General features: G+C 40.1%; 1 long non-coding RNA gene and 2 pseudogenes across 1 annotated transcript; 2 read left to right on the top strand and 1 right to left on the bottom strand.

The window, feature by feature from the left end:
• The first annotated feature begins 9,389 nt into the window (after positions 1-9,389).
• On the top strand, positions 9,390-10,383 carry LOC137242288 (dihydrolipoyllysine-residue succinyltransferase component of 2-oxoglutarate dehydrogenase complex, mitochondrial-like; annotated as a pseudogene).
• A 28,863-nt stretch (positions 10,384-39,246) lies between these two features.
• On the bottom strand, positions 39,247-40,544 carry LOC137242287 (splicing factor U2AF 50 kDa subunit-like; annotated as a pseudogene).
• Positions 40,545-127,754: 87,210 nt separating this feature from the next.
• LOC137240086 (uncharacterized) lies at positions 127,755-261,280 on the top strand. The gene is made up of 3 exons (XR_010949595.1): positions 127,755-127,855; positions 127,912-128,049; positions 261,128-261,280. It is a non-coding gene; the product is annotated as an uncharacterized lncRNA (long non-coding RNA).
• Positions 261,281-288,358: the final 27,078 nt, after the last annotated feature.

Raw genomic sequence — 288,358 nt, 5'->3', positions numbered from 1 at the left:
TCGGACAATATTTTGAAGTGCAAGAAGAGATACCACAGGAGAGTACAGGAAGGTAGACTGCTGCAAGCCACCACGTTAACGCTTACAGAGGATGAAAGGCCTCTCGTAAAGGCTAAAATTAAAGATAGTTGTCTTGTAGGGTTGTTGGACTCGGGAGCCAACGTCTCCCTCTTAGAAAAAAAGTAATGGATTAGAATTCCTAGAGGATAACGGCTTCGAATATCAGTCCTTACATGCGTTCGTATATACCGCGGGCGGCAACAAGCAAAAAATTTTAGGCTCAGTATCTCTACCGGTCACCTTTAAAAATATCGCAAAGGTTATTCGTTTTTACCTTGTCCCTTCACTTCTCCAAGAAGCCTACTTCGGGGTAGATTTTTGGAGAGCATTTGCGTTAGCTCCCGAAATATTCCCAAGCGTAGAGTGCATAGAGATTAGACTTGAAAAGGAAGAGGAACTTAACCTCCATGAATTGTCACCAGACCGGAAATTAGAATTACAAAAGGTCATCGAGACGTTTCCTTCGTACGAGAACTTAAGCCTAGGGCAAACTAAATTAGTGGAGCATCACATTGACACCGGTGATGCAGTTCCCATAAAAAGCAAAAATTTCCCTCTTTCGCCACCGAGGCAAGCCGGAGCTTTTAGCGAACTAGACAGGTTACTCGAATTAGGAGTTATAGAAGAATCAAACTCCCCGTGGTGTAGTCCTGTAGTACTGATCCGGAAACCAGGTAAAGTTAAGCTGTGCATAGATTCCAGGAAGGTCAACGCGGTGACTAAGAAAGACTCGTACCCCCTGCCTCATATCAACGGCTTATTGAGCAGACTGAAGGATACGCATTTTATTAGTGGCATTGATCTGAAGGACGCGTTCTTCCAGATCAAATTGACAGAGTCCTCCAAGGAAAAAACAGCATTCGCAGTTCCGGGGAGGCCTCTGTATCACTTCAAAGTAATTCCATTTGGTCTGTGCAATGGACCGCAGACTATGAGTAGGCTGATGGACAAGGCAATCCCTTCGCGTCTGCGAGAGAACGTCTTTGTCTACCTCGACGACCTAATGGTATGCAGCACTAATTTTGAAGACCACCTGAAATTGCTAGCGGAAGTGGCCCAATGTTTGAGAGACGCAGGGCTGACAATAAACGTGAACAAGTAAGGAAGGCTAAGTTCGGGTGTAACCGAACATTACATACTCAGTTGAGAGCTGTGGAGATAAAGTAAGGGAAAATCACCATGTTGTAAAAAGAACCCTGTAAATGTAACCCTGGAATGTGTTTGTATGACATTTGTATCAAATGGAAGGTATTAAAGAGTATTTTAAGAGGAAGTGGGCCATAGTTCTATAGATGGACGCCATTTAGGGATATCGCCATAAAGGTGGTGACTCTAGAATTGGTTTGTACGATATGGGTATCAAATGAAAGGTGTTAATGAGTATTTTAAAAGGGCGTGGGCCTTAGTTCTATAGGTGGACGCCTTTTCAAGATATCGCCATAAAGGTGGACCAGGTGTGACTCTAGAATTTGTTTGTACAATATGGGTATAAAATGAAAGGTGTTAATGAGTATTTTAAAAGGGAGTGGGCCTTAGTTCTATAGGTGGATGCCTTTTCGAGATATCGCCATAAAGGTGGGCAGAATTTTTTTGTACGATATGGGTATCAAATGAAAGGTGTTAATGAGTATTTTAAAAAGGATTGGGCCTTAGTTCTATATGTGGGCGCCTTTTCGAGATATCGCCATAAACGTGGACCAGGGGCGACTCTAGAATGTGTTTGTACAATATGGGTATCAAATTAAAGGTATTAAAGGGGGTTTTAAAATGGAGTGGCCCTTAGTTGTATATGTGAAGGCGTTTTCGAAATATCGACCAAAATGTGGACCAGGGTGATCCAGAACATCATCTGTCGGGTACCGCTAATTTATTTATATATGTAATACCACGAACAGTATCCCTTCCAAGATTCCAAGGGCTTTTGATTTCGCCCTGCAAAACTTTTTAATTTTCTTCTACTTAATATGGTAAGTGTCACACCCATTTTACCAAGTTTTTTTCTAAAGTTATATTTTGCGTCAATAGACCAATACAATTACCATGTTTAATCCCTTTTTTCGTATTTGGTATATAATTATTGCATTTTTTTCATTTTTCGTAATTTTCGATATCGAAAAAGTGGGCGTGGTCATAGTCGGATTTCGGCCATTTTTTACACCAATACAAAGTGAGCTCAGATAAGTACGTGAACTGAGTTTAGTAAAGATAAATCGATTTTTGATCAAGTTATCGTGTTAACGGCCGAGCGGAAGGACAGACGGTCGACTGTGTATAAAAACTGGGCGTGGCTTCAACCGATTTCACCCTTTTTCACAGAAAACAGTTATCGTCCTAGAATCTAAGCCTCTACCAAATTTCACAAGGATTGGTAAATTTTTGTTCGACTTATGGCATTAAAAGTATCCTAGACAAATTAAATGAAAAAGGGCGGAGCCACGCCCATTTTGAAATTTTCTTTTATTTTTGTATTTTGTTGCAACATATCATTCCTGGAGTTGAATGTTGACATAATTTACTTATATACTGTAAAGATATTAACTTTTCTTTTAAAATTTGAATTAAAAAAAAAATTTTTTAAAAAGTGGGCGTGGTCGTTCTCCGATTTTGCTAATTTTTATTAAGCAGATATATAGTAATAAGGGTAACGTTCCTGCGAATTTCATCATGATATCTTCAACGACTGCCAAATTACAGATTGCAAAACTTCTAAATTACCTTCTTTTAAAAGTGGGCGGTGCCACGCCCATTGTCCAAAATTTTACTAGTTTTCTATTCTGCGTCATAACTTCAACTCACGTACCAAGTTTCGTCGCTTAATCTGTATTTGGTAATGAATTATCGCACTTTTTCGATTTTTCGAAATTTTCGATATCGAAAAAGTGGGCGTGGTTATTGTCCGATATCGTTGATTTTAAATAGCGATCTGAGATGAGTGCCCAGGAACCTACATACCAAATTTCATCAAGATACCTCAAAATTTACTCAAGTTATCGTGTTAACGGACAGACGGACGGACGGACGGACATGGCTCAATCGAATTTTTTTTCGATACTGATGATTTTGATATATGGAAGTCTATATCTATCTCGATTCCTTTATACCTGTACAACCAACCGTTATCCAATCAAAGTTAATATACTCTGTTAGCTCTGCTCAACTGAGTATAAAAGAGTAAATTTTGTCAGAAGGAAATACGTTACTTAGGGTACTTGATAGGCAGCGGGTGTTTGAAAGTGGATCCGGGAAAAATAGAAGCAATGCAAAACTTCCCGATCCCTAAATCCCCTCGGCAGGTGCGTAGGTTTGTGGGCATGCCGAATTGGTACAGGGCATTTATTACCAATTTTGCTGACTTGGCAGGTCCCTTGACAGACTGTCTCCGTAAGTCATCAGGCCCGTTCAAGCTTACCCCTGAAGCTATAGAGGCCTTCGAAAAACTAAAAGTAGCCTTGAGTTCTGCTCCTGTCTTGGCACAACCCGACTTTTCCAAGGAATTCGTAATACAATGCGACGCTTCCAAAATAGGTGTTGGCGGAGTATTATTCCAGGTCGATGATGAGGGCGCTGAGCATCCAATCGCGTTCGTGTCGAAAAAGCTGAATAATGTTCAGTGCAATTATACGGTAACAGAGCTGGAATGTCTCGCCGCCATAATCAGCGTGAAGCGCTTCCGACCCTATGTTGAGGGATTACCGTTTCGGATTATCACGGACCACTCCAGTCTCAAGTGGTTAATGACTCAAAAGGACTTGAGTGGTAGGTTGGCGAGGTGGTCGCTCTTACTGCAAAGATACGAGTTTTAAATGGAACATCGTAAGGGCACCCTGAATGTAGTACCCGATGCGCTTTCGCGGTTTGATGCGGATGTGTTAACTTTCACTACCACACCCGGGGAAATAGATTTAGTCTCTCCCGAATTCAGCAGTAACGAATATTTAGACTTGATTCGGACCGTCACCGAAAATGAGGAATCGCTTCCGGATTTACGAGTGGTGGACGGGGTAATTTTCAAACGGGTTAAATTTCGTAAGGGATTGGAAGGTGAAGAAGACTCGCTGTGGCGATTAAGGTTGCCGAAAGGGTTGACTGAGGAAGCAGTGAGACTAGCACATGACGCTAACCGGAGTTACCATGGCGGGTGGCAGAAGACCTTAGAACGTGTTAGGCAGAAGTACTTCTGGCCGCAGCAGGCTAAGGACGTCAGGGACTACGTCCAGCGTTGTGATACCTGCAAATCAGTAAAACCTACTAATCAGCAGTCGAGACCTCCTATAGAAAATATTTTTGCATCCGAGAGGCCATTTCAGCGATTATATTGCGATTTCCTAGTATCCGAGATCTAAGCGGCGAAATCAATTTCTTTTCATACTACTAGACCATTTTTCAAAATACGTTTGGCTAAAGCCCATGCAGAGAGCCACCACTGTTAACGTCATAAATTACTTCGCTTCAGAAATTTTTCCGGCTGCAGGGGATCAGGCCAAGGATAGGGGAGTAACCACCTATAACAAGCGCTCTAGACAAGTCAACTATAAGGAAGGTCAGGAAGTTTTTCGGAAAAACTTTGCCTTAAGTAACTTCAAACTGGGTATTAACGCCAAATTCCTGCCGAAATACCTTAAGTGTCGCGTGCTCCGAAAAATAGGCAATGCACTGTATGATCTCGAAGACCTAAACGGGAAATTGATTGGTCGCTTCCACGCTTCGGATATTCGTCCACATTGAACAACAAGAACATTTTTTTTTGCCAAATTACCAAATGTTTTTTTTTTACCTACCAATCGGACTTTTTTTTTGTCTGGGCGTTTTGGCGGTCGGGGACATCTCGCCCAGTATTCTCCCCGAGCACTGACCTCATAGGATGCCCACACGCGGACTCACCGAGGACCGTGAACACCCTGGCAGTCCATGCTTAGGTCGGACTAGCCTTTCGGACTTTGGACGAGTTCTCCATATCAAAATGTCTACATCTTTTTTTTGTTTTGCCTTTCTGTGGGGGCGACAACCACTAGAAATTATCTTTCGGAGTTTTGACGAGTTCTCCATAACAAATGTCTAATTGCCGCAAAGCCCTTCTAAACTAGGAAACAGATGTTATTCCCAACTTGACTTAAACTTTTTTTTGATGGACCTATGTTGCCCGGCTAGCTCCGTAGTAGGACTTTGAGACTCTTATCTCAGGGGTGAGTCGTGCCCCACGTTGATTGGCATCGGAGGCCCCTGGCAGTGGCTTCTCACAGCGGATCCGGTTTCCTGTTCGCTTCATCGTCAAGTCTTCAAAGCGAAGCAGGTTTGTTACGGTCTGCTGTTATGGTCTGCGGTTACGGTCCACTTGGGAACGTTTTCGTGCGAACAGACCTAGTGACTGGGGATGGGGCGAAAGTTGCGATACAAAAGTATCGAAACAAAGAAAAGAAAAATTCATGAGCCATGAGTTTCCGGCCGTGAAGGAGAAAAGAAGTGTGAAAAATTTAGAAACCACGACTAGCAGAGAAATTGCTATGTGTTTCCGGCCGGAAAAAAACGAGGAAGATTTGTGATTTGTTTGAGCCTAATTTGTTGGCGGCACTGCGATCATACAAAAGGATCATATAACATCTATGGACACAACTTCAACAGCAAAGGCGTCAAGCTCAGATAATATACTGCTTCATTAACACTATTGCTTACATCAACTGCGCATCCCCGACTATATTCAACTCATCGCAAAACACCCTCGCAGTGCTGTGCACATATACAAGAGAGTATTGTTGAAGAACCAAAAGACTGCAACGAGGAATCTCAGGCCTTCACCCAACTACCAAAAGAACAAACGGGAAAATGCCCAGAAACGATAGCGCAAAGTACCAACACAGTTCATTCCGACAAACCTCGTTTTTACTCGTCTATTTTGGGTGGTAATAAACCTTACAACGGTTGTGTTGTGTTGACACAAGCTCAACGTAGAGAATATCCAGTTGAGGTAGTAGGTCGGCGTTTCACAGTCACACCTAGTGAGGAAAGTTCTAGTGATTCCGATTCGGATTCGGACGGCACTAAACTAATTGTTGATGAGAAACCCTTGGTATCCGAAGATAAATTCCTTTCTCTACGTTTACGAAGTACCCCACCACCTTTGGAAAAGCGTCCAACACCATCTCCACCTCCATAGCCACCACAACCGCAATCCCATCGGCAGCGCCAACCAAGCGCGTAACATTCACCAGGCCGCTTCATATAGGCCCACCGACCTAAGTCCGGCATAACAAATGCCGGCCACCACAACCGCAATCCCATCGGCAGCGCCAATCAAGTGCGTAACATCCACCAGGCCGCTTCATATAGGCCCACCGACCTAAGCCCGGCATAACAAACGCCGGACACCACAACCGCAATTCCATCGGCAGCGCCAACCAAGCGCGTGATAACCACCAAACTTACCACTTCCAGCACTAGTAACAACAACCAGACGGGCCGCCGTATATAGGCCTGCTGCAACCACCCAGCTGTGACAACTTACCGGCAATGAATAGTACCAATTTACCAGCAACAAACGGTGAGTTCGTTCCGTATTCGTAAACCAAATTTTTTTTATACCTTTAAACTTAATCAATTTATGAAATAACACACTTAAATATACACTTACAATTGTGCATATACATGAGTTGTAAAGGGTGCTTTTAAGTCTAATCAGTTTAGGTTAGATTCGTGAGTTAATACACTTTAAATATATACTTACAATCATGTATATGCATAAGCTGTAAGGAAGCTTTTAAACTTAATCAGTTTAGGTTAGGTTTATGAAATAATCCAATCTAAAATACGCCTAAAAATATGCATATACATAAGTGTAAAAGGGGCTTTTAAATTTACCCAATTTATGTTAAATTCATGACCTAATACAACTTGAAAATGCGCCTATACATAAGCTGTAACCGGGGCTTTTATACTTAATCAATTTATGCTAGAGTCATGACATACTACCATTTGAAATATGCTTAGAAATATGTATATACATAAGCTGTAAAGAGGGCCTTTAAATTTAATCAGTTTAGGTTAGATTCATGAAATAATCTAATATAACATATGCTTAAAATTATGCATTTACATAAGCTGTAAAGGGGGATTTAATTAATTTATGTTAGATTCATGAAATATGAAATAATCTAATTTAAAATACGCTTAAAAATATGCATATACCTGAGTGGTAAAAAGGAGGGGGATTACTTTATATCTATATTAGAGTTGGGTCTTTTCATTCTGAACTTGTTCAATTGACCGGATTTCTCAACTGAAAAAGTATACTAGATCTTCGATCGCGATTCTAATTGTTCTTTTGGTTCATTTGTTCCCTTTAGCTCGTTTTATCTTAGGTTATCCTTTCCCTCCTCGTTCGCGAGCATTGTTAATTCCTATATGTATACGCAGAAATTCTGGGCACGAATGTCGTTGAGGCCACTTGCACCAAATATGCGGGGTATTCATTGTGGGTGGCATTGCTGCAGCAGTGTATGTATGTACTAGTAATGGAAAACCTCTTTTGTAAGAAAACTAATAACGTTTCTTAAATTCAGGAGGATCTTATTTACAATTCACATCTATACTCTTTAAATTTCCTGGATCTTCCGAAATTCGTAACTTTCTTTTGAAGTTAATTAAACCCCTATGCATATACTAACATAGTTACTCATAACCCATTTAAACATATATACGCAAAGCCTTGCAGCATACCCACCCCCATCTATACAAGGTGGGGGTTTTTTTTTGTTTTTTTGCGGGTGAAAGCCGCAGCGGACATATTTGCTTGAAAAGAAAAGGGAACCGATGAACAAAAGTAATAACTTGTTCGTTCATCAGAAAGAACTAAGGAATCGAATCTCTGAAATGAACAAAAAACCACAACTCTAATCCATATGAATGCAAATTACAATCTTTTTTTTCAGGCCTGAAATGCATTTTTTTATGCTATGCACATATATTACGCCTAGGGCGTATTCGTTCGAATATAATTAGATTGTAATGAAGAACACTTTTGAAGGGTGTGAAATAGTCCCGCTGACGGCCAATAAGCGCTGAACCTTTTACGCTAGGTTCATGATTATCGAGCGCTAATATGTACGGAATAGCAAATTTGTAAATTTCGAATTATTAAATTTAAAATGAATAACAATTAAATATTTGATATCACATGCGTAGGTATGAAAAATGCATTAACTATAGGTGCTTAATTAGCTTTAGAGACTGGGCATGCAAATTTGTATATTGCATAACCCTAATTGAAATGTAAAACGGAATATATTATTTAGACGGGTCCGGACTACTTTCATTTGCCCGTATTGAAAATAAGTACATTCATATGTACATAGATATATTTCAGTTTTTTTTTTTAATGAATTATAAATAAAATATTGTAATAATGTGAATGCTGGCGTCTATAATTATTTAGAAGGCACTAGGTAGGGTTTACAGGTAAGGGGCCACTGAAAATCAAGTGCGTCAGTGGCCATGGTTTTTGAGGGTGGGGTAAAAGCACCGGGCGTCGCAACAACACCTGCGGCGGCCCTCTATATATTCGGCCCATTTCTGTTTCTTCTTTTTTTTTCATTTTCAGCTTTTTTTTGTATTTTAATTTTCAACGGTTAGTAACAGGCCCCAATAACTGATGCCAATTGATATGGATAAGTAAAAATATGGTTACGACTATGGCGTTATGACTATGTCAACTTTGCCAGACCATCAAAATCATTAATGCAATTTTTAATTTAGACCACGCTGACATATGCCTAGTCGGGCTTTTCAGTGCGAGTTTAAACTCCAGTTAAAGTTGACTCTGCCACTTCGGCCGCTTAAGCTGAGATGAGCAGCAAAATTTTATATTAGCTGTGTTTTTTTTACATCTTAAACTTTATATGGACTGCTAAGCGTTAAACTTTATCTACTCTTCTGAAAATTAGTAATCCTAAATTTCTATACGCATTATACTGAGATGCAACTGATATATGTGTCTATGGTTCACCTCTACACTAATTATATGTATCACCTCTACAAACGGTGTGTGCCCACTATACATCGCAACCGATTGACCCATATGTTATACGCTATGGCCACCAGAGGGTTGCGTCTGCGCTTTTTGTGTTCTGTAGCTACTTTCCGCTAGATGGGTCTCCCAAACATAATATAAGCGAGGATGGGTCTCTAAACATTATATAAGCGCCAACTTAAACGTATACGCGTGTAAAAAAAACACCGCTATCATCGAACAAAGTGGCAAGGTTAAACTATAGTCAACTTTAACTGGAGTTAAATTTTGCAATGAATGACCCGGCTTTTATCTAAAATAAATCGTCAATATGGAAGTAAAGACTGATAAAACGGTTTGCCTGTTCCTGCACCTTTTGGTGGAGTAATACGTGAGATTTTAGTAGAAGATGGATCTACGGTAAAAACCGGAAAGCCTTTATTCAAAATAGGGAAAGATGAAGGTACGCCGTCGCTGCTGCACCGGCAGCTGCAGCTGCACCGACACCACCTGAGTCAGCCGCACCGACTGCACAAATTCCCGTTGCGAAAGGTGTACCACCTCAACAAGCTGCTCCACAAATTGAGGTGCCACTAGGCGATTATTCACGTCAAATAACTGGAACACGTACCGAACAACGCATTAAAATGAATCGTATGCGTATAAAAATTGCTGCACGCTTGAAAGATGCCCAAAATACAAACGCTATGTTGACTACATTCAAAGAAATCGATATGAGTGCTGCGATGGAATGTCGTAAAGCTAATTTGGAGGCATTCCAAAAGAAGTATGGCATTAAGATCACCTTTATGTTAATATTTTCTAAAGCTTCTGCATATGCCCTGCAAGATCAACCTGTTCTTAATGCTGTTATTTATGGACAGGAAATCGTTTATCGGGACTACGTCGACATTTCATTGGCACTTGCTACACCCAAAGGTCTAGTCGTTCCCGTGATAAGAAATGTGGAAGACATGAATTATGCTGATGTTGAAATCGCATTGGCTGCGTTTGGCGAAAAGGCCACAAGGAATGCAATCTCAATTGAAGATATGGACGGCGGCACCTTTACCATTAGTAATGGTGGAGTATTTGGTTTACCGATGGGTACGCCAATCATCAATCCGCCACAAAGTGCTATACTCGGTATGCATGGCATATTTGAACTACCAGTTGCTATAAAAGGACAAGTTGTTGTACGCCCAATGATGTATATCGCTCTTACTTACGATCATGGACTTATTGATGGACGTGAAGCTGTAGTATTCTTATGTAAAATCAAGGCTGCAGTAGAAGATCCTAGTATAATGTTAGCTGGTTTATAAATAAATAGAATGCTCTAATATATTGTTTGGCAGATTACATCTTAGATGTTACCAAAAAAAGTAACAGCCAAATGACTAAACAAGCCTAACTCATAAACAAATAACGAATTGAAAAAAAAATGACCTTCGATTTTTATTTATTCGCAATCTTAGCACAAACGTCCGCACCCATTTTGTTGTTTTGTAAACATTTTTTTTTGTATAATTTTGTAATCATTTACCATTTACCATTTATTTATTAAGTCTATGAACACATGTTCTTACAGACTACCAATGAAAAAACTATACAGCATATTATTAACAAAATTCTTACAGACTACTAACAATTTTCATACAATTAAAAAAACAGACTACAATTAAGAAATACAAAAAGTTAACAAGTCAGTGAAAAACTAGCACTTACAGACTAATATAAAAGAATTGATAACTAAAAACACACTTTAATAAATTAATAAAAACGTTCTTCGACAAAGAGAAATCAAGTTCGACAAAATATGAGATCTTATTAAATTCACTCATAGCGCGGGTAATTGGGGCATTTCTCGCATAATTAGTTCTACTATTAATGCCATAAAAAGGGTAAAAGCTTCTAAGTTCTCTTCTTGGAACATTAAAATTAATTTTCTCAAGAAGAGCAGCACAATCTGTATCCCCATGGATGATGCAATATAAAAAGGTCAAAGATAGAATAGACCTTCTCGCTTCTAAAGTTTTAAGATTTAAAAGAAGTAAACGTGCATTATATGAGGGAAGAGGGCTAGTAAATCTAAGTGACCGCAGACAGTATTTAAGAAAAACTTTTTGAACTCTCTCAATCCTGTTAATTGCAAACTGTTGGAACGGTCGCCAAATGATAGTGGCATACTCGAGATGAGATCGTACAAATGAATTGTAGAGCAATTTGAGTGTATATGGGTCAGAGAACTCTGCACTATTACGCCGAATAAAACCAAGCATTGCATACCATTTGTCTATGATAAAGTTTACATGGCTGTTGAGAGAGAATTTGGTATCATAAACCACACCAAGGTTCTTGATTTTATCAACAGTCTGCAGTGGTTTGTTATCAATGGTATATGAACTATTAAACTTAAAGCGCAATTTAGAGTAGGTTACGTGAAAGCATTTATTAATATTTAAAGAAAGGTGCGATCTAACGCACCAGGAATAGAGATTATTAATTTCACACTGAAGTTCGAACATATCACGCGAAGACTTTATAATGGAGAAAACTTTAAGATGATCAGCGTACAAGAGAAACCTAGCATACGAAAAGCAAGCTGATGTCGTTGATCAACAGGAAAAAGAGCAAGGGTCCAAGAATACTGCCTTGCGGAACGCCGAAAGTTGCAAGGTATGGATCGGATGATACACCTCAATGCAGACGATACACCATCTGTTAATTAAATAAGATTTTAGCCACTGCAGAAAATTTGAGTGAAAACCAAGACAGGAAAGTTTATGAATAAGGATCTCATGTGATACCTTATCGAAGGCTTTGGAGAAGTCAGTATAAATACAATCCAACTGATATCCAGATGCAAAAGCAGATATACAATACTCACTAAACTCCACTAGAATAGTGACCATCGAACGTCCCGCAACAAAACCATGCTGCTTGGCACAAATTAGGCTCTTCACTGAAAAGTATAACTTGTCTTTTACAACACATTCAAATAACTTCGAAACAGTAGTGAGCTTTGATATAGGTCTGTAGTTACAGACATCATTCTTATTTCCAGATTTGTTTCCAAGCATCAATAAACTCCCCGCACTGAAGTGACATATTAAACATGATCTCAAGAGGCAAAACTAAGGCCGGACAACCTTTAATTAAGGCACTTGAGAGACTATCAGAATCTGTCTTGACCGATTGCTTTAAATTAGTAATACCACTTGAGATATCAATACATGAAATCGACATTGAACCGAAATCCAGAGCATAATTTAAATCAGATGCAAAGTCGAAAGAAGGGGCATCATCATAGGATGCAAAATTAGCACTAAAATAGTCCGCAAACAGGTTCACTACCGCATTAGGATTTGTAGCTATACTTATTTCCTTTAATCTTTTTGTTCACATAAATTTAAATTAAGTTCTTAAATTGGTGTTTGTGGCTTAATATTCATATACCCAAATTTAGTCATTGTCATAATAGCCGTGTTCTTTTTACACGCGTATACGTTTACGTTTGCGGGTAAAAAACGCTTATCATCGCTTAGATAATGCTTAGGAGACCCATCTAGCGGCAGTGGTTAAATAACTAGCAACGGCACAGGGTGTACCGAAAAGCGGAGACACAAACCTCTTATGGCCATAGTGTATAACATATAGCTGAATCAGTTGCGATGAATTGTGCACACCCACCATTTTAAGAGGTAATACATGGAATTAGTGTAGAGGTGAAATATAGACACATATTTTATTTACATCTGAGTATAATGCGTATTGAAATTTAAAAGTACTAATTTTATGCGCAGCAATTTCAGAGGCGTATTTAAAGTTTTACGCTTAGCAGTCCCCATAAAAATTAAGCGTAAACGTCTATAGATGTAAAAAAACACAGCTAATGAAATAAACGTGGCATTAGCGAATGCTAAACATACTCAATAATAGATAATCTACGCCTTGACATATGTTCCATCCCTGGGAAGTAGATAATTTTTTTGCAAATTTTCACGTTTCTCTTTTTGTTTAGGCAGGATGCCTAACTTTTCCGCATATGAGTGCGATCCCCCTAATGCAACTCTGCTATTCGATACTCGAAAACTCGGTTTAACCTATAGCCACCCACACCATCACCGCCCTATGCATGCGCATGCACGTGTATGTGTGTTTTGTCAGCAATTATGCACATGCATATCGGCTTTTATGTGTGGGTGATTTTCCCCTCCGAAAACGGAGGATTTTGCGGGCCAACGGTTGTCGCCTTCGATACAACCGGCCTCTTGGATTCTAGCCGCCAACCAGTACACATCTGCCGCCAGCGATCTCTGCCGTATCATTACGCTAATCAGGTAATATTGTAAGCTCTTTATATTTCTTAACTCTACACAATAAAACCTATCTATTATAACGAGGAATTCTCATCTTCTCTTATTTATTTGCAAATACACCCGCTTATTGAGATCGACCCCGGTGCACCCACCTACCTGCAGGAGCAGACGCACCCCGGCCGAACATTTGGTCCTATCTCACCAGGAATTTGAAATACAGCGCTTATATACAGTCCACATCCATATAAAAACATAATATACACGCGTGGTGGTACACTAAAACTGACTAAAAACGTCTTGGAATTGTCATAACAAATTTTCCGGAGAATTTTGCCACACTCTTCAGTGGGACCACCAAAAAGTGGAAGGTATATTATACTTATATCACAGAGAGCAAAGCCACCGAGAAAGCTAAAGCCAGCTGAAGCAACTGCAACATCTCGAGCCAACTTGCCACATCAACGCCACGCCAAACCAGCAAATAGCCACAAAGTAAGTGCAATATTTCTTGCCATATTTTTTTGTCGTTATAATTAACTATACAAAAACCGTGTAAAAACAAAATCCATATACTGTGTGCCATACGCGTAGTGATTTCTAATTAACCGCGAAAAGTGTAGAAAATTTAGTGCCGAAAAGAAAAATAAGTGCAAACGCGTTGCATTAACGTCGTTTAAGATTCCTTGTGACTATCTGGTCTGTCCCCCCACCAGTGGTAAGGCTCTCCGGACACAGCACAAGGAAGAGGTGCACATAACCATTATATTGCGGGATTTTTCCGTTTTGCATCACGTTAATTTCACTAGTTTTTCTAATAAATTTTTTGTTACACAGTTTCTTCGTTTTTGCACTAGATTTATCACATGTTTTTACACTTTTCGTCGGCGCACTTATTATACAATACAATTTAACTTTGAAGTGGCGAGTAGCCCCCTTTATTTCCACAAAAGACGTTGTTGTTGATCTCCCCATCTCCCTGCTTTTCGGCACAAAATAAGCTGCAAAGTCAGTGAAAAAAAAAAAACAAATTGAAAGCGTTAAATAAAGTTTTTTTTGTATATTTATGGATTGGTTGGGTGATTCGCTCAGATTTTTCAAGTTTATATCCCTTCTTTTAATTCATCCACTTTTCTTCTATGAACATGGAATCGTACATTAGGTTAACCGATCGAATAATCGAGTTCGAGGCCAACTTCAATGACATAAGTGCGGCTCTGCACACAGTACACACGCTGGCAATACAGCAAAAAGAGTTGCAAGCTAAGTGGAAAAGAGCAGAGACCGCCCTCGAGGAGTTACTTGACTCTGACACGCTTGACGCAAAGAAAAGTGCAGTGGTCAAGATCAAGCATAAAGCGGCATATGCCGTATTCCTGCGATACATGTCGAAAATGGCTGAACTTCAAGACAAATTGAAGCAGGAAAGAGATAGCGAGGTTCGACCCGAAGGAGATCGTGGTCGTGAACACAGTATCCGCCTGCCAGCTTGCGATACTGAGGTATTCAAGGGCGACTACCTATCTTCGCCAACGTTTCGTGACTTGTTCACGCCATCTACAAAAACAACAGTCACCTAAGCCCAGTAGAAAAGTTGTTCCACCTTAATCAAAAAACTCAAAGTGAGGAAATCGTAAAGAAATCTCCCTTGACAAATGAAGGCTTCGAAACAGCCTGGAAAAACCTATGTGAGTGATACGAGAATAAACGGATTCTCGTAAACTCACAACTACAAATTCTATTTAATCTGAAAAAGATAGATAGCGAGTGCGGCAGCTTAATAAAAACTTTACAGGGCGACATAAATAATTGTTTGGCATCCGTAAAAACCCATCAGGTAGATGTTTCAACTCGGGATGCGATTATCACCTATTTATGCTCGACAAAATTACCTGAAAATACGTTGGCTCAATGGGAGCAGAGAATTGACCACAAAGCGGACATATCCAAGTGGGAGGATATGGACAAGTTCTTGTCAAATCGTTTTCAGACACTTGAAACAGTGTCTGGTTTCACAGGGAATGCCACTCCTAAAGTGCAAAAATAAGCGCTTCGCGACAATCGACAGAAGCCCCTACGAAAAGACTTCGTGCTTTTCAGGCAAAAGTATTAAAGCAAACAACGAAATCAATGTGTAAAATGGGCAAATCTACGGAGCAGAGATTACGCAACAGTTCACGCTTTTGCGATTTAGCCCCGGTAGACAGGATTAAATTCGTTAAGTCCACAAATGGCTGCCTGAACTGTTTGTCCCCAGGACACACAGTGACGAGGTGCACCAGTTCGTATAACTGTTCCAAATGCCACTCTCGTCACCACACGCTCCTGCATGCGGACATACGTCAGCAGCCGGCGGTGCACAATCTTTTCAGAGATGCGGATAATACCCCATCAACTTCGGCACAGGCACGGAAAAGACAGGAGTCGGGACAACCACCTTCCTCTACGAACCAGAATGTCAAATCTTGCCATGCCAATTCCAGCACAGGTGTGCTATTAGGAACTGCTCGCGTACACATTCACCATAATGGTACCGACTTCTCCGCGCGGGCATTAATTGATTCTGGGTCTGAATGTTCCTTTATAACTGAAAGACTGAAAAGCAGAATCAATTTCCCAGCGAGGAAAATGCATGCCCAGGCTTCAGGCATCACAAATGCGGTGTCAGCTCAGGTGAAAGAAGCATCCAACATTGAATTACGTTCACCAGTGGATTCCTGCTTCAGCCTGACTACACCCGTTCTAGTTCTAGCTAAACTCACTGGGAATATGTCATCCTGCCATATCAACGCATTGGCTATGCAGGCATTCCCAGACTTGGTTTGGGAGACAAGAGGTTATACGTCAATGAAGACGTAGACCTCATACTTGGCGGATATATATATCCCCAAATTATAATGAGCGGTATAAAAAAGAATGTACTAAATACACTCTTGGCTCAAGAGACAGTGTTCGGTTGGATACTAACCGGTCGAATCGAAGGTTGCGTTGGACAGTCAACTGAAAGCTGTAACGACAGCCTTTCAACAAACTACGCCCCTGTGCGCCTACACGCACGCGCACCACTGTCTCTGCAAGTAACAATGCCAATTGTCTGCAAACCAACTGCATATTATGTGTGTATGTGGGTAAATACAAAACAATAGGTTGTAGCCAACATGTTTGACGCCTAGCAGGATTTTTGAGTGACTTTTAAGAAAGGGGATTTGACTGCAAAAAAAAAAAAAAAATGTAGATAGGAAAACGGGAGTTGCAACAGGAATCAAATAATCTATAAAAGAAGGGAAATTCCGTTTTTCATTTGCAAAAATTAAAAGTCATAGAGTCGAACGGACCCCTTACCTCGCGAGTGGAAGTGAAAAAAAAAAAAATAATTTAATACATTTCTATAGTGAGTGTCCTAAAGTTAAAGTGCCGAAACCACACGACACCCTGTCCATGGCAATCAGCAGAATCATTACCAGCAGCCGATTCAGCACAACCACCGGTAAGTCACATAAAACTACCACCCTTAACTAGCCGATACCCTAACAGGATTACCGCCTTAGGTACCTTTATCGACCTTTGCCCGATGGTAATATGCCCCTTTTTCTTTCCCACCAGAAACCGCGTCTGCCTCCGAGAGGGATTCTACCGCCATCTAGGCGAAACACATCAACTCAACATCAGCAGCATACGACCACATCCAACAAACACCAGCAACCGATAGTAAAACACCCAAAGCGCAAAAGATACAACCACAAACACCACATCAACTCACTTCCATCTAGGCGAAACACACACCAGCCACACATCTACCCGCCAGCCAAAACGCAAAACCTGCAACCACAAATACCATAGAAACCCAACACCTGCGGCATACAAGCACATTAAGCACCAATCACGTTAAACAAAACACCTGCATTCATAACAAATACACGCAAAGGCACACGACATTAATGATAAACCCGGGTAACATCGCTCAACAACCACCTCTCCACACAAGCAAGTACACCACAAAACCACGCAACATTAGCAACAACAGGCAATTCCACACACCAACCACCTCTAACACTGCGAGCAATACACATAAATGCTACACAGCATCAACAGAAAAAAACCATCACTAAACACTAACAACAGTACATCAACAAACACGGTAAGCACAAACACTACTAAGTATAAGCCGCAAGCAGCCAGAGGTGGATCCACGCCTATTGCGACACTTACCACCAACCTATAAAACCCATCTTATAAGAACGCAAAACGGCGGCACGACACAACACCATCAGGCGACGTCACATCACATCACTACATCACATTACAGCACGATATCACATCACAGCATACAGCATACCCCATTCCATCACATTACATATCATCGCATCACAACTTATAAATAACATTGCTAGTTTGGACTGGCAATAACCAAGTAAGTGAGCAAGTAAGCAAATGAGCGACTGACTGTCTGTAGATCGCTAATAGGGAGAGTGCGCTGCGCACCACTTTTAACCACATCACCAACTCAACACAGGGCGACCGACATAAGTTCGCCGGGTTCGACCTTTCTTTAAACTTTTTATAACTTTGTACTTTAAGTATTTTATAGAAATATGTATATGTTCATAATTCCTTTCTCACCTTGTACATGCATTTCTCTTATTTTATCTGATAGACAGCCCCGCTGAACTATCGGTATTAATTTTCTTGCACTTTTTGAGTTTTTGTTGCTTTTTCTTTTCATTGATTCTTTTCCTTGAATTTTTTTTGTCTTTCAAAAGAAAAGAAAACTAGTTATTACCTTCCCGTGAAGGTAAATTATGAACTTAGGAAGTCCATGTTGCAGGCCACGAGGATTTGCTAGAATACGCAATAGAAAATTTGTACATTTGTTTAATTACCTTTTTTATTGCGTTTTTTTATTTCCTTCTTTTTTTCTTGGCAAAACTGAATTTATAACACTAATCTAACTTACTACATAGATAAAATTAATTTATTAATATTTTCTTTATATTTTTTTATAATAATTTACGCGAGCACTACGAATGTGTATACGCATGTTTTTCTGTACAAACCGGAACTAAAAGTTTCATGTGGTGAAAATTACAAGCCAGCCCATGTGGACACTTAGTTCTGTATAATAGAGTAGGAAATCCACTAGGATTGTTGTTCCTATTTGTTTCTTTTCTTTTTTACTTTCAGCCGCCCGCCGCTCCAGCCTTGGTACCTAGTCTGCAGATGAGCGTGGTGACTTCCACGATTGGTAATATGATACATTGATAAATCTTGTTTATTCTCCTTTTTTTGCGCCCTTTACACATTTTTTATTTTTATTATATTACATACTGATACACATTAGTGGATCACTGCTAAGAAACACTCACGACACTTTTTGAATTATATTAGGTGAGATAGGTAAAGGGTGGTCTATTAATAGGTTTAATTTGTTTATTGCATTTCTTTATTCTAGTTTTAAGTTAATTAAATTTTTTTCTCAAATTTGTATCAATCCCACATCTTGAATTGTGAAAAGGGTGTTCCTTTAGAAAGTTTCACATTTTTTTTCATATCATTCAAATCTTTGTCTATGTTTTTTTTTGAATTCATAAATAGATTAACATTTAATATTTTGGTTCAGGGTAGAAATAGATAACTTAAGATCCCATAATCATAGGTTGAAATAATTAGACATATAAGAGTGAATAAAACATTGTGAAAAATAAATCTAGTTAGAAAAAAAAAATGATTTATTTCAAATTCCATAGTTGAATAGTACTAAGAATGATGCAGGTCTAGATTCCTCTTTGTGTTAGTGTGGGTGTTGCCCTTGTGGCACACTAGGAATGAGTGAGGTGTTGCTACTAGACTGACAGACCATGTATTAGGCCCGACTTTAGACTGTAACAGACGGACGAAGTCAGGATAAGGGAACTCCACTCGGTTATCGGAGTCAAAGTGGAGTTCAAGGTTGTTCATGCCTCATGAGCAAGAGGGGAGGGATGACTCCACCTGACACGGACGGTCTCCTACCGCTTTCCTTTCTTTCCATTGTTTTCTTTCCATTTTTTTTTTACTCCTTTTCTGGTCCCTGATCTCCACCTATAGGCATGTTAATTATAATTTTGTTTTTGTGACTGTGGGTCGAGGAAGGTGGCAAGAACCGCGCCTCAACGCCGACGAGCCTCAGCCGGGCTACCACCATGCCTAACCGCCACCCTTCTCGCCCCGGACCAAGCAGTTACATTACAATGGCGCCCAACGTAATAGCCCGATCATCTTTTTATTTTTTTTCTCATATTTCATTCTATTAAGTTTTCTTTCAGTTCTTTTCTTCAAATTACCAACGAAATAGCCCGCCTCTTCCTTTCCCTTCATAACTTACTATTTTTATTTTTTTAATCTTTTTCTTTCTTTCATTAACAAATTTCTCACTTTTCTCATTTCAAATTAAATTTTTTAATTAATTTATTTTCCTTCTCTCGGACAGGTTAGGGTTACGAGGGTAGCATCACTTTCAGACGACTGAAAGTGATTTGTGCCTGAGTAACAAGTAGGTAGTTAGACGGGGGTAGTGTTAGTCCGACTTCGAAGTTCCCTTTCTTTGATCGGAACGTCATAGTAAGGTGGTATTCAAAGTCGAGGCTAGCGCAATATAAGACGTTTTCTGTGGCAAAGCTCAAGCTGCCATGTGGGTGTTCTAGCACCACCCACATGTGAGGTTTATAGCTATTGACCACTGGGGGTAAATTGGGGTTTTTTTCTTTACTTGAAATAGGTGTTAGGCAGCCACGGCTGGAGTAAGTACTCTGACCGGCGATGTGCCGCTCTAGGGATTGAATGGGGGATTAGCTGACATGACATTGGACAGAATGCTGACGGACTAAAGCAACACCGATCTAACTTTTGTTTCCTTCGTGAGGTCAACACCAATCACACTAACCACAAACTTTAAGATATATATATTTATCGAAGTTTTAAATTGTCTACCATTTTTATAGAATTCCTTTTTTTTTTTTTCTTTTTTTTCTCGACCTATTGTTCCAACATTCATTCAACCGAAAAACAATATAGTCGTTGAGGTCACTTAATTAGGTTAGTTCAATATCGAAAAGGAAAAAGAAAAATACCACTTTGAAATTTGGTGTTGTTTCCTTTCAATTAAAATTTTGTATATACATTGAATTTTCATTTCCTTTTTGTTCGAAGTTTTTCAGCCTTTGTGTGAAGCACATCTAGTTATCTAAGAGCGTTAGGTTCAACCTTGAAGTTGAATTTCTATCGTGATTTTTTTTTTTTTTTGCCTTTTTATATACGTATTTTTGTGGAACTTTCATTTCACTAACACATTTTTTACTATAGGTATTTGTAGCGAATTAAAGCACAGATAGCTAGGGTTTCTTACAACCAGCTACGTCTTGAATTTCTGTTAGTGGTTAATGGTATTTTGAATTTTTTTTTACAAAAACATACATATACAAGCATATCCACACACATAAATATTTCACATTTATGAAATTTTGTTTTAATCACCTGTATACACACGCATACATATCTTTTAATTTTTTTCATAGGATTTTATTGAAGTTAGAAGTTTTATTTTATAGATACCGATTTACACACATACAATTGTTTTACACCTGGGAATTCTAACCCATTTTGTTGCACACGTACATATAGATCGTACCTATATAATATACCCTTTTATATTAATACAAATATTACATACACGTTTATTTTTTTGAATTTTTTTTTCTTCGCGAAATCAATTGATTATCTTTCCACCTTCTTATCTTAGGGGATAACTTCGATTTCGATATTATTCGGGACCGCATCGAGGTGGTGTATGGATAATCATCAAGATCGGGAAGAAATACCGAGGCCAGGGTTAGGAATTCTTAGTCGCAACAGAGAGGGGCCGGTCACACGCAGCATTACTAGGGCCCTTGAAAACCAAGTGGCCGGTTCTATATTCACCCAAATAGACACGGGAATAGAGATACCAGTAGACTTTCTGCCAACTGACTTCCTGAACCGCTGTTCTGCCAGGATTTTCGCTAACCTCGAAAATAGTGGAAAGAGTAGGAAAGAGGTTGTTGTCTCAAATTCGATAATAGTGGATAACGGGGATAATTCCCTTAGCTTTTTGCGCAAGTTGTCGTTGTTGGAGATGTCCGAATCGGGGGATGTTCAACAGATAGGGGGTGCTTTTGGAGGTGCTGTATCACGACGGCCAACCGGAAATACAGAGAAGGAACGCGGATCCGCAACAGCACAGCCAGCAGCTCACATGGACAACCTCAACGCCATTATGGAGACGATATCTCAACAAAACCAGATCGTTCTAGAAGCTATGGATGAATTCCGGAAAATGAGAGCCGATGTGTCAAGATTAAGTAACCGTCTAGCTGACGTAGAATTGTCCATGCAAGGAACAGCGCCACGACCGCAACCAGCGTCAACTTCGACACCAGGTCGAAATAATGATCGAGAAAATAGGGAGACGATTAACGAGGGGGAACAGCGGGACGAGATGACCAGGAACATGTATGATAGGAAGAGAATCGATCTTAACAAATGGCACCTAAAGTTTGATGGGTCACCCAAGGGGATGACAGTAGAAAGCTTTGTCTTTCGAGTAGAGAAGATGAGAATGCAGTACAATTTGACATACGAACAGCTTCTAGCTGACTTTCACTGTTTGGTGACCGGGGTAGCTCTCAAATGGTACTGGCAGGTCCTAGAAGATAATGCTGACGACAAGAACTTTGACTACTTTCGCCTCAAGGCTGAGCTTTTAGCTCAATTTAAGTCTGCAGATTCTGATTATGAGGTGATTCGCGAGATCATGGAACGGAAGCAACTCCCACAAGAGAGTTTCGATGAATTCTACGCGGAAGTCCATGATCTCACGTTCAGACTGAGGAAAAAGATTCCAGAAGCAGAACTCGTCAATATAATAAAAGGCAATCTTAAGCCCTTTTTAGCTAATTTAACGTTTGCCACCAAATTATCGACCCTAGCCGAGTTAAAACATGAGTGCAAGCGAGCTGAAAAACTCATGAAAGAGAATAGGGCTCGATTTAAAGGGGTGAGCGAGCTAGAAGTTAGCAAAAGGATTTGGAGTACAGGGGTAGACGGGGAAGTAGAAGTTGAAGCCTTCAATAGGGATATCTCAGGAGCAAACAAAATGAAGCCCGGGGCCGCCTCTTCCCGTGATCCGTCAAAACCCCATCCTCCATCCTATGATCCAAACGTACGTGATTCATCCCATAACCAAAGTAAGTGTATTAGTAGCGTCCCAAACCAATCCTTTTGTCCGTCTCCATTCCACCTCATGTTGTGCTTTGCTTGTGGAATGCCGGCAGACTACTATGTTAGGAACCCGGCTGAAGCAGCAAATGACAGTAAATGTAAGTCCTCCTTCCACCTTATGAAATGTTTTGCATGTGGCAGTGACTCGTCCTTCTGTGTGTTCAAACCTGAGGCGGGAAACCGGGGTCTGGCGGAGATGTCCGGGCACTCTGTCCAGAACAAGGACAACCCGGAATAGAAAATACTAAAATTAGAATCATGAAACGCAGGAAAGAAGCGGGTGAGTTACATAGCGAAGGGCGTATGGGAAATAAACAAATAGCAGAAAAGGAAAGCCTACATATCAGAAAACTGAGGTATGAAGAAGCTCGGAGACGTATATTTTGCGAAGAATTAGCTAGGCAGAAGAAGGGAAAAAGTGACAGGAATTTCAATAAAATAAAGAAAATGAGGGAGAAGAAAAAGAGTTTTAAGAGAATTAGAAGCAAAATAATAGCCACAATCGTCACAGTGAAAGGGGATAATAGATTCTTTGCCAAGACCGAGATAGGGGGGCATGAGGTTCTAGCGTTGTTAGACTCGGGGGCAGGATTATTATTATTATTATTATTATTAAGACACAAGTAAGACAGTCTTTTAACGTGCCACATTTCATTTGATACAATACTTTCTTAAGATTAAGGATTAGGGATAAATGACTTAAATATACAAGTTATTTGAACTTTACAATAAATTTCAAGATACATAGATCAATAGCCAAATAAACATAAAAGGAATAAAGGAGAACATAGAGAAAGAAGGAAAGAAAGAAAGGGTGTATTCAATATTATTAGGTACACATGCAGAACTTCAGTGATATCATAAGTTGAGTTTTGAATAATAATGGTATAAAAGTAGCATTCGATAGTATCTGATAATCACAATTGTGAAACACCCTGTTAAATTTAAGATTGGGATTGAATAGCCAGTTTGAATTGCCGTGGATTTGCTACCATTTTTAATTTGTTAGGCAGTGAGTTCCACAACTGAATGGCTCTAACGAAAAACATTCTTGAGGTAGCCGAATATTTAAAGTGTGGTACTATAAGATTGCATGTTCTAGTTGAGTGTGCAAAAGTTAATTTTGAGAAGAGATAACTCGGACAACGGGTATGGATTAGCTTATGTATAAATAACAATAAACGGCATTCAAAAAATTTTGATAAACTGCAACCAAGAATTTGTACGGATAGTTCGGATATATGGTCATATTTTCTTTTTAGGTGTACATATCTAGCTGCATTGTTTATTAGTAATTGTGATTTATTCATGGAACCCTTATCAAGGCACCCATATACTAGTTCTTGATATGAGATTATGGGCACTAATAGAGTCTTAACAAGTTTTAGCTTAATATCCAGAGGGATATAAGCTGCGGTTCTCCAAAGCTGTCTTAATACAGAATACGACTTAGAAATTGTTGCATTTATATGATCAACGCATGAGAGGGAGGTATTCAACCTAAAGCCTAGGGTTTTAACAGAATTCTCATATTTGATAATTGTACCATTCAGTCTAAGAGGAGAAACATCATCCATGCTATATGAACAATGAGATAGGGCAATAGCTTGTGTCTTGGACGCATTAAGGTTAAGCCTATTATGCTTCGACCATAGATAAATAGATTCCAGATCTTCGTTTATTCTGAACACCAAATCCTCTCTAAGCCCCAGAGGTGCGGATAGATATATTTGTGCATCATCAGCGTAAAGATGAATAGAAACATTTTTACAGCACTTAACAATGTCGTTGATGTATAGACTAAATAAAATGGGACCAAGAATAGATCCTTGGGGTACCCCAGCTGTAATTGGCACCAAATCAGAGCAACTATTTTTTAGTACAACCTTTTGCCATCTGTTCGTAAGATAGCTTGCAATCAATCCAACTGCATCGTGGTTAAATCCAAAGTACGCGTAAAGTTTTTGCAAAAGAATCTTATGACAAATAGTATCAAAAGCTTTAGAAAAGTCTAATAATGTAAGAATGGTAAGATCTCCTTGGTCAAAGAATGGTCTAATATCTTCCATCACTTTCAACACGGCTGTTGAACAGCTATGTCCCTTTCGATAAGCGGACTGATACTCAGATAAGAGTCCGCTCTCTGATAGATACCCTCTCATTTGATTTAAAATTAATCTTTCAAAAACCTTTGATAATGCCGGTAAAATGCTGATTGGTCGAAAATCACATGGTTGAGTTGCATTATATTTTTTAGCAACAGGTGTTATATTAGCTACTTTCCAAATGTCAGGGAACCTTGAAGTTGTCAATGAAAAATTTAATATGTGAGTAAATGGGCCAATAATATAGGGCAGAATTAACTTTATAAACTTTAAACTGATACTGTCCTCACCTACCGCATTTGATTTAACTGAAAGTATACACGGTATAACTTCAGATTCACTAACATTTTTAAAACTAAATTTAATATCGCTATGAAAAACAAGTTCACAATTCTGTTCAAATCGAGCGCTATCAACAGGCATCTTTATTGAAAAATATTCGTTCATATCGTCAGGATCAACCATACACTCTGACTTCATTTCCGATTTTACCCCGAGACTTCTTAGATTGTTCCACAGCAGTTTTGAAGGAAGCTTGACGTTGAGTTTGCTCTGGAAGTAAGATTTCTTAGCTCTGCGGGTTGCTTCAGTAGCTCTGTTACGCATTAGTTTGAACATTATCCAATTCTCCTCAGTTCTGTCTTTTTTCCAAGCAGAATAACACCTGTGCCTCGCATTTATGGCTTTACGTACCCCCGTAGTGAACCATGGCTGCTTATTTTTACTTATTTTTATTTTTTTTAAAGGGACGTATTTATAATAGAGGTAACTAACCAACATGCAGAAATAACCAACTTTTTCGTTTAAGTCAGCTAAAAACCAACAGTCATTCCATGGTAGGACGGACGCTTCAGTAGCTAGCTCATTAATATTAATATTGCTAAAATCACGAAAGTGTATGAAATCTGGTGGTCTGTATACGTGAGAATTCAACTCTATATTGTAATTTAAAAATAACAGGTCATGGTCGCTCACACTGCATAAAGAGAGTTGCTCAAAATGCAGTATGGACGACCCATCTGATACACAAAATAAGTCAAGCAAACTAGGCTTACATTTGGGGCCAAAACGAGTAGGCAAATTATTTATCACCTTCAAACCAACACTTGCCAAATCATCCGAAAGATTCTTAGCGCGCTCGTTTTTTAAGAGCAAGTCTATATTTAGATCACCACATAGTATTATGTGTTCATACATTACGCTAAATCTATTGATCTGCTGAAATAAGTTGCTTAAATCACATAACATGCTTGGGTTATACACACATATCACAAGGCAGCGCTGAATATTAGTGAAAAACTCAACCATCAAAAACTCAACCTCGTCCAAATGGGTTGATTTGTGTACTATTTTAAGTTTCAGACCCTTCTTGTAATATATCGCTATCCCTCCACCACGCTTGTCAAGCTGTCTATCGTTTCTCACAACAGAAAAGTCACATAAATTGTAAAAATTGTCGCAGTTATCACCTCTAAACCAAGTCTCAGTCACACACACCACATCAACACATGTACCCTCAAAGATGTAGCTAAGATAATCAAGCTTGCATTGATTTAAGCTCCTAGCATTTAAATGGCATATTTGAAATCCCGAATGGAAATCACTAACCAACTTTAACGAAGTTTTAAGGTTGAAATCGCTAGAGCCTACGTTTGAGTTATGCATAGTCATAGGACATAATTCCAAGCAATTCAATTTGACTGTAAAAGTATGAATCTGAAACCACTGTACTATAAGAAAAGGAATAATAGAAGGGTGATAGAAATTGAAGTATAGCAACGCCTGAGATAGAGAAGGTATGCATAATTAACCTACGTAAAAAATAACAAGTAAATGCTAACAATAAAGCAAACATAAACAAATGCATTTTGAGCATTACAGGTAAATATGTATGTAACAATATAAATAAAAATAAAAAGAACATCAAGTTGCGCTGCTCATAAGAGAATCCACATCAGTTTTGGTACATACAAATTTCGGCTCTTCATTGCGTTTTAAGCGTACAAAAATCTTTCCTTGAATTGAGAACACAGAGAACAATTTCTTTTTTCTTCTAAGCTCACAAGCATAAGTCATAACTTCTCTGAGCATCTTAGGCAAGCTTTCATGTAGGTAAACACTGCCATAACCCGGTTGGTCAATGTCCGATAGTGCAAGTGACCTCTTATTTCTCTTGCAAAAACTAGCTGTTGCTCTTAGTAGTTTGGTACGTTCGTATGCAGAGAGCAATTTCACTACAATTGGTGAATAGTTGTTGTTACCCTTTTGCAGTTTGCTTTTAACATTTTTCATGCGGAACGCATCGCGCAGTAGGGGTGGTTTGCATTGCACACGACTGCAGATTTTTGCAAAAATATCCGAAACATTCTCATCAACAGCTTGTGGGATGCCGTTTATAATATAAGGATCTAGCTGTTTAGGTAAGAATTCGAGTTTATTGTTAGAAGGAAAAGAGCACTTGATCCTACCAATCAGGAATCAAAATATAAGAACGGCAAATGGAGGCGAAACACCAGTCAGGAGCGTTATCACGCTTCCAGTTGTGTGGGATGGCATGACGCAGGACCTCGAATTTCTGATTGTTCCTGGTCTACAGCAGGAAGTCTACTTAGGGGTCGACTTTTGGCAGGCCTTCGATCTTAGTGTTATTAATAGGGGACGGGGTGCCGCGGCCAGCAAAGCCGTGGTATCGGAACTCGCACCCGCCGAGGGAGACCTGTGTTTTGATGCGGTGCAACATATTCTGAGCCCTGAGGAGAGTAAAGCGTTAGAGAGCATAAAGGCACAGTTTCCGTCGTTCGCTGTTCTTGGTTTAGGGAAAACAGACATTGAGGAGCACGTGATTGAGGTAACGGATGAACATCTACCCGTGAAGCAACGCCATTACCCCATATCGCCAGCCATCCAAAAATTAATATTTCACGAACTTGATCGCATGCTAGAGATGGGAGTCATAGAAGAAAGCAACAGCTGCTGGAACTCGCCGGTGTCTTTAGTTATCAAGGGAACCAAGAACAGACTGTGCCTCGACGCTCGTAAGGTTAATGAACGCACCATAAAAGATGCTTACCCACTCCCCCACATCGATGGTATCCTAAGCCGACTTCAAAATACACGCTATATATCTGCCATCGACTTAAAAGACGCGTTTTGGCAAATACCATTAGAGACAAAGTCTAGAGAAAAGACGGCTTTTACGGTGCCTGGCAGACCTTTGTACCATTTTACGGTCATGCCTTTTGGCCTATGCAACGCTGCGCAGCGTATGTGTCGTTTAATGGACAAAGTTATACCCGCTTCCCTACGTGAATCAGTGTTTGTTTATTTAGATGACTTACTTGTTTGTTCCGAAGATTTTTCGTCCCACTTATATTTGTTATCTGTTGTAGCTAAATGTCTCCGAGATGCGAAATTGACGATCAACGTTGAAAAGAGTAAATTCTGTTACAAGGAGGTGCGATATCTCGGATACGTGGTCGGGAATGGATGCATCCGGACAGATGACAGCAAAATAGCGGCGATGAGGGACTTTCCCGAACCACGAACCCCCAAGCAGCTCAGAAGGTTCCTAGGGATGACGGGATGGTACAGACGGTTTATACAAGACTATGCAACGATTGCGGCACCGCTACACGACAGACTTACAAAAGAAAATATAAAAAAATTTGCAATGACGGACGAGGCCACGAAAGCGTTTAATAGTTTAAAACATAGCCTGATGTCGGCACCCGTGCTGACACATCCGGACTTCACCAGACATTTTTACATCCAGTGTGATGCATCGACTGACGGGGTGGGTGGAGTACTGTTCCAACTGGACGACGACAACAACGAACGACCAATAGCGTATGTGTCCGCCAAACTGAATAAAGCGCAGCGTAACTACAGCATCACTGAACTGGAATGCTACGCTGCTGTTATAAGCATAAAGAGATTCAGGCCCTACGTGGAGGGTCTACCTTTTACGGTGATAACGGACCACGCGAGCTTGAAGTGGCTCATGAGCCAAAAGGATCTCTCGGGCCGACTGGCAAGGTGGAGCCTTAAGCTACAGGCGTATGATTTTAAGATAGAACACCGTAAAGGGACTCAAAACGTAGTGCCCGATGCCCTATCGCGAATGGACATGGACGAGATCGACATTCTGGATAGAAGATTGGATATTGACATTAACGCAGAAGCTTTCAAGTCGCCCGAGTACACAGAGTTACAAAAGACTATAACAGAGAACCAAGACAGATTACCAGAACTCTGTGTATCAGACGGGTACGTGTACAGACGAACACAATTTAACCGAGGAGACGAACCGCAGGAGGACCATGCCTGGAAACTCTGGGTCCCGGTAGAGCTGCGGAGGAATTTGGTAGAGTTATCGCACGCGTCACCTTCAGCTGGTCATTGTGGAATCCATAAGACCCTATCGCGTGTCCGCGATAGATATTATTGGCCCGGTATGGTTGCAGATGTAAATACATATGTGAAATCATGCGAAATCTGCAAAGGCAACATAACTCAAAATGCCTTCCACAAGCCAACCATGGGAAAGCAGCACCTCACTGAACGTCCTTTTCAACGTTTGTTCGTCGATTTTATGGGCCCATACCCACGTACATGTGATGGCAACGTTTATATTTTTGTGTGTTTAGATCATTTGTCAAAATTTGTTTTTCTAAAGCCGATGCGAAAAGCCACTTCTGCCGAGGTAGTGAAGTATTTAGAAAAAGACGTGTTCCACGTTTTCGGAGTACCTGAGTATGTGCATTCCGATAATGGAAAGCAGTTTACGTCCGAAATGTTTACCTCGTTTTTACAAAAATACGGAACGACGCACATAAAGACAGCGTTTTACTCGCCACAGGGGAACGCAGCGGAGAGAGTTAACCGCTCCATACTACAAATAATTCGGTCTTACATCAATAACAACCAAAAGAACTGGGATAAATATGTTAGCGATGCAGCGTTCGCACTTCGCAGTGTCCTACACACGGCAATTAACACGTCCCCATATGAGGCGATCTTTGGTATTCCGATGATGCAACATGGTGCATCTTATGAACTATGCCGGAAATTGAGCGCGCTGAAAGATGCTGATTTCGAAGTAGGAACGACGCAGGACAGGCTGCACATACTCAGAGAAAAAATCATGCAAGAACTTAAGTTAGCACACGAAAGGAGTAAGAAGACATACAACCTGAGAAGCAGGGAAGTAGCATTCAATGTAGGGCAGATGGTATACCGCCGTAATTTTAAACAAAGTTCCAAAATTGTCAATTTTAATGTGAAACTTGCCCCAAAGCAAATTAAGTGCGTTGTACTTAGAGCAATAGGTAACGCAATGTACGAACTAGGCGATATTCGAGGCAAGGCAATCGGCGTGTACCACGCAAAAGACCTTTTCGCGGCTTAAGATGAGTGTTATATGTAGTACTTGTAATATGTGCTAAATGTATTTCGTATTAGTATGCTGTATTAGATGTTTTTGTTATGTGATTAGCTATAGTAATTTGAAGCCCACTTGACCACTTACACCAACTGACGAAACAATCAACTGGACCATGTCACTAATGTATTTGACCATTTATTTATTTACACTATTAATTATACACCTCTAGCTAAAAAATTTTTTTTTTCGTATTTTTATTTATTTGTTTTATTGACGACTGACGATATAAGTTGAAAACGACCACCTGTGATATAGATATAAATGATTAACCTATGATATTTTAGATAAGTAGTTTTAAAACCCAGTGGTCCTAGTAGTAGAGTGGTTGCCCACATATTTATAGATGTTCAATTTACAAAAAAAAAAAGGTGCAATAGTAGGGAAGATGAAGATAAAGCGGCAAAAGTGATATGCTTAGATGAAGCCCGGCATTGGGAGTGGGTCGAAGCCACACGTTGGGCCAGAAAAAGATGGGATTAGCGGCTGCGTTAATATTTTTTTTACGCACACGCTCCATGATGCAGGCGTCATCGGCGGATGCGAGCCTGTAACGACAGCCTTTCAACAAACTACGCCCCTGTACGCCTACACGCACGCGCACCACTGTCTCTGCAAGTAACAATGCCAATTGTCTGCAAACCAACTGCATATTATGTGTGTATGTGGGTAAATACAAAACAATAGGTTGTAGCCAACATGTTTGACGCCTAGCAGGATTTTTGAGTGACTTTTAAGAAAGGGGATTTGACTGCAAAAAAAAAAAAAAATGTAGATAGGAAAACGGGAGTTGCAACAGGAATCAAATAATCTATAAAAGAAGGGAAATTCCGTTTTTCATTTGCAAAAATTAAAAGTCATAGAGTCGAACGGACGCCTTACCTCGCGAGTGGAAGTGAAAAAAAAAAAATAATTAAATACATTTCTATAGTGAGTGTCCTAAAGTTAAAGTGCCGAAACCACACGACACCCTGTCCATGGCAATCAGCAGAATCATTACCAGCAGCCAATTCAGCACAACCACCGGTAAGTCACATAAAACTACCACCCTTAACTAGCCGATACCCTAACAGGATTACCGCCTTAGGTACCCTAATCGACCTTTGCCCGATGGTAATATGCCCCTTTTTCTTTCCCACCAGAAACCGCGTCTGCCTCCGAGAGGGATTCTACCGCCATCTAGGCGAAACACATCAACTCAACATCAGCAGCATACGACCACATCCAACAAACACCAGCAACCGATAGTAAAACACCCAAAGCGCAAAAGATACAACCACAAACACCACATCAACCCACTTCCATCTAGGCGAAACACACACCAGCCACACATCTACCCGCCAGCCAAAACGCAAAACCTGCAACCACAAATACCATAGAAACCCAACACCTGCGGCATACAAGCACATTAAGCACCAATCACGTTAAACAAAACACCTGCATTCATAACAAATACACGCAAAGGCACACGACATTAATGATAAACCCGGGTAACATCGCTCAACAACCACCTCTCCACACAAGCAAGTACACCACAAAACCACGCAACATTAGCAACAACAGGCAATACCACACACCAACCACCTCTAACACTGCGAGCAATACACATAAATGCTACACATCATCAACAGAAAAAAACCATCACTAAACACTAACAACAGTACATCAACAAACACGGTAAGCACAAACACTACTAAGTATAAGCCGCAAGCAGCCAGAGGTGGATCCACGCCTATTGCGACACTTACCACCAACCTATAAAACCCATCTTATAAGAACGCAAAACGGCGGCACGACACAACACCATCAGGCGACGTCACATCACATCACTACATCACATTACAGCACGATATCACATCACAGCATACAGCATACCCCATTCCATCACATTACATATCATCGCATCACAACTTATAAATAACATTGCTAGTTTGGACTGGCAATAACCAAGTAAGTGAGCAAGTGAGCAAATGAGCGACTGACTGTCTGTAGATCGCTAATAGGGAGAGTGCGCTGCGCACCACTTTTAACCACATCACCAACTCAACACAGGGCGACCGACATAAGTTCGCCGGGTTCGACCTTTCTTTAAACTTTTTATAACTTTGTACTTTAAGTATTTTATAGAAATATGTATATGTTCATAATTCCTTTCTCACCTTGTACATGAATTTCTCTTATTTTATCTGATAGACAGCCCCGCTGAACTATCGGTATTAATTTCCTTGCACTTTTTGAGTTTTTGTTGCTTTTTCTTTTCATTGATTCTTTTCCTTGAATTTTTTTTGTCTTTCAAAAGAAAAGAAAACTAGTTATTACCTTTCCGTGAAGGTAAATTATGAACTTAGGAAGTCCATGTTGCAGGCCACGAGGATTTGCTAGAATACGCAATAGAAAATTTGTACATTCGTTTAATTACCTTTTTTATTGCGTTTTTTTATTTCCTTCCTTTTTTCTTGGCAAAACTGAATTTATAACACTAATCTAACTTACTACATAGATAAAATTAATTTATTAATATTTTCTTTATATTTTTTTATAATAATTTACGCGAGCACTACGAATGTGTATACGCATGTTTTTCTGTACAAACCGGAACTAAAAGTTTCATGTGGTGAAAATTACAAGCCAGCCCATGTGGACACTTAGTTCTGTATAATAGAGTAGGAAATCCACTAGGATTGTTGTTCCTATTTGTTTCTTTTCTTTTTTACTTTCAGCCGCCCGCCGCTCCAGCCTTGGTACCTAGTCTGCAGATGAGCGTGGTGACTTCCACGATTGGTAATATGATACATTGATAAATCTTGTTTATTCTCCTTTTTTTGCGCCCTTTACACATTTTTTATTTTTATTATATTACATACTGATACACATTAGTGGATCACTGCTAAGAAACACTCACGACACTTTTTGAATTATATTAGGTGAGATAGGTAAAGGGTGGTCTATTAATAGGTTTAATTTGTTTATTGCATTTCTTTATTCTAGTTTTAAGTTAATTAAATTTTTTTCTCAAATTTGTATCAATCCCACATCTTGAATTGTGAAAAGGGTGTTCCTTTAGAAAGTTTCACATTTTTTTTCATATCATTCAAATCTTTGTCTATGTTTTTTTTGAATTCATAAATAGATTAACATTTAATATTTTGGTTCAGGGTAGAAATAGATAACTTAAGATCCCATAATCATAGGTTGAAATAATTAGACATATAAGAGTGAATAAAACATTGTGAAAAATAAATCTAGTTAGAAAAAAAAATGATTTATTTCAAATTCCATAGTTGAATAGTACTAATAATGATGCAGGTCTAGATTCCTCTTTGTGTTAGTGTGGGTGTTGCCCTTGTGGCACACTAGGAATGAGTGAGGTGTTGCTACTAGACTGACAGACCATGTATTAGGCCCGACTTTAGACTGTAACAGACGGACGAAGTCAGGATAAGGGAACTCCACTCGGTTATCGGAGTCAAAGTGGAGTTCAAGGTTATTCATGCCTCACGAGCAAGAGGGGAGGGATGACTCCACCTGACACGGACGGTCTCCTACCGCTTTCCTTTCTTTCCATTGTTTTCTTTCCATTTTTTTTTGACTCCTTTTCTGGTCCCTGATCTCCACCTATAGGCATGTTAATTATAATTTTGTTTTTGTGACTGTGGGTCGAGGAAGGTGGCAAGAACCGCGCCTCAACGCCGACGAGCCTCAGCCGGGCTACCACCATGCCTAACCGCCACCCTTCTCGCCCCGGACCAAGCAGTTACATTACAAAGCTTTCTGGGAGGTAGAAAATGTGTCCAAAAATAAAATATTAAACGAAGAAGAACGGTATTGCGAAAAATTATTTAAAGAAACAACGAAACGTGATGAAGATGGAAGATACACCGTATCACTACCATTCAGGCAGGATTACCCTAATAACATTAATTTAGGACCGTCCCTGAAACGTGCATGCTCTCAGTTCTTCCGGAATGAGGGACGGCTAATAAAAACCCAGAGTTAGGTAGAGAGTATGTTCGAGTGTTATCAGAATATGAAACTCTCGGACATATGAGAAAAATCAAAAACAATATTCCATCCGACGATTCGGATAACTATTTCCTGCCCCACCACGCCGTTGTAAAGACAGAAAGTACAACCAACAAAGTACGCGTAGTATTTAATGCCTCGAGCCCTACGGCGAATGGCACTAGCTTAAATGATATTCTACTCCCAGGCCCAGTGCTTCAAGCCGATTTACCAATATTAATCTTACGATGGAGACTATACCGTTTAGTCTTCAATAACGACATCGAAAAGATGTATCGACAAATTTGGGTGAACGAAACCACACAAAATTTCAAAGTATTGTGCATCGCACTTCACCGAATGACTCTATTAGTCTTTACGAATTAAAGACGGTTACCATCGGAGAGAATTGCGCTCCATATCTCGCGATAAGAATGCTCCTACAACTGGCTGACGACGTAGCAAATTCACACCCTACAGCGGCTAGTATACTAAGAGAGAGTATGTACGTAGATGATGTTTTATCTGGAGGACACACAATAGCGTCAACCATCAGAGCAAGAAACGAGATTCGCGAAGCATTACACTCAGCTGGCTTTCCATTGCGCAAGTGGACATCAAATTGTGAGGAAATCCTTCAGGACAACCCCAAAACGGATCTGCTCAGCGACGACTTCCTAGCGTTCGCAGAGGCTAGCTCGGTGAAGGCACTCGGAATACGATGGAACGCGCCCTAAGACATATTTTATTTCAAAGCAGGAACCCTAGAGAATGGCGAAAACATCGCCAAACGAACAGTCCTATCCGCTATAGCCAAACTTTTCGACCCTTTAGGCTGGCTTGCGCCAATGGTCATTGTGGCAAAAATACTCATTCAGAGTATCTGGTTAGAAGGCACCGCGTGGGACGAACCAGTATTGACCAGTACGTTGGAACCATGGAAAACCTTCACCGTGAGATCCATAAAATAAGGATACCTAGATGGGTCAACTTTTCACCAGGAACCGCCATCGAGATTCATGGATTTTGTGACGCATCCGAGAAGGCTTATGCAGCAGCCGTTTACATGCGCGTGAAAACGGATGATGAAATCTGCATAAATCAACTTCTTGCGAAAACTCGAGTAGCCCAAGTGAAAAGTCTCTCTCTTCCACGTGTGGAATTTTGCGGAGCCGTGCTGTTAGCGGAAATCACAGAATCAATCTTCAGGAACCTCAAATTGGGACCAGTGGAACCTCAAGTTGGACGGATTCAACTATCGCACTCGCATGGATACGAAAGCCGCCTTGTTCCTGGTCCACTTTCGTCGCACATCGGATCACCAAGATTATCGACATGGTCGGAAGAAAGGACTGGTTGCATGTAAATTCAGAATCAAATCCAGCAGATTTAGGTAGCAGAGGATTACCTGCGTCTGACTTGGTCAACAATTCGTTGTGGTGGCAGGGACCTTCTTGGCTGCAAGAAGAAAATTTCCACTGGCCAGCACAAGATACCGAATATAACACGTATATTGAGGAAAAGCGTGTAAAGGCTCATGCAACGTCAGTAAATAACAACCCTAACATCCTTGATAGGTTCTCCGACTTTTCAAGGGCGTTGCGGGTCATATCATACATTTTTCGCTTTTTCTGCAGAACACATCCAAAAACTAAAGTTTCCTTCAATAGGCAGTCTCACTCAATAGCATCTGATGAAATCGAAACTACGACACAAAAATTGATAGCTATATGACAAAGGAAATACTTTCAAGCAGAGTATGCCAACTTGACGTCAGGAAAACCAATTCATGGGATTTTGAGATTTTACCCTTAAACTCATTTATCGATACTGAAGGTATAATCAGAACTGGTGGTAGGATTGACGCATCCAAAGATATGCCCTACAACGAACGTCACCCCATTATGCTGCCGTACACTTCTAGGCTAACCAGACTCCTAGTTGAATTTATACATAAGATCTCCCTCCATGGAGACAACCAGCTGATGCTGCGCTTTATTCGCACTCAGTACTGTATACCGCTTGTTAAAAATATGCAACTGTAAAGTCTGTACTATTTACAAGAAGCGGGCGCAAACTCAACTCATGGGAATTCTTCCAAAGGAGAGCACAACCTTTGCTAGGGCCTTCACAAATACAGGGGTAGATATCGCCGAACCATTTGAAATGAAGTCTTATCGAGGGAGAGGGTGTAGGACCTTAAAAGGAAATATGTCTGTTTGTTAGTCTGCTTTTCGACGGAAGCTACCTTAGTACCGGGTCCTTCCTGGCTGGCTTCGCCAGATTTGTATCCAGACGAGGATGCCCAAAAACGTCTACTCCGACAATGGTAATAACTTAGTCGGAGCTTCGCGATCCTTACGATCGGAGTTTAAGGCATTTCTGGGGAGGCAAGGAACAAAACGATGAATAAATATAGCCATCAAACTTTCGCATGGCATTTTATACCCCCAGGTGCTCCTCACATGAGAGGCTTGTGGGAAGCCGGGGTAAAAAGTTTTAAAACCCATTATAAGAAAATCGCGTCCAACCACAAATATACATTTGAGGAGTTTACGACTCTCTTATGCCGAATTGAGGCATGCCTTAACTCCAGACCACTGAGCCCATTATCCAACGAACCTTCCGGCTTGGAGCCGATCACTCCAGGCCACTTTCTCGTGGGTGGGCATCTGTTAGCTCCACCCGAAATCGACTGTGACGAGAATCCTGCCTCAATCTTTAATAGATGGCAGACACTGAAGGCCCCACACCATACTTTCTGCAAAAGATGGAAATCGGAATATCTCACCGGGATCCAGAAACGACACAAGTGGAAACATCAACAATCTAATCTAAAACACGGAGACCTAGTCGTTATCAAGGAGGACAACCTCCAACCCAACGAGTGAAGAATGGGGAGAATCGTCAACATACACCCAGGCTCTGATAACCGTGTGCGTGTTGTTGACATCCATACAACCAAGGGACAAATAACTAGACCAATTACGAAATTGGTACTCCTTCCGTCCCACGACAAGGAGGATGAAATGTAAGGGGCCAAATTCCGCCTTACAAAACCCCAAAAAACCAAAATTCGATTTCCCCAGACTACCTAAAATCAGAGGCCCACGGTTAGTGATAGCACTCAAAGCATATTCAGGAACCCGCGTCTTCGTGTCTCTCTATCGCTAAGCCTGTTTCTCCTGAGCCATATATTATAATCAACCCCCCGGTCTCGTGATGGTGCGAGTCTACTTGAGGGGAATCCTAAGGCGTACTACGCGATGGCAATGGGGAAAGGGAGCGCGGGACATGAAGACGCATTCAACCACGCGTCGTGATGCCCCGTTATCCCTAAGCTTGCGTCTTTCCCGAGGCCCTAATTATAATCAACCCCCCGGTCTCGAGACGAGTCTACGGAAGGGCAATCCTACATCTTACTACGCGATGGCAATAGGGAAAGGGAGCGCGGGACATGAAGACGCATTCAACTATGCGCCGTGATGCCCAGCTACTCCTGAACGTGTTTTCTCCCGAGCCATGTATATCGTGCGTTCTTTTTAATTCTCTACCCCCGGTCTCGTGTCGAGTCTACCGAGGGGAATCCTAAACCTTACTACTGGTGGGCAATGGAGAAAGGGAGCGAGATGCACGAGGACACGGGAGAGCTTGCCAAAAGCTCCCAAAACCAAAAGGCAAATTAATTTTTTTTTAATAAGACTAACCGGGGGCCCCCTGAACAAAACCACCCCAAATTCACTCGCTCACCCCGAGCGAGGACACCAGAAACAATCTCACAATTCACTCGTTATCCCAGAACGAGGACACCAGAAAAGCCTACCGCAGAAGGGCGAACCGCTCTGCCACAGAAGCTAAGGGCTTTCGGCCCTTTATCATTATTAAATTCCCAGCTAATCAACCCAAGTTCACTCGCTCACCCAGAGCGACGATCACAGAACACCTAAGCACTCGACCAAAAGCACGAGGCCAACAGAATTTTGTACTTAATGCGTAGAGTATCGCCCTATTTCAAAATAGTTTTCAAAGAAAAATTGTCTACCACAACTCAAGTCCAACAGCTTGAGTATAAATTTATTCAATCAAATTCACCCGCACACTGAGACAAGTTAAAGCTGCTTAATAGTTGGTGTCCATTTCCGTTGAGGAATACGGTAAATACGTATGATAAATAAACGATCCAGTCCAAGAGTATGCCACGGGGTGATGCGATATCGGTGGGTCCACTGTAAAACAAGAAAAAGGAGAACGCATTCAAGTTTCACACACAAAAAAACAAAATTAGAGACTATTATTTATTTTTACCACCACCAACTCCACTACCCGCTTCCACTGTACGTGCAGCTGTACCGCTATTTTAATTTCTGCATTTTCATTGGGGGGATAGCGCGCCGCCACTCTTGACTCCACCACTATCATCGTTTAAACCTTATTTCTTATACAGCAGATTCAGTAAGTTTGTTCGTACACGCTCAACATCATTCTCTAATCGATCTAAGTAGTAAGCAGACTCGTACAACGTGCACATACCACGTCATCTGCACTACCAATAACCATGAACATATCACCCACAAATTGTCCAATTTTATTCGGAAACTTAGGAGATGTATGCGACGTATGCGTTTCGGTGAGGAAATTTTGTTGTCTTGAGCCCAACGCAGACATAACAACGATTACGCGTATTTACATGAAGTGGTTGGTGTGGCAAATTACTCGGATGTGTGTTACTGGACGTTACAATACCTAAATCAACTTTTTGTTTTCAATATACGGGGTTGGCTAAGACCGGTCACAGTCACAGCCCCACTTGTATGCAAGTTATTAATTTCCGTCAAATTCATTATTAATGCATACAATTCCATACATATGAAATTACAACTCAATCATTCGTATAGTTATGTCTATATGGTTTTACAGTTTATCCGCTTTGTATTGCTGTGGGGTACTCACACAAAGTCACATATATGCGTATTATATATGTACGTATTTGTTTTCATCTGGATTTGGAAACTTCCTCTTTCAAATTCCAACTTAAAACTCACGACGATGATATTTATCGGAATCGAAGTATGAAGTGACCACAACACGATTACCGAATTTACATCCCGTCAATGCTTGCTGAGCCTTTCGACAATCCATTGCCGATTTGAACTCAACAAGTACCTTCCCACAACCAGGCACATCCTCACCCTCAATGGGTCTGGGGATTTCAACACTCCGCACCACTCCATACTTATTACATTCCTCTTTAATATCCTCCCAAAGATCTTCATATTCTTCTTCGTCACGCAACCCATCTGGGGTGACCATATTAAGCTAGCAGAGTGCCTCGGTGGGCGGACCTGAAGTGCCGACCATAGAAAGGCCAGGAACTTGTATCATAACTGGCGCAGCAGCGGTTGAACTATTTTGTGCATTCTTTGCACCAACACTTGCACGTTGCACAATTAATTTCTTACCCCCAAGTTGCATTCCATTAAGGCCAGCAATAGCCTGATCGCTTATACTGTGATCAACATATTTAGAAAATGCTTAACCTTTGCACAAACCAGTGGCAGCAGCTTTAACCAATTTGAAAGCACGCGATTGTCCAAATGAGAACAACAACTCTTTGACCTGTTCTTCATTTAAATAATTTAGCAAACCACCAATAAATCTTTTATGCGGTGAATCTGGCACTACCGTAGAGATTACACCGTTGTTGGGTGGTGATTGCATTGCCTGATTATCATTTACTCCCGGCCTTTGCTGGTAATCATGAGTGCGTCTTATCTTCAAGCTCTGTCCCTAAAAATTGATACCATCGACAGCCATTGCTTGTGTTGTCTCATCTGTTGAACGAAATTCTAATAAGCGAAATTTTTATCCAAATTAATTTGGCATGCCAATACTGGACTGCCTGCGGCTTGTGCTAGACCCGTCAAATGCATTTGCTGATTAAAGAATTCCATCATTTCATGTTCGGTTACACCAAATGGTATGTTGCCAACATATAGACGGCGCGCTTGGCGCGTCATAGTCGAGCCGATAACTGGTACAGCGGCTTGGGGAATTTCTGGTGCGGCATTTGTCCAGCAGCTTGCATAGCTTTGTTTTGCTGTGGCGTAATATGTTTCAAGCCGGGTGGTGGTACATCCCAATAGAATAATGGTTTCCTACGGCGGAAACGTATAAGTTTATCACGTCCGCCACCGAGCCCAGCTATATATATAACCCCGTTCGCACCATTTAGCAGGTTCGCGTGAACGTGATATACGATAATCACAATCACGATCGCGATCCTTCGAACTTGACCTATGACAGCGTCTATCGCAATCTTCAGAACCCATTTCAAAACCAAGCCGTTTCCATTTACTCAACGAATATATTACTATGCTCCAATGGTTAAACAGGATGCCTTACTATTTTTCGTGAAAACGGACAATTTATGCACAGATCAGTGAAGAATTTGTAAGTTTTTTTTTCGGTGAGCAAATATAAAATGCGGTTGAAAATTTTTCTGAAAAACGCAACCTAATGAATTTCATTTGATTATTCATTGGTTTTACGCACGGCGTCATGTTTCCTGTGGCCAAGAAGAATATGCGCAGTGGCACCAGCCACGATGTTCTGTACCAAAACCTGCAAAGAAAAAAAATTAATTAATAAAGTGCACAAATGGGTATCGCAAAAGTGTGACAGCTGACAGCGCGGCCGATGCCACAGTTGGAGCACCCCCTTTGCGATGCCGGTAACCTAGAAAAAGAAAAAAAGGAAAGAAACAAGTGGCCACGCCAACCGCCTGACAAATTTCTCAATGAAATTATAGATATAAAAATTTTCAATGAAATTATAGAAATAAAATTCATCAATGGAATTAAAAATAAAATCCAACTTACAGCATACTTACCGCGTGTAGGTCACGTACCGATTTGACAAGTTCACCACAGCAATCAGTGCATATAATGGAACGAGAAACGAAAGGGTTGCCATGATCGCTAACTCGACCACCAAATGGTGCGTTTCTCTACGGGTCTGTCAGTGTCCAAGCACCCCCTTTTTTATATAAAGGACGACCACGATGATTAATAGAAATACATATACGCCTTCGCCCTCCCTCCCCCTTCCCTTTTTTCTAACTAACAAGTCCGAAATTATATGAAAAAAAAGACCTTTACATTTAACTGTTCCACATGGAGAGGATAAACAAAAATTTTATTTTCTTTTCCTTTTTTTACAAAATTAATGCGCTTTAAGGGTGAATACGCTTTCGATGTGCGGAGAGCGCAGCGGACGACGTATATCGTTTTGGGCAATACCATCACCGATACGGGTCGAATCTCATATGCCCATTTAGATGGGCAACCAGGCACCCAAATGATCTCATATACCGCTGGCACACACGGCATCGATAGCGCACCTGATGCGTTGGACCCTGTAGTTTCTGCTGCTCGCACAACACATCTTCGTACCCTTATAAAATTTGGCGTACCAGGCGGTGGTGCTCCCGCGCAGGTTAACCACCATCGGCGTCTGCAAGGCCCGGAGCACACAGGGCTTAATTCGCCGCAACCCCTCCTCCACCGCTGACTACACGAGCTCGTCCGGTGCATGGCATAAGAAGGAGCCCTTCCGCCGCTAAGGATACTGGATATCCGCAACCACCTGGATAGGCTCCTCATCCCCAGACTCCAGAGTAATTAACATCAGCTGCATCGGTTCCATCTGAAACGAAAAAAAGGAGAGAAAAACCATTAGTACAAATACTAAAATGGTTATAATGGTCTCATACTTACGTCGTTCCACGTTGGTTTTTGCTTAAATATTGACAAAGAAGTAGAAGGCATGTCCCGGTTATGCGTCTATAGCAAAAGGAATCAGGGCTGCCATACATCCTTATAAGTACACATCACCCATACGTTTGTGCGTGTATAACCCATAAACACCATAATTTTCCACGAGAGGGCAACCTACGGCACAACAACGGCAGTCTCATTAGTGCTGTCATACTAAGAGAAAAAAAAGGCGGAAACCGAAAACTACACAAAAGCAGTACCGAAAACCGCAAAACAACAAAAAGTCAACTGTTTCTACTGGCTTAGTGTGCTACTGCCCCAGTGACCTAGTTTTTTTTTTCAAGGACAAGCAAATACCTATATGTACATATGGGGTTTTCCATCCCATTTCGACCAATTTTGAACCCGACCCCTTTAGAATTGCCTGAAAGTTTTTCTTCTTTTTCTAGCTTACGAAAGACGTTTTTCAGAGGTTTTTCAAATTTTTTCATCCAACTCTAAAAAAGTAATGAATCTTTAAAAAACAGCGCTTTTGTTTTCAAAATGCTGTAACTTTTTCAAAAATTTACCGTTTGGGATCTTTTTTTTTTTTTAAATATGTTTTTAAATGTACTTTTCGGAAAAAATACAAAAAAAATTTTAAAGTTTTTTTTTCAATTAAATAAAAAAAAAATTCTCGGCCCACTCCGGGATTAGTGGGAATGATTGCAGAATTGATTGAAGTTTTTTATGAGAAAAAAAAAGGGCGAAATTCGAAAAATCTCGAAAAACTGAAAAATTACAAAAAAAACTTTAAAAATTTTTTTGAATTTTTTCCGAAAAGTACATTTAAAAACAAATTTTTAAAGGAAAAAAAGATCCCAAACGTTCAATTTTTGAAAAATTTATAGCATTTTGAAAACAAAAACGGTGTTTTTTGAAAAATTCATAACCTTTTTTGAGTTGGATGAAAAAATTTGAAAAACTTCTGAAAAACGTCTTTCGTAAGCTAGAAAAAGAAGAAAAACTTTCAGCCAATTCTAAAGGGGTCGGGTCAAAATTGATGGAAATGGGATGGAATACCCCATATATATTCTCATGCCACAAACTGACCATACCGGCTATCAGCTGACCAATAAATACACGACAGGGTTGCATGTTACATTTAGCACAATGGTACGTGCAGATAGAACGCGCCGTGGAGAACGCATCGCCAATCCGCAAATTCATGTCAGTGGATGGCAAATAACACAATTCTGCTTGGCAGCATGGGACTTAATATTTCGTTTAAACCAGCTTGACATTTTTCAACCACTTCATAGAAGCCTAAGCAGTTGGTGGATCTTCGAATTTAATTATGATTCTCTCTATTCGTCATGAGCTGTCGCACACAACTAAATGCATAATTTCGTTGGCTTCTACGCTCCGCTTAAACTCGCTTTACTTATTTATTTTAGCATACTTTTTATAAAATAACATTTTATTTTTACAACTCTGTTGCGCTGAAAATAAAAGTTTCGCTTCCAGGTACCGCCAAACATTGATAAAGGTGAGTGTATCCACGCAATCATAAAATACCTACTGGCTAACTTAAATACGCAAAGATTTGGGTGGGTGGCTTGGAATCACATCCGTTGCAACCTCCCACGCTTATCACCAAAACATGTAATTTTGCGCACACACCGCAGTCTTACTGGTTTTGTTTTAATATGCATAAGCTGCTCGAAATCACGTCCATTCCGACAGCACTAATAATCATCACCCAACCAACCTCACGGCCACTCGCCCTGGTACCTCAAAAGATGCCACACCTCCTCCAAAAAAAAAAAAGCAGTCGCCCCGAGAGCGACACGATACGTTAGACGCTGGAACGGAGACCTCGGCCTCTTCGTCCAGCCAAAAAAAATGCGAATCTGGAACGGAGAACTCGGCCTCTCCGTCCAACAAAAGGAGAAAACAAAATTTTGCCAGTCTGGAACGGAGACCTCGGCCTCTTCGTCCAGTACTATTGACTTTCTACGTCATATCACTTTATGGATTCTATGTATATCTAAGAATTATGTATAATCAAAGGCAAGAAATATTCGCTTTCCTCCCAGTATAATGTTTATTTCATCCTGGCTTAGGTGGCATGCTGAGCAAGTCGGGAAGGATTTCCGGTCATCCGCGAAGCTGGCGAACCCTTCGTCTAGATTAAGTTTAGTTTGTAAGGCATTTCTTTTTTTCTCGTTTTTTTAAGCGGTCGGAGATCATTGGTGGAAAACGATGTTGCGTATCGCAAGGGGGGGGGGCGGTATGTTTAGGCAGGATGCCTAACTTTTCCGCTTATCACCGCCCTATGCATGCGCATGCACATGTATGTGTGTTTTGTCAGCACTTATGCACATGCATGTCGGCGTTTATGCGTGGGTGAATTTCCCCTCCGAAAACAGAGGATTTTGCGGGCCAACGGTTGTCGCCTTCGATACAACCGGCCTCTTGGATTTTAGCCGCCAACCAGTACACATCTGCCGCCAGCGATCTCTGCCGTATCATTACGCTAATCAGGTAATATTGTAAGCTCTTTATATTTCTTAACTCTACACAATAAAACCTATCTATTATAACGAGAAATTCTCATCTTCTTTTATTTATTTGCAAATACACCCGCTTATTGGGATCGACCCCGTTGCGCCCATCTACCTCCAGGAGCAGATGCACCCCGGCCGAACACTTTTATTTTGTGCTTCCAAGTAGGAATTGGAGTAGAAGTGCAGTTTATGGTACCCACCGAAATTTGGTCCAGAGTTCGAGTGAGGCATCAAAACACGCCTATTTACGCCTAGATTAAGAATCCGAAAGCGGAAGTTAACTTTTTATACCCGTTTAAAAGTTATCGGCGAAAAACATGTTTGTGTGCTACGTATTGTTCCCGCACGTTTACCATCTTTTAAGCGCACATATCATTTTACTTTTTATATTTAGTATAATAAAATAATCCAACTTGCACGAATTAACGAGAAAACTATGTTATATTTCACCTTTTTACTTATAAAATATCAACAAAAATATTGCAAAAAATTTCTGTCAAAATGAAAACACATGAAAGTTTAACAATGTTGCCAGCTCAGCAACGATGGAAATTACCTTTGTTGTTCTCTGTTAGGATTAAATATATTAAATTTAAACAAACATACAATTACATTGTGTTTGTAATTTACTGAATATTTTGCAAATCTAATGTATTAAAAGAGAAGATAATACGTCTATTTATCTAAATAAAATGAAGCTGGCAAATATTTGGAATTTTCATTATTATTTAGGCGCAGTCTTTTCTCATCTTCTCTTCTCTTCTCTTCTCTTCTTTTCTCTTCTCTTCTATTCTCTTCTCTTCTGTTCCCTTCCCTTCTCTTCACTGTCCATGTCTTTTGCACCCTTTCCTTTCTTCTCCACCTTTTCCTTCTCTTCTCTTCACTTTTCTTCTCTAATCTTCTCTCCTCTTCTCTTCCCTTCTATTTTCTTCTCTCCACCCTTTCCTTTTCTTCTCCACATTTTCCTTCTATTATTTTCCCTTTCCTTCTCTTCTCTTCCCTTCCTTTCCTTCGCTCCTCTTCTCTTCTCCTCTCTTCTCTTCTCCTCTCTTCTCTTTCGAGCGATTTTTTATTCCAAATTTTTGGCTGCGGCGCTTTTTCGTTAAAGGAAAAAATCGTTTTGATTCTTTTCATTTCGCATCATAAAATATAAATTTTCGCCTGTAAGGTTTTTTAAGTTTAATGAATATATTTTCGGCTGCGGCGCTTTGCTTCGATAACTTAAAAACTTATTTCCTTAAATATGTATATTAAAGCATGGATGTTTATCTGAATTTATGTCGAGCTGCCACCACCTAGCATTGTCCGATTAGAGAAAAGCATAAGTAATTTCTATTGTTGGTGAGCTGACATCACTATTCACGTCCATTCGTGTGTGTTCAACAACAAAGAAATAGGCGCATTCCGGTCTTGTCTTTTCGCGTTGGCGGTCGTACGGTGTCATACTCGACTCAACGTCAATTGTCGGGCTTTTTTGCGTTGAGTGGAAAATTAAAATAGGTCTCAAGGTTTGCTTCTGTGCTTCCCTCGAGCTTTTAGGCGGAGTTAGGGGATGCGATACCTCCCTTACCTGGAGTTAGGGTAGTGTTCTTGCATTCCTAATAGGAATCAAAAAATTCTTTCAAATTAAAACTGGTGTGGTGCTATTTAATAACCAATTCGCTTTTAATACATATACGTATAAAGGATCGTAACGGGTCATGAAAAATACTTGGCAACAGGCCACATAATACTAGTTCTCGAGAATTAGTAACGGAACAATTTTACGGAGGGTTAAAAAAAAATTAAACTCATCTATACTTGATGCTGAAAATCGACTTTTATTTAAAATCAAATCGAATATAACCTGGCTCCGTGCCACGAAAAACCAACGGCCGCCACAAACCAACCTTAATTGAAAATACGAACAATTACAAAAATTAATATCAGCAAAAATCAAACAACCAAAAATTGAACATTTTGGAACTCAAGAATGTATTTAAGCCGAATAAAGTAACGCAATACAACACTGGGGACGTGGAAGCACAGGACAGCACGCACAGCTGTCCCTTGATGTCTACATTTCGACGAAGCACAAAACGAATTAAAAAAAAAAAATAAAATAAAATAATACATATAATAACCTGCTTTGTAGAGTAAATAAAATAACTCTCCACAAATCAAGCTGAATGTGCGGCAGCCTCATAGTTAAAAAAAAAATAGTAGTTTCGGATCGACAATCACGACCACGTCACCAACGTTGATAGGGTTCACTTTTTCATGCCATTTAGTTCTTCTGATGAGTAGTGGTAATACTTCTACAACCCATCTTTTCCAGAATTGTTCAGCGAGATATTGCGAGTGTCTCCATGATGCGCGCACATATTGCTCAGTGGGATTGAATTCGCCTACGGGCTTCGGTCCTGAAGATGAGCCCAACAAAATATAATTTGGCGTTAGGGCCTCTTGCTCTGCGGTGTCTAACGAGAGATAAGTGAGTGGTCGACTATTAACAATTTACTCTACTTCAGTCAGCAGTTTACATAACTTTTCGTCGGTTAGCTTTGTTTCAGGTGTTACTATGTGGTACAGAACGCTCTTAATTGAACGAATGAAACACTCCCAGGCTCCTCCCATATGCGAAGCAGCTGGAGGAATAAATGTCTAGGCGGTGGTACAGCTGGTGAATTCGGCTGTTAAATCTTCAAAATTTAATTGGGACAAGGTATTACGAAGCTCTTCTTCAGTTGCCTTTAGGTTAGTCCCGTTATCGCTAAAAGATGTTCTAGGGTATCCTCTTCGTGCGATGAATTTACGCACTACTATACAACAAGAGCTAGTCGTCAGGCTATATGCCATTTCGATATGGACTGCTCGGCATGTGAGGCACGTGAAGATTACACCGTAAAGCTTTTCAGTTCTTCTGCCAACTGTCACCAGTAGCGGTCCAAAAAAGTCCACTCCTACATTTGTAAACGGTCGCATATATGCAGACAATCGCCCCTCTGGTAAATCGGCCATCTCGGGTGCGCGAGTGCTTGCCATGAGATTCTTGTAAAATTAGCAACTTAATCGCACGGAACGAAGTAGTGCTCGTATTCCAGGTATATACAACTTCTGAAATAGTTCGTTTATCACGGTTTCGTGATTTATATGTTTCCACTTTCGGTGATACCAGTCAACTGTGAGCCTAGTTAAATGACTAGTTTTAGGCAGTATAATCGGGTTCTTTGTAACATCACCTATAAATGACGCTCTTTCTATACGGCTGCGCATACGTAAGGTGTCGGTTACAAGAAACTGTGAGTGTTTTCGCAAAGGACTTGTCTTTGGCAATGGGCTTGAGGAATTTTTGATAGTATTTGGATTTCATTGGGAAAGGCTTGGGCTTGAGCAAGGCGATGCAAATAGTTCCGACTCCAGGCAAATTCTTCTCTTGTCAGGCTACCCCTAACTGGAGCCCCCTGTAACTTAGTAACAAAGGGATTAACGTATGATATGACTCGCAAAATTCTCCCCATATCGAAAATCGTGTTACGTCTATGATCGGTGATTTGTCTTGTATACAAACTGCAACTAATTGTGTATCTTGTTGCGCATTTTCTTCTAGATCTGTTTGAGCATTGGGCCAACTCGTCCTTGGTTGGCGTAGGTATGCAGAGCCTGCTATTCGATGAAAAGTCTGGTGCAGTCGTATGCTTTGTTCCTAAGCCCGCTACATTCAACTTCGACGGAACGCACCTCCCATGCGACACCTCCGTGGTTTCCTGTATTTCTCCCACTCGAAACATGACGAGCTGCTTATTATTCCTAGGATCTGAACGTATCCAACATAGAACTGTTTTGGAATCCGTCCAATAGTAGACACGGTAAATTTTGAAGTCAAGAGCCCTTTTTGCTGTATTGCCGAGACGTGCTCCCATCACTGCGGCTAGCAGCTCCATACGAGGAATCGATATAGGTCGTAAAGGCGCGATTTTCCATTTGGAACATATACGGTAGACTTCTACTTTACCTCTATCCTCGAGCCGCAGATAGGCCACTGCTGCGTAAGCATTTTCTCCGGCATCTACGAACACGTGAAGCTCGATTTTCGCCCTTTCAGCTTTATTTTGTCAAAGTAGCATCTGGGTATCTTCATAGTTTGTATCTTCGGGAGCGATGACAACCACTGCATACATTCTTCGTTGAACTCTTTTGGAATGATATCATCCCACCTGATACCACTTCGCCACACCTTTTGTAGCAGTATTCTTACGTTAATTAGGTAAAACGTCAATAGACCCAGTGGATCAAAGATCGACATAACCAATCTTAAAAGTTCCCTCTTTGTTGGTATCTTTTTCCCGCGAAGAATATCTTCATTCGCTTTCGTAAACCTCAGGTTGTCACTGAAAGCATCATCATCTGTATGCCACCACATACCAAACATTTTGTTGACGTCGATTACTTCCTCCACTTGTGTTGGAGAGTTACAAAAGTTACCTACAGCACCTGCGTCTCCCAAAGCTTTTACTACTTCCTTTGAGTTCGATAGCCATCCTCGAAGAAAGTTCGCAATCTTGGAATCTCTTGTACCTCCCTAGCTAATTGAATAGCTTCCTGCAATGAGTTTGCCCCATCTAGCATATCGTCAACATAATGCCTTTCGAGGATACACTTTGTCTCTCTTGGATGCGAGCTCGCAAACTGTAATGCATTTCGGTTTTTCACGTACTGTGCTAACGACGGCGAACAGCTTGCTCCAAAGCTCAATAACTGAAGCAAGTATACATCAGGCGCGCGACTGTCATCGCAGTCCCTCCACAATAATCGCTGAGCGTGTTGATCCTCCTTGTTTACGAAGACCCGATGGAACATGTCACTGATATCTCTCCATATTCCATAGCGCCACACACGGAAGTTCACTAGTACATCAAACAACGGGGTCAATAGATCTGGGCCCTTATTCAGACATGAATTCAACGAAACATCCTTGTATTCCGCGGCTGTGTCTCAAATTAGCCTAATCTTTTCTGGCTTGTTTGGGTTACGCACTACAAACATCGGTAGATACCACCTCCTTGGGTCGTGTTCGGCGGTTTCACTATCAGTTAGTTTTCGTATATAACCTTTTGCTTACTTGGTGTTTATCTGATCAGAAACGCACATTTTTAGTTCTGAATCGCATTTCAATTCCTTCTCAAAACATGTTAATCTACGCATAGCTATCGCGTAATTATCCGGCATTACAATGTTATCTGATTTCCATAGTAATTTGACGACGAAATGTTGATTTTCGCGTATAACCTTCTGCTGCATTTCCTCTTTCTTATTTTCACTGAATATGGGTAGCTGGTCATTATACTCCTTTTCCTGGTATATGCTCTCCGTAACTAATTTATGTAGAGCGATGTCGTCGTCACATTCGCAGATATGAAATTGTGGCTTAAAATCTCCCTGGCTCCCCTGTCGATTGATAACGCCATACACAGTCCAGCTGATTCGAGTTTTAGTGGCTGCAGGCTCGCATACCTTGCCCTCTCGAGACTTTAGCGGCATCGCTAGATGTTTATTACTCACTCCGATAACGACTTGTGGTATGACTTCAAAGTATGATTCCACGGGTTCCACGTAGTTGTCTACATTTTTCAGAAAGTTCTTTTATGTTTAGTATTTGCTTAGGCAGATCAAGCGTTGCTACAGAGTGCACATTTCGTAACCCAAGCCTCTCACCCTTACCACGTTGCGAGACTTCCAAGTCAATCACCTCTGAATTCTTATCGACCCGCGTCGTTCCATCTGTCCATCTAAGGCATAATCTTTCTTTTTGCCTTTCAGCTGCAACTGTTGCAATACGCTCTTTTCTATTAGCGTGGAACCAGATCCATCATCGAGAAATGCGTACACGTCAACCGAAACACCATTTCCATAAATCGTTATGGGAACCGCTCAATAAAGCGTATTCGAGGTCTCTTGGTGATGTGTGGCCAACACAACTGCAGCAGCGTTATCGTCGGTTCCTTCAACGGGTTTACGAAGCATAGGATTGTGTCTTCGAATACAATTATCTACTCCACACTCTCTGTCTTCACGGCAGGATTTCATGTCATGCTTCCTCAAACATACTTTACGTAGCTTTAGATCACGCACTGTGTTCCATTTTTCATCGTAATTCAGCCCTTTGAATTTATCGCATTTCATGATGACATGAGGCTCCTCGGAAATTAGCACGCCAACTTCTGTTTTACTGTTCCCACTGACTTATGCCTAGTCTCTTGATCTTCGGTATGCAATTTCGCATTCTTGGAATCTCTTGTACCTCCCTAGCTAATTGAATAGCTTCTCGCAATGAGTGCCTCATCTAGCATATCGTCAACATAATGCCTTTCGAGGATACACTTTGTCGCTCTTGGATGCGAGCTCGCAAACTGTAATGCATTTGGGTTTTTCACGTACTGTGCTAACGACGGCGAACAGGTTGCTCCAAAGCTCAATACCTGAAGCGAGTATACATCAGGCGCACGACTATCATCGCAGTCCCTCCACAATAATCGCTGGGCGTGTTGATCCTCCTTGTTTAAGAAGACCCGATGGAACATGTCACTGATATCTCCGCATATTCCATAGCGCCACACACGGAAGTTCACTAGTATATCAAACAACGGGGTCAATAGATCTGGGCATTTATTCAGACATGAATTCAACGAAACATCCTTGTATTCCGCGGCTGCGTCCCAAATGAGCCTAATATTTTCTGGCTTGTTTGGGTTACGCACTACAAACATCGGTAGATACCACCTCCTTGGGTGGTGTTCGGCGGTTTCACTATCAGTTAGTTTTCGTATATAACATTTTAATTCCATGTTGTTTATCTGATCAGAAACGCACATTTTTAGATATGAATCGCATTTCAACTCCTTCTCAAAACATGTTAATCTACGCATAGCTATCGCGTAATTATCCGGCATTACAATGTTCTCTGATTTCTATAGTAATTTGACGACGAAATGTTGATTTTCGCGTATAACCTTCTGCTGCATTTCATCTTCCTTGTTTTCACTGAATATGGGTAGCAGGTCATTAAACTCCTTTTCCTGGTATATGCTCTCCGTAACTAATTTTTGTAGAGCGATGTCGTCGTCACATTGGCAGATATGAAATTGTGCCTTAAAATCTCCCTGGCTCTCCTTTCGATTCATAACGCCATACACAGTCCAGCCGATTCGAGTTTTAGTGGCTGCAGGCTCGCATACCTTGCCCTCTCGAGACTTTAGCGGCAACACTAGATGTTTATTACTCACTCCGATAATGACTTGTGGTATGACTTCAAAGTATGATTCCACGGGTATTCCACGTAGTTGTCTATATTTTTCAGAGAGTTCTTTTATGTTTAGTGTTTGCTTAGGCAGACCAAGCGTTGCTACAAAGTGCACATTGCGTAACCCAAGCCTCTCACCCTTACCACGTTGCGAGACTTCCAAGTCAATCACCTCTGAATTCTTATCGACCCGCGTCGTTCCATAAATCCATCTGAGGCATAATCTTTCTTTTTGCTTTTCAGCTGCAACTGTTGCAATACGCTCTTTTCTATGAGCGTGGAACCAGATCCATCATCGAGAAATGCGTACACGTCAACCGAAACACCGTTATGGGAACCCCTCGATAAAGCGTATTCGACGTCTCTTGGTGATGTGTGGCCAACACAACTGCAGCAGCGTTATCGTCGGTTCCTTCATCAGGTTTATAAAGCATAGTATTGTGTCTTCGAATACAATTATTTACTCCACACTCTCTGTGTTCACGGCAGGATTTCATGTCATGCTTTCTCAAACATACTTTACGTAGCTTTAGATCACGCACTGTGTTCGATTTTTCATCGTAATTCAGCCCTTTGAATTTATCGCATTTCATGATGACATGAGGCTCCTCGCAAAGTAGCACGCCAACTTCTGTTTTACTCTTCCCACACTTATGCCTAGTCTCTTAATCTTCGGTATGAAAGTTCGCATTCTTGGAATCTCTTGTACCTCCCTAGCTAATTGAATAGCTTCTCGCAATGAGTTTGCCCCATCTAGCATATCATCAACATAATGCCTTTCGAGGATACACTTTGTCGCTCTTGCATGCGAGCTCGCAAACTGTAATGCATTTGGGTTTTTCACGTACTGTGCTAACGACGGCGAACAGCTTGCTCCAAAGCTCAATAACTGAAGCAAGTATACATCAGGCGCGCGACTGTCATCGCAGTCCCTCCACAATAATCGCTGAACGTGTTGATCCTCCTTGTTTACGAAGACCCGATGGAACATGTCACTGATATCTCCGCATATTCCATAGCGCTACACACGGAAGTTCACTAGTATATCAAACAACGGAGTCAATAGATCTGGGCCCTTATTCAGACATGAATTCAACGAAACATCCTTGTATTCCTCGGCTGCGTCCCAAATGAGCCTAATCTTTTCTGGCTTGTTTGGGTTACGCACTACAAACATCGGTAGATACCACCTCCTTGGGTGGTGTTCGGCGGTTTCACTATCAGTTAGTTTTCGTATATAACCTTTTACTTCCATGGTGTTTATCTGATCAGAAACGCACATTTTTAGTTCTGAATCGCATTTCAATTCCTTCCCAAAACATGTTAATCTACGCATAGCTATTGCGTAATTATCCGGCATTACAATGTTCTCTGATTTCCATAGTAATTTGACGACGAAATGTTGATTTTCGCGTATAACCTTCTGCTGCATTTCCTCTTCCTTATTTTCACTGAATATGGGTAGCAGGTCATTAAACTCCTTTTCCTGGTATATGCTCTCCGTAACTAATTTATGTAGAGTGATTTCGTCGTCACATTCGCAGATAAGAAATTGTGGCTTAAAATCTCCCTGGCTCTCCTTTCGATTCATAGCGCCATGCACAGTCCAACCGATTCGAGTTTTAGTGGCTGCAGGCTTGCTGCCTTGCCCTCTCGAGACTTTAGCGGCATCGCTAGATGTTTATTACTCACTCCGATAATGACTTGTGGTATGACTTCAAAGTATGATTCCACGGGTATTCCACGTAGTTGTCTATATTTTTCAGAGAGTTCTTTTATGTTTAGTGTTTGCTTAGGCAGATCAAGCGTTGCTACAGAGTGCACATTGCGTAACCCAAGCCTCTCACCCTTACCACGTTGCGAGACTTCCAAGTCAATCACCTCTGAATTCTTATCGACCCGCGTCGTTCCATCTGTCCATCTGAGGCATAATCTTTCTTTTTGCCTTTCAGCTGCAACTGTTGCAATACGCTTTTTTCTATGAGCGTGGAACCAGATCCATCATCGAGAAATGCGTACACGTCATCCGAAACACCGTTTCCATAAATCGTTATGGGAACCGCTCGTTAAAGCGTATTCGACGTCTCTTGGTGATGTGTGGCCAACACAACTGCAGCAGCGTTATCGTCGGTTCCGTCATCAGGTTTATGAAGCATAGGATTGTGTCTTTGAATACAATTATTTACTCCACACTCTCTGTGTTCACGGCAGGATTTCATGTCATGCTTTCTCAAACATACTTTACATAGCTTTAGATCACGCACTGTGTTCGATTTTTCATCGTAATTCAGCCCTTTGAATTTATCGCATTTCATGATGACATGGCTCCTCGCAAAGTAGCACGCCAACTTCTATTTTACTGTTCCCACTAACTTATGCCTAGTCTCTTGATCTTCGGTATGAAAGCTCACGCGCTGAACCTTACGTTTTTCTGTGTCCATACCAGCGGTTAAGGTAACTGAGGTAACACTGCTAGCTGCTTCAGCTAAATCAAAATGCAACTCACAAGGCGCATTGGCGCAGGCAGCTTTTCAATAAGCTCCTGTATCAATAGGGGGTAATTCATGTGCGAATGAAGACCAGACGCTTCCACAGTCGCCGTTAAATTTTTTACCTCCAACACAAAACTCACCAAAGTATCCGATTTATTTACAATGATATGTGGCGAGGCACGTAACTTAGTCAACAAGCTATTTATTATTTGCTCTGGCTTGCCGAACTCCATTCGTAAAGTTGCAATTATCTCCGGTACAAGAGCCGGAATCGTCAACTTGCTGCTTACATATTCAAGCGCATTCCCCTTTAAAGCGCGTTGCAATCGTATTAGATTTTCGTCGTGACTAAATCCACACTAACGTGTTGAGTTCTCAAAGTTACTTAGGAACAGCGGTCATTCTTCTAGCTTGCCACCAAAGACCGGCAGATCCTTTGGCACCACATGTCACGCGTTTATTTGTTTCGGTCTCAGACCGGCAACACTCACCGCAGAAGTTGTGCGAGCCTGCATCCTTACCCCATCTTCCTGAGCTATAGCCCCATTACATTGCCTTTCCTCATCCCTAACTACATCGCCTTGAGCCTCGCCGGCTGCCCATTCCCTAGTTTGACATTCCGTTGGTGCCACTACACTAACTTCGTCTTCTGATTCATTAGCGTCCTCGTACCTGCATATAATTTCAAATTTTTGTTCTAAATACTCTAACTCAGCCCTCTTCCTTTCCTCCAGGAGCATCATTTCTAATTTCATGCCTATCCTTGATTTACCCGAACTACGACAACTTTTGCCATCAGATTTATTACATACCTTATTCTGTATAAGCGTGCCAGCTGTATTTGATTTTGTTGTTGCTGCTTGCACTGTCCTTGCAGTGCTATGTGACGAGTTTAGACATTTACCGCAACTCCACTTTCTATTAGCTACATCATCGGAGACACCTGCACACGTAAAATGTGTCCAGCTATCACAAATGTCGCACTGTACCATCTCATCGCTGTCTGCCTCCGTACACATGTTATAACTTGCCATCGTGCTTGCTTCTTGAAACTGACTGTTGTTTCTGTCTGCAACAGAGACGAATAAAACCAAATGTATGCTTATATTACGTTAATATTTTTTGGGATTAAAATTATTGGTGGCGGAGTTTCTAACAGGCAGATTTTGGGCAATGTTGTGCATTTTTAAACCAGCGAATAAGAAAGAATAGAACCAAAATTGTAAAACTGAACCACCGAACCAGATGGGGTTGGGAAGGTCCATTTTTGGTCCAAATGGCTGAAAGTGGCAACCATTGTAAACCATAACATGTAGCGCAACTTACATCTGATCGCTCAAAATTAGCATTCACACACAAACATCACTAATGGCGATATTTTATTTTATTTTTTATTTTATTTTATTTTATTTAAAGTCAACAACAGACACAACGTGGTCGACTACTAAAAATAATATAATTCACTAACAAAATATTTGTAAATTTAAAACCTAACATTAGGATTAAGTACATAAGAACTTTAAAAATTAAATTCAACTCTAAACAAACAGAAAATTGAATTTGCTCTTATTTGAATTAACAATCAGGTCAGATATTAGAGTATTGAATTATGCAAAGCAGTAAAAGAGTATTCCATGCTGATACAATTATACAAATCATTATAGTGCGAGCACCAATTCCGCAAGGGATTATTTTTAGCAAAATTTTGTCGGCAAGTTGATAGTTGGAAGGGCACATAGTGTCTAAAAGTTCTGCTAGGGACAGCGAAGTTTAGGTTACTGACAAGGTAAGAGGAGTCTACCTCCCAATGATGAGCTTGTGCAGGAACATTACCCCAAGTAATATTCTTCGGTTTTCCAAAGTTTGCAAACTAATAAGAAGCAGCCTACTTTTATATGGTGGTAGATGAAGGTTAGGATCCCAGTTAAGGCCACGGAGTGCGAAAATTAAAAATTGTTTCTGAACCGACTCAATTCGATAAATATAGTTTTTATACCGCGGGCACCAGACACACGAGCAGTACTCAAGTATTGGACGTACTAAAGATCTGAAAAGGAGCTGAGTGAAATACGGATCACGAAACTCTTTGGCCCACCGTTTCACAAATCCAAGTATCCCTGTTGCTTTGTTCACAATTGATGAAATATGCATATTGAAACACAGTTTCGGATCAAAGAGAACTTCCAAATCACTTAGAACAGATATACGCTCCAAGAGCGTACTATTTGACGTATAAGATGCCAAAATTGGCTTCACACGATGAAATGGCATTAGCTTGCATTTAGAACAGTTTAAATCTAGTAAATTCGCTGTGCACCAGCATTGAAAAGAGTCCAAGTCGGCCTGTAAGAGATGGAAAGAGGATAACTCAGAGGGCAGGTATGCATAGCAAAGTTTAACATCTTCCGCATACATAAAAGTACGGGAATGAGAGATAATTTTTGGTAAATCATTTATGAACAGGGTAAAAAGTAATGGACCCAAATGACTACCTTGAGGAACCCCAGACATTAAACTAAACTTCTTTGAAAGACAATTTTTAAAAAAACTTTGCTGAGTCCTGTTGGCGAGATAACTTTCAAGCCAGAGAATAAATGCTTCGGAAACCCAAGAAAATCAAGTTTAAAAATTAGAAGTTCATGATTTAAAGAGTCAAAGGCTTTACTGAAGTCGGTGTGAATCACATCGATTTGCCTTTTGTTTAAAAATCCGTCCATTACTAAAGAAGTAAACTCTAGCAAGTTGGTAGTGGTTGATCTTCGAGGCACAAAACCATGCTGGCTAGACAATAGTAAAGACACATGTGCTGAAGTTGAGTAATAATTCGTTCGAAAGTTTTAGGGATAGCTGAAAGCTTGGCTATGACCCTATAGTTCTCAATATTAGATCTACTACTTTTTTGTGCAAAGAGATAATAAATAACTCCCTCCAAATTAGTGGCAAAGACCCAGATTCCATGGATAGCGTAAATAATTTAGTAATCGGCTCTGATATATTCACGGGACAATACTTAAGCACATAGCTAGGAACACCATCAGGACCCGGAGAAAAAACTGGTTTCAAATCCAAAAGATTCTGAAGAACAGTATTGTTATCAATGACAGGATTTAGTATGCAATTAAAACTTCCTAATTTATGCGGATATTGACCAGATTGAAATGATTTAGATGAATACGTCGATTCAAAGAAATCTGCAAATAAATTCGCGGCATCATTATCGGAATTAGCATTCTTACAACCAAAATTGAAGGCAGCAGGAAATCCAGAAGTTTTTCTCTAGAGTTAACAAAACTATACAATTTTTTCGGATTACTAAAAAACTGAAGTTTACAAGTGGTGAAATAATTTTTGTAACACATTTGATTAAGACAATGAAAGTTGGAGCGAGAAACTAGATACTTTGAAAAGGCAGATTGTATTCCTGATATCTTAAAACGTTTATAAAGCCTAGTTTTGATGTTATTAAGTCTCACAAGCTGTTTAGAGAACCAAGGTGGCTTGTTTGACCCTACACTAACATATCTGAAGGGAACACAGCTTTCGAAGAAGCAATTAAGAGTAACGTAAAATAGTGAAATTGCTGATTCTAGGTCATACAAGTCTGACCAATCATGGTTAGCTATCAATTCATTTAGTTTAAAGAAGTTGGTTTTAAAGAAATATCTCGAAGGAGATTTTAATTTAGATACAGCAGACACAGTAGGAGGTAGAACAATATCAAGAGCAATTTCAATCGTAGGGTGTAGGGGATTCTCAGGAAGAGATAATGGAGAAAAACGATTAAGAGTGATACCCGCAGAGTCATTAACAAATACCAAATCAAGAATCTTATTCTTACAATTTAACACATCGTTGATCTGAACTGGAGATGTATCCAATAGAGAGTTGAAAAATTCATGTTGAATGCTTGGGGTCAAAACGTTTGAGCCACTTATGTTTATCCAGTTCACCGAGGGCAAATTAAAGTCACCAAGAACTACTTATCTCGTAACTGAGAGTATACATTACGAATAGCTAAATTATGGTAAGAGTAAATAAGCAAATCCGAACGAGACGGTTTATTGACAGTTTCACTGCTAAAAATTCTTATTTCAGATGAGTTGTCTGACGTCAACAACTCCGATGAAAAGCGTGAGTCCACAGCAATGAGGAAACCTCCACCTCTAGATATACGATCACTCCGATGAACCACATAATTGTTTGAGAAAAGCTCAGAATTTAAGTTATCAGGTTTTAACCATGTTTCGGTAAAGGCTACAACTTGCGCTGAGAAAGCAAAACTATTAAGAAAAACCACTTTAAATTTAGATCGTAAACCACGAACGTTTTGGTAGTGGATATTTAAAAAAACCGAGTAAAAGTACCCTGCGGTATTGGTCAGCCCGTTTTTTGGGCTTTCTACTGCTGGGCATAGAAGTGACCTTTTTTTTGTACAAGTGAACCACAGAGTGTTCCGGCCAAAAAGATAAATCAAGTAATCTATCAAAATACAGCTGAGGTACTGTTATTTTAAATGAAGGAATTTCCCTTTCATATTTAAAGTTAAATTTAAAAATATCAATATTAACACTATTAGTTATATTAAGTTTAGAATAAATATAATTTCGAACATCATCAACAGGCAACGAAGCATGCAGTCGTGATACAAATATGGCCCTACGAGGCGGCACGGTAGTCACTTCCCTAGTAGTGACGGATTGCTCACCAGTAACCTTTGCCGATGTAGAAGATGAACTGGTTGCAGGTGTTAAATTAGATATAGGTTCCACTGTAGTCGTTTGCTTCAGTACGTTTGCTTTTACTAACAGCACCAACCATCTGTAACCCAATAGAATTATTTGTTTTGTTGGTCTGAGTTGCTAAACATCTGTTGTGCGTATTGCTTTTAACATTATCAGCAGCAACGGAACCATAAAAAACCAGAAACGTCAACAACGGCAGCGCAATCAGAATTTGTGTTAGTATTATTGCACGGAGAAACACTAACTATAGAAACGTCAACTTTAGGTTTCAAGACAACTGCATTGCATGAGTCAGAAGAAGAGAGAATAGAATTTAACTTCACATAATCTGCTCTCAATTCAGTGACATCATTCGTCACAGCAGTGTTTCTGTCACATAAAATTGTGTGCATGGAGAGAAGCTCTGCTTTCAAATCGTTGATTTGAGAACGCAAACGACGATCTTCATCCAGCGATGATTTCGAAAATCTTTTACAAAATTCAAGTTAAATATTTAAAAGACCTAAGCTTTTACAGTATCTAGCATTTAGGTTATCTTATTTGCAGTAATAAAGAGGAAAAGTTTGCTTATCTATAATTATTTAGTTATTTTATTAAAATTTTATTGAATATAGATTAAAGGATACCGATGTTTTTGTTGTTGTTGTAGCAGTGCTTCGCCCTATCCAATAGGTATATTTATATTTATATATTTATTTATTTATTACGACTCTAAGAGCCTAGTTCAAAACTTAAAAATATTATTGCATTAATTAACAATGTGTACTTAATCTAACTTTTTAAATTAAAACAAAATTTTAATTATGACACATGTATCACTAATGCATTTAAATCTCAACGAATATATCATTTAATCGGCCTAGATTGGGTGTAGTCATACAACCGGCTGCTAAATAAGTTTCTATCACAATTTTTTATATATTCAGGTAGTTCGTTGAAGTATTTCAACCCTTTGTAAAAAAGACTATTTTGTTCCGATTCTGTTTTATAATTTGGCAATTTAAAATTATTTCTCAGCCTTGTATTTATACCATGGACCTCGTAATTAAATGTAATACCTGTTCTGAGATACTCTGGCAAAATTCCGTGCTTTATATTATAAATAAATTTCATTGTGTTAAAGAATATTTGTTGTTTAACGCTCATCCATCTTTCATAATAAAAAATATTGTTGAGCAATAAATAAATTAAGGCTCAACTATGGATCTATAAACCTTTACTTTGTAATAATTACTTAAGTTTTTACAAGTTCTTTGAATAAACGATAATTTTTTTGCTATTTTACTTACTGTATAGTCAACATGAGCATCAAATTTTAATTTGCAATCAATTTGAACACCCAAATATTTAATCGTATTTACTTTTTCAATTTAAATATTATTTATTGAAATAGTTTGAAAATTAGCAATGTTTTTTCTTGAAATAAGCATGTATTTAGTTTTTTGCATATTAATTTTAAGTCTGTTAGTATACAGCCAGATATAAAGTGCGTTTAAGTCACTTTGTAACTTGATTCTTATATCATTTTCATTTTTGCCATTTATAGAAATTAGAGCATCATCAGCGAAAAGTTTTATGGAGCTGAATTTCAAAACAGAATTTATATCATTAATATTGTAACGAATTTTACTTGCAAATCCTCTTATTTGCAATCCTCTGCTACGTTCGAATCACTAAACTGTTGAATAAATAACTCCAATATTGGATAATGGAAAAATGGCCATTATTAAAGTACTTCACAATACACTCAACTGTGCAACGAATAGCTTGCTTAATAACCACACTGATTGATAGTTCAATGAAACTCTACTATTCAAAATAATACTGCTATTGCTCGCTAGATATCGTCTTAATCGCAACTGCTTGACAACTCAAATCAAACTGAATTACTTCTTACTCGCCTGCACCGCTTTTATAGTTTACGCTGCATACTTCTAGGCTCTTCGATTTCCAGAAGTTACTAGTTGTTTCGGCTACAAAATCGCCAGCCACCACTACGTGCACAAATTATTGTTCTCTCTTGTGACAACTCAGTATATAGTTCTCATATAGTTTCTACTTGTTTACAATTGTCTACTTTTTAGCGCTTCTCAGATGTACATATGTGAGTTTGTAGTTTACAGTCTCCCGCACACACATAAGCGTATAAGTAAATTCATCTGTGTGTGACATCTCATCTCTCGCTGCCTTGTATGTAAATGTTGCTCGTCGGAATGTGTACATATGTGTAGACGCAATTATTGATTCGTTTATGTAGATACATAATGATTGAATTATTGATGTGAATTCACGTCACTGCTTAGCATCGGCCTGGAGATGGCAGCACTCCTTAGTTTTGCTAATATTCGTAACACTGCCCTCCACCTAAGTCTGGTCGTCCCGATCAGACAAATCTCCCAATCTAAACGCCGCTAGCATCGCCATATGTACCACTCTTCTACTCCGTGGTTTCTCAATGCTTTGTATGCGGTAGATGATATCACTGATCTTCTTCACACCCTTGTACGGGCCTTCCCAACTGCACCAAAATTTGGATGGAACATCTTTCCGCCGGTGAGGGTTATATAACAGTACCAAATTTCCCTCCCGGAAACCTTCCGAATTATTTTCCTTGTCGTACCTGTGTTTCATCTTACTACTCATTATCCTCGATCGTTCCCTCGCACTCTGTTGCTCGACCAATGAAGAACTACTTCACAGAGCTTGCGCTGGACGGATTTGCTTTGCATAATCAGTATCGTTCCGACGCTTCACAACAGTAGTGTGCCTTGGCTTGAAACCACCCTTGCATTCTTTCTTCGTTTTAGTACGTCCGTTAGGGCTTTTTAATGCCAGTGTTTCTCTCACAGGTACCTCCGGGTTTGATTTGTTTGGCCCATTTGTTCCATCAACCTTTACTTTTGAATTTCGTGGCCTTCGTCGAGTCTTCTCCACCAGTAACTGATTACTGCTGAACCCTTTTTCCAAAGTAAAGTTAAGTGGCACATCTTGGTTCTCATAACGCATCACCCTTCTCTGCATATCGATCTTGATGTCATGGTCAACCAAGAAATCCACTCCCAATATAACTTCATCAACAATCTCCGCCACAACAAATTTGTGTAGAACCATGACCTTCCCAATCAACACTTCACATATCACTTCTCCCTGAACTTGGTTATACTCGCCAGTGACCGTACGCAACTTTGCTCCAGGTAACGGTTTTACTCTCCTGTTGACCAAGTCAGATCGGATCAAGGAATGAGATGCGCCCGTATCTACAGTCAGTATTCGTTCGTTGCCATCCACATTCCCTCTGACGGTAAGACTGCTCGATTTTCTACCAATTTGCGACACAGATATCACAGGGCATTCAATAGCTGGATCTAGCTCTCTACCTCTTACTCGCCCTTGCTCATCTCCTCCAGCTTTGCGTTTACGGCCACCCACATTGTTGGAACTATTAAGACCAAGATCGCAATGACGTGCAATGTGACCGGACTTCCCGCATTTGAAGCATTTGATAACTTTTTCACTCCGCTTTTGCGATCCTTTCAGCGCCTCCAATATTGCGTCTACCCACTCCGGCCTTTCTACTTCCACACGGCGAGCCTTATATGCTGGTTTACTTAATAGGGAGGCAGTTTCCTGGGTCAATGCATGTGATACCGTTTCAGAAAATGTTTGCTTTGGGTTCGCGTATGTGGCTCGCTTCGTTTCGACGTCCCGTATGCCATTTATAAAGCTTTGAATCTTCACTCTTTCCGTGTATTCCACGGGTGCGTCCGCATTTGCAAGAAGAGCCAATCTTTCAATATCTGAAGCAAACTCCTGCAATGTCTCATTTGCTTTTTGGTAGCGGTTTTGCAACTCAATTTGGAATATCTGTTTCCTATGCTCGCTTCCATAACGTCGTTCTACAGCAGCCATCAATGTTTCATAACTGTTCCGTTCGTACTCTGGAATAGTCTGTAAGATTTCGGCAGCTGGTCCTTTCAATGCTACGAAGAGTGCGGCAACTTTATCTTCCACATTCCAGTTGTTCACTGCTGCGGTCTCCAAACTGTAGCTTAAAGACCTGGAAAGGAACAGAACCGTCAAAGGATGGTGTTTTTACCTTTGGATTACTCGCTGAAACTGCTGGACGATTTAATTGTAACTGCTCCATACGACCCTTCAAATCATCGACTTCTGCCTGAAATTGAGCGATTTTTGCATCCTGCGCTTCCAGCTTTGATGTTACCCTTGCTTCCTGTGCTTCTAACTGTGAAGACATTTGTGCCACCTGCAATGATAAGCGCTCCTCTTGTTCTTCCATCTTTGATGTTATGCGTGTCTCCTGCGATTCCAGTTGGGATGCCATATATGTCTTCTGTTCTTCCAATTGCGTTTCCATCTTGGATGTAATCTGTGTCGACATTTCTGACATTCGCGTTTCTTGTGCTTCAATCTTCGATGTTATTCGTGTCTCTTGGGATTCCATCTGTGATGACATATACGTTTTCTGTTCTTCCAATTGTGATGACATGTTGGTAGATATTTGTGATGACATTTCGGACATTTGTGCCGATATTGCAACCAATATCATGTTCAGGTCTGTGTTCGCCATTGTCTGCGGTGTTTCATTTTTCTCTTCAATTTTTGTTGTTGTCTCGTCCTCATCAGGATAAAAAACATACTCGTCCACATCAATTCCTTCTGCTTCCATTGCCTCTCGTGGCCGTGCCTGAAGTTCTTGTTTAACGCCGCTTGTATTCAATCCACGGGCTTCCAACTCTTTCTTTAGTTGCTGGATCTTCAATTCACTGAACTTTGCCATGTCCTTGTTGTCCTCTGGAATTTATTCAACAATTCCTCTTCTGACACCAATTGTAACGAATTTTACTTGCAAATCCTCTTATTTGCAATCCTCTGCTACGTTCGAATCACTAAACTGTTGAATAAATAACTCCAATATTGGATAATGGAAAAATGGCCTTTATTAAAGTACTTCACAATACACTCAACTGTGCAACGAATAGCTTGCTTAATAACCACACTGATTGATAGCTCAATGAAACTCTACTATTCAAAATAATACTGCTATTGCTCGCTAGATATCGTCTTAATCGCAACTGCTTGACAACTCAAATCAAACTGAATTACTTCTTACTCGCCTGCACCGCTTTTATAGTTTACGCTGCATACTTCTAGGCTCTTCGATTTCCAGAAGTTACTAGTTGTTTCGGCTACAAAATCGCCAGCCACCACTACGTGCACAAATTATTGTTCTCTCTTGTGACAACTCAGTATATAGTTCTCATATAGTTTCTACTTGTTTACAATTGTCTACTTTTTAGCGCTTCTCAGATGTACATATGTGAGTTTGTAGTTTACAGTCTCCCGCACACACATAAGCGTATAAGTAAATTCATCTGTGTGTGACATCTCATCTCTCGCTGCCTTGTATGTAAATGTTGCTCGTCGGAATGTGTACATATGTGTAGACGCAATTATTGATTCGTTTATGTAGATACATAATGATTGAATTATTGATGTGAATTCACGTCACTGCTTAGCATCGGCCTGGAGATGGCAGCACTCCTTAGTTTTGCTAATATTCGTAACAATATAAATGTTGAATAAAATTGGTGCAAGAACAGAGCCTTGGGGTAGGCCAATCTTAACATCCACTTCGTCTGATATTCTCGAACCAATTACTGTTCTTTGTTTGCGATTTGTTAAGAAATCTTTAAACCAATCCAGTTCAACATCTCTAATACCAATTCCTTCCAATTTTCCTAATAATATTTTTTTATCTATAGTTTGAAAGGCTCTTTTAAGACCATTGAAAACTGCTATTATCACCTTTTTATTATTAAGTTCTTATTTCCATTCAGCTAAACCATATTCAAAGCTGTTTCACAGGAATGTTTTTTTTCTAAATCCTGATTGTTGAGGTATGAGTATATTTTTTTCTTCCAAGTATTGAACCAACTGGTTTTTTACCACAAGTTCTAAAATCTTTTCATCACTGGCCAGTGTATTTATGCAAGGTGACGTTGACGTGTTTGGACGTGTTTTGTTAGCTCCGTATACATATTTATATTGATGCACAAAAAAGTGTTTCCTATTGGTTTTAATTTAACAAAGTAATCTTGTGTTAATAAACCAACTAAAACAAAACAAAATAATAGGAAAGATAGTGACTTTATTAACTTTTTTACAAGTGGCGGGAGGGAAGGCAAAATGCCGCCCTCTGAGTCTATAGAATGCATGGTGAAAATGTTACAAATAGACGATTCTATTCCATGTTCAGGAGGCTGTGGCAGCTTTTTCTGCACTAAATGTAATTTGATAATTTTGATTTAGCTTTAGGCCAGATTATTGAATAAAACTTCTTTTTTTAGTAGTATTCAAAATATATTTATTTTTTCGATATTTCGACTTCAATCTGAAGTCATCATCAAGAATCTACGAAAAGGAAACAATTAACATTTTTAAAAATACATTTCCGTAGCAAAAATACGACTTACACATATGGATATGTATGATCGACTGAACAGAAATTATGACAACATAATTTTAGTAGAAACAAAAGAGCGAAAAATATAAATAAAGATAAATCAAAAACTACCGCGAATATAAACAATTTCATGTACCGCAAGTATAAACAAAAAACATATGTATACAATAAAAAATGTGTCAACAAAAGTTAAAAATATATATATATGTATGTGTGTACGTATTTAATGTATGTTATGCTCTCAGCATTGCTAGAGTTATTGTTCCAGCTTAAGTTTAGTGAGTGTGCTTAACTGACAGCAGCGTGATGTTGTTGTTTTAAGACCAAATTTCTGTAGGTTTGTGCACAGTGGTCTACATCTGATTTAAAATACATTTTTATATCACATTAGGGGTGTTCAAAATGTGTAAGGTTTCTAAAATGAAGTGCTTATTATAATGTTTTTCATGTTCCAGAATGGTTACGTTTTCAAAATCTGGATAGTGTCCCGTGTCTTTGCAATGCGCAGCCAATGCCGTCTTGTTTTCTGGATTATTATTTCTCAATTTAATATTCGATTTGTGGGCGGAAAGCCTCGTCTTTAGTTTAAGTCGGGTCGAGGTTTAGTGTTATTTCTGCTTTTAGTCTACTTTTCTCTTTTTCTTTTTGTCTTCGTAGATCATGCTTTATACATATAATGAGGTTAAGGAGTTTTATTTGCCCATTCTCTATGTACCTCTCTATGAGAAAAGTAGACTAAAAGCAGAAATAACACTAAACCTCGACCCGCATCACTCAACGGCATTCTTTGAGAGCGAGGATTTCCTAATAAATAATCTTAGCAAAAAAGTGAGAAATACACAAATTATTAAATACGAAAACTTAAGAGAGAAAGAAAAAGAAAAATACAACATTAGGGTGGTACCAGAATATTTTTGCAACACAACATCTTTAGACATCCCCAAAGACACACAATGGCTTTTATCTCTAGGTCCAAAACATGTTTTACCATTAGAAAAAGAAAAATTCCCCCTTTTCAAATGTACAGCCGACGGAGAAAATATTATCCAAACCGTGCAAAACAAAGAAAGTCAAGAAATCGAAAGAAACAATTTCACGGTATTGATACAAGAACACATGAAAAAGAGTACACACTCATTTCTTGACAAATTCATGTGCGAGACTTTACACTCTACAAAAAAGTTTCTCAAAAACAACAAACAAATTCTGATACTCAATGCGGATAAGGGCAATGTCACTGTAGCGATGGAGAAAAATGATTATACGAGGAAAATGCAAATTATTATGAACAATATTTCAATATTACAGGGTCCTAAAAAGAGATCCCACAACAAAGCTACAGGACAACAAGTAAGGAAGGCTAAGTTCGGGTGTAACCGAACATTACATACTCAGTTGAGAGCTATGGAGACAAAATAAGGAAAATCACCATGTAGGAAAATGAACCTAGGGTAACCCTGGAATGTGGTTGTATGACATGTGTATCAAATGGAAGGTATTAAAGAGTATTTTAAGAGAGGTGAACCAGGGCTGACTCTAGAATTTGTTTGTACGATATGGGTATCAAATGAAAGGTGTTACTGAGCATTTTAAGAGGTAGTGGGCCTTAGGTCTATCGGTGGACGCCTTTTCGAGATATCGCCATTAAGGTGGACCAGGGGTGACTCTAGAATGTGTTTGTACGATATGGGTATCAAATGAAAGGTGGTAATGAGTATTTTAAAAGGGAATGGGCTTTAGTTCTGTAGGTGAACGCCTTTTCGAGAAATCGCCATAAAGGTGGACCAGGGGTGACTCTAGAATATGTTTGTACGATATGGGTATCAAATGAAAGCTGTTAATGAGTATTTTGAAAAGGAGTGATCCTTAGTTCCATAGGTGGACGCCGTTTCGAGATATCGCCATAAAGGTGGACCAGGGGTGTCTCTAGAATGTGTTTGTACGATATGGGAATCAAATGAAAGGTGTTACTGAGCATTTTAAGAGGGAGTGGGCATTAGGTCTATAGGTGGACGCCTTTTCCAGATATCGCCATTAGGATGGGCCAGGGGTGACTCTAGAATGTTTGTACGATATGGGTATCAAACGAAAAGTGTTACTGAGCATTTTAAGAGGGAGTGGGCAGTAGGTCTATAGGTGGACGCCTTTTCGAAATGTCGCCATTAGGGTGGGCCAGCGGTGACTCTAGAATGTGTTTGTATGATATGGGTATCAAATGAAAGATGGTAATGAGTATTTTAAAAGGGAGTAATCCTTAGTTCTATAGGTGGACGCCTTTTCGAGATATCGCCATAAAGATGGGCCAAGGGTGACTCTAGAATGTTTGTACGATATGGGTATCAAACGAAAGGTTTTACTGAGCATTATAAGAGGGAGTGGGCATGAGGTCTATAGCTGGACACCTTTTCGAGATATCGTCATTAGGGTGGGCCAGGGGTGACTCTAGAATGTGTTTGTACGATATGGGTATCAAACGAAAGGTGTTACTGCGCATTTTAAGAGGGAGTGGGTATTAGGTCTATAGGTGGACGCCTTTTCGAGATATCGCTATTAGGGTGGGCCAGGCGTGACTCTAGAATGTTTGTACGATATGGGTATCAACCGAAAGGTGTTACTTAGCATTTTAAGAGGGAGTGGGCATTAGGTCTATAGGTGGACGCCTTTTCGAGATATCGCCATTAGGGTGGGCCAGGGGTGACTCTAGAATGTTTGTACGATATGGGTATCAAACGAAAAGTGTTACTGAGCATTTTAAGAGGGAGTGGGCATTAGGTCTATAGGTGGACGCCTTTTCGAGATATCGCCATTAGGGTGGGCCAGGGGTGTCAAACGAAAGGTGTTACTGAGCATTTTAAGAGGGAGTGGGCATTAGGTCTATAGGTGGACGCCTTTTCGAGATATCGCCATTAGGGTGGGCCAGGGGTGACTCTAGAATGTTTGTACGATATGGGTATCAAACGAAAAGTGTTACTGAGCATTTTAAGAGGTAGTGGGCCTTAGGTCTATCGGTGGACGCCTTTTCGAGATATCGCCATTAAGGTGGACCAGGGGTGACTCTAGAATGTGTTTGTACGATATGGGTATCAAATGAAAGGTGGTAATGAGTATTTTAAAAGGGAATGGGCTTTAGTTCTGTAGGTGAACGCCTTTTCGAGAAATCGCCATAAAGGTGGACCAGGGGTGACTCTAGAATATGTTTGTACGATATGGGTATCAAATGAAAGCTGTTAATGAGTATTTTGAAAAGGAGTGATCCTTAGTTCCATAGGTGGACGCCGTTTCGAGATATCGCCATTAGGGTGGGCCAGGGCTGACTCTAGAATGTGTTTGTACGATATGGATATCAAATTAAAGGTATTAATGAGGGTTTTAAAAGCGAGTGGCCCTTAGATGTATATGTGAAGGCGTTCTCGCGATATCGACCAAAATATGGACCAGGTGATCCAGAAAATCATCTGTCGGGTACTGCTAATTTATTTATATATGCAATACCACTAACAGTATTCCTGCCAATATTCCAAGGGCTGTTGATTTCGCCTTGTAGAACTTTTTCATTTTCTTCTACTTAATATGGTAGGTGTCACACCCATTTTACAAAGTTTTTTCCAAAGTTATATTTTGCGTCAATAAACCAATTTAGTTACCATGTTTCATCCCTTTTTTCGTATTTGGTATAGAATTACGGCATTTTTTCATTTTTCGTAATTTTCGATATCGATAAAGTAGGCGTGGTTATGGTCGGATTTCGGCCATTTTTTATACAAGATAAAGTGAGTTCAGATAAGTACGTGGGCTAAGTTTAGTAAAGATATATCGGTTTTTGCTTAAGTTATTGTGTTAACGGCCGAGCGGAAGTACAGACGGTGGACTGTGTATAAAAACTGGGCGTGGCTTCCACCGATTTCGCCCATTTTCACAGAGAACGGATTTCGGCCATTTTTTATACAAGATAAAGTGAATTCAGGTAAGTACGTGGGCTAAGTTTAGTAAAGATATATCGGTTTTTGCTTAAGTTATTGTGTTAACGGCCGAGCGGAAGTACAGACGGTGGACTGTGTATAAAAACTGGGCGTGGCTTCCACCGATTTCGCCCATTTTCACAGAGAACAGTTACCGTCATAGAATCTATGCCCCTACCAAATTTGAGAAAGATTGGTAAAATTGGTGATTTTGTTCGACTTATGGCATTAAAAGTATTCTAGACAAACTAAATGAAAATGGGTGGAGCCAAGCCCATTTTGAAATTTTCTTTTATTTTTGTATTTTCTTGCATCATATCATTACTGGAGTTGAATTTTGACTTAATTTACTTATATACAGTAAAGATATTAAATTTTTTGTAAAAATTTGAATTAAAAAAATTTTTTTTTTAAAAAGTGGGCGTGCCAATTTTGCTAATTTTTATTTAGCACATATATAGTAATAGTAGTAACGTTCCTGCCAAATTTCATCATGATATCTTCAACGACTGCCAAATTACAGCTTGCAAAACTTTTAAATTACCTTCTTGTAAAAGTGGGCGGTGCCACGCCCATTGTCCAAAATCTTACTAATTTTCTATTCTGCGTCATAACGTCAACCCGTCTACCAAGTTTCATCGCTTTAACCGCCTTTGGCAATGAAGTATCGCATTTTTTCGGTTTTTCGAAATTTTCGATATCGAAAAAGTGGGCGTGGTTATAGTCCGATATCGTTCATTTTAAATAGCGATCTGAGATGAGTTCCCAGGAATCTACGTACCAAATTTCATCAAGATACCTCAAAATTTACTCAAGTTATCGTGTTAACGGACAGACGGACGGACGGACGGACATGGCTCAATCAAATTTTTTTTCGATACTGATGATTTTGATATATGGAAGTCTATATCTATCTCGATTCCTTTATACCTGTACAACCAACCGTTATCCAATCAAAGTTAATATACTCTGTGAGCTCTGCTCAACTGAGTATAAAAACAATGAATTAGTAATGAAAATGTTTAAAAATGGCCACATAGAAGAAAAAGAAAAGAATTTCCTAATTTCCAAAGTTTCAAATCCTCCTAGGATTTATGGTTTATCAAAAATCCATAAAGATGGGATACCGTTGCGCCCGATTTGCTAATCCATCGGGTCCCCTTCCTATAACTTGTGTAAATATGTAGTCCGTATACTTAAAAATATTACAAAATCTTCGAAATACAATGTCAAAGATTCCACAGAGTTCAAAGAAAAATTTAAAGACACATACATTTACTATGATGAGAGTTTGGTGTCGTTTGACGTGGTTTCTTTGTTTCCCAGCATTCCCGTGGATGCGGCTATCGACATCATTGCCTCCAGGTGGACTGACATTAAAGAGCACACATGTTTAACAAAAGAATTATTCATGAACATATTAAAATTTTGCGTGAGGGCCAATAGATATTTTAAATACAACGACAAAATTTACGAACAACGATCAGGTATGCCAATGGGATCTCCAGCCTCCCCAGTGATAGCTGACATTGTTTTAGATGAACTGCTAACAAGATTCGAGATGGAATCAAAAAGCAAACCCCGATTGTTAACCAAATACGTTGACGACTTATTTGCCATCGTCAAAGCGAGCGAAATGGAAAACATGCTTAAACTACTTAACACATATTACAAATCCATACGATTTACTATGGAAGTGGAGAAAAACAACAGACTTCCCTACCTTGACACATTAATAATTAAAAATAATAATAAATTATACATTGATTGGTATAAAAAACAAACAGCTTCGGGTAGACTTATCAATTATAATTCCAAACACGCACCCAACACTATTTTGAACACAGCGAAAAATTTTATAAGAAGGGTTCTTAACATAAGTGATAAGATGTTTCACAACAAAAACATAGCGATAATTAGAAAAACCCTGGAACAAAATTCTTTTCCCAGGTCCCTTATAAACAAACTGATTCACAAACATCACACAGCGAACGCCAATTATAACAAAACCGAGAAAGGTGATAAAATTTATAAATCAATGACATATATCCCAGGAGTGTCTGAAAGAATCAAGGGTTCAAATTTATATGACAAAGAGAAATATGAAATCGCGTTTACTTACAACAACACTCTACGACCAATTTATAGTAATTTAAAGGACAAAATACCAAATCATGAGAAATCCAACGTGGTGTACAAAATTCCATGCAACGGCGACGAGTCCCACGTATGCGAACAAGTATATGTAGGGACAACTAAACTTAAACTAAAGACGAGGCTTTCCGCCCACAAATTGAATATTAAATTGAGAAATAATAATCCAGAAAACAAGACAGCATTGGCTGCGCATTGCAAAGACACGGGACACTATCCAGATTTTGAAAACGTAACCATTCTGGAATATGAAAAACATTATAATAAGCGCTTCATTTTAGAAACCTTACACATTTTGAACACCCCTAATGATATAAAAATGAATTTTAAATCAGATGTAGACCACTGTGCACAAACCTACAAAAATTTGGTCTTAAAACAACAACATCACGCTGCTGTCAGTTAAGAACACTCACTAAACTTAAGCTGGAACAATAACTCTAGCAATGCTGAGAGCATAACATACATTAAATACGTGCATACATACATATATATATATTTTTAACTTTTGTTGACACATTTTTTAATGTATACATATGTTTTTTGTTTACACTTGCGGTACATGAAATTGTTTATATTCGCGGGAGTTTTTGATTTATCTTTATTTATATTTTTCGCTCTTTTGTTTCTACTAAAATTATGTTGTCATAATTTCTGTTCAGTCGATCATACATATCCATATGTGTAAGTCGTACCCAGCCAGCATTTTTTGAAAATTTTGATCAAAAAATATTCAAATATCATACCCTAAGATGATTAAAAACGTTCAAATTTCAAAGCATTTTCTGTTCGAATATTAGCGTATCGTCGGGAGAAAAATGTACCATAAATGTGATTATTCTTGAATAATCATTTATGATTCATATTTCGAAACGCTTTTTATTCATATTTGATATCATTGTAAATTTGAGCTTTAATTGTTTTAGAGTAATATTTGACTGCTTTTCACAGTCATTTTCTGATCATATTCGTGAATATATTTCAATCGTTTTGGTTTAGATTTTTGACTCATTTTTGAATGCGATTATGATGCATTTATTCTTCATATCTCATTCAAAATAAGATACTACATAATAATCTTATTTCATCAGGGGAAGAAAGCATGCGGAAGTGAGCGAAACTAAACTTAAGCTGGAACAATAACTCTAGCAATGCTGAGAGCATAACATACATTAAATACGTGCATACATACATATATATATATTTTTAACTTTTGTTGACACATTTTTTAATGTATACATATGTTTTTTGTTTACACTTGCGGTACATGAAATTGTTTATATTCGCGGGAGTTTTTGATTTATCTTTATTTATATTTTTCGCTCTTTTGTTTCTACTAAAATTATGTTGTCATAATTTCTGTTCAGTCGATCATACATATCCATATGTGTAAGTCGTACCCAGCCAGCATTTTTTGAAAATTTTGATCAAAAAATATTCAAATATCATACCCTAAGATGATTAAAAACGTTCAAATTTCAAAGCATTTTCTGTTCGAATATTAGCGTATCGTCGGGAGAAAAATGTACCATAAATGTGATTATTCTTGAATAATCATTTATGATTCATATTTCGAAACGCTTTTTATTCATATTTGATATCATTGTAAATTTGAGCTTTAATTGTTTTAGAGTAATATTTGACTGCTTTTCACAGTCATTTTCTGATCATATTCGTGAATATATTTCAATCGTTTTGGTTTAGATTTTTGACTCATTTTTGAATGCGATTATGATGCATTTATTCTTCATATCTCATTCAAAATAAGATACTACATAATAATCTTATTTCATCAGGGGAAGAAAGCATGCGGAAGTGAGCTATTTGAACCACAGGTCACTCGCAAACAAACTTGACCGATATTCACCTGCGACTACAACATCCAACATCAGCTATGATCGTCAATATCTTAAATTACGATACGGTACGGGATGTTGAAGACATATCCAGGTACATATGTCAAGAGAGTTTCACTTACCTGGTCAAATAGTTCACAACTTTTGTATTGTCCAACTATTATGTATTATCTGGGAAGGTGGAGAAATGGTTGGGGAAATCTTCGGGCATGAGCAGCATTTGCATTAAATTGTCTTGAAGAATGTCTTAATAATAAAAATTTTATATACATATTTTTTCTGAACTTCATGATTGAAAAAATGTGTGTATGTGAAAAAAATAAGTTTTTCAATGAAAAGTAAAATTTTAACAAGTATAAAACTCATTATTCAGTTAACAAATATAGTCAGAAAAGATTCAGAAAGCTGAATTAAAAATGATTATAAATGTTTGATCACCTAAAGTAAACACATTTGATTCAAATATGATTCCAAAATGTGATTGAAAAACTATATTCAGTTTTTGTTCATCGAAAGGTGAGCATATTTGATTATTCTTTTTGTTGACTTTTATGAAATATTAAAATTTAATCATCAAAGGACTTCAAAAATGATTCCAAAACGTGATCGAAAAATGATTTTCAGTTTTTGATCATCAAAGGTATTCATATTTGATTATTTCTTTTGTTCAATTGTATGATAACTCATTATTTAGTCAGAAAGAAGAATCAAATTGTATTTATATGTAGGGAAATTCAAAATTTAATCATCTAAATGCCGTGTGGGTATTTTTGCTACGGAAATGTATGTTTAAAAATGTTAATTGTTTTCTTTTCGTAGAAAATGGAAAATCGCAGAGCACACCGAAAAAACAACAATACACACAAAGTGTATAAAACCAGGCATGCTTAACCAACGAACCGATATCATTTCGTTACGATAATTAACGTTAATAAACGAAACAAAGTCATTTCGTTTCGTTTATTAACGTTAAGAACGTCAAATTAACGAAATGATTTCGTTTCGTTTTCTGCCATATCAAAACGAAATCAAATCGTTTATGTAGATTATTAATTTCACACTATGCTGGCAAAGCTGATTGATGGCGGAGTCATTAAAGGTGAAAGCATTAGCCAAGCTGATTGCAACTTTTCTCATGAATTTTGACAGTACGAACATTTCTCAGAGTATTTTTGACATTACCACCAACGAATTACACAAACAAACTACATGTAGTTTGTATGTGTATGTCCGCTCGCTGTTACCACCTTACGGCTTCACCATGGCTATAGCATTGCCAGCACAATTCAAACATAAAGTATCACGTTTTTGTTAACGTTTTTAACGTTAAGGAAAGCTTTTCGTTTCGGTTAAAAACTAGATACAATTTATGTTGATAATTTCTTTATCGATATTATTTCGAAGTGTTTCAACGGAAACGGTGGACATTTTTTGATAAACGATTAGCTTAACGTTAAGGTGCATCCCTGTATAAAACAATCAAAGTCAAGTATGACACTCACACGAAAAGATCAATTCGACGCTACCAACAAACCACACAACAAATCACTCGACTGGCAGAATCGACAAAATTTTTGGAGAGGTGCAAAAGAAGCGGTTTGGTTCCAAAGTTCATCATATATGCAACCAAGAACATCACATACACCATCAACAACAATATCAACAACAATAAAATCCCATGTAAGTTTAAAAAAGTTGTGTCAAGGTACATAGAGAATGGGCAAATAAAACTCCTTAACCTCATTATACGTATAAAGCATGATCTACGAAGACAAAAAGAAAAAGAGAAAAGTAGACTAAAAGCAGAAATAACACTAAACCTCGACCCGCATCACACAACGGCATTCTTTGAGAGCGAGGATTTCCTAATAAATAATCTTAGCAAAAAAGTGAGAAATACACAAATTATTAAATACGAAAACTTAAGAGAGAAAGAAAAAGCAAAATACAACATTAGGGTGGTACCAGAATATTTTTGCAACACAACATCTTTAGACATCCCCAAAGACACACAATGGTTTTTATCTCTAGGTCCAAAACATGTTTTACCATTAGAAAAAGAAAAATTCCCCCTTTTCAAATGTATTGCCGACGGAGAAAATATTATCCAAACCGTGCAAAACAAAGAAAGGCAAGAAATCGAAAGAAACAATTTCACGGTATTGATACAAGAACACATGAAAAAGAGTACACACTCATTTCTTGACAAATTCATGTGCGAGACTTTACACTCTACAAAAAAGTTTCTCAAAAACAAAAAACAAATTCTGATACTCAATGCGGATAAGGGCAATGTCACTGTAGCGATGGGGAAAAATGATTATACGAGGAAAATGCAAATTATTATGAACAATATTTCTGATTACAGGGTCCTAAAAAGAGATCCCACAACAAAGCTACAGTACAACAAGTAAGGAAGGCTAAGTTCGGGTGTAACCGAACATTACATACTCAGTTGAGAGCTATGGAGACAAAATAAGGAAAATCACCATGTAGGAAAATGAACCTAGGGTAACCCTGGAATGTGGTTGTATGACATGTGTATCAAATGGAAGGTATTAAAGAGTATTTTAAGAGAGGTGAACCAGGGCTGACTCTAGAATTTGTTTGTACGATATGGGTATCAAATGAAAGGTGTTACTGAGCATTTTAAGAGGGAGTGGGCCTTAGGTCTATCGGTGGACGCCTTTTCGAGATATCGCCATTAAGGTGGACCAGGGGTGACTCTAGAATGTGTTTGTACGATATGGGTATCAAATGAAAGGTGGTAATGAGTATTTTAAAAGGGAATGGGCTTTAGTTCTATAGGTGAACGCCTTTTCGAGAAATCGCCATAAAGGTGGACCAGGGGTGACTATAGAATATGTTTGTACGATATGGGTATCAAATGAAAGCTGTTAATGAGTATTTTGAAAAGGAGTGATCCTTAGTTCCATAGGTGGACGCCGTTTCGAGATATCGCCATAAAGGTGGACCAGGGGTGTCTCTAGAATGTGTTTGTACGATATGGAAATCAAATGAAAGGCGTTACTGAGTATTTTAAGAGGGAGTGGGCATTAGGTCTATAGGTGGACGCCTTTTCGAGATATCGCCATTAGGGTGGGCCAGGGGTGACTCTAGAATGTTTGTACGATATGGGTATCAAACGAAAGGTGTTACTGAGCATTTTAAGAGGGAGTGGGCATTAGGTCTATAAGTGGACGCCTTTTCGAGATATCGCTATTAGGGTGGGCCAGGCGCGACTCTCGAATGTTTGTACGATATGGGTATCAAACGAAAGGTGTTACTTAGCATTTTAAGAGGGAGTGGGCATTAGGTCTATAGGTGGACGCCTTTTCGAAATGTCGTCATTAGGGTGGGCCAGGGGTGACTCTAGAATGTGTTTGTATGATATGGGTATCAAATGAAAGATGGTAATGAGTGTTTTAAAAGGGAGTAATCCTTAGTTCTATAGGTGGACGCCTTTTCGAGATATCGCCATAAAGATGGGCCAAGGGTGACTCTAGAATGTTTGTACGATATGGGTATCAAACGAAAGGTTTTACTGAGCATTTTAAGAGGGAGTGGGCATGAGGTCTATAGGTGGACGCCTTTTCGAGATATCGTCATTAGGGTGGGCCAGGGGTGACTCTAGAATGTGTTTGTACGATATGGGTATCAAACGAAAGGTGTTACTGAGCATTTTAAGAGGGAGTGGGCATTAGGTCTATAAGTGGACGCCTTTTCGAGATATCGCTATTAGGGTGGGCCAGGCGCGACTCTCGAATGTTTGTACGATAAGGGTATCAAACGAAAGGTGTTACTTAGCATTTTAAGAGGGAGAGGGCATTAGGTCTATAGGTGGACGCCTTTTCGAGATATCGCTATTAGGGTGGGCCAGGGGTGACTCTAGAATGTTTGTACGATATGGGTATCAAACGAAAAGTGTTACTGAGCATTTTAAGAGGGAGTGGGCATTAGGTCTATAGGTGGACGCTTTTTCGAAATGTCGCCATTAGGGTGGGCCAGGGGTGACTCTAGAATGTGTTTGTATGATATGGGTATCAAATGAAAGATGGTAATGAGTATTTTAAAAGGGAGTAATCCTTAGTTCTATAGGTGGACGCCTTTTCGAGATATCGCCATAAAGGTGGACCAAGGGTGACTCTAGAATGTTTGTACGATATGGGTATCAAACGAAAGGTGTTACTGAGCATTTTAAGAGGGAGTGGGCATTAGGTCTATAGGTGGACGCCTTTTCGAGATATCGCCATTAGGGTGGGCCAGGGGTGACTCTAGAATGTTTGTACGATATGGGTATCAAACGAAAGGTGTTACTGAGCATTTTAAGAGGGAGTGGGCATTAGGTCTATAGGTGGCGCCTTTTCGAGATATCGCCATTAGGGTGGGCCAGGGGTGACTCTAGAATGTGTTTGTACGATATGGATATCAAATTAAAGGTATTAATGAGGGTTTTAAAAGCGAGTGGCCCTTAGATGTATATGTGAAGGCGTTCTCGCGATATCGACCAAAATGTGGACCAGGTGATCCAGAAAATCATCTGTCGGGTACTGCTAATTTATTTATATATGCGATATCACTAACAGTATTCCTGCCAACATTCCAAGGGCTGTTGATTTCGCCTTGTAGAACTTTTTCATTTTCTTCTACTTAATATGGTAGGTGTCACACCCATTTTACAAAGTTTTTTCCAAAGTTATATTTTGCGTCAATAAACCAATTTAGTTACCATGTTTCATCCCTTTTTTCGTATTTGGTATAGAATTATGGCATTTTTTCATTTTTCGTAATTTTCGATATCGATAAAGTAGGCGTGGTTATGGTCGGATTTCGGCCATTTTTTATACAAGATAAAGTGAGTTCAGGTAAGTACGTGGGCTAAGTTTAGTAAAGATATATCGGTTTTTGCTCAAGTTATTGTGTTAACGGCCGAGCGGAAGGACAGACGGTGGACTGTGTATAAAAACTGGGCGTGGCTTCCACCGATTTCGCCCATTTTCACAGAGGACAGTTACCGTCATAGAATCTATGCCCCTACCAAATTTGAGAAGGATTGGTAAATTTTTGTTCGACTTATGGCATTAAAAGTATTCTAGACAAACTAAATGAAAATGGGTGGAGCCAAGCCCATTTTGAAATTTTCTTTTATTTTTGTATTTTGTTGCATCATATCATTACTGGAGTTGAATTTTGACTTAATTTACTTATATACAGTAAAGATATTAAATTTTTTGTAAAAATTTGAATTAAAAAAAATTTTTTTTTAAAAAGTGGGCGTGTTCTTCATCCAATTTTGCTAATTTTTATTTAGCACATATATAGTAATAGTAGTAACGTTCCTGCCAAATTTCATCATGATATCTTCAACGACTGCCAAATTACAACTTGCAAAACCTTTAGATTACATTCTTGTAAAAGTGAGCGGTGCCACGCCCATTGTCCAAAATCTTACTAATTTTCTATTCTGCGTCATAACGTCAACCCATCTACCAAGTTTCATCGCTTTAACCGCCTTTGGCAATGAATTATCGCATTTTTTCGGTTTTTCGAAATTTTCGATATCGAAAAAGTGGGCGTGGTTATAGTCCGATATCGTTCATTTTAAATAGCGATCTGAGATGAGTTCCCAGGAATCTACGTACCAAATTTCATCAAGATACCTCAAAATTTACTCAAGTTATCGTGTTAACGGACAGACGGACGGACGGACGGACGGACATGGCTCAATCAAATTTTTTTTCGATACTAATGATTTTGATATATGGAAGTCTATATCTATCTCGATTCCTTTATACCTGTACAACCAACCGTTATCCAATCAAAGTTAATATACTCTGTGAGCTCTGCTCAACTGAGTATAAAAACAATGAATTAGTAATGAAAATGTTTAAAAATGGCCACTTAGAAGAAAAAGAAAAGAATTTCCTAATTTCCAAAGTTTCAAATCCTCCTAGGATTTATGGTTTACCAAAAATCCATAAAGATGGCATACCGTTGCGCCCGATTTGCTCATCCATCGGGTCCCCTTACTATAACTTGTGTAAATATGTAGTCCGTATACTTAAAAATATTACAAAATCTTCGAAATACAATGTCAAAGATTCCACAGAGTTCAAAGAAAAATTTAAAGACACATACATTTACGATGATGAGAGTTTGGTGTCGTTTGACGTGGTTTCTTTGTTTCCCAGCATTCCCGTGGATGCGGCTATCGACATCATTGCCTCCAGGTGGACTGACATTAAAGAGCACACATGTTTAACAAAAGAATTATTCATGAACATCTTAAAATTTTGCGTGAGGGACAATAGATATTTTAAATACAACGACAAAATTTACGAACAACGATCAGGTATGCCAATGGGATCTCCAGCCTCCCCAGTGATAGCTGACATTGTTTTAGATGAACTGCTAACAAGATTCGAGATGGAATCAAAGAGCAAACCCCGATTGTTAACCAAATACTTTGACGACTTATTTGCCATCGTCAAAACGAGCGAAATGGAAAACATGCTTAAACTACTTAACACATATTACAAATCCATACGATTTACTATGGAAGTGGAGAAAAACAACAGACTTCCCTACCTTGACACATTAATAATTAAAAATAATAATAAATTATACATTGATTGGTATAAAAAACAAACAGCTTCGGGTAGACTTATCAATTATAATTCCAAACACGCACCCAACACTATTTTGAACACAGCGAAAAATTTTATAAGAAGGGTTCTTAACATAAGTGATAAGATGTTTCACAACAAACACATAGCGATAATTAGAAAAACCCTGGAACAAAATTCTTTTCCCAGGTCCCTTATAAACAAACTGATTCACAAACATCACACAGCGAATGCCCATAATAATAAAACCGAGAAAGGTGATAAAATTTACAAATCAATGACATATATCCCAGGAGTGTCTGAAAGAATCAAGGGTTCAAATTTATATGACAAAGAGAAATATGAAATCACGTTTACTTAAAACAACACTCTACGACCAATTTATAGTAATTTAAAGGACAAAATACCAAATCATGAGAAATCCAACGTGGTGTACAAAATTCCATGCAACGGCGACGGGTCCCACGTATGCGAACAAGTATATGTAGGGACAACTAAACTTAAACTAAAGACGGGGCTTTCCGCCCACAAATCGAATATTAAATTGAGAAATAATAATCCAGAAAACAAGACAGCATTGGCTGCGCATTGCAAAGACACGGGACACTATCCAGATTTTGAAAACGTAACCATTCTGGAATATGAAAAACATTATAATAAGCGCTTCATTTTAGAAGCCTTACACGTGTTGAACACCCCTAATGATATAAAAATGAATTTTAAATCAGATGTAGACAACTGTGCACAAACCTACAGAAATTTGGTCTTAAAACAACAACATCACGCTGCTGTCAGTTAAGCACACTCACTAAACTTAAGCTGGAACAATAACCCTAGCAATGCTGAGAGCATAACATACATTAAATACGTACATACATACATATATATATATATATTTTTAACTTTTGTTGACACATTTTTTATTGTATACATATGTTTTTTGTTTACACTTGCGGTACATGAAATTGTTTATATTCGCGGGAGTTTTTGATTTATCTTTATTTATATTTTTCGCTCTTTTATTTCTACTAAAATTATGTTGTCATAATTTCTGTTCAGTCGATCATACATATCCATATGTGTAAGTCGTATTTTTGCTACGGAAATGTATGTTTAAAAATGCTAATTGTTTTCTTTTCGTAGATTCTTGATGATGACTTCAGATTGAAGTCGAAATATCGAAAAAATAAATATAATTTGAATACTACTAAAAAAAGAAGTTTTATTCAATAATCTGGCCTAAAGCTCAATCAAAATTATCAAATTATATTAAACAAGGCTATTAAATTTACCAATAAAATGCATTAAATGTAGTAATATGAAAAGACAGGAAATCAAATTGCTGAGTGAAAACGCAAATATTAAGTGGTTTTGTAATCAGTGCACATTATGTGATACAAATACGAAATTTATTGAAATCAAACATTTGATACAAAATTGCGATCAAAACAAAATCAGAAATAGAGAAATGAAAGACATAATTGAAGAAGCTTTGTTTAATAAGATTCAACAGCTGAATACTAGTCTGATTACAGATTTCAACTCACTGCTTGAGCATAATGTGGAAATTAAAATTTGCCAAATGAAAAAAGATATATTAACAGAGCTATCGAAAACGTTAGAAAATAATATCGAGAAAATAAACACGACTATACAAAATGCCAATAGCAAAAACAATAACAATAAAGTTTCATATGCTGAAGCCGTAGCACAAAAGGAAAATAGAATTGTTTTCAAACCAAAAGATAAAGCAAAGAAAAATAGACATACAAAAGAAGCATTAAAAACAGCGATAGAGCCAACCGAATGTCATGTGATGGGAGTTAAGGAAATAAACAACGGAGGGATTGTAGTTCAATGCAAGAATAAAGAGTCATGCGAACTACTGCAGAAGAAAATAGCGGAACAAATTGGTAAAGAGTTCGAGGCAGAGAAAACTAAAGACAAGAGAGGAATGAAGAAAATAATTATTTCTTCAAACTGGTTCTAGGTCAATAAATTAAACAAGTTTTTGTTGTTTTTGTTCCAATATATTTCGATCTCCAACGGAGATCGTCACCGGGGACTACAATAATAAATAAATAAACACTTTATTTTACACAATTTATCACAGGCAAATGTTATATATGTATGTATAAACATATTAGCATTACTGCAAACATACATACATGAGCTCAGATGTTAGGTGGGCAGCGTCTGTTCGAGATGCTGTTGTTGAACTGATTTTCGCGAGTCAAGTAAGTGGCGGTAGATGTGTGCACACATTTCAGAGTCTTTCTTGTAGTTCAATCTTTTGTTCTCGTCCGTGTCTATTATGTGGAGCATCTCCAAAGTAAAGCGTTTGTTGTAATGCTGTTCTTGCTGTAGTATGCTCACAGCATCAAAGTCTGGTTTATGTCCGCTCTCCGCACAGTGGGCCTCAAGTGCTGTTTTATGTGTATTGCTTGATTGTAAACATTTGATGTCGGATCGGTGCCCTGCTATTCTTGTTTTTAACTTACTTTTCGCTGTGCCAACATATTCTTTCGTACAAATGTTATCTCCGTCTCCTGCACTTGGCATCTTGTATACGATATTGTTTTTCTCCATCGTTTCTAATTTACTTTTCATATTCTTGAAAAATATTTCGTTGTGTACGCCGGTTTGTGTGCTATTCTGATTATTTCTTTATCATAAATATTTGAGCATTGTCGTCTTTCGGAAAAGCCAGGTATATATATAATAGATTTATATGTGACCGGCTTTTTCCTTCGATTTTTGATTTGGTACCCTTATGATGCGTGTTTATCAATCTACGTATTACCCCGGACGGGAAATCGTTCATCTTGAGAATGTGCTCGATACGTTTTTTATTCTCAGGGCGAAAAATTGAATCACTAGTATCTAAAACTCGCCGGATAAAATTTTTTGCTGTATTGAAAATCATATTTTTCGGATGTTTAGATAAATAATTTATAATACGTCCTGAAGATGTAGGCTTTTTGTACCAATCTACTTTAATTTGATTGCTTATTTTACATACCAAGGAATCTAAAAATGGTAATTTGCCATCTTTATCCAACTCCATCTTGAATTGTATGTCTTTGTGGTATGAATTTAGCAAATCTAAGGTTTCGTCCAGTTTATCCTCCTTTACTAATGCAAACACATCGTCTACGTATTTACTAAGTAGTCTCGTGTTGTTTGCTACTTTTCCTAAAATTTCTTCCATTACAATGTCGGCGACAATCGGTGATGCCGGAGATCCCATTGGAAGACCCTTTAATTGTGTATATATTCATTCCTCGTACTTAAAATATCTATTTTCACAAATACAAAACGTCACTATTTCCATAAAAAGATTTTTAGGCATATCCGTATATTGTTTAATCTCCTCCCATTTTGCCCGAATTGTCTGTATAGCAAAGTCTGTTGGTATACTTGGAAATAGTGATATAACATCAAACGATACAAAACGCTCATCATCACATATATAGTTGTCATTGACTTTGTCCTTAAATTTTATTGCACTTTTAACATTGAACACCGATTTCATCGTCCAGTTTTTTAAAATATTAGTCAAGTACTTACATAAATTATAGGACGGAGTCTTAATGGCATATTTTCCTTGTGAACTTTTGGTAAACCATACATTCGGGGTGGAAAAGCTGTGTGCGTGGTCATTTTATATTTTTCTGTTTTTGTTATAAGACCTAATTTATGCAATTTTTCTGCTAAATGGTTGTTTTTGGTCTGTAATCTTAGTGTCGGATCTTGGCGTAAAGTTCGATATATTGACATATCATTCAATATGTTGTCCATTCTTAACCTATAATCTGTTTTCTCCATAGCGACGGTCACGTTTCCCTTGTCTGCATTTAAAATTACAAATTCTTTATTTTTGTTCAGAAATCTTCGCGTTCGCTCCACTGTACCTCTGATGGCCATATCTTTATTGACCTAAAGCCAGTTTGAAGAAATAATTGTTAAATTTAAAGGTCGCCAAAAATCAAAATTTGTAATGAAGAAAATATTTAAAGTGATTGGTTTAACAGAGAGACTAAGCAGTGAGCGCTTAGTAGAATGCATTACGAAACATAATAGTATATGTGAGGGTAAAGAGGCTAAAGTTGTAAAGATTTTTGAGAACTATAGTCGTAGAGAAGAATGTTTTAATGCACTTCTTGAAACAGATGCAGAGACGTTTGAAAATATTTTGCACCAAAAGAGAATAAATATAGAGTGGGACTCTTGCGTTATCATTGAGTACGTAAGAGTATTTAGATGCTTTTAATCAGAGCCGGCCAAAAGTTGCACATTGTGCAATTTGTGTTCGTATTTTCACACAGACACTATGTCCATGCTACTTTTTGGGCCATAATAAAAACAATATGCTGTAATGTTAAAGTGACTTTTAATACGTTTTAGTTAGTATTATTAAGTTCCTTTGAACATACATATTAATATTGACAATATAAATATGAATAATTAATAATAATTAATTAATTATTAATAAATATTGAAAATTTAATATAAGTAACTTTTTATACGTTCTACTTAGTTTTATTAATTTTTATACATTTTTTTATTGAATAACTTTATGTTTTGAAAATATATATTTCTATCTTTACATTTACTTTGTTTTATAGTTCTTTCTTAATGAAAAAGTGATTTTTTTAAGTAAATTTTGCATCGAAGAAACACCATATCTTCTTTTATAAAAAAGTTGTATCTGGCTAGCTCGACCTCCACCTTCTTAGTTATATTAATATAAGTAAATATTGTTAGGATTAGCTTGAAATCAAATAACCAGAGTCTTTTTTAATTTCGAACTTCACAGTCCACATTTTCTTTTAGCACACTGTGGGGAGTTGTCACTCAATTTTTACACACACTTATGCAATTGTTTTAGTATTTGTGTGGCCGGCTCTGCTTTAAATGTTTAGGTTTTAATCATAAGGCTGTTGAATGCATTAACAAAAAAGCATGTAGTAAATGTGCAGGAAATCATGACTTACAAGATTCCTCATCAAGTATTTTTAAGTGTGTAAATTGTTGTGAGCTTGTTCATAAAAAACTATTAGAAGCGGATATACACCATACTGCCTTTAGTCAGGAATGCTCCGCATATACAAGATATATTGAAAGTAAATCTAGAACTAGAAATGAGCAATCAAGAAATCAATATCCTATTAGTATTTATCTTAATATTAATAGTATTTTAGGCAATAAAGAGGAACTCGAAAGACTTATTGAAATAAAAAATCCAGCTATAATATTATGTGCTGATACAAGTACCACTAACGAAATTTCAAATCCAGAGTTAAATATACATACTTACATACTAGTGCGATGCGATTCACATAGTAGACATACTGGCGGTGTGCTGATTTACGTACATAATTCAATTGAATATAACATTAAATTCAACAAAGCAATAGATAAAAATCTTTGGTGTATTTTTATTAAGTTGAAGCACTTCAACCCAAAATGGCAAATTTGAGTGATTTATCACTCTCCTAGCACAAGTGATGCCGATTTTATTAACTATTTGCGCAACGTCCTAGGTAGTACTTGCGAACTGTCGGATAGCAATATTCTTGTTGGTGATTTTAATATCAATTTGAATAATAGCTGAACTTATATCATTCAACTAACTGATCTATTTAAATCATATTCAATGAATCAAAAAGTTGATTTTGATACCCGCATAACTGAGACATCAAAAACTAAAATTGATTTACTCTTTTCGAATACTGACGATACAGTATGTGAAAAGTTAGATGAACACCGAATATCAGATCATGAAACCATCCAATTTAAAATTAAAAGCAGTCCTAGGTCAAAAATGAGAAGCCTTAAAAAAATTACTTCTTGGGAGTATTATAATACGGAAGCACTTATTAATCAATAGCGCTTGTGTGATTTTAGCAAATTTAATAGAATTGATTTAGAGTCCAAAGTAGGGCTGGTTAATAGCAATGTTTTGAATGCCATGCGAAACTTAACGTATGAAAAGGTAGTACACTTAAAGTTAATTAATAAATGGTATGACAACGAGTTAGCCAACATGAATAAATATAAATTAGAACTTTATAAACTAGCTCAAATATCCGGAGAATGGGATGAGTATAGAAACATAAAAAAAGAATATAAGAAGCTGGTAAAAATTAAAAAAAAAATAAGCATATGGAGCATAACATACAGATGTATAGCCAAGATAGTAAAGTGATGTGGAAATATTTGAAACTCGCAATAAGTGGGGATAATGAAGGCTCTTCTTTCAAGAAAATTTTGATAAACGATACAGCATATATGAATGAATCTGAAATTATAAATATAATATATTTATTTAACAATCTAAATAAATATTTTGTTGATAGCATTGAGGATATTTGCAATAATATAGAAGAATTTTATACAGAAGTAAATTTTCCTAATCAGTTAAATGGGATTTTCAAATTTGTAAAAGTTAGTACAGATGACGTCATCAAAATTGTCATGACGTTTAAATCTAAGCGAGGTGGTAAAAAGCTGTTATGGTGTTCTTAAAGACATGATATCCTATCTGGGATACTTCTATGCGCAAATCATAAATGAAAGTTTAAGTAGTGGCATAGTTCCGGGTATTTGGAAAACTTCTACCATTGTGCCAATCGAAAAAGTTAAGAACACAATAAAAGCAGAGGAGTTACGAGGCGCGACAAATTTTCATCCATATCCTCTAACGGGAATCCAAGGAAACTTGCTATTTCAACAGGGATGGACCATAATGTGAAGGGTGTTAGAGGCGTTGGTTCCACATTACAATTAAAGAGATGGTTGGTGTCATCTGGGGACACATTGCAAGCAGGGCATACATTTTGTATCTCGCGGTTGATTCTGGATAGGTAAGAGTTTAACCTGTTACAGTATCCAGATCGAAGTTGAGCTAGAGTGACTCGCGTTTCCCTGGGGAGTATGCGTTCCTCTTCCGCAAGTTTTGGGTACTGTTCTTTGAGTACTGGATTCACCGGGTAATTCCTGGCATAAAAGTCCGACACCTGTTTGTGGAGTTCACTGAGGACCTGCTTGTGTTTTTTTGCTTCATACGGCTGAGTTCTCAGGTGCCGTATTTCCTCATAATGATTACGAAGATGACTCCTTAAGCTCCTGGGCGGTGTTGGCTCATCAATCAGATGTCTGTTGGGATGCCCAGGTTTCTGGGTATTCAACAGGAACTGTTTGGTTAGCGTCTCATTTCTCTTCTGATGGGTAGTATTCTCGCCTCAGGGTGGGAACCGGACCACGCAAATTTGAAAAGGTGGTTTACCCCTAATCCAGGGTGTTATGCGTTTCCGCGCCCATTGTATGGTTTACAGTCAGGGTATCCGACTGTATTTTTACGGAGCCTCCCGGATACCGGTCCACCTCCGGGAGTAACGGCGACTTGCTGCGGTATGGGGCTCTACCGCAGTCGACCGCATAATTTCCCCTATCCCTTTCTTTTCAGGCTGCCGAACGCTCTCAATTTAGTGGGCAGCCGACGAACCAGTAATGATGAATAAAAAAACCAAGCCTCGGATCCCTGCACGGAAAAAATGGTACCCTTGGACTAGACGTTAAAAAAGTACCCAATCCGTCGGGAACCGCACACACGGCGCCGACCAGGCCTTCACGGCCCAAAGTACTATTCGGCCACCTGTGCAAGCTAGCAGAAGGACTAACCCCCTTGAGGGCAAGTCTAATCCCGCGGCAGCCGGCAAAGCTAGCCCCAAAGAGGGAAAGCAGCGTCTGACTGAGCAAGCACAGGAGGAACGTCTCACGTCCGTACCGGGCACCTCTCGTCAGCAGGTGGCTGGAAACAGCACTAAGTCCTACACGGACAAAAGTACTGCCTCCACCGCAAAACTATCTCGCAAGCCGGCCGAACCCCTTGAGGGATCCAAGGCGAATAAGCGAACCCCTGTTTCGGTCCGCAACCAGCGGAACATTCGCAACGCCGACAAAATCGTTGAGAGACTTGGTGACTCTCCCAGCGACAATTTGACGCAGAGCAAAAAAGTTCTCTGGCCTGGGCCAGGAAGATTGTTGCTGCCAAGAAGAGCAGGTAAAAGAAGAGAAGAACAATACGGTCGTTTTGACGCTTCCCAAGGCAGTCGGTTCTATGTACCGGAGCGACTCCGGATTTTTCCCGACCAAGGACTGTCATTTCAGTGTATCCCCGTTTAATTTTTTGCGTCCCTCCCACAAATTGTCATCCTCCCAGCAGCTCCTTGCAGCGGGACTGCTCCATATTCTCTTGCTCCGGGAAGGTATCGAATCCAATCCGGGTACGTCTCCTGACCACGGTCATGAGAAATGGATTTGCTGCATCTGCCGGAAAAGAATCTTTTTAGGACGATCATACTCTGTTCAGTGTGTCTCGTGTAAGTAATGGTTGCATCGGACAGGTTGTTCTGGGATTGATCCCAAAACCCGACGTCCACGTTACTTTTATAAATCTTTTATGGCTCCTTGCTGTTCACGTCCAATGGCGTCCCGTAGTCTACGCCTTAGCGCCCCCTCCACCCACTACCTTCCAGCAGCCCAACTGCTCATCAAGCCACAACTAGTACCCGCTGCTGCTCGCGCCCTGCGGCGCCAGCAACTCAAACAGCTGCTACCACTCATAACTATTATCTCCGAAGTAGAGTCGGTAGCAATGCTGAGTATCAGCCCCTGCCCCCGTCTTCTCCCCACCCCCTCTTTTCCGGCAGCAATCGTGTAGGTCAGGGAAACAGACTCTTATTCCCTAACCCCGTTTGCACCGTTTGCCAGCACAGAATATATATGTTTGCGACATCCGCCCAATGCAGCTCCTGCCTTGGGCGATGCCACTTTCCTAGCTGTTCTGGTCTCCGCGACGGCAACCCCCCGACGGGTTTCATTGCGCCATGTTGCCAGGTCGCAAACCCCAATCTACTGGGTACCCCAATGCTTGCCCAAGGACGCCCAGTCCCAGGGCCACAACAGCAGTTGCGTCCTGGCCTTCCTCAACCCAGGCGTAGTCACCCGTCACTTAGTCCCAGAGTGGCGACGTCTCCCTCTATGCACTTCAGAATTCTGCAGTTAAACTGTAATGGACTAACTGGGAAAATCACGGAGATAGTCGATTTCATGAAGCGGCACAACATCCGCAATACTGCGATTCAAGAGATTAAACTCACAGCAAGATCTGCACCACAAACCTGTTCTGGGTATAATGTCCACAAAAAAGATCGCAGGAGCGGAAATGGAGGCGGCCTCGCGTTTATCATACACCACTCTGTGCAATATCATATATTTGATCCTGGCATCGACCGCAGGGACAATGTCTTAGAAAGTCAAGGCATATCTGTCCGGTCAGGCGATGCAAACCTAGAAATCATCAATATCTACATCCCTCCTGCCACCTGTTGCCCCAGTGTATACCACCCTAATATTAGCGCCTTACTCACTGGCAACAATCGCATTATTTTAGGCGACTCTAATGCCCATGACGATCTATGACATTCAAAATTGCGGGCGGACAGTAGGTGTAAGATGTTGGCGGATCAACTAGAAGAAACGACGTTCTGCACAATAAGCGGAGATGCCCCCACACGTATGGTAGGAAGCTGTCACAGTTCGCCGCATATCTCAATCGTGAAAGTAGAACTCGTAAACTGCGTCAACTGGCAGCCGATGGTAACATTGGCATCCGAATAATAAGCGATATAAACCAACGGATCAGATTGCTTGTGGATGAACACAAGCGGGCGAAATGGGAGGAGCACTTAACCGGTGTGCCGGTGTGGGTAAACTTTGGTCCACCGTAAAGTCCCTATCGAATCCGTCTAGGAACAATGACAAAGTTTCCACCGCCTTTGGCGACAAAGTGCTGTCGGACGCGAAAAAATGCGCGAGCGCTTTCTGCAGACAATATATAATGCATCCTACGGTCGACAAAGATAGACGGAGAGCCAATAGACACGCACATAAACACAAATTCAGCGCGTCACCAATCACCATTACCGCTAAAGAGGTTGAGGACGCCATTGGTCGTGCTAAACCATCCAAAGCAGTGGGCCCAGACGGCATAGCCATGCCGATGCTTAAAAACCTAGGGAAAGAGGGTTTCAAATATTTAGCGCATGTCTTCAACCTGTCTCTTTCCACCTTTGTCATACCCGAGAAATGGAAAATGGCCAAGGTGGTCCCGCTACTAAAGCCTGGGAAACCAGCTAACGTAGGAGAGTCGTATCGTCCGATATCTCTCCTATCGCCAGTAGCAAAGACGCATGAAGCCATTTTTCTCCCCTACTTCCAAGCAAATTTGCAGCTAGACTGTCATCAGCATGGCTTCAGAAAACTGTATAGCACCACCACCGCGCTAAATGCCATCATCATCCAGATAAATTGCGGTTTAAATCAAAATCCCTACCATAAAACAATACTCGTAGCGCTAGACCTATCAAAAGCTTTTGATACGTTCACAAATGGCACGTTACTGCAAGACCTGGAAGGGTCTACCCTTCCCCCATGTCTTAAAAGGTGGACCGCAAATTATCTGGGTGGTCGGCAGGCATCGGTGCAATTTAGAAACGAAACATCAAAACCAAGAAGAATTAAACACGGGGTGCCACAGGGTGGTGTCCTATCCCCACTTTTGTTTAATTTCTACATATCTAAGCTACCTTCACCATCAGAAGGAGTCACTATAGTTTCATACTCCGTTGACTGCACAATAATGGCCACAGGCCCAGGCCCACAGATCGATGAGCTCTGCAACAGAATAAACGGCTACCTCCCTGACCTCTCCAGTGTTTTCGCCTAGCAAAACCTGGCATTATCACCGAATAAATCTTCCGCGACCTTATTTACAACATGGACGTCCCAAATGTCGCCCATTTTGAACATCCACGCCGATGGCACTACGCTACCGACTGTCCTACACCCCAAAATCTTGGGTGTAACGTTTGATCAGGATGCACATTTTGGTGAGCACGCAGCCGCAATTGTTCCGAAAATCCAGAGCCGTAATAAAATCCTCAAATCCCTTGCTGGCAGTACCTGGGGAAAAGATAAAGAAACGCTCATTCTACATACAACGCAATTGGCCAGCCGTTTACGTGCTACGCGTCACCCATATGGTCGCCAAGCCTAAAAATTACCCACTGGAAGAAGCTACAGGCCTGCCAAAATACTACTCTCAGAATCGCCACGGGCTGTCTTCTTATGTCCCCAGAACACCATCTACATAATGAGGCGAGATTACTCCCCCTCAGGGAGAAAAATGAGATGCTAACCAAACAGTTCCTGTTGAATACCCAGAAACCTGGGCATCCAACCAGACATCTGATTGATGAGCCAACACCGCCTAGGGGCTTAAGGAATCATCTCTGTAAGCATTTTGAGGAAATACGACACCTGAGAACCCAGCCGTATGAAGCAAAAGAAACACAAGCAGATCCTTGGTGAACTCCACAAACAGCCTTCGGATCTTTATGCCAAGAATTGCCCGGTGAATCCAGTACTCAATGAATAGTACCCAAAACTTGTGGAAGAGGAACGAATACTACCCAGGGAGACGCGAGTCACTCTTGCTCAACTTCGTTCTGGATACTTTAATAGGTTAACTCTTACTTATCCAGAATCAACCCCGACATACAAAATATATGCCCGATTGCAATGTGTCCCCACATGACACCAACCATCTCTTTAATTGTACTGTGGAACCAACGCCTCTAACACCCCTTTCATTATGGTCCACCCCTGTTGAAACAGCAAGTTTCCTTGGACACCCGTTAGAGGATATTGATGACAATTTGTGATCGGTCGCGGCTGTTAGGTGGGGCGAAGCACTGCTACAACATCAACAACAACGGTCGTTTTGATATGTGCTCCGTGTTTTTATTAAAAAAAATAGCAAACAACATACAGAAGCGCTAAAAAAACGTACAACATCTAACAACGGTGAGGGAAGCTGTATTCAAGTGGACAAATCTAAATACATAGTTTGGGAGTGTGGAGTATTTAAGTGGTTAGTAATTTGCAAATGCTATCTGCTGTGCTGTCATTATCGCAGTCGGCGCGCTGCAAACATCGCCAAGCACACTTTCACACAACACAAACACCTGCGGGAGTACGGGTGAGAACATCAACAACCTGTCAAGCAGCTTTTTTGCTATACTGTCGCTACTAATTGTGCTCTTTATTTTGTGTTTCCGACGTTCCTTTGCTATCATTAATTTAGCGCGAAAAATCAGCGCCCGATAAGCACTGAGCTTGTTTACAAAGGTGAATGGCAGAAAGGGAAAGTGGAAGACATAAAGGATTTTAAAGTGTCAGCCAAAAACAGGGCTGCCATCACGGTAGAAAAATATATATTTATACATATTTTTTAGTTTATTTTTTGAAACTAGTTTTGTCTTGCAAATATTTAAAGTTGTGTTACACAAAGTTGCCATGTAAAGTCGCATATCTTTTACATTTTCTTAGAAATATATACATTTACAATGCCAGCAGAGTGCAAAGAATTTACTGCGAAACTGCTTCAGGTAGATGACATAGTAGCATGCTCTGGTGGGTGTGGCTATAGTTTCTGCATGAAATGCACTAATTTTAAAAGAAATGAAAAAAAAAAATGATAGAAGATAATATGAACATAAAATGGTTCTGTAATATATGTGCATTATCGGATACCAATACAAAATTTGTTGAAATCAAACATTTGATTAATATATGTGATGAAACAAAAGTGAAAGCCGTTGATATTAAACAGATAGTAGAGCAGATATTTTGTAATAAATTCTCCCAGATTAAAAGTAGCATTATTACGGACTTCAACTCCCTTTTATAGCATAACATAGAAGTAAAGTTGATTGCAATGAAGAATGAGATAGTAAAAGATTTATCCAACGAATTAAAAAAGAGCAATGAATTGCTTAGCGATTTACGCGTAGCAAATGAACAGCCAGAAAAACTATCGCTACAGTAGATGAGAATAAAATTGTCATTAAACCGAAAAAGAAGGGCAAACAAGCTAAGGAAACCAAGGAAGTTCTAAAAAGAGTTGTCGAACATGTAACAGCAGCCTTATATCTCACCCTGTTTCCCACTTGGTGCAACCCTGTTGTCTATTGTGAATGGACAACAGTTGTTGAAACAAGTTGGAAACGGGGAGGTCGGGCTCTAAAAGAAAAGTCGGCCATTATTATAAATCTGGCAGATGGACACGACGCTCGTAAAATAAAAGAAAGTTATTAAAATCAGGAAGCTAAATAACACAACTAAAGAAATCTAAACGTGGAGTGAACAAAAACTTGTAGCTAAATAAATATATTACAAACCAAGCAAATATTCTTTAATTTTAAAGGAAATTAAAAAGGAAACAAAAGTTTGTAAAAGTTGCGTGCGCGTAGTAGGGTGTGCGCGCAGAATAATTTTTATAAGTTCCAGAAGAAATGGAGCTTCACGAGTGGCACCCAAGGAGGCCACGTCCACATGGCGACCGTGACCAAGGTAGGTGGTGGTGCGGAATTTTTCTATAAAATCGTGATAAAAGTGGCAGTGGGTAAACGAAAGAAAAAAATCAAAATTATAATAGAATAAACCTAAAACTACGACTAAAATAAACGGAAATTATGCAACATCTTTTAAAATAATAAAAATTTTAAAACCTACAATTAAGTACAGCGGAAATAATCCAATTAACAAAAACATACAAATAATAAGAAACAGAAATAATAGAAACATCTTTTAAATAATAAAAATATACTAAAACTTACAAATAAAAAGAAACGGAGGTAACATAAACTCTGAAAATTTTCCGGAAATCGTAACGGCATAAAAACCCACGCCACTAAATAAGGGCAGAGTATTCCACCACCGCCACCAGCGAACATCAACTGCAGCAGCAATGCCAGCACCAGCGAACATAAGCGGCATGCATCAACGCCACCAGCGAACAACAGTGGCGGTATCAACACCAAGCAAGCAAAAACAGCAGCAGGATTAACACCAGCAGCGAGGCAGGAGTTTGAGCAGAATAATAAGTATACACATATATATGTATGTATGAAATAAAAATTTTTTTGTTAAACACATATAGGTATGTATACCAAACATAATAATTCCATTAAATGCGGTGCTTTCGCTTTGCATATCATATACTTTTTTTTTCTTTCAATTACACAGTGCAAACATTTTAAATTCAAATTGAATTTTGATTTTTTTTTGCATCAATCAAAAATATTTTCTACTAAAATTTACAAAAAAAATTTTATTCAAAAATATGCAAAAAGAAAACAAAAAAAATACAAAAAAATACAAAAAAAAAATTCAAAAAAAGAAAATGAAATTATATTTTATATAAATAAAATATATTTTTGATGAAAACGGTGCGTCCGTGAAACCTTAAAATTTAGTGATTTTTTTGTGCAACGGTGCGGCCATCACGTTAAATAGTATTGTAATAAATACTAAATTGCAATAAATATATCTCGTTTAAAATTAATATCGTCTTGCGAAAATTGGAAAAAAAATATATCAATCTTCCATTGTAGATCGTATATGGTAGCACACCCGGTACAAAACAAAATTTTTCAAAGCCAAAACTTAATTGATGGTTCATCTGGAATACAATTCAATCCACTTTCAATCAATTCTAACTTCAAATAACCATAACAAATTTATGCCAAAATTCAATACACAGTTCAAGTAAAGCGGTTTCAAATTAGATTATAAAATCATTTTAAATTTCCTTTCAATTAAAGTTTCTTTTCACATTCATAACACAAACTTGTAAATTTCTCTCATTCAACTTAGGTGATGAAACCATTTCAAATTCCCTTTCAATTCAAATTTGTTCAAATTCATGTCTCTGCAGTCCTGCAATCTGCAGCAACAATTAAATTTAGGTTAATACAATTTGGGTTACAAAACCATTTGAAATCTCTCTTCCATTCAAATTTGTTCATATTCATAACTCAAACTATTTAGGTTATAAAATCATACCAAATTTTTTTCATTAAAATTCGTTCATATTCATACCTCAAACTTGCAACTTTTTCTCAATTCGATTTAGATTATAAAATCATTTCAACCTTCTTTTTCATTCAAATTTGTTAATATGCAAGCATAAAAAGCTGCAAGTGTAAGAGTTTTGCTTCTGCTAATGTCAAATTTAAAAACAAAGTTCAATGAATTGAGAGAAATTTTCTTTAAAATTAACAAACGGGTTTTACATACAGGTCGTTCTCTACCGATAAGGCAAGAGAAGTTAGATCAGTATAAAAATTCTTTAATTGAGGCATATAATAACATTTTAGTAGAGGGCATTTTGAAAACCGACCTAGGCCAATTGCTGTGAATAAAAGTTTATCACGTTGTAGGGAAGAATTAATTAAATGTTTTACAAGACTCAACTGGAAAGTTAAAGTACCAACCAACTACAGCGACTTAGTCCAAGATAACATTTTTATATCAGATACTGATCGGGAAGAAAAAGAATCCTTCGACGCATACAAAATCGAGTCTGATAAAGAAGAATTATCTGACTCAGCAAAGCCGGAAACACTCGAGAGTCGTATCGGTGAACAAAGTTGTTCTTTACCACATACTGAAAATATTTCATTGCAAGAAAACTTCTGTGGTTTCGGTAACCCAGTCGTTACATCAAACAATTCTTAAGGGCTTTTAACAACTTTTTCAAATTGCAACCAATCTCGTACTAATTTTCTAGAACCAACAATAATGGTTACACCAGAGCAAAAGAAACAGTTTATTGGGTCGTGGGCGCCCTTCTTCAGGGAAACTATAACGGTGGCCCATTAACGCTAGAGTCATTCATAGATAAAATTGAACTAGTAGAAGGCTGTACAGATCTAGATCTTATGCCAACATTCATTTCACTTGTTAAATCGAAGCTCGAAGGGAAAGCAAAAGAAGCAATTTCGACAAATTTAATATCTATCCAAGAAATTAAAGATGCACTTAAAAGTCGAATAAAGCCAGACAATTCAAAAGTCGTTGCAGGGAAAATAGCTTCACTAAAAATTATAAACAATAATTTAACCGAGTTTGCTAAACGCGTAGAGGAATTATCTGATGCTTTAGAGAGGCCTCTAATTATCGAGGGCATATCAAGAGCCAAAGCGCACGAGATGGCAGTCGAACAGTCAGTAAACGTTTGTAGGCTAAATAGCCGCTCAGACTTAGTCAAAGCAATTCCTCTTTTAGTGACGCAAAAGAAGTCGTAGCAAAAATGATAGTCGAACAAAAAAATCAAGCTACAGAAAGACAGGTATTAACTTTTCAATCAAGGTTTAACAATCAAAATGATTTTCGCAACAACAAAAGAGGATATAATTACTATAACAACACTAATAGATACAACAACAATAGTAATTTCAATAGGTTCAATAACAATAATAATTTCAATAGGTACAACAACAATAATAACGGTAGATACAATAATAACAATCAAAACAGGCAAAACAACGACAATCGAAGCAATGGTAATTCGCGTAACACTAGCAACAGTCAAAATAGGTTTGAAAACAGAACCAATACTAACGCCGGAAGTTCAAATACCCGAAATAATGCAAACGTTCGCTCTTTAAACTAGGACGCCCTCAGCAGCGAACACTAAGGGACGAGGAGATAAGCGAATAAATACTAAAAATGTTTTCTGTCTGAATTTGAATTACTCGGATTTTGTCGATATTTATATAACCGGATCTCACAAATTATGCACATTTTTACTAGATACACAGGCTGATATTTCTTTGCTTAAAATTTCAAGCTTAAATAAGCAAATTCCCATTAACTATGACGATATAGTTAATATCACTGGCGTTACATCAAATTCTGTTCCTACTTTAGGTAGAATAAACATAAACCTACATTTTTCTAATAATCCAGTCGAACATAGCTTACATGTGCTAAACGATGACTTCAATATTCCATCGGCGGTATACTGGGTAAAGATTTTCTTCATCATAACAAATATGTAATAAATTAATCAAATAGTAGCATCTCTTTCTGGGAAAATGAAGAAAAAGTCTTTATGCCAATCCTACACGGAACGGAAAGAGATATGTGTATTATACCACCAATATGCGAAGTTTTTCGAATTTTCGACTTAGGTCACTCAACAACTCCACTTTTCGTTGAATCTCAAGAAATACAAAAAGGCGTATTTACCGCAAGATGCATTACAAATTCCAATAACCCAGTCATAAAATTAATCAATACCACAATTGTTGTACAATTCGTACATAAAAATTCTATTAAAGCAGAAAACTTATCAAATTATGACGTCTATGTAATGGACAAAACTAAGTCAGATGAGAAGCGAATTATCGAAATAACTTCGATTTTAAAAAATCAAATACCAAAAGATGCATCATCTGAACTTTTAGATCTATGCATATGTCGGTGCAGTTGATACAGTAGTGAATTATATAAAGGTTCTACTGTATTTCCTTTTTCTACTTGCTACTGTGTATGTGTCTCTAGAACATATTAGCTTTTGAATAAAATAGGTTTTACTCATTACCTTGTTTTTATGTTCTATGCTACTGGAGTTATTCTTATTAAACTTGTCAGAATGTACTTGTCATTTGATCATAACAGTCTTTGCTTTATGAATTACTTGTTTTAATTAAATTTTTGTTTCCTAATTATTGGGAGCGAGGTGAGAGTCACAAACTCTACCGAGTATGGCGCTTATATGATGTGTGTGGGTATGTGTGTAGTTGTATTCGAAACCATATCGATGGAATATACGTTTTTGAATATTGAAATATGAGTTTGAGGGGCAATTGAACTTCGAATGCAAAGCTGAACACACCATCGTCAAGGGACTTACTACGCAATTAAATAAATTACAATGGAGGAAGCTGAACCAAATACAGCGAGATGCAATAATGAGGACAATAATCCTCAGAATTTGAATGCTGATCCTACACATACAATATGCTGACATATTCGCGCTTGACAACGATAAAATTACGTTAAATAATTTTTATGAGCAGAAATTGCGGGTAAGTGACAACGAACCGGTGTATATAAAGAACTATCGTCTACCTTATTTTCAGCGGGAAGAAGTCAACAAGCAAGTTACAAAATTATTAGAAAATGATTTAATCGAAGAAAGCTATTCTAACTACAATAGTCCTTTTATCCTAGTTCCAAAAAAGAAAATAAATGGCAAAAAAGCACACAGAATATGCGTTGATTTTCGCGCAGTTAACGAGAAACTAATAGCGTACAAGATCCCATTAGCACGATTCGATAATATTTTAGACAATCTTGGCATAGCCAAATTTTTCTCAACCTTAGACCTTTTTTCTGGATTTCACCTAATACCATTACACGTAGATTCACGCGATATAACCTCATTTTCTACTGATCGCGAAGCGTATCGATGGAAGGTATTGCCATTTGGTTTGAACATGGCACCAAATTCGTTTTCTAAGATGATGACCATCGCATTTTCAGGAAAACCACCTAAGGTAGCTTTTCTTTATGTAGATGACTCATCGGCTGTAGCGAGTAACATCACATTAAAAATTTGTCTAAAGAATTCAATGCTTGTAGATCATTCAACCTTAAACTCAATCCAATTACATGTAAATTTTTAAGACCGGAAGTAACATTCCTAGGACACAAATGCTCAGCTTAAGGTATGTCACCAGACGATACAAAAATAGATGCGATTCGTAACTATACTAAGCCAACAGACAAAGACGCTATAAGAAGGTTTGTAGCTTTTGCTAACTACTACAGACGTTTTATTCCAAACTTTGCACCTCTGGCAGCAACACTGAATAGACTGAATAGAAAAAGAGTAGAATTTAAATGGGACGAGACATATGATAAAGCTTTTGATGCACTAAGAGCATCCCTAATGTCACCAAATATATTACAATACCCAGATTTTTCCAAACAGTTTACCATTACAGTAGACGCTTCTGAGACGGGATGTGGGGCAATACTCAGCCAAGAACATCAAGGCAGCGATTTACCCATATGTTATTAATCAAAATCTTTTAATTAGGCAGAACAAAAGAAAGCCATCATTGAGTTGGAATTATAAGCCATTTATTCTGCTATTAAGCAATTCAGACCATACATTTATGGCAATCACTTTATTGTAAAATCAGATCACAGGCCTTTAGTCTATTTATTTACTATGAAAGACCCATCTTCAAAACTTTCTAGAATTAGACTTGAGTTGGCAGAATACAATTTCACAATAGAGTACATAAAGGGAAAATCAAATGTAGGAGCTGATGCACTTTCTCGTATAACCATTGGCGAAACAAAAGAATCAACCAAAAATATATTTGCAGTTCAGACTAGGGCTATGAGTAAGAAAAAAATATAGACTTATGTGAAAATATACAAACATTAAACGTTTATGATAAATTCACTCATAACTTTAAAAAAAAAAATTCCTCGTATTAGATCAGAAATATTTCATGATAAAAACAGTATCAGAAATATTTCATGATAAAACAGTAAACAATATTTACGAATATGCGTGCATATAAAGCATAAAAGAACAATTTTACTTGATTTTGAATTTTCTAATGAAATAAAGAATTTCGATACTTTACTTTCGAGGCTAGAAAAAGAAGCCGGTAAACTTAATGTTGAGGAAATAGAATGGTCAAAAAACGATTTTATTTTCAAATACATTACAATTACAAATTTTAAAGAAAGAGGAAATAAGCTTTTACAATTTTTAAAAATTATTTTAATGGATCCAATTGAGACAATCACTGATCAGGAACAAAAATCAAAATTATTAGCAATTTATCACAATGCTCCCATCACTGGAGGTCACTGTGGAACGAAAAAACCATATGCCAAATTACGAAACAAATTTTACCGGAAAAACATGACAAAAGACATAGTTATGTTAGGAAATGCGAAAAATGTCTTTTGAACAAAGTCAAAATAGGAAATAAAGAAGAACTCGTTCTAACCCCTACTCCTAATAAACCTTTCGATGTTGTTGTAATTGACACAATAGGCCCATTGCCAGAATCGAGATATGGTAATAAGTTCGCATTTACCATAATTTGCGATCTGACAAAATACCTAGTTACAATATCAATACCGGAAAAAATTGCAAAAACCATCGCGTCAGCACTATTCGAAGGCTTTATTTTAATATAAAGTGCTATGAAATCTATTAAATCGGATTTAGGCACTGAATTCAAAAATGAAATTTTTGCAAATTTAACCAGTTTATTAAATATTGATCACAACTTTTCTACACCATATCATCATGAAACCGTAGGAACTGTAGAAAAAAACCATAGAGTTTTTAACGTGCGTACTTAAATGACTCCTTTGATAATTGGGATACATATTTGAAATATTTTACGTTTTGGCATAACACAACGCCAAATACGGTATTAATAAACTTACTCCTTTTGAACTAGTTTTTGGTAAAACGGCCATTGTGCCATCTGAATTGAAGAACGAAACACTCGAACCCATTTATAATATCGAAAATTATTCAAAAGAAGTAAAGTACCGAATGCAAAAATGCCACGCCTTGGCTAAAGAGTTAGCAGAAAAACACAAAATACGAAATAAAGATGCATACGACAAAAATTCACAACCCATAGTAATAGAAATAAACGATATGATCTTAGTTCAAAAAGAACCACGAGAAAAACATAAAAACATATATCAGGGCCCATATTTAGTAACAAATATAGACGGTGTAAATGTAACCAATTTTGATAATGAAAACAAAAAATACAAAACGGAACATAAAAACCGCATAAGAGGAGTACCTAGATAAAAAAAATCGGATGTACCCAATTTCATTTTGAGATAGTCAAAAAATTTTTTTTATTATTTCATTACGCTAATAAAGCAAATTGATTGATTGATTGAAATCCGATCGTTAGCGTTTATTGTGGTATTGCCATACGCTAACTACCGCACCACACCACCTCTGCTTTTTGCACGATACGTTGGGAGCTATTTAAATAAAAGTAAATATAAAATTATTAAAAAATCCAAAATAATCCAACTAAAGCCTCATCACCCTGGGCAAGAAACCTTAAAGTGGCACAAACCTTCACAATATTTGGGATGGATGACCTATTTTTACGGGCGCGCAAACTACCTTCTACTTCCGTTAAGACATACTCTGAAATCTATTTTTTTGTTCAACTTTTTTTTTTACTTTTAGTATGTCAAGTGCTTACAATGTAGAGTTCATTTCAAGATGATTGGAAGCATCTCTCAATTTTCTTCTTTCTATGACCTCTATGCAAGTTTCGTCAATTTGTTCATTTGAGTTTATAAAAAAGGCAACAGAGGTTGCAGAAAACATTTTATTATTACAGGTTTTAAATACTTTTGCCACTTTTACGTACAAAATAATTGAATTGTTAGTATTTATTTTGCTATCTGTTTCGTATAGATTCACAAAAATTTGTAAACAAAACCCTGCTGTCATTCACAATAGTACATCTATCGGGCGTGTGGAAATCGCGATACGTCTATCGTATGAAAATTCATAATAGGGGTGTAAATCATTTTTCATTCGCCACCCAAAAAAGTTGAAGCCGACAAACCTGATCAACTTGTCGACTTCAACCTTTTTTTCGAAAAGGGGGATGATGTAACAGCAGCCTTATCATCTCACCCTGTTTCCCACTTGGTGCAACCCTATTGTCTATTGTGAATGGACAACAGGTGTTGAAATAAGTTGGAAACGGGGAGGTCGGCTCTAAAAGAAAAGGCGGCCATTATTATTAATTTGGCAGATGGACACGACGCTCGTAAAATAAAAGAAAATTCTTAAAATCAGGAAGCTAAATAACACAACTAAAGAAATCTAAACGTGGAGTGAACAAAAAGTTGTAACTGAATAAATATTTACAAACCAAGCAAATATTCTTTAATTTTAAAGGAAATTAAAAAGGAAACAAAGGTTTGTAAAAGTTGCGTGCGCGTAGTAGGGTGTGCGCGCAGAACAATTTTTATAAGTTCCGGAAGAAATGGAGCTTCACGAGTGGCACCCAAAGAGGCCGCGTCCACAAACATACCGAAGGCCTTATTAAAAATGTTAAAGAAGTAAAGAGTTCCAGATTTCAGATCATGAAACGATTAAATTCAAAATCAAATTACATAAACTATTTCAGATGAGAACGAAGAGAACAATAATTTCCTGGGAAAATTATACAGGCGACAGCCTTGTTAATGAATTGCGACAGCTTAACTACACTGACTTTGAGAATCTGAGTATCAAAAATAAGACAACATTGCTATATAATACGCTTTCAAGCTCAATGACCACCCTGACACAGACCACCTGAGCTGGCACCCACACTGTTCAATATATATATTAATGATATAACTAGCTCCATAAAGCACTGTGAAATAAAATTGTTTGCTGATGATACATTGCTGATGATAAGTGGGAACTATATTACTTAAATATATGCTAAGCTGCAAGAAGATCTTAACAGCGTATATAGTTGGTTATGCGTAAACAGACTGAAACTGAGTGTCAATAAAACGAAATTTATGGATATATCTAGACGCAATTTTCAAAACAGTGAGCTACAAAACTAATTAAAAAAGTCAACACCATAAAATACTTGGGAATAAAAATAGATGATAAGCTGAATTTCAACGAGCGAAAAAGTTATATTTTACACAACGAGCCTGCAAATATTTAAATACAAGGTATAAAATCATCGTATACAGATCTATAATTGAACCTCATTTTATTTATTTTTCATTTTGCGAGATAGATCTACAAGCTACAAAAGCAACAGAACCGAGCTATGAGATTAGTTCTCAAAAAACGGTATGACATACCTATCAGAGACATGCTATGCTCTCTTAAATCCTATAATGAACTACCGAATGATATTAAATCATGTCATTCCAATAAATTTAAACAAAAATTGTACAATTGTTGTAGAACACTGCCAATTTAGTGCTGGACAGGCGGGCTTCCATAGCATCGATAGAAGTGCAGCGAAACTGTTCTGCTATGTAGCGCCAAGACTTCCAAGCTCTTGTACGCATACAAAAAAATGGTTTCCGAAGCACATACTGAAACGCATTACTCGATTAATTCGGTGCATCGCCGTGCAGATGTTGCCTTCGCGCTTTACTAACATGCGTAAAATGCCATACTACACTAGCACAACACTTTGTTCGCATCATCTCGAAGTCTCCCATCCATAATAGTACTCTACGGTAGGACATAGATGTAACTATTCTAAATTGCATAGTTCAGAAGGGAATTATAAACATTGTAAAATAGATTTAAGTTAGGCTTAGGAAAGCCGCAATAAATAAATAAATAAATAAACAAGTAACAACCCCACGCCCCAAGTTACTGCGACTGTCCGTTCTGCCACCAAGCAACATTCTGACCCGAAGATGCCGGCCTTTAAGAGACAAAGGTATATGGGAAATGCCTCGAGCGCTCCCACAGCCTTCGGTCTCTACTCCCCCTGCTCTGACCAAAACCTTCAGCGAGGTGGTTAAGGCCAACATTTCGCTGGCGGTTCTGAACCGCGGTCATCCGGATGGGAACATGACCCCGGATAACTGGAAGGATGTCCTTAACGGCCTTCTCAAGATCTTTAAGGACATTGTGACCAAGTATCCGGGCCGGCTACCACTATCCGTGATGCCGGCTGGTACCAGGGCAGGGTCAAACTCGTTTCCTGCGCCGACGAGCGGTCGTGCAAGCTCTATAAACTCGTCATAGCATCACTAGGACAGCTGTGGCTTGGGGCCAGCTTGGAAGCGGTCGGTTTGGAAAAAAATTCCGAACAGACCTAGAGCCTGGGCCCGGGTCCCAGACGGCATATCGGAGCCTGCTGGGATTTTGAGCACCACCGCGGAATGGAACACGGAGCTACCTTCGAGTAATTGGAGGATAGTCCGGGTCGGCGAGACAAGGGCGAAGCAACGTTATGTTGGTTTCATCATAAACTAGGCTTCTCTCCCTTGGCTTGACGAATATGGTAAAGTTTTAAGCTACGGCTTCTACTCCATCCCGTTGAAAGTTCGAAGGGCGAAAGACAAAGCACCGAACGAGGGTGAGCCTGTACCTCAGGGCGAGGAGATAGACAGAAACACCCCGAGTGGATCTGCTGTCCCTGGTCCTGAGGAGGGACCACCACCGCGCCGGAAGGTCTGACGATTGGGGAAACCGCCTCGAACGAACCCGCAACCGCCATAACGAATCATGAGGACCCATGCAACACCTTAAGCGACATGGAGCCGATATCGAACTGGCACGCAGCACTCCGGATGCCGAGAGCGATACACTCTCGGTATCTGAGTTTGCGGGCCAGTTCTTTACTGGTATGGACGAGCAGCTTCCGCTGGAATCCGATACGTCGGATGCCGATTTCGACGATAATATCGTAGAGGAGGCATCCGACAATGCGGATCGGCAGAGGATGGACGTCGATGCCGCAACCGACCTTTAACGGACGCGCAGGTACTACAAATAAACCTGCACCACTCTAAGGCAGCCTCGGCTGCCCTAATCTTACGCCTCAGCACAACACATGAGGACTTCGTTCTAGTCCAGGAGCCTTAGGTCGTTGGCTGCAAGGTCTGTGTGCTCTCCTCTAAGGACTTCCAGCTGGTGACACCGTCCATGACAGGTACAATCAGATCCTGCATTCTAATAAAGAAAACTCTAGCATTTATTCTACTCCTTTTAGCGACGAGGACTTTACCTGCATTAGCCTCTAGCTACAGGATCGAACACTCTGGCTGATGGCCGCCTATCTTGCGCACGATCGCCCAACTTCTGTGCAGGACCGGCTCTGCAAAGCGCTACGGGAGGCCCACATTAAAGGGTTCCCGATAATAATCGGGGCCGATACCATTGCACGTGACACCGCTTGGGGCTCTACCGACATTAACGCTAGGGGTGAGTCTCTTTTTGATTCTATTATTAACTACAATCTAAGTATATGCAACTCTGGAGACAAACCAAATTTTATCACCTCAAACAGGAAGGAGGTTCTAGATATTACTCTAGTTTCAGGGCCATTCTCTGACCTTTTCAAAAATTGGAGAGTTTCCAACGAAAAATCCTACTCTGATAATATGCATATCACTTTTACTCTGCTTTTGCGAACACCGCCTAGGGTGGCTTACAGGAATAGGAGACGTACGGATTGGACCCTTTATAAAAAAGTCCTACCCTCTACTCTCCTAAAAAACGCTTCTCACGGTAGGTCGAGCCTACCGCTAAGAACTGATGAAGTGCCTCTTTTAGACACAACATTTGCTTTTCTCGGTGAGCTAGACTCATCGTCGAAAATAGAAGAAGCAGTAGATCTTAAACCCAAATCTTGCAACGCTGCCTTTACAGTAGCCTGCTCGGAGATTAAGGTAAGGGATAAAAAGAAACCCTATTGGTGGAACCAAGAAATCTTCGAGCAGAGGAAAAATACCAGAAAACTTTTTAACCAGGCTAAGTGCACTGGAATCTGGTTCCATTATAAGGACGCCTTAAAATATTAAAATAAGTCAATCCAGAAGGCCAAAAGGGACTCCTGGAAGAACTTCACCAATGACATCGAAGAAGTCTCAGAGCCAATCGCCTACGAAAGGTCCTCTCCAAAAACCCCATACCTCCCAGCTGCATTCGCACAGCGAATGTAGAATTGGCCACTTCTAGTACGGAGATTCCAGAAACCCTGGTCAGCACTCACTTTCCAGGCTGCACCTCTCAACCATACCTCTTAAACAAGCAATTTATAAAAGATTACACTGGCCGGTCCACCAATTGGGTGGGGTCAAAAGTAAATACGAGCAAAATCCATTTGAACACAAAATTTTTTTCAGTGCACAACTACATTACAACAAACACATGAAAATTGCCAACTTCAACTGCAAATATCTCCGGTAATTCTACGCGACAGCATGACACTGCTAATACGCCTCCAAAAATATCGAGAGGTGTCAAAAGACGCGTATTGACCTCGACAACAATAATCCGTAAACGGAAAAGTAAAATTTTACCCTGTCCGGCGATATTTGCAGTTGAAGTTGGCGATTTTCATGTGGTTGTTATAATGTTTGTACCCACACAAAAAATTGTGAACATAAGTGTTTTGTGCGGATAAAGTTTTGGTTTCCAAACCGGTGTTGGACCCACCCAGGGAAATTTTTTATAATCGCGGCCAAAGGCCGCCAATGCAGAAAGGTGTTCTGCGCAAAAATACGATGGATTCGTTAATATCTTTTGAACGACAGCATGACACTGCTAATACGCGTCCAAAAATATCGAGAGGGGTATCAAACGATGCGTCATGACATCATATTAATAATCCGAAGGCGGAAAATAAAAATTTTAACTCGTTCAAAAGATATTCACGAAAACCCAAAAAAAGACCCGCGGGTACCTTCGAAACGGGGTGGTATTCATAGTATTTTTCTGCAGAACCCCTTTCTGTGTTGGCGGCCTTCGGCCGCGCTTATAATAAATAGTAAAATTTTAATTGAGGGGTCGGCTGCTAATACGCTACCAAAACAATCGAGAGAGGTGTCAAAAAATTGTATGTCTGTCCGGAGATATTTGCAGTTGAAGTTGGCAATGTGGTTGTTATAATGTTGTGGTACTCACAAAAAAAATTGCGAATATAAGTTTTTTGCGCGGATATAGTTTTGGTCCCCAAACTGGTGTTGGACCCGCCCAGGGTTTGCGCTTCATTAGGCAAACGCGCTGGTTTAGCCTCACTGGGTTCTAAACATTCTTCTTCGTAAGAAGGGAAATAAGAAATAGGGGCTCCCGCTTGGTAGTACAACGGGCCACAACGGCCTACGTGAGTCTCCGCTTGAACAGCGGAGGCAGCCACTCCAACCTAACCTATAGTAGCTGATTTCCCAGGCTTTAGTAGCGGGACCACCTTGGCCATTTTTCAGCCTCTTTGTCGGTGATGGTAATTGGAGACGCGCTGAATTTATGTCTATGTGTGTGTCTGTTGGCCCTCCGTCTATCTCTGTCGACCATAGAATGCATTCCGACAGCACTTTATCGCCAAAGGCGATGGAAATTTTGTCATTTTGCTTAGGCGTATTCGATAGGGACTTTACGGTGGACCAAAGCTTTCCTACACCGGCAGAGAGGTTACAACCGCTTAGGCGCTCTTCCCATTTCGCCCGCTTGTGTTCATCTACAAGTAATCTGATGGTTGGTTTAGATCCCTTATTTGGGGGTCGCCGGGATCGAGCTGTCTTATAAGGTCATTTCTCTCAATAAATTCGAGGCCTCCGACGGAAAGTGAGGCCGAATTTCGGGAATTCTACCGGCGGGAATGAAGCGAGCCGAGACGGATTCAATGACCTTGCGGAAAGCACGCTCGCCTTTGCGAGCATCAGCGGGTTAGGGGGTCAGAATATACCCGCGGTAGGTATGCCTGTCGTAAGAGGCGACTAAAATACCAGATTCAAGGGGCTGTGTAGCGCTACCCTTCAGGTTTCCAGCGCAATATACAGCGTCTCCAAACCCAATTGTCAACCTCACCTATCCGCGGCGAATCCTGTTTCACTAACAGACGAGGCTCTGCCGACCCCAAGCTCCTCGTGGAACTTGGGGATGGGGAGGGAGGGGATGGCCTGAAGGTTTAATGTGGCCACATATATCGTTCCCGAGATGGTCGGGCTAGCACCTTAATGGTGCTGTGGTACCGGAGCGTACCGGATCTGTATCCGGCAAAGGACCAGCACATCGATATCACTACCCAAAGCTTTCGGGGAGCAACCTTATCGCTACAACAACAACAACAAGAGGCGAGCCGAGGCGTATTCAATGACCTTGCGGAAAGCAAGCTCCCTTGGCGAGCATCAGTCAGGATAGGGAGGGCAGCATAGCGGTTGTCTGTAAAGGATTTATATTCGTCCCACTTTCCTTTTTAAAGTTTATATAAAGTTTAGTTGTGCGATTTTCTGTGACGATGAAGTCGGCGGTACGCTCGAGCGAAAAAAGTATAGGCAGGTGGTCCGATGCCAATGTTACCATCGGCTGCCATTTGACGCAGTTTACGAGTCCTGCGCTCACGATTGATATATCCGGCGAACTGTGACAGCTTCCTACCATACGTGTGGGGGCGTCTCCGTTTATTGTGCAGAACGTCGTTTCTTCTATTTGATCCGCCAACATCTCACCCCTACTGTCTGCCTACAAGTTTGAATGCCATAGATCTTGATGGGCATTGAAATCGCCTAAGATAATGGCAGTCGGTTCTATGTACCGGAGCGACTCGGGATTTTTCCAGACCAAGGACTGTCATTTCAGTGTAACCCCATTTAATTTGTTGTAAGGTATATCGATGCAATGCAACTTTGTTCTTCCTTATGTTCTTCATTCCACTCTATTCGACTGCCTTCTTTTCATTTGGCTACATAACTCAAATTTATACTATTTTCACACACACGGCTTATTGAATTATAAAGGCAGTCTCTACATTAAGACGCTTATTGAGCTCAATCTTCCATACAAGATTCGAATCTATAATTATTTCAGTAGTGACTAATCGAATGCCTAATGAAATCAAAAGCCCAATGCAACTCCGTTGGGAGCGTCCAGTTTCTTAGTTTTTGGTGTGTTCAGTGCTTAAAAATGTCATTTGTCAAAGTAAATGTCATTGTCTATCATATAGCATTGCCATTTTATTCGCTTGACATTTCATCCTTCATACTAATCGAGCAGTTACTTCTGTGTGAAAGCAAAAAATTTACGATTTCCTTTGAAGGTGAAATGAGATCATTAAGCTTATTGTCATTTTATTCGCTTGACATTTCATCCGTCATACTAATCGAGCAGCTACTTATTTGTGAAAACAAAAAATTTATGATTTCATTAGAAGGTGAAATGAGATCATTAAGTTTCTGTGTGAAAACAGTATTAAGCTGCCAAACTCTGTAGTCAACAGGGGCTGGGTTCTCTGTGAAAACCTGAAATATGAACATTGATTAATACTCATTTGAACACAAAATTTTCACGTTAAATTTTCATGCGATTCTGTAAGGTATTGTGTACAATGTTTTACTGAAGCGATAAATGTAAAAGTTATAGGGGTAGTACTCTACAACGGGGGTCGACTGCTAAAACGCGTCCAAAAATATGTAGAGAGGTGTCAAAAGACGCCAATTGACCTCGACAACAATAATCCGAAGGCGTAAAATAAAAATGTTAACTCGTTCAAAAGATATTAACGAAAAACCGAAAATTTACCCCGGGGCCCTCACAAACCGGAGGTGCGATCCATAGTATTTTTGCGCAGAACTCCTTTTTGCGTTGGCGGCCTTCAGCCGCGCTTATAAAAGATTACACTGGCCGGTCCACCAATTGGGTGGGGTCAAAAGTAAATACGAGCAAAATCCATTTGAACACAAAATTTTTTTCAGTGCACAACTACATTACAACAAACACATGAAAATTGCCAACTTCAACTGCAAATATCTCCGGTAATTCTACACGACAGCATGACACTGCTAATACGCCTTCAAAAATGCCGAGAGGTGTCAAAAGACGCGTATTGACCTCGACAACAATAATCCGTAAACGGAAAAGTAAAATTTTACCCTGTCCGGCGATATTTGCAGTTGAAGTTAGCGATTTTCATGTGGTTGTTATAATGTTTGTACCCACACAAACAATTGTGAACATAAGTGTTTTGTGCGGATAAGGTTTTGGTTTCCAAACCGGTGTTGCACCCACCCAGGGAAATTTTTTATAATCGCGGCCGAAGGTCGCCAATGCAGAAAGATGTTCTGCGCAAAAATACTATGGATTCGTTAATATCCTTTGAACGACAGAATGACACTGCTAATACGCGTCCAAAAATATCGAGAGAGGTATCAAACGATGAGTCATGACATCATATTAATAATCCGAAGGCGGAAAATAAAAATTTTAACTCGTTCAAAAGATATTAACGAAAACCCGAAAAAAGACCCGCGGGTACCTCCGAAACGGGGTGGTATTCATAGTATTTTTTCGCAGAACCCCTTTCTGTGTTGGCGGCCTTCGGCCGCGCTTATAATAAATAGTAAAATTTAGTTGAGGGGTCGGCTGCTAATACGCTACCAAAACAATCGAGAGAGGTGTCAAAAAATTGTATGTCTGCCCGGAGATATTTGTAGTTGAAGTTGGCAATTTTCATGTGGTTGTTATAATGTTGTGGTACTCACAAAAAAAATTGCGAACATAAGTTTTTTGCGCGGATATAGTTTTGGTCCCCAAACTGGTGTTGGACCCGCCCAGGGTAATTTTTTATAAGCTCGGCCAAAGGCCGCCAGGTAATAGTGCAGTTTAGGGGCCCCACCCTAAAATTGGGCCTTTTTTTCGAGTGAGGTATCAAAACGCGCGTATTCACGTCTAGATCAAGAATCCGAAAGCCGAAGTTAACTTTTTTACCCGTTTAAAAGTTATCCGCGAAAAACTGTTCCATTGAGCACGTTTTGTTCCGGCACAATTACGTTGCTGTAGGCACATGAATCAACTCAATTCCGATATTTGGTATATTAATGTAAATAGATATACACGAATTAATGAAAAAATAACTTTGAATTTCACTTTTTTATTCTTGAAACCCAAATATCAAAAAAACTCGCCTATTTCTTTGTTGCAGTTAAACACATGAACACACACGAATGGAGGTGAATAGTGATGCCCGGAAATAAATGGGTCAACACGTTGGTTTATTAGACCAAACTTTTTGTATATGGATGAGTCGCAGTGGCCACAAATAGACGCCACAAGTAGGACCACTGAGGCGAACGTAGTTTGCCATAACGAAGTGATACACATCCGTGCATGTGTATTAGCTTGTATTTCACCCGATCCCAGCCGCTTTAGTAAATTGGAGCGCCTTCGAGCAGCACAGAGATCCGTACTACACTTTCTACGAATCATATCAAAGAAGCCGTTCGAAGCAGTATTAAAGAAAATCATAGAGCTGAAACGAGACGTCGACATGGATATCGTGCTTATTCGCATTTGCCAAGAAGAATCATTTTCAGAGGAGATCAGCTGTCTCAAATCAAACAAACAAATAAGTGATAGAAAGAGCCATCTGTTTAAATGCTCACCGTACTTAGACGACCATGGAATTCTTCGCATAAGAGGTCGCGTAGATGCCATAGAAGCAGTGGAAATCGACGTAAAACGCCCTATCATTCTACCGCGGCGTCACCGTATAACATACTTGATTGCAGAGTTTTACCACAGAAAGTACCACCATCTACATAACGAGATTGTCGTTAACGAGCTACGCCAACGCTATTGGATTTCGGGGTTAAGAGCGCTGGTAAGAGAAGTTTCGAAGCAATGCCCAGCTTGTCATATACGAAAAGCTCAACCCTCTCCACCGGAGATGGGTGAACTTCCTATGGAGCGGTTATCACCACATACTCGGCCCTATACGTTCACTGGCGTGGACTACTTTGGCCCCATAGACATAGCAGTTGGGCGTCGTCGTGAAAAACGCTGGGGCGTTTTGTTCACCTGCCTCACTACACGGGCAGTTTATTTAGACATCGTGCCATCGCTATCCTCCGATTCGTTTCTGATGGCTTTGAAAAGTTTTACTGCTCGACGAGGTGTGCCTAAACGAATTCTTTCTGACAACGGCACTAACTTTCGTGGTGCCAGCAGGGTGTTGAAAGAAAGCATCGAGTGCATATCACCGAACGATATAGAAAAGCAGTACCCAGAGATGTCATTCAGCTTTATACCGCCGGGCGCGCCTCATATGGGTGGGGCGTGGGAAAGAATGGTACGCTCTACCAAATCAATATTGACTGAGATTCTACCAAAAGCAAAGTTACGTGAAGAAGTTCTGCGTGCTACATTAGCCGACGTCGAGTTTATGCTGAACTCACGACCACTGACGTATGTACCCCTAGATTCGATGGATGCTGAGGCGCTAACACCCAACCACTTTTTGATTGGCAGTTCCAATGGGTTACGCGAGCGAGGAGAACCGCACCAAACAGGTGCCTCGTTAGCCAAAGATTTTCGCATTGCTGGTCAGATAGCCAACGTGTTTTGGAAAAGGTGGCTGCGAGAGTATTTACCAACTTTAACAAGGCGCACGAAGTGGTTTCAGCCGCCACTCGCACCCATCGCCGTAAACGACATAGTTATTATTGTAGACGAGAACAGCAAGCGCTGCTCGTGGCCAAAAGGTATAGTAGTAGACATTCACCACTCGAAAGATGGACAAGTTCGCAGTGCTATCGTTCGTACAGCTGATGGTCTCGTTACCCGCCCAGCAGTGAAGCTTGCAAAATTAGACATAAAGGAAGATGGTAATGCACAGCGCAGTGATGCTAGTGAATTACGGGGTGGGGAATGTTAAGTGGCGCACAGTGTACTTCCAGCAGCCTTTGATATTTCTCACTTTTAGTTGCTATCAGCTCTCCATCGCCTCAATTTCGGTGCACAGAATTTATACATATGTTCATATGTACCTGTATACTTGTATTCCCATATGTACGTGCATATTTATGTACCAACATATGACTATACAAATGTACGAATACATGTACATACGCTGCAATGCGAATATATTCACCGGCATATACAGCCGTTAGTTGACCGCTAGGTAAAATTCCTTTACTGAAAGCTAAATTGATTTTTTGCCCTTTTCATCATAATTATTCAGTCTTGAGAATTTGAAGAGTGAGCGTGTGCATAAATATATATATAGCACATAGAAGGCACAAATGTAAGTTCTAAACAATTGAATATCTAATATGCAATCTTTAAAGAAAATTAATAAAGATTTCAGCGCTATCATCATTTGGTGTTTTATTTGGATTTTAACGCTAGGAATATCTGCCAACTGCACGCGACTCAACATCCTGAAATATTTTTGCAATCGACATAGACTTGAGATCAAAATTAATTCAACTGCATATGACATGGCAGACAAAGACGTTCTTAATAGCGATGGAGGGGCAACAGGTGCCAACCAGCGTAACGAAACATCTTCTGCCGGCGCGGATGCGCATTCAAAGGTGCCAGAAAATGGTGATGGCAATATCAACGCTACAACTGACAAAGGCGAACAAAGCAACATAGGGGTGGACATAACAGGTAGTTTGCCCGCATCGTCTACCCACTCATCCACGCCAACGCAGAACACAAACGTTGATCCTAAAAATAAACAGTTTGACGATCTCGTGAATCAGGTTCTAAGCGGATCGCTTTTCACAAGCACAGGTGTCTGTCGCGATACGCAGCGAGCGACTACTATCGAAGAAAGTAACGCATGGGCGATTCCTGGAAAGCCGCCCCAATAGGGTCACGGCCAAGTTTATCTTTTCGGCCAAGCGCAGCGAACTGCAATTATTCTCTGCCATACGGTAACAGTTACGCCGACATAGTAGCGCCTTCGTCTACTGCTCTGCCAGCAGCGGGATTCGGCTGCAATTTGCCAAATATGGAGTTTAACGGCACGCTACCCACAAATGCAACTACGTCAAAGGGTATCTTATCATCGTCACAAATAGCAGCACGTCATGTTATCACTAGAGAGTTACCTCTATTCTCCGGCAAACCTGAGGAATGGCTCCTGTTCATAAGCAATTATGAACAATCGACTGAGAGATGCGGATTTAGTAATGAAGAGAACCTTATTCGCCTACAGAAATGCCTGAAAGGTCCAGCTTTGGAAGCTGTGCGAGGTAAGTTGGTGATTCCCGCCACTGTTCCGTACGCAATAGGAACTCTAAAAATGCTGTTCGGGCGCCCGGAAATAGTGCATGCGGCTTTACAACGCAAACTCAGGGAAGAGCCTGCTGTGAAACACAACAATTTGGACTCAGTAATACGATTGGCGCTGGCCGTTCAGAACTACTGCGCTACAATGTTGGCCGTCGGCCTCAGCGAGTATCTAAACGACCCTCTATTGCTGAATGAATTACTCGGCAAGTTGCCTGGCGACTTGAAACTCGACTGGGGTAGGCACAGGTTATCTGCTGGTGGTATCAACTTGGCCACGTTTGATCAGTGGTTGTTTAATGTAGCCATGTGCGCGACTTTGGTGACCTCGTACGAGCCTCAAGCTGCAGACAACACGAAGAGCGGAGGTGGAAATCAAGTCAAAGAGCGTGTATTGGTACACGTGGTAGAGGATCGTGATAAAGGTAAAGGTAGCAAGAACTCAAAATCGTTAGAGGGCGTTTCGTGTCCCAAGTGTAAGGGACAGCATCGTTTGCCGGATTGTGACACGTTTAGAGCGCTTGATGTAAAAGGTCGCTGGGAGTTCGTTAAAAGTGAAAGGCTCTGCTTCTCTTGCTTCATACGACATCTTGTACGATACTGCAAAACGAAGAAACGATGCGGCGTGGACGGGTGCACTTCCACCCACAGCACTTTGCTACATTCGTCTGCTACCGTGGGGGGCGACGTCCAACCACAACAACAAATCGATACCAAAGCTACACCGAAAGCGGATCAAAAGGAATCTACTGTTCTATTTCATAGCCGATCCGCTACGAAGGCTCTGTTCCGATATGTTCCCGTAATGCTTTATGGTAAGGTGAAGCAAGTACATACATACGCTTTAATAGATGAAGGCTCTGCATGCACATTAATCGAAAGCAAATTAGCAGACGAACTTGAGTTGGAGGGTCCAACAGAGCAGTTGTGTTTAAAGTGGACCGGTGATCAGACGCAGACTGAACAGAACTCCAAATCAGTGTACTTGAATGTATCAGCAATTGGCAAAGAGGAACAACGCTACTTGTTGAAAGGCGTCCGTACGGTAAGGTCCTTGGATTTGCCCACGCAAAGCGTCGATGAACAGTTGTTACGCCAACGATACCACCTTAAATCAGTTCCTATTCAAGCGTACACGAATGTAAAACCTCAGATTATCATCGGCCTTGACAATATTAAGGTAAGCGTTCCCATAGAAATACGCGAAGCAGAAGACGATGACGTTATTGCCGTCCGCTGCAGACTGGGTTGGGCAGTGTATGGGCGACACAACAACAAAAACCAAACTACACCTCGTATTTTGCACATATGCGAATGCAGTGATGCTGGTATTGCCCGTAAGCTAGATGAAGCGGTGAAAACGTATTTTTCACTCGAGTCAATGGGAGTGAGCATCACAACCAAACCCCTGAGATCGAAGGAAGATGAACGTTCACTACAAATTATGGAGAACACGAGCAAATATCTAGCAAATGAAAAACGCTGGGAGACTGGTCTTCTATGGAGGTTCGACAACATCGATTTGCCTGACTCATACCAGATGGCTCTCAAACGACTTAACTGCCTCGAGGCGAAGATGGCCAAAGACTCACAGCTAAATTCTTTTATGATAAGTACTATCGAAAGCTACATTAAAAATGGCTACGTACGCAAATTGTCAAATAGGGAGATAATGAGAAATTCTCGTTCATGGTTCTTGCCGATTTTCACAGTAACCAATCCTAACAAAATGAAAACGCGGTTGGTTTGGGATGCAGCCGCAAAGGTATGCGGCGTTGCTTTGAATGATGTCATGTTGAAAGGGCCCGATTTAATGGCTTCGTTAATTGGAGTGCTGATGCGCTTCCGAGAGCGGAGAGTAGCTATTACCGGTGATATACGCCAAATGTTTCACCAAATAAAAGTACGACATGAGGACTTAGCTGCTCAACAATTTCTATGGCGAGACGGTGAAAGAACGCGCTCTCCCGATGTATATGTTATGCAGGTAATGACATTTGGTGCTTCATGTTCCCCCGCTCTTGCTAATTTCATTAAAAAAAAGAACGCGGATAGATTCATTAGTAAACACCCAGAAGCAGTCAAGGCGATACATAAAAACACTTTCGTGGATGACTGGTTGCAGTCCGTGGGCTCTGAAGAGCAAATGTTAGAGTTAGCCGAAATAGTGAAACGCATCCATGCAGACGGTGGATTTGAAATGAGGCATTGGCTATCAAACTCAAGGCGTGTTGTTCGAGCCTTAGATGACGAAATGGAGACATCAGCAAAAAATATTGTATTGTCTGACGAGCCTCGAGAGAAGGTGCTCGGCATGTGGTGGTTACCATCTGAAGATTCTCTGACATTCGTCGTAAAGCCCGAGCTAATTGCTAAAGCATCGCTTGCCACATCATCGAAACGACAAGTATTAAGCGTAGTTATGTCGATTTTTGATCCACTCGGACTCCTCGGCTTCTTCAACATTCGAGCCAAAATTATTCTTCAGAACATATGGCGATCAGGAGTTGGATGGGACGACAATATCAAAGATGACGAAGAATCAGACTGGCAGCAATGGCTTAAGTTAGTGTCAAAGCTGAACGATGTACGTATACCTCGATGCATGCCCTTTGGTAGTTGTGCAAAGTCAATTCAGTTGCATACGTTCGTAGATGCTAGCATTGATGCATATGCTGCGGTGACATATCTACGCGCAGATATGGATGACGACGTTCGCTGTCTCATAGTTGCTTCAAAGACTAGAGTCGCACCATTGAAGCCCATATCAATTCCTCGTATGGAATTAATGGCAGCAATATTAGGGCTGCGACTATCAAATTGTATTGAGTCAGAAGCATCAATACGAATCGACCGCCGCTTCTTCTGGACAGATTCAAGAGACGTACTTTGCTGGATACGGTCCGATGCGCGTAAATTTCAACAATTTGTGGCTGTTCGAATTGGCGAAATTTTGGAAGGGTCCGACGTAACCAGCTGGAACTGGGTTCCATCCCACCATAATGTGGCTGACGATGGAACTAAGTGGGTTAAGACCCCGGAAATAAATGGGTCAACACGTTGGTTTATTGGACCAAACTTTTTGTATATGGATGAGTCGCAGTGGCCACAAATAGACGCCACAAGTAGGACCACTGAGGCGAACGTAGTTTGCCATAACGAAGTGATACACATCCGTGCATGTGTATTAGCTTGTATTTCACCCGATCCCAGCCGCTTTAGTAAATTGGAGCGCCTTCGAGCAGCACAGAGATCCGTACTACACTTTCTACGAATCATATCAAAGAAGCCGTTCGAAGCAGTATTAAAGAAAATCATAGAGCTGAAACGAGACGTCGACATGGATATCGTGCTTATTCGCATTTGCCAAGAAGAATCATTTTCAGAGGAGATCAGCTGTCTCAAATCAAACAAACAAATAAGTGATAGAAAGAGCCATCTGTTTAAATGCTCACCGTACTTAGACGACCATGGAATTCTTCGCATAAGAGGTCGCGTAGATGCCATAGAAGCAGTGGAAATCGACGTAAAACGCCCTATCATTCTACCGCGGCGTCACCGTATAACATACTTGATTGCAGAGTTTTACCACAGAAAGTACCACCATCTACATAACGAGATTGTCGTTAACGAGCTACGCCAACGCTATTGGATTTCGGGGTTAAGAGCGCTGGTAAGAGAAGTTTCGAAGCAATGCCCAGCTTGTCATATACGAAAAGCTCAACCCTCTCCACCGGAGATGGGTGAACTTCCTATGGAGCGGTTATCACCACATACTCGGCCCTATACGTTCACTGGCGTGGACTACTTTGGCCCCATAGACATAGCAGTTGGGCGTCGTCGTGAAAAACGCTGGGGCGTTTTGTTCACCTGCCTCACTACACGGGCAGTTTATTTAGACATCGTGCCATCGCTATCCTCCGATTCGTTTCTGATGGCTTTGAAAAGTTTTACTGCTCGACGAGGTGTGCCTAAACGAATTCTTTCTGACAACGGCACTAACTTTCGTGGTGCCAGCAGGGTGTTGAAAGAAAGCATCGAGTGCATATCACCGAACGATATAGAAAAGCAGTACCCAGAGATGTCATTCAGCTTTATACCGCCGGGCGCGCCTCATATGGGTGGGGCGTGGGAAAGAATGGTACGCTCTACCAAATCAATATTGACTGAGATTCTACCAAAAGCAAAGTTACGTGAAGAAGTTCTGCGTGCTACATTAGCCGACGTCGAGTTTATGCTGAACTCACGACCACTGACGTATGTACCCCTAGATTCGATGGATGCTGAGGCGCTAACACCCAACCACTTTTTGATTGGCAGTTCCAATGGGTTACGCGAGCGAGGAGAACCGCACCAAACAGGTGCCTCGTTAGCCAAAGATTTTCGCATTGCTGGTCAGATAGCCAACGTGTTTTGGAAAAGGTGGCTGCGAGAGTATTTACCAACTTTAACAAGGCGCACGAAGTGGTTTCAGCCGCCACTCGCACCCATCGCCGTAAACGACATAGTTATTATTGTAGACGAGAACAGCAAGCGCTGCTCGTGGCCAAAAGGTATAGTAGTAGACATTCACCACTCGAAAGATGGACAAGTTCGCAGTGCTATCGTTCGTACAGCTGATGGTCTCGTTACCCGCCCAGCAGTGAAGCTTGCAAAATTAGACATAAAGGAAGATGGTAATGCACAGCGCAGTGATGCTAGTGAATTACGGGGTGGGGAATGTTAAGTGGCGCACAGTGTACTTCCAGCAGCCTTTGATATTTCTCACTTTTAGTTGCTATCAGCTCTCCATCGCCTCAATTTCGGTGCACAGAATTTATACATATGTTCATATGTACCTGTATACTTGTATTCCCATATGTACGTGCATATTTATGTACCAACATATGACTATACAAATGTACGAATACATGTACATACGCTGCAATGCGAATATATTCACCGGCATATACAGCCGTTAGTTGACCGCTAGGTAAAATTCCTTTACTGAAAGCTAAATTGATTTTTTGCCCTTTTCATCATAATTATTCAGTCTTGAGAATTTGAAGAGTGAGCGTGTGCATAAATATATATATAGCACATAGAAGGCACAAATGTAAGTTCTAAACAATTGAATATCTAATATGCAATCTTTAAAGAAAATTAATAAAGATTTCAGCGCTATCATCATTTGGTGTTTTATTTGGATTTTAACGCTAGGAATATCTGCCAACTGCACGCGACTCAACACCCATATCATACAAACACATTCTAGAGTCACCCCTGGCCCACCCTAATGGCGACATTTCGAAAAGGCGTCCACCTATAGACCTACTGCCCACTCCCTCTTAAAATGCTCAGTAACACTTTTCGTTCTATACCCATATCGTACAAACATTCTAGAGTCACCCCTGGCCCACCCTAATGGCGATATCTGGAAAAGGCGTCCACCTATAGACCTAATGCCCACTCCCTCTTAAAATGCTCAGTAACACCTTTCATTTGATTCCCATATCGTACAAACACATTCTAGAGACACCCCTGGTCCACCTTTATGGCGATATCTCGAAAGGGCGTCCACCTATGGAACTAAGGATCACTCCTTTTCAAAATACTCATTAACAGCTTTCATTTGATACCCATATCGTACAAACATATTCTAGAGTCACCCCTGGTCCACCTTTATGGCGATTTCTCGAAAAGGCGTTCACCTATAGAACTAAAGCCCATTCCCTTTTAAAATACTCATTACCACCTTTCATTTGATACCCATATCGTACAAACACATTCTAGAGTCACCCCTGGTCCACCTTAATGGCGATATCTCGAAAAGGCGTCCACCGATAGACCTAAGGCCCACTCCCTCTTAAAATGCTCAGTAACACCTTTCATTTGATACCCATATCGTACAAACAAATTCTAGAGTCAGCCCTGGTTCACCTCCTTAAAATACTCTTTAATACCTTCCATTTGATACACATCTCATACAACCACATTCCAGGGTTACCCTAGGTTCATTTTCCTACATGGTGATTTTCCTTATTTTGTCTCCATAGCTCTCAACTGAGTATGTAATGTTCGGTTACACCCGAACTTAGCCTTCCTTACTTGTTTTCCTGTAGCTTTGTTGTGGGATCTCTTTTTAGGACCCTGTAATATTGAAATATTGTTCATAATAATTTGCATTTTCCTCGTATAATCATTTTTCTCCATCGCTACAGTGCATTGCCCTTATCCGCATTGAGTATCAGAATTTGTTTGTTGTTTTTGAGAAACTTTTTTGTAGAGTGTAAAGTCTCGCACATGAATTTGTCAAATGAGTGTGTACTCTTTTTCATGTGTTCTTGTACCAATACCGTGAAATTGTTTCTTTCGATTTCTTGCCTTTCTTTGTTTTGCACGGTTTGGATAATATTTTATCCGTCGGCTATACATTTGAAAAGGGGGAATTTTTCTTTTTCTAATGGTAAAACATGTTTTGGACCTAGAGATAAAAGCCATTGTGTGTCTTTGGGGATGTCTAAAGATGTTGTGTTGCAAAAATATTCTGGTACCACCCTAATGTTGTATTTTTCTTTTTATTTCTCTCTTAAGTTTTCGTATTTAATAATTTGTGTATTTCTCACTTTTTTGCTAAGATTATTTATTAGGAAATCCTCGCTCTCAAAGAATGCCGTTGAGTGATGCGGGTCGAGGTTTAGTGTTATTTCTGCTTTTAGTCTACTTTTCTCATAGAGAGGTACATAGAGAATGGGCAAATAAAACTCCTTAACCTCATTATATGTATAAAGCATGATCTACGAAGACAAAAAGAAAAAGAGAAAAGTAGACTAAAAGCAGAAATAACACTAAACCTCGACCCGACTTAAACTAAAGACGAGGCTTTCCGCCCACAAATCGAATATTAAATTGAGAAATAATAATCCAGAAAACAAGACGGCATTGGCTGCGCATTGCAAAGACACGGGACACTATCCAGATTTTGAAAACGTAACCATTCTGGAACATGAAAAACATTATAATAAGCGCTTCATTTTAGAAACCTTATGGCTGTATGTCAAGTAAATCGCCTACACGAGTTCAACTGACGTTAAGGCATTGCATTGGAGCCTTTGCCTTTTCCTTGTCTTTTCGTTGGCGGTGTTGAACAAGGAGGACAAGCAGCATAAGTATTTTAGCGACCACGCTTATAATTAGAATTACAATCATATAATTGCAATATAAGTTAACAATTTCCTTTGTACAGAATTACACCTGAATTAAATGAATTTTACAAGGTATTACATCTTAAAATACGTGTTATTTTTCCACCCGCCAATACCTATATTCACTGCTTTAACTTTATCATTGTTACTGAATAGCAAATCAATTCTTGTAGACGAGTACTCTGCTATCCTCATGTCGAAGTTTATCCTTTGTATCATTGCCATTTGTGCAAATAAACTTGTTAGCTGGTTTGAGTATGTAGACGATACATTTACATTGATATTAAAATCACCAATTATTAAATTATTATCCGCCTCCTTGAGATGTTCAGTGATGATTTCATTTAGATAAGTAATAAAGGTGGAGTCACTGCTACTTGGTGAGTGATATAGTACACCGATTTTCCATTTTAACGCACATTTGTTTATTTTTACAATAATGCGCCACACATTCATGTTGATAGCTTTATTACAAACTATGCAAAATTGTATATTTTTATACACATACATGACAACACCGCCAGTATGCCTACTTTGAGAGTCGCAACGAATGCATTTGTAGGTCGGAATACTAAGTTCAGAATCCAAGATATTTTCTGTTGTACACGTTGTCGTACATAACACAATACTTGGTCTTCTTATTTCAATAAGACGTTCCAGCTCGATTTTATTTGCTATAATAGTACTAATATTAAGATAAATGCATTCCAAGTTGTATATATTGCTATCTCGATTTAAATAATATTTTGACTTTTGCGCTGCAGTAAGGATTTTCTTTGGTTGCTAATAAACAACTTTCCTTTTCCTTGCATCTAGCTTCTGTTGGTATACGGGACAAGTTCTATCCAGAGTATCATGGTTTTCGTCAAGTCCTAGATTCAGCTCCTTGTTTGCTCGTATGCAGTTAATGCACTTGTTTACTGCATCCTTTATGCATTGTGTATGTTTATGCTCACCCAAGCATTTTGTGCATACTTCCTTTTCCTTGCAGTCAGCCGCTTTGTGATTGAAGCTTTTGCATTTAAAACAACACAATACCTGCACTGCATCATATACTCGGCAAAGTTCCCAACCTACATTAAGCCTCCTCCAGCTAGTACATTTGCGAACGCTTCAACATTCATTTCTATCACAGCATTATAATAGCTTTTCGCGCTCTTTTTCACTTCATATTACTTAACAATTTTGATGTCCGTTTCACTTAAACAAATGTTTTGTCGTTTAATTCTTTGCACCAGTTCCTCGTCGCTATATTTAAAAATTATACCAGTCACCATGACTGCTGGTTTCACTTTTTTGGGAATCTTAACCTCATAGTTATTTCCCAGATTGTTCTCAATCGCATTTTTTATTTTGTCACGCTCATGGTCATTTTCGCTTTCAACAATAACAACTCCGCTTTGCCTTGCTACTATATTAGTTATTTGCAGCCCTTTAGGATCAACTTTCGAGTTTAGGTCAGTTTTGGTTATTTCTATATTTTGCCTTTTATTCGGCTTGACAATTAATGGATGATTCTTTCTAATGTCTGGCAACACTTCTTTTTTTTTGTCCATCATTTTTTGTTATCGCTGCGTATGACACTTTGGCTTCAACACTATTAACATTTTTCTTTATTTCATTGCACATTTTTTTATTCTCTTTACTTATTTCTTCAATCATTTTCTTATTTTCATCCTTGTTTCTTTTCAACTCATCACAGACCTGCTCGCTGCTTCGCTTGAAGCCTTCAGCAATTTCCCGTATTTTGTTCACTTCTACAACACCCTTTTCGCATGATTCTTGCGCTTTTTGCTTTGCCTTAATTCTGTCGCTAAATGAAACTTCCACTGCTTTTAAAACTTGCTTTATTTCTCTTTCATATTTCTTGAGAGCATTATCAAATTCATTCCTGTACTCGGATAGTTGTTTGCCATTTTTGCTCACTACCATCTGCATATCTTTTAGAATGTCATCTACGTTATGCATATACTGCACACAATCAGTACACATAAATCTAAGCATTTCACATTCGTCTAATTTATTAACACTGTATTGGTCTATGCCAGAGCATTTTGGTGCTAAATGATAATATTTCCCACACACCCCTTCGCAACGAATTTTTGACATTTGTTCTTGTTGTTGTTGTAGCAATGCTCGCCCCACCTAATAGCCGCGACCGATCACAAATTGTCATCAATATCCTCTAACGGGAGTCCAAGGAAACTTGCCGTTTCAACAGGGGTAGACCATAAGGAAAGGGGTGTTAGAGGCGTTGGTTCCACATTACAATTAAAGAGATGGTTGGTGTCATGTGGGGACACATTGCAAGCGGGGCATACATTTGGATGTCGGGGTTGATTCTGGATAGGTAAGAGTTTAACCTGTTACAGTATCCAGAACGAAGTTGAGCAAGAGTGACACGCGTTTCCCTGGGGAGTATGCGTTCCTCTTCCGCGAGTTCTGGATATTTTTCTTCAAGTACTGGATTCACCGGGCAATTCCCGACATAAAGGTCCGACGTCTGTCTATGGAGTTCACCAAGGACCTGCTTGTGTTTTTTCAGGTGCCGTATTTCCTCAAAATGCTTACGGAGATGACTCCTTAGGCCCCTAGGCGGTGCTGGTTCGTCAATCAGATGTCTGTTGGGATGCCCAGGTTTCTGGGTATTCAACAGAAACTGTTGGTCAGCATCTCATTTCTCTCCCTGATGGGGAGTATTCTCGCCTCATTATGCAGATGGTGTTCTGGGGACATAAGAAGACAGCCCTTGGCGATTCTGAGAGCAGTATTTTGGCAGGCCTGTAGTTTCTTCCAGTGGGTAGTTTTTAGGCTTGGCGACCATATGGGTGACGCGTAGCACGTAATCGGCTGGCTAATTCCTTTGTATGTGGTCATAAGCATTTCTTTATCTTTTCCCCAGGTACTGCCAGCAAGGGATTTGAGGATTTTATTACGGCTCTGAATTCTCGGAACAATTGCGGTTGCGTGCGCACCAAAATGTAGATCCTGATCATACGTCACACCCAAGATTTTGAGGTGTAGGACAGTCGGTAGCGTAGTGCCATCGACGTGGATGTTCAATATGGTCGACATTTGGGGCGTCCATGTTGTAAATAAGGTCGCGGAAGATTTAGTCGGTGACAATGCCAGGTTTCGCGAGGCGAAAAAACTGGAGAGATCAGGGAGATAGCCGTTTATTTTATTGCATAGCTCATCGATCTCTGGGCCTGGGCCTGTGGCCATTATTGTGCAGTCATCGGCGTAGGAAACGATTGTGACTCCTTCCGGTGGTGAAGGTAGCTTGGATATGTAGAAATTAAACAAAAGTGGGGATAGGACACCACCCTGTGGCACCCCTTGTTTAATTCTCCTTGGTTTTGATGTTTCGTTTCTGAATTGCACCGATGCCTGCCGCCCACCCAGATAATTTGCGGTCCACCTTTTAAGACATGGGGGAAGGGTAGACCCTTCCAGGTCTTGCAGTAACGAGCCATGGTTGACCGTATCAAAGGCTTTTGATACGTCTATCGCTACGAGTACTGTTCTATGGTGGTGGTATTGATTCAAACCGCAATTTATCTGGGTGCCAATGACATTTAGCGTGGAGGTAGTGCTATGGAGTTTTCTGAAGCCATCCTGATGAGGGGCTAGCTGCAAATGTTCTTGGAAATAAGGGAGCAAAGTGGCTTCAAGCGTCTTTGCCACTGGCGATAGGAGAGATATCGGACGATATGACTCACCTATGTTAGCTGGTTTCCCAGGCTTTAGTAGCGGGACCACCTTGGCCATTTTCCATTTCTCGCGTATGACAAAGGTGGAAAGAGACAGGTTGAAGACATGCGCTAAATATTTGAAACCCTCTTTCCCTAGGTTTTTAAGCATCGGCATGGCTATGCCGTCTGGGGCCACTGCTTTGGATGGTTTAGCGCGACCAATGGCGTCCTCAACCTCTCTAGCGTGATGGTGATTGGTGACGCGCTGAATTTGTGTTTATGTGCGTGTCTATTGGCTCTCCGTCTATCTTTGTCAACCGTAGGATGCAATATATATTGTCGGCAAAAAGCGCTCGCGAATTTTTTCGCATCCGACAGCACCTTATCGCCAAAGGCGATGGAAACTTTGTCTTTGTGCTTAGTCGGATTCGATAGGGACTTTACGGTGGACCAAAGTTTACCTACACCGGTAGAGAGGTTACAACCTCTTAGGTGCTCTTCCCATTTCGCCCGCTTGTGTTCGTCCACAAGCAATCTGATGCGTTGGTTTATATCCCTTATTTGGGGGTCGCCTGGATCAAGCTGTGTTATAAGGTCGCGTTCCCTCGCTAAGCTCGCGGCCTCCGCCGGGAAGTGGGGCCGCATTTCGGGAATTCTCCCGGCGGGAATGAAATGTGCCGAGGCGGATTCAATGACCCTACGGAAGGCACGCTCCCCTTGGCGGGCATCAGTCGGGATAGGGAGGGCAGCAAAGCTGCTGTCTGTTGCAGATTTATATTATTCCCACTTTCCTTTTTTGAAGTTTATGAAAGTGCGTTTTTCGGTGACGATGAAGTCGGCGGTACGCTCGAACGAAATAAGTATGGGCAGGTGGTCGGATGCCAATGTTACCATCGGCTGCCAGTTGACACAGTTTACGAGTTCTGCGCTCACGATTGAGATATCTGGCGAGCTATGACAGCTTCCTACCATACGTGTGGGGGCGTCTCCGTTTATTGTGCAGAACGTCGTTTCTTCTATTTGATCCGCCAACAACTCACCCCTACTGTCCGCCCGCAAGTTTGAATGCCATAGGTCGTGATGGGCATTGAAATCGCCTAAGATAATGCGATTATTGCCAGTGAGTAAGGCCTCGATTTTAGGGCGGTATCCACTGGGGCAACAGGTGACAGGCGGGATGTAGATGTTGATGATTTCTAGATTTGCATCGCCTGACCGGACAGATAGGCCTTGACGTTCTAAGACATTGTCCCTGCGGTCGATGCCAGGATCAAATATATGATATTGCACAGAGTGGTGTATAATAAACGCGAGGCCGCCTCCATTTCCGCTCTCGCGGTCCTTCCTGTGGACATTATACCCAGAGCAGGTCTGCAATGCAGATCTTGCTGTGAGTTTAGTCTCTTGAATCGCAGCAATGCGAATGTTGTGCCACTTCATGAAATCGACTATCTCCGTAATCTTCCCAGTTAGTCCATTACAGTTTAACTGCAGAATTCTGAAGTGCATGAGGGGTGACGCCGCCACTCTAGGGGTAAGTGACGGGTGACTACGCCTAGGTTGTGGAAGGCCAGGACGCAATTGCTGTTGTGGCCTTGGGACTGGGCGCCCTTGGGCAAGCATTGGGGTACCCGGATGATTTGGGTTTGCGACCTGGCAACATGGCGCGATGAAACCCGTCGAGGGGTTGCCGTCGCGGAGACCAGAACATCTAGGAAAGTGGCACCACCCAAGGCAGGAGCTGCATTGAGCGGATGTCGCAAACCTATATATTCTGTGCTGGCAGACAGTGCAAACGGAGGTAGGGACTAAGAGTCTGTTTCCCTGACCTGCACGATTGCTGCCAGAAAGAGGGGGGAGAAGAAGACGGTAGTAGTTATGAGTGGTATCAGCTGTTTGAGTTGTTGGCGCCGTGGGGCGCGAGCAGCAGCGGGTACTTGTTGTGGCTTGCTGAGCAGAGAGGCTGCTGGAAGGTAGTGGGGGAGCGCTTAGGCGTAGACTACGGGACCCCCTTGGGCGTGAACAGCAAGGAGCCACAAAAGATTTATAAAAGTTACGTGGACGTCGGGTTTTGGGATCAAGCCCAGAACAACCTGTCCGATGCGACCATCGCTTGCACGAGACACACTGAACAGAGTATGACCGTCCTAAAAAGATTCTTTTCTGGCAAATGCAGCAAAAGCATTTCTCAGGACCGGGGTCAGGTGACGGACCCGGATTGGGTTCGAGACCTTCCCGGAGTAAGAGAATATGTGGCAGTCCTGCTGCAAGGAGCTGCTGGGAGGATGACAATTTGTGGGAGGGACGAAACAAATTAAATGGGGTCACACTGAGATGACAGTCCTTGGTCGGGAAAAATCCCGAGTCGCTCCGGTACATAGAACCAACTGCCTTGGGAAGCGTATTGTACTTTTGCACTTGTCGAATTTACTCTCCATTTATATATAGAATGAATATATGTATATGTATGTATCAAACTTTGTAAGTGTATGCGTTTTGCTTTCTTTATTTAGTCACTTTCTCGCAAATATATTAAATTTAAAAAATCAAACTTTATTTGGTATAATATTCTTGAAACCAACTTCTGATTCCGCTTCTTGAGTCTCTGTCTCACACATTATTTATTCTTCAAAAGTATTTGAATATAGTTTTACCATTTTAAAATGTAAAATAAGAGGAGCGGAAATAAACACAACCGTATCGTTTTTCAAAAAAAATGTCATTATCCTCTCACCGGATTTATCTTGTAATATTTGTATCATGTGTATAAATATGTTTTGAGTGAAGTGTCATTGGAAAGCAATACAATCAACACACAAGCACAATGGACTATGTATCTATGTATGTGCACTTACGATCTGAGTGTCATTCTCTGTGCTATGGAGCGTGTTACTGTGTTATGAGCATTTACCAGTTTGAGCGGCATTGCACAGTCAGCTTTGTGGAATCGAGTGTGCCACTGTGTTATAAATTAATCGATAAGTATGCGTGTGCGTTCCGCACATTACTGAGTGTTAACACAATAACACAGCACAGTGCTGTGTTACTCAGCCTTAATCAGCTGTTATATGGACTATTTGTAGGTTTGCAATTATTATTGTATAAAATTTTTGTGTGAAATGTATGTATTTGTTAGTTTTGCTCATTATTCCAACGTTTAAAATGTTTATATTATAGAAGTTATTGGTATGCAGAGGTAATTGCATTTTGGAGTCCTAATTAGGCCGAATTATAATGGAAACAAACTCTATTCATGAGTCCGGAACGGAGGTGCTTGTAGTAAGCGATGAAATTCTTACAGAAGAAGCAGTGGATGTAAGGGAAACTGTTATAAAATGTTCCATTAGTGTACGGCGCCTTGAGAATAAATATATCTACACGACGGTGGGGTAAATACTATAACAGGGGCCGACATCTTATATGTAATACTCCTATATTATTGCTACAAGAGGCTGGGTACATTCCCAAACATCAGAGTGCCGGTATATTGCTGTGTAAAGCATTTGGTTTTTGTATTCAATAATCGAATCTACCTAAATTTAAATGTCTTCGAAACCGAATTCAAAACACATTGCGAGCATTTTCTATTAGCAATATAGGAGTATTGCATATATGTCCGGGAAGTTCTTTACTTTCGCTCATAACTGCTAAAACTCGTCCAAAAAAAGAAAGAGGTGTCAAAAGACGCGGGTAACGTTTTACGAGACGGTGCACCAATAAACTTATTAAAAATTATGGTAAAAGTCTAGTTGAGGGGTCGACTGCTAATACACTACCAAAAAAATCGAGAGAGGTATCAAAAGACTCGTATTAATCTCGAGAACAATAATCCGAAGGCGGAAAAAAATTTGATCTGTCTCCAGGGATATTTGCAGCTGAAGTTGGCGATTTTCATGTGGTTGTTGTGTTTATACCTACGAAAAATATTGTGCATCACCGTGGCGGTAGCCACGGTTATACCACACATCCGGACTTGGCATGGCGTAGCCAAGGATTATTTTTTTGACTGCTGTCAACCCCTCAACTAGACTATTACCAAAAATAATCCTTGGCTACGCCATGCCAAGTCCGGATGTGTGGTATAACCGTGGCTACCGCCACGGTGATGCAATATTTTTTTTTGTGGGTACAACACAACAACAACCACATGCAGATCGCCAACTTCAACTGCAAATATCTCCGGACATAGAAAATTTGTTTCCTTTCCGCCATCAGATTATTGTTCTCGAGATTAATACGCGTCTATTGACACCTCTCTCGATATTTTTGGTAGCGTATTAGCAGTCGACCCCTCAACTAGACTATTACCTTATTTTTTAAGAACGCGGCCGAAGGCTGCCAACGCAGAAAGGTGTTCTGCGCAAAAATACTATGAATTCCACCCCCGGTTTCGGAGGTACCCGCGGGTCTTTATCCGGTTTTTCGTTAATATCTTTTGAACGAGTTAACATTTTTATTTCCGCCTTTTCTTGGACGCGTATTAGCAGTGTCATGCTGTCGTACATAATTACTAATAAATTAAAAGTAACTTTCTTTTTTGTTTTTGCTGTTAGGTATCTGTATTTTATCAACCAAACGACCAATAGAAATAGATTTAAGTTCATTATTTATCCCTAGCTTGGGATGATAAGAAGAAGTCATTATTTGATGACCTCCGAGTAGTTTCGTTAATTCTGACATAAATTTGAAGCAAACTGGGAGCCCTGATCCGTTGTTATTTCCCTAAACCTGAAATATATTCCTTAAAAAATTTATTTACATCCGTAACTTCAGAGATATCTCTTAGCGCGAATTCCTCTGGCCAATGAGTAAATCTATCAATTATAATTAATATGTAACGATATCCCTTCGAAACAGGTAAGGGTCCGACGATATCTAATTGAATGTGTTCAAATCTAGTTTTTGGATTTGGAATTTTAATAACTGGAGATTTTGTATGACGATGTACTTTCGATTTTTGACAACTTATACATTCTTTGGACCAAATATTGATGTCTTTATTCATTTTGGGCAAACAATATTTCTTATCCTTCAAATGACGTGTAGCTCTACTACCAGGATGTGAACTCCCATGCAACATATCAAATATTTTTTTTCTTAAATTGTTTGGAATGAAAGGCCTAGGATTTTCTCCTGACACTTCACACCATATATTAAAGTTAAGAACAGGATTTTTTATTAGTTTTAGAAATTTTTGCTCCGAGGTAATTTTGCCTAATTCACTGTCTTGCTGTTGTTGACTTTGTAAAATTTTGAAATTAATATCTGAATTATTAATCGCTTCTACTTCAAACGCACGAGATAATGTGTCAGCTACAACATTTTCCTGTCCTTTAATATACCTAATATCATTGGTAAATTGTGCAATGTATACCATGTCTAGTTTGTCTTGGACTGCGTTCTGTTTTTGAATTTAAAGCAAGGCTTGTGATCTGTGAAAACTGTAAATTGAAGTCCTTCTAGAAGGTAACGGAAATGTTTAATGTTCAAATAAATAGCTAATAGTTCCCTATCAAATGGATTATATTTAATTTTGGATGGAGACATTTTTTTGAAAAGAATGCAGGTGGTTCTGATTTATTATTAAACGTTTGATGTATGACACCACCTATTGCCATATTGGATGCATCTACATTTAAAGAAAGTTTTGCATCTTTGTTAAAATGATTTAACAATATCGCAGATGCAAACTTTTCTTTAATGCATTCAAAGGCTTTATTAGATGTATCGTCCCAAATTAAAATCTTGTCTCGCCTCTTATTTGTGCTATTAATTAAATCTTAGATAACTGTCTTAGTCTGCTAATTTTGGTATATATCGATGGTAATAATTAACCATACCTGCTTAATAGATTTTGGACCATCAAAATTTCGAATAGCTGAAATGTTTTCTTCCGAGGGCCTAATTTCCATTTCAGAATATTATGTCCTAAAGAGTCAACACTTGTAACGCCAAAAGTACATTTACTTGGTTTTATATTTAAATCGTACTCTGTGAGGCGCTGGAATAGTACGCGAAGATCTTTGAAATGTTGTTCCTCATTTTCGCTTGCCACTAAGAGATCATTAATGTATGTAAGAACAAAGTCTAAACCATTAACTACTTCATTGATAAACCGTTGAAAAGTTTGCGCGGAGTTTCTAAGCCCGAAAGGCATTCGTACAAATTAAAACATGCCAAAAGGTGTAGTGATTGCAGTTTTATAGATATACTCTTCTGCCATTGTAATTTGGTGATAAGCTCTTACCAAATCTAGCTTCGAAAATACTTTCTTATTTCCGAGATTCGTGTTGAAATCATGAACATGGGGCCAAGGATAACGATCTGGGACGGTTACAACGTTTAATCTTCGAAAATCTCCACAAGGACGCCAGTCATTTAATTCCTTCTTGGGTACAAGATGCAGTGGAGATTCTAACGCTGAATTGGAAGGCCTAAATATTCCTGTTTTTACTAAATAATCGAGTTCAGTTTTAGCTACTTTGAATTTATTAGGGTCTAAACGCCTTGGTTTAGAAAATGGTAAATTTCCTTCATTGACGAGTCTGTGAACTGTTGTTTGTCTAACTGGTTGTGAATAATCAGGTTCAGAAAATAGAGAAGGAAATTCTTTCAATAACTTTGTAAATTTGTTACCAACAGCGAAAACCTTTGGTAGTGAAACGTTACAAACACATAAAATTGTGTTAACTGAAAGACTTGTTACCGGATCTACTAAGCGTTTGCGTTTAATATAAAGTAAGATACCATATTTACACAGAAAATCAGCACCGATAATTGATTTGGCTATATCCGATACGGAAATTCGCGACGTAGTCCTAAATTTATATTTAAAAGTTTTTTACTGTATGTCGAAATCGTTGAACCGTTAGCTGCCGTTAAAATAATATCTGATGACTTTTTCGAACATGAAAATTTTTAAACCGGAATACTTTTGTCGAACTATTGTTATTTATAAAAGCGCATGGTTGTTCGCACTTCAAAGCCTGATTACCGAACTTATAATGATACTTACAAATTTGGGTTGTCGCGAGACTTTGATCGATATCTAGAGGGACTTCTAAAACGATTCCTACTAAAAGATCGGGATTTTGAATAATTTTGACTCATCTGATTTTTAATTTCACTGATCTCTAATGATAATTTTTCAAAATTTTTGCAAATAATGTTAGTGGTTTGAACCAAATTTGAAATAATTGCATTTTCGGTTTTAGAATTTCGAAAATTTCTAACTGAAGCTATTTCATTTTTATTAAAAGTTTCCCAAATATTATCAGCTATTAACTAATTCACTTATTTCGGTCGAATTCGAACTAGCAAGAATAACACTTAAATTTTTTGGTAACTTCCTCATCCAAAGTTTTTTAAGAATTTCCTTACTAAAATTGTTTCCAGAGAGTAGCACCAGAGACCGATAAAACTCAGAAGGTTTGCAATCTCCCATTTCTGAATCGTATAATACTCGATCTAACTTGGAATTCTCACTTAATGAGTGCCGTTCAATTAAAATTTGTTGTAATGCAGAAAATTTGTTATTTTCAAGGGGATTTCGAATAAAACAAGAATTGTCATAATTACATCCTGCGGAAGTGCAGTTATGACATATTCATATTTTATCCCTTCCTGAGTAATGTTCTTTCGACTAAATTGCATTTCAGCATGGATGAACCATGCTTCAGGGCAATTATTCCAAAATTGGGGCAATTTAACAGATGTCGCAAAAATTTCATTCGTATTCTGATTAACATAAGGATTTGGTAACACGCCTCCATTATTATACAAATCAATAAGGGAATCATTATTATGTGTGATACATTATGAAGAACAATACCAGTATATTAAACTAAAGTTATTTGACAATTTTCGCACGAAGAAATTAGTAAAACGTTTGATCAAAAAATGTGAAATAAATTGTTTATTTGCTTTCAGAAGAAAAGCAAAAACGAAATCTCACCTCAATTACGAAAATAAATTAGCACAAAACTTCTAAACATTTAAAATCGGAGAAAGGAAATATGAAACATTTAAATTTAGTAAAATATAATATTAATATAATAAATGATACAGCTCACCAAATTTTATAAATCATGATCTATAGCTGTATTTATTGTTGTTGGTTAAAGTTTTCAATGGCATTTGGTTCTTCTTTAGTGCTAGATAATGTTGTTGTTGTATTTTATTTTCGATATTGCTTTTCTTTTTGATACTGATCATGGACTTGTATTCACTTGTTAGACGTATTTCGTTTGCCTGAGCTGTTGCTACCACTATTGCTTTTTGAGTGTTTGCTGTGCAACAAAATCGCTATAATTAATATCGGACGATATAGAAACTTCTTTTGTTTCGACAGGTTCAACTATTATGTTTGTATTAATCGAATATACTAATATACTGGTAGACGCACTGCTATGATAACAGTCCTTAAGTAGCGCACTTGAATTTTATATTCCTTTTTTGTTGCGTAGCGTATTTTATAAGTGAATCTGATAAATTTGTAACTGTTTAAGTTCTTAGCACTGACGTTACTGTTGACGATAAAGAACCAAATTAGTTGCACTTTTATAACACGTTTTAGAAACTTTTTGAGCAATTTCCAATTTGCTAACACTCTCACTGGTTGGAATTTGTATATTTCTATTGATTTCATGTTATGTTTTTTCACCAGATAGCCGGCATTTTCGCGTAGGTAACGAACGAGCGATGTCGATAGGAAAGTTCGGATTCACTAAGCCTGGATCGCCAGTGTAGTGGTTGAAACTACTTTTATATATTTAAGGCAGCACGCCTAAAAGTATGTTTTTATTTAATCGAAAATTTACAGAGGAATGAAAATTTTTGAAAATTCATCTATCAAGATTGAAAATTAAAATTTCAATAATATTATTTTCAAACAAATATTTAAAGTATTACAATACAAAGTATAAATAACAATATAATTATTAAATACAATTAACCCTACACCGCCCATATGAGCTGCCGGTGGGTTGAATCTCTATTTAATGTCCTCGAACTTAGTTTGCATGGCTGAGTAATCTATGTTACTTGTTGTTGTTGTAGCAATGCTCGCCCCACCTAATAGCCGCGACCGATCACAAATTGTCATCAATATCCTCTAACGGGAGTCCAAGGAAACTTGCCGTTTCAACAGGGGTGGACCATAAGGAAAGGGGTGTTAGAGGCGTTGGTTCCACATTACAATTAAAAAGATGGTTGGTGTCATGTGGGGACACATTGCAAGCGGCGCATACATTTTGTATGTCGGGGTTGATTCTGGATCGGTAAGAGTTTAACCTGTTACAGTATCCAGAACGAAGTTGAGCAAGAGTGACACGCGTTTCCCTGGGTAGTATGCGTTCCTCTTCCGCTAGTTCTGGATATTTTTCTTCAAGTACTGGATTCACCAGGCAATTCCCGACATAAAGGTCCGACGCCTGTCTATGGAGTTCACCAAGGACCTGCTTGTGTTTTTCGCTTCATACGGCTGGGTTCTCAGGTGCCGTATTTCCTCAAAATGCTTACGGAGATGACTCCTTAGGCCCCTAGGCGGTGCTGGTTCGTCAATCAGATGTCTGTTGGGATGCCCAGGTTTCTGGGTATTTAACAGAAACTGTTTGGTCAGCATCTCATTTCTCTCCCTGATGGGGAGTATTCTCGCCTCATTATGCAGATGGTGTTCTGGGGACATAAGAAGACAGCCCGTGGCGATTCTGAGAGCAGTATTTTGGCAGGCCTGTAGTTTCTTCCAGTGGGTAGTTTTTAGGCTTGGCGACCATATGGGTGACGCGTAGCACGTAATCGGCTGGCTAATTGCTTTGTATGTGGTCATGAGCGTTTCTTTATCTTTTCCCCAGGTACTGCCAGCAAGGGATTTGAGGATTTTATTACGGCTCTGAATTCTCGGAACAACTGCGGTTGCGTGCGTACCAAAATGTAGATCCTGATCAAACGTCACACCCAAGATTTTGGGGTGTAGGACAGTCGGTAGCGTAGTGCCATCGACGTGGATGTTCAATATGGTCGACATTTGGGGCGTCCATGTTGTAAATAAGGTCGCGAAAGATTTAGTCGGTGACAATGCCAGGTTTCGCGGAGCGAAAAAACTGGAGAGATCAGGGAGATAGCCGTTTATTTTATTGCATAGCTCATCGATCTCTGGCCCTGGGCCTGTGGCCATTATTGTGCAGTCATCGGCGTAGGAAACGATTGTGACTCCTTCCGGTGGTGAAGGTAGCTTAGATATGTAGAAATTAAACAAAAGTGGGGATAGGACACCACCCTGTGGCACCCCTTGTTTAATTCTCCTTGGTTTTGATGTTTCGTTTCTGAATTGCACCGATGCCTGCCGACTACCCAGATAATTTGCGGTCCACCTTTTAAGACATGGGGGAAGGGTAGACCCTTCCAGGTCTTGCAGTAATGAGCCATGGTTGACCGTATCAAAGGCTTTTGATAGGTCTAGCGCTACGAGTACTGTTCTATGGTGGGGGTATTGATTCAAACCGCAATTTATCTGGGTGCTAATGACATTTAGCGCGGAGTAGTGTGACCCCATTTAATCTATGCTACTCGTTTCGTTGCTTAGAATTTTTTCGTTTGCTTTGAAATTTGTAGCGTTGTCGGTGAAGATTTCTCTTGGAATTCCGCGCCGTGTTATGAAATTACGTATGCATAAGATGCAAGAACTGGTATCGAGGCTGTAAGCTATCTCTATGTGAATAGCATGAACCGTGAGGCATGTAAAGATCACTCCCCAACGTTTCTACCGGTGTCTGCCTACCGTAATGTGGATAGGGCCGAAGTAGTCGATACCAACGTAACTAAATGGTTGTTCAAAACTGGCGAGTCGAGTTCGGGCAAGGGAGCCATCTGTGGAGGCCGAGGTTTGGCGAGTATGTTTTTGCAAACTTGGCAGTTTCGACGTACCGTTCGGTACAAACCTCCTAGCCGTGGTATATGGTATCGTTCTCGTATTTCGTTTATTGCAATTTCGTGCGATAGGTGGTGATACCTTTCGTGGATGTCTTTAACTATCAAGTAGGCGATATGGCGCTTACCTGGCAAAATAAAAACATTACGAGCTGTTAAGAATTCGTTCCTACTCCGTGTTCATCTGTAAATACATTTAGGGCTTTTAATTTACTGTGTCCTTCGATACTCTTACTGCTATTTGGGCTAAGTATAACGTTTTCGAACTCGCTGAGTTGCGCTTGAGCTATAAATGTTGTTTTTGCAACTTCAAGCATCTCGATGGTAATCTTATCCGGTGGTTTTTGCGAATGAGCCTTTGCCGCCAACCGCTTCCCACGGCACCCGGTTCTATGTACCGGATCGACTCGGAAGTTTTTTCCCGACCAAGGGCTGTCATTTCAGTGTAACCTCATTTAATTTTTTAGCACTGTTAGTACAACAACAACAATGAGCCTTTGCTTTGCCTCTTTCTACGTAAAGAATGAATGTAGCAAATGACGATATAACCTTCTCCATCTTGAAAAGTATTCGACATTCATAGAAAGTTTTTTCTCGTCTGATTTCCGGATGTGTAGCCGATGATTTTAAATTCACTCTTTTCTAATAGGCCTTAGTCGCAGCGGTATGGCCACTCGTCCTCATCGTTGTACAAGAACGGAGGCCCCTTAAACCAGAGGTCAGCCTCAGCTTTGGAGTCAACCTTAGTTGCGAGGTCAGCAGGATTTGACAGTGAAGATACCAATTTCCACTGGTTCAAACTCGTCCGACCTAAGATATCAGCAACTCTGAACATTACAAATTGGCGAAATTGTCGGAGGGTCCATACTAAGCCATTTCAGCACGGTGGTTAAATCGGTCCAGAATATTTTCCTTTTTATTGGTAGTCGTGATACGCCGCATATCTTTGATGCCAGCCTTGCGCCCAGTACTGCAGCTTGAAGCTCAAGTCGAGGAATTGAGAGGTGCTACTTTCGATTTCGCAGCTGTGACAGAGATGCTTATATGGGCTCCGCTTTTGGCGCGTAAATAATATACTGCTGCGTATCTTAACACGTAACTGTAATGATAAAGGGAGTAACACCTGGGTATTTCTATTGGCTGCTTGGGCGGTTTTCCACCTGCACCATTTTGACTTTTTGCGGCGTCGAACTCATCATCCCAGCCTATACGTGATCGCCATATCTCCTTGAGTAACGTCATTGTGTATTGAGGTAACAAGCCAAGTGGGTCGAATATCGACTTTAAGACTTGGAGGATTTAGCGTTTCGTCGGTGTGGTGTCGGCAACTACAACGTTTCGCTTTAGCCTCGTGAACCTGGATGTGTATTTGAACACATCTTTATTGCGATCCCAAAATATTCCAAGAATATTTTCGTCGGAGCTCAACTCTTATGGCACTTGGATTTTTACGGAGTTTCCCTCTACGGATTTTAAGACATTTGAATGCCCAATTGCGCACATGGAACCCAGCGGAAGCGTGTACATCCTTGTTGTTGTTGTAGCAGTGCTTCGCCCCACCTAATAGTTGCGACCGATCACAAATTGTCATCAATATCCTCTAACGCGAGTTCAAGGAAACTTGCTGTTTCAACAGGGTTGGATCATAATGAAAGGGGTGTTAGAGGCGTTGGTTCCACATTACAATTAAAGAGATGCTTGGTGTCATGTGGGGACACATTGCAAGCGGGGCATACATTTTGTATGCCGGGTTGATTCTGGATAGGTAAGAGTTTAACCTGTTACAGTATCCAGAACGAAGTTGAGCTAGAGTGACTCGCGTTTCCCTGGGGAGTATGCGTTCCTCTTCCGGAAGTTTTGGGTACTGTTCTTTGAGTACTGGATTCACCGGGCAATTCCTGGCATAAAGGTCCGACGCCTGTTTGTGGAGTTCACCAAGGACCTGCTTGTGTTTTTTTGCTGGGTTTCTGGGTATTCAACAGGAACTGTTTGGTCAGCGTCTCATTTCTCTCCCTGATGGGGGGTATTGTCGCCTCATTATGTAGATGGTGTTCTGGGGACATTCTGAGGGCAGTATTTTGGCAGGCCTGTAGCTTCTTCCAGTGGGTATTTTTTAGACTTGGCGACCATATAGGGGACGCGTAGCACGCAATCGGCTGGGCAATTGTTTTGTATGTGGTAATGAGCGTTTCTTTGTCTTTTTCCCAAGTACTGCCAGCAAGGGATTTGAGGATTTTATCACGGCTCTGGATTTTCGGACAATTGCGGCTGCGTGCTCACTAAAATGAAGATCTTGACCAAGCGTCACACCCAAGCTTTTGGGGTGTAGGACAGTCGGTAGCGTAGTGCCATCGACGTGGATGTTCAAAATGGTCGACATTTGGGACGTCCATGTTGTAAATAAGGTCGCGGAGGATTTAGTCGGTGATAATGCCAGGTTTCGCGAGGCGAAAAAACTGGAGAGATCAGGGAGGTAGCCGTTTATTCTGTTGCAAAGCTCATCGATCTGTGGGCCAGGGCCTGTGGCCATTATTGTGCAGTCATCGGCGTAGGAAACTATAGTAACTCCTTCTGGTGGCGAAGGTAGCTTATATATGTAGAAATTAAACAAAAGTGGGGATAGGACACCACCCTGTGGCACCCCCTGTTTAATTATTCTTGATTTTGATGTTTCATTTCTAAATTGCACCGATGCCTGCGACTACCCAGTACTGCTACAACAACAACAACAAAAAAAACCCAGATAATTTGCGGTCCACATTTAAGACATGGGGGAAGGGTAGACCCTTCCAGGTCTTGCAGTAACGTGCCATGGTTGACCGTATCAAAAGCTTTTTATAGGTCTAGCCCAACGAATACTGTTCTATGGTGGGGGTTTTGATTTAAACCGCAATTTATCTGGGTGCTGATGGCATTTAGCGCGGTGGTCATGCTATGGAATTTTCTGGAGCCATGCTGATGACACGCTGGCTGGAAATTTGCTTGGAAGTAGGGGAGCAAAATGGCTTCAAGCGTCTTGGCTATTGGCGATAGGAGAGATATCGGGCGATATGACTCTCATATGTTAGCTGGTTTCCCAGGCCTTAGTAGCGGGACCACCTTGGCCATTTTTCGGGAATGACAAAGGTGGAAAGAGAGAGGTTGAAGGCATGCGCTAAATATTTGAAACCCTCTTTCCCTAGGCTTTTAAGCATCGGCATGGCTATGCCGTCTGGGCCCACTGCTTTGGGTGGCTTAGCATGACCGATGGCAGGTTATAACCGCTTAGGTGCACCTCCTATTTCGCCCGCTTGTTTTCATCCACAAGCAATCTGATGCGTTGATTTATATCCCTTAGTTGGGGGTCGCCGGGATTGAGCTGTCTTATAAGGTCACGTTCTCGCTAAATTTGCGGCCTCCGCCGGAAAGTGGGGCCAAATTTCGGGAACTCTATCGGCGGGAATGAAGCGAGGCGAGGCGGATTCAATGACCTTGCAGAAAGCACGCTCCCCTTGACGGGCATCAGTCGGGATAGGGAGTGCAGCAAAGCGGTTGTCTGTAAAGGATTTGTATTCGTCCCACTTTCCTTTTTTAAAGTTAATGAAAGTGCGTTTTTCTGTGACGATGAAGTCGGCGGTACGCTCGAGCGAAATAAGTATTGGCAGGTGGTCGGATGCCAATGTTACCAGTTGAATGTTGAATGCTGCCAGTTGACGCAGTTTACGAGTTTTGCGCTCAAGATTGATATATCCGGCGAACTGTGACAGCTTCCTACCATACCTGTGGGGGCGTCTCCGTTTATTGTGCAGAACGTCGTTTGTTCAATTTGATCCGCCAAAATCTCACCCCTCCTGTCTGCCCGCAAGTTTGAATGCCATAGATCGTGGTGGGCATTGAAATCGCATAAGATAATGAGATTGTTGCCAGTGAGAAAGGCGCTGATATTAGGGCGGTATCCACTGGGGCAACAGGTGGCAGGAGGAATGTAGATATTGATGATTTCTAGGTTTGAATCGCCTGACCGGACAGACAAGCCTTGACGTTCTAAGACACTGTCCCTGCGGCCGATGTTGGGATCAAATATATGATATTGCGCAGAGTGGTCTATGATAAACGCGAGGCCGCCTCCATTTCCGCCCTCGCGATCTTTTCTATGGACGTTATACCCAGAACAGGTCAGCAGAGCAGATCTTGCTGTGAGTTTAGTCTCTTGAATCGCAGCAATGCGGATGTTGTGCCGCTTCATGAAATCGACTATCTCCGTGATCTTCCCAGTTAATCCATTACAGTTTAGCTGCAGAATTCTGAAGTGCATGGGGGAGACGTCGTTACTCTGGGAGAAGGGGCAGAACTCAAAGAACAGTACCCAAAACTTGCGGAAGAGGAACGCATACTCCCCAGGGAAGCTCTAGCTCAACTTCGTTCTGGATACTGTAACAGGTTAAACTCTTACCTATCCAGAATCAACCCAGACATACAAAATGTATGCCCCGCTTGCAATGTGTCCCCACATGACACCAACCATCTCTTTAATTGTAATGTGGAATCAATGCCTGTAACACCCCTTTCATTATGGTCCAACACTGTTGAAACAGCAAGTTTCCTTGAACTCGCGTTAGAGGATATTGATGGCAATTTGTGATCGGTCGCAACTATTAGGTCGGGCGAAGCACTGCTACAACAACAACAACACCTCTTCCGATACTTTTGGACGCGTATTCGCAGTCGACCGCTGTTCTAAATATTTACCATTCTTGCTTTCGGATTATATAATGTTGTGTTAACAGTGCTTCGCCCATCTTATTTGTGACGAGCGCTTACAAATTGTCATCAAAGTATTCTAACTGGATTCCAAGGAAACTGGCAGTTTCAACAGGGGCGGACCATAGGGAAATTGGTGTTAGAGGCATGGGTTCCACATTATAATTCATAAGACACAGAAGAGTGTGGACAAGAAAGAGTGTAACCTGTTACAGTATCCACAAGGAAGTTGGGCCTGGGTGACTCGTGTCTCCCTGCTTTCTTATTGTTCAATAGCAGGATATTGTTTATTAAGAACAGGATTCACCGGGCGCATCCTGGAAAAGCGTTTAGCGATTCTGTGTGGATTTTGCTTCGGGCCAGCTTCTGCTCGTCTGGATCAAACGGCTGTGTTTTCATGTGCCCGATCTCGTCATAGTCCACCCCCGTAGAGGTGGGGCTAGATCAAGAAGTTGTATGCTAGGATGTCCTGGCTTGTAGCAGTTTAGCAAAAGCGGTTCAGCATTTCGTTGTGCTCTTTAATGTTTAGCTCTATGGCCTCACTTTTTATATGGCGGGGGTCATAAGGAGACATCCCGTGGCAGTTCTACTTGCATCATTTTGACAGACATGCAAACTGGTGACGCGTGAAAAGACGGTGGGAAAAGATAAAGAAACGTTACTAACCAAGAACAAAGCAATTGGCATTGTCACCGACAAAATCCAACAAACAACTGCTTGATCTAGCCCTGCCTCCACGGGGGTTAAGGGAACATCTCCATAAGCACTATGGCGAGATCCGGCACCTCCCAACGCAGCTGTTTGAGCGAGACAAGCATAAACAGCCCTTAGCCAAATCCAAACAGAATCGGTAAACGCTCTTGCCAGGACGCGCCCGGTGAACTCTGTTATATACAATATATACAACTTAGTTCTGGATACTGTAACAGGTTAAAATCTTACTTGTCCAGAATCAACCCCGACATACGTAATGTATGTCCTGCATGCCACGTGGCCCCACATGAAACTAACCATCTTTTCAATTGTAATGTGGAACCTCCGCCTCTAACACCAATCTCCCTATGGTCCGCCCCTATTGAAACTGCCAGTTTCCTTGGACTCCCGTTAGATGACTTTGATAACAATTTGTGAGTGGTCGTGCCCACTGAATAGGGCTAACACTGTTAACACAACAACAACTACTAATACGTGTTCAAACATATCGGGAGGAGTGTCAGACAACGCGTCTTGACTTCAATATTAATAATCCGTGGGCAGAAAAAAATTTTAAGTTGTTTAAAAGATTATAACGATAAAAAGAAAAAAGATCCCTGACCCCTTTGAAATAGACGGTGGGATCCATAGCATTTTTGGCTCCTTGCTGTTCACGCCCAAGGGCGTCCCGTAGTCTACGTCTAAGAGCTCCCCCACTACCTTCCAGCAGCCCCGCTGCTCAGCAAGCCACAACAAGTACCCGCTGCTGCTCGCGCCCACCGGCGCCAACAACTCAAACAGCTGATACCACTCATAACTTCTACCTTCGTAGTAGAGTTGCTAGCAATGCTGAGCATCAGCCCCTGCCGCCGTCTTCTCCCCCCTGTTGTTGTTGTTGTTGTTGTAGCGATTACGTTACTCCCCGAAGGCTTTGGGGAGTGTTATCGATGTGATGGTCCTTTGTCGGATACAGATCCGATACGCTCCGGTAACACAGCACCATTAAGGTGCTGGCCCGACCATATCGGGAACGATTTATATGGCCACATTAAACCTTCAGGCCATCCCTCCCTCCCCACTCCCAAGTTCCATGAGGAGCTTGTGGTCGCCAGAGCCTCGTCTGTTAGTGAAACGGGATTCGCCGCTCGAGGGTGAGGTTGACAATTGGGTTGGAGAAGCTATATATTGCGCTACACAACCCCTTGAATCCCCCCTCTTTTCCGGCAGCAATCGTGCAGGTCAGGGAAACAGACTCTTAGTCCCTACCTCCGTTTGCACCATCTGCCAGCCATAATATATAGGTTTGCGACATCCGCCCAATGCAGCTCCTGCCTTGGGTGGTGCCACTTTCCTAGATGTTCTGGTCTCCGCGACGGCAACCCCCCGACGGGTTTCATCGCGCCATGTTGCCAGGTCGCAAACCCAAATCATCCGGGTACCCCAATGCTTGCCCAAGGACGCCCAGTCCAAGGGCTACAACAGCAATTGCGTCCTGGCCTTGCACAACCCAGGCGTAGTCACCCGTCACTTACCCCCAGAGTGACGGCGTCTCCCCTTATGCACTTCAGAATTCTGCAGTTAAATTGTAATGGACTAACTGGGAAGATTACGGAGATAGTCGATTTCATGAAGCGGCACAACATCCGCATTACTGCGATTCAAGAGACTAAACTCACAGCAAGATCTGCATTGCAGACCTGCTCTGGGTATAATGTCCACAGGAAAGACCGCGAGAGCGGAAATGGAGGCGGTCTCGCGTTTATCATACACCACTCTGTGCAATATTATATATTTGATCCTGGCATCGACCGCAGGGACAATGTCTTAGAACGTCAGGGCCAATCTGTCCGGTCAGGCGATGCAAACCTAGAAATCATCAACATCTATATCCCTCCTGCCACCTGTTGCCCCAGTGGATACCGCCCTAATATCAGGGCCTTACTCGCAACAATCGCATTATCCTAGGCGATTTCAATGCCCATCATGATCTATGGCATTCAAACTTGCGGGCGGACAGTAGGGGTGAGATGTTGGCGGATCAAATAGAAGAAACGACGTTCTGCACAATAAACGGAGACGCCCCCACACGTATGGTAGGAAGCTGTCACAGCTCGCCAGATATCTCAATCGTGAGCGCAGAACTCGTAAACTGCGTCAACTGGCAGCCGATGGTAACATTGGCATCCGACCACCTGCCCATACTTATTTCGCTTGAGCGTACCGCCGACTTCATCGTCACTGAAAAACGCACTTTCATAAACTTCAAAAAAGGAAAGTGGGAAGAATATAAATCCTTTACAGACAACCGCTTTGCTGCCCTCCCTATCCCGACTGATGCCCGCCAAGGCGAGCGTGCCTTCCGTAAGGTCATTGAATCCGCCTCGGCACATTTCATTCCCGCCGGGAGAATTCCCGAAATCCGGCCCCCTTCCCGGCGGAGGCCGCAAACTTAGCGAGAGAACGTGACCTTATAAGACAGCTTGATCCAGGCGACCCCCAAATAAGGGATATAAACCAACGCATCAGATTGCTTGTGGATGAACACAAGCGGGCGAAATGGGAGGAGCACCTAAGAGGTTGTAACCTCTCTACCGGTGTGGGTAAACTTTGGTCCACCGTAAAGTCCCTATCGAATCCGACTAAGCACAAAGACAAAGTTTCCATCGCCTTTGGCGACAAAGTGCTGTCGGACGCGAAAAAATGCGCGAGCGCTTTCTGCCGACAATATATAATGCATCCTACGGTCGACAAAGATAGACGGAGAGCCAATAGACACGCACATAAACACAAATTCAGCGCGTCACCAATCACCATCACCGCTAAAGAGGTTGAGGACGCCATTGGTCGTGCTAAACCATCCAAAGCAGTGGGCCCAGACGGCATAGCCATGCCGATGCTTAAAAGCCTAGGGAAAGAGGGTTTCAAATATTTAGCGCATGTCTTCAACCTGTCTCTTTCCACCTTTGTCATACCTGAGAAATGGAAAATGGCCAAGGTGGTCCCGCTACTAAAGCCTGGGAAACCAACTAACATAGGTGAGTCGTATCGTCCGATATCTCTCCTATCGCCAGTGGCAAAGACGCTTGAAGCCACTTTGCTCCCTTATTTCCAAGCAAATTTGCAGCTAGCCTCTCATCAGCATGGCTTCAGAAAACTCCATAGTACTACCACCGCGCTAAATGCCATTAGCACCCAGATAAATTGCGGTTTAAATCAATATCCCCACCATAGAACAGTACTCGTATCGCTAGACCTATCAAAAGCTTTTGATACGGTCAACCATGGATCGTTACTGCAAGACCTGGAAGGGTCTACCCTTCCCCCATGTCTTAAAAGGTGGACCGCAAATTATCTGGGTGGTCGGCAGGCATCGGTGCAATTCAGAAACGAAACATCAAAACCAAGGAGAATTAAACAAGGGGTGCCACAGGGTGGTGTCCTATCCCCACTTTTGTTTAGTTTCTACATATCTACGCTACCTTCACCACCGGAAGGAATCACAATTGTTTCCTACGCCGATGACTGCACAATAATGGCCACAAGCCCAGGTCCAAAGATCGATGCGCTATGCAATAAAATAAACGGCTACCTCCCTGATCTCTCCAGTTTTTTCGCCTCGCGAAACCTGGCATTATCACCGACTAAATCTTCCGCGACCTTATTTACCACATGGACGTCCCCAAATGTCGACCATTTTGAACATCCACGTCGATGGCACTACGCTACCGACTGTCCTACACCCCAAAATCTTGGGTGTGACGTTTGATCAGGATCTACATTTTGGTGAGCACGCAGCCGCAATTGTTCCGAGAATTCAGAGCCGTAACAAAATCCTCAAATCCCTCGCTGGCAGTACTTGGGGAAAAGATAAAGAATCGCTCATGACTACATAGAAAGCAATTAGCCAGCCGATTACGTGCTGCGCGTCACCCATATAGTCGCCAAGCCTAAAAATCACCCACTGGAAGAAACTACAGGCCTGCCAAAATACTGCTCTCAGAATCGCCACGGGCTGTCTTCTTATGTCCCCAGAACACCATCTGCATAATGAGGCGAGAATACTCCCCATCAGGGAGAGAAATGAGATGCTGACCAAACAGTTCCTGTTCAATACCCAGAAACCTGGGCATCCCAACAGACATCTGATTGATGAACCAGCACCGCCTAGGGGCTTAAGGAGTCATCTCCGTAAACATTTTGAGGAAATACGGCACCTGAGAACCCAGCCGTATGAAGCGAAAAAACACAAGCAGGTCCTTGGTGAACTCCATAAACAGGCGTCGGACCTTTATGCCGGGAATTTCCCGGTGAATCCAGTACTTAACGAAAATTATCCAAAACTCGCGGAAGAGGAACGCATACTCCCCAGGGAAACGCGTGTCACTCTTGCTCAACTTCGTTCTGGATACTGTAACAGGTTAAACTCATACCTATCCAGAATCAACCCCGACATACAAAATGTATGCCCCGCTTGCAATGTGTCCCCACATGACACCAACCATCTCTTCAATTGTAATGTGGAACCAACGCCTCTAACACCCCTTTCCTTATGGTCCACCCCTGTTGAAACGGCAAGTTTCCTTGGACTCCCGTTAGAGGATATTGATGACAATTTGTGATCGGTCGCGGCTATTAGGTGGGGCGAGCATTGCTACAACAACAACAACAGGAAACCCAGTCCACAATTAAACAGTTCAATAAAAATTCTAAAAAAAATCGTGAGACAGAAGGGAAGACTAAAATTTCTACTTGGATGCAAAAGCTATGGAATTATACCAACACACCTTCGAGGTAGGACAAAGTCTTTGTTATATTGTTTTAAAAATGAGACAACACGTCGCAGTTTTGAAAAAATAGAGGAATGCTTTCTACGCAAAAATTTTAAATTTGGAAATCAAAGAAACAAATATAACTATCAAAGTAATCGAAAAGGATCTAAAACGCATAAAAGACTCGCTAAAAACGATGCTTGGAGAAGCAGACTACAATAACATTGTAGAAAAACAAGATCATTACATCAAATACATCGATACCGGGATGGAAAGAACGCATTAAAAAAAAACTACAAAAACAAATTTCTAAAAACATACAACAATTTGGGATTCGATTTAACGAATACTGGTTTATAAACAAAACTAAAATTGAAATACCAGAAGAGTACCGTTGGTTACTTTCGTTAGGCACAAAATTTGCTCTATCAGTCACCAAACATTGTTTTTCACCATTGCATATCATCGCAGAACTAGAGCAGGCGGTTCAGGAAATCGAAGATGACAGAACCAAAGAGAGTGCAAAAAGCAACATTGCAATGAAAATTAGCAACTACCAAAGAAGGCTCAGCAACAACCCGAAAGACAAATTTATAATGAAAACATGTAAAGACACGAAAAAATTCATATCAAAATATAAAGAGGAAATCGTTTTAACTCAGGCTGACAAAGGGAACAAAACAGTCTTGATGTACAGAAACGATTATGTAAAGAAAATGAATGAATTATTAAGTGACAGAAAAGTGTATAAAACGATAAAGAAAGACCCAACACAACAACTTATGAGAAAAAATAACACAATTGTAAACGAAATGCTGAAAAGAAACGAAATTGACATTAAAGAAAAATTTCACTTGTCCAGTGTAGCATCCATCGCACCGAGAATATACGGTCTGCCCAAAATACACAAAGAAAACATGCCCCTTAGACCAATCGCATCATCGACAAAAGTACCATGTTACAACTTATCCAAACATATCGGGGCTATACTCAAAAATATAGTTTCTGGCGAATATAATATTAAAAATTCATTCCAATTAAAAGACAAACTTAAAAATATCCATATAGAAGATGACGAAATCCTCATATAATTTAACGTAGTTTCACTGTTCACAAACATCCCGATACACTTTGCAATACAGACAATAATGAAAAATTGGTCAGAGTTGGAAAAACATACAAAAATTACAAAGAAACGATTTCAAAATATACTCGAATTTTGTCTGAGAGAAAACAATTACTTCATGTACAACTCAACAATATATCAACAAATATACGGCATGCCAATGGGTAATCCACTATCTCCCACCATAGCCGAAATAGTACTGGACAAAATACTTGACGACAGCATAGCTGAACTTAACGCAAATGACATATATATCAAATACATAAATAAGTATGTAGATGATATATTTGCTATCATAAAGAGAAAGAACGTGGAAGAAATTTTAAGAGTATTGAACGCACAGCATAATAGTTTAAAATTCACAGTAGAAAAAGAGCAAGAAAGTAAAATAGCCTTTCTAGACTTACAAATAATTAGATATAATAAAAAACTATTAACGAATTGGTACGCAAAAACCATTGCATCAGGAAGAATTATTAACTACCATTCGAACCATCCGTACAATCAAAAACTAAATACAGCGACAAGCTTTATTAGAAAAGCCATAACGCTTACCGACATCGAATTCATGGCAGAAACCCAAAACATTACAAAAAGTATTTTATTTAAAAGCAGCTATCCCCAGAAGCTCATTGACAGGCTTCTAGAAAATACAAAAGAAAAAATACGCAAAGAGGAAAAGGAAACATCTAATTGTGAAAAAAACCAAAAATTGATCGGAGTAACATTTATACCGGGCCTAACGGATAGCAAAATACTCCAAAAAACCATAAAAACCCAAAATATAAATTACGCCCACAAACCTAACAACACTATACGACATATTTTTACCAAAACAAAGGAGAAAGTGGAAAAAGAGCAACAAAATAACATAGTGTACCAAATAAAGTGCAACGGCAAAGATGAGGAAAAATGCGATCAGTACTATGTGGGCACAACAAAGCGACAACTGGGTATACGGCTAAACGAACACAGAGCAGATGCAAAAAACAAGAAAATGACCACAGCTCTCGCGCAACACTTGACTAAGAGTAACCATATAGCGGACTTTGACCATGCACAAATATTAGGTATAGAAAAAAGAGAAAAGACAAGACTAATCTTAGAGAGCTTAAGAATACAGCAAAAGATAAACAAGGTAATGAACTTCAAAGAAGATATAAACAACATAAGTAATGTCTATACTGCGGTTGTGCAAAAAGAAAATAAAACAAGTAAATGTCAACATTAAGATACCTATATATATGTATTCTGTACACAGTGTTAAAAAAATGTGATACTATTTATGTAAATTATTCAATGTAAGTAATAATTTCATGTTTGTTGTTAAAAAATTGTTAAACTATTAAAATATTTCAATAAATAGCTTCCTGAGGATGACGCATGAAGCGTTGAAACGCGTTGAAGCAAATTAAACAAAAACAAATTTTGCTTATTTAGACGACCAATAAGCTCAAACCAGCAAACCAAAAAAAAATATGAACTGCGATATTTTCCCGGACCTACTTAGCAATGAGGAGAAACTAGCGTGGAACAGTTTTAAGGCAGTAGTTCATGGCTTTCTTGAAATCATAGGGAGGAAAATTATGATGAGCTGATAACTGGCATGATTACGAATTTTCCCGCCATCGGAAGTAGAATGTCGCTAAAGATGCACATGTTACATTCACATCTGGATAAATTCAAAGATAATATGGGAGCTTATTCAGAAGAACACGGGGAGCGATTCCATCAAGATATAATGGAGTTTGAGAAACGCTACCAAGGCCAGTATACGGAAAGCATGATGGGGGACTATATTTGGACTTTAATAAGAGAAAATGTTACCGAATATGGCAGAAAAAGCAGGAAAAAGCATTTTTAAATATTTAAACTGTATTCTAAAACTAAATTTTTAAGAATAAATCTTAAATTGATTTTTACTATACTAGAATAAATCAAATCTCTGTCAAATTTTGATGAATTTTCATGTTTTTCTCATTTTTTTCGAACAAAACCAAATCAAAAACTTTTTTATGTTCATATTCTTATTTCTGGGTGCAAAAGCAATAAAAAAATATACGCACGACCCATGTACAAAAATTGTTGACCAGTGTAATAGTAAGATTCTTATCGGTTGTGCATACAGTCCGAATCGACTAGTAAATTTTTCTGCCTTTATTGAATTTCTGCAATTGTTACTAATTGACTATGACAACATTATCATCGCTGGGGTTTTTAATAGCCACCTACTGGCGGATGCTAGATTAAAACAAAGCATGGAATATCTGGGGCTCTCCCACAAACTGTGCTATACCAACGCATTTTACAAACACTAGCTCTTCTCATTTAGATTTATTTTTTGTCAATGATCTGAAAAAAATGATTCACTACACGCAACCATCCGCCTCCAGCTTTTCAAAACAAGACCTGATATTCCTAAATTACAACTTCCAAACATCATGCAGGCCAAGTTCGTACATGTATCGGTCAGAGCTTGGTAAATTCAAATCCATTACATTACCTATTACATTCCTCAGTAATTGGAAAAAGTAATCATTCCTTTCCTCCACAGCAAAGGAATTGGTTACATTTCAATTCCTAAAAAAATACCAAAAGTAATTTCGTTTTTTGAGGCTCGAGTACAAAAAATTGTAAAAAAAATACTTTGCGCAATTGTAATTTCTTTCCCAATTTCCTGAGTGGTAACTAAAGGCATTTGAAAACACCAATGAATATCAAATCATTATCCTCTTGAAGTTCCCAGATAAGTAAGGGCATTTCCTTTCCTTTCTTCGCTATAAAAGGGTGGTGGCTATATCAAAACAGCATACTTTTTAAATTTTCTTTGATACATTCAGCGGGCATAACGTCAACACCATGAATGTTCCGGAAAACTGTTTTCTCGTAGTCCTCGGCCTTTTGATCCATCCATAGTTGCCTCTCTGAACCATATTGTAATAAATAATATTAGAGCAGATTATGACAAAGAGTTGTTTGTATAAAACCACCGAAGCGTTTGAAGCTTCTTTATTTTTAAAAGTTTGCGTAAAAATTATTGTTAAGATCAAATAAAACTTTTTTGATTCTATAACAGTTGATTTTTTTTATTTTAAAACATGAAAATTTTTGAAATATCAAAATTGAAAATAAATATTTATATCTCTCGATAAGTATTAAAACAGTTCAAAGTAAAAACAGAAGTAAAGTTGAATTAAAGTGAAAACATTAAAAATAATACAATAAAAGTACCCTACAATACACCCCCTTCCGAAGAATTGTTGTTAAACAAATTAAAAGTAACTTTCTTTTTGGTTTTAGTGTTAGGAATTTGTGCAACATCAATAAATGCTGGTTTTAAACGATCAACACCAATATTTTTATTTCATCATTTATTCCCACCTTGAAATTTTTTATGTCTTTTTCGATAACCCTCATATGGATGTTGTAAAGCATGTTTGTTTACAACATACACAAAAACAAACTTACAATCTTTTAAGTCCTTTGGAATAAAAATATTAGAAGAATTTTGATGATGGACTAAATTTGAACTAAAATTTTTAAAGTGTTCACGTAAACTATTTAAGACATCTGATGAACTTAAATTTTCATTAACTGAGACAAAAAGCTCACCAGGTAACCGTAAATTTTGACCATATACAATTTCTGCAGGTGTAGCTGAAACATCTTTGAAAGTTGATCGCAAACCTAGAAGTATTATTGGAAACTCTTGATACCAATCTCTGAGCCCATTTCTAGCCATAATTGATGATTTTAACTGTCTATGAAAACGTTTCACCATTCGATTAGCTTGAGGATGGTAGGCAGATGTTGTTATATGATGCCTCCCAAGAAATTTAGTTAGTTCCGAGAACAAATTTGATGTGAACTGAGTGCCCTGATATGTTGTTATTTCTAAAGGAACGCCAAAACGAGAAATATATTCATTAACAAATTTCTTCGCATATCTTCGAAATATCTTTTAATGGATATGGCTCCGGCTAACGATTAAATCTATCAATTAAAGTAAAAATATATTGATGTCCCTTTGATATTGGTAAGGGGCCTAAAATATACAAATGGATATGCCCAAATCTACTTTTTGGTATTGTAATTTTGAAAATAGGTGTTTTTGTATGACGATAAATCTTCGCCTTTTGGCAACTGATACATTCTCGAGACCATAGATTAATTTGTTTGTTCATATTTGGCAAAAAATATTTTTAATTATTAGTCTACGAGTAGCCTTTGTACCTGGATGTGATATTCCATGTAACGTTTCAAAAATTGTTTTTTTTTTTAAATTGTATGGAATATACGGTCGGGGATATTCACCCGAAATTTCACCCCAAATATTAAAATTTAGTACAGGAATTTTGACTAACTTAAGATTATTAAAATTTTGACTGTTCGTTAGTTCATTATCTTTCTGGCGTTCATTTTGTAAAACTTTAAAATTTAGCTCTGAATTTTTAATTGAATCAACTTCAAAAGCTCGTGACAATGTGTCAGCTACAACATTATCTCTTCCTTTTATATACTGTATATGATTAGTAAACTGCGCAACAAATTCGAGATGTCTTGTTTGCCTAGGGCTACGCTCCGTTTTTAAGCTTAAAGCAAAAGTTAATGGTTTGTGGTCCGTGCAACCGTAAACTGTCGCCCTTCTAAAAGGTATCTAAAATGCTTGACATTTAAATAAATAATAATTCTCGATCGATTGCGCTATATTTCGTCACTGATGGACAACACTTTTTCGAATAAAAACCTAATGGCTGAGATGTACCATTAAAATGTTGTATGACACCACCAAATTGCCGTATTAGATGAATCAACATTTAAAGAAAGTTTTGCATCTTTATTAAAATGATTTAATAATACCTTAGATGCAAACTTTTCTTTAATACATTCAAAGCTTTTAGTTGATGTGTCGTACCATATTAATGTTTTATCGCGTTTTTTGTTTGTTTTATTAATTAAATCATATATTATATTCGTGTACTCAGCAAGATTTGGAAAATACCGATGGTAATAGTTTACCAATCCTATAAATTTTTGTGCCCCTTTAATAGTTTTTGGACGTTCATAATTACGTATGTTTGCTGTTTTCTCATCGGATGGCCTGATTCCAGAACTAGAAATATTGTGACCTAAAAATTTAATGTTGTTAACACCAAAAATACATTTACTTGGTTTAATATTTAACCCATACCCGGACAGTCGTTCGTAAAGTACACGTAGATGTGTTGAATGTTCTTCTCCATTTTCACTCGCAATAAGTAAGTCATCAATGTACGCCAATACAAGATCTAGACCGTTAACAACTTCATTAATAAACCTCGGGAAGGTTTGTGAAGAATTTCTTAATCCGAAAGGCATACGCAAAAACGAACATACCGAAAGGTGTTGTTATTTCCGTTTTGAAAATATCTTCTTTGGCCATTGGTATATGATGGTATGCTTTCACTAAATCAATTTTGGAATATATATTTTTGTTTCGAATATTCATATTGAAATCGTGTATATGAGGTAAAGGATAACGATACTGTACTGTAATAACATTCAGTCTACGGAAATCACCACAAGGACGCCAGTCGTTAACATCCTTTTTTGGTACTAAATGCGATGGGGATGCTACTGAGGAATTTGGTGGTCTACCAATTCCAGTGTTTTGTAAAAAAACGAACTCGGTTTTGGACACTTTACATTTAATTGGATCCAAGCGCCTGGGCTTAGAAAAAGAAAGGTTTCCTTCAGTAACAAGTCTGTGGACCGTAGCATGCTTAACTGGCTTCGAATAATCTGGATCAGCTATCAATGATGGACAATTTTTAATAATTTTGTATATTTGTTATCTACTGAAAAATTTTCGGAAGAGGAATATTACAGAAATATGAGATGGTGTTAACTGAAAGATTTGTCAATGGGTCAACTAAACGTTTATTTTTGATATCAATAAGCAGGCCATATTTACATAAAAAATTAGCACCAATTATTGGTTTCGCTATGTCAGCTATTAAAAATGTAAAAGGAAATCCGCGTCTCAAAGCTAAATCTATATTTAAAATCTTTTTTCCATTTATATTCCTATTTATACTTGAAAATTTTGAAACAGGCAAAACTGAAATTTCTGCCCCACTGTCAGTAAGAAAATTAAGTTCATTATCCCTATCATATATAAGCAAGCGACGAGTAGATACTTCAAAATGTCCATTGTTTGTCGCTGCAACAACGGACGAAGTTAGTTTGTTGAACTATTATTCTTTGAAAAAGCACAAGGTTGTTCACATTTTTTAGCTTTGTTACCGAATCTATAATGATACATACCCTATTCTGATTATCGCGAGAATTTGATCTATACCTTAATGGACTTCTTAATCTACTTCTACTAGTCGAACGAGATCTTGAAAAATGTTGATGTATTTCTTTCTTAATTTCTGATAATTCCAAAGATAATCAGCCCTATTCTTGAATCCATCGTAGAAAATCTACGAATACAACCCTCCGCTACGAATACGAAGAATTTGCTATCACTGAGCTCATGTGAAACCGAAAAAAGTGCTGCCAACATATAATGTCAAATGTTGGTTATTCGAAGTCAGCTGAGCGATTGTAAATAAAAAATTTCAATTTAAATTTTAGTTTAAAATTGCATTATATCATTTAAGAAAAAAAGTTTAGTGCTTAAAATGGATTCCACATCATTTGCAGCTTTGTTAGAAGAAAATGATAAAGAAAGGCGTGATTTAAAAATTTTGAGGAGTCTTGAAATTAGAAGAGGCTATGTATGTGAAAGGATCCGTGTTTTAATGAACTTATAAAGGTTTTAAAAAATTGTGTTTTATAAAAACTTTCCGCCTAAACAAGGCTGCGTTTACCTACGTGCTCGGTGTTATAAATGAAGGAAGTACACCGTTCGGTGGGTCATGTTCAATGAGTCCTATAATTCGCTTAGCATCGGTAAAACTTTTTTTTTTTTGCGGAAGGTTATCAGCACGGAGTTGGAAAAGATTTTGACTTTCCGATGTGTCAGACCACATTTTCCAAAGTTTTGAAAGATACCTTACTAATTTTCCAAACGCGGCTATGTCCACAATTGATATACTTAGATATGACCAACGAAAAAGGGAGTTCTACGAAAAATATAGGTTTCAGGGTGTAATCATGTTTTATAGTTTTTGCAATAATTGTCATTATTATAAGACCCTTAAAAATTAAAATAAATATTTTTTTGTAATTTAATTTAAATTTAATTCTTTTAAGCCTTCTTCCAAATCTGTGAAGCTAAGTTGCCGATATGCATACGTATTACAAAAGCATTACTTTTTTCCAGATAGTTGCATCTTTTGTTGGTGGCGCAATACTATTTGCAATGTTTTCCCAAAATTTGTTAACCTCCTCCGTTGGGCACTTTGTAAAGCCTAGCGCCATTTCAGGGTGCTGCTGCAATAGGTCAAGTAAGCAGGAACATTGTTGGCGAGTTGTGACAATTTTTGACCTATTATAACAATAGATTGTAATTAAATTAGTATACATATCACTTTTAATAATATACTTATATTTTATTTGTTTAATATCCCATTTTATTCTGAATTTTTAATGATTTTACTTTTTCCCGCAAACTGATACGCGTCGTAGAAAATTTGTACTAAACTCTACGATTTCACAGTTCGAGTGTGTTCAGTGAAGGCTTTCTACGAATTTCGAACTTACGATGGATTCAGTAAACGTACTTTCGTAGAATTTACGAAAATCGAGTATACGATGGATTCAAGAATAGGGCTGAATTTTTCAAAATGTTTGCATATAGACTAGTCGTTTGAACCAAATTACATATTAATGCATTTTCGCTTTTTGAATTTTGAAAATTATTGATAGAAGCAATTTCGTTTTTATTGATAACCTCCCATACGTTATCAGCTAATTTCATTAATTCATTTATGTCACTGCAATTTGAACTAGTTAAAATTACATTTAAATTCTTTGGTAGTTTTCTCATCCAAAGTTTCTTATGAACTTCTTGGCTGAAGTTAGTACCAGAGAGTAATACCAAAGACCGATAAAATTCAGATGGTTTGCGATCTCCCATCTCGGAATCTGACAAAACCTTGTCTAACTTGGCATTTTCACTCAATGAGTGTCTATCAATTAAAATTTGCTTCAATGCAGAGAATTTATTCCTAGGAGGATTTTGAACAAAATCTAAAATTGCCATAATAACATCTTGAGGAAGAGCAGTTATGACGTATTCATATTTTGTCACTTCCTGAGTTATATTCCTCCTATTGAATTGCATTTCGGAAGGGATGAACCATGCCTCTGGGCAATTCGTCCAAAATTGGGGAAGCTTTACTGAGGTTGCAAAAATTTCATTACTGTTTTGATTCGCGTATCGATTTATCAATTCGTTTTGAAAATTATCATTTTGCAAATCGATAAGCAAACCGGTTTGCCGATGTGTTGGTGTAGATGTATGTGTGCTGTGTGGTGGAGAGTGAAACATAACTATTTAAAATGAAATAACTAAAATAAATAAAATATATATATATATATATGTAGAAATTGATTATATTGTCGATAGTATTTTTTGTTGTTTTCCAGAAAAAGGAGTTTACAAATATTTTAATCTCAAACTTATATATGTATTGTTTATATCACAAATTATTCATTAATAAATAAATTATTATGGGCACAGCTCACCCGTTGATGCTGATTATTGTTATCACTGGATACAATAAGGTTAAAGTTTCTTCAGATTAATGGCTTTGTAAGATTTAAAAGGGTTTGCAATGGTTCTGAAAGATTTGCAATGGCTTTGTAAGATTTGACAGGTTTGCAATGGATTTATAAGATTTGGCAGGATTGCATGGCTTTGTAAGATTTTTTTGTGATATAGTTGATGCAGCACTTGAAGAAATTGCTAGTGTAGATTTCTTGACAAAAATTGGTGGTCCATCACCTTCATGTGAACGTTTAGATGCATTCGTTTTCACGCCTTTTACACTTTGATGTATTTTTGAATTGGATGTTGGTAATATTGTGTGTGTATCAAAGTGATGCGATCTGTATAACGTAGTTTGAATGCCAATAGCAACGAAAATGTTTCAACACTATAGTAGCCACGATCTACAAAATCGCCCATAAACATATAGTTTTTCTCGGGTACATCGCCACCAACTTTAAATAATTCCTGGCAGGATCGCCAGTTGTTAAGATCAAATAAAACTTTTTTTGATTCTATAACAGTTGATTTTTTTATTTTAAAACATGAAAATTTTTGAAATATCAAAATTGAAAATAAATATTTAAATAACTCGATAAATATTAAAACAGTTCAAAGTAAAAACAGAAGAAAGTGGAATTAAAGTTAAAACATTAAAACTAATACAATGAAAGTACCCTACAATGATGCATCGTTTCGCCTGCTTGTTTGAAAAGTTTAGTGGTCAGATGTTCTTCTGTCCTCATTGTTTTTTAGTCGGGGAATTTCCACCTCCTCACAGTTCGAGGATTGTCCTTGTACGTAGGCCGTGCCAATGCTAAAACACCTTGCTGCTAAGGGAGTAAGCTACCTGGCGCACGTTTTCAAGCCTGGGAAACCGGTGAGTCATAACGACCGGTATCAGTCCGTTCGCTAACAGCGAAGACATTGGAAACCTTCCTGCTCCTTCAGTTTACTGCGAATCTTCGCCTATCCACCCATCGGCATGGTTTCCGTAAAATGCTTAGCACTACCAGCGCTGTCAAAGATTTAGACACAGTTAACCACGGCACTATAATCCAAGATGTAGAAGGTTCACCCTTTCTCCTTTGTATAAAAAGATGGACTGCAAGTTATCTGAACCTAGCCGACCAATCCACGTCACTCTGTTTTGCGACGTGGAATATTGGACGTTCACGTCGATGGTGTTGCAAAAATATTTTTTACACTAAGAATTTTTCAATTACTTTTGCAATTCCTTTGAGGAATGGGAAATTATTAATTACTTTTGGCATTCCTTGTAATGTAATTGGAAAATTTTCAATTACATTTGCAATTCCTTTCGAAAGTACTGGGGCAGAAATTACATTTGAGTAAAGTATTTGTTTCGAATTACAAAAAAAAAAAAAAAAATTGTACTCGAGCCTCAAAAGAACGAAATTACATTTAGTAATTTTTTTTGAGGAATTGAAATGTAATCAATTCCTTTGCTGTGGAGAAAAGGAATTGATTACTTTCCTCAAGTACATGTAATGTGGACTTCACGGTAGTTGAATACCTAAAGTCATTACTACCCAGCTCCGATCGCGATTACAGAAGTATAGATTATTATTCGGATTATAATCCGTAGAGTCGGTTGAATGGAGCTTGACTCGTACATTAACATCGGTTGATGACCAGACAAAGTTTCTGCAGGATAACATAAATGAGTTATTCGATGATCACGTTCCACTAAAAATAAAAACACCTAAATACAATAATTGCCCTTTGTTCAATGCTACATTAAAACACCAAATCCACCCTCGCAACCAAGCCTGCTCACGGTGGAAAAGGTACAAAACAGTAGAAGCGCATAGCTGATTTAAAACAGGTCGGCTTACCGCAAACAAAGCCAAGGTTGGCCAATGCAAATTATTTTAATTATAAGTTTAGTTCTGCTTGAATACAAAAGAAAAGTGGAACAAAATCAAACAAATAGGAATTAAAAAGCCCAATAGTGACTTGTCTCATCCCCCCGATGTTGACATAAAAGAAATAAATAATAGTTTTGTAAGACTACCAAACTCACCCGATAATGCGTGTATTGATAACTAATCCGTGCATGTTAATGTTGATAATAGCCCTTTTGAGTTTGTATGTGTCGATAATTGTGATGTTGTCCTAGCCATACTTTCTGTGAAGTCTAACGCAATGGGTTTGATGGTATATGTTCAAAGTTTTTAAAAGTTATTCTTCCTAAAATCCTTACCCACATTACTTATTTGGTTAACTCAATTTAGACGACCGGTGTCTTTCAAATATACTGGAAAGCTGCAAAAGTTATTCCAATCCGTAAAAAAAATAATGAGTATCGACCAATGGCCATACTCCCTTTCCGCTCTAAGGTCGTTGAACGTATTCTACATGGGCAAATCGTATCATATGTACAGGAAAACAAGCTTATCACAGACAGTCAGTCCGGTTTCTGGTCAAAGCGAAGCTGTACAACGGTTATTTGGTTAACTCAATTTAGACGACCGGTGTGTTTCCAATATACTGGAAAGCTGCAAAAGTTATTCCAATCCGTAAACAAAATAATGAGTATCGACCAATGGCCATACTCCCTTTCCGCTCTTAGGTCGTTGAACGTATTCTACATGGGCAAATCGTATCATATGTACAGGAAAGCAAGCTTATGACAGACAGTCAGTCCGGTTTCTGGTCAAAGCGAAGCTGTACAACGGCACTATTATCTGTGAGAGAAGAAATTCGTGAGCGAGTGGATGATAATTACATCACCTTCTTAACACATCTCGACCTTTCTAAAGCTTTTGATTCTGTAGACCATAGTCTGCTCTGTAGGAAGCTGGAAAACTTATTTAATTTCTCTGGTCATGCAGCTGCCCTTATAAGATCATATCTTGGCGATAGGACTCAAGAAGTATGTATAGATGGTAGAAAGTCTGACTTCCTACATGTCTTAAGAGGCGTCCCCCAAGACTCTATCCTGGGTCCTCTGCTATTTGTTCTGTATATCAATGACTTACCCGATATCCTTAAGTATTGTAATATTCAAATGTACGCTGATGACGTGCAATTGTATACGTATTGTCCTCGTGATCAAACTAGCTTGTGCATAAATAACTTGAACCACGATTTGCATCAAATATTTTAATGGGCTACTATGAATGGCTTATGTATAAACCCGAAAAAGTCAAAATGTATTGTTATTCATAGGTCTTTTCCACTAATGGTTTAGAGAAAAAAAGGCTAAGCACTGCGGCCTATTGGTCTATTGTGCCCTCATTCTCTTCACAGCACTTCGTCCAAACCGAGTTCTCTGAGAAAATCCAGAATAGTTCTCGGCTTCAAAGAGTGTATGTGACTGCTTTCTAATTTTGGTGATCCTAGGATCCTAAGTCTTCCTCTCGCGACTGCATCGTATTTCATCAGGATGTGTCCTGCAGTCTCATCTTCGCGATCACAGAATCGACAGAGGCTACTAGACGATATACCTGGGTTATGCATGTGGCTTTTTAGCCTGCAGTGACCTGTGAGTATGTCTGTTAAAATTCTAAGGCTGCTTTTTGGGAGGTTAATCATGGCTTTATGTCGCTTTGATTTTTACCCTCCTATTAGTGCCTTTGTGTGTCGTAGTCCTGGAATTTCGAGGCAGTGTTGTTCTCGGAGGCACGCCTCTTTTTGCCTGAACTCTTCCCTTATTGTGTGTGACCCCTATCGGAATGAAGAGCTCGGGTCCTATTGGCTTTTCGGCCGCCGCCAACCTGGCAAGCTCGTCCGCTTCCTCGTAACTATCCACTCCTCTATGTCCAGGTACCCAAGCTAAACGGATTGTGTTATTGGCCCCTAGACTGTTTATCCTCTACGCACTCAAGGACTGTTGATGATTTAATCTCAACTGAAGGTAGTGCCTTGTGCGCAGCCTGAATGTCGCTGAGTATAGCGAATCGTTTGTATATTCTAGCTGTAAATTTATCTCTGCACACAGGCTTATGGCGAAAACTTCGGCTTGGAAGATGTTCGGATATTTTCCGAGTGGTAGGGACATTTTAGTTGGGGGCCGAAGATCCGCGCTCCTATGCCCTCCGGTGTCTTCGAGCCATCGGTGTACCATATTATAGTGCGTTCCTGGTGAAGCGCTTCAATTCTGGAGGTGACTCACGTACACTTGTTCCCCATCTGAAGCGCATTTCTCAAACTTAATTAGCTTCCTCGTGTCATCCCTGGGAAGTTGGATGAGTGGAATCTGTTCCTTCCGTGTTCCGTGACTGTATCACTTTGCCTCTTCCACATCCCTCTTTAGCTATGTTTACTAAAGTACTCCTAGCTGCCTGCTCAATTATTATGTGTAGAGGCGTTAACTTAAGCAGCAGCTCTATTGCCGCCGTCGGGCATGTTCGCATGGCTCCCGTAATGCAGACACATGCCAAGCGCTGAAGCTCCGTGAGTTATTTTTGTACGGCCACCATAGTTGTCCTTAATGCCCACGAAACTGCCTGTCTCCCTATCATACTGCACATCCATCTTAGGATCTTTGAGCTGCATCCCCAGGATATTCCTGCTGTAGGGTTATGTTATTTTAATTTATTATGTTAATATTAGTTACATTTATATTCAACTTTATATAAATCTGCTTTGAAGAAATTGAATGAATTGTTCTTGTTAAATTTTTATATCTCAATTTTGAAATTATAATAATCTGTAACATCTAACTTCGGTGGTTAATAAAACACCAGAAATGTCCGCATTAATTATATCAGTACTTTATTTTTCAGTGCTCAATCCAAGAATGAACCGGAAGTCCACCATCTTCTCTCTCTTCCATTTTCCTTTACAGTGATATATTTTTGCTTATTCTATTAATTACTTCCCATGGTTGTATTTTTTGCTTATTCTGGTTGCATTTATGATCTTACAACTCGGCCAACCTGAAACTGTATCGACCTCGATACATTATTTTAATTTCTATTTTCACTGTCGCAGATTTCTTAATCTGATACAATTCGCTATTTGTGTTCAGAGTTACAGCTCGCACTGTATTGGCCTTGATACATTATAACTTAATTTCTATCTTCACTATCGTACATTTCTTAATCTAATACAATTCGCTATTTGTGTTCAGAGTTACAGCTCGGCCATTCTGACACTGTAATCGACCTCGATACAGTATGACTTAATTTCTAACAAATATTAGTCTGGTTCCTCTACATCTCTATCGGGTCATTTGACGTGTTTGCTAAATTCATATGTTTTGTTCCCACTCCTGGTTCTACTGTGATATATTTTCTTTGAAACCGGCTCAATAATGCCATCAAGTGTTTTGGCCCTTAACAGTAGATGTGCATTTGGCACTACATTGCCAAGCCGTCTATTATGAAATTGATGATTTCTGTTTCGCATATGTTTGCCCGTTTTCCTATTGCCTGCATCAATAGAACGTAGCAATGTAATGATTCGCTCTTTTTGTCCCACTTGCGTCTTGCCAACATTTTATAAACTTCGTTCCTCTGTATCGGCACATCTAATTCCATCGTAAGGGCCTTTTTTAACTCGGCATAGCTTAACGCTTTGGTGGTGGTAAGGAAAACTTTGGCTATTCCCACCAGGCAGCGACGAAGAGCCAGCAATTTAAATCGTTCGTCTACTCTTGACGACTCCATTACTTCTTAGAAGTATTGAAGAAAATCTCCCACCGTCACTGATATATCACCACCACTTAACTTGGAAACAGCATGCTCTATATCGGCAAAATCCAGTATACGTTGCTGTTGTACCCCAGTACCAGCTCTTAGCTCGTCGCTTTCCTTCATTAATTTTAACATCTCCATACTTTTTCGTAGCGCCACCAGTTCGTCATCCACACTTATGGTCGTCGCTCTTACGTCAATTGGGGCAGAGTTTGATGGGGCAGCAGCAAAAACATCATGAACAGCAGGTGTTGAATTGAATTCAACCAAAACATCGGTAGTAGAGGCAGTTGGAACGGCAGTGGCGGCAGTATGAACGGCGGTGACGGCAGTGGCGGCAGAGCAGACGGTAGCGGCGGCAGAATAGAGGGCAGTGGCGGCAGAAAAAACATCATGAACGGCGGCAGAATAGACGGCAGTGGCGGCAGCAAAAACATCGTGAACGGCAGGTGTTGAATTGAATTCAACCAAAACATCGGTAGTAGAGGCAGTTGGAACGGCGGTGACGGCAGTGGCGGCAGAGCAGACGGTGGCGGCAGCAGAATAGACGGCAGTGGCAGGATATAGAAAGAAAGCGGTGAAAGAAAGCGGTGAAAAATATGCGCATATTCTAAAATCTTTTTAAATTAGTTATACGCACTAAATATTTGTGAAAAATATACATAAAAACTCTAAAATTCAACTACAATTAGCGGACATAAATGTTCTGCAGTTAATTGATGCAAAAACATTGTAAACTACTTTTATAATAAATTTTGTATATGTGTAAAGAAGAATGGAGAAAAAATGTGACAAATGCAAAAGTAATATACGAGGAGAAGCGTCAAAAATTCGGTGTGAAGGGGTGTGTGGTAAATATTACCACCTAACAACAAAATGCTCAGGCTTGGATCAATACAGCGTCACCAAACTTGAAGAATGTGAGATGCTTAGGTTTATGTGTACTGACTGTGTGCAGTATGTACATAACGTTGATGACATCCTTAAAGATATGCAAATGGTGGTAAAGCAGAATGGACAACAATTAGCAGAGTATAGAAGTGAGTTTGATAATTCACTAAAGAAAAATGAGCGAGAGATTAAACAAGTACTTAAAGCAGTGGAAGTTGCATTTAGTGAAAGAATCAAAGCAATGCAAAAAGCTCAAGAGTCTTGCGAAAGAAGTGTGAAAGAAGTAAACAAAATCCGTGAAATAGCAGAAGGGTTCAAGCGAAGCAGTGAGCAAGTATGCGAAGAGTTAAAAAGCAATAAAAATGACAATAAGAAAATGATTGAAACAATTAGTAATGAAAATAAAAAAATATGCACAGAAATAAAGAGAAACGGCAATGTTGAAGCCAAGGCATCGTATGCAGCTGTAACAAAAGCGTTGCCAGAGATTAGAAAAGTTGTTCCCTTAATAGTTAAGCCAAATACAAAGCAAGGTGCTGAAAAAACCAAAAATGATCTAAACTTGAATGTCGATCCAAAGGAGCTACAAATTACAAATATAGTAGCAAGACAAAGCGGTGTAGTGATTGTAGAGAGTGCAAATGACCATGATCGTGAGAAAATAAAAAATGCTATTGAGAACAGCCTCGGAAATAACTACAATGTGAAGATTCCTATGAAAGTGAAACCAACCGTTATTGTAACTGGTATAAATTTCAAGTATGATAATGATGAGCTTACCCAGAGAATTAAACGTCAGAATAATTGTCTATCCGAAACAGATATAAAAATTGTCAAGCAGTATGAAGTTAAAAAAAATGAGAAAATTTACTATAATGCCGTAATTGAAGTGGAGGTTGAAGCTTTTATAAATATACTAGCCGGAGAAAGGCCCAATGTAGGCTGGGAGCGGTGCAGAGTATATGATGCAGTGCAAGTACTATGTTGTTTCAAATGCAAAGGCTTCAATCACAAAGCCAGTGACTGCAAAGAAAAAGAAGTATGCACAAAATGCTTGGGTGAGCATAAATATGTGGTATGCAATAAAGAAGCAATAAATAAATGCATCAACTGCATCAGGGCAAATAAAGAATTAAATTTGGGACTGGACGAAAATCACGATTCCATGGACAGAATGTGTCCTGTGTATCAACAAAAGCTCATAGCAAGGAAGAGGAAGATTGGCTATTAGCAACCAACGAGGGAATCTGTAACCACAAAGCACAAGTCAAAAACTAAAACAAACCTGCGTAACAAAGAGCTCAACTTGGACTGTATATATCTTAATATTAATAGTATTACAGCAAATAAGCTAGAGCTGGAACATCTTATAGAAATAAAAAAACCCAGCATTGTTTTATGCGCGGAAACATGTACAACAGATAAAATCATGGATTCTGAGCTATGCATTTCCACATATAAATTCATCCGCTGCGATTCCCACAGTAGACATACAGGTGGTGTTCTAATGTATGTACATGAAAATTTACAATATAGCATAGTGTGTAATAAAGCTATTGACAGGAATGTGTGGTGCATTGTCATAAAACTTAAAAAATATGCGTTAAAATGGCAAATTGGTGTACTCTATCACTCACCAAATAGCAGTGATGCTGACTTCATGACATACTTAAACAATGTCATCAATGAACACCTCAGGGAATCTGACAACATTATAATAGTTGGAGATTTTAACATTAATATGAATATATCATCAACATACTCAAACCAGCTTATAAGTTTATTTGCACAAATGGCTATGGTACAAAGAATAAATTTCAACACAAGAATAACTGAGCACTCCTCTACGAAAATAGACTTACTCTTCAGCAATAATGAGCAAGTTAAAACTGAACATGTAAGTGGATATAAAATTTCCGATCATGAAACAATTCATTTCAAAGTACCAACAGCTAAATATTGCAAAATGAGAAAAGTTGCTACTGTCACCAACTGGGAGTACTATAGCGCAGAAAATCTTTTAAATCTGCTGCGAACGTGCGACTTTAGCTCTGTGTCTCATGTAGGCATAGAACGTAGAACTGAGATCCTGAACAATATTTTAACTGAAGCTATGCAAGCATTGACGTATGAGAAGAGGATCCAAATACAACTGAGGAATAAGTGGTATGACCGTGAGCTAAAGGAACTGCACAAAAGAAAATTTGAATTCTATAATACTGCTAGAAATACTGGCAACTGGGTGGATTATAATGGCATAAAAAAAATATATAAAAAAACTGTTATGTATAAAAAGAAGAAATATATGGAAGATAAAGTGCTCGATAGTGCAGGAGACATGAAGCGGATGTGGAAGTCTTTAAAACATCTTGCTGAGCTCACCGATGACAGAAAGGTCGTTAGCAAAATAGTAATTAACGGTGAATGCCTCGAGAAGGAATACGATATAGCCAATGCCCTAAATACATTTTTTGTACAGAGCATAGCTGAAATTAATGATAGCATTGAAATAATTCCAATTGCGGCAGAAACAAGTGTAAATAATGCAATTGAAACTTTTCAATTCACCGACGTAGAGTTAGATGATATAATGAACATTACTAAATCTTTTAGAAACAAATATGGTGGAAAAAAGCTTTTGTCGGAGGGGGTGTTTAAAGATGCCATGATTTACATTGCTCACTTCTACAAAGATATAATAAATGAATCAATAAACAGTAGCATTGTTCCAAATTGCTGGAAAGTATCAACTATAGTACCTGCGGAAAAAGTCAAAAATACAGTAAGGCCAGAGGAACTGCGCCCAATTAATACGCTACCCGCAGATGAAAAAATTATGGAAACGGTGGTTAAAAATCAATTAGTGGCATATCTAGATAAATACCAAATTATTATACCTGAACAATCTGGGTTTAGGAAAAGCCATTCTTGCGAAACCGCACTGAATATGGTTATTGCGGAATGGAAAGAGGATATAACTGATAAGAAAGTTGTGATCTCAGTCTTTTTAGACTTAAAACGTGCTTTTGAAACTGTGGATAGAGAGGAACTGCTGAATGTTATGTTTAATAATGGGACAAGAGGAAAATCCTTGGAATGGTTCAGAAGCTATTTGAGTAATAGAAAACAGAAGACGATAATTGGAAGTGCAGTTTCACCGGTTGTTGATGTACATATTGGGCTACCGCAAGGTACAGTATTGGCACCGCTATTGTTTACAATATATATTAACGATATTAAAGAATGCTTGAAATATTGCAATATTCGACTATTTGCGGATGATGCATTGATAACCATTAGTGAAAGAAGTGCGGGCTTTGCGGTATCGAAAATGCAAGAAGACTTAGACTCCCTCTACAAATGGCTATGCCATAGAAAGTTGAAAGTGAACGTGGATAAAACCAAAAGTATGATATTTTGCAAAAATCAAAGCATTATGGGTGCCAATAACCTTAGCAATATAACTCTGAAGATAAGAAATGTTGAAATTCAGCAAGTAGACAAGATCAAATACCTAGGAGTCTGGATCGACAAAAACCTTAGATTTGGAGAACACATAAGTTATTTAGAAAACAAAATTGCAAAAAAAATTGGTTTTATGTACAGAACTTGTAAATATATTAGTCAACGACACAAATTATTAGTGTATCGATCAATTATTGAACCGCACTTTATCTATTGTCCAACAATCCTGCTATTAGCAAATGACACACAAATAAAAAAACTGCAGATACAACAAAACAAGGCAATGCGATTAATTTTAAAATGTTCGCTTAGAACACCAAAAACTACAATGCTAAATATGTTAAACTGGCTCAGTGTAAAACAGTCGATATATTATTTCACATTGAAATTTATACATCATATGAAATTAGGAATAACACCGAATTATCTCAACGGGAGAATACATTTTAATCATGAAATACATAACTATGGAACTAGAAGCAGCGGAAATATAAGACTGCCTAGAGTAAGAACGGAGTTCGCGAAGAAGACTTTAGAATATATAGGTTATAAAATGTACAATGAATTACCAAATGCGATAAAAGACTGTGAAAATATTAATAAGTTTAAAGCAAAATTATTTTTATACTGTAAGTCATTAAGCATGTAATGTATACAATTTATTTATATATATATATATATTTTTTTTTTTTTTACCTTGAACTAGGTCTTAAAGACCGTAAATAAATAAATTATTATTATTATAGTGGCGGCAATATGAACGGCGGTAACGGCAGTGGCGGCAGAGGAATCAATAGAAACTGCAGCGTTTATCTCAATCATTTCGTCCGGAATGTTCTCCAATATATTTGTGTTCGGAGTCGTATATCATCGTATCTTCCACGCCAACTATATTTTGCAGTAATCTGCGTAATTATATAATGTTGGCAGTAGGAGGGAAATCCACATTATTTTCAGTTAAAACCTTGACAATGTTCTCTCGAGCATCCATTTTACAAAATAGTTGTTTACAATAGTGCGCGAGGTTCGTTAACACACCTGAGATGTAACTTCTAACTTCGATGGTTAATAAAACACCACAAATGTCTGGATTAATTATATCAGTACTTTATTTTTCAGTGCTCAATCCAATAATGAACCGGAAGTCCACCATCTTCTCTCTATTCCATTTCTTTCCTTTACAGTGATGAATTTTTGCTTATTCTATTAATTAGTTCCCATGGTTGTATTTTTTGCTTATTCTGTTACATTAGTTGACATGGTTGCATATATGATCTTACAAATCAAAAATTTTCATTCTTTAAAAAAATAACAAGAACAATTCATTAAATTTATTCAAAGAAGATTTATTATAAATGTAACTAATATTAACACCATAAATTAAAATAACATAACCCTACACCTGCAATACGTCTGCACACCATTATTGCTCTTGTGGCCTTTGAAATGGTGTTGTCGAAGTGCTTCCTCCATAAGACCTTAGAGTCGAACGTGAGTATTTCACCTCGGTCGTTTGCTCCAACTGTACTCTATCTATTGCGATGTGCCTCATCCATTCCAGTTTTCGTCTCCTTGTGAAGGGCACAATGGCTGTCTTGTTACGGTTGATACTTAGCCCTATCTCAGTACACAATTCTTTCGTTAACCTCAATGCCCTTGGTATTAACTCGCAAAGGGTGCTCTCAAATCTGCATCTTACAATTATAACAATATCATCCGCGTACCCCTGACATCGGATTCCTGAAAGCCTCTGTAGAAGTTCATCTATTACCAGGCTCCACAGCAGGGGTGACAGGACGCCCCCTTGTCTTGATCTCTACTGTACAGTCCCCACTCGAGGTTTCGGCAATCCTCGTAAGCAGTGGGGCGTTTATCCACATATGGATTTGACGTTGTATCTCTCTTCTCTCGAGTGCCCGATTCACACTCTCGTGGGTCTTGTTGTCGATTGCCCCCTCTATGTCCAAAAATGCGCATAGCATAACCTCTCCGCATTCGAACGCACTTTGCACTTCTGTGGACTGCTGATACAATGCAGTTTCTGTCGACCTGCCTGTCTATATGCATGCTGATCTCGAGCCTTTGATCTAATCTCGTGGTCTACACTCTTCTCCATTGCTTTCAGAGCAAAAGATGTCAGGCTTATAGGCATAAAGAACTTAGGACTAGAGTAGTCCTTTTTAGCCACCTTAGGTACCACTTTCACTCTTCTCCACACCATCGGGATGTATGCCAGTGCAAGGCTATCCCTCATAATACTAGCCAGGTGTGGGATCAATTCCTCTCCCTGCTGCAGAAAGGCTGGATATATGCCATCCACTCCCGGAGATTTGTAACTCTCGAAAGACCTTACTGCCCACTTAACTGCGCCGTCGTTGAAAAGACCTTTGGCAAGGTTCCAACCTGTGGGTGTCGGTCACAACTCTCGAATCTGCAAGCAGGGCATGTGCTCTTTCCTCCTCTGTCCTTGAGTAGGTTCCATCGGGGAGTTTCATCGATAATCGTGTCTCCCTTTGGTCCCTGTTGTTATATGTTGTTAGATTTGCTGGGGATTCCTCCCAGTTTCCCTTGCGTCTCGACTGGTTGAAGAGTTTGCGCACGGTTTTCCACATTTCCGAGAGTTCCCTCGACCTCCAGGGGGTTTTCTTCCCTGGCTCTTTGAATCACGACAGCTAGAGTTATACGCTTCATCTCTCTTCCATATAGCTTGTTCCTACTGTCTATAATAGAAAGATTTTCCTGTACTGTATTTCTGAACATGTCCCAGTTTGTGTTCCTGGGGTTTCGCTTTGGTGGTCCTTCTAGCCCCGACAACAAGATGGTCCGACATGGAGGGTTCAGATGAAACGTCCCATCCAGAGACCAGCTCATCAGCCAGATCGTTATCCAGGGTTATCCAGGACTTCCTCTTTAGACCTAGTGATGAAGGTTGGTGAATTCCCAGGTCACTTAGTCATTACTAATAATAAATTCAAGAACGGACTCACCCCTTGAATTGGTGTCTATTGGTGGCTATTCCATACCTCGTAGCGCATTGGCGTTACATCCTATGATTAACTGTAATTTTGCCCATCTGCAATATTCCGTCAGTTCCTTAACACCCTCTGCAGGGACTCCCCCGCAAAATAGGCCGCTGCGAAGACGAAGTTCTTTGACTCTCCCTGTATTACCATCATCGCCTGAACTGCTACGAGGTCTTGACTCATAAACTCTATAATGCAGGCGTAGTTAATATAATTGTTAAGCACTACACACGCTCTTGGTCTTTCCTGAGAAAGATCCCTAATTACCTTATTGTTTCTTTCTTGTGGGCCTCTTATCTGGGCCTTATTTATTTATTAGTCTACAAATTTAACAATTAGTCAGACTAAGTATAGTACGGATTACAGATAAATTACAGGAGTATACAAAGTGAAATTGATATTATAAAATTTATTATATTAAATCAGTTTTCGGGATGGACTGTGATGCCGAGCAACGGGAATTGATTATTAGTGCTGTCGGAATAGACGTGATTTCGAGCAGCTGATGTACATTTAACACAGAATAAGCAGGACTGCGGTGTATGGGAGGTTGGAAAGGACGTGATTCCAAGCCAACCGCGCAAAATTACTGGAGCTGGTGATAAGAGTGGGAGGTCGGAAAGGACGTGATTCCAAGCCACCCACCCAAATCCTTGCGTATTTAAGGTAGTAGATATTTTTTTATTGCGTGGAGTGAGTCACACGTATCAATATTTTTGCAGTGCTTGTTGAAATCAGTACACAGCCAACGAAGAGGTTCATGCATTTCAAAATTCGACCTGCATGTACTTATATGAAGTAGTTGAAAATGTTTAGATGGCCTAAAAGGAATATTAAATAAAATTTCACCAAGCAGAAATGGGCTACTTACCATCCCTCTAATGAGTTTTACTAAAAATAACACACCTAACATCTTCCCACGACTCCATAACGTAGGGAGCTGGATCAGTTTTAAACGGCCGGAGGAAGAATCCTTGGGGGGTCCCACGGTAAGTCCCTTAGCGAAATAATCAGAAATTGCTTCTGAACCGACTCTAATTTGTCGCAGTGGGTCTTGTAACGAGGGTTCCAGATTATCGAAGCGTATTCCAGTATTGGCCTCACCAAAGATATAAAGAGATTTTTAGTAATATATGGATTATCGAATTCTTTAAACCATCGTTTGACGAACGCCAAAGTCCCCTTGACTCTGTTCACACAACCTTCTATGTGCAATTTACAGTCAAGTTTTGGGTCCATCGTAACGCCAAGGTCAACGAAGCTAATGACTTGGTTAATTTTATAATCATCAATCGTATACTCGTGGGAGTGGTAGGATTTCCTTGTGAAGCATATGAACTCCAACTTCGGCAGGTTTTGTGACATTATATTTACACTACACCATTCAACTAGGCTATTCAGATGCGTAAATTTGATCCATCCTCTGGTGAGCAGATAGGCATAAGAAGTTTGACATCATCAGCGTACATTAGCGGCTTGCAGTACTTCCAAACATTTGGAAGGTCGTTAGTGAACAGCAGAAACAGCACTGGGCCAAGGTGGATGCCTTAAGGAACACCAGATGTAACATCGATAAATTCTGATCTACAGTTATTAAAATCAACTGTCTGTTTTCGATCCGTCAAGTATGAAGATATCCAATATAGGAACAAAGGTGGTAAGCTAAATCGATCGAGTTTGAACAGCAGAGTGAATGGGAAACTTTATCGAAAGCTTTACTAAAATCAGTATAAATTAGGTACATCAATTTCGCTGTTAACCTTAAATCAGCACATGCGTTGTGAACTGAAGCAAGTTAGTTCCGGTAGATTTACAAATGCAAAAACCATGTTGAGACATGTCATTCGTTGAGAATACCCTACGTTGTTGTTGTTCTTGTTGTAGCAGTGTTTCCCCCATCCAATAGGTGTGACCGATCATATAACCGCACTGCGTTACCCGCTTTACGCAACAAAATACACCCCTGCGTGCAAGTGGCATCGCCGTCAGCTGTTGCTGAACAGCAATGCCAATTGCACTCAGCAGTGGCAATTGCATTTCAGCTATAGGAAAAATGGCAATGCAGCGTGGGTAGATATAGAGTAGATAGACAACCGTCAAAATATAAAGACGTGCACAAAATCATAAAGTAAAAATTGTGAATAGAGATTAAAAAAAATCAAAGTTATACTTTTAAGAACTAAGAACTAAAAATGTGTAAAACTAAGTGGTAAATAAAACAATTATATTTAAAGAACTAAAGAAAACATTTATTGAACGAAGAGCACATTTTTGGTGTCCAAAATGGACGCCTTTTAATCACAAATTGTCCAAACAGTTCCTGTTGAATACCCAGAAACCTGGGCATCCCAACAGACATCTGATTGATGAGCCAACACCGCCCAGGAGCTTAAGGAGTCACCTCCGTAAGCATTATGAGGAACTACGGCAACTGAAAACTCAGGCGAATAAAGCAAAAAAACACAAGCAGGTCCTCAGTGAACTCCACAAAGAGACGTCGGACCTTTATGCCAGGAATTTCCCGGTAAATCCAGTACTCAAAGAACAGTACCCAAAACTTACGGAAGAGGAACGCACACTCCCCAGGGAAACGCGAGTCACTCTAGCTCAACTTCGATTTGGATACTGTAACAGATCGGTCGCACCTATTGGATGGGGTGAAGCACTGCTACAACAAGAACAACATCACAAATTGTCTTCAATATCCTCTAACGGGAGGCCAAGAAAACTTGCTGTTTCAACAGGGGTGGACCATAATGAGAGGAGTGTTAGCTACCTTCACCACCAGAAGGAGTTACTATCGTTTCCTACGCCGATGACTGCACAATAATGGCCACAGGCCCAGGCCCACAGATCGATGAGCTATGCAACAAAATAAACGGCTACCTCCCTAATCTTTCCAGTTTCTTCACCTCGGGAAACCTGACATTATCACCGCTTAAACCATCGGCGACCTTATTTACAACACGGACGTCCCAAATGTCGACCATTTTGAACGTCCACGTCAATGGCACTACGCTACCGACTGTCTTACACCCCAAAATCTTGGGTGTGACGTTCGATCAGGATCTACATTTTAGTGAGCATGCAGTCGCAATTGTACCGAAAATCCGGAGCCGTAATAAAATCCTCAAATCTCTTGCTGGCAGTACTTGGGGAAAGGATAAGGAAACGCTCATTACCACTTACAAAGCAATTTGCCAGCCGATTGCATGCTACGCGTCCTCGATATGGTCGCCAAGCCTAGGGATTACCCACTGGAACAAGCTACAGGCTTGCCAAAATACTGCCCTCAGAACTGCCACGCGTTGTCTCCTTATGTCCCCAGAACACCGTCTACATAATGAGTCGAGAATACTCCCAATAAGGGAAAGAAATGAAATGCTAACCAAACAGTTTCCTTTGAATACCCAGAAACCTGGGCATCCCAACAAACATCTGATTGATGAGCCAACACCGCCCAGGGGCTTAAGGAGTCATCTCCGTAAGCATTATGAGGAAATACGGCACCTGAGAACACAGCCGTATGAAGCAAAAAAAAAAAACACAAGCAGGTCCTCAGTGAAAACCACAAACAGGCGACGGACCTTTATGCCAGGAATTGTCCGGTGAATCCAGTACTCAAAGAGCAATACCCTAAACTTGCGGAAGAGGAACGCACACTCCCTAGGGAAACGCGAGTCACTATAGCCCAACTTCGATCTGGATACTGTAACAGGTTAAACTCTTACCTATCTAGAATCAACCCCGACATACAAAATGTATGCCCTGCGTGCAATGGGTCCCCACATGACACCAACCATCTCTTCAATTGTAATGTGGAACCAACGCCTCTAACACCTCTCTCATTACTTCTTAAGCCCCTGGGCGGTGTTGGCTCATCAATCAGATGTCTGTTGGGATGCCCAGGTTTCTGGGTATTCAACAGGAACGTTTAGCATTTCTATTCTCACCCTGATGGGGAGTATTCTCGCCTCATTATGAAGATGGTGTTCTGGGGACATAAGAAGACAACCCGTGGCGGTTCTGAGGGTAGTGAGTAGTCTTTAGGCTTGACGACCATATCTTTTCCCCAAGTACTGCCAGCAAGAGATTTGAGGATTTTATTACGGCTCTGGATTTTTGGTACAATTGCGGCTGCATGCTCACCAAAATGTAGATCCTGATCGAACGCCACACCCAAGATTTTGGGGTGTAAGGCAGTCGGTAGCGTAGTGCCATTGACGTGGATGTTCAAAATGGTCGACATTTGGGACGTCCATGTTGTAAATAATATGACGCTATATTCCCATATGCCCTGGGAGCTAATATAGATGTATGCTTCTCCCTGTCCCGATTCTCTTCAAGGACTGCTTACACTCTAACACGCATTTAGATGCTGTGCTATGCGAGATTATTGCCTTAATTGCTGCTTGACTGTCAATATAAAAGTTAATACGATTGCAGCTTGGGCTACTTTCTTCCAGGGTTTCTACTGCTTTGGTTACGGCTACTATTTCCGCTTGAAAAACGCTACACTAATCCGGAAGCCTGTAGGATCTGTTTATTTCCAGATCAGCACAGTATACCACAGACCCTACTCCTTCCACTACTTTGGAACCATCTGTGTACACATGCATCGCCTCGTTCGCCATTTGAGCACCTTTGCGCCAACCGTCCACCTCTGTTGTGCCCTTAAGATCGCCCTCGAAGCGCAGATAGGGAATCAGGTAGTCTGTTCGTCTTGTGATTGATGACGCTATACTACTATGGCCGTATGGTCGGCGCTCCAGCTGCCCCGAGGCACCGACCCTGGTTGCAGTTGTTAACGCTATATTCTTTGCTACCAGATCTACAGGTGGAATATGCAGATTCAGGGCTCCCGTAATGCTAAGCATTGATAGTCTGCATACCCCCTCAAATTTTTTGTGGTATGTTTTTTTTTTGTGTGGCTTTCCACCAAACAAGAACTCCAAAGTAAAAAATAGGGCTTACAATAGCTGTAAAAATTCAATGAGAAAAGGAGGGCGATATGCCCCACGTACACCCCAGCATTCTTTTACATGCATAAAGTGCCGTTGAAGCCTTCTTCACCCTCTCCTCCACGTTGAGCTTCCATGACAGCCTACCGTCTAGGATGATTCCTGGATATTTTGTGCAAGGTTTCTCCTGTAAGGTCACCCCTCCTAACTTAGGCCTGGTCCAATTTGGGACCTTGTCCCTCTTTGTAAACAAGACCATATCCGTCTTATCCGCGTTCACTTTTAACCCGACATTTGATGCCCAGGTATGAATATCCCGAAGGGCCCGATCCATCAAAGAGCTAATCGTTGGAAGGCACTTTCGACTTATGACAATTGCACTTCATCCGCGTAAGCCGTAAGTTTTACGGGTCCCTAATCGAATCGCCTGAGCAGTTGGTTGATGACCAGCGTCCACAGCAGAGATGATAGCACCCCTCCCTGCGGTGTTCCCCTGTCCACTGATTTCGTGGCCTCGTACAATCCCCATTGTGATGTAATCTTCCTGCAATCTAACATGCAGCCGATCCATCTCGTTAAAGCTGGATGTACTTTAATGTAATTAAGACCATCCATAATCGCCCATTTGGAAACTTTATTGAAAGCTCCGGCAATGTCTAAGAAGACTCTAGAGCATACTCCTTATTTCCAGAACTTTCTCTATGCTTATTACCAACTTAGGAAATGCGGTGTCTACCGACTTGCCTTTGGTGTACGCATGCTGTGTTGTGGAGAGCAGCTTTGCATCCACGTTGGACTTTATGTACACATCTATCAGCCTCTCAAAGGTTTTGAGCAGAAATGATGTTAAGCTAATGGGTCTATAGTTTTGGGATGCACGTGACCGATCTTCCCCGCCTTTGGTAGGAAAGCTACAGGAGCAGTTCTCCAAGAGTGCGGTACATGATTCAGTCTTATGCACCCATCGAATATTATTTTAAGACATTCCACGACCACCCTACTTGAAACTTGTAGCATGGTCGGCAATATACCATCTGCGCCCTGCGATTTAAAATTAAAAAACGTCTTCACTGCCCATTCGATCTTGGTATCGGTCACCAAGCACGGCACTAACCACTCCGTGATCGAAGTGTGGGTGCTGTCTGCTGGGTCTTCTAAACCATCTCCCGATGGGAAATGTGTATCGAGAAGCACCTCAAGGGATTCCTCACTATTACGTGACCATTCCCCGTTCACTTTCTTTATTAGCCCCTGGACTATGTTTCCCCTTGCTAGGACTTTTCTCAACCGTGCTGTTTCGCTGGAGCACTCTATGTCCGTACAGAAACTCTTCCATGAGATTCTCTTCGCCCTTTAAATTTCACGCTTGTAGATCCTCAGTAGATCCCTGTACGCGTCCCGACACGCTTCGCTTTCCGCGGTCTTTGCTAGCTTAAACATTTCTTTTACCTGTCTTCTTAGAAGACTCAGCTCATTGCTCCACCATGGCGGCTTTGCTTTTCCTCTGAATCTTCTTAGAGGGCAAGCTTTGTTATACGCAGTCATAAACGTCCTTGTTAGGAATTCGTTGGACTCCTCCAGTTCTTCCACATTGGCAACCTCTTTGGCTTGTCCCAGTTTCGTTTTACCTGTTTCTGGAATTTAGTCCAGTTTGTATACCTAGGGTTTCTAAAGGTTCCTCCCTTCTCTACACTCTTTGGAGATGCTGAAGCTGATATACGCATGGTCGGAGAAGGATGGTATATCAAGAACTATCCAATCATACCTTGATATATCACGTTCGGAGCTCAGTATCCAAAACATTGCTGGATGTTGGACCAATGTATGTAGGGACATTTCCCCTGTTGGCTATCTGCAAATTGGTTTGCAGGATGTAACAAAATAGAGATGCACCTCTCTCGTTCGTATCTGCTCCTCCCCACGAATTGTGGTGCTCATTTGCATCCGTGCCTATGACCAACCGCCCTTTGCGCCCTTCGTCCTGTACTAGCCTCTTCCACTTCATCGGTGGAACCTCCGCAGCATGGGCCATGTAGCAGGATGCTAGGATAAATGCCTGCTTATTCCTTTGCTCAACGGCCACCACTAAGAGGTCCTCAGTAGTGTAATTAGGCAGCATAATATGCTATATACTATATGAATGCAGCTGTTTCCTTACCATTCCTACAGCTCGCACCAGTCCTTCCGTTTGCGCATAGTAAATGCCAAAGCCGCGCGCGATAAGCTCAGAAACCTTTCCTCCCGATGACAGCCACGGCTCCTGGATCAGCGCCACGCCAAACGAACCCTCCTAAAGGGTTAGAAGGGGTTCGCTCGACGCCACTTCACTGTGTTGGAGGTTTATCTGTAGTACTCGCAGCACCATTGGGCTGTTTGTCCCCCTCCAGCACCTTCGTCGTGACGGCGCACAGTGTTTCGTGTAGAACAAGCTAGCTGAACAAAATTATTTTATGAGATTTTCCGTTTCATATGCAGTCATTTATTACAACTACAACATTTTTTTCAGCCATATGTTCTTTTTTTTTTATTTTTTTTTCGAAATTTTACTTCATATGCATACATTTGCTTATTTCATATACAGTAACTCATGTAAATAAGTGACATAGATCCAAAAAAATTTAAAGGACTTAAGAATATTACTTTATTGTACTTAAATTGAATGGACTACAAATCTCAATAATCTAAAAAATTCTAAAAATTCGGAAAAAAAATTAAAACTTTTTATGAAAATTCGTCGAATTTTTCAAGCATTTTTTAAATATAATTTAGTTTTTGTTATAGATCGTGACAAATTTTCTTATGGGAATTAGTTAAAATAAATTTGCGAAACCGAAAATTGTAAGAATTGTGCAAAAAGGGTGTCTACTTATTTATGTGAGTGACTGTACATATGTACATACATTTTTTGTATTTATCCTGGGACTACAATTTTTACAAAATTATTTTATAGTACCAGTCAGGAATGTAAAAGTGAATTACAATAATAATAATAACAATGTAAATAATTAAATTAATTATGTGAAAATTACTTATTACAAAAACTTAAAAGTAAAGTATCATACAAAGTACAAAAACAATAGATTTAAATTAAATAAAACCTGATCCAACAAAAAGTTGTAAGAGTAGGTTATCTTTTATAATTATGTTATTATTCATTCGCTATCATCACTTTCATTCGATGAGTCGCTTGTGGAATAGTCATGAGCATCAGCAACACTACTGTGAAAGCTTGATACAACTGTGGTATTTATTGACTCCTCAACATTATCGGCGGACAGTAAGTTTAAGACTTCTGAAGTCAGACTTTTAAATTTTTTCTTAGGTATCTCCCTAAAACTGTTAACTAAAGGATCCGATGTTATAAGCAACATATTCATAAGATCTCTATTCGTGGCTTCACGCAACTGCTTTTGTATGTTATCATCCGCGAATCGTCTCAAATCTTTGTTACGGGCTTCCTGTGCTTCCTCAGAAAGTTGACCAATAGGTAAAATTGCTGATTTTATAATATCAGTACTATGCACTAAGATTTTATGAACTGTAACAGGTATATTAAACCATGGATAGAGATCTATGTATAGTTTTTTAGTCTCGACCGCACATTTTTCAAATCTTTGGATATTTATATTGTACCCAGATGCTAATGCGCGAAGGAGAGTGTCGAATCTTTTGATGAGCGTAACATCCAGTCCCGTAATCTCAACACCAGCCTCAGAATTTTCGAAAAACCTACGAGCAGTGTTGCCGTCATTAGTATTGCCGAAACCTGGTTTTGGCTTATCTACTATCAATCCAAGTTTTGCCGTATTTATATTACATTCAGGTATTGGCGTAGATGCTACCAAATGGGGTTGTTATGTGTAGCGTTCCTGTGTGGTTATACCTGCATTAGGATTGCTTTGTATGTACCTGTTTTTATGCCTTGGTGACTGGTGCGGTAGGTTGTGGCAGGTTGAAGTCAGTGATCTTCGCCTTTTTGCTTTTGGTGTGCCCTTGTTGACCTTGCGCGTTTATTTTTGTGTGTTTATGGCTACGTGTTTGTTCCCTGTACCTGGGAATTGGTTTTGCCGTTTGTTGATCAGCTTTAAAGGTTCAAATATCTCGTCGGAGCTGGTACGTACATACATCCTATTTTATATGTAGAGGTAACTAAATCTACAAAAAAAAAAAAAAAAATTTAAAATAGATGTGCAAAGAATTCGCAATGGTTTTTTCTTTCGACTATTAGAGAATACTTGCAACTATAACATATGTAAAATTTAGCCCGGATGTCCGCGGATGCATGTAACTTTTTTGTCCCTAAAGTTAAAAATATAGAGAAAAAATACCTTTTCTTCTTAATAACGGAATGTTAAATATATTTAAAATACTCTAATTGCGAAATAATTACTATTAAAAAAATTTACTTACCTTAGAGCTTAGAATCCATCAAAAAAATTATATAAAAGTGTTCACTTAAAAGAAATATGAAGCTTAATATTCAACAAGAATTTTGCAAATTAATCAATGCATTTTACGGCCACTCCTGCCTTCTTACTTCAATTACTCAATATATATGAGCAAAAATATAAAAAAAAAGCAAAAATCCCGTTATTTTGTTTGTTTTCTTTCATTTCTCATTACACTTTTCTTCGATTAAGAACTTTGTTTTTGTCCAGCTAGCTTGTTCTACATGAAAAACTGTGCGTCGTCGTCCTCCCCTTGCCCTTTTGGTTTAGAGTGTTCGAAGCCCCCTTCAGCCTCTTGTAACTGTTGTGCCTGGTGTTCTTCTGTGTGACTCACAGCACCATCTGGCTGTTGATCCTCTTCTAACACCTTCGTGGTAACGTCGGCTACCTCCACCTGTCTTTTTTGCCTTAGGCTTTTGAGGTCCTTTTCGACTTCGCCCACTTCCTGCGTGTTAGGATTTTTATCCTCGGGACTTCTTTTCCTGAGTCGCATATAAATTTTGTCTGTACCAAAGGAAATTTTTCCAAGCTGCGTTTACAATATATCCTCCGCCTGCTTGTTTATTTGGAAGATCTAGACTGACCTTCCTCCGTAGGCCTAGATACAGTAAGTACCTTCCAATCCTGTGTCGGTATGTTCGGAATCTGATTCTGCGGAAGTCGCAGTGTATCCTCCGACTTCATCCTGCATGATATCCATACCTTAACTTTTGGTACCGTGGGGATTTGCGCTTATCCACCACCTCAAACCGCGCGTTTGTGTCTTGCCTTTGGAGGTTTGGAACAACCACTTACTCCAGCCACCGCAAGCTCACTCATCTTCTCGGGAAAAGCCGGAGTCTTAGTGTTAACTCCCTTTGGCACCTCCGAAAAAGCCGGAGTCTTAGCTTTAACTCCCTTTAGCACCTCCAAGAAAGCCGGAGTCTTATCGTAATCTCCCTTTGGCTTATCTCCTCCGTAGTTGGCACTTCCCTCTGACTTGCAGCTTTCAAGGTAGTTGCTACCTCGCTATTGGGGCCCATCTGTCTTACAGCTTTGGGCCTACTTGTCTTGTCTATGCGACTGCCCTGCCTCGCGGCTCTGGGACTGGGTCCTTTCTGCCTCTTGAAAGCAGGCTTGTCGCCTTCCGCCGAACGTTGTCTCTTCATTCTGCCATTCGACGCTTCTTCCTCCTCGTATCGGTTGCAGAACCGAGGGTTTCTCGCAGCAAACCTTTTCAACTGCCTTCGACCTACTTCTACCGCCTCGTGGGCCCATTCGAAGCGCTCGGTCTTCACTTCTGTTGGGTCGACCACTGCTCCCAGGCGTTGGACAATTCTTAGTGCTGCGCGGTACTGCGAGAGAGCTCTTTCCTCTGCTCCGTACCCTTCTCCCCTCTTCTAATCCGTTTTCATTTTTGTGCTTTTCCAACACGGAGTTCATTGAATCAGCACTACTCTCGCCCCCGAGTCCGACGCATCGCTTAATGCGTATTTGTGGTCCTTGGCTTGCGACTCAGTCCTCCTTTTATCATCCTCCCCAACAAACATTTAGGTTAGAAAACGATTAGAAGGCGAATCGAATTCTAATGTATTTCTCTAAGGTAAAAGGTTAGAGGACGATTTGCGAAACTGTCGCGAATTATAGCATTCTCGACAAAAAGGGGACTTCGTTCTCGATATCGAGAAAAGGGTTAGTATTCTAATCGAATTCTAACGTCAATTGCTAATGGGTTTCTAATGCTTATAAGTTATAATAAAATAAAAATAATTCAAAATCCTATTGTATGTTTCACAGTTTTCAGTACTAGTTATTGTGTTTTTATTATTATTTTTTTTTATTTATTTGTTTTCGCTTCCACTTATTTCCCCAGGATTGAGCTCGCCATTGGTTTGAGGTACGGATGAGGAAGCGTTTTCTTCATGCCATTCAAATAGAACTTCAATAATCTGCTCGTTTTCCCTTTTTAACTTTTTTTGATCCATTTTCACTTACTAGTATTTATTATTATAAATAAAATAAACTTCTTTCGCAGCTTATAATATTTCCACACAACTTTTCACTATTTTTATTATGTTTGTATAACACTAAGGATGACTGACCATGTCGTGCAAATAATCGATAAATGTGACAATAATCATAACATCGCATTTCTAGTGTTATTCGAATCGTTTCACAGTCGAATTCTAACCTAGTTATCTAACCTATTTTTCGATTCGAAATGCATTAGAGAACTACATTAGAATTCTAATGTAAAACTACAATATTTCTCTAACGTTAGAAACTGTGTTTGCTGGGTCCTTATTACAATTTGGTAATGAGTCGTTCATCTTGTTCGTACGACCAGTTGGCCGACAAGGCGGGCTCAGCGGTCCAGTATTATATACGGGGAAAGAACCGTCAGCCACAGCAGCGCCCCTTACTGTGGTAAGGCCATCAATACTTCCCGAGGTGGCCCGGTATCGGGATGGCTCCGTTCGAATACAGCCGAATTTATCCCCTGGCTGCAAATCGTCCAATAGGTACGGTCCGCATAACACCCAGGATTAGGGGGTTGGCAGTTCTTGGTCACCGACATCCCGCCGCCCGCCAATGAGGCGAAACGGCGTAGATGCCAGTCCTAAACAGCTCCCCCTCATAGTCGGGCGCTATGGAGATCGGCTAAGCGCTCACACCAACGACAAGGTGCCTACCCTAGTGAGGGGGCGGGGAGTCATAGGCAGTGGAGCAATTAGATTTGTAGCGGCAACACTGAACATCGATAATCGTTAGTCGATAATATTCAAGTAGTTGATGTGAGCGCTAACAACAAGACTTTACCATTCGTCGTTCAATCATATATTATCTAACACGCATAGTTTTACTTTCATATTTGTCTTTATTTGTTGTATCGTTTATATCAGTACATTTGTTATTAAATCATACTATAAACAAATAAACTACAATTGGTTACCCCGACGATAAAGAAACATGAATACTGAAAGAGATTTTTTTGTAGATACATCAAATGCGTTGCAAATAGTTCACATAGTGTCGCAGTGAAGCCCCCGCCATTTTGGAAACCTGATGTTCGGCTATGGTTTCAACAAGTTGGGGCGCAGTTTATTCGCTCGAATATTACGACAGATGATACTAAATTGTATACGCTAGTGGTGCTTACACATGCAGCTGATATTATTCGAAGACCTCCGGCTGCTAACAAATACGTTGCTTTAAAGGAGCGGTTATTAAAAGAGTTCAGGGAATCAAAAAATAAGCGAAAAAACGTCTATTGATCGCCAATACAATCAAGCTAAAAACTTTTCTTCGAGAATTACGCGACGTGGCAGATGACCAGCTGTCAGCTTCCGGCAAATGTGCAACAAATTTTAGAAACTGTGACAGCTGACTTAGATAGTTTAGCAGATAAAGCGGACAACTTCATGGCGGTCAGTAATGAGCCATTAATAAACGAGGTGAACGAATTGGGCGCGGGTAATGATGTACTAGCATCGATCTTAGCGTTGAACAAGCGGTTAGAGCGTTTAGAGTTAGGTAGTAGTAGTCGAAACGAGCGTAGTGCAAATCGTCGACGCAGTCGTTCCCCACGTTCGCGCTCACAGTCTAATGAAATATGCTGGTATCATCGTATATTCAATTCACGTGCCACCAAATGCAGAACACTATGCAACTTTCGCCCTAGCATTAAGGAAAAGTAGTAGGCCCATCCTTTTCAGCGACTAAGCAAAGAATGGAAACGCATGTAAGAAGTCGCCTTTTCATTAAAGATAAAAATTCTAAAATTACTTTTTTAATAGATACTGGTGCGGAAATATCTGTTGTCCCCGCAACAGCAACGACAACCCTCAGGCATCGCTGGCGAAATTGACAGCAGCAAACAACCAACACATTCAGAAATACATACGGACAAAAGCAACTAATTTTAGACATTGGTCTCGGGAAGAAGTTTGTATGCGTTTTTACCATCGCCGATGTAACACACCCTATATTGGGAGCGGATTTTTTGAAGCATTTCGGTGTAATGGTAGATGTAAAAAACGGAAAGTTGGTACACGGCGAGTCTGACACACGTAGTTCATGCAAAATGTTTTCCCAACTGCATCAAAATATAACCACGATTAAATCAACTAGCGTATTTCGTGATTTGTTGATTCAGTACACGGACCTATTGAAGGAAACAGCTCAACGTGAAAAAACGTCGACACAAATATGTCACTTCATTAAAACGAAGGGTCCGCCGGTTTTTCAAAAAGTACGTAGGTTAGCACCTGAAAAGTTGGCTATAGCAAAAAAGGAGTTTGATTATCTTTTGGACAATGGTATATGCACTCTTTCGAAAAGTCAATGGAGCAGCCCACTGCATATGGTAAAGAAAGCGGATGGTTCGTGGCGACCCTGGGGCGATTACAGGCGAATAAATTCTAAGACGATTCCGGACAAATATCCAATTCGCCATATTCAAGACTTCGCTTGTGAGTTAGCTGGAAGATATTTTCAGTGATCGACTGCAAAAAAACGTACCACCAAATTCCGGTGCATCCGGCAGACGTGCCCAAAACTGCGATCAGCACACCGTTTCGGTTATTTGAATTCCGATACATGACATTCGGTTTGCGCAACGCAGTGCAAACTTTTCAGCGCTTTATGGATGACATGCTAAGGGATCTTCCTTTTGTGTTCCCCTACTTGGACGATGTATAAGTGGCATCAACTTCGGAAGAGGAGCATGTGGAAAATCTGCGCGCGCTTTTAAATCGGTATCGGGAGAAAGGGCTAGTCATAAATATAGACAAATGTCAGTGCCCGAGGTGAAATTTGTAGGACATTCGGTAACACGTGAGGGTATTAAGCCATTTCCGAGCAAATTCGAAGCTTTACTGGCCAGAACAAAGCCTAAAGTGGCACATGAACTGAGAAGTTTTTTTGGGCGCCATCAATTTTTACAAACGTTTTCTACCACACGCGGCAGATATTGAGACACCCTTGCAGAATATAATGGGGCCATGTAAAAAACGCTACAAATCGGTGCTGAATTGGAGGCCGGAAGCTTCTGAAGCCTTCCATAATTTAAAGCAGCAATTAGCAAACGCGGCCTTATTGGCGTATCCAAGTAAAGGAGCAGAGTTGGCACTTATGACTGACGCGTCTGATAAGGCGATCGGAGCAGTGCTACAGCAACGTGTCAAGAGAGGTTGGCAGCCATTGGGATTTTTCTGATGGAGTGTGGAGAATTGCAGAACCTGTTGAAATCCAATCCTACATCGCTGAGGCTGAGTAAGCACAAGTTGCAAAGCTCGGATGTGGAGATAATCTGCGACAGTTCTGCGGGACGACTCCGACTCTATGTGACGAAACCATTTCGCGAAATAGTTTTTAACGCTTTGCATGGGTTAGCTCATCCAGGTGCCAGAACCACTATTAAACTAATTGCAAGTAAGTTCGTAAGGAAGGTCATGAATTCAGACATTCGAAGGTTGGTAAAAATTGTCAGCAGTGCCAGCGATGTAAAATTTCGCGCCATACGCGCAGCGAACTTCAGACCTTCACCGTACCAGATAGACGTTTCGAGCATATAAACATTGATTTAGTAGGCCCGTTCCCGCAATCGAACGGCTACTCGTATTGCCTCACCTGCATAGATAGGTACTCCAGATGGGTGGAAGGTATTCCACTAGCCAATATCACGGCTGAAACGGTAGCTAAAGCTTTATTCAGCGGTTGGATATGGAGGTTTGGGTGCCTAAATATATAACGACGGATCAGGGACGTCAGTTCGAAAGCGACCTGTTGAATGAAATGACTAGACTTCTTGGCATTAAGCACTTGCGAATCCCCCAGCGGGTTAGGGGGGGTCAGAATATACCCGCGGTAGGTATGCCTGTCGTAAGAGGCGAATAAAATACCAGATTCAAGGGGCTGTGTAGCGCAACCCTGCAGGTTGCCAGCGCAACATATAAGCTTCTCCAAACCCAATTGTCAACCTCACCTATCCGCGGCGAATCCTGTTTCACTAACAGACGAGGCTCTGGCGACCCTAAGCTCCTTATGGAACTTGGGGTTGGGGAGGGAGTGGATGGCCTGAAGGTTTAATGTGGCCACATAAATCGTTCCCGAGATGGTCGGGCCAGCACCTTTATGGTGCTGTGGTACCGGATCTGTATCCGGCAAAGACCATCACATCGATAACACTCCCCAAAGCCTTCGGGGAGCAACATTATCGCTACAACAACAACAACAACAAGCACTTGCGAACTACGGCTTATCACCCACAGTCCAACGGTTTAACCGAGCGGTGGTTTGAGATCCGCAGTCAAGATTTAGGAGCAACAACGGCGGAGCTGGTCTACGGTCAGACGATGAAGCTATCCGGGGAATTTTTCTTCGAGGCGGACACACCACGAATTAATGAGCACAATTTTTTACAAACAATTTTCGACCCATTGCAACAACGACGCACGGAAAGAGAGCAGTTTATGTACCTAGAGATTTGCGGTTTTGCAAATATGTGTTTCTGCGGGATGACAATTAAAGCACCATTAAAAGCTCCGAACGAGGGTCCGTAGGAAGCGCTGGAGCGTCATCCTAAAACGTTCACTATTCTGATGAAAAGTAAACCTGTGGCGGTGAGTATCGACAGGTTGAAGCCGGCATACGTGCTGAACGAGGAGTTAGCGGTGATTTGTACAGATGTGAATGAGAAGAAGCGTGTACGCTTTCAGGATAGGATCTTAGTGTACGAGGATTCTTCTAAGGAATGGGGTGGTGTAGCGACAACACTGAACATCGATAATCGTTAGTCGATAATATTCAAGTAGTTGGTGTGAGCGCTAACAACAAGACTTTACCATTCGTCGTTCAATCATATATTATATAACACGCATAGTTTTAGTTTCATATTTGTCTTTATTTATTGTATCGTTTATATCAGTACATTTGTTATTAAATCATAATATAAAGAAATAAACTACAGATTTAAAGAAGGTGGCAAACATATTTGCAATTTCATTGTCATCATTAGAACTTAGATCGTTAAACTTCATTACGGTTGGAAACTTCTTGATTTTTCTTTCCGAGTTGACGAACGATAAAACGACCTTGGATTTTTAAGTAATCCGCATAACATTTTCTCTGAAGACTGTTGTACTTGTGGCGTAGAATAGAATATGCCGCATAGTCATTTCTAAGTTGTAATCTCTTAAAAGAGCGCGTTTTTTCGATTTTTAAGATATTTGAGTTCTTTAGAGCTCCAAGCAGAAGTTGAGATTACTGAAAGGGTATTAGATATAGATACGCATTTGTGAAATATTGCACATAAAGCATTGTTAATTAAATCTAAGCATTTATCAAATTCGTATTCAGTTGATAAAGGCCAATATCTGTAAAGGCATTAAGAAGTTCATAGAATATATCGCGAGATGATGTGGGAACTAGCAAACCATCAGTAAGATTCCAAGACACAAACGGCAAATTAAAATCACCGGCCACGATGACAGAATCAACTGACCTAGCCAAGGAAAATACCAACCTCACCAGGGAAGCATGTTTTATATATACACACTGAAAAAAAAGACTGGTAAAATCAACCGAAATACGAGTCAATTCAAACGAAATTTCTGTAAATTTTTATCCATCGCAACAAGATGTTGGATCAACTGCGCACAAATCGTTGATTCGCAATTGGCCGTTTTAGTAGTTCAATGAACCAAAAAGGTTGTTGCGACAGCTTTGTATGAAAGTACCTCTGTTGCCATATAAATACGCAAATAAATGTAAGGCGCGATAACCTCCGCAGAGATTTTAGGCTGAACTTCTCTTCCAATTTGCGTCGTGCTCCTTTTTAATTTTTCTTACAAATTGGCGGGACGGGACGTACTTGTTTTATGCCGACTCCGAACGACATCTGCAAGGCATATGCGTTTTCACTGAGAGCATTTCATGGCAGAAATACACTCGGAGTGCTTGCCGAATACTGCCAAGGGGCTACCCCGCTCAGAAATTTTTTCTAAATTTCTTCTCTCGCATGTATTTACCACACTTAATTGTTTCGAACAAAAATTCTAGTATAAATGTTTGACGTAACATTTTAAAAAGCGTACTTGTAAGTTACAGAAAAGTAAATTATCAAATCGCGGGAAGGTAATTCACCACTGGAGTAACTTAACATGTAATTCGGCAAGTTTAATTTTCGTAACACTTTAATTTGAAACGATTCCAAAACAACTCAAACTTTTATTTTGTCGGAAACATCAACATTAAAAAAGGATGTTTTTTTATTATCTTATTAGATTCGTTCGCGTGAGTGAAAATTCATAAAAACTTGAACAAAATGTTACTAACTTTTGGAAAAATCCTGTTCGTTCAAGCAAAACTTTTGCAACAAGAGGGCGCAATTTTGCAGTTCGCTTGGACGAGAAGTTGCAAAAGTGTACCCGATAGATAGGTGCCCCGGCATCTCACAATTTTTTGCACAGTAAATTCAAAAAATTGTTTTTTCATTTGGTATTTATAACTGAAAAACTTGTTATCATGTTATGTGTGTTGTTTTCTCATTTTGTGTGTTTTTTCGATTTGATGGGTTTTCTTATTTTGGTGTTTTTTTTTTAGCAAGTGGCACCATCGTCATAAGTACAAAGTAGAGAGCGCAGTGAGCGTAAAATCTCTTTGAAATTTGCTCATCATGTATTGACAGTTGATCGCCGTTGAAATGACCTGTAAGATCAGTTGTGTTAACAGAAAAATCAGTTAGATTGATTAGGAATCTGTCAATTTTACAAAATTTTGTTAACTTAAGAGCGACAATTTCTCTTCTGTTGAAATGACTAAAATAATTTGTTCGCTTGATAAAGAACTCGGTCGAATTAACCATAATTCGATTAATTTCACCGAATCTCCGTTAAGTCAAGAACAACAGAACCGATTTGTTGATTTTACTAGCACCATTTCTTTCAGTGTAGAAATATTTTACTGGGGCGGAATATATAATGCTACAAAATATTTGTGAATAGAAGAGAGTTTTACCCTCACGCAAAGGAACTGAACATCATTAGAGTCCGCGAAATACATTTCCTCTGCAGAGAGCATGGTATACACTGCAATCAACACACCACCACCAACTCTGTTTAGACGATCCTTCCTAAAGATTTCATATGAACCCGATAAAATTTCAGAATTGAACACCGATGGTTTCAGCCACGTCTCGGTAAGAATCAGAACTTAGTAACTGAAGTCATAACTCTGTACGAAAAGATCCACTAGTTTAGTAATAAGACCCCTAATATTCTGATAATAAATACAGAGAGTGGTGTTGTCTGACAAATTTAAAGGCAATCGCTCGTTAAGACAATTCTTTAGGGAATCAGTTAAATCTACGACACTATGGGATTTTCTCCGTGCTTCGAAAAAAAACGGAAGGGTTTAATAATTACGTTGGTAGGCCACAGCGCAGCGTTAAAAAGTTTGCTATAGTCAGATGCAAACACACGATTTTTAAATGAAATTCTCACCAGAGAGTTTGCATCGACATCCCTCGTAGTCAACTTGAATCAAGCTAAATTGGGGGAAGCAATGCCAAAGTGCAAAGAAATGTATTTAACAATACTCTCTTCAGTAACTGGCGGCCTAAAATATGAGACACGGATCCACTTCACAAACACATCCAAATCAGCATTGTCATTAATGCCACTAACAAATGTACGCGAATTTCGATTTGGCTCTTTTCTTCCATTCGTTAGTTGTCTGTGTACTGGAGTATTATTTGACGTCTCAGTTGCGTTGTTAGCAGCGCTAGCAGCGACATGAGCAAAAGAAAGGGAAGTAGCAGAGCACGATTTCGCAGTATTAGTTGTCGTAATGTTAACAACAACTGTGGAATTAGAGTTGATAACATTACCACGACTGACTTTGACTGTAGAATGCGCAGTAGCAATCGATTCGGACCTAGATGCTGATTTTGCAATATTATTGTTTTTTGCAGGTGGTGTAGATGTAGAAGTAGACGCCTTTGGTTTTTTATTATTGTTTTTAGCTGATGGTAAAGATGTAGAAGTAGACGTTGTGTGTTGTGACGAAGAAGATAAAGTTGAAACAATTCCAATGTTGGCAGATACGATGAATTTGTTTGTATTCCGACGGCATGTGGGTTAGCCGGCATTTAGAGGTACTAAGAATTTTTTTTTAATTCAGGAGAGTCTTTAGTTGTTCCATGTGGAAATTTTAAGCCGAGTTTCAAAAGCAACGAATATTGATAATGATTTTTTGCCTGGGCCTTCGAACAGTGAGGAGACAATAAAAACATCAAACAAAAATTTATGTTTACATGAATCCGAAATCGCAAAGGTTTCGTGGTGACACTGATGAAGGTTCATCTTCAAAAAGTCTTCCAAAAATACCACCAACTTTGTATCAAAGTTCAGATTATTTAAACGACTTCGATATCGGTACCGTGAATAATGAGTTTTTGCGATCTGAAGAAGTCAACGAAATAATTCGTCGAGGTCATCAAAAGTGTCCTGTTATTTTTCCACGTGATTGTCATGACGAGGCATTTCCTACCTCGTTGTTAAACAGAATCTTGCCAAATGGAAAGAAAGTGGAGCATGACTGGTTAGTGTGGAGTGCCAGTAGCAATGTTTTTTATTGCCTACCATGGGTTCAAAAAAAATTTTTTGTTTTTTTTTTTCAGTTAAATAAATTAAAATATATGTTGTCTTTAGCTTTAACGTGTATTCAGAATATGATATGAAAAAGGTTATATTAAAAACTCAAACGCATGCGTCGGCTTTTCTTTGCCATTTCATCTAAAACTTCATCAACGGTAACAATTTGATCACGGTGGATGCTTAGTGATGCACAGCCATTCAATCGATTTTCACTCATCGTGTTTCTCAAATAGTTTTTAATCAGCACAAGATTATCAACAACATGTGAACATTAGGAAAAGCCACAGAATCGCATTCCTGTAATATTAATCATAGATAAATTGATAAAAAAAAAACCGAAGTACCTCCTTCAGGAATAAGTAGTATTCATGCTTTTTGAGCCTATTCATGAGATCTAACGTATACGTATATAAAATTCAAAAGAAAGAAACTGATCCAATAGAAAAAATTTTATTTAAAAAAGTCATATGTACACGGAAAAATCACTAATGTGTTTTTTACATTTTAAAATGTGAAAAACACATTATTTTTTTCATTTATCAAATAATTTTAATTTTACATTTTCGAAATTTGTTTTTGACATGAAAAAAATGTAGATATTACATTATAATAATGTGTTTTTCACATGGAAAATAATATCAAATTTGCATTATATTTCAAAATAGGAAATGTCTACTTCAAAAAAATGCTGTAAATTTAACATTATTTAAATGTTAAAAATATTTGCCTTTTCATTCCGATGAATGTAATCGCTGTTGAGGCAAACGAGCCAACGCCTGAATTGATTATATTCACGCATGCAGTAAGTTGGTTGATTTTAAATCAATGTCGATTATGTTCGTTTAAGCAAGTTGGATCATTGAACACGATCATGTTGCCGAATGTTATCGAACGTTGTTGTGTTCGATTTATGCTGTTCTCTGATATATATGTAGATGGTCGTTAGGGAAACTTCTTTATGAAATTATAGTAAAGTTAACATGTACATTTGTATATTTAATAAATTGCAGAATTATTATGAAACAAAATATGATTAAAATATATAAGTGTTCACTTCGTATGCATATTAAAAATATAATATCACCAACAAAGTAAATACGTAGCAGAATTATAAAGCAATTTATTAACATAGACATAAAAACATCAAATATTTGAATTGTAACGACCTAAAAAATCAAATTATCCTTAGGCAAGGGGGGGGGGGGGGGGGTTAAACCCCCAAAACCCCCGTCGCTACGCCCCTGATATAAGTTATTAAATATTTCAATTCGAATTTAAAAAAAAAGGATTCGAAGATAGCTTATTAATTATGTTAAGCCATACTGATTAATAAATTTTGCCAAAATGGAGCTGCTTACAGGTTTTGTCATGATATCGGCAACCATTTCATTAGTGCTTTTGTAGTTTAATTTTATTATACCATCAGTAAGCTTCTCACGAACAAAATGATTTTTTACGTCTATATGTTTTGTTCGGGCATGATAATTGGTGTTCATTTTGCCATCACCATTGGTCGATATACATCTGATAAACCACTTTTTGTGCAACGATATCGTCAGGAATTTTAGTGCCAGATTTGTCAAGCTTTTGTTGGGTGTATGACATCTTATTTACATAATCTTCCATAGATGTACAATCAGAAAGTTCCAATCGCATTAAATACTAATACAAGTCCACTACAAGTCCATGCGATGTAAAACACCGTTGTCCTCGAACGCTGTTTCAAGGGCATCCCATTCGGCTTTTGCTGTTGTGCAGTTTTGCACATATGAATAGTTCGACGACTCAACAAATAGTCCAAGCGCTGAAATCGCATGGAGATTTTTCTCCACATCAGTATCGGAGCCTTCGATACATTTCAAGTATCCTTTTAGCACAAGGTATGACTTTGCAGCGAACTTCTACGTGTCGTAGTTCTCACGGCTTTTCAGCTTTTCAATCTTTTCAATCCCCATTGTAATGCAAGTATGTGAACTTTACCCAAGATCACTATTGCGCGTCAACAGCAATATTATAAATATATTTTCAATAAAATATATTTCCAATACTTTATTTTACAATATTACTCGAAAAATATACACGCGTAGGCCCATAACCTGTTACAAATATACGAGTAAAAGAAAAGACGTCTTACTGCTTTGAGAGTTTGAGATCAAGAGAGCTTTTTATTCAAGGTGTATAGAAAGTATAAATGTCAAATGACAAGTAAGAAATAAAAAGTCACATACATTGAAAGCTCTCATACTTCATAAATCTATTATATTTACAACATCCTTTTAGTGGCAATTTGAAGACATGGATGAAAATATGGTTCGCGCGAGCGCAGCAAAATTGGTCGAAAAATACAAGTCGGACATTTCTCAAAGCTTAGAATGCGAAATAATTCACTTGAAACACTTTTACGAAGCAAATTTTGATAAAGGTATGTCACCTTTGGAATTGCTAAATGCCATCTACATATGTTCAAAATCTGTATACGATTTTCCCCAACATTTGTGTTGCTTTACGTATCTTTTGCACTATATCTGTCACTGTACCTTGTGCAGAACGTTCCTTCATAAATCGTGTTCACCTCAAGAGCGAGTTTCAGGACTTGCCACGCTTTGTGTTGAATCCGTTTTGGCAAGACAGTTAAATTTTGATATTATTATACAAAATTTTGCAGCGAAAAAACAAGAAAAGCCACTCTTTGATATCCGAACCTTCTGTATTGGATAATTAAAATTTATAATCATCATTAAATTTATCAGAAATGTATTAAAATGTTACCAAATAACTAGAAAAGATTATTTCAAACAATATGTGGCTGTTAAAAGAGAATTTTATTTTTACGTTACAATAAAATACTATAAATAGTAAATATTCTGTGTTAATTTTATTGTTAGCTCTTAGTCCAAAAATCATTTAGCTGATGTGGCAAATGTGTAATCCATCAATAATGATTCATGAATGAGATGTCATTAATTCAAGTTAATAAATGTATTAGTGGATTTTTATAGCGGGCCCGTAAATTGTTGAGTCCCGGGCCTGGAGTTTCCCTCTACGGCCCTGGTTGCTGCCTCCCCGATTTGTTCCCCAGTGCTCTGCACTTGTCTTGGTGCGTGGGTTTGTTCCATATTGGCTGGGGCTTTTTGGTTCCAAGGCCTGGCTGGGACGAAGAAGAACCGGTAGTTCACCTTGAATCCAGCTTCCTTTATTTTGTTAAAGGATGCCTCGTAAATTGGTGTTCTGTGCCTTCAGCAGTTTGAATGCGAATTCCTGATATTTAAAGCCAAATTAAACTTCCTTAACCCTAAAGCCATGGTCGTAACCATACCCATATCCATAAGCATCTCCATTGTGATCGACTAATGGTGCCTTAACCTAAAAATCGTGAATATTTCATAAAAATGAAGAAAACGCTAAAAATTACAAACATATTACACAAAAAATAAGTCATAACGTATCCAAAACAATGAATAAAATCTACAAAAAGTTATTAAATTCACCAACTCAAATATTTTTAGGTTATGGATATGGCGAGAAACCAAAAACCAATTGGTTGGCTATGGTATGGTTATGGCTTTACCGTTATGGTATGGCACCATTAATCGATCACATTGATTTCCATAAGGTTGGTTCGATCAGTTGTTTTATCTGGTTATGGCTTTATGGTTATAAGTCACCATTAATTAGCTCTTTACTCCTGGGGAGATACATAGTGACGGTATGCGTAGGCGGTATATCATCCCCTTTCCTCGTAAGTCGATTTCTAGGAGCGTTAGATTATGCAATACCTATGCTAGCGTTATTTAGTTTAATGATAGTATAAGCATATTTAAATTAAAATTGTACACTATTTTTAGTTGATTAACTGCGTACTATATCTAGTCTGTAAGAATTAAATTCTGTAGGCTGAATTTAAACAAATAAATAAATAATAAGGGCAGGGCCCTCCCAACCATGTAGAGTTGGTGTGATCTTGGTCAGTCATTCGGCTGTTTCCTCGTTATGGCAGTCTACAAGGAGTACTCCTGGCCTCATATATATACCGCAGAGCTTTCCTCAACCCTTCGATAACTCAATCATGATGGTACCCTGCAGCCGCGTCAGCTCTTCCTGGCTCACAACCTCCGCCGGATATTGCCTTAGAACACCACGTGTTGGCAGCGGCGCATTCGCGCTCCTCGAGGTAGAAGGTGTGGGGTAAGCTCTCTGTCCCCAGAACTGTGGTGTATCCTCCCGTCTTGCCTGAACTCTTCTCCGGTTGTCAGCGGGAGCACTTTGTTTCTCGTTACGGCTTTGTTGATGCTCGCGATTATGTGACCCGCGGTGGTGCGATGAATGTTCCCTCTTGCCGTTTCTCTCGCGCCGCCTTAATTTTCAGGCGGGTGTGTTCTTGCTGCTCGGCCTAATGTGTTTCAGTGCCTTCTCGCGTGCACTGTCCGGAGTCTTTCCCTGCTTCACGTATCGAATGCACCATTTTTTGCCTGCTCCACTTAGCAACGTTCTTCTTCGGTCGTCAAAGCCACCTGGCTCCCCCAGTTCAGGCCAGCTTGCTCTGGCGTTTGCATTTTTGTTCGGCGATCGTCTTGCATGTTCCGTATGCATCCTCTTTCTTCCTGTTTCGCCCGGCTTTGTCGTCCCTGGTTTTGGATCGTCGTCGTTCACCTTCCGTTATAGAATACGTAGATACGGCGAAAAACTTAGGTGTAGTCTTTAACAAAACATTAACATGGAAAGACCATATTTTTAGTACGGTAGAAAAGTGTATGGGATGATTCGTACACTACGGTTAACACAGTATTTCACTCCTGTGCATATAAGACTACTTTTGGCTAAAGCGTACTTAATACCTACTACCACCTCTATGGTTGTGAGATTTACTCAAACTGTGACTATGTGTGCAAGAACTTGTTTACAACAACATTGCTAGATATGTGTATGGTTTGAAAAGACTTGATCACGTATCATATCACGCTGAAAGGTTGGTTAACATTTCTTTCGAAAATCTTTTAAAGGTCAAAACACTGTCCTTCCTCCATAAACTGATACACATGAAGGAACCAGACTATCTATACCGTAAGCTTATTTTTCTGCTATCATCAAGATCAGTACTTCTTCTTAGGCACATTAGATATCTCATGCTACCCTCTGAACGCCAATTCTTCGTTCAGAGGTAACATCTTTTTTTGATGACTTAAGCTGGATCTCAACTTGTTGCGCTTACTGTATTTTTACTAATGGAAATGTACTTAATAAATGAATGTTAAAAGGTTCATTTCTTCCTTGCTTCTTTATTTGTTAAATACTACCTATCTACGATCAGCCAATGTTTATCATCACTACTGCTGTCTTTTATTATTTATTAATTACTTTTCTTTAGTTTTAAGATTTAGATATACCTACTTACAATGTTAAATTTTGTCGGTGAAAATGTCAGGTTTCACGAGGCGAAGAAACTGGAGAGATCAGGGAGATAGCTGTTTATTTTGTTACAAAGCACATCGATCTGTGGGCCTGTGCCTGTGACCATTATTGTACAGTCATCGGCTTAGGAAACGATAGTGACTCCTACTGGTGGTGAAGGTAGCTTTGATATGTAGAAGTTAAACAGAAGTGGGGATAGTAATTCTTCTTGGTTTGAATGTTACGTTCCTGAATCGCACCGATGCTTGCCGACCAGACAAATAATTTGCGGTGCACCTTTTGAGACTTGGGGAAGGGGAGACCCTTCCAGGTCTTGCAGTAACGTGCCGTGGTTGATCGTACCAAAATCTTTTGACATGTCTAACGTAACGAGTACTGTCCTATGGTGGGGGCTTTGATTTAATCCGAAATTTATCTGTGCGTTATGGCGTTTAGAGCGGTGGTGTGGTATGTAATTTTCGGAAGCCATGCTGATGATTGGCAAAATGCAAATTTCCATTGAAATAGGAAAGCAGAATGGATTCAAGTGTCTTGGCTACTGGCGATAGGAGATATTTTTTCATTTTTCATTTCATTTATTTACTGACAGTATTAGCACAATAAGATCTTGTATGATCTTTTATAGTACAACAATGGTTACATAATAATGAGTATAATTTTTTAAAACTTAAAACTTAAAAATGTATATATTATTCCATAAAGTAATAAAAGTGATAATATATAAGTTTCACAAGAATTGTGACAAGGACATTTTGCAGCAATGATTGAATAGATTAATCAGATTCTAATTTGTATAAACTTTACCAAAGAAAGAAAATATAACATTCTTAAGGTTGCTTCTACTTAAGCTATTGCGAACTGAGTTGGGGATAGAGTTCCAAATGCGGATAGCATTGACAAAGAAAAGTCTTGCAGAGTTTAAATAATTGTAGCTGGGCACGATCAAGTCACTTATGCGAGCAGATCTAGAGAATGTTAGCTTGTTATATAAATAAGTAGGCATTTTATCAGCAATCACACGACACAAAAATATACAGTTCTTAGCCTTAAGATACTGAGATATTTCACAACCCAAGAGACTCGTTCGCCACGCTGATATATGATCATACCTAGCCAACCCGAAGACATACCGCGTGATATGATTAAAGGCGACATCAATCTTATGTGCCGATTTTGAATCTAATTTGCTGTATATACAATCCGAATAGCAGATAGTTGGTAGCATTAGTTGTATAGCAAGCCGCTTCCTAATTCCAAGTGGGGTGAAGGGGGCAGACATTCGTAGATTACGTAGAGTGTAGTAAACTTTACTGATAACAGCGTTAATATGATCATCACAAGAGAGACTAGAGTTAATAACAACCCCCAGATTCCTTACTTTAGACACGTACTTAAGGCACTTATAATTGATATATAAAGCTGGTAGATTTGAAGAGTTAATTTGCCTTTTAGATATAGGTAGGACATACGATTTATCACTATTAAGGGAAAGATAATTTTTTTGCGCCCAAGACGAAATAGCTGACAAATCACTATTAAACTTGGCACAAAGTTCAGAAACTTGCGCATGTGTTCCAGACATATAAAGTTGAATATCATCTGCATAAGCATGCATTTGAGCATACCTGCAGGTGGTAAATATGTCATTAGTAAATAGGCTAAATAATAACGGTCCAAGTATAGAACCTTGGGGGACACCATTTGATAACCTCTTAAGACTAGAGACTTGCGATCCCACCTTCACTCGTTGCGCTCTACCACCCAAGTAACTCCTTATGAGACCTAAGGCAGAGTCCCCAAAACCAAAATAAGACTTTAGCTTCATGCACAACAACGTGTGGTTGACAGAATCAAACGCTTTGGAAAAGTCGAGCAGACACAACATAGTTATCTTGTTACTATAGGGCGCCCGAATATCATCCAAGATTTTGATTATTGCAGTTGAACAGCTATGCTTTGCTCTAAATCCAGACTGGAATGGGGAAAGTAGATTGAACTTGTCAATATAAGCATGGATCTGTTCTGATAACAAGCTCTCAAAGGTCTTCGACAACGCAGGAAGGATGCTTATGGGACGAAAATCACTTAGGCGGCAGGCGGACTTATTTTTAGCTACAGGAAGGACAGATGCGATCTTCCAGACATCAGGAAAGCACGAGGTTGTGATGCAGTGGTTGATAATGTGGGTCAGGGCTGGCAGTATCTGTGGAAGAACAATTTTTATAAATTTTACAGGAATACCATCCTCACCAATAGCATTTGAGCGTACCTTATAAATGCATCTAACCACATCATGCTCCGACACAGCACAAAATTCAAATTTCTGGGAAAAATTCACAGGACAATGTATCGGGTGGGTGATTGGGACATTGGAAGAGGTAGCATAATTAACGAATACTGCATTCAGATCTTCAGGGTCGAGCGAGCAATCAGGATTGTCTTTAACATGTACACGAAGACTTTTCAAGTTACGCCACAACACATTATTAGGAAGTTCACAATTTAACATTTTTCGAAAGTATGCCTGCTTCTCATGTTTTATAGTAGCAGTAGCTACATTCCGTATATTCGTATATGAACGCCAGTTTATATCAGTGCGATTCCGTTTCCATACTGCATAGGCTTTGTTACATTTACATATTATGTCACGAGCAGTTTTGTTGAACCATGGGCACGATCGAGATTTTCGCTGAACTGTGCGCATCGGTACATGAGCATTATAAAAAGATAACAATATATTATTTAAAAAGTTTAGCTTGTCATTTACCGATGGCAAGCTCCAGCAATAAGTCCAGTCTACCCTAGACATCTCAGTACTCAAATTGTTAAAATTGATCGAGCGATAGTCAGGAAAACTTGAAGGAACCGAAACTAAATTGCCATGGTCAAAAGTAATGTCAAAGGAACAGAAAATTAAATCATGGTCAGACACAAACGAAATTTGGTCGAACTTTAAGACAGAAGACAAATCAGACACAATAAAATAATCTAGTAGACTAGCACAACAATTATTCCCATATCTAGTCGGTACAGAGGAATTTACTAAAGAAAGACCAACACTAGACATGTCATCTAAAAGACGGGAGCTATACATATCACGTGATAACATATTTACATTAAAATCACCACATACTATTACTTCATCATAATCAACAGCTATTACAGACAACGTATTAAATAAATCATTTACACTAAAACATCTATTGGGATTGTACACACATGACAAGAGGACTTTAGAAAGGGGACTGGACACCTGAACCAACAAGTACTCAGTTGTAACTCCGCCTGCATGGAATACCATGCTCGATTTTAGATATTTTTTGCAGTAAATGGCTGCCCCACCACCCTTTTTATTCATTGGATCATTTCGATACATCGTATACCCATCTATCTGAAAGTGCACATCCTTTATCTCATGCCTAAGCCATGTCTCCGACACACATATAACATCCGCCGAAGATTGCTCAAATGTTCTCCTAACCTGATCCATTTTCTCAATATTTAGGCTTCTCGCATTAAAGTGTACGACATTAAAACCCTTTTGACGACTGCATAAAATATTCATAAGTACAAGACTATTATCGCCAATGCCATTCGCATCATTACCCACCAACATTAGGACAGCAAAAGTGAAAAGCAACCTTAAGAAAACAAGAAAGTAAATAAATCGAGGAAGTGCAATAACTGAGTTTAACTACCCTTACAAAGATTAATTCACTACAACTAGGACAAATACTTAAGACTAAACTAGCGAAACTTATGTAAGTCGTCTACGCAGCTTATGGCAGTTGGCGGGCTGTTCGCAGCGCTATCACTCCTCACATACACTGCACCTCTAATTGTAAATGCTGACTTCAGCTTCCCATTTCGTCGCAATTTGACAGCTTCTTGCAGCAGAAGTCTATTCTCTTTAGAGAGGCTTTCATAAATATGAAAAAACCCTCACAACCAAGAGGATTTAGGGGAATAGCCGACTTTGTTCTTTTCCGATGCTCACGAAAAGCTCGCAGGGTCCGGTTACGGTCGAGAGGCGAGTGAAATTTAATAATAATAGCACTATTTGGATTTGAATTTGAAGGTTTTGTGCGAAAAATATCTCTTATTTGAGGAGAATGGAAGTCAATAGATTTACACAACAGGTTAAATACACGTTTTAAGTCTTCACCTTCAAGATACGGGATGCCGAAAGCAACCGCATCAGCGGAGATATCCGGCGCAGCACTCTGTTCAATGACACCAGCTAACATATTTTTCATGCATGTCATGTCCTCTTCAAATTTCATCGCATTGGCTTCCAAAACAGAGATTCGAGCAGACGATTCAGAAATCGTAGCATTAAGCACTGATATTTCTTCCTCCATTCGCTTAGAAAGCTTATTTTCCACCTCTTTCAACCTATTCGCTACGCTTTGAATTAAAGGCCGCAATTGTTCAGTGTGCTGTTGAACTGTCACTTCAAGTTTGGTCAGCTTGGCAAAGACCTTCTCAAGAGTGATACTTTCATCAAGCTTAACCACCTTAGCAGTTGGAGAAACAGTTCTCAGTTTACGCTTGGGTGCAACGGAGGTGGGAGCAGCAAAAGACATCGCAATATATAAGAATTTTATTAAGTCTTACTTAAGGTACTTTTAGATACAATAATGAAAGTCTGGTCACCTTAATATGAACTGATGGACAGATGTCTTCACACACAGGTGGCGCAGTTGACCGATTGGCAAGTGTCAAACTAGTTAGTAATGGCGCAAAGAACTAGTTGTTGTTGCATGCAATTCAATTTTAAATGCACTAGTTATTGTTGTTGCACTGCAATTTAATTTTAGATTCGCAATTTTATTTTTAATTTTAGATTCGCAATTATCAATTTCTACAAGAAATACGCCAGAGAGCAAAATACGACCATTAACTTCCGATCAATAGAAAGGATATAACCATATATTTAGCAATTGTATGACACTTTAAATCAATTTATTAAATTTTCAAATAGACGAGCAAAGAAACTTTCGACTTGCTTAGCCAGAGTTGCCACCATCACCCTATATCGGACGATAAGAATCTCCTATGTTAGCTGGTTTCCCAGGCTTTAACAGCAGAACCACCCTCTCCATTTTCCATTTTTGGCGATGAAAGTGGATAGGGACAAGTTGAAGACATACGCTAGATAACTAAATCCCTCTTTGCATAGTTTTTTAAGCATCGGCATGGCTATGACGTCTGGGCATACTGTTTTAGATGGTTTAGCATGAACGATGGCATCTTCAACCTCTTTGGCGGTGGTGCTAATTGGGGGCGTGCTGTATTCATGCTTGTGTGTGCATCTGTTGGCCCGCCGTCTGACTTTGTCAACAGTAGAATGCATTAGAACATATTGCAACGAATTTTTGGGAGTTCCTGATAATTATGCACCTTCTCCAAACGTTCGAATCGCTGAACTGTCGAATAAATAACTCCACTATTCAGGGCTCGAATCGTAACATACGATCACGGATCGGCAGCCATACGAAAGAAAATTACGTGATACGTCAAACGTATAAACAAAATGGGATTATAACATACGATAACAAAAGGAACGTAATTTATTTTCAATTCACAATAAATTTTACAATCCACATTATGTTGGATTGTATTTTTAGCTCACAATAGATTTTGAACTGCCAAATTGGTTGCCAAAAATATAAAAATTAAAGTAAATAACTGCGATGAATCCAATTTTATTGTTTTGTTTGTATAGCGAAGGCGATGAAAAGATAGTCCGAAGGCGGTTAAGAGAGTGAGAGTGTACGTATCGAACAAAGAAGCTGTATGTATTATTTCTCTGTAACAACAAATTATTCCAGTTTCTTGAAGGAATTTCGCTTAACTCGAGAAGCTTTTAGTTACTTTCTGGAGAGGGTAGATTTGAAGCAAGCCGATACCAAAGCGGGTGTATCGCCATGAATTCTGCCAATATGTATTTCCTTTTGGCCTGGATTAAGCTTGTTTGAAGTCGACCTTTGTTAACAATAAGAGTTTGTTATTATATTTTATTTATTCATCTATTTTATCAATTTTCTTACATTTTCAATGAAGTTTGTGTGTATACGATCGCCAGTTTGTGTTCGAATGAAAGTGGAACGTAACGTGTACGTTCAGTCACTCGTCACGTATGTTGCGATCCAAAATTACGAGCGAAGTAGTACGTTCACGTATGTCATAATCCGAAAATCATGATTTTACGTGACGAGTTATTCGATCACGGATGTTACGATTTGGCCCCACTTTGCAAAATGGTCTTTATTCAGACTCCTTTGGAGAGTAGTACTTCACTTCACAACTAATAGCGTGTTTAAATCAAACTGATTAGTTATTCCCCAGCTTGCGCAGCTTTTATACTCTCTGTTGCTTTGTTTGAATATTTTTCATTTCATTTCATTTCTTTATTAAGTCAATGGTAACATACCTTACTGACTAGATTACAGGTGTACTTAGAACTAAATTATTAATTTAAGTATGACTTAATGTGATAGATAGTAAGACTCAATGCATGCCTTGAAGAGAGACCTATACATGGCAAAGTCAAGATCTAGACTCCTAGATAGGTGATTGAATTCTACAAGTCCTCTTAGAAGAGGAGCAAAGCTGAAGTAATTAGAACGCAACACTTCAATACGGAATGTATTACGAAAGCGGAGGGCTCTGTTAGGGACATTGACCCAGAAGTTCAGAACAATCAATAGCACCAGATATTATATCAAAAATAAACATTAAGCCTTGAACAGAACGCCTGACTTCAAGTGGCAAGACATTGATAAGCATGTATCTCGCATTGTAGGGTGGCGTGGGATTATCAAAGTGTAGAGGTTGAAGAGCAAACCGCATGAATTTCCGCTGAACTCGTTCAATTCTTAAAGAGTGTGAAGAGTATATCGGATTCCAAATGACTGAGGCATATTCTAACTTTGAACGTACTAAGGAATTACACAAAATCTTTCTGGTATACGGGTCTTTGAAATCCGTCGCATATCGTCGAAAGAAAGCTAAGTTGGTATACGCTTTTGGTATAAGAAAGTTAACATGATTAACAAAGGTAAAAGACGAATTAAAAATTACGCCAAGATCACGAAACTCATCAACTGAGGCAAGCGTTACGTTTGAGATCGAATACACGGACGAAAGTATATTCATTGCCTTAGTAAACGTTATGTGACAGCATTTACTGATGTTGAGTCGCAGGTTATTTTGTGATACCCAATCGTTGATAGCATTCAGATCTTCCTGCAGACGCAAAGCATCAGAAATACTGGTGATCTTACGGAAGAGTTTTAAATCGTCTGCATAAAGTAAATAATTAGAATATTTTAAGCATGAGCCAACATCATTAATAAAAATTATGAATAAAATAGGACCAAGGATGCTACCTTGTGGTACACCGGAAGTTGCTAAGAATTTGTAGGACTTAGTTTTCTCGATTCCAACAAAATATATCCTATTTTCTAAGTAAGACTTCAGCCACAACAGAAAACTTAAATGAAAGCCCATGTTTTCAAGTTTCCACAAAAGTAGTTTATGCGAAGCTGTGTCAAAAGCCTTGGAAAAATCTGTATATATGGTGTCAACTTGACATCCATCCTTGAACGCTGAGACACAAAACTGGGGAAAACCCGCTACATTTGTGACAGTCGAACGCCCTGCAATAAAACCATGCTGACATGGATCGATTATTTTATTGATAGCGAACGATATCTTGTCCTTAACTACCTTTTCAAAAAGTTTGGAACAGGTCGACAATTTAGATATTAGCCTATAATTCTTTACATCAGTTTTATTGTCTGACTTCAAGATTGGGGTGATGGACGCCAGCTTCCAGCGATCAATAAAAACTCCGGTCGAAAGCGAAGTATTGAAAATATGGCGCAATGGAACACAAAGGGAACTACTACACTTTTTAAATAAAGAACAGGACAAACCATCTATATCATTTTTCAGTGAGGACTGTAGGGAGGAGATACCCTTAATAATGTCCATTTTAGATACAGACAGGGACCCAAAGTTTAAAGGCTTTGGTTTATCAAAGGAATACCTGTTGTTAATATCATCCGCATCAACAACAAATGTAGATTTGAAAAAATCAGCAAAAAGGTTTACAGTAACAGCCAGGCTCTCTGAACTGGTATCGTTAAATTTCACACAGGTTGTGATATTGGTACAACCTTTCTTAGACCGAACATAGTTCCAAAAAAATTTAGGGTTTGCTTTTAACTCATCCTCAAATCGGGAAATGTATTTACTGTATAAGAACTTATCCAGAACATTGAACTTTGTCATATAATAGGTATACTGATCTTTAAAAGAAATGTCGAGAGTCGCTTTTATATAATTTATGGTACTTATTTCTTTGAATTTTCAGTTTTTTTAACCTAGTAGTGTACCAGGGTAGCAGAGCTGTAAAATTATTCAATCAATGCAGTTATAAATCAAGATTGATTCATTTTACAAATATGATTTGGTGATTTCAAATATATAAGCCAAGTTTGAATGCGATTTCATTTTTTCCATTCAAAAATTCCTTTAGTGATTGCATGACTATAAAAAAAGCATTCAGCGTGATTGTGAATGCATCGAGAGCACTCCCACTCACGAGTGATTGCAAAATTTGTTGACTGCAATCACTTTTTCATTCACTTCCATTCAAATATCCGCTTTCAGGGTTGATACCTTCGTACTTGTGATGGCTAACATATCTGTGATTGGTTTGAAGGTGTCAAAATAGTTACGGGGCTGCCATATTTCATTTAAAACATTTTGTTTGATTCTAAAAAGTTTTATTCTGGGAATTTTGCCCCAAATCAATGAAAATAAATTTTCCACCTCTGTCAACCTATTCGCTACGCTTTGAATTAAAGGCCGCAATTGTTCAGTGTGCTGTTGAACTGTCACTTCAAGTTTGGTCAGCTTGGCAAAGACCTTCTCAAGAGTGATACTTTCATCAAGCTTAACCACCTTAGCAGTTGGAGAAACAGTTCTCAGTTTACGCTTGGGTGCAACGGAGGTGGGAGCAGCAAAAGACATCGCAATATATAAGAATTTTATTAAGTCTTACTTAAGGTACTTTTAGATTCAATAATGAAAGTCTGGTCACCTTAATATGAACTGATGGACAGATGTCTTCACACACAGGTGGCGCAGTTGACCGATTGGCAAGTGTCAAACTAGTTAGTAATGGCGCAAAGAACTAGTTGTTGTTGCATGCAATTCAATTTTAAATGCACTAGTTATTGTTGTTGCACTGCAATTTAATTTTAGATTCGCAATTTTATTTTTAATTTTAGATTCGCAATTATCAATTTCTACAAGAAATACGCCAGAGAGCAAAATACGACCATTAACTTCCGATCAATAGAAAGGATATAACCATATATTTAGCAATTGTATGACACTTTAAATCAATTTATTAAATTTTCAAATAGACGAGCAAAGAAACTTTCGACTTGCTTAGCCAGAGTTGCCACCATCACCCTATATCGGACGATAAGAATCTCCTATGTTAGCTGGTTTCCCAGGCTTTAACAGCAGAACCACCCTCTCCATTTTCCATTTTTGGCGATGAAAGTGGATAGGGACAAGTTGAAGACATACGCTAGATAACTAAATCCCTCTTTGCATAGTTTTTTAAGCATCGGCATGGCTATGACGTCTGGGCATACTGTTTTAGATGGTTTAGCATGAACGATGGCATCTTCAACCTCTTTGGCGGTGGTGCTAATTGGGGGCGTGCTGTATTCATGCTTGTGTGTGCATCTGTTGGCCCGCCGTCTGACTTTGTCAACAGTAGAATGCATTAGAACATATTGCAACGAATTTTTGGGAGTTCCTGATAATTATGCACCTTCTCCAAACGTTCGAATCGCTGAACTGTCGAATAAATAACTCCACTATTCAGGGCTCGAATCGTAACATACGATCACGGATCGGCAGCCATACGAAAGAAAATTACGTGATACGTCAAACGTATAAACAAAATGGGATTATAACATACGATAACAAAAGGAACGTAATTTATTTTCAATTCACAATAAATTTTACAATCCACATTATGTTGGATTGTATTTTTAGCTCACAATAGATTTTGAACTGCCAAATTGGTTGCCAAAAATATAAAAATTAAAGTAAATAACTGCGATGAATCCAATTTTATTGTTTTGTTTGTATAGCGAAGGCGATGAAAAGATAGTCCGAAGGCGGTTAAGAGAGTGAGAGTGTACGTATCGAACAAAGAAGCTGTATGTATTATTTCTCTGTAACAACAAATTATTCCAGTTTCTTGAAGGAATTTCGCTTAACTCGAGAAGCTTTTAGTTACTTTCTGGAGAGGGTAGATTTGAAGCAAGCCGATACCAAAGCGGGTGTATCGCCATGAATTCTGCCAATATGTATTTCCTTTTGGCCTGGATTAAGCTTGTTTGAAGTCGACCTTTGTTAACAATAAGAGTTTGTTATTATATTTTATTTATTCATCTATTTTATCAATTTTCTTACATTTTCAATGAAGTTTGTGTGTATACGATCGCCAGTTTGTGTTCGAATGAAAGTGGAACGTAACGTGTACGTTCAGTCACTCGTCACGTATGTTGCGATCCAAAATTACGAGCGAAGTAGTACGTTCACGTATGTCATAATCCGAAAATCATGATTTTACGTGACGAGTTATTCGATCACGGATGTTACGATTTGGCCCCACTTTGCAAAATGGTCTTTATTCAGACTCCTTTGGAGAGTAGTACTTCACTTCACAACTAATAGCGTGTTTAAATCAAACTGATTAGTTATTCCCCAGCTTGCGCAGCTTTTATACTCTCTGTTGCTTTGTTTGAATATTTTTCATTTCATTTCATTTCTTTATTAAGTCAATGGTAACATACCTTACTGACTAGATTACAGGTGTACTTAGAACTAAATTATTAATTTAAGTATGACTTAATGTGATAGATAGTAAGACTCAATGCATGCCTTGAAGAGAGACCTATACATGGCAAAGTCAAGATCTAGACTCCTAGATAGGTGATTGAATTCTACAAGTCCTCTTAGAAGAGGAGCAAAGCTGAAGTAATTAGAACGCAACACTTCAATACGGAATGTATTACGAAAGCGGAGGGCTCTGTTAGGGACATTGACCCAGAAGTTCAGAACAATCAATAGCACCAGATATTATATCAAAAATAAACATTAAGCCTTGAACAGAACGCCTGACTTCAAGTGGCAAGACATTGATAAGCATGTATCTCGCATTGTAGGGTGGCGTGGGATTATCAAAGTGTAGAGGTTGAAGAGCAAACCGCATGAATTTCCGCTGAACTCGTTCAATTCTTAAAGAGTGTGAAGAGTATATCGGATTCCAAATGACTGAGGCATATTCTAACTTTGAACGTACTAAGGAATTACACAAAATCTTTCTGGTATACGGGTCTTTGAAATCCGTCGCATATCGTCGAAAGAAAGCTAAGTTGGTATACGCTTTTGGTATAAGAAAGTTAACATGATTAACAAAGGTAAAAGACGAATTAAAAATTACGCCAAGATCACGAAACTCATCAACTGAGGCAAGCGTTACGTTTGAGATCGAATACACGGACGAAAGTATATTCATTGCCTTAGTAAACGTTATGTGACAGCATTTACTGATGTTGAGTCGCAGGTTATTTTGTGATACCCAATCGTTGATAGCATTCAGATCTTCCTGCAGACGCAAAGCATCAGAAATACTGGTGATCTTACGGAAGAGTTTTAAATCGTCTGCATAAAGTAAATAATTAGAATATTTTAAGCATGAGCCAACATCATTAATAAAAATTATGAATAAAATAGGACCAAGGATGCTACCTTGTGGTACACCGGAAGTTGCTAAGAATTTGTAGGACTTAGTTTTCTCGATTCCAACAAAATATATCCTATTTTCTAAGTAAGACTTCAGCCACAACAGAAAACTTAAATGAAAGCCCATGTTTTCAAGTTTCCACAAAAGTAGTTTATGCGAAGCTGTGTCAAAAGCCTTGGAAAAATCTGTATATATGGTGTCAACTTGACATCCATCCTTGAACGCTGAGACACAAAACTGGGGAAAACCCGCTACATTTGTGACAGTCGAACGCCCTGCAATAAAACCATGCTGACATGGATCGATTATTTTATTGATAGCGAACGATATCTTGTCCTTAACTACCTTTTCAAAAAGTTTGGAACAGGTCGACAATTTAGATATTAGCCTATAATTCTTTACATCAGTTTTATTGTCTGACTTCAAGATTGGGGTGATGGACGCCAGCTTCCAGCGATCAATAAAAACTCCGGTCGAAAGCGAAGTATTGAAAATATGGCGCAATGGAACACAAAGGGAACTACTACACTTTTTAAATAAAGAACAGGACAAACCATCTATATCATTTTTCAGTGAGGACTGTAGGGAGGAGATACCCTTAATAATGTCCATTTTAGATACAGACAGGGACCCAAAGTTTAAAGGCTTTGGTTTATCAAAGGAATACCTGTTGTTAATATCATCCGCATCAACAACAAATGTAGATTTGAAAAAATCAGCAAAAAGGTTTACAGTAACAGCCAGGCTCTCTGAACTGGTATCGTTAAATTTCACACAGGTTGTGATATTGGTACAACCTTTCTTAGACCGAACATAGTTCCAAAAAAATTTAGGGTTTGCTTTTAACTCATCCTCAAATCGGGAAATGTATTTACTGTATAAGAACTTATCCAGAACATTGAACTTTGTCATATAATAGGTATACTGATCTTTAAAAGAAATGTCGAGAGTCGCTTTTATATAATTTATGGTACTTCTTTCTTTGAATTTTCAGTTTTTTTAACCTAGTAGTGTACCAGGGTAGCAGAGCTGTAAAATTATTCAATCAATGCAGTTATAAATCAAGATTGATTCATTTTACAAATATGATTTGGTGATTTCAAATATATAAGCCAAGTTTGAATGCGATTTCATTTTTTCCATTCAAAAATTCCTTTAGTGATTGCATGACTATAAAAAAAGCATTCAGCGTGATTGTGAATGCATCGAGAGCACTCCCACTCACGAGTGATTGCAAAATTTGTTGACTGCAATCACTTTTTCATTCACTTCCATTCAAATATCCGCTTTCAGGGTTGATACCTTCGTACTTGTGATGGCTAACATATCTGTGATTGGTTTGAAGGTGTCAAAATAGTTACGGGGCTGCCATATTTCATTTAAAACATTTTGTTTGATTCTAAAAAGTTTTATTCTGGGAATTTTGCCCCAAATCAATGAAAATAAATTTTAAATGCTTCAATTCTGATTGAAATAAATAAGAAACACGAACAAATGAGTTAATACATTCGTAAAACATAATTGGAATAAAATATTATTTCCAAAAAAATTATTTCCAATCATAAATCCAAAATGTGGTTCTCGCATTCAATAGCGACGGTAACTCCGACTCAATGTTTTGACATTTTATATTGTAAAACTCTATTATGGTATTTTCTACAAAAATAAGCATAATTTTTTTAAAAGTTAAGTAGAAATCAATTGCCACATAAATAAGGAATATAATGAAGTGCTTCTTGTAGATTATAGTGCAGTGAAACTGTAGACGTCAAGTAGTTGTGCACAGTGTTCCTCTTTATATCAAAAACACATAAAATGTGATTGTATTATTTAAAGGCCCGGCATTTCTTGATCTTCCCCAAATATATATTTTAAGACTGGGAGACTATTTGACTTACAGATTTAAGCTTGTCTTGGCAATACATTTATATCAGCATTTCTTGAAATGGTTAACTATGCTAATCACTGATTTAATATTTTGTAATTTTGGACCTCTGTCAATTTCACCATGCACAAGTAACTTGAATTCGTTTATTAGAGCATGTTAATGATATCTTTTCTATTGTTACTAGCAAATACCTATGTATCGAAATTCAAGTATAAGTCAAAAGTAAAAGTCATTATAAAAAAAAAAAACAACAAGCTACTCTGAAATTTAAAAAGAAAATTTTTTCGATTTACAAAATCTTCGGCATTGTGTGCATAACTTAAAATAAACCAAGATTTGATAGTTACTTTCCACTAGATCTAGGGGTGTGATGTCTCTGTACATTGAATAAGCTTCGCGTTGCGTTTGGTACAAATGGCCTAAAGGCATCAGGGCAGCGGTCGTCACCTCTAAGCGCTTTCGCGCAATTGGTTTTGTAAAACGCTTAGGCAAGCGCATCGCATAGGAATGTCTTCTGCTGTGCCCATTAGGAACTCAACTGCGATAATTTCGTGTAAAATGACTTTTGAAGTAATATTTTTGGTTATATTTTTCGGTCACCTGTACGAAAACAATGAAGCTTTGTTTGATTTATTTAATTGAAGGCATGCAGAAGTATTTTTAAATGCATTCAAGAAAACAATGCGATATGTTAATTTTGAAAGCTACCAAGTCCGACTGGGTTTGTTTACATGCCAGCACCATTTCTGCTCGCTGATTGGTTGTCGCTATTTTTTTAGAAAACAAAATGAAGAATAGACATCTACTGACAAACATTTATTTCATCTCACTTGAACTTAAAAATTGAATATGGAATATACATATTAGTCAAAAGTTTGAAGTTAAGATAATAATTTAAGATTATCACTTATTTATCTAATAGAATATAATAAATAATAGCCGTTTTTTGAAGGGCTTTATTTAGCTTAACTCTGTGTAGCTAACAGAATTTTGTAATCGAAATTTAAGTAACTTCCCGATAAGCTACAAGCTTGAAATTCAATAATAAGACACAAATTTCAAATAGGTGGCGCATGGATCGAAATATTTAAAAAAATCGTATTTGTACTCCGATTAGGCTCATATTTGGAAGACATATTAAATACGGGAATAGAAATCGAAATATTTCAAAAAATCGTATCTGTGCTCCGATTAGGCTAATATTTGGAACACATACATGAATAGAAAGCGACATATGAAAAAAATCGCCGCCAGGTGGCGCAAGGATCGAGATATTAAAAAACTGTTATTTTATGAATTTTCGAAGTTTTTACAGTGTACTTTTTACTAGCTTCGTCGCAATTTTTTTTTATTTTTGGATTTCAAAGTAGGTGTGGTCACACTTCCATAAGAAACTTTTGGCGATCCCTGCATCAGGGGGATCAAAACCAAGGAAAAAAGGGGGTTTTGTAAAGATTATTATTTATAAAAACCTTTTTTTTTGTTTTCTTGGAGCCCCTGCTTTAGTTTTGAAAGTTTAGAAAGTTTTGGCAGCGAATGGTATCGAAAATGACCACTTTTTAATGGAAAATACGACCTATATTGTTTTCAAGACTTAGAGAGTTTGTTCATATAAAAACATGAAATTCGCATGACACCAACGTAATTTTTTAATAGTATAACTAAAAGCTTTTTTCTTTATATCTCATGTTTGTGGAAAATGCTACACTGTGCCTGGATGCGATGTTTTTTCTATTGTCATAAGCAAACAAATATATAAAAATAAAAAAATTCATTAAATGACATAAGTACAATATTGGACTACCTACCCAATTCGAAAGTTTATTGCTCATACAATATATATCGCCGTGTCTTTTCCAAGAATATGTTAGCAAGAAAATTTTGGATGTCGCCCAAATAAATAAGTTAATAATAAGAATTAGATTTTCTCTCGCAAAGGAAGATGTACATTTTTTGTATCCTATGTGTCAAGCGAAGAAAGGCATATTTTACAATCAGATTTGGACACATTCCTCAATTGGTACACCATCAACTATATGCCACTTAATCTTAAAAAATAAAAATTGATGTAGATTACTTCAGCCAGCTTCCCACACTCTTAACAATTAAAATCTTGAACAGGTATGTATACAGTTTTATAGACCTTGGGGTTGATATTGACAGTAAACTTAACTTCAACCTTCATATTACTACAACTGCTAATAAGGCTAGAGGTATTCTGGCGTTTGTAAGGCGATGGTATAAAGAATTCAGCGACCCGTATGTTACTAAAGCTCTTTTTACAACATTAGTCAAGCCGATATTAGAATATGGTGCAATAATTTGGAACCCGAGCTTCCAGGTTCATATTTATCGGCTAGAATCAGTCCAAAAACAATTCTTACTTTTCTCCTTAGGGAATTTCCTTTCTAGTCGTAGGGAAATGCTTGGAATTGTATTTATGAACTAAATGGTTCGGTCTCTAACTCATTCCTGTTGAGCGAAATCCCTAATATAAGGTGAAGTTTTAGAATTTGTTGGCATATTCATTAACCCATTATTCGGAAACTAAAAAAAAATTTCTAAACTTAGTTTTCGAGACCTCAGAAACTTGTACGGTGAGTAGGGTAGAGGGGGGAGGCTTCGACAAGTTAAGAGAAAATGATTTTTTTAGAGAAACTAGAATGAGAAATAGATAAATCCTTTCATAATTACTGATGCCATGTATGTTTATGACACTTCGGATTTGTGGTTAATATTCCACGTGCTTTTTTTTTAAGTTATAATCAAATAACCAAAAACAAAAAATATGACGAAACCTCCCTTTTTCAGTGAGGCTTCGTCAGTCATCTGGGTGGCTTCGACATTGGGTGGGAGGTTTCGACGTTTATCAAATATAGCAATTTAACCAGCAAAATAAAAAAAAGGATGTTGGAAAAAACTCTAAATACGATTTTTAATTCATATTTGATGTTATTTATTTCAATACAGTAACAAATTTTTCGAACAAAAACATAAAAAATGTTAGCATAAAATAAAGTATAACTGTACTTTTAACGAACATCTAAATTTGAAAAATCAAAGTTAAAAATAAACTTGCTTTGCCCGCGTGAAGTTCCTGGTAGATGTTCAGGTGTGGGCAATATACGTATTATATCCTGCTTTGAAACCAAGTGTCTGCCTTCTACAATCGGTTCATAGAAATATTGGGTTTTATTTTGACGTCTGAGGAATTTCGCGACGCACGTCGAATTTTCAACTTCCACGACTACACCAGTGTAAAAGAAATTTGTTTTGTCAGTGAACATAAAAACAAAAACAAAAACAAAAACGAATCGTCTAGCCAAGTCATACGTCAATCCATGATGAAGATTTGAACATTTCTTGAAGTAAACCGTTAATTATTTTTCCTGGGCAGCTGCAAGTACTTGATCGGAAAAAAACTTCGACTGAAAATCTTTAACAGTTCCCAAATTTTATTACTCTTTTGAAATTCGAGATATTAGTGTTGGTCGCTTCAAGTTATATTTCCGAGCAGCGCTTGATGGTGTTTCTGTTTTTTGTTTTATCTCCTCGATGGTTTTTTTCATTTTGTCTTCTTTGATGATCTTTTCAGGGAACTTTCTTTTGTAGATATTTGGCATCTTGATGGCTGTAAAATATTACTTGTTAAGTAAAAAAGCCGTGAACTTATTTCAGATTTTTCGCTCCAAAAAATACATCTTAGTGTTTTTGAAAAAGTCTTTAAAAGCAATAGATCTTAATTTTATTGCAATATTAATGAGCAGAAAACTCATGTTATATATTCTATATTGTGCACTTTACACGCGAATACTTACCAGCAATTTTTACATCAACACTTTTCAAAAATAAAAAATCTCGTCTGCATACTATCGCCGTTGAACAAGCTCTGAATAGCTTTCATGACAGCGTAACACTCAATTTGGTTACTGTTTATTGGTGGAATAAGAACAATGGCAGTAATAACGGCAAAAGCACAAAAAAACTACGTAAATAAAGAATACCAAGATCAGTAAGATCCATGGTTCTTAGCAAGTAGGTACAGTTTAGAAATTTTGCAGTAAAGTAAATAGTTTATACCCCCTTAAAGAGATTGCTCGATATCACGCCGATTTTCACAAATTTTTATATAAATGTGCCATATGTTGTTGTATGGTGCGCAAGTGATGTGAAATTTTGGATATATCCATTTTACTTTATTCTAACCAAGATAATAAGGTTACTGGTTTCATCTGTCACTCTGCATCGTAATGGCATAAACTTATCGAGATAAAATGTATCAAAATGATCACGGGGATAAAAGAATTTGATTGAAACCGACGATGCAAACTTTACACAGTTGGATAGAAAACTTACTGTAGACAACTTTTTCTTTTCCAATTTTTACCATGAGAAGGTAACTAATAATTTTTTTAAATTAAAAAATGCTTCTGTTTACTGAAAGAGTCTATAGCATTTGTGAAAGCAACATTTTATTCAACCGTTATTTTGCAAAATTAAGGTTCAAATAAAAAATGTATGATTTTTATGTATAGAGCGGGGTGTCTGGGGTTCAGAGCAGTAAAATCTTATGTTTGCGATTTGTGTTATTTGGGTGGTTTTGCATTTTGTCTATGACAATTTCCAAAAAGAAATTTTGATAAGCATTTATTTTCCATTTAGTTTTATTTTTTTGAAGCTGTGAGAGCGAATTTCAAGGGCTCCTTCGAAAAAAGCGAGCAAAATTTGTTAAAAAACCTAACAAAATGAATCACCAAATATGCTACGAGGGTTAATTCAATATGCCCAAATAGAAAAACCACTATATCAGCAACTCCAAAAAAAAATTTAATATGAAAGACAGGAATGTTCAACTTGCCGGAATGATACTTTTTCTCAATATAACTCGACATTTTTAAAATTGTCATGCTTAATGCTCTTGAGCAAGTTGTTTTAACTCTTATCACGCTAATTATCTTCATAACAACTTTTTCAACCAATTTTTAAAACTAAGCTTTCATAAAATGGAACTTAAAAATTTGTCGTACTATTCTAGGTACTATTTACGCATTTTTGTAGCAGTGATTGGTATTGAATGCATGACTTCAGACACCAAAAATGTGAAATCACCTGAGTGCACTCATTGATTTCAGTACATTTATTTCTGCAGTCTGATTTAGAATTCTTTTCAATTCCATGCGGTGCTGAATGAAATCCTTATTTCTTTGCATGATTGTAGAATTAAAAAAATGAAATCATAATTCTCATATGAAGAAAAAATTGTGAAATACTGATTGTAGAAAAGCTCTAATTTCAAAAAGCAAATGATTTCATTCTTCATCAGCTCTGCAGGGTAGCTTGTGAACTTTAACTGGAAGTAAAGCTAGATGCGTACTGAAGATGTCTGACAACACAAGCAGGAAGGCATCGAAGCATTCAGCAGGGTTTTTAGCAAAGAAAATAGAGTTCCAATCAGTTTCAGATATGAGTGAGTTAAGAGTATCATAATTTGCATCCTTGAAATTATAGGAGCGGACAGTATTATTAATGTTGTTATTCGGCATCAGGTCGAAGAATTCTATAGATAACGATAATGGTACATGATGCATATCAGACTTATAAATAGGAAACGTACATTCGGTCAAGTGAGTGATTCGATTCTCATCAACAAAAATAAGGTCCAGGATATTATTTAACTGGTTAACGAAGTGGTTAATCTGAATTAAGTTAGCCCCAAAAAGGGTGTCCAAGAAATTGATCTCATGAGGATGATGGATATTAGTAGGCGTTAGGACGTTATCATTAATAATTTTGGACCATACAACCTTACTTAAATTGAAATCACTCAAAACGCAGAAATGACTATCAACATTGTTTTCGTAAAGGTCAAATATGTTATTGACATGAAGGCAGTACAGCGAATCTGCGCTGCAAGGCGGAATGTAAGCGGAACAAGGGAAGAGAGAAGGTGACGCCTTACAGCAATTAATACTCCACCACCTCTAGACGTCCCGTTTTGATGGGATCTCTATACTTACGATAGGTGTGGAACAACCTTTGATCAAAAATTTCTGAGTCTGAACAGTCATCATTGAGCCAAGTCTTCGTTCTCAATCCCGATATATTTTGCTAATAAAAAACGAAAAGGTTTAATTTTGACATCTGATGGCCATAACGAGGAGTCCAGCAGCTTATTATATATTGAAGCCGAGACTCCAAGTTTGAAATTACATCTAGATAACAATTTGGGATCAGCGTCTTTCTTAACCAATTTGAAACAATGAATTAATGAGGGTGAAATGTTTGCATTTTTCGAGACGTAGTCAACAATATCACTTGCGTTTACGGTTGGTTTAAACGATGACAAATGCAACCATTTCAGACGAACAGCTAAATTAAGGTTAGCATTAGAGTTACTACCTGCCACAATAGTGGGCGATTTGCTAAGAATATTTTTATTATTATCACTAGATTTTGTAGCGACTGATATCTGATGGCCAGACACATTTGAGTTACTTCCTACCATACTAGTAGGCGATTTACTACGAATATTTTTATTATTGTCACTAGATTTTGTAGCGATACCTGATGGCCAGAATGTGCAATATTTTTCCTAAGGTCTAGACTTTTCACGGACATGGAATAGTTGTATCGCATACTTGGTTATTTAGCTATATGCGTGTGTATGTGTGAGTAACAACTTCTGCACTTAACTGATGACTACATATGTGTATGTGAGATAATCGCTTTGCTTTGAGCTGCTGGTTATGTGTGTGAAATATTCTTCGTCGCCATCTATGTAAGTGTGGCTGCTTGCTGTTTTTGTTGTTGTGATTATTTATGATGATCGTCCCGATCACAAATTTTCTGATCTAAACGCTACCAGCCTTTCGAAATGAACCACTTTCATTTTGCTTCGTGGTTTGCCAATGGTTTGTATGCGGTAAACTACATCGTTGATCCATTTTACAACTTTGTATGGGCCTTCCCAGTTACACTGAAACTTCGGGGAACAACCTTTCTTTCGTTGTGGGTTGTATAACAGCACCAAATCTTCTTCCCGAAAACATTCCGAATTAATTGCTTTATCATATCTGGCTTTCATCTTGTCACTCATAATCTTGGTTCATTGTCTTACCAGATCGTGTATTTCCCTCATCTCTTCCTCCAAGACACCAGTGGATTTCTGGGCATTTCTCTCCGCATCGGCATTTATCGCAAACCTAAAATCAGCTGCCAGTCGAAGGTCAGTGCCAAAAATTACCTTTGCGGGAGTTTATTTATTTATTTATTTATTTATTTATTCATATTATAGTCTAGGACAATCAGAACCTCCTTACAGACTATTGACTAATATATAGCTTAACTAATAAATATAAAATATTCAAATAATTTCATTCAATAGCAGTTTAAACCTAAATTTATTTAATGCAAAATCAATATCTATAGAATACAGCAAATTAAACTCCCTCATTGCCCTAGCAATTGGAGAGTTGGAAGCATAAGTCGTTCTAAATCTATCTAACCAGAAAAAATCGTGACATCGAAGGGTTCGCGATGGTACATTGAACCGTATACGTTCTAAAAGATTGGGCGAGTCAACCGTCCCATTGATGATATCATATAAAAATGTCAATGAAAGCATTGATCTTCTACTCACTAAAGATTTAAGGTTAATTAAAAGACACCTAGAACTGTATGTTGGAACAGGGTCCTGAAAACGCAAAGACCGGAGGGCAAATCGCAAAAATATTTTTTGAATACGCTCAAGTCGGTCTATATGGCAGGCATGGTACGGCCTCCAAATGAAAACAGCATATTCTAGTTTAGACCGCACTAGGGTTGTAAATAAAAGTTTTAAAGTATAAGGATCACTAAAATCCATACTGAAACGGTGAATGAACGCGAGTGTGGAATAAGACTTCGCAATGACATAATTAATCTGACTGTGGAATAGAAACTTCGCATCAAAGACTACACCAAGATCTGATATTTCATCAACAACCCTCAGCGTAGAGTCCCCAATATGATAAGAAACAGGAAGAACATTTCGAGTTTTAGCAAAGGTAATACTAAAACATTTACTTATATTTAAAAGCAGACGATTCCGTTTAGACCAGTCCATTACGTTATCAAGATCAGCTTGGAGCATAGTGGACTCAGATTGAGTCGTGATTGATGCAAAAATTTTCAAGTCATCAGCAAACAATAAGAATTCAGCATAACTGAAACAATGACGTATGTCATTAATAAAGATAACAAATAATAAGGGACCCAACACACTCCCTTGGGGTACACCAGAATTGGCAGTAAACGACCGCGAAGAAATACCATCTACCACAACAACACAGCTACGATCTGCCAAGTAAGATCTCACCCAAGATAGCATACTAGAATGGAAGCCGAAGCCAGCAAGTTTAGATATTAGTAATGAATGGTTGACTTTGTCAAAAGCCTTCGAAAAATCGGTATAGATAGTATCAACTTGCGCCCTCCTATTAAATGAAGAAATACAGTATTCAGAAAATACTGCTAGATTAGTTACAGTTGATCTGCCAGGCATGAATCCATGCTGATTAGGTGAAATCAAGGTCTTTACTGCGAAGAATATTTTATCCTTAACTACAATTTCAAACAATTTCGAGACAGTGGAAAGTTTAGAAATAGGACGGTAGTTGGCAACATTACCTTTATTACCACTCTTGAATATCGGGGTAATAGACGTTACCTTCCAAGCGTTTATGAAATCTCCATTCCTGAGAGATTTATTAAAAATTAATAAGATTGGATACGCAACTGCTGCAATATTTTTAAACAAAAAAGAACAGAACCCATCTACATCCATTTGCACTGACGACTTGATCACCGAGATTGGCCCATTGTCTCATGCACTGCTGATCGGTAAGCCATCAAGAATAATGATATGTGTGTATCTCATTCTTTACGGAACTACTACTACTTTCCTTAAAGCTCCTCCAAGGTTCTATTGAATCGTTCCACCATGCTATCGGACTGAGGATGCAATGCAGTAGTCCGTGTTTTTCGAATGTCCAATGTCTTACACATTTCTTCGAACACAGCTGATTCAAAATTCCTGCCTTGGTCACAATGTAACTCCACTGGTACACCATACCTTGCAACCCAATTGTTTGCAAACACTTCTGCTTCTCTTTCCGTTTCTTGATTTGGGATTGGCCATTTGCTGAAATAATCCAGAACTACCAGTACATACTTGTTTCCGCGGTTGCTAGTAGGAAGTGGACCTGAGACATCCATAGCGATCCTTTCAAATGCTGCACCTGAGTTATATTGCTTCTGTAATGGCACCCTAAGGTCAATCTCACCACATCGAACACACATCAGCTGATGTCGCTCGCACGTGCTAATGCAACCCGGTGCGTGAGTGGCTCGGCCATTATAATTTGGGAGCTGCAAGTGAACAACTACAATATTTAATATACTGACAATTTGCATTTGTGTTATCTAACAAAAAACTGAGTTTGTGTCAAGTTTAAATAAAGTATAAAAAATAAAAAAAAAATAAATAAATGTAAGGCGCGATAACCTCCGAAGAGATCTAAGGCCGAACTTCTCTTCCAATTTGCGTCGTGCTCCTCTTGATTTTCCCTACAAATCGGCCGGACGGGACCTACATGTTTTATGCCGACTCCGAACGGCATCTGCAAGGCAGACGAGTTTTCACTGAGAGCTTTTCATGGCAGAAATACACCCGGAGCGCTTGCCAAACACTGCCGAGGGGCGACCCCGCTTGGAAAAATTTTCTTCTAATTGAAAAACCTTATTTCTAAAATTTTGATGTTGCTTTGCCCGGGGTGTGAACCTAGGGCATACGGTGTGGTACGCGGAGCACGCTACCATCACACCACGGTGGCCGTAAGTAATTTAAACTAAGTAATTTAATATATTTAATAAAATGCACGTCGAGTGTGATACATCAACTGTAACATCCACGTTTTATTTTGCACCGAACATTTGGCATGTCTTCCGGCGTGCTGGATATAATTGACACAACTTTTAACGTGAAGGTATAGTACACTTCATCTGGCCATGACTTTGGATTTTGGGCCCTTTCGGTCTGCTGCAAACCTCGCAATTGGCTATCCACTCAGTGACCGACTGACGGCAACCGGGATAGATAGAATATGTGCTTAATTTCCTCGAGCGTCTTCGTGATTCCAAGATGACCTCTACTTGGACCATTATGTAGCTCGCTGAGAACGTCAGGAATCCTTTTCCTGGGAACAGCTATCAGCTTCCTCTCACATTGACCATCTTCACTCTCCCATATTCGATGCAGGTAACCGGATATCAATTGTAAACTGTTCCACTGGGCCCAATAGGACTATCTGCTAACATCTCTTTATTTGGTCTTTCGTTTCTCCGACACTGAAAGCTGTTTTATCTTTGTCTTCCTCCTTCACATCCACTTTCCAGTAGCCGCTTTTCAAGTGTGGAAAACCAATTCGTACCAGACAACGAGTCAAGACTATCGTCAATTCTTGGCAATGGGTAGCTATCCTTTTTCGTGACGTTGTTCAACTTGCGACAGACCACGCAAAACTCATTTTTCCATCCTTCTTTACAAGTACAACCGCTGATCTCCATGGAATACAACACAACAATCTGATGCCTTCGTTTATATCCCTTTTTTGGGGGTCGCTTGGGTCATGCTGTCTTATAAGGTCACGCTCTCTCGCTAGAGTTGCGGCCTCCGCTGGAAAACGTGGCCGTATTTCCGGGACTCTTCCGGCTGGAATGAAACGAGTCGAAGCGGATTCAATGGCCTTGTGGAAAGCACGATTCTCTTGACGAGCATCAGTCGGGATAGGGAGGGCATAAAACGATTGTCTGTATAAGTTTTTTAATCTCCCACGTTCCTTTTTTTAAATTGATGCGTTTTGTAGTTTTGTAATCTCTCCACTTTCCTTTTTTTAAACTGATGCGTTGTTTAGTAGACGAAATCTGCAGAACGCTCGAGCGAAAGGAGTATGGGTAGGATGCCAATGTTACCATCGACTGCCAGTGGATGCAGTTACGAGGCCTGCGCTCGCGATAGCAATGTCTGGCGAACTGTGACAGCTTCCTACCATACGTGTGGGGGCGTCCCCGTTTATTGTGCAGAACGCCGTTTCTTCTATTTGGACCGCCAACATCTCGCCCCTGCTGTCCGCCTGTAGATCAGAATGATGCAGATTGTGGTGGGCATTGAAATCGCCCAGTATAATGCGATTTTCGCTAGTGAGTAGTGCGCTGATGTCAGGGCAGTATCCACTGTGGCAACAGGTGACAGGAGGAATGTAGATGTTAATGATTTCTATATTAGCATCGCCTAACCGGACTAATATGCCTTGACGATCCAGAACATTGTCCCTACGGCCGATGTCAGAATCAAATAAATTATTTTGCACTGAGTGGTCGCGATCTTTTCTGTTGACATTATACTCAGGAGCTCTGTAGAGCAGATCTTGCAGTGAGTTTAGTCTCTTAGCAGCAATGCGAATGTTGTGCCGAAGCTGAAGCGATGACATTTCGGAACGCTCGCCTTGCCGAACTTCAGCCGGAATGGGAAGACCAGTTAACTTTTTTGAAATTAATAAAAGTCCGCTTTTCAGAGGTGATAAAATTAGCAGGTCGCTGTATTGAAAGGAGTGTGGGCAGGTTGCTGTTGTTGTCGTGTTAACAGTGCTTCACACACACGCGGCTCTCAGGCTAAAATGTCCACAACCTTGAATCCAGGAGAGAGAGAGAGAGAGAGATGTTCCCTAGGTAGTGTCGCTGAGAATATATTATAATCCAAGGACGACGGCTTTCCACAGAGAGAGATATAGTGCTAGCTAGCGGTGGCTCAGATGGTGAAGACGACGGTGAATGACGGTGGCTCTCACCAAAGGGGTAATAACGGCGGTAGTGATGATCACGCCCGAAGAGAGAGTATTGAATGACGGTAGTTCTCACCAAATATCTATGACGACGGTGGTGGCTAGACTTCGGGATGGAATGTCCAGGGATCGGGATGGCGCACAGTGCCGCGACTCCATACAAAAGATGGAAAAAAATAGAAGGAGTGGTCCGAATTGGCTGAAACTTCACACCTTAAAGTATTATGTCACGCTAATTTCAAGAATGAAATCGGTTTTTCTGTACCAGTTACTCATTTCGAGAAAACCGAGTTTTTCTCGCATTTTTGTATGAAAATAGTTATTGCGGACATGTGTTGATATAAGTAGAATGAGTCGTCAGAATGGACCGAAACTTCACACCTCAAAGGCCTATATCACGCCAATTTCAGACAAAAAATCTGTTATTCAATCCCGGTTACCAATTAATTTAAAACAATTTTTTTTTTAGAATTTGATAAAAAGGTCGAATAAGCCATAATCATCGCAGACATATGTTTATAAAAAGCGAAGTACTCGCCAGAACTGATTGAAAAACGGGTTTTTGCACGTTATTATATAAAAGTGAAATGTGGCATATAATTGTTTGTAAATGTTCAGAAAAATATAATTTTTAGTTATAATTTGTCGCACCTTTACATTAGGGTAATTTAATACATTACGGTAATTTTAAAAATTAAGTCGGTTTTTTTTACATTTTACCCGTTCTGTAAAAAAACAAAATTTTTTTGATTTTGATATGGATTTAAAGCATAATCGCTGTTGACTATGTAAAAACAGAACTATTTTTTATAATCAATCAGTTTCAGAGTCTTCAGAAGATTCCATGTCGTTGTCTGCTTCATCATTTTCAACAATATATTTTTTAAAGCTGAGATCAGATCCCTTCGAATATTTGTTTCTCTGTTTTATATTTCTTTTAAATGCAACTAATGGATCTGATGATAATATCAAACGGGTCATTAAATCCGAATTGCTTTGTGCTCTTCCAGTTTTTCGTGTATAATTAAGCCGATATTTTCTTATGTTTTTGTGTGCACATTCTAAGGCTTCTTCTGATAAAGAACCTGATAAAAAAGGTGGAAGTACAGATTTAGACAAATAAATCATAACATAGCTTAAAAATCATTACCTATTGGTAAATCAAAGTATTTAATTACATCACATCCATGTACTAAAACTTTATGCACAGAACTTGGCATTTTATGCCAACCATAATTTTTTAGGTATAACTCTCTTGTTTCGGTCAACAAACCACTAAACTCTTGGGTTTTTATTTCTTTTCCACTGGAGAGGACTCTAAGCACCAGAGAAAAATTATGGCTTAGAGACTTATCCAGACGAGTAATTTCTGCGGCAACGTCAATATTTTCAAAAAAACGTCGAGCTGTATTTCCATCATTAGTTGTGCCAAACCCTTGCTTGACTTGGTCAATTATCGAACCTGTTTTATCTTTGAATTCTTTTTGTATACGGGTTTTAGTTTCAATAAATTTAGCCTTATTTTCTATTCTGACTTGCCATTTCTTAAAAAGCAGACAGTAGGCTATGTGCAGTAAACATTCAAAGAATCGAATCCAGCAATGGAGGGTTGATATCCCAAATTTATAATGATCTGGATTTGGTATTTTGTTTTGTTCAATATTGTTCATTTCCGTTGGGCTTGCATGACATATAAAACATCTGCTCGAAGAATTGGTGCTTGTTAAAACATTAGCTACTACACCGTTAATCATAGAGCAGTGCATGACGTAGGAAATTTCAGCTATTCCCCTCTTATTTTTGAAAATATCGCATTCCAAATCATCAATTATCTGAACCATTTTATTATAATCAGAATGAATTACCTCTTTTCCTTCTTTCGTATAAATAAATTTCACTGGTCTACAGAAGAGAGTAGAAGAAGGAGTTCGGTTGACCCATATTTCATTACCTGATGAGGAATCGATGCGCCTTAAATTGTGAAAAAAAAATTAAAAAATTTACAATATATACATTGGAAACTAATTGATTTTATACGAACTTTATTGGTAACAAAGCAATTACGAAAATAAATTCATCTGAGAGGTCTTCCACCGAGAATTTTTGCTTATATAGACTGTGCCCAGAACTACCATCCATTCCCCATTTACATATAAGTGAAAGTTTGCCCCCTGGCTGTTTGTCTGAACAAACTTCTAAGATATGTTTTGATGTAATTTGCAGAAGAGCCTTTAAATTCACTTCTGCTGAAGTTTCCGTCGCTTCTGTATGTTGTACTAAATTTTGTTTGAATTTGTTTAACTCATACGTGCTTGGGAACAATCCGTATGCATATTATTAACAACTTTGCGTAGTTTATTATATTTTTTTTCTGATAAATCTAAATCTAAACATAAGGCCAGCGCTTCAAAGGGCTCAAGACACTTATTTATAGTGTTATCAGGCTCTTTTTCACTTTTCGTACTTTCCGCGCAGCATAAGTAATTTCTTCCTTACTATGTTCTTCAAGTACTTTACTTATCTTTCGCGATTTTGACTTTTCTGAAGCTACTGAAAACTCTACTTGCGGTCTGCCTCTTTTTCCCGTACTGGTGCTTGGTATCTGAAATTTATATTCAATTACAAACTTTCGCACTACAAAGCACTTGTTGTCCATGTCATAATTGAATCTATAAACAATTTTCCTCACATTATTTCTATCAAATTCAACATTAGTTAACTTTTCACAAACAAAAGAAAAAATGACTGATATTCTTTCTTTAAGGGGTGTTTCTAACGATAAATCTACCAAATCACTATTTCTGATTTTAATTGACATTTTTATTTATTTATTATAAAAGTTTTATGTTTTGGCTTTCGACACTTTATTTTGAAGTGAGATAAACAAGTGTTTATTTACCTGCTGCGTTCATTTGTTTTCACACGTACATATGTGCATTAAGGTGGTTCAAGTTTATATTAAAAAAATGTTGGCCTTTTCAGTATATTGTTACTCATAATTTAATTTCAATTTTAAATTTAAGAAAAATCGGTTAAGGTATAAAGGGTGCTCATTGCTGTTTTATATTTTTTTAATCCTGATTTTTTTTGTTAAATGGGTAGAAAAAATATGTCAAATACAAGTTATGCATGAAATTTTAAACTCGCGTTGAGCACCATCTTCCACTAATAGTAAAACTATGAAATTTTTCACAGATAAAGTGATTAGTTAGGTTAACAAAATTATAAAAGAGATCAATCAAAAAAAAAAAAAACAACAATTGGACCACCCTAATGTGCATTTCCGCAAAGCTCTTTTTGTTGGTGCTTAAGCTAAATATGCAGATGAAGATGAATATATCGCATATTTATATTTTATTTTTGTTCGTCTTTCGTCTAATGTTAAAACAGTACCAAGAAAAGGAATTTAGTCACTTTTCAAAATTGAAGATTTTCGCGAGGCGGAAGAAGGCGGAAGAGATTTCGATTGTTTCTGTCTTTATCACAAAACAACTTATGAACTTCTCTTAGTTGGAGTTTTAGCTGTAACTTGACATCAAAACATCTAAGTTTCAAGACAGTCGATTTTTGTATTTTTGTCCACCTTCGGGGCACTGTGTGGCGATGATGTTGTACCTAAGGCGAAGTGTCGATTAGTGAGAGTTTACTGACTAATTGGACTAACTACAATATATTGGCTCGGGTATTCGGCTAGGGTAGTAGGGGAGTTTGTCCCGCCGCAGGCGTTGGGACGTTCCCCTCTTAACTGAGCCGTATATCCGTGCATTACCCTTCCTCTGAGTAATAGGGGGGTTGAGCCCCGTCTTACTCAGAAGAGATGATGACAAAATATTAGGGTTACCCAGTAGGCCGGGGGGAGGGGGGGGGGGGGGGGGGAAGTACCATCTGCAGAACCGACCTTGTAACTTTACCCCCCGTCGACCCAAAGGGAGTCCCTGGGATGTGTGTTAGGGCTGCCCAATAGGCCGGGGGGGAAGTACTATCGGCAGAACCGACCTTGTAACTTTACCCCCCGTCGACCCAGAGGGAGTCCCTAGAATGTATTTATATTGGCTCAGGCTGTCTGCCAGGGTAGTGGAGGAATCCGCCCCGCCATTGGCGTTGGGACGGGTTTTCTTTCCTAACCGAGAGGGCTGCTCGTGCATTACCTTTCCAGTGAGTAATAAGGGGTGTAAATCCCGTCTTACACACCGGAAATGTGGGTAAACCGGCAGAGCGTCCGATAGGCAGGGGGGCGTACCATCGGTGGAACCGACCTTGTAACGCACCCTCCTAACCCAAAGGGCACCCCTTGTCGACCGCCAATGGCGACCGGCACGCACTTCACTTACCTAAGGTGAAGTGTGCCTGGTGTATTCCGACAAATCATTTTATTCATATGCAACTATGAACACATTGGGAATTATGCTCGCATTGTCGCGCACAGCGCGCCACGAATGAAAATTCCCAAGCATTGTGCGTTCACCATCGCTGGCTCACCTTGTGGTTGCGCGGTGGTTGTTGGGCCAGTATGTATGTATATGTATTTCGGTACATACAATACCAGGGGTGGGCAGTAAATGGAAAATATAATGTTAGGGGTGGGCGCTAAATGGGAAATAGATATTGTGGCGTAGCATTTGCTACGTTACAGTCCTCCTCCTACTTCGGCGGACGAAAGGTTGTGGCATTCTATGGTTTTGGCGCGGAGGCCTGAACTACCATGGGCAGAGCCCAGGTATGTTTTACCATCGGTTGAATCCGATGGTTCGGCCGACATGTGTGTATATGTGTTCGTTGATGTTTTTATTATTATGATTGATGATTTTTTTTTTTTTCTTTTTTTTCAACAATAATGTGTACATTTCATTTGTGTTTAAATTTACATTGCAAGTACGAAATTCATTTTAAATTTACATTTCAATATTAAGGTATATGCATATGTACATTTTTAAATTACATTTTAAATTCACATTTCAAAATTAAGGTATTTACATTTCATGTATAGAAAACTTATCAAACTAGGTCGGATCTTGCTTCTCCTCAGCCATTGAATCGTGCCATCTTGGAGTGTTCTTTCAGCTTGATTATGGCGTGATCTTCGTCCACTCTACGCTCCGTGTTACACCCTTTTGCGATTTAGCCATAGTCCGGGCGAAGAAGTCTGGGGCGTGGTTTCCATTAGTAGTATCGTGGGGCTCTCGGGTTGGTGCATACGGTATAGTGTGACCAGTGGTTGGTTTGTCGCATACGATGGCGTTTAATGGCCCCAGAATGTCTTAACGTCCAGTATTCGTGGCTTATTTAGCGGCCACGGCACTGCGTCGAATGGAGGCGGTTCTTCGGGCATGGCATCTTTTGTTCGTGCTTCTCTCGGCCTGACGACGTTGCGGTTAAAATTTATTTCGGCGGTTGATGTGTGTGTTGATTCTGGTAGTTCTTCGTGCCAGTTCCGATAGTCTTGTTTCGTACGTTGTGCCACCCTTGCTTTGATAACCCGTTCGGTAGGATCTTTGCGGGAGGCATACGCTACGATAAATCGGTGGGTGATGTTACGATCCCTCAGGATCGTTTCCGGGGCGTTAGTGACAAGTTGCTTGCCATTCTCGCTGAGGAGGATGGCCGGGTAATAACTTTGTTTTAGTGTTGTGTTGTGTCTGTGTTCTGCGGCAGTGTTTGGCCCTTTTAGGTGTGTGGGTGCTTTTTGATGTGTTTCTATGAGCTCTAAATGTTCTCTCTTTTGCTCTTCTTTGAGGTGTTCCGCTTCTCTTATGTAATGCAGGGTTACGGGTGCGTTTGCCTTCGTTGTACCGGCTGTGGTAAGGGGCTTTCCATCCAGTGAGACGGTAACGTTGCGCTTTGCCAAAAAGTCCATGCCCAGGATAACACTCTCGGTCAAATTAGGGATAACAGACACCAACGTACTAGCTGTTTTACCATTGTATTTGACCTTGACCGGGTAGGAGTGGGTGCTCGCAATGCATGATTGGTCGGCGAGTTGCACGTTGCGACGATTGGATAACGGTGGAATCTTTCGTCGTTCCAGATGCCTTCTCACGGCTTCATTGATGTATGTATGTCACGGTGGCCCCTGTATCGATGAGGGCGCGGCACATCAATCCTTCGATGGACACTTGTATGTAAAACGTCCGTCGTTCCACTTCCCTTTGGCTACGGATGATAATAGTGCGGGTGTTATCGGATTACTTCGGTTCATTCCGTAGCATGCACAATCCCTGGAGAGCGTTCCGTCTCGGCCGCATCTAGAACAAAAAATTCGTCTTTTGTTGGTGCAATGGGAGCGGCGGTGGCCGGGTTTCTTGCATCGCCAGCAGGTGTTTCTTGCATCGTAACGGTCAGTGAGTGTGGACAGGGAGTGCGTTATTTGATCATTCTGCTCCTCCAGCTCCTGTTGTTGTTGTTGTAGCAGTGCTTCGCCCCACCTAACACCCGCGACCGATCACAAATTGTAATCAATATCCTCTAACTGGAGTCCAAGGAAACTTGCCGTTTCAACAGGGGTGGACCATAAAGGGGTGTTAGAGGAGTTGGTTCCACATTACAATTAAAAAGATGGTTGGTGTCATGTGGGGATACATTGCAGGCGGGGCATACATTTTGTATGTCGGGGTTGATTCTGGATAGGTAAGAGTTTAACCTGTTATAGTATCCAGAACGAAGTTGAGCCAGAGTGAACGCGTTTCCCTGGGGAGTATGCGTTCCTCTTCCGCAAGTTTTGGATACTTTTCTTTCAGTACAGGATTCACCGGACAATTCCTGGCATAACGGTCCGACGCCTGTTTGTGAAGTTCACCAAGGGCCTGCTTGTCTTTTTTCGCTTCATACGGCTGGGTTCTCAGGTGCCGTATTTCCTCAAAATGCTTACGGAGATGACTCCTTAAGCCCCTAGGCGGTGCTGGTTCATCAATCAGATGTCTGTTGGGATGCTCAGTTTTCTGGGTATTCAACAGGAACTGTTTGGTCAGCATCTCATTTCTCTCCCTGATGGGGAGTATTCTCACCTTATTATGCAGATGGTGTTCTGGGGACATAAGAAGACAGCCCGTGGCAATTCTGAGAGCAGTATTTTGGCAGGCCTGTAGCTTCTTCCAGTGGGTAGTTTTTAGGCTTGGCGACCATATGGGTGACGCGTAGCACGTAACCGGCTGCCTAATTGCTTTGTATGTAGTCATGAGCGTTTCTTTATCTTTTCCCCAGGTACTGCCGGCGAGGGATTTGAGGAACGATCTGAATTCTCGGAACGATTGCGGCTGCGTGCTCACCAAAAAATAGATCCTGATCAAACGTCACACCCAAGATTTTGGGCTGTAGGACAGTCGGTAGCGTAGTGCCATCGACGTGGATGTCAAAATGGTCGACATTTGGGACGTCCATGTTGTAAATAAGGTCGCGGAAGATTTAGTCGGTGATAATGTCAGGTTTCCGGAGGCGAAAAAACTGGAGAGATCAGGGAGGTAGCCGTTTATTTTATTGCATAGCGCATCGATCTGTGGGCCTGGGCCTGTGGCCATTATTGTGCAGTCATCGGCGTAGGAAACGATTGTGACTCCTTCCGGTGGTGAAGGTAGCTTAGATATGTAGAAATTAAAGAAAAGTGGGGATAGGACACCACCCTGTGGCACCCCTTATTTAATTCTCCTTGGTTTTGATGTTTCGTTTCAAAATTGCACCGATGCCTGCCACCACCCAGATAATTTGCGGTCCACCTTTTAAGACATGGGGGAAGGGTAGACCCTTCCAGTTCTTGCAGTAACGAGCCATGGTTGACCGTATCAAAAGCTTTTGATAGGTCTAGCGCTACGAGTACTGTTCTATGGTGGGGGTTTTGATTTGAACCGCAATTTATCTGGGTGCTAATGGCATTTAGCGCGGTGGTAGTGCTGTGTAGTTTTCTTCTAAAGCCATGCTGATGAGAGGCTAGCTGCAAATTTGCTTGGAAATAAGGGAGCAAAATGGCTTCAAGCATCTTTGCTACTGGCGATAAGAGAGATATCGGACGATACGACTCTCCTATGTTAGCTGGTTTATCAGGCTTTAGTAGCGACCGTAGAATGCATTATATGTGCAGAAAGCGCTCGCGCATTTTTTCGCATCCGACAGCACTTTGTCGCCAAAGGCGATGGAAACTTTGTCTTTGTGCTTAGTCGGATTCGATAGGGACTTTACGGTGGACCAAAGTTTACCCACACCGGTAGAGATGTTACAACCTCTTAGGTTAGGTGCTCCTCCCATTTCGCCCGCTTGTGTTCATCCACAAGCAATCTGATGCGTTGGTTTATATCCCTTATTTGGCGGTCGCCTGGACTAAGCTGTCTTATAAGGTCGCGTTCTCTCGCTAAGTTTGCGGCCTCCGCCGGGAAGTGGGCCTTCGGGAATTCTCCCGGTGGGAATGAAACGTGCCGAGGCGGATTCAATGACCTTGCGGAAGGCACGCTCCCCTTGGCGGGCATCAGTCGGGATAGGGAGGGCAGCAAAGAGGTTGTCCTTTTTTGAAGTTTATGAAAGTGCGTTTTTCGGTGACGATGAAGTCGGCGGTACGCTCGAGCGAAATATGTATAGGAAGGTGGTCGGATGCCAATGTTACCATCGGCTGCCAGTTGACGCAGTTTACGAGTTCTGCGCTCACGATTGAGATATCTGGCGAACTGTGACAGCTTCCCACCATACGTGTGGGGGCGTCTCCGTTTATTGTGCAGAACGTCGTTTCTTCTATTTGATCCGCCAACATCTCACCCCTACTGTCCGCCCGCAAATTTGAATGCCATAGATCGTGATGGGCATTGAAATCGCCTAAGATAATGCGATTGTTGCCAGTGAGTAAGGCTCTGATATTAGGGCGGTATCCACTGGGGCAAGAGGTGGCAGGAGGGATGTAGATGTTGATGATTTCTAGGTTTGCATCGCCTGACCGGACAGATAGGCCTTGATGTTCTGAGACATTGTCCCTGCGGTCGATGCCAGGATCAAATATATAATATTGCACAGAGTGGTGTATGATAAACGCGAGGCCGCCTCCATTTCCGCTCTCGCGATCTTTTCTGTGGACATTATACCCAGAGCAGGTCTGCAATGCAGATCTTGCTGTGAGTTTAGTCTCTTGAATCGCAGCAATGCGGATGTTGTGCCGCTTCATGAAATCGATTATCTCCGTAATCTTCCCAGTTAGTCCATTACAGTTTAACTGCAGAATTCTGAAGTGCATAGGGGGAGACGTCGCCACTCTGGGGGTAAGTGACGGGTGACTACGCCTGGGTTGAGGAAGGCCAGGACGCAATTGCTGTTGTGGCCCTGGGACTGGGCGTCCTTGGGCAAGCATTGGGGTACCCGGATGATTTGGGTTTGCGACCTGGCAACATGGCGCGATGAAACCCTCGGGGGGTTGCCGTCGCGGAGACCAGAACATCTAAGAAAGTGGCACCACCCAAGGCAGGAGCTGCATTGGGCGGATGTCGCAAACATATATATTCTGTGCTGGCAAACGGTGCAAACGGAGGTAGGGACTAAGAGTCTGTTTCCCTGACCTACACGATTGCTGCCGGAAAAGAGGGGGGGGGGGGGGGAGAAGACGGGGGCAGGGGATGATGCTCAGCATTGCTACCGACTCTACTACTAAGATAGTAGTTGTGAGTGGTATCAGCTGTTTGAGTTGTTGGCGCCGTGGGGCGCGAGCAGCAGCGGGTACTTGTTGTGGCTTGCTGAGCAGCGGGGCTGCTGGAAGGTAGTGGGGGGGGGGGGGGGGGGACGCCCTTGGGCGTGAACAGCAAGGAGCCACAAAAGATTTATAAAAGTTACGTGGACGTCGGGTTTTGGGATTAAGCCCAGAACAACCTGTCCGATGCAACCGTCCCTTACACGAGACACACTGAACAGAGTATGACCGTCCTAACAAGATTCTTTTCCGGCAGATGCAGCAAAACCATTTCTCAGGACCGGGGTCAGGATACGGACCCGGATTGGATTCGATGCCTTCCCGGTGTAAGAGAATATGGAGCAGTCCTGCTGCAAGGAGCTGCTGGGAGGATGACAATTTGTGGGAGGGACGCAACAAATTAAATAACAGTCTTTGGTCGGGAAAAATCCCGAGTCGCTCCGGTACATAGAACCGACTGCCTTGGTAAGCGTCCTCCAGCTCCTCGATTACTACTGTGCTTAAGCTATGTGCTAACAGTCGGCTCTGTTTGGCTTCTTCGCTCCGCACTAGTTCGTACTCGCCGGTGAGCTGCATAAGCTGCTCTATCGTTTGGAACTCGCCCGCTTCACAAAAAGTCGATATTCCACCTGTAGGCCGACGTATATGCGCTCTAGGTGATCTTCCTTGCACAAGGTCGGGTGTTGTTAATTTGGGACTCCGTCGAGAATTTCCATTTGTATTTCTTATTGCAGATATTTCAAAACCGATCATAGGTGCAGATTTTTTAGAAAAATATGGACTTTTAATAGATATAAAGAATAAGAATAAGATAAGTTTATCTGTAGATGCTATATCCGGGTTTTGCAATATTTCATTGCCTAAATTATTTTCAGTTGAAAATCAATATACAAAACTTTTAAAAAATTTTCCTTCTTTAACTTCTGAGCCAGATTATAATAAAAAGGTTAATCATTCGACAGTTCATCATATTATAACAAATGGAATACTACCTTTTTGTAGGCCAAGACGTTTAGATCCTGTTAAATTTAAAATAGAAAAAACTGAATTCGATTTTTTATTAAAATCAGGAATATGTCGTCCATCTAAATCACATGGAACATCGCCATTACATTTAGTACCTAAAAAAGACGCAAATGACTGGCGTCCTTGCGGAGATTATCGTAGGATTAATTTAATCACTGTACCTGATCGATACCCTTTGCCACGCATACATGATTTACATATTGAATTCAAAAATAAAACAATATTTTCAAATATAGATTTGGTTAGGGCTTACCTTCAGATACCTGTTTCGGAAGAAGACATTCATAAGACTGCCATAACCACACCTTTTCGAATTCGTCAGAATGCCTTTTGGATTACGAAATTCAGCGCAAACATTCCAAAGGTTTATAAATGAAGTGTTACACGATTTAGATTTTATATTTGTTTATTTGGACGGCATACTGATAGCTAGTAAAGATGAATCAGAACATTTGCAACATCTTAATATACTATTTCAACGTTTAGATAAGTACGGATTGAATATCAAGCCATCTAAGTGCGTTTTTGGAGTAGGTAAAATTAATTTCCTAGGTTACAACATATCGTCTGAAGGTATTCAACCATCAGCGGAGAAAATTGAATCAATTCTTGATTTTGGATGGCCAATGTCAATCAAACAAATGCAAAAGTTTGTGGGAATGGTTAATTTTTACCATAGGTATATACCAAAGCTTGCTGAAATGCTAGGCCCAATACACAGCATGTTAAAAAAGGCATCGAAGAGCAAAGATAAGGTACTTGATTGGTCTGATGAATTGCAGGCATTTGAGAAAGTAAAAGAGAGTTTTGCTAAGAAAACATTGTTAACACATTTCAACAGTGAAGCAATTCTCTATGTTGCTGTAGACGCATCAAATAGGGCTATTGGAGGAGTTCTTCAAGAGGAAATCAACAATACTAAAGAACCGTTAGCCTTCTTCTCTAAGAAACTTAGTCCGTCTGAATGTAAATATAGTACTTTTGATAGAGAGTTACTCGCTATTTATTTACCTATTAAACACTTTAAACATTGGTTGGAAGGTAGATCTTTTACGGTTTATACGGATCACAAGCCACTTACATTTGCATTGAATTCAAAGGTAGATCGAAGTCCCAGACAGACAAGACATTTGGAGTTCATATTTCAATTTACTAGTGACATAAAATACATAAAAGGGGAATTAAACTGTGTTGCGGATGCGTTGTCAAGGATACCCGAAGTTTTAACGTTAGAAACCATTGATGTAAATTTAAAAGAGTTATTTATTGAACAAGGAAAAGATGGTGAAATAAAATCATTAGTAGAAAATCTAAATTGTAGACATAAATTAGAACTAATATCAGTTCCATTTTTAAATATTCAAATTTGGTGTGAGACATCACTTAATTTAACAAGGCCATATATACCTCAAGTGTTAAGAAAATTAGTGTTTGAGAAATTACATGGTATAGCGCACGTTGGTATTAAAGCAACACGCCGATTAATCACTAATAGATATTTTTGGCCAGGAATGAATAAAGATGTAAACCAGTGGGCGAAAGAGTGCATTAATTGTCAAAAAAGTAAAATTTATAGACATACAAAATCGCAAGTTTGGAAAATACTAATTCCAAAAGGGCGTTTTGAACATGTACATTTAGATATCGTTGGACCTCTTCGTCCATCACAGGATTTTGGATTTATGTTAACTTTAATAGATAGGAATTCTCGTTGGCCGGAAGCATATCCTCTTCAAAATATTTCCGCAAAAAATGTGGCAGAAACTTTCTTTCGTGAGTATATATCACGATTTGGAGTTCCGTTGACAATTACAACTGATCAGGGAGCGCAATTTACATCGCAGGTTTTTACAGAGCTCGCAAAATTATTAGGAAGTCATAAAATCATAACCACTGCTTATCATCCGCAAGCTAATGGAATAGTTGAACGCTTTCATAGGCAACTTAAAGCTTCAATTATGGCAAGTGGAAGTGCAGCTGAATGGTATGAGGAGTTACCTATAATGTTAGGTTTGCGATCATCCTATAAAGAAGACATTCAATCTACAGCTGCAGAGATGGTATATGGGGAAAATCTAAGACTTCCTTCGCAAATGGTAGTTCGATCTGAAAATAACTTTGACTCATCTGATGTTCTGTTAAAATTAAAACAAAATTTAAAGAATTGTGCATCAAACATATCTCATCATAAAAATTCACTAGTTTATGTTCCAAAAGATTTAAATGATTGCAAGTTTGTATTAGTTAGAGTTGATAGAAAGAGAACCGGTTTACAGGAGCCATATGAAGGACCATTTGAGGTAATAGAGAAAACACCAAAGTGGTTCAAAATTAATTATTATAATAAATTCATGAATATTTCTATAGACAGAATTAAACCTGCATATTTGGATGCGAGTAAATATAGTTTTTTGGATAAAACAAAAAGAGTTACATTTAATTTGTTAAATATGGAACAATTTGGAAGAGGGGAGTAGTATAGGGATTTACTACACGTTGTTATGAAATACTTGTTATTGTTAAAACTTTAATTTTTCTTTAAAAATCGAGTTTCAAGTTTTTATATTTCATGTTATTTTTTGATGTGAAAATGTATATATTGCTTTTGAATTGATTATTGAACGAATATAATTATTAATAAATATATCGTGATTGTTTAATTATAAACTTATTGAACAAATATAGATGAATTGAATATCCATAATATATCCATAAAAACTGACAGTCGGTAATGGGGCACCATCGACGTGAACGTCCAATATTTGCGACATCTGTTCCTTCCACGTCGTAAACAGAGTAGATTTTGTCGTCCATGTTTTTAGACAAGGGGGAAGGTGTGAGCCTTCTTTGTCTTGGAGTAGCGTGCCGTGGTTGACTGTGTCAGCCTATGATGGGTTTTTTCCTGATTTAGTCCCTAAATAATCAGGTTATTTATGGCACTGAGCGCGGTGGTGTTGCTGTGCATTTTGCGGAAGCCATGTTGGTGCGTTGCTAGGCAAAGATATGCCGTGAAATGAGGAAGCAAAACGGTTTCCAATGTCTTCGCTACTGGCGAAAGGAGTGATATTGGCCGATTTTACTGGCCTTCGTTAGGTGGTTTGCCAGGCTTTAGTAGTGGAATTATCCTTGCCATTTTCCATTGTTCAGGAATGACAAAGGATTTCAACGACAGGTTCACAACGTGCGTTAGGTAGTAGAGCTTGGCCTTGTGGATAGCTGCTTCAACCTCTGTGGGGGTTATGGCAATGGGTGGCACGTCGTGTTTGTTTTTATGTGCCCGTTTGTTTGCACGACGTCTGGCTTTATCTACAGAATAATGCATTATAAATTATCGGCAAAGGCGCTCATGCATTTCTTCGAATCAGATAAAGCTTTTTCGCTGAAGGCTATAGATACTTTATCGTTGTGTTTAGTTGGATTAGACAAGGATTTGACGGTTGACCACAATTTGCCAACACCCGCAGAGAGGTTGCTGCAGTTCCTTAGAAGCTCCTCCCATTTGGTACATTTGTGTTCATTTGCCAGCCGCATAATATACGGGTTGAGACTCCTAATATAGGTCTTTTGGGTCGAGGTGTCTCCCTAGATCACGTTCTCTTGCTAAGTTTACGGCTTCAGCCGGCAAATGCGGTATAATTTCAGGTATTCTACCGGCCGGAATAAAGCGTGCAGAAGCTGAAGCGATGACCTTGCAGAACGCATGCTCGCCTTGCCGGACATCAGTTGGAATGGGGAGAGCAGCAAACGATTGATCTGTGAAGGATGTGTAGTATTGTCAGTTGGCTTTTTTAAAATTAAGTTTATGAGTCCAACAGAAACTTTTTGTTCAGAACTTAATTTCTCTCCCTACTGGGGAGTACCTCGCCTCATTGTGTAGGTGGTATTCTGGGGACAAAAGACAGCTCTGAGAGCGGTGTTTTGGGAGATCTGTATTTTCTTACAGTGAGTAACCCTTAGGCTGGGCGACCATATCGGAGACGCTTAGCATGCAATCAGCATTTCAATTGCTTTGTAAGTGGTAATGAGAGTTTCTTTGTGTTTACCCCAAGTGCTGCCGGAAAGAGTTTCGAGGATTTTATTAGGGCTCTGGATTTTAGGTACAGTTGCGTTTGCATGCTCGCTAAAATGTAGATCCTTATCGAACGTCACACCCAGTATCTTTGGGTGTAAGACAGTCGGTAGCGTAATGCCATCGACCTGGATGTCCAATATGCTCGACATTTGCCGTGTCCATGTTGTAAATAAGGCCGCCGATGATTTGGCGGTGACAAAATCAGGTTTCGCGAGGCGAAAGAATTGCAGAAATCAGGGAGATAGCTGTTTATTTTGTTACATAGCTAATCGATGTGTGGACCGGGACCTGTTGTCATTATTGTACAGTCATCGCTGTAGGAAACAATGGTGAATCCTTCTGGTGATGAAAGTAGCTTCGATATGTAGAAGTTAAACAAAAGCGGGGATACGACACCACCCTGTGGTACCCCTTGTTTAATTCTTCCTGCATAGAAAAATAATTTGCGGTCCACCTTTTGAGACTAGGAGGAAGGGAGACCCTTCCAAGTCTTGCAGTACCGTGCCGTGTGTTCGATAAGAATCTTTTTTCTTATTATCTTAAAATACTTAAGGGCGACTGCAAAGAACGTACTACCAAATTTATATAAAAGTTATGTATCCAAAAATGGTGGAAAGAAAAATGAGCGAGAGAGTTTATTATTCAGATCTTTTTATACAAAATGTAGACAGCTTAATTAACAGCTAACTTAGTTAATACAGAGGTGTAATGAAATTCAGTAGAAATTGAGCAACTATGCTAATGCTAAGTTCACACTAATCTATAGCATTACAAAATTCAAATAAAGATAATCAAGAAATTTAACATGACATAAAACATAAAAATGAAAGTAAATATATCTCAACTTAAGTATCTGACTGAACCTGGCCGCCTTGAAAGATCCCTTTCAAGATAGTAATAGTGCAAGTTTGTGTATGGGCCGACGGATGAGACCCCTTGCAGTTTTTAAGTTGACGACTCGTACACGTTGATCCTTTCTTGGAATTGCTTCAGTTACTCGTCCCATTACCCAACGTTGAGGAGGGACATTTTCTTCATGTACTAAGGCAAGTGCGCCTTTAGCGATATCATCGCTTGCGGTGGTCCACTTATTGCGGCTTTGTAGCTCATTTAAGTAGTCGGTTGACCATTGCTGCCAAATTCGCTGTTTAATGGCACTGATTCGAACATAATGGTCTAGTTGGCTGATTTCTTTGCTTGTTGTTTGACGCTCTGGAAGAGACTTAAGTGAGCTACCAATCAAGAAGTGACCAGGCGTGAGTACTTCCATGTCGCAAGGATCGGAAGAGAGCGGCGATATGGGTCGCGAATTGAGTATGGCTTCTATTTCCATCATGGCTGTTGTCAACTCCTCAAAGGTTAGACGTGCATTCCTAACAGTGCGAATTAAATGGCCCTTAGCAGACTTTACCGCGGCCTCCCACAAGCCGCCAAAATGAGGTGGCCGCGGTGGTATGAAACGAAAGTTGATGAATTCCTTGGAACAAAATTGAGTTATGATGTCCTTATTCTTCGGATTGAAAAGAAAAGACTTTAGTTCTGCCAACTGGTTACCAGCACCAACGAAATTAGTGGCATTGTCGCAAAAAATGTCAGTTGGTAGACCTCTTCTACCGATAAGGCGTTTCAACGATGCAATAAAAGCTTCAGTGGTCAAGTCCGAGACGACCTCAATATGTACAGCCTTGGATGATAGACACACGAAAATCGCAACATAAGTTTTGCGATTTCGCAAATAGGTATTAATTGGTCCACAAAAATGAACTGCGCATCGAGAGAATGGGCGAGCAGGGTTGAGACGTTCGACCGGAAGGTTGCCCATCACCTGTTGCAACAGGCGGGGTTTGTAGCGAACGCAATGAGTGCATGATCTTACGATACGGCGTGTGAGATTTCTTACGTTGACAATCCAAAATCGCAGTCGAATAAGTGCCACTAAAGCCTTTGCACCGGTATGGTAATTCGTAATGTGCAAATGACGAACATATCCTTCAACAAACTCGCTAAAGGTAGGTAAGAGTATTGGATGTTTTTGATCATACTTGACTCCTGCAAGTTCAAGGTGACCACCCACCCGTAATAAATGTTGTTGTTGTTGTAGCGATTAGTTACTCCCCGAAGGTTTTGGGGAGTGTTATCGATGTGATGGTCCTTTGTCGGATACAGATCCGATACGCTCCGGTAACACAGCACCATTAAGGTGCTGGCCCGACCATCTCGGGAACGACCCGTAATAAATCAAAGCTGTCAGTAGGCTCCAAAAATGGGTTTAGAAATTTTAATGAGCTTTGGAGATCTAACTTCCTTTGTATTCGTCGGATATCCTCTTCAAAATAATGTTGCTGCAAATTCCACACAATGCATAAAAACGCCGTTTCCAATTCCTGTGGGCGAGAGAGTGCATGCCAGAATCATTTAGTTTACGTAAGCCCATTCTATGTACCTTTGAATAAAATCGAAACATCCACGCAACGATGCGTAGACTTTTCATATGCGAGTATATCTTTTTATAACCTCCAGGATGTAGTTGAACCTTGTCGCTATTTGGAACGCCGACTTTCTTTTTTCTTTATCTACTTCTGCGTAGTCAACCTTATCGATTTTGTTTTGGGGATGTAGTTGAACCTTGTCGCTATTTGGAACGCCGACTTTCTTTTTTCTTTATTTACTTCTGCGTAGTCAACCTTATCGATTTTGTTTTGGGGCCAGTGCTCCTTACTATGGGATAAAAATGGCGGACCCTGATACCATATTGAATTAGCGAGCTCTGAGCAAGTTGAGCCTCTCGAAACAATGTCAGCCGGGTTGCTACTTGTTGGAACATGCCCGTTAGGACGCCCTGCTGGGTATGTGTAAATGTATCTCAGTGACGCTGTGCGTCGGCGTGTTTCTCTTACGGTTAGCGACTGCGTATCTCTGCTGCGGCCAACGTCGTATGTTAGTGTTGCGCTGCTGCGACCAGCGTCGTATGTTAACGTATCTCTACTGCGGCCAACGTCGTATGTTAGCGTTGCGCTGCTGCGACCAGTGTCGTATGCTCGTATAATTCTGCTACTGTGCTCTGTCGCGCCTTACGTCGACGTCTACTTGTATTGCTGAGGCGATGCTCTGTCGCCGTGTTCCGTTAGATGGGTCCCGCTAGTATGTGGCGTCGGTGCCTTGACGCGCCTTACGTCGGCGTCTCTCTCTGCTGCGGTGCTCTGTCGCGCCTTACGTTGCCGCTCTGTTGCGGCCTCTGCCGGCGTACTTATACTGACGGAGGTGATCGGGTGACGCCTGTCGCGGTTGCGCGTTACTGTGGCGGGGCCTTTGGTCTTTGGAGGTGATGCGTAGAGAAGGTCAACCGCAATCACCATTCCACGACTCGCTCCTATGAAGTGGATTCCTATTGCATAGAGTAGGTCAACTGCAATAGGGATATACTTCGCTAGTAGCTCTGGTCACGACCACAGCTCCGTGCTGACTTGAAGCGGTTACTTGTATTACTCTGCTGGTGTACCTCTACTGACGGAGGTGAGCGGGTGTCACCTGTCGCGGTTGCGCGTTACTGTGGCGGGGCCTTTGGTCTCTGGGGGGTGATGCGTAGAGAAGGTCAACCGCAATCACCATTCCACGACCCGCTCCTATGAAGTGGATTCCTATTGCATAGAGTAGGTCAACTGCAATAGGGATCTACTTCGCTAGTAGCTCTGGTCACGACCACAGCTCCGTGCTGACTTGTAATGCTGAGCTGCTGTGTCGCTCCTTTTATTGCCTTGTTTGGCATTGCTGGCTCAAATGGTTGCGTTGGTATGGTTGCTGTTCGATGTTGCGAACGCTCGTTGCGTTGCTGAAACTTGTTGGTTGGTCTGTTGCTATAGCCTTTTGTGACTGGCTGTTGTGTCAATGCTGTGTTGAACTTGTTGGTTGGTCTGTTGCTATAGCCTTTTGTGACTGGCTGTTGAGTTATTGTTGTATCGAATATGATGTATGCTGTATTGGACTTGTTGGTTGGTCTGTTGCTATAGCCTTTTGTGGCCACTTGTTGTGTTAATTTCGTGTCAAATATGTTGTGGGGTCGTTTTGTGTGGGCCAAATTAATGGGGATTTATTTGGTCCTCACAGAATTAACAAAGCTTTTAAATATTCAACATAATTTTTCAACTGCATACCATCATGAACCTGTTGGCACGATTGAACGTAATCATAGAGTTTTTAATGAATACTTACGTGCATATCTAAAAAACACTTTTTCTGATTGGGATGTTTATTTAAAATACACTTTCCTACACAATACTACAAGTAGCACAGTTTTCGACAACCAATTTTCGCCTTACGAGTTAGTCTTTGGGAAAAAGGCAACTTTGCCTAATGAATTAAGTAAAGAAAAAATTGACCCGATCTATAATGTCGAAAACTATGCCAAAGAAGTTAAGTTTAGGATGCAGAAAACGCACAAAATGGCACAAAATCTGATTAAAAAAAATAAATTACAAAGTAAAAATCTGTACGATAAAACGGCACGACCTTTAGTTGTCAAAATCGGAGATAAAGTACTTTTACAAAAAGAATCACATCATAAGCACGAAAATATTTATCAAGGTCCGTTTATTATAACTAAAATTAACGAACCTAATGTAACTATTTTCGATGAAGTTAAAAACAAAAGAAAAGTGGTACATAAAAACCGCCTAAGTAAAGTAAATTAACATTACTCCAATTCGTTTACTTTAAATTTGATTAAAAAACAAATCCAAAATTTACTTACTAGCATTTAAGCAGCCACGAAGGCTTAAAAACTGTTAAAGAAACAAAAAGCAAAAAGAGAAAATAACACAAATTTTGTATATTCAAAAATAAACTTTTTTTATAAAATGGTCCGTAACACAAAAATACATACTTAATATGTAATACAAAATGTAAAACTTAAAATTGAATATGTAAAGCACAAATATTTACAAAAAAAAAACATTCAAAATATTTTACGTATATTATTAATATTTATACCTTTTATTTAAGTTACAATGAACCATACAAATGTAACCAAAATTTAACTATTCTATGTATAAAATCTTTTTTCAATTATTAATAAAAATTGTTCCGAACCAAAGAAGTAAAAAGGGGAGGTACACCTTAATATAAATATATATTCGTTTGTTCGCAACAATTTTTATAAGTTTTTGGCCAAAGAAGAATGTGACAAAATTGATCACTTAGTCAATTCTTCTTTTCCCCAAAAAGGATGATGTAACAGAGCCCTAATAAATAATAAAATGTCACCCTATGTTCAAGTTGCTGCAACACCCGCTGTCTACCCACGGGTGTGGAACAACTTGAACACAGAGCAATTCGGCTCTGGATGATTATTAAAATTTGGACAGAGACAGCGAGTGGACATCTTAAATTGAATATAAAACATTTTAAAAATTGTCAAGTTACTTTTACTTGTAGTGAACTTTAACAAATCTGTAAAAAACTTATAACAATTAATAAACATTTATATATATGAAATGAACGAAGTGACATTTGCAACATTAATTACAATTAGAGGTAGGAAATCTAATCGAATCGTTTCATCGAGCTGTCTTATAAGGTCGCGTTCTCTCGCTAAATTTGCGGCCTCCGCCGGAAAGTTAGGCCGAATTTCGGGAATTCTTCCGGCGGGAATAAAGCGAGCCGCGGCGGATTCAATGAAATTGCGGAAAGCACGTTCCCCTTGGCGTCCGTTAGTCGGGATATGGAGGGCAGCAAAGCCGATGTCTGTAAAGGATTTGTATTCGTCCCACTTTCCTTTTTTGAAGTTTATGAAAGTGCGTTTTTCAGATATGATGAAGTCGGCGGTACGCTCGAGCGAAATGAGTATTGGCAGGTGTTCTATCGAAGATTTTACCTTTGCTGCTTGGTTCTGTTGATACGATCGTTCTTGCACTGACTGGCTGCTTCTTTCGAGATTACTTACACTTATTAAGCGAGTGTTAAGAAATGCCTCGAATTCGGAGTACGTTGGCACCTTACTTTTAGATCCCATATGGTGTTCCCAAGCTTTTAAGGTCTCTGGAGGTAATTTTTTGATGGCGAAATGCGTTAAGAGATCATTGATATCTGTAACATTGAGACGAGGAAGTTCTGTGGCACAGCCCTTTAAAATGAATTGCAAATATCTCATTTCGGAAGACTGCTCCTTTGCCATGAACGATAGCGATATTAATTCATCCACACGCTCGGCGAATACTACGCGCGGGTTGTGATAGCGTTGTTTCAGCAATTCCAAAGCGACCGGGTAGTTTAGCTCTGAAAGCTGTAGTTCGTGGATGTCTCTATGCTGTTCAATTTTGAGCGCTGTGCGCAAGTAATGGAATTTTTGTATCGAATTCAACTCTGGGTTTTGGTGAAATATGCGAATGAACGTTTCATTAAAGCTGTGCCAGTCTTTTGGATTTCCTGTAAATGACGGTAATGGTATTTCTGGAAACTTGGTTGTTGTGGTACTCCGTGTGAACGTAACACCCGTGCTATAAGCTGGCTCTGGTTGTGAGGGTGGTGGTGGTGGTGGATACTTCTCTTTCATCTCCGATAGTTCGGAAACTCTTTATCATAATTCTCAAGAAAAGCGCCGTATTCATCATTCTTCAAGTAATCCTCATCAGTATCAGGCGCTGCATTAACTATTATATTGTGTCTCGTTAGGAACTCTTGACGTCGTTCTTTTAGCGCTTACAATTTTAAATCAAATAGTCTCAAACTAGAGCAAACTAAATTGGAAGTTCATCATGAATTGTGTGGTTGCAGATTCGTCCATGCTCATCCCAATACTGCAACAATACTGCAGTGTTGTATTCATTGTGATTGTTGTAAATTCTTGTGTTGTGGCTACTTTCGGTAAATTAAATGCGAAATCGTGTGTTGATTCACATGCTGTCTGCGGTGGTGTTGTGCTGCCGGACTGGAAGAAGGCATAGTTTGCTTACCGGTCGTTTCAAAGTGCCATCCTTAGTTTTCAATGTAACAACGCGAACTAGTGCATCCGACCCGGGATGAATCTCGATTACCTCTTGCCCAGTCATTTGGTGCTAAGCGATCATCTTTAATGAGCACCAAGTCGTTCACTTCAAGGTTATGTTGCTCTTGCTGCCATTTCGGACGATTTTGTAGATGCGAAAGCCAGTCAGATGACCAACGTGACCAAAACTGTTGAATCATTCGTTGCAAGGCAACATAATTGCTGCTAAGCGATAGCGTGGATATTGCTCTCTCTGGAGGTGGGGCTAGTAGCGCATCGCCGATTAAAAAGTGACCCGGAGTCAACACTTCTAAATCGTCAGGGTCAGAGGTAAGTGGGCACAAAGGTCGCGAATTTAAACAGGCCTCGAAGCGAATCAACACGGTTGTTAGCTCCTCATACGTCAGGTGAGTACTTTGCACAACACGTTTGAGATGGTATTTTATGGATTTCACATTGGCTTCCCAAAGCCCACCAAAATTAGGTGCATGTGGTGGGTTAAAATGCCATTGTATGCCCTTCTCCGCAAGTTTAGGTACTATGTCCCTCTCGATGGATGTGTTTAAAATATTGTTGGCGGCTATGAAATGTATGCCGTTGCTGAAAATGTCACGACATAAGCCACGACGACCGATGAATCTATGTAATGCCATGAGAAAAAGTTCAGTTGACATTCCGGTAACGACCTCCAAATGAACAGCTTTCGTTGCTATGCAGATAAAGATGACAATATACCATTTGTACGCAGTGTTATCTCGGAATTTTGGCGATTTTAGTTCAAATGCGCCAGTATGATCCGTGCCAGCAGCTTCAAATGGCCTAGCGGGTTAGTTGATTCGGAGAGAAGGTAGGTAGGTTGAACTGGCCGGTCCATGAGGACCTCACATAGACTGATTGAGTCCGTAGTGTTACCAGAAGTTTGTTTTAACGACCAAACTGAAAAACCCTATCAAAAACCAGGACCTATGTCATAAAATAACTCCGTCCTCTTGGCAAATACTAGAAGCTTCCTAGGACTTAAGTCACTTGCTGCTTCTAGATCTGACAGCTGTATCACTCCTAATAGCTGGAGTCTTAGCCTGGCAAGTGCAGGGCACGAGCATAGAACGTGCTCGATCGTTTCCTCCTCCAACCCGCACTTCCTACATCTGCTATCACTGACCAAGCCTAATTGCGTGTGACGCCAGAAGGCAGTGTCCAGTCAGAATACCCGTCATGAGTCTACAGTCCTCTCTTTTTAATGATAGAAGCAACTGTGTTAGTCTAAGGATGTAAGACCTACACATAATCTTCGACACATTACAGCCCCGCGCTTGAACCCACGCCTTTCCCTCTTGGTCGATCATGTGCACCTCTCGCATTTGCTTAATCTCGCCCAATCTAATTGGGACATCTACGGAGCAAGCTTCAAGGGATGCGCCCTTTTTAGCTAGTTCGTCCGCTTTTTGATTCCAATCTATTCCCATATGCCCTGGGAACCAATATAGATGTATGCTTCTCCTTGTCCCGATTCTCTCCAGAGACTGCTTACACTCTAACACGCATTTAGATGCTGTGCTATGCGAGATTATTGCCTTAATTGCTGCTTGACTGCTAGCTATTCTCTTCCAGGGTTTCTACTGCTTTGGTTACGGCTAATATTTCCGCTTGGAAAACGCTACAGTAATCCGGCAGCCTGTAGGATCTGCTTATTTCCGGATCAGCGCAGTATACCACAGACCCTACTCCTTCCACTAATTTGGAACCATCGGTATACACATGTATCGCCTCGTCCGCCATTTGCGCACCCTTGCGCCAACCGGCCACCTCTATTGTGGCCTTAAGATCTCCCTCGAAGCGCAGATAGGGAATCATGTAGTCTGTTCGTCTTGTGATTGATGACGCTATACTACTATGGCCATATGGTCGGCGCTCAAGCTGCCCCGAAGCACCGAGCCTGGTTGCGGTCGTTAACGCTTTGTTCTTTGCTGCCAGGTCTACAGGTGGGATGTGCAGATTGGCATACAGTGAAGCCGTCGGGGTTGTTTTCAGGGCTCCCGTAATGCTATGCATGTAAGGTCACCCCTCCTAACTTAGGCCTGGTCCAATTTGGGACCTTGTACCTCTTTGTAAACAAGACCATATCCGTCTTCTCCGCATTGACTTTCAACCCGACATTAGATGCCCAGGTATGAATATCCCGAAGCGCCCGATCCATCAAAGAACTAATCGTTGGAAGGCACTTTCCACTTATGACAATTGCAACGTCATCTGCGTAAGCCGTAAGTTTTACGGGTCCCTCGTCGAATTGCTGAGCAGTTGGTTGATGACCAGCGTCCACAGCAGAGGTGATAGCACCCCTCCCTGCGGCGTGCCTCTGTCCACTGATTTTGTGGCCTCGTACAATCCCCATTGTGATGTAATCTTTCTACAATTTAACATGCAGCCGATCCATCTGATTAAGGCAGGATGTACGTTAATGTAATTGAGATCATCCATAATCGCCCATTTTGCAACATTATTGAAAGCCCCGGTAATGTCCAAGAAGACTCCTAGAGCATACTCCTTATATTCCAGGGATTTCTCTATGCTTATTACCACCCTATGCAATGCGGTGTCTACCGACTTGCCTTTGGTGTACGCATGCTGTGTTGTGGAGAACAGCTTTTCATCCACGTTGGACTTTATGTACACATCTATCAGCCTCTCAAAGGTTTTGAGCAGAAATGATGTTAAGCATATGGGTCTATAGTCTTTGGGATACACGTGACCGATCTTCCCCGCCTTTGGTAGAAAAGCTACACGAGCAGTGCTCCAAGAGTGCGGTACATGATTCAGTCTTATGCACCCATCGAATATTATTTTAAGGCATCCCACGACCGCCCTACTTGAGACTTGTAGCATGGCCGGGAATATACCATCTGGGCCCGGCGATTTAAACTTAGAAAACGTCTTCACTGCCCACTCGATCTTGGTATCGGTCACCAAGCCCGGCAGTTCTAGCTCCGTGATCGAAGTGTGAGTGATGTCTGCTGGCTCTTCTAAACCGTCTCCCGGTGGGAGATGTATATCGAGAAGCACCTCAAGGGATTCCTCACTATTACGTGACCATTCCCCGTTCTCTTTCTTTATTAGTCCCTGGACTATGTTTCCCTTTGCTAGGACTTTTTTCAACCGTGCTGTTTCGCTGGAGCACTCTATGTCCGTACAGAAACTTTTCCATGAGTTTCTCTTCGCCCTGGTAATTTCACGCTTGTAGATCCTCAATAGATCCCTGTACTCGTCCCGGCACGCTTCGCTTTCCGCGGTCTTTGCGAGCTTAAACATTTCTTTTACCTGTCTTCTTAGAAGACTCAGCTCATTGCTCCACCATGGCGGCTTTGCTTTGCTCTGAATCTTCTTAGAGGGCAAGCTTTGTTATACGCAGTCATAAGCGTCCTTGTTAGGAATTCATTCGACTCCTCCAGTTCCTCTACATTAGCAACCTACATGTTTCTGGAATTTAATCCAGTTCGTTGACTTAGGGTTTCTGCAGGTTCCTCCCTTCTCTACCCTCTTTAGGGGGATGCTGAAGCTGATATACGCATGGTCGGAGAAGGATGGTCTATCAAGAACCATCCAATCATATCTTGATATATCACGCTCGGAGCTCAATGAACATTGCTTTTTTTTATTGGAGAGAAGGTAAGTTTCCCATCATTTGGTTGAATATTTCCGGTTTGTTTCGAAAGCACTTTCGAATACTTGCAGCTACACGTTGTCGACCTCGAACAATCCAATATTGTTGTCGTAGATTAATCAGGGTTAGTTGCACTCCTCCGTGCAACGTGTTGTTATGTACATTGTCAATCAATAAATGGGTGAAGTGATGATGACTTGGAAGGATTATAGGGTGCTTCTGACGGTAGGGTAAAGTTGATTGGTGTAGTCTTCCTCCTACCCGAAGCATTCCGGTTGAAGTCTCGACGAAAGGTGCTAAACCCCTTATAGTCGATTTTGCTGGCAACGGATCATTCGAATTAATACACGACAGATCACTGGCAAAAGATACCTGTTGCATTAACTTAATTAGCTTACTCAAACTATCGTGTAACTCATTCACTTGAAGCGGCCCATTTTTGCGCTGTGCTCTATTGTCTTTAAGTGAGTTTTAAACAAATCGATAAATGCAAGCGGATATGCGAATAAGTTTGGTTGGCGATGAATAATGATTCAGAATTGAATCTCCTTGTATGCAGACGTGAACATGGACCTTAGCAGACTTGGTTTCCAATTCCTCTTCATTAAATTTCTGAACCTGTTTATGAAACGTTGGCCAGGTATCACTAGATTGCCGGATCCAGGTTGGCCCATTCCACCATATATCGAATGTTGATATTTGTTTTGGCATTTAACCGTGAGTTGCACAATCAGCCGGATTGTTCTTTGTATCAACGTGGCTCCAATTTTCTATGGCTGACTTTGACTGTATTTTACTGACGCGATTCGCTACAACTACTTTCCATCGTGTGGTGTCTCCATAAATCCAGTGCAATACAACCTTTGCGTCACTAAAAACTTCATAGGAATCTCATCGATGTGCACCTTCAAGATTTTCTTCGCCCTTGAAGCTATGCGTGTGACTAATTTTGCAGCACACAATTCTACTCGAGGAATTGTTAATGTCGGCTGTTGGCTTCGTTGGTGTTGTTTTCGATTTGGCAGTCAGCAGTTGTGTGTGCACGTCAGAGATCTGCTTTGAGTACTAATAAAATTTGTGCACTTAGTCATGAGCAAAAAAATTTTGTATAAATGTTTACTTAGTCAAGTACAGAAAAATACTATGAGTGACTAGCACATAAAATAGAAAACACATACGAGTGCCCCGCAACACATATGTCCCATACATATATGACATTGTTGAGTATAAACTGAAATCATAGTCGCTTTATCTCAGTAGCACGTTGGTTTCGTGTATAATACACTGTATACTTCGTTTATTATCGGTTTTTCTTTAGCGCTGCATTCATTTTAGTTTCGTGTACATCGATGTGTTGCTAGCGTCAGAAGGCTGATATGACTGTATTCATTTTATTGTACGTTAGTCTTACTTATTCCAATTAGTTGCTTCGTGGCTTATGAGCGGTTATTCATTTTACTAAGCATGACTATGTAAATGTGTTTTAGTGGATATAAGTGCTTGATATTCTTTGTTTGTGTACGCGCTAATACTCATTTTTAGTTAGTCCACTAATAACCTTAAAAAATGAATAATTGCAGCTCACTGGTGCACGTTACCATTTTCTTCTGTGATGCGAATGAATACACAAGCAGCGAATGCAACGCTGGAGCCTTCGCAAAACGTATGCAATTCTGCAGACTATTCTTGGTTAGTATTTGATCCATCGTGGAACGGATATTTCGTTGATAGATGGGAGCTCGATAGTGAATTCGGCCCAAGCCTCGTTCAGCTTGCCGGAAACCTTATCATCCCACCCCAATTGAGCATGCTATCGGCCATGATTACATGCCCAAATCTGTTTTAAAATAATTTTTGCGATCATGATGATTGGCGCGATGAGTCCCAATGGGTCAAATAAACGAACGTTGGTTGACAAAATAGTTCGTCTTGTAGCAATATGGAACGTCGAATCTTAATTGAAACTTGAACAGATCTTCGTTTGGCTGCCAGTTTATGCCCAACGTCTTAACCGTAACGTCGCTGTGCAGTTGACGTGACGAGCTCGTGTATCGGTGGTCAAGTGGAATTGATTCCAATAGTTAGGGATGATTGGCAGACCATTTTCTCAACTCCATGCCGGCTGACTGTAGTGCCGATTTCACTTGCTTTAGTTTATTTAAAGCAGATTCAACTGAATAGTCTCCTGATTGCACGTCGTCTACGTACATTTCTCTCTTCAATACATTTTCTACCACATCGGCGTTGAAAGCGAACTCATATAATCTCCAATTGAACAATACTGCTAGGAGCTTGGTTTGGAGTGCTGGCCCGATGCACAAAATGTCATTCAGTGCCTTTCCGTTGGACTTTTTCGCTGGACGCATCAAAGACAACCCGAAGTTTGGTGGTGAAACTGCTTTCTCGGATCACTGCATGATGTGGTAAGACACACGCCGTAACTGCTGCTTGGTTTGCTGTGGTGATGATAAAATGTTCATCTTCTGTAGATGTCGATGGAACTATTTGGTTTAATTGCAAATATTCATGAATCGCTTTGGTATAATTTTCCAGGATCTTGTCTGTACGAAGAAAACGCCGTTCTAGTTGCTGGAATCGATTGTTGGCCATTTGTCCTGATCGACCTAATGTTTGGGCGGGATCAAAGTACGTTTGTTAGTGGTAATCGAACTAGATACTTCCCTGTTGGTTGTAGAACGCAATTTTGATTGAAGAAGTCGAGGAACCATTTCTCCTCCTGTGTCATGTCTCGTTCTTCCGGCATTTGCTCCGATTCGAAGAAACGCTGAACAAGTGTATCCAATTGTGTTTTGAATGCTACATGGTGACAATGAACGGTTGGTGACGGATTGGAGGTTGCAGTTGATGATGCAACTTGACCATATAGAATCCAACCAAAATAGGAATTTTGCGCAATGGGTTGGTCATGTTGACCGATACGGATATCTGGCAATAAAATTTATGCTTGCATTTCTGTCCCAACGAGTAAATCAATGTTGCTTGGATGTTGCTGACGCACTCTCTGCTAGTGTCGGAACTTCCGCCGATGCCACTCACATTAGTGTGTGTGGGTGTACGATGTAGGCCCAATGCCCGTGCGGCTCGATTTGTGATAAGATTGCCCTCCGAGCACTGAACGATTAGAGCTGTGAGCGTTATTTGCCGTCCAGTGTTGACATTGACAACTGGTATATATTTTCCTTTGCAATTGTGTTTTGCTCCTGATTTCTGTTCTATGTTGTTGTTGTTGTAGCGGTGCTTCGCCCCAACCAATAGGTCTGACCAATCACAAATTCTCATCCTCTAACGGGAGTCCGAGGAAACTTCCTGTTTCAACAGGGGTGGGCCATAATGAGAGAGGTGTTAGAGGCGTTGGTTCCACATTACAATTGAAGAGATGGTTGGTGTCATGTGGGGACACATTGCAAGCAGGGCATACATTTTGTATGTCGGGGTTGATTCTGGATAGGTAAAAGTTTAACCTGTTACAGTATCCAGATCGAAGTTGGGCTAGAGTGACTCGCGTTTCCCTAGGGAGTGTGCGTTCCTCTTCCGCAAGTTTAGGGTATTGCTCTTTGAGTACTGGATTCACCGGGCAATTCCTGACATAGAGGTCCGACGCCTGTTTATGGAGTTCACCAAGGACCTGCTTATGTTTTTTTGGCTTCATACGGCTGTGTTCTCAGGTGCCGTATTTCCTCATAGTGCTTACGGAGGTGACTCCTTAAGCCCCTGGGCGGTGTTGCGTCTTCAATCAGATGTCTGTTGGGATGCCCAGGTTTCTGGGTATTCAACAGAAACTGTTTGGTTAGCATTTCATTTCTTTCCCTTATTGGGAGTATTCTCGCCTCATTATGTAGATGGTGTTCTGGGAACATGAGAACCCGTGGCAGTTCTGAGGGCAGTATTTTTGCAGGCCTGTAGCTTCTTCCAGTGGGTAATACTTAGGCTTGGCGACCATATTGGGGACGCGTAGCATGCAATCGGCTGGCCAATTGCTTTGCAAGTTGTAATGAGCGTTTCTTTATCTTGTCCCCAAGTACTGCCAGCAAGATATTTGAGGATTTTATTACGGCTCTGGATTTTCGGTATAATTGCGGTTGCATGCTCACCAAAATGTAGATCCTAATCGAACGTCACACCGAAGATTTTGGGGTGTAAGACAGTCGGTAGCGTAGTGCCATTGACGTGGACGTTCAAAATGGTCGACATTTGGGACGTCCATGTTGTAAATAAGGTCGCCGATGATTTACTCGGTGATAATGTCAGGTTTCGCGAGGTGAAAAAACTGGAGAGATCAGGGAGTCTGGTGGGGAAGGTAGCTTTGATATGTAGAAGTTAAACAAAAGTGGGGATACGACACCACGCTGTGGCACCCCTTGTTTAACTCTCCTTGGTTTAGATGTTTCGTTTCGAAATTGCACCGATGCCTGCCGTCAACCCAGATAATTTGCGGTCCACCTTTTAAGACTTCGGGGAAGGGTAGACCCTTCCAGGTCTTGCAGTAACGTGCCATGGTTGATCTTATTAAAAGCTTTTGATAGGTCTAGCGCAACGAGTACTGTTCTATGGTGGGGGTTTTGATTTAAACCGCAATTTATCTGGGTGCTAATGGCATTTAGCGCGGTGGTAGTGCTGTGTAGTTTTCTAAAGCCATGCTGATGAGAGGCTAGTGACAAATTTGCCTTGAAATGGGGCAGTAAAATGGCTGCAAGCGTCATAGCTACTGGCGATAGGAGAGATATCGGGCGATATGGCTCTCCTATGTTAGCTGGTTTCCCAGGCTTTAGTAGCGAGACCACCTTGGCCATTATCTATTTTTCGGGAATGAAAAAGGTGGAAACAGACAGGTTGAAGAGATGTGCTAAATATTTAAAACCCTCATTTCCTAGGCTTTTAAGCATCGGCATGGCGATGCCGTCAGGGCCCACCGCTTTAGATGGTTTAGCTTGACCGATGGCATCCTCAACCTCTTTGGCCGTGATGGTAATTGGGGACGCGCTGAATTTATGTTTGTGCACGTGTCTGTTGGCCCTCCGTCTAGCTTTGTCAACCGTATAATGCATTATATACTGTCGGCAAAAGGCGCTCGCGCATTTTTTCGCATCCGACAGCACTTTATCGCCAAAGGCGATTCAAATTTTGTCGTTTTGCTTGGACGGATTCGATAGGGACCTTACGGTGGAGCAAAGCTTACCCACACCGGCAGAGAGGTTACAGCTTCTAAGATGCTCCTCCCATTTCGCGCGCTTGTGTTCATCCACAAGAAATCTGATGTGTTCGTTTATGCCCCTTATTTTGGGGTCGCCGGGATCGAGCTGTCTTATAAAGTCACGTTCTCTCGCTAAATTTGCGGCCTCCGCCGAAAAGTTAGGCCGAATTTCGGGAATTCTTCCGGCGGGAATAAAGCGAGCCGCGGCGGATTCAATGAAATTGCGGAAAGCACGTTCCCCTTGGCGTCCGTTAGTCGGGATATGGAGGGCAGCAAAGCGGATGTCTGTAAAGGATTTGTATTCGTCCCACTTTCCTTTTTTGAAGTTTATAAAAGTGCGTTTTTCAGAGACGATGAAGTCGGCGGTATGCTCGAGCGAGATGAGTATTGGCAGGTGTTCCATCCTTTGCTGCTTGGCTCTGTTGATATGATCTTTCTTGCACTGACTGGCTACTTCGTTCGAGATTACTTACACTTATTAAGCGAGTGTTAAGAAATGCCTCGAATTCGGAGTACGTTGGCACCTTTATTTTAGATACCAAATGGTGTTCCCAAGCTTTTAAGGTCTCTGGAGCTAATTTTTTGATGGCGGAATGCGTTAAGAGATCATTGATATCTGTAACATAGAGACGAAGAAGTTCTGTGACTACAGCCCTTTAAAATGAATTGCAAATGTCTCATTTCGGAAGACTGTTCCTGTCATGAACGATAGCGATATAAAATCATCCACACGCTCGGCGAATACTACGCGCGGGTTGTTATAGCGTTGTTTCAGCAATTCTAAAGCGATCGGGTAGTTTAACTCTGAAAGCTTTAGTTCGTGGATGTCTCTATGCTGTTCAATTTTGAGCGCTGTGCGCAAGTAATGGAATTTTTGTATCGAATTCAACTCTGGGTTTTGGTGAACTATGCGAGTGAACGTTTCATTAAAGCTGTGCCAGTCTTTTGGATTTCCTGTAAATGACGGTAATGGTATTTCTGGAAACTTGGTTGTGGTGATACTCCGTGGGAACGTAACACCCATACTAGTAGCTGGCTCTCTCACCGTGCGCTTTTCTTGTGCATATTTTTTAAACTTTGATATGTATTCCTTTACTATTTTTGCGCTTTCACGCTGGAGCGCTATAAGACTTTCGAGCGCAAAAGAATCCTCCAATTTTGAAGTATCCATTTTAATTGCAAACGCAAAACCCTTTTATGCTGATTTTGCTAACGTGCTTGGTTAATTCCCTTGATTCTAATCACATCGGTACAATCGTATGACTCCGCACTCGGAGGATGTTACCTTCTATGTGAACGGTGCCATAAGAAGTTTTTTTTATAACCAAACGGTAAAGTCGGATGATTAGAACGATGTAGATAATATTCAATAATTTTGCTTGTCACTTGATACCCCTTATGGGCCACCAAAAATTGTCGTAACTGTATATCAGAAAAACATTTATTAATATGGTGACTGAAAATAATGTGTGCCCAGTTTACTGTTGGTCGATTTACGTTCTGATTTATTTTACTTTTTAGTGTATACAAAGTACCTATATTACTCTCTCTAAGTTAATTGGTATGCGTTGAACATTTGCGCTAATATGTATCTATATACATATCATAGAAAGTGAAATGCTCTTTAGTTGGTTACGCAGAGTTCTGTAGCTGTGAACGCAGCCTTTCCGTGAAGTGATGTAGCCAAGTTCTTCACCTTAGAAACGGCAAATGCGAAAAGCAATAGTGATAGGGATAGACGTAATCAAAACCAAATAGAGCAAACTAATTGGAAGTTCATCATGAGCCTCGGCTGTTAATGAAACATGGTTCGCCACGGGTAGGCGAGGTTGACAATTGGGTTGGAGAAGCTATATATTGCGCTGGCAACCCCTACTACAACCCCCAACAACCTACCGCGGGTATTTTCTACGCCCCTAACCCGCTGGGGCAAACTGCTCGGCGATAGATATATTCTGTTCTTCTAGTTGCGTTTCCATCTTGGTTTTTATACGAGTCTCCTGGGATTCTAGTTGAGATGACATATCCGTTGAAATTCGTTACGATATTTCCGAAATGCGTGTCTCCAGCGATTCGACCTGAAGTGCCATATATGTCTTGTGATCTTTCAGTTGAGATGTCATATAAGTCTCCTGGGATTCCAGTTGATCCACTGTCGATGTTTGTGCAAATATTGCAGCCAATATCAGGTTCATGTCTGTGTTCGTCACTGTCTGTGGTGTTTCGTTTTTTCTTTAATTTTTGTTGTTGTCTCGTCGCTATCAGGATAAAAGACATAGTCTTCCATATTAAATCCTTCCGATTCCAAAGCACGGTGGTAGTGCTATGTAGTTTTCGAAAGCCATGCTGATCATTGGCAACAGCAAGTTTGTAGTGAAATAGGGAAGCAGAATGGTTTCAATGTCTTGGCTACTGGCGATGGCAGAGATAACGGACGATAGGATTCTCCTACGTTAGCTGGTGTGATCTACTGCTTTAGAAGGTTTAGCACGTACGATGGCATCTTCAAACTGTTGTTGTTGTTGTAGTGATAGGACACTCCCCGAAGGCCTTGGGGAGTATTATCGATGTTGATGGTCCTTTGCCGGATGCAGATCCGGTACGTTCCGGTACCAGGCCCGACCATCTCGCGAACGGTTTGTTATGACCACATGCGACCTTAGAGGCCATACCGCCGTCCCACCCCCTAGATCCATGAGGAGCTCGTGGTCGCCAGAGCCTCGGCTGTTAATGAAACAGGATTCGTCACGGACAGGCGAGGCTGACAGTTGTGTTCGGAGAAGCTATATATTGCGCAGGCAACCTGAAAGGGTTGCGCTACACTACCCCTTGAATCTATTTGGTATTTTAGTCGCCTCTCACGCTTCCCACGGCAGCCGGTTCTTCGTGCCGGAGCGACTCGGGATGTTTTTTTCCGACCAAGGGCGGTCATTTCAGTGAAACTCCATTTAATTTGTTGCGTCCCTCCTACAAATTGTCATCCTCGAAGCAGCTCCTTACAGCTGGAGTGCTTCATACCCTCCTGCTCCGGGAAGGTATTGAACCTAAACCCGGCCGCAGGCTGTGGTTCTACTGCATATATCGTAAAAGGATTTATCTTAGACGGTCATACTATTGCCAGTGTGTCACGTGTAAAAGATGGTTGCATCGTTCGGGCTGTTCTGGGTTAGAACCCCACGATCGTCGCCCCGAAATTTCTATAAAACCTTTGTGGCTCCCTGCTGTTCACGTCCAAGGACGTCCAGCGGTTCACTCTCAAACGTACCTCCGCCCCCCTATAGCAGCGACGCTGCTTATCAGTCCACATCAAGCGTCCGCTGTTGCTAGCGCCAAATGGCGCTTCCATCTAACGCGGCGCTACAACCCATCACTTTCCCACATTCGTACTCGCGTAAGGAGTCATCAACTCCTTGTCCCCACACCGTGTGTTCCAGTATTTACGATCGCGGCATCGGTCCAATGCAGTTCATGCCTTGACATATGTCACCTTCATAGATGCTCTGAGCGTACAAACGGCAACCGTCCGACCGGTAAATTCGTTGCCTCGTGCTGCACAAACACTAGTACCAACTCATTGACACCAGGTACACCAGCAGCAATTGGACAGCACACTTGACAAAGCCTATATCCTTCAAGGCGCCTTCATCAATCTCTGACTTCCAGAGTGACGACTGCCCCCGATGCGCTTCGGAATTCCGCAACTTAATTGTAACTCGTTAACTGGCAATATCGCAGAGATAGTTAACTACATGAATAAAAATAATATCCATATAGCCGCAATTCAAGAAACAAAGCTAACTGCCAGATCGGACTCCTGAACTTGGGATGGCTACAACATTCATAGGCAAGTTCGCAAAAGGGGTAATGGTGGTAACTTTACCTTTATCACTCATCACACCGTGCAGCATAGTATATTTCAACCTAACATTAGCCGCAGGGATAATACCTTAGAAAATCAAGGCATAACGATCCTTACTTTAGCTTCTAATCACCTGCCCATACTCCTTTCAATTGAGCGACCTGCCAATTTTATTACCTCTGAAAAGCGGACTTTCATTAATTTAAAAAAAGCCAATTGGGAAGACTACACAACCTTTACAAATCAATCTTTTGCTGCTCTTCCCGTTCCGACTGATGTCCGGCAAGGCGATTGTGCGTTCCGCAAGGTCATCGCTGCAGCTTCTGCACGCTTCATCCCGACCGGTAGAATACCTGAAATCATACCGCATTGCCCGGCCGAAGCCGCAAATTTAGCAAGAGAACGTGACCTTGCGAGACACCTCAACCCTAGAAACTCCCTTATTAGGAGTCTTAACTTGGATATTATGCGGCTGATAAATGAACATAAACGTACCAAATGGGAGGGTCACCTAAAGAACTGCAACCTCACTGCGGATGTTGGTAAATTGTGGCCAACCCGCAAATCCTTGTATAATCCAACTAAACACAACGATAAAGTATATATAGTCTTCGGCGACAAAATTTTATCTGATTCGAAGAAATGCGCGAGCGGCTTTTACCGAAAATTTATAATGCGTTCTTCTGTAGACAAAGCCAGACGTCGTGCTAACAGACGAGCTCATAAACATAAACACGACGTCGCTCCCATTACCATCACCCCCACAGAGGTTGAAGCAGCCATCCGCAAGGCCAAGCCCTCCCAAGTCGATAGGCCCCGACAGAATAGCCATACCAATGCTTAAACACATTGGCGATGAGGGAATTAAATACCTCACACATGTTTTCAATCTGTCACAGGAATGCTTCGCTATTCCCGATAAATGGAAAATGGCAAAGATAATCCCGCTACTAAAGCCTGGCAAACCAGTTCACGAAGGCGAGTCTTATCACCGATATCACTCCTTTCGCCAGTAGCTAAGACATTGGAAACCGTTCTGCTCCCTCATTTCATGGCAAATCTTCGCCTAGCCACGCACCAACATGGCTTCCGTAAAATGCACAGCACCACCATCGCGCTCAATGCCATTAACACTCAGATTAATTACGGGTTAAATCAGTAAAAACCCCATGGCACTTGACCTGTCAAAAGCTTTTGACACAGTCAACCACGGCACGCTACTCCAAGACAAAGAAGGCTCACACCTTCCGGCTTGTCTAAAAAGATGGGCCGCTATTTATCTCAGTGGTCGACAGGTGTCGGGTCAATTTAGGAACGAAATCTCTAAACCTAGAAAAATTAAACAGGGAGTTCCACAGGGTGGTGTCCTATCCCCGCTTCTGTCTAATTTTTACATATCAAAACTCCCTTCCCCACCAGAAGGAGTCACAATCAGTTCCTATGCGGACGGCTGCACTGGACCTGGCTCATCAATTGATGAATTAGTTTCTAAAATAAACAGCTATCTCCCCGATCTTTCCGGTTCCTTCACCTCGCACAACTTGGCATTATCACCGACAAAATCCGCGGCCACCCTGTTTACGACGTGGAAGGAACAGATGTCGCAAATATTGGACGTACGCGTCGATCGTGTCACACTACCGACTGTCAGTCACCCAAAGATCTTAGGCGCAACGTTCGATAATACTCTAACCTTCAAGGCTCATGCCACCGAGATTGTTTCTAAAGTACAAAGTCGCAACAAAATCCTCAAGTCGCTTGCCCGCAGCACATGGGGAAAAGATAAAGAAACGTTGCTGACCACGTACAAAGCAATTGGCCGGCCGCTCATAAGCTGCGCGTCACCAGTCTGGTCGCCTGGTCTTAAAAATATACACTGGAAAAGGCTACATACCTGCCAAAATGCTGCAATCAGAACTGCCACCGGATGTCTCCTCATGACCCCCGAACGCCATCTACATAGTGAGGCCAAAGAGAAATGCTGAACACGCAGTTCTTGCTTAATTGTCACAAACCAGGACATCCTAGCTAACAAACGCTTGATTTAGCACCGCCTCCACGGGGATTAAAGCAACATCTAAAGCACTATGACGAGATCCCGTACCTGCCAACACAGCCGTTTGATCTAAGCAAACATAAGCAGGCCCTTAGCCAAATCCACACAGAACCAGTAAACGCCTTTGTCAGGGCGCGCCCGGTGAACTCCGTTATTAATATGCAATATCCCACCTTTGCAGAAGAAGAAAGCACACTACCAAGGGAGACACGAGTCACCCTGGCCCAACTTCGTTCTGTATACTGTAACATGTTAAACTCTTACTTGCCCAGAATCGACCCCGACATACGTAATGTATGTTCTGCATGTGATGTGTCCCCACATGAGTGGTCGTGCCCATTGAATTGGGCGAAGCACTGTTAATACAACAACCACAGTCGCCTCTTACAACAGCCATATCTACCGCGTGTATATTGTAACCCCCTAACCCACTGGGGGCCTCTTAAAACACTTTGTGCTTGTGTGCGCGTCTGTTGGCCCACTGTATCTCATTGTAAACCGTAGAATGCATTACATATTGTCGGCAGAAAGCGCTCGCGCATTTTTTCGCATACGCCAGCACTTTATCGCCGAAGGCGGTGGATATTTTGCCATTGTGCTTAGTCGGGTTCGATAGGGGTTTTACGGTGGACCAAAGCTTACCCACACCGGCACAGAGGTTACAGGTTCTTAGATGCTCCTCCCATTTCGCCCTCTTGTGTTCATCCTCAAGCAATCTGATGCCTTGGTTTATATCCCTTATTTGGGGGGTCGATTGGGTCATGCTGTCCTATAAGGTCACGTTCTCTCCCTAGAGTTGCGGCCACCGCTCGAAAATGTGGCCGTATTTCCGGGACTTTTCTGGCTGGAATGAAATGAGTCGAAGCGGATTCAATGGCCTTGTGGAAAGCACAATCCTCTTGACGAGCATCAGTCGGGATAGGGAGGGCAGCAAAACAATTATCTGTATAAGCTTTGTTATCTCCCCACTTTCTTTTTTTTTAAATTGATGCGTTTTTAGTTTTGTAATCTGACCACTTTTCTTTTGGCGAACTGTGACAGCTTCCTACCATACGTGTGGGGGCGTCCCCGTTGATTGTGCAGAACGTCGTTTCTTCTGTTTGCTCCGCCAACATCTCGCCCCTGCTTTCCACCTGTAGATCAGAATGATACAGATCGTGGTGGGCATTGAAATCGCCTAGAATAATGCGATTTTCGCCAGTGAGTAGTGCGCTGATGTCAGGGCAGTATCCACAGGGGCAACAGGTGACAGGAGGGATGTAGATGTTAATGATTTATATATTCGCATCGCCTGACCGGACAGATATGCCTTGACGTTCCAGGACACTGTCCCTACGGCCGATGTCGGGATCAAATAAATTATAATGCACTGAGTGCTGGTGATAAATGCGAGACCGCCTCGCATTTCCAATCTCGCTATCTTTTCTGTTGACATTATACTCAGAGGAGCTCTGTAGAGCAGATCTTGCAATGAGTTTAGTCTCTTGGATAGCAGCAATGCGAATGTTGTGCCGAAACTGAAGCGATGACATTGCGAATGGGAATGGGAACAGCAGCAAAAGCTGAATTTTTAAGGTTATGAAGCCTTCGCAGTTAACTTTTTTGAAATTAATAACAGTCTGCTTTGCAGAGGTGATAAAATTGGCAGGTCGCTGTATTGAAAGGAGTATGGGCAGGTTGCTGTTGTTGTCCATCGGGAGATAGGTGTTAGTGACGTCTGTTCCACATTACAATTGGTGCTATGTGGGGACACATCGCATGCAGGATATACATTACGTATGTCGGGGTTGATTCTGGACAAGTAAGAGTTTAACCTGTTACAGTATCCAAAGCGAAGTTGGGTCAGGTGACTCGTGTCTCCCTTGGTAATGTGCTTTCTTTTGAAAGGGTAGGATATAGCATATATATAGGATGTCCTGGTTTGTGAAAATTTAGCAAAAACTGCCTGTTCAGCATTTCACTTTGGTCTTTAATATTGAGCTCTTTGGCCTCACTATGTAGGTTGTGTTCGGGGGTCATAAGGAGACATCCGGTATTGTGGCGTAGTGAGGTTTTCTTGCGCCCGAGGCAAAATATATTTTTGATTTTTGAAGGTTGTGTAGTCTTGTCAGTTGGCTTTTTTTAAATTTATATAGAAGTCAGCTTTTGAAAGGTGCTTAAATTGGCAGGTCGGTGTATTGGAAGGAGTTTGAACAGGTGGCTAGAAGCTAAAGGAAGCATCGGCTGTCATTCAGTGCAGTTTATGAGCCCCGCGGTGACGATTGAAATGTCAGGTAAGCTGTGACAATTACCTGTAAATAAACGGCGATGCACCCACCGTTTATCGTGCAGAAAGTCGTATTATATATTTGCTCTGCTAGCTGCCTGCCTCTGCTGTCGACTGGTAAACGGGAATTCCCGAAATCGTGATGAACGTTGAAACCGCCAAGAATAAGGCGGCTTTCACCACAGATTAGCGTACTGATATCGGGGCGATAGCCACTTTGACAGCAGGTGTCAGGAGGAATATAGATGTTAATTATTTCTAGGTCATCATCGCCTGACAGGATGGTTATGCCTTGACTTTCTAAGGTATTATCCCTGCGGCCAATGTTAGGTTGAAATAGACTATATTTCACGGTGCGATGGGTGATAAAAGCAAGGCCACCACCATTACCCCATGTGCGATCTTGCATGTGAATACTATAGCTATCGGAAGTTCGGAGTTCCGATCTGGCAGTTAGCTTTGTTTCTTGAATTGCGGCTGTACGGATATTGTTTTTATTCATGTATTCAACTATATCTGCGATCTTTCCGGTTAATCCATTACAATTAAGTTGCAGAATATTGAAGTGCATGGGGGGAGGGGGTCAGCGATGGGTGAAGGCGCATTGAAGGATATATACTTTTTCGAGTGTGCTGTCCAATTGCTGCTAGAGTACCTGGTGTCGATGAGTTGTTGGTACTATTGTTTTGGCCGCAAGGTGAATGTACCGGTCGGACGGTTGCCGTTTCCAAGCCCAGAGCATTTATCGCGATGTAAATATTCTCAGCTGGCATACGGAAAACACGGTGTGGGGGACTAGGAGTTATTGACCTCTTCTTACGCGAGTGTGTGTGTCGGGGAGGGACGGGGGTAAAAGCTGATGTTCGGCACTGCTACTGTCCATCCTATGTAGATTGTAGTGCTGAGTTGCAGCGGCCGCGTTAGGTGGCGGCATCATTTGGCGCGAGTTGCTAGAAGGTAGCGGAAGAGCGTTTGAGAGTGAACCGCGGGACGTCCTTGGACGTGAACAGCAGGGAGCCATCTTACGTAGATTGTAGTGCTGAGTTGCAGCGGCCGCGTTAGGTGGCGGCATCATTTGGCGCGAGTGGCTAGAAGGTAGCGGAAGAGCGTTTGAGAGTGAACCGCGGGACGTCCTTGGACGTGAACAGCAGGGACCCAAAAAGGTTTTATAGAAATTTCGAGGGCGACGAACATTGGGTTCAAACCCAGAGCAGCCGGAACGATGCAACCAACTTTTACACTGACAAGAGTATGACCGTGTGAGATAAATCCTTTTGCGACATATGCAGCAGAACCACATCCTGGGACCGTGGCTAGGGTCAATACCTTCCCGGAGCAGGAGGGTATGGAGCAGTCCAGCTGCAAGGTGATGCTGCCCGCAATTGTCAGCTTTACCTACCCGTGGCGAATCCTGTTACTTTAACAGCCGAGGCTCCGGCGACCCCAAGTTCCTCATGGATCTAGGGGCTGGAAGGGCGGAAGGTTTCATGTGGTCATACTTAATCGTTCCCGAGATGGTCGGGCTGATGCCTTAATGGTGCTTGTTACCGGAACGTACCGGATCTGCATCCGGCAAAGGATAATCCAAATAGATAACACTCTCCAAGGCCCCCGGGAAGTGTCCTTATCGCTACAACAACAACAACAGCTCTCCGCTAACGATAGAATTTCTGGCGAGCTGTGACCGGTAATTCTGGAGGGCGCATCGCCGTTTATCGTGCAGAAAGTCTGCCTAGCTGCCTGCCTCTGCTGTCGACTGGCAAGCTGGAGTGCCAGGGGTCATGGTGAGCGTTGAAATCGTCTGGCCGGACAGATAAGCCTTGACATTCCAGGAAATTGTACCTCCGACCGAAGCCGACATCTATTCGATTATGTTGCACTGAGTGGTGGGTGATAAATGCGAGTCCGCCTCCACTCCCACTGTATATCTTTTCTGTGAACGTTATACCCAAAGCAGGTCTGCAAAGCAGATCTTTCCGTGAGTTTAGTCTCTTGGCCCAGACTACCGGACGCCCTTGGGCGTGAACAGCAAGGTGCCGCAAAAGATTTTTAAAAATTACGGGGTCGACGGATTTTGAGATATAGGTCAGAGCATCCCGTGCATTGTAACGACCCCAATGTCTTGTAAAACATTACCACATATATAAAATATTTATTTTTGCTATAGGGGCTCCGCCCGTCATCCCGCCGTCGATCGCGCCCAGGACCCCCAATTATTTTTCTTTAACTCCCAACTCCAGTCCAAGGTGGACCTAAACCAATTCTAGGGAAACACTTACAGATTTCTGACTTTTGTTTCCATCTGGTGATGAAAATGCCTAAACATTAACAACAATTTACTGGGGTATTATAATTAATAATTTTACGGGAGTGATCAATTCATAAAAGAAACCGTCCACTAATTTCTCCACCAAATTTCTTTAAAATAAAATATACCTTTTTCCCGGGACCGTTAAGGATGCACTAATGGAACATACTGCCGAAACTGTCCTAATTTTACTATAAATAATAGTACTACTCATATATATAATTCTACTTTAACACAGTCTGCACCAGTTCTTCGTTTACGTTTAAAAAAGCCTAAACCAGATCGTAAGGTTGGTTGGAATGAGGGCACAGTTGATAATGAAGACATGGGGAGAAAAAAATCAAAGTGTAAGTACGTTATTATTAAAATGCTTAGTACAATAAAAAGGATACCAACTAATTTATGTCCAAAATGGTCAAGGGGGTATTAAATGCGTATTCGTAATAAGGTAAAAGTCTAGAACAATAATTTTCAAACTGTGGATCGCGGCGGTGTTGCGAGGGTTCGCGAAGTAAAAATTCACAAAATTTTCTTTTGCTTGAATAAAAACATGTTTAATATTGTGGCGAATGTTAGCAATTACGATGCGTCACTTTGGTGCTAGTAAATAAATGCTACACAATAACAGTAAGCCATATACTTACACATACTTAGAAGGCAACGAATAATATTTCACACACATAACCAGCACCTAGAAGCGAAAAGAATAATTCACACACATGTAGACGGCAATAAAGTGCGCATATGGCCTTACATAAACTACAGATATACGTGTATGTATCAAAAGCCAATAAGAGGTACATAAACGAGAAATAAATAAGAAATAAATATTTTATTTGATACGGCTGTTCGCAAAAATTCTAGAAGAAATTGGTGAACGAGGCAAACTGAGAATATAAAAGCAGAGCAGTCCAAGCGATTTTCAATCAGCTTGATTTTAAACGCTACAATTGAAGAACAGGAGTATTGTAATAGTGAAATACTACGACCAAAGTAGTGCAAATAAAGAACATTTTATTTATATTTGAGTTATTTGTTCGACAGTTCAGAGATTCGAACGTTAACAGATGCTGCAAAATAATCAAGAACTCCCCAATATTCGTTACAATGGGCGTCAGAAAAGTAATTGTTGAATAAATTCCAGAGGACAAGAGGGACACGGCCAAGTGAAGCGAATTGATGAATATTTTAATAAGTAAATAAATAAAGATCCAGCAACTGAAAAAGGAGTTGGAGAACCGTGGGCTAAGCACGGTTGCGGGGCGTTATGGAATCGGAAGGATTTAATATGGAAGAGTATGTCTTTCATCCTGATAGCGACGAGAAAACAACAAAAATGAAAGAAAAAGCAAAACACCGCAGACAGTGACGAACACAGACATGAACATGATATTGACTGCAATATCTACACAAACATCGACAATGGCATCTCAACTGGAATCCCAGGAGACTTATATGACATTTCAACTGGAAGCACACAAGACATATATGGCATCTCAGCTCGAATCACTGGAGACACGCATTTCAGAAATATCGTCACGAATTTTAACGGATATGTCACCTCAACTAGAATCCCAGGAGACTCGTATAAAAACCAAGATGGAAACACAGCTAGAAGAACAGAATATATCTACCCCCAGCCGGTTAGGGGTTTAGAATATACCCGCGGTAGGTATCCCTGTCGTAAGAGGCGACTAAAATACCGAATAGATTCAAGGGGTTATGTAGCGCAACCCTTTCAGGTTGCTAGCGCAATATATATAGCCTAGAAGGTTTCATGTGGTCATACCAAATCGTTCCTGAGATGCTCTGGCTAGTACCTTTATGGTGCTTGTTACCGGAACGTACCGGATCTGCATCTGGTAAAGGACCATCAACATCGATAAAACTCCCCAAGGCCTTCGGGGTGTGTTTATCGCTACAACACCAACAACATCGCCGAGCTGTTGAAAGCACAAGAGGCCGCATATCCTGGCAGCTGTTAGAACAGGAAGCAAGAGTATCATCAAAACTGAAAGCGCAGGATGCAAAAATTGCTCAATTCAAGGCAGAATTCGATAGTTTAAAAGGTCGTATGGAGCAGTTACAACTAAATCGCTTAGCTGTTCCAGCGAGAAATCCGAAGGTAATAACTCCATCTTTTGAAGGTTTGTTTCCAGGTATTTAAGCTTTAATTCGAGAAGACGTCAGCAGTTAACAACTGGAAAACTGAAAATAAAGCTGCTGCTCTGTTCGTCGCATTGAAAGAAGCTGAAATCTTTCACTCCAGAGGGAGAACGGAACAGCTATGAAGCATCGATGACCGCTGTAGCGGAAGCAGATAAACCAAATTGAATTGCAGAACTGCTTCCAGAAGGCTAATAAAACAGTGCATGAGTTGAGACATTGAAAGATTGGCTCATGTAATACACCAAGAGGGTAAACATTCAGAGCTTCATAAACGGAATACGGGACGTCGAAACGAAGCAAGCTACATACGCAAACTCAAAGCCAACATTTGTTGAAACGGTATCACATGCACTAACTCAGGAAACAGCCTCATACAAATCTCTGTAATGTAACTGCTTGGTCCGGGGCGAGAAGGGTGGCGGTTAGGCATGGTGGTAGCCCGGCTGAGGCTCGTCGGCGTTGAGGCGCGGTTCTTGCCACCTTCCTCGACCCACAGTCACAAAAACAAAATTATAATTAACATGCCTATAGGTGGAGATCAGGGACCAGAAAAGGAGTCACAAAAAAAATGGAAAGAAAACAATGGAAAGAAAGGAAAGCGGTAGGAGACCGTCCGTGTCAGGTGGAGTCATCCCTCCCCTCTTGCTCATGAGGCATGAACAACCTTGAACTCCACTTTGACTCCGATAACCGAGTGGAGTTCCCTTATCCTGACTTCGTCCGTCTGTTACAGTCTAAAGTCGGGCCTAATACATGGTCTGTCAGTCTAGTAGCAACACCTCACTCATTCCTAGTGTGCCACAAGGGCAACACCCACACTAACACAAAGAGGAATCTAGACCTGCATCATTCTTAGTACTATTCAACTATGGAATTTGAAATAAATCATTTTTTTTTTCTAACTAGATTTATTTTTCACAATGTTTTATTCACTCTTATATGTCTAATTATTTCAACCTATGATTATGGGATCTTAAGTTATCTATTTCTACCCTGAACCAAAATATTAAATGTTAATCTATTTATGAATTCAAAAAAAAACATAGACAAAGATTTGAATGATATGAAAAAAAAAGTGAAACTTTTTAAAGGAACACCCTTTTCACAATTCAAGATGTGGGATTGATACAAATTTGAGAAAAAAATTTAATTAACTTAAAACTAGAATAAAGAAATGCAATAAACAAATTAAACCTATTAATAGACCACCCTTTACCTATCTCACCTAATATAATTCAAAAAGTGTCGTGAGTGTTTCTTAGCAGTGATCCACTAATGTGTATCAGTATGTAATATAATAAAAATAAAAAATGTGTAAAGGGCGCAAAAAAAGGAGAATAAACAAGATTTATCAATGTATCATATTACCAATCGTGGAAGTCACCACGCTCATCTGCAGACTAGGTACCAAGGCTGGAGCCGCGGGCGGCTGAAAGTAAAAAAGAAAAGAAACAAATAGGAACAACAATCCTAGTGGATTTCCTACTCTATTATACAGAACTAAGTGTCCACATGGGCTGGCTTGTAATTTTCACCACATGAAACTTTTAGTTCCGGTTTGTACAGAAAAACATGCGTATACACATTCGTAGTGCTCGCGTAAATTATTATAAAAAAATATAAAGAAAATATTAATAAATTAATTTTATCTATGTAGTAAGTTAGATTAGTGTTATAAATTCAGTTTTGCCAAGAAAAAAAGAAGGAAATAAAAAAACGCAATAAAAAAGGTAATTAAACGAATGTACAAATTTTCTATTGCGTATTCTAGCAAATCCTCGTGGCCTGCAACATGGACTTCCTAAGTTCATAATTTACCTTCACGGGAAGGTAATAACTAGTTTTCTTTTCTTTTGAAAGACAAAAAAAATTCAAGGAAAAGAATCAATGAAAAGAAAAAGCAACAAAAACTCAAAAAGTGCAAGAAAATTAATACCGATAGTTCAGCGGGGCTGTCTATCAGATAAAATAAGAGAAATTCATGTACAAGGTGAGAAAGGAATTATGAACATATACATATTTCTATAAAATACTTAAAGTACAAAGTTATAAAAAGTTTAAAGAAAGGTCGAACCCGGCGAACTTATGTCGGTCGCCCTGTGTTGAGTTGGTGATGTGGTTAAAAGTGGTGCGCAGCGCACTCTCCCTATTAGCGATCTACAGACAGTCAGTCGCTCATTTGCTCACTTGCTCACTTACTTGGTTATTGCCAGTCCAAACTAGCAATGTTATTTATAAGTTGTGATGCGATGATATGTAATGTGATGGAATGGGGTATGCTGTATGCTGTGATGTGATATCGTGCTGTAATGTGATGTAGTGATGTGATGTGACGTCGCCTGATGGTGTTGTGTCGTGCCGCCGTTTTGCGTTCTTATAAGATGGGTTTTATAGGTTGGTGGTAAGTGTCGCAATAGGCGTGGATCCACCTCTGGCTGCTTGCGGCTTATACTTAGTAGTGTTTGTGCTTACCGTGTTTGTTGATATACTGTTGTTAGTGTTTAGTGATGGTTTTTTTCTGTTGATGATGTGTAGCATTTATGTGTATTGCTCGCAGTGTTAGAGGTGGTTGGTGTGTGGTATTGCCTGTTGTTGCTAATGTTGCGTGGTTTTGTGGTGTACTTGCTTGTGTGGAGAGGTGGTTGTTGAGCGATGTTACCCGGGTTTATCATTAATGTCGTGTGCCTTTGCGTGTATTTGTTATGAATGCAGGTGTTTTGTTTAACGTGATTGGTGCTTAATGTGCTTGTATGCCGCAGGTGTTGGGTTTCTATGGTATTTGTGGTTGCAGGTTTTGCGTTTTGGCTGGCGGGTAGATGTGTGGCTGGTGTGTGTTTCGCCTAGATGGAAGTGGGTTGATGTGGTGTTTGTGGTTGTATCTTTTGCGCTTTGGGTGTTTTACTATCGGTTGCTGGTGTTTGTTGGATGTGGTCGTATGCTGCTGATGTTGAGTTGATGTGTTTCGCCTAGATGGCGGTAGAATCCCTCTCGGAGGCAGACGCGGTTTCTGGTGGGAAAGAAAAAGGGGCATATTACCATCGGGCAAAGGTCGATAAGGGTACCTAAGGCGGTAATCCTGTTAGGGTATCGGCTAGTTAAGGGTGGTAGTTTTATGTGACTTACCGGTGGTTGTGCTGAATCGGCTGCTGGTAATGATTCTGCTGATTGCCATGGACAGGGTGTCGTGTGGTTTCGGCACTTTAACTTTAGGACACTCACTATAGAAATGTATTTAATTTTTTTTTTTTTTCACTTCCACTCGCGAGGTAAGGCGTCCGTTCGACTCTATGACTTTTAATTTTTGCAAATGAAAAACGGAATTTCCCTTCTTTTATAGATTATTTGATTCCTGTTGCAACTCCCGTTTTCCTATCTACATTTTTTTTTTTTTTTTGCAGTCAAATCCCCTTTCTTAAAAGTCACTCAAAAATCCTGCTAGGCGTCAAACATGTTGGCTACAACCTATTGTTTTGTATTTACCCACATACACACATAATATGCAGTTGGTTTGCAGACAATTGGCATTGTTACTTGTAGAGACAGTGGTGCGCGTGCGTGTAGGCGCACAGGGGCGTAGTTTGTTGAAAGGCTGTCGTTACAGGCTCGCATCCGCCGATGACGCCTGCATCATGGAGCGTGTGCGTAAAAAAAATATTAACGCAGCCGCTAATCCCATCTTTTTCTGGCCCAACGTGTGGCTTCGACCCACTCCCAATGCCGGGCTTCATCTAAGCATATCACTTTTGCCGCTTTATCTTCATCTTCCCTACTATTGCACCTTTTTTTTTTTTGTAAATTGAACATCTATACATATGTGGGCAACCACTCTACTACTAGGACCACTGGGTTTTAAAACTACTTATCTAAAATATCACAGGTTAATCATTTATATCTATATCACAGGTGGTCGTTTTCAACTTATATCGTCAGTCGTCAATAAAACAAATAAATAAAAATACGAAAAAAAAATATTTTTAGCTAGAGGTGTATAATTAATAGTGTAAATAAATAAATGGTCAAATACATTAGTGACATGGTCCAGTTGATTGTTTCGTCAGTTGGTGTAAGTGGTCAAGTGGGCTTCAAATTACTATAGCTAATCACATAACAAAAATATCTAATACAGCATACTAATACGAAATACATTTAACACATATTACAAGTACTACATATAACACTCATCTTAAGCCGCGAAAAGGTCTTTTGCGTGGTACACGCCGATTGCCTTGCCTCGAATATCGCCTAGTTCGTACATTGCGTTGCCTATTGCTCTAAGTACAACGCACTTAATTTGCTTTGGGGCAAGTTTCACATTAAAATTGTCAATTTTGGAACTTTGTTTAAAATTACGGCGGTATACCATCTGCCCTACATTGAATGCTACTTCCCTGCTTCTCAGGTTGTATGTCTTCTTACTCCTTTCGTGTGCTAACTTAAGTTCTTGCATGATTTTTTCTCTGAGTATGTGCAGCCTGTCCTGCGTCTTTCCTACTTCGAAATCAGCATCTTTCAGCGCGCTCAATTTCCGGCATAGTTCATAAGATGCACCATGTTGCATCATCGGAATACCAAAGATCGCCTCATATGGGGACGTGTTAATTGCCGTGTGTAGGACACTGCGAAGTGCGAACGCTGCATCGCTAACATATTTATCCCAGTTCTTTTGGTTGTTATTGATGTAAGACCGAATTATTTGTAGTATGGAGCGGTTAACTCTCTCCGCTGCGTTCCCCTGTGGCGAGTAAAACGCTGTCTTTATGTGCGTCGTTCCGTATTTTTGTAAAAACGAGGTAAACATTTCGGACGTAAACTGCTTTCCATTATCGGAATGCACATACTCAGGTACTCCGAAAACGTGGAACACGTCTTTTTCTAAATACTTCACTACCTCGGCAGAAGTGGCTTTTCGCATCGGCTTTAGAAAAACAAATTTTGACAAATGATCTAAACACACAAAAATATAAACGTTACCATCACATGTACGTGGGTATGGGCCCATAAAATCGACGAACAAACGTTGAAAAGGACGTTCAGTGAGGTGCTGCTTTCCCATGGTTGGCTTGTGGAAGGCATTTTGAGTTTTGTTGCCTTTGCAGATTTCGCATGATTTCACATATGTATTTACATCTGCAACCATACCGGGCCAATAATATCTATCGCGGACACGCGATAGGGTCTTATGGATTCCACAATGACCAGCTGAAGGTGACGCGTGCGATAACTCTACCAAATTCCTCCGCAGCTCTACCGGGACCCAGAGTTTCCAGGCATGGTCCTCCTGCGGTTCGTCTCCTCGGTTAAATTGTGTTCGTCTGTACACGTACCCGTCTGATACACAGAGTTCTGGTAATCTGTCTTGGTTCTCTGTTATAGTCTTTTGTAACTCTGTGTACTCGGGCGACTTGAAAGCTTCTGCGTTAATGTCAATATCCAATCTTCTATCCAGAATGTCGATCTCGTCCATGTCCATTCGCGATAGGGCATCGGGCACTACGTTTTGGGTCCCTTTACGGTGTTCTATCTTAAAATCATACGCCTGTAGCTTAAGGCTCCACCTTGCCAGTCGGCCCGAGAGATCCTTTTGGCTCATGAGCCACTTCAAGCTCGCGTGGTCCGTTATCACCGTAAAAGGTAGACCCTCCACGTAGGGCCTGAATCTCTTTATGCTTATAACAGCAGCGTAGCATTCCAGTTCAGTGATGCTGTAGTTACGCTGCGCTTTATTCAGTTTGGCGGACACATACGCTATTGGTCGTTCGTTGTTGTCGTCGTCCAGTTGGAACAGTACTCCACCCACCCCGTCAGTCGATGCATCACACTGGATGTAAAAATGTCTGGTGAAGTCCGGATGTGTCAGCACGGATGTCGACATCAGGCTATGTTTTAAACTATTAAACGCTTTCGTGGCCTCGTCCGTCATTGCAAATTTTTTTATATTTTCTTTTGTAAGTCTGTCGTGTAGCGGTGCCGCAATCGTTGCATAGTCTTGTATAAACCGTCTGTACCATCCCGTCATCCCTAGGAACCTTCTGAGCTGCTTCGGGGTTCGTGGTTCGGGAAAGTCCCTCATCGCCGCTATTTTGCTGTCATCTGTCCGGATGCATCCATTCCCGACCACGTATCCGAGATATCGCACCTCCTTGTAACAGAATTTACTCTTTTCAACGTTGATCGTCAATTTCGCATCTCGAAGACATTTAGCTACAACAGATAACAAATATAAGTGGGACGAAAAATCTTCGGTACAAACAAGTAAGTCATCTAAATAAACAAACACTGATTCACGTAGGGAAGCGGGTATAACTTTGTCCATTAAACGACACATACGCTGCGCAGCGTTGCATAGGCCAAAGGGCATGACCGTAAAATGGTACAAAGGTCTGCCAGGCACCGTAAAAGCCGTCTTTTCTCTAGACTTTGTCTCTAATGGTATTTGCCAAAACGCGTCTTTTAAGTCGATGGCAGATATATAGCGTGTATTTTGAAGTCGGCTTAGGATACCATCGATGTGGGGGAGTGGGTAAGCATCTTTTATGGTGCGTTCATTAACCTTACGAGCGTCGAGGCACAGTCTGTTCTTGGTTCCCTTGATAACTAAAGACACCGGCGAGTTCCAGCAGCTGTTGCTTTCTTCTATGACTCCCATCTCTAGCATGCGATCAAGTTCGTGAAATATTAATTTTTGGATGGCTGGCGATATGGGGTAATGGCGTTGCTTCACGGGTAGATGTTCATCCGTTACCTCAATCACGTGCTCCTCAATGTCTGTTTTCCCTAAACCAAGAACAGCGAACGACGGAAACTGTGCCTTTATGCTCTCTAACGCTTTACTCTCCTCAGGGCTCAGAATATGTTGCACCGCATCAAAACACAGGTCTCCCTCGGCGGGTGCGAGTTCTGATACCACGGCTTTGCTGGCCGCGGCACCCCGTCCCCTATTAATAACACTAAGATCGAAGGCCTGCCAAAAGTCGACCCCTAAGTAGACTTCCTGCTGTAGACCAGGAACAATCAGAAATTCGAGATCCTGCGTCATGCCATCCCACACAACTGGCAGCGTGATAACGCCTCTGACTGGTGTTTCGCCTCCATTTGCCGTTCTTATATTTTGATTCCTGATTGGTAGGATCAAGTGCTCTTTTCCTTCTAACAATAAACTCGAATTCTTACCTAAACAGCTAGATCCTGCCCCCGAGTCTAACAACGCTAGAACCTCATGCCCCCCTATCTCGGTCTTGGCAAAGAATCTATTATCCCCTTTCACTGTGACGATTGTGGCTATTATTTTGCTTCTAATTCTCTTAAAACTCTTTTTCTTCTCCCTCATTTTCTTTATTTTATTGAAATTCCTGTCACTTTTTCCCTTCTTCTGCCTAGCTAATTCTTCGCAAAATATACGTCTCCGAGCTTCTTCATACCTCAGTTTTCTGATATGTAGGCTTTCCTTTTCTGCTATTTGTTTATTTCCCATACGCCCTTCGCTATGTAACTCACCCGCTTCTTTCCTGCGTTTCATGATTCTAATTTTAGTATTTTCTATTCCGGGTTGTCCTTGTTCTGGACAGAGTGCCCGGACATCTCCGCCAGACCCCGGTTTCCCGCCTCAGGTTTGAACACACAGAAGGACGAGTCACTGCCACATGCAAAACATTTCATAAGGTGGAAGGAGGACTTACATTTACTGTCATTTGCTGCTTCAGCCGGGTTCCTAACATAGTAGTCTACCGGCATTCCACAAGCAAAGCACAACATGAGGTGGAATGGAGACGGACAAAAGGATTGGTTTGGGACGCTACTAATACACTTACTTTGGTTATGGGATGAATCACGTACGTTTGGATCATAGGATGGAGGATGGGGTTTTGACGGATCACGGGAAGAGGCGGCCCCGGGCTTCATTTTGTTTGCTCCTGAGATATCCCTATTGAAGGCTTCAACTTCTACTTCCCCGTCTACCCCTGTACTCCAAATTCTTTTGCTAACTTCTAGCTCGCTCACTCCTTTAAATCGAGCCCTATTCTCTTTCATGAGTTTTTCAGCTCGCTTGCACTCATGTTTTAACTCGGCTAGGGTCGATAATTTGGTGGCAAACGTTAAATTAGCTAAAAAGGGCTTAAGATTGCCTTTTATTATATTGACGAGTTCTGCTTCTGGAATCTTTTTCCTCAGTCTGAACGTGAGATCATGGACTTCCGCGTAGAATTCATCGAAACTCTCTTGTGGGAGTTGCTTCCGTTCCATGATCTCGCGAATCACCTCATAATCAGAATCTGCAGACTTAAATTGAGCTAAAAGCTCAGCCTTGAGGCGAAAGTAGTCAAAGTTCTTGTCGTCAGCATTATCTTCTAGGACCTGCCAGTACCATTTGAGAGCTACCCCGGTCACCAAACAGTGAAATTCAGCTAGAAGCTGTTCGTATGTCAAATTGTACTGCATCCTCATCTTCTCTACTCGAAAGACAAAGCTTTCTACTGTCATCCCCTTGGGTGACCCATCAAACTTTAGGTGCCATTTGCTAAGATCGATTCTCTTCCTATCATACATGTTCCTGGTCATCTCGTCCCGCTGTTCCCCCTCGTTAATCGTCTCCCTATTTTCTCGATCATTATTTCGACCTGGTGTCGAAGTTGACGCTGGTTGCGGTCGTGGCGCTGTTCCTTGCATGGACAATTCTACGTCAGCTAGACGGTTACTTAATCTTGACACATCGGCTCTCATTTTCCGGAATTCATCCATAGCTTCTAGAACGATCTGGTTTTGTTGAGATATCGTCTCCATAATGGCGTTGAGGTTGTCCATGTGAGCTGCTGGCTGTGCTGTTGCGGATCCGCGTTCCTTCTCTGTATTTCCGGTTGGCCGTCGTGATACAGCACCTCCAAAAGCACCCCCTATCTGTTGAACATCCCCCGATTCGTACATCTCCAACAACGACAACTTGCGCAAAAAGCTAAGGGAACTATCTCCGTTATCCACTATTATCGAATTTGAGACAACAACCTCTTTCCTACTCTTTCCACTATTTTCGAGGTTAGCGAAAATCCTGGCAGAACAGCGGTTCAGGAAGTCAGTTGGCAGAAAGTCTACTGGTATCTCTATCCCCGTGTCTATTTGGGTGAATATAGAACCGGCCACTTGGTTTTCAAGGGCCCTAGTAATGCTGCGTGTGACCGGCCCCTCTCTGTTGCGACTAAGAATTCCTAACCCTGGCCTCGGTATTTCTTCCCGATCTTGATGATTATCCATACACCACCTCGATGCGGTCCCGAATAATATCGAAATCGAAGTTATCCCCTAAGATAAGAAGGTGGAAAGATAATCAATTGATTTCGCGAAGAAAAAAAAATTCAAAAAAATAAACGTGTATGTAATATTTGTATTAATATAAAAGGGTATATTATATAGGTACGATCTATATGTACGTGTGCAACAAAATGGGTTAGAATTCCCAGGTGTAAAACAATTGTATGTGTGTAAATCGGTATCTATAAAATAAAACTTCTAACTTCAATAAAATCCTATGAAAAAAATTAAAAGATATGTATGCGTGTGTATACAGGTGATTAAAACAAAATTTCATAAATGTGAAATATTTATGTGTGTGGATATGCTTGTATATGTATGTTTTTGTAAAAAAAAATTCAAAATACCATTAACCACTAACAGAAATTCAAGACGTAGCTGGTTGTAAGAAACCCTAGCTATCTGTGCTTTAATTCGCTACAAATACCTATAGTAAAAAATGTGTTAGTGAAATGAAAGTTCCACAAAAATACGTATATAAAAAGGCAAAAAAAAAAAAAAATCACGATAGAAATTCAACTTCAAGGTTGAACCTAACGCTCTTAGATAACTAGATGTGCTTCACACAAAGGCTGAAAAACTTCGAACAAAAAGGAAATGAAAATTCAATGTATATACAAAATTTTAATTGAAAGGAAACAACACCAAATTTCAAAGTGGTATTTTTCTTTTTCCTTTTCGATATTGAACTAACCTAATTAAGTGACCTCAACGACTATATTGTTTTTCGGTTGAATGAATGTTGGAACAATAGGTCGAGAAAAAAAAGAAAAAAAAAAAAAGGAATTCTATAAAAATGGTGGACAATTTAAAACTTCGATAAATATATATATCTTAAAGTTTGTGGTTAGTGTGATTGGTGTTGACCTCACGAAGGAAACAAAAGTTAGATCGGTGTTGCTTTAGTCCGTCAGCATTCTGTCCAATGTCATGTCAGCTAATCCCCCATTCAATCCCTAGAGCGGCACATCGCCGGTCAGAGTACTTACTCCAGCCGTGGCTGCCTAACACCTATTTCAAGTAAAGAAAAAAACCCCAATTTACCCCCAGTGGTCAATAGCTATAAACCTCACATGTGGGTGGTGCTAGAACACCCACATGGCAGCTTGAGCTTTGCCACAGAAAACGTCTTATATTGCGCTAGCCTCGACTTTGAATACCACCTTACTATGACGTTCCGATCAAAGAAAGGGAACTTCGAAGTCGGACTAACACTACCCCCGTCTAACTACCTACTTGTTACTCAGGCACAAATCACTTTCAGTCGTCTGAAAGTGATGCTACCCTCGTAACCCTAACCTGTCCGAGAGAAGGAAAATAAATTAATTAAAAAATTTAATTTGAAATGAGAAAAGTGAGAAATTTGTTAATGAAAGAAAGAAAAAGATTAAAAAAATAAAAATAGTAAGTTATGAAGGGAAAGGAAGAGGCGGGCTATTTCGTTGGTAATTTGAAGAAAAGAACTGAAAGAAAACTTAATAGAATGAAATATGAGAAAAAAAATAAAAAGATGATCGGGCTATTACGTTGGGCGCCATTGTAATGTAACTGCTTGGTCCGGGGCGAGAAGGGTGGCGGTTAGGCATGGTGGTAGCCCGGCTGAGGCTCGTCGGCGTTGAGGCGCGGTTCTTGCCACCTTCCTCGACCCACAGTCACAAAAACAAAATTATAATTAACATGCCTATAGGTGGAGATCAGGGACCAGAAAAGGAGTAAAAAAAAAATGGAAAGAAAACAATGGAAAGAAAGGAAAGCGGTAGGAGACCGTCCGTGTCAGGTGGAGTCATCCCTCCCCTCTTGCTCATGAGGCATGAACAACCTTGAACTCCACTTTGACTCCGATAACCGAGTGGAGTTCCCTTATCCTGACTTCGTCCGTCTGTTACAGTCTAAAGTCGGGCCTAATACATGGTCTGTCAGTCTAGTAGCAACACCTCACTCATTCCTAGTGTGCCACAAGGGCAACACCCACACTAACACAAAGAGGAATCTAGACCTGCATCATTCTTAGTACTATTCAACTATGGAATTTGAAATAAATCATTTTTTTTTTTCTAACTAGATTTATTTTTCACAATGTTTTATTCACTCTTATATGTCTAATTATTTCAACCTATGATTATGGGATCTTAAGTTATCTATTTCTACCCTGAACCAAAATATTAAATGTTAATCTATTTATGAATTCAAAAAAAAAACATAGACAAAGATTTGAATGATATGAAAAAAAAATGTGAAACTTTCTAAAGGAACACCCTTTTCACAATTCAAGATGTGGGATTGATACAAATTTGAGAAAAAAATTTTATTAACTTAAAACTAGAATAAAGAAATGCAATAAACAAATTAAACCTATTAATAGACCACCCTTTACCTATCTCACCTAATATAATTCAAAAAGTGTCGTGAGTGTTTCTTAGCAGTGATCCACTAATGTGTATCAGTATGTAATATAATAAAAATAAAAAATGTGTAAAGGGCGCAAAAAAAGGAGAATAAACAAGATTTATCAATGTATCATATTACCAATCGTGGAAGTCACCACGCTCATCTGCAGACTAGGTACCAAGGCTGGAGCGGCGGGCGGCTGAAAGTAAAAAAGAAAAGAAACAAATAGGAACAACAATCCTAGTGGATTTCCTACTCTATTATACAGAACTAAGTGTCCACATGGGCTGGCTTGTAATTTTCACCACATGAAACTTTTAGTTCCGGTTTGTACAGAAAAACATGCGTATACACATTCGTAGTGCTCGCGTAAATTATTATAAAAAAATATAAAGAAAATATTAATAAATTAATTTTATCTATGTAGTAAGTTAGATTAGTGTTATAAATTCAGTTTTGCCAAGAAAAAAAGAAGGAAATAAAAAAACGCAATAAAAAAGGTAATTAAACGAATGTACAAATTTTCTATTGCGTATTCTAGCAAATCCTCGTGGCCTGCAACATGGACTTCCTAAGTTCATAATTTACCTTCACGGGAAGGTAATAACTAGTTTTCTTTTCTTTTGAAAGACAAAAAAAATTCAAGGAAAAGAATCAATGAAAAGAAAAAGCAACAAAAACTCAAAAAGTGCAAGAAAATTAATACCGATAGTTCAGCGGGGCTGTCTATCAGATAAAATAAGAGAAATTCATGTACAAGGTGAGAAAGGAATTATGAACATATACATATTTCTATAAAATACTTAAAGTACAAAGTTATAAAAAGTTTAAATAAAGGTCGAACCCGGCGAACTTATGTCGGTCGCCCTGTGTTGAGTTGGTGATGTGGTTAAAAGTGGTGCGCAGCGCACTCTCCCTATTAGATCTACAGACAGTCAGTCGCTCATTTGCTCACTTGCTCACTTACTTGGTTATTGCCAGTCCAAACTAGCAATGTTATTTATAAGTTGTGATGCGATGATATGTAATGTGATGGAATGGGGTATGCTGTATGCTGTGATGTGATATCGTGCTGTAATGTGATGTAGTGATGTGATGTGACGTCGCCTGATGGTGTTGTGTCGTGCCGCCATTTTGCGTTCTTATAAGATGGGTTTTATAGGTTGGTGGTAAGTGTCGCAATAGGCGTGGATCCACCTCTGGCTGCTTGCGGCTTATACTTAGTAGTGTTTGTGCTTACCGTGTTTGTTGATGTACTGTTGTTAGTGTTTAGTGATGGTTTTTTTCTGTTGATGATGTGTAGCATTTATGTGTATTGCTCGCAGTGTTAGAGGTGGTTGGTGTGTGGTATTGCCTGTTGTTGCTAATGTTGCGTGGTTTTGTGGTGTACTTGCTTGTGTGGAGAGGTGGTTGTTGAGCGATGTTACCCGGGTTTATCATTAATGTCGTGTGCCTTTGCGTGTATTTGTTATGAATGCAGGTGTTTTGTTTAACGTGATTGGTGCTTAATGTGCTTGTATGCCGCAGGTGTTGGGTTTCTATGGTATTTGTGGTTGCAGGTTTTGCGTTTTGGCTGGCGGGTAGATGTGTGGCTGGTGTGTGTTTCGCCTAGATGGAAGTGGGTTGATGTGGTGTTTGTGGTTGTATCTTTTGCGCTTTGGGTGTTTTACTATCGGTTGCTGGTGTTTGTTGGATGTGGTCGTATGCTGCTGATGTTGAGTTGATGTGTTTCGCCTAGATGGCGGTAGAATCCCTCTCGGAGGCAGACGCGGTTTCTGGTGGGAAAGAAAAAGGGGCATATTACCATCGGGCAAAGGTCGATAAGGGTACCTAAGGCGGTAATCCTGTTAGGGTATCGGCTAGTTAAGGGTGGTAGTTTTATGTGACTTACCGGTGGTTGTGCTGAATCGGCTGCTGGTAATGATTCTGCTGATTGCCATGGACAGGGTGTCGTGTGGTTTCGGCACTTTAACTTTAGGACACTCACTATAGAAATGTATTTAATTATTTTTTTTTTTCACTTCCACTCGCGAGGTAAGGCGTCCGTTCGACTCTATGACTTTTAATTTTTGCAAATGAAAAACGGAATTTCCCTTCTTTTATAGATTATTTGATTCCTGTTGCAACTCCCGTTTTCCTATCTACATTTTTTTTTTTTTGCAGTCAAATCCCCTTTCTTAAAAGTCACTCAAAAATCCTGCTAGGCGTCAAACATGTTGGCTACAACCTATTGTTTTGTATTTACCCACATACACACATAATATGCAGTTGGTTTGCAGACAATTGGCATTGTTACTTGCAGAGACAGTGGTGCGCGTGCGTGTATGCGCACAGGGGCGTAGTTTGTTGAAAGGCTGTCGTTACAGCTCATCATGGGGAAGTGGAAAGGCCATACTGGGTAGACACAATTTTTGAAGCATTAAAAGGAACGCAGCAGAAAAACGATGGTGCCGTCAAATGCGTTAAGTGTGAAAAGCTGCATATTGCACGTTATTGATTGATTCAACACCAAATGTACTCGTAGGCAGAACCCTGGCTATGACAAAACAAGACAGACGTATTCCGGTAAGAGTACTCAATAAACACAGCACGACGTTACCATCACCCCACAGAGGTTGAACCAGCTATTCACAAGTCCAAGCCCGCTAACTCAATAGGGCTAGACGGATAATTTTTTTAATGATAATTGTTTTATTTTTTATTTTTTATATAATTGAAAAATTGTATTTGGCCCATAAAACAAAAACAATTGTTAATAAACCAAGAGCACATGGGAATGACAAACAAAGTAATTGACAATAAACAAATCCAGCATTATCAGTGATTTGCAACAGATATCGCAATGCTAATTAAATATGGTTGGTAAAGAGGAATAGAAGTAGCAATTTATCAGTCAGGCAAACCACCGCTGTATAGCTAAGTGGTTAGTGCAGCGTGCTAATGATGAAGGTTTAGCACCCTTCGTAATGGATCTATCTGCGCATCCTTGGCAGGTTGTCTGAAAAATTGTCTACTTACTATTCCAAAAACAAAATAAAATTTTTCAATTATAGAAAAAATTAAAAAAAAAAACAATAATTATGATAAAAAATTATTGTTCTGGCCTTGAGCTCGAATCGAAGCTTGAATACTTTATCAACGGGCTGACAAAACAAAAACAATTATTTTTATTTAGTGTAAAAAAATAGTAGGTTCACATGCACGGTGGGTTAGGGTAGGGGTTATAGAAATTAATAAATTTCTATTTAATTTTGTATAATATAGTTAAACTTTATTGTTGTTAACAGATATTTTTGTTGAATGAAAATATTTTCATTTTTTGATAGTTAACAAAAAACAATCTAATAATAATAAATTTAAAATTTAACAAAGTATATTTATTACAAGTAAATAACCCAACAGGGGTTTCTTTCGGACTCACCTATAAATAACGGCTGGACAAAGTGAAGGGTACCGGTTCTTCCTTAAAGAGCGGTTATTGGACGTCCGTTAATCCGGTTTGCAATTAAACAAAAACAAAAAGTTGCCGTTGTTTTTTGTTTTTTTTTTTTCTTCACAAAACACTTTCCGCGACTAATTAGCTTCCATTCCAGCATTCCATCTTCATTGACTCAAAATTTTCTTTGATCTCTGTTTTCGATTGGTCAGTACGGAAAGCCTTCCTTTCTCACCACTTTCACTCAATAACGAAAGACACGAATACATACAATCCTGCTTTGGCGGGATACGCCAGACATAAACTTTCACGAACTAACGCCACGTATACTAACAGATACATGTTTGAACTTTTATACATGTGTTTGCTTTCTATCACTTCAACAAATCGGTTCTGTTGTTCTGGACTTAACGGAGATTTGGTGAAATTGATCGAATTACGTTTAATTCGACCGAGTTCTTTGTCAAACGAACAAATTAGTTTAGTCATTTCAACAGAAGAGAAATTCTCGCTCTTAAGTTAACAAAATTCTGTTATATTGACAGATTCCTGGTCAATCTAACTGATTTTTCTGTTAACACAACTGATCTCACTGGTCATTTCAACAGCGATCAACAGTCAATGCATGAGCAAATTTCAAAGAGAATTTTACCCTCACATTTACCCTCTACTTTGTACTTATGACGATGGTGCCACTTGTTTAACAAAAAATATCAAAATGAGAAAACCACTAAATCAAAAAACACACAAAATGGGAAAACAACAAAAAACTTGTTTTTCAGTTATCAATACAAAACGAAAAACCCTTTTTTGAATTTACTGTGCAAACAATTATGAGATACAGGGACACTTATTTATCGGGTACAATTTTGCAACTTCTCCTCCAAGCGAAATGCAAAATTGCACCCTGTTGTTGTAAAAGTTTTGTTTGAGCGAACAGGATTTTTCCAAAATTAGTAACATTTTGCAAGTTTTTACGAATTTTCACTCACGCGAACGAATTTAATAAGATAATAAAAAACATCCTTCTTTAATGTTGATGTTTCCGACAACATAAATGTTTGAGTTGTTTTGGAATCGTTTCAGCTTAAAGTGTTACGAAAATTAAACTTGCAGAATTACATGTAAAGTTACTCCAGTGGTGAATTACCTTCCTGCGATTTGATTCTTTACTTTTCCATAACTTACAAGTTCTCTATTTAAAATGTTATGTCAAACATTTATACAAGTTTTGTTCGAAACAATGAAGTGTGGAGAGAGAAGAAATTGAGAATGAGCTGAGCTGCAACTGAAAGTCTTTTCTTTCAGTGTTTTTTTTTTTTTTTTTTTTTTACGAGGAGGAAGCATCGAAAGCCTCATAGTCAGTGTGGGACTTTAGCCGCACTAAACCTCCTACCGTCTGAGTACCATTTACCCCCCGGTACTACCGTCAAGTATTCCGTCGGGAGGTAGGTTGAGCACTAAGCTCTACGTCTGTCGGGGTCACGTTGCTGTACTTAGATAGTGCCGCGGTATGGTTAACGCTGGGACTGACACGCCCTGCTTACTACCTGAATGTGCTTGACGCATACCACTTCTACGAATATTTGCAAGCCTACCTTAACCACTGTGCATATAGTGCTTGTGGCATGCTTGTGCGTTCGACTACTTGTATTGTAGGGTTTTGTTTTTTACATATGTATATATGTGTAAATAAATTATATATGTATAAATAGAAATTTTTTTTTTTTGTTTTTTGTTTTTTTTTGTTTTTTTTTTTTTTTTCCACAATACGTAACGGGGCTTTCCTCGTACTTCCACCGGTTGGAGAGGTCTTCTCTCCAATCCGAGTATAAACTCTGATTGCATGTGTGACGTTTACCCTCATACTCGTTGTTTCTACGGTTGGAGAGGCCTTGTCTCCAATCCGTAGGTTTGTTGTTGCGTGTATGTTGACTGCTTTTGGTCGCACGGTTGAAGAGGCCGTGTCTCCAATCCGTGCTTTATTCCTTCACCTGGGGCAGTATTCGAACGGTTGAAGAGGCCTTGTCTCCAATCCGTCGCCTGGTTTGCTATTACATTTACCTACATATATTACGGTATTTTCTTATGTTATCATTCTCACGCCACTAATTGTACGGAGGCCTTGCATTCAATACGTGCTCAGCTCGATCCCCTCCACCTTAGCAATTTGTTATCCACCCACACAACTCGACTGTTCAATGTTCGCTGCTGCGCCGTAGCCTTTCAAGACTTCGTAGACACTTCATTATTTCTGCTATTACATCGCACGCCGCTGACCATTTTACCTTGCTTTTTAGCATGCATCCAACAATTGTTTCAGGAGTGTAATCCTCTCCAAATATTCTGCACAGTTTGCATCTCGAGCTATAGAACCTAGGACACTCGAAAAATACATGGTAAACATCTTCTACTGTATCGCCGCCGCAGTGATCGCATATGTTGTTAGGCTCGTGATTGAATCGGTGCAAATATTCCTTAAAGCATCCGTGACCACTCAGAAACTGTGTGAGGTAGAAATCCACCTCGCCGTGCTTTCTAGATATCCATATATTAATATCTGGGATACATCGGTGTGTCCAACGACCATTTGTTGAGGCATTCCACCTGAGCTGCCAGTTCTGCACGCTTCGCTCTCGTGCTCCGTTACTTGAGCTTTGATCCCGATAAATCGTCGCTGCTTCTTTTGCTAATATGTCTATAGGACACATTCCTGCGATGATTAGTGCTGCATCGTCAGAGACAATTTTAAAGGCGCTACAGACGCGTAGTGCACACAGGCGGTAAGTCGACTTTACCCCGCGGAAGTATGATTTATACTCCGTGGTCTGATGCCAAACAGGAGCCCCGTAAAGTATTTGGCTTTTTACAACGCCAGCCAGAAGTTGACGCCGTCGTTGCTTTGGTCCTCTTGCATTTATCATTATCCTAGATAATGCTGCTACGGTTTTTGCTACCTTTCCATTGGCATACTCTAAGTGGGATTTGAATGACAACCTCCTGTCTATCACAACCCCCAAGTATTTTATTGCAGGCAGCGTGTCGATGTCATGGCGGCCGATTCTTATAGTGACCTGCTCCACCCTTTTCCTACTTGATATGAGTACAGCCTCTATTTTTTGTTCCGCCAGCTGCAGTCCATTTTTCGTAAGCCACGATTGAACCATCGCTATGCTTGTATTAGATTTGGCGCATATTTCGCCTAGGTGCTTGGCGGTGATTACCAATGCGATATCGTCCGCGAAGCCGATAATTTTCACCCCATTGGGTACCTTGAGTCGAAATACTCCGTCGTACATAATATTCCAAAGCAGTGGACCGAGCACGGAGCCTTGAGGAACACCGCCTGTGACGTGAAGCTTTTCTACTCCAGCAGCCGTTTCATATTCCAGCACTCTACCTTCAAAGTAGCTGCGTATGATCCTACGCAGGTAAAGGGATATGCCTATCTGCTCCAGCGTGTCTAGAATTTTTGCCCAATTGGCAGTGTTGAAGGCATTTTTTACATCTAAAGTAACATTGAGGCAATATTCCTTAGAGCCTTCGAGCCATCGGGTGCCACTTATGGCTTCTTGGGCCACTTCCTTCGCCATGTTCACAGCTTGGATGGTGGATCTTCCTTTCCTAAACCCAAACTGGTTATCGGAAATACCACCCACATCTTCAATTTCGTTTTCGAGTCGATTATAGAGGACTCGCTCAAGAACCTTACCGGCGGAGTCGAGCATGCAAATGGGCCTGTAGCTAGATGGTTCCGCCGTATTTTTACCAAACTTTGGCAGCAGGACCAGCTTTTGTCGTTTCCATATTGTAGGAAATGTCCCCTCAGCCAAGCATTCATTAAATAGTTCCGCAAATGTTGGCGTGTTATAAGTGAGAGCTAGTTTGAGTGCTCTGTTTGGTACCCCGTCTGGGCCAGGAGACTTGCGGTCTTGCAGTCTATTCACCGCTTGAAGGACCTCGACGACGGTAACCTCGTCAAATAAGTATAGTACGGCGCCTGATGTGGGAGACACTAGCTCCCTTTGCGTGGGAAATAAAGTATCTACCACGTTTCTGAGAAAAGAGGGGCATGTTGGCATCGCCTCTCCTTTGTGTTTCAATTTCTTAAAAACCAATTTAAAAGCTGTGCCCCAAGGGTCATTCTCGACGTCATCGCAAAGCTTGAGAAAACATTCGCGCTTACTATCTTTTATTGCTCTCTTAAGTGCGAGTCGCGCTCTTTTGTAGGTAGCTCTGCACTCTAGAAATTCCGGTCTCCCTCTGGCTCGTTGATAGCGCCTCCTAGCCTGAATAAACTCTCTCCTTAGGGAGTGTATGCGCTCGTTCCACCAAAATGTGGAACAATGTTGTTTGCGCTTGGTCTTTCTAGCCATTGACGCATCGCATGCTGCTCTAATATCCGCCATTAATTTATTCGCCATGTCGTTAGCACTTCCTCTATGTTCGACTGTTGTCAACATTAGCTTGAATATGTCGGGGTCGAAAGTATTGATATTCCAACCTCTGTTTTTTAGGGGTGGCTGTATAGTGGGCCGCCCTCCCCCCTCGAGGTTGATGTCCACCACAATCGCTGAGTGATCGCTTTGGCTATAGCAATCACTAATTTTCCACTCAGCCAACCTGTAGAGATTGGCGCTGACAAACGTTATGTCGATTACGGAGCCGAACCCATTTCTTAAGAAGGTGTTTTGCCCACCCACGTTAAGGAGCGCTACATCAAGGCATGCAAATGCTTCGAGCAGAGCCCTCCCTTTGGGAGATGTTCTCTGTGAGCCCCACTCTATAGCCCATGCATTAAAGTCTCCCGCGATGACGAAACGCTCCCGCAACGTCGCATCCATGGCTATTTTCCCGACGATTTCTTCGAACGCGTCCAGCGGCGTACTAGGTGGTATATAGCAACTGTAAACGTAAATGCCATCAATCTTACCGCATACGAATCCTCGTTCCCTAAGTATTAATTCCGCATATAAGGGATTATGTCTGCAGGACCAAATAGCAGTCTTGCTCAATTCGTCTTGTATCCAATTCGCAGTCTTCGCTCTGTATGGCTCACTAAGAAGTGCTAAGTCAATCTTCAACTCCAAAACTGTTTGTGCCAGAAGGTCCTGGGCTGCTTCACAATGGTTAAGATTAAGTTGCAATAATCTCATAAAGGTCTTTGTTTCTGGACCGCTTCTTTATATACTGGGCACTTATAGCCACCAGTGTGATGGTCTGTGCAGCTGAGCCCTCTTCTAGCGCACAATAAGCACTTAGGCGCGTTAGTGCATGATTTCGCCGCGTGCCCTTGGCCCCCGCACTTAAAGCAAACGCCTTTGAGATTGGATTCGTTGCCGCAGTTTCTTGCTATGTGTCTTTCAGTGTGTAAACGTTGATCTTCTGGTATATGCACACTAGAGGTTTACGGCGATCACTATATCGGCGGCGGCGTCTTGGGCGGCACGCCGGTGTACGCCGGCGTTCTTGCTTTAAACGGCTTTTTTCTATTTACAAAAATAATATTTAGGAAAGGTTTTGTTTGTATGTATGTAAGGGAATCAACGTTTTGGCGATTTCGGAAAGATCCGGTGTTTTTGCCTCAAAGTATCGCGGATCGTTGAAGAGAAACTCCTTGCGGAGGGACTGTCCTTCATTCACTTACTCCAGGGAGGCTTCGAACCTAACCTCGGTCTTAGAGACTGGTACTTAAAATTAACACACTTTTGTCTGTATGTCTCGTACAAAGCGTAGTTCCACCGAAGGAGATGTTCTGGCCTAACTTCTAATAATCGTTATCGACACGATTTCTTTAAATTATTTCTGACCCCTTGCTGGCCACGCACAAAGGCGACTTACGGTTGCTATTAATGGTTTTTTAATTCTCATGGCTCACTCATGGCACAGTCCTAACGATGAGCACCAACGCTGGCCTATTGTTAATCGTGCCAAAGGGGGCATCTAGTTTTTTCGGCTGTTTTAAGAGCTATAATTCCCGAAGTGCGAACAGTAGCAATCCTGTCCTCCACTAGTCGCTACCACGCCTCCTGGCCCTCATACAACATGCCAGGACGGAAGCTATAGGACTACGACTTCGAACTCATACCTTCGTGAACGTCACTAGAAGTTCTATGTATAGCTCCGAAAACTTTCTAACGAATTTTTTTGCGCTATCCTGCCGAGCACTACCAGAGGAACACCTTGAAACGTTAGGGAGTAACTGTTTGGCCAAGGATGCCGCCCTCGAAATTTTAAAAATGTTCGACTTGGGTCATTTTATTTGAATTCATTGTTCCCTCTTAATTTTTTTAAAAAATTATGCAAAGTGAGCATTTAAATTTTTTATACAATGTTTTTGGGTTTGTATTTTATATAATTTTTCTTTAAGTGTTCTCAATTCTTATAACTGGCAGTGATGCGCATCCGTTGATCCCCTTTCGACTATATCCGTCCAATTTTCGACATGAACAATAAATGGCCTAGACAGTCTTAAATGAGTAGAAAATATAGTACCGCGCCGGACGCCGCCGCCGCCGCGCCGATATTTTTGACATTCGGCGGTGGCGTGCAAAAAATGACGAGAATCGGGGCCGTTGGCGGCGTATATCTCTAATGCACATAGAGGCAAATATAGATGCTTGAACATAATTAACGTAGCATTAACCCGACTGCCGCGACAGGCTCGCAACCGCCGATGTTGCATGCAACATGGAGCGTGGGTGTAAAAAAATTCAAAGCGCAGTCTGTCCCCGAATCACTCTCAAACGCCTAACGTGTGGCCCCGACCCACGATCTTAAGCCGGGCTATATTATTAGCCATATTATTCCAATTACTTCGGTCTAGGTGAAACTCTTATCTGGGCAGCACTCAGTAACGAAGATAACAGATACATACTTATTTGAATGACTAGAATGAAATGCGGGTTAAATCTAACGTTATATCACAGGTAAGTATCTAACCTATATTACAGAGTTAAAAGTAATAAAAATACAGCTATATGTATGAAAATGTGTAATGTGTAATGGAAAAGCAACATCAACATGTTTGAAACAAGTTTTTACAATTAGAAGACAATTTGTCTAAGCGGGTCCCCCCTCGGCAGTGTTTGACAAGCATTCCGAGTTTATTTCTGCCATGAAAAGCTTCTCAGTGAAAACTCATCTGCATTGCAGATGCCGATCGGAGTCGGCATAAAACAACTAGGCCCCGTGCCTCCAGGTTGTAGGAAAAACGAAAAGGAGCACGACTCAATTTAGAAGAGAAGCTCGGCTCTTCAGAGGTTATCGCGTCTTAAATTTTTTTATGTATAAAAATAATAATAAAAAGTATATAAATAGATAAGTAAATCAAAACTATATAAGTAAATAGATATATAAATGAGTAAATGAAAGTAAGGTCAAGTATAAACAAGGTCATAAATATAACCGATTGCAAAAATAATTACTCTTATGGTCAATTTAAACACTAAAGCTAGGAAACATTGCACATATCAACATTTAACATAAAACAACAAAAACTAACATTTCACATATAATTACACAACAAAGATATCTTTAGCGTGGTATACGCCGATTTTCTTGCCACTGGTATCGCCGATTTCTTACATTGAGTTGCCGATCGCTTTAAGAACGACACACTTAACTTGCTTTGGGGCAAGTTTAGCATTTAGAGTTGTTAATTTGTGAACTCTGTTTGAAATTTCGGCGATATACCGCTTGTCCGATTTAGAATTTTACATCTTTGGATCGGGTGTTATACTCCTTTTGACTTCCCTAATGTGCTAATTTGAGTTCCCTCATCCCTAGTTGCCTGTAACCTCTCTGCTCGCGTATGATGCGCCATGTTGCATCATCAGCAAGCCAAACGTGGTATGTATGGCTAGCAGTTTATAGATGTGTGTATCGCGCTATGACGAGGAAAAGTCGCGTCGCTAATGCACCTATCCCAACTATTTTGATTATCTTTAATGAATGATCTCACAACGTGTAGCACTGAACATTTCACCCCCACCGCTGCATTCCTTTGTGGAGAGTAGAACGCCGTTCGGATATGTCTTGCACCATATTTTTCTAAAGACTTTGTAAACAGGGCCCGAATCGCCACATACGTGATCGTATAACTCGTCACGTAAAAGCTTGTTTTTCGGATTATGACATACGTGATCGTACTATCCGTCACGTAAGATGGCACTTTTTTGGATTACTACATGCGTGAACGTACTTTGTGGATCGTAAATCCAGTGCAATACAACCTTTGCGTCACTAAAAACTTCATAGGAATCTCATCGATGTGCACCTTCAAGATTTTCTTCGCCCATGAAGCTATGCGTGTGACTAATTCTGCAGCACACAATTCTACTCGAGGAATTGTTAATGTCGGCTGTTGGATTCGTTGGTGTTGTTTTCGATTTGGCAGTCAGCAGTTGTGTGTGCACGTCAGAGATCTGCTTTGAGTACTAATAAAATTTGTGCACTTAGTCATGAGCAAAAAAATTTTGTATAAATGTTTACTTAGTCAAGTACAGAAAAATACTATGAGTGACTAGCACATAAAATAGAAAACACATACGAGTGCCCCGCAACACATATGTCCCATACATATATGACATTGTTGAGTATAAACTGAAATCATAGTCGCTTTATCTCAGTAGCACGTTGGTTTCGTGTATAATACACTGTATACTTCGTTTATTATCGGTTTTTCTTTAGCGCTGCATTCATTTTAGTTTCGTGTACATCGATGTGTTGCTAGCGTCAGAAGGCTGATATGACTGTATTCATTTTATTGTACGTTAGTCTTACTTATTCCAATTAGTTGCTTCGTGGCTTATGAGCGGTTATTCATTTTACTAAGCATGACTATGTAAATGTGTTTTAGTGGATATAAGTGCTTGATATTCTTTGTTTGTGTACGCGCTAATACTCATTTTTAGTTAGTCCACTAATAACCTTAAAAAATGAATAATTGCAGCTCACTGGTGCACGTTACCATTTTCTTCTGTGATGCGAATGAATACACAAGCAGCGAATGCAACGCTGGAGCCTTCGCAAAACGTATGCAATTCTGCAGACTATTCTTGGTTAGTATTTGATCCATCGTGGAACGATATTTCGTTGATAGATGGGAGCTCGGTAGTGAATTCGGCCCAAGCCTCGTTCAGCTTGCCGGAAACCTTATCATCCCACCCCAATTGAGTATGCTATCGGCCATGATTACATGCCCAAATCTGTTTTAAAATAATTTTTGCGATCATGATGATTGGCGCGATGAGTCCCAATGGGTCAAATAAACGAACGTTGGTTGACAAAATAGTTCGTCTTGTAGCAATATGGCACGTCGAATTTTAATTGAAACTTGAACAGATCTTCGTTTGGCTGCCAGTTTATGCCCAAAGTCTTAACCGTAACGTCGCTGTGCAGTTGACGTGACGAGCTCGTGTATCGGTGGTCAAGTGGAATTGATTCCAATAGTTAGGGATGATTGGCAGACCATTTTCTCAACTCCATGCAGGCTGACTGTAGTGCCGATTTCACTTGCTTTAGTTTATTTAAAGCAGATTCAACTGAATAGTCTCCTGATTGCACGTCGTCTACGTACATTTCTCTCTTCAATACATTTTCTACCACATCGGCGTTGAAAGCGAACTCATATAATCTCCAATTGAACAATACTGCTAGGAGCTTGGTTTGGAGTGCTGGCCCGATGCACAAAATGTCATTCAGTGCCTTTCCGTTGGACTTTTTCGCCGACGCATCAAAGACAACCCGAAGTTTGGTGGTGAAACTGCTTTCTCGGATCACTGCATGATGTGGTAAGACACACGCCGTAACTGCTGCTTGGTTTGCTGTGGTGATGATAAAATGTTCATCTTCTGTAGATGTCGATGGAACTAGTTGGTTTAATTGCAAATATTCATGAATCGCTTTGGTATAATTTTCCAGGATCTTGTCTGTACGAAGAAAACGCCGTTCTAGTTGCTGGAATCGATTGTTGGCCATTTGTCCTGATCGACCTAATGTTTGGGCGGGATCAAAGTACGTTTGTTAGTGGTAATCGAACTAGATACTTCCCTGTTGGTTGTAGAACGCAATTTTGATTGAAGAAGTCGAGGAACCATTTCTCCTCCTGTGTCATGTCTCGTTCTTCCGGCATTTGCTCCGATTCGAAGAAACGCTGAACAAGTGTATCCAATT

This window comes from Eurosta solidaginis, chromosome 2 (assembly GCF_040869045.1).
Source record: "Eurosta solidaginis isolate ZX-2024a chromosome 2, ASM4086904v1, whole genome shotgun sequence".
Lineage (NCBI taxonomy): Eukaryota > Metazoa > Arthropoda > Insecta > Diptera > Tephritidae > Eurosta > Eurosta solidaginis.
This window is presented reverse-complemented; position numbering and strand designations above follow the sequence as displayed.